Source organism: Budorcas taxicolor, chromosome 18, assembly GCF_023091745.1.
Source record: "Budorcas taxicolor isolate Tak-1 chromosome 18, Takin1.1, whole genome shotgun sequence".
NCBI lineage: Eukaryota > Metazoa > Chordata > Mammalia > Artiodactyla > Bovidae > Budorcas > Budorcas taxicolor.
Window position 1 is genome coordinate 26409988 of NC_068927.1, and position 239057 is coordinate 26649044.

At 46.7% G+C, this 239057-nt stretch overlaps 3 protein-coding genes across 5 annotated transcripts; all 3 read left to right on the forward strand.

Annotated features, from left to right (window-relative positions):
• The first annotated feature begins 24282 nt into the window (after positions 1-24282).
• Positions 24283-128338, forward strand: NUP93 (nucleoporin 93). The gene is made up of 22 exons (XM_052655674.1): positions 24283-24363; positions 41148-41340; positions 53373-53490; positions 90647-90709; positions 95857-95985; positions 107430-107504; positions 109650-109739; positions 111236-111375; positions 115107-115239; positions 116573-116730; positions 117774-117939; positions 118325-118418; positions 119138-119329; positions 119964-120090; positions 120206-120278; positions 120511-120555; positions 122194-122310; positions 123297-123415; positions 124126-124243; positions 124684-124767; positions 126360-126488; positions 128075-128338. Exons 2-22 carry the CDS (start codon positions 41162-41164, stop codon positions 128183-128185), a joined length of 2460 nt encoding a protein of 819 aa, XP_052511634.1. The 5' UTR covers positions 24283-24363; positions 41148-41161; the 3' UTR covers positions 128186-128338.
• Positions 128339-143871: 15533 nt separating this feature from the next.
• SLC12A3 (solute carrier family 12 member 3) lies at positions 143872-182563 on the forward strand. Its single transcript, XM_052655467.1, has 26 exons — positions 143872-144153; positions 144600-144743; positions 146147-146222; positions 146897-146992; positions 147294-147433; positions 147823-147933; positions 148963-149074; positions 150012-150142; positions 155159-155243; positions 156175-156329; positions 156574-156681; positions 157147-157270; positions 158835-158936; positions 159825-159980; positions 160642-160741; positions 162131-162242; positions 162795-162935; positions 163951-164057; positions 165894-165976; positions 167073-167150; positions 167894-167995; positions 169281-169392; positions 172010-172096; positions 175028-175163; positions 176568-176635; positions 182422-182563. The coding sequence occupies exons 1-26, from the start codon at positions 143872-143874 to the stop codon at positions 182561-182563; spliced, it is 3090 nt and encodes a 1029-aa protein (XP_052511427.1).
• Positions 182564-194955: 12392 nt separating this feature from the next.
• HERPUD1 (homocysteine inducible ER protein with ubiquitin like domain 1) lies at positions 194956-206239 on the forward strand. Of its 3 annotated transcripts, none has more exons than XM_052655547.1 (8): positions 194956-195193; positions 197968-198045; positions 198134-198208; positions 199124-199254; positions 202248-202370; positions 202913-203263; positions 204567-204672; positions 205475-206239. In XM_052655547.1, the coding sequence occupies exons 1-8, from the start codon at positions 195047-195049 to the stop codon at positions 205637-205639; spliced, it is 1176 nt and encodes a 391-aa protein (XP_052511507.1). In that variant the 5' UTR covers positions 194956-195046; the 3' UTR covers positions 205640-206239. The 3 variants fall into 3 exon arrangements, with proteins under 3 accessions (XP_052511507.1, XP_052511509.1, XP_052511508.1); XM_052655549.1 differs by having other exon boundaries at positions 202248-202343; XM_052655548.1 differs by having other exon boundaries at positions 198137-198208.
• The last annotated feature ends 32818 nt before the right edge of the window (positions 206240-239057 follow it).

Here is a 239057-nt window from a genome sequence, read left to right on the forward strand (position 1 = left end):
AAGTGTCACCTGAAAACGGTCTCTTTCAGCTTCCCTGGGGTGACTTCTGGCTTCTCCTGGGATGTAGAAATCTCTAAGAAATTACGGCCACACTTTCTGCAAGAAAAATCTGGATTATTCCCAGTTTCATGACTTTTTCTGATTCATTCAAAGAGGTTGCAGGGCAATCACCCTGAAGTCTGAAGGAAGACGGGCCCTGTGGAGGAGAGACGGGACATGAACCCTGGCGGACTGTCTGCTGACAGGTAGAAGAAGGGGTCACCGTGTGTGTGAGTAGAGTGACTTAAAGTGAAAATCAAGCGTTAAAGGCCAATCGTGAGTGAGTATGGGAGCATACAATCCTCAGAAACCAAGGACCCACAGAGGTGTTTGCTCATTGCAGGCCCTTCTCCCTGGACCTCTATCGGAGAGCTTTGAGAAATACTGGTGACAGGTAGTAAGATCAGAGAAAGCCTGTCCTAGGAGGGCAGGCTAGAAGCCCTGCTCAGACACTTCTCCTAAGAAATGAAATCTCTTAACCGCTGGGAAAAGGCAGCAAACCCATCTCCTATGGGCCCTGGGGAAGACCTACTGAAGTTGAGGGAAAGGAAAATTTTAGTTTGAAAGCTGGATACATTTTTTTTTAATCAGTAGCATAATTTAGCTATAGTTATCCAGAATTTTAAGTACTCCCCTTTCCAATGTCATAGAACTCGTCTTTTGAGTTTGCAAGTGAGGACTTTATAAGAAGGAATGAACTTTTACAGGGTGTCTGCTGCCACCTAGTGGTAATTCATTGCAAGCTACGGGAAATTCCAATTTAGTCTTAACTAATTGGAAACTCTTGATGAAAGTGAAAGAGGAGAGAGAAAAGTTGGTTTAAAGCTCAGCATTCAGAAAATGAATATCATGGCATCTGGTCCCATCATTTCATGGAAAATAGATGGGGAAACAATGGAAACGCTGTCAGACTTTATTTTGGGGGGCTCCAAAATCACTGCAGATGGTGATTGCAGCCATGAAATTAAAAGATGCTTACTCCTTGGAAGGAAAGTTATGACCAACCTAGATAGCATATTGAAAAGCAGAGACATTACTTTGCCAACAAAGGTCCGTCTAGTCAAGGCTATGGTTTTTCCTGTGGTCATGTGTGGATGTGAGAGTTGGACTGTGAAGAAGGCTGAGCCCTGAAGAATTGATGCTTTTGAACTGTGGTGTTGGAGAAGACTCTGGAGAGTCCCTTGGACTGCAAGGAGATCCAACCAGTCCATCTTAAAGGAGATCAGTCCTGGGTATTCATTGGAGGGACTGATGCTGAAGCTGAAACTCCAATACTTTGGCCACCTCATGTGAAGAGTCGACTCACTGGAAAAGACTCTGATGCTGAGAGGGATTGGGGGCAGGAGGAGAAGGGGATGACAGAGGATGAGATGGCTGGATGGCATCACCGACTCGATGGACGTGAGTCTGAGTGAACTCCAGGAGTTGGTGATGAACAGGGAGGCCTGACATGCTGCAATTCATGGGGTCGCAAAGAGTCGGACACGATTGAGCGACTGAACTGAGTAAACCAACCAGCGCGTCAAAAAGTTGAGACAATCAGACTTGCTTTGCTCAGATCCTAGAATGTGGTTCTAAGTTTACAGCTGACAAGCCCTTGAGTAAACAGTTTGGAGTTAGCATGAGCTGATATATGTAGTGACCTCCCCTCCCCACCCCCTTTTTTCCCCTAGGGTCTTAGTTTGAATTTTTAGGACCTTGACTTTGCCCCCAACTTCCCTGCTACTAAAAACCCTATTTGAAATGCATTTATAAATTTATAGTCAAGCATTGCTGAATTCATCCTGTGAAGATGTTTTTGAGTATTTTGTAGTACAATTGCAGATAATTCTATGTATTTCAGTTCAGTTAAATTCAGTTCAGTCACTCAGTCGTGTCCGACTCTTTGCAACCCCATGAATCACAGCACGCCAGGCCTCCCTGTCCATCACCAACTCCCAGAGTTCACTCAGACTCACGTCCATCGAGTCAGTGATGCCATCCAGTCATCTCATCCTCTGTCATCCCCTTCTCCTCCTGCCCCCCATCCCTCCCAGCATCAGAGTCTTTTCCAGTGAGTCGACTCTTCACATGAGGTGGCCAAAGTACTTGGAGTTTCAGCTTTAGCATCAGTCCTTCCGATGAACACCCAGGACTGATCTCCTTCAGAATGGACTGACTGGATCTCCTTGCAGTCCAAGGGACTCTCCAGAGTCTTCTCCAACACCACAGTTCAAAAGCATCAATTCTTCGGCGCTCAGCCTTCTTCACAGTCCAACTCTCACATCCATCCATGACTACTGGAAAAACCATAGCCTTGACTAGACGGACCTTTGTTGGCAAAGTAATGTCTCTGCTTTTCAATATGCTATCTAGGTTGGTCACAACTTTTCTTCCAACGAGTAAGCGTCTTTTAATTTCATGGCTGCAGTCACCATCTACAGTGATTTTGGAGCTCCCCAAAATAAAGTCTGACACTGTTTCTACTATTTCCCCATCTATTTCCCATGAAGTGATGGGACCAGATGCTATGATCTTCGTTTTCTGAATGTTGAGCTTTAAGCCAACTTTTTTACTCTCCTCTTTCACTTTCATCAAGAGGCTTTTTAGTTCCTCTTCACTTTCTGCCATAAGGGTTGTGTCATCTGCATATCTGAGGTGATTGATATTTCTCCCAGCAATCTTGATTCCAGCTTGTGCTTCTTCCAGCCCAGCGTTTCTCATGTTGTACTCTGCATAAAGGTTAAATAAGCAGGGTGACAATATACAACCTTGACGTACTCCTTTTCCTATTTGGAACCAGTCTGTTGTTCCATGTCCAGTTGTAACTGTTGCTTCCTGACCTGCATATAGGTTTCTCAAGAGGCAGGTCAGGTGGTCTGGTATTCCCATCTCTTTCAGAATTTTCCACAGTTTCTTGTGATCCACACAGTCAAAGGCTTTGGCATAGTCAATAAAGCAGAAATAGATGTTTTTCTGGAACTCTCTTGCTTTTTCCATGATCCAGTGGAAGTTGGCAATTTGATCTCTGGTTCCTCTGCCTTTTCTAAAACCAGCTTGAACATCTGGAAGTTCACAGTTCACATTATTGCTGAAGCCTGGCTTGGAGAATTTTGAGCATTACTTTACTAGCATGTGAGATGAGTGCAATTGTGCAGTAGTTTGAGCATTCTTTGGCATTGCCTTTCTTTGGGATTGGAATGAAAACTGACCTTTTCCAGTCCTGTGGCCACTGCTGAGTTTTCCAAATTTGCTGGCATATTGAGTACAGCACTTTCACAGCATCATCTTTCAGGATTTGAAATAGCTCAACTGGAATTCCATCACCTCCACTAGCTTTGTTCACAGTGATGCTTTCTAAGGCCCACTTGACTTCACATTCCAGGATGTCTGGCTCTAGGTGAGTGATCGCACCATCGTGATTATCTTGGTCAGGAAGATCTTTTTTGTACAGTTCTTCTGTGTATTCTTGCCACCTCTTCTTAATATCTTCTGCTTCTGTTAGGTCCATACCATTTCTGTCCTCGAACCCATCTTTGCATGAAATGTTCCCTTGGTGTCTCTAATTTTCTTGAAGAGATCTCTAGTCTTTCCCATTCTGTTGTTTTCCTCTATTTCTTTGCATTGATCACTGAGGAAGGCTTTCTTATCTCTTCTTGCTATTCTTTGGAACTCTTCATTCAGATGCTTATATCTTTCCTTTTCTCTTTTGCTTTTCGCTTCTCTTCTTTTCACAGCTATTTGTAAGGCTTCCTCAGACAGTCATTTTGCTTCTTTGCATTTCTTTTCCATAGGGATGGTCTTGATCCCTGTCTCCTGTACAATGTCACAAACCTCAGTCCATAGTTCATCAGGCACTCTATCTATCAGATCTAGTCCATTAAATCTATTTCTCAGTTTCACTGTATAATCATAAGGGATTTGATTTAGGTCATACCTGAATGGTCTAGTGGTTTTCTCTACTTTCTTCAATTTAAGTCTGAATTTGGCAATAAGGAGTTCATGATCTGAGCCACAGTCAGCTCCCAGTCTTGTTTTTGTTGACTGTATAGAGCTTCTCCATCTTTGGCTGCCAAGAATATAATCAATCTGATTTCGGTGTTGACCATCTGGTGATGTTCATGTGTAGAGTCTTCTCTTGTGTTGTTGGAAGAGGGTGTTTGGTGTGACCAGTGCATTTTCTTGGTAAAACTCTATTAGCCTTTGCCCTGACTCATTTTGTACTACAAGGCCAAATTTGCCTGTTACTCCAGGTGTTTCTTGACTTCCTACTTTTGCATTCCAGTCCCCTATAATGACGTATTTAGGATGCCCAAAACTGGGAACATCTTGTATTAAAGCACTGTTTTCCAAATTGTCTGACATTAGAAACAGCAATACAGCAGGCCCAAGGCAGAACCTTCCAGTGACTGTTAGTAGCAAGGAGGCCCAGGGACCTCAGTGTCAGAAAGTGTCGACACTGTCGCTGTGGTGACAGGATGCTGGCTGACCTTGAGGATGGTGAGTACTCCCAAGACTCAGTTTCCGGTCTTCTGCCACTTCCCTGTCCCTCTGGGCCCAGATAAAATGGTTGTTCAGAACTCAGTCTTGGCCAGAAGCCACAACAGAAGTTCCACAACTGTTATTAATATGAATAATATTTAATAACAATAACAATGGTGTTTCAAGAGGCTTCAAGAGAATTCAGCTGGGATTTTGGTCTGTTCTTAACACAGCAGCCAGACTCATCCTGGTAGAACATGCCATCCTCTGTTCCAAACCCTCCAATGGCTCAGCACTTCTCTGGGAGTAGAAACCAAAGTCCTTATGTTGGCTCATGAGGCCCTACATGACTCCCTCCCACTTGCTCCATTTGCCAAGTCCTGTACCTCGGGGCCATCAGAAATGTTCTGCCTTGGACCCTTGTCATCTCTGGTCATCTGTGCCTGTGATGCTGTCAGTGGACTCCCGCCGTCTTTTCTTTAAAATCTCAGCCCCCTCCCCCTCAGAAACCTACCCCTTCCCCTTTCCAGCTTTATTTTTTTCCTGAGCACCTGTCATTATCTATCCTCCCCTAACAGAAGGCACACTCCACGAGGGCAGGGACTTTATTATGGAAAAATCCTTGCTTTCTCCAGACGTTAATGGGCAGAGTGTGCACATAAGAAATAAGCCAGACAAGCAAACTTGTGAATTAAAGGTCTCTCTCTCTTTGAAACAGGGACGTTTATGAAGGAAACCATTCTTAAGACTTCCCAGGTGGAGCTAGTGGTAAAGAATCTGCCTGCCTATGCAGGCGACATAAGATATGCGGGTTCGATCCCTGGGTCAGGAAGATCCCTTGGAGTGAAAAGAAAGCTGGACTTGGCAATGCATCTTGAGGGTATGTGAGTGGATGGTCAGAAGACCCTTGCGATTTACAGGGGGTCCCAGGTGGGAGAGAAAGGTGGGCCTGAAGGATCCTCTCCGCTCCTTTTGTGATGGATCCTGAACACTGTGAGTTCCACCAACACTTATTGACGCCTGTGGGCCAGCGCTTGGAGTGGAGGAGCCAGCAGGGAGGTCAGAGGCCAGCAGGGGGCCTACCCAGGAGAAGTTCACTGCCCAGCCCCCAGAGCCAACCAGAACAGAACAACATATTCTGTGCCCCCTTGGGGCTCAGAGAGCACTGCGTAGGGAGTGAGCCGTTCCGTGGGAAGGGGCTGGGGACCAGGCCACCGCGGTGGGCCTAGGAGAGTGAACCAGAGATGATCCAGGAGGAGGAGTTGGGGCATCATTTGGGGGCAGTAATATTACATTTGTTTCTTTTTGCTCCCTCCCTTCCTTCCCCCGGACTTCCCTGGTGGCTCAGACAGTAAAGCATCTGCCTACAATGCGGGAGACCTGGGTTCGATCCCTGGGTCAGGAAGATCCCCTGGAGAAGGAAATGGCAACCCACTCCAGTACTCTTGCCTGGAGAATCCCATGGATGGAGGAGCCTGCTGGGCTACAGTCCATGGGGTCGCAAAGAGTCGGACACGACTGAGCGATTTCACTACTACTTCCCTCCCCACCTTGATGGCTAAAGTCACATATTTTCTTGGTAGAAAATTTATAAATTATAGGAAAGAACTAAAAAAAAACCTCACCACACAGAGACAGTGCTTGCTGCCGTTTTAGTGTAGACTATTGGGGACATTATTAAATTTTTAATTATGAATAATACATGAATATAGTCTTCTTGTCAAAAATTAAAAGATTATAGATAGGTCTCAAGTCCCCTTAGACAGCCAGCCCCACTCTTGGAGCTGGCTCCAGCCCTTGCCTCCCAGATGGCCACTCATCAGGGTAGTAAGTATCATTCCAGACCATTTTCTGTGTATGTGGAGATGCAGAGACCTGGGTTTTGTTTTGTTTTCCAATTCTTTATCTATATATTTTATATTATAAATTCAGTTCTGTGGGTGCATCTTTCTACTTCACATTTGAGTCCTTATTTTATGTGCTAACACATGTACCTCTAGAAAATACATTATTTTGTTGGGTTTTTTCATTTGTTTGAACTGTTATGTATCCTGTTGTGATTTACTGACTTAGGGCAAAAGGGTTGAGAGCTTAGGCTCTGGAACCTGATTCCATAGGTTTGAATCCTGTCTCTACCACTTCTTAGCTGTGTAACCTTGGGAAGATTACTTAGCCTCTCCGTTCTTTGATTGTCTCCTTTAGAAAAATGAGCTTTTAGTAGTTAGTATCTCATCTCCCTTCCTGAAAGAGTTGTCATGAGGACAAAATGAGACAATACACGTCAACTGTTAAAAACAGGGCCTGCCACGTGGGCAACTTCAAATGAATGTTAGGTCTGATAAATGTGTTGATATTTCTAGGACCATTTCACCCTCAAATGGTGAAATAGCATAATGGCTTGGAGCATGGGCTGTGCAGTCAGGCTGACCGCTCCCTGGGTTCCAATCTCAGAACCACCATTGGCCCAGTGAACTTTGGGCAAGTTTCTTAATTTTTCTGTTATCTATAAAATGGCTTAACAACAATACCTACTTTATAGGGTGAGAATTATGTTAGCATGCCTAAGTATTTAGAAGGGTACCTGCACTTAAGTGTTCTAGTAATATTCTTTTTGTCTGCTGCCAAATTTTCAAAGAATGATTATAGTACCACTGTAAAAGCCATTTTCCTATTAATAGATACTTCAGCTGTTTACCCATCTCCTTTCTCATATGTGTTTCTCTACCCAGAAGTGGAATTGCTGGGTCATTGGGCATGTACATTTCAATTTCTTTTTAAAATATTATTTTCTTAATGGTTAATTTCTTAATATTTTTAAAGTACACATATAGATATATTATTTTAAATAGTTGGATTAGTAGTTGCAGCCAGTTGTGTTTTTTTCACTTAACAACATAGTGAATAATTTCCAAGTACAACAGCGTTTTCTTTATCCATCTTTTTATATGTATTTTATTATGAAAAATTTCAAACATATAAAAGTAAAGAAGATGGTAAGATGAAATGTATCCATCCCTTAGCTTCAACAAATGTCAACGTTTTGCCATACTCTATACAGCACTGCTAATAATGGTGGAATCTGGAGAAGGCAATGGCACCCCACTCCAGTACTCTTGCCTGGAAAATCCCATGGATGAAGGAGCCTGGTGGGCTGCAGTCCATGGGGTCACTAGGAGTCGGACACGACGGAGCAACTTCACTTTCACTTTTCACTTTCATGCATTGGAGAAGGAAATGGCAACCCACTCCAATGTTCTTGCCTGGAGAATCCCAGGGATGGGGGAGCCTGGTGGGCTGCCATCTCTGGGGTCGCACAGAGTCAGACACGACTGAAGCAACTTAACAGCAGCAGCAGCAGCAGCATGCATTGTAAGGGTGAGCTGTAATTTATCAAGCTGGCGTCTCTTGTTGGAAAGCTAAGACTTTATTTTCTCGCTGTAATAATGGGACTTTGGCATCTTGAACTCAGCACTGGGAGTACAGGGGCTCCTTGCCATGCCGTCTTGGGCATTGCCCTGCTCTCTTCTCAGCCCACCACTGGCCCTCTTCTGCCCTCAGGTTTCTCTAATTCAGAGCTGGAGACAAGAATTTCGTGCAGGTGACTTTTTGAAGGTGAGAAGGAGGGAAAGAGGGTGAGAACAGGAAAGGAGGGGGCCGAGCACAGATAATTGTCAGGGACCATCTATCCTTGACCTCTCCCACTAGGGTGCTCTGGGGCAGAACTTATACCACTGAACTGTCCTGCTATGAGCAAGGGTTTTGTTTCCCTCAGGTCTGCCCAGGAGTGAGATGCAACCTGCCAAGCATCTCAGGGAGAGGCAGAGGCCCCAGTGCCAGGCGAAGAATGGTCACAGCCTGTAAGGGGGTCTGGAAGGGCAACACGCCCAAATTGCGCATCGTGAGACCCAGCCGTCACCTACTGGTGAGAGAGGTTTCATAACAAGCATGTGGGGGTGGTGGGGAGGGAGGCTTAAGAGGGACGGAATATGTGCATGCTTATGGCTGAAACACATTGTTGTATAGCAGAAACCAACACAACATTGTAAAGCAATTATCCTCCAACTAAAATAAAATTTAAAAATAAATAAATAAAATACACACAGGGTTTCAGAGTTTGGTATGAAAAAATAAGATCTCATTAAAAATTATTTTAACATTTGTTACATGTTGAAATAATAGGATATATTGCATTAAATAAGACATTATTATATTTTAAAAATACATTGTACAATACATGGATTATAGCCAATATTTTAAAATAACTGTAAATGGAGTGTGAACTTTAAAATTTATATTAAAACATTTTTAATAAAAATAAGAAGCATGTGTGACAGTAAAGCAAATCTAACCCCCAGCACCTCAGAATGTGATTGTATTTGGAGGCTGTCTTTAGAGAGAATGAAGTTCCCACGAGGTCATGAAGGTGGGCCTGCGTGCAGTGTGACTGCTGACCTCACAAGACAAGGTCAGGACACAGACACACACAGAAGGAAGACTGTGAGGACGCAGCTAGAATCCCACCATCACAAACCAAGGAGAGAGGCTGCAGGCAGGCGGGATCAACCCTGTTGACACGTTGATTTGGACCTTGTGGCCTCCAGGATCGTGAGGAAATGAATGTCTGTTGTTTACACCAAAAAAGAGCTTGTGAACTAAACTGGCAGATGTGGGGTAGGAGAGGCAGTAGGCAGGAAATAAATCTCTCCTCCTTTCATATCTGGCTGCAAAGCCCACAAGATGCCCAAGCTCAGGCTGAAGCTAGATAGGGAGTGAGATAAGAGACTGGGCAGCATGATGGCTCAAATGGAATTTAAGAAACCAAAAATGTGTATCAGCCAGTAAACGGAGTGGGAGGCAGTGGGTCGTGGGGGGATAAGGCGGGAGGCAGCTCTGGCAGACGTGAGGGCCTTTGGAAAAACTGGCATGGGGCAAAGGAGCCCCTGAGGAAGGGTGGTTAGATTCTGGGATAAAGCTCTTGACTGTCCGGAAGGAAGGGTGCACGCCGACACAAGGGCAGTGCGGGACTCCCCTGGCCACCTCAGAAAGTTCAGGCTCAGGACACAGAGGAGGGTGGGCTCTAATGGAGTTAAATATCCTCACCCTGAGAAGGCTGACACCAGCCTTCCGAAGGCCACTGGCCTGCCATCCATCCTGCCACAGGGCACCCAGGAAGCAGAGAAGAACAGACATTGCAATCGGCAGCCCCAGGGTTGCATCCCACCCGCCCACGTTTCACTTGACTGGAATGTGAACCAGAAGGATCAGAATCTTTAAAAATCAGTGTTGCTGCATGTCCCCAAGGGGACCATCTCAGTAACGGCTGCCCCCTGCAAAGTGATTGTGCCACAGCGCCCCCCTCCATTCCCCAGCATTTCACACCTGCCTTGTTACTCATGAGCAAGAGTTCCTGGCCCTGCAACGGGCTGTGGCTTCCCACTTACCAAGCCTTTGAGGAGTCCAACCTCAGTTTCATTTTTTTTTTCTTCAATCTCCTTTCAAGGCTGCATATTCTACCTCTGGCTACAGCAATTTGTCTGATTCCCAGGAAAGCAGGGATACAAGGGGTGGGGGTCAGTGGAAGGGGAAGTCAGCATGGAGGGTGAGGATGTAAGCCCTGGAACCAGGCTGTCAGGGTTCAAATCCTGGCTCCCCTGGCATCTCAGTTTTTTCACTTATAATATGGGGGAAACGAAATGAATAGATATCAATACATGTAAACCTCTTCACACTCAATGAACGATAGCTATTACTTTGATCCCTAGTGAAACAGAATTCCCCCCACCCTAAAACTGAGCTTCTCCACTGAGTTTACGATTAACCTCTGTATCCAAAACTTTATTTCCTTTCTCATTCCACACTTGTTCTTTCTCAGGATTGAGGAACAAAAAAAAAAAGAGGGAATTGTCACCAGTGAGGATCCTAATGGGCCTTTCTGGGACAGACCTCCCTTCCCTATGTCCTCTACCTGCCTCTTGGTTGTAGAAGAACTTTAGCCTCCTCGGCCTCCCCCAAGTTCCAAAGAATAAATTTAATCAGAGAAGTGAGAAAATGCAGGAACAAAGGGAAACAGTCAAGCAAGACAAAAGAGATAGTTTAGCCATTAACATCCGCGATCTTCAGTTCCTCCTCAAGGGCAGTAGACACTATTCTGAGCCAAATCCTTTCCAATGCTTTGCAGCGACTGAACCCCCCACCAGGTGGGAGAAGTTAACTGTGTGCTGCCCACAAGCACATAGATTCCAGACCAGCTGGAACCAGAAGGTTGGTGATGTTGACTTCCGATTACCTCACCACCAGCCAATCAGAAGAGTGTCCACACACCTGCAACCCTCTCCCTCTCCGAAAGGCATGGGGAGCTTGGGCCTTCCGAGCATTAGCTGCCCTGAACCCTTTGCTTGGTGCCCTGCAATAAACACTGCATGTTCCTTCACCACAACCTGGTGTCAGTAGATGGGCCTAATTGCACGCACGTAAGCAGACCCGAGTTTGGTTCCGTAACACTAGCCCTGGGTTGTTCTTCCACTGGCCATCATCTCTAGCTGCTCCAAGCAGGCCACAAGGACATTCTCCTGGCTGTCCTCACCACTGACCACAGGCCTTTGTGACGGGGCCCTGCCTGCTCCCCCAGGGCCCAGGCACTACGCACCAGGGTCACGAGCATTTTTATACCTCCCCACCCGAGGGCCCCCTGCAGGGGATTGTGTGCTGTGGACCCAGGCCCCTCTCCCCTCCTCCACCCTCCACCTTGGGGTCCTCCAGAACTCAGGGAGCCACTCGCATCTGAGCCACATGGCCTTCACGGCTCCCTCGCCTGTTCCAGAAACCACATCAGGCCTGTCCACCTGCATCAGGACACCCTGAGGAGGGGGGTGATTAAAATGCCAGTTCCTAAGCTGAAAAACGTCAGTTTCCTAGATCCCATGAATCCAAATCTCTGAGATGGGGGCTGGCAATTCACACACACTCACACATACACTCACACCACCAACTCACACACACAGTTTTTGAGATTAAATTACATTTACATTCAGTAAGATGTGCAAACGTTAAATTCATAGTCTGATGGGTTTTGACAAATGAACATTCCCATGTAACTCACACACCAGACATGACATAGAACGTGTCCATCACCCTAAGAATTCCCCAGCCCTCCTTCCAATCAATACATCTCACCCACCCACGTCTCACCCACCCACAACCACCATTTGATTTCTGCCCCATATTAGTTTCATCTATTCATGAACTTCATGTAAACAGAACCCTATAGTTAATACTTGTTCTGGCTTCTTTTACCCAGCCCAGTGTTTTTGAAATTCAACCATGTTATTGCATATATCAATAGTCTATTCCTTTATATCTGAGAGCATTCCATTGTATGCATGCCCCACAGTTAGCTTATCCCTTCTTTGCTGGACATTCAGGTTGTTTCCAGTTTGGGGCCATTATGAAGAGAGTGGCTATAAGCGTTCATAGGTAAGTCTTTTTGTGGACAGTATGCTTTCATTTCTCTTGGGTAGACACCTAGCAGTGGAATTTCTGGGCCTTTATTAGAAGCTGCCACACTTTTATAGAATGGTTGTAACCTTTAAGATTCCATCCAGCAGAATATGAGAGTTCCAGTTGCTTCACATTTCTGCCAACACTTGGTATTATCAGGCTTTTAAATTATAGTGATTTTACCCAGCAATCCCACTGCTGGGCATACACACCGAGGAAACCAGAATTGAAAGAGACACATGTACCCCAATGTTCATCGCAGCACTGTTTATAATAGCCAGGACATGGAAACAACCTAGATGTCCATCAGCAGATGAATGGATAAGAAAGCTGTGGTACATATACACAATGGAGTATTACTCAGCCGTTAAAAAGAATACATTTGAATCAGTTCTGATGAGATGGATGAAACTGGAGCCGATTATACAGAGTGAAGTAAGCCAGAAAGAAAAACACCAATACAGTATACTAACACATATATATGGGATTTAGAAAGATGGCAATGGTGACCCTGTATGCAGGACAGCAAAAAAGACACAGATGTGTATAGCAGACTTTTGGACTCAGGAGGAGAGGGAGAGAGTGGGATAATTTGGGAGAATGACATTGAAACATGTATACTATCATGTAAGAATCGAATCACCAGTCTATGTCCGATGCAGGATACAGCATGCTTGGGGCTGGTGCACGGGGATGACCCAGAGGGATGTTGTGGGGAGGGAGGTGGGAGGGGGGTTCATGTTTGGGATCGCATGTACACCTGTGGTGGATTCATGTCAATGTATGGCAAAACCAATACAGAATTGTAAAGTAAAATAAAGTAAAAATAAAAATAAATAAATAAATAAATAAATTGTAGTCATTTTAGTGGGTAAGAAGTGGTGGATCATTGTGACCAGAATTTACTTTTCCCTGGACTAAGAATATTAACTATTTTTTCATGTTTATTGGCATTTTCTATGCTCTTTTCATGAAGTGCCTATTAAGTCTTTTGACCATTTAGAAAAATTGGTTATCTTTTAAATTATTATTAATAATTATTAATTTTCAGATATTCTTTTATATATTCTTATAGTATAAGCTCCGACAGTATTTTCTTTTTTATAGTGCAAGTGCCTGACACACTTTGATCACTGAGGCATCTATTCCAAAGAAGCATCCACTTCAAAAACAACAATTTAGAGTAAGCACATTACCAGCCACACAGCAAGATAAAGAGCCAGGCTGCCTCCCCCACCAAGGTTCCTTTACTTTTAGAGATCTTGGTTGATGCCAACAACTGACTTTTGGAGCTACCCTTTTTTTTCCTCTTCCTATGTTTTAAAATTCCCACTTTTGTGCTTTAAATTCATCAATAAGGAGTGAGTTCAGGAAAACATACATCCCCACCCCACCCTCAACCCCAATAAAAGAGGAACCCCAGGCCCATGCAGTCTCTCTCTCCCCTTGACCTTGCTGTGTGGCCCCAGATGTGATGTGTCATTTCCAGATCTTAACAGTCTTAAACCTCAATTTTTTTTTTCAAAATTTCCTGATGGTTGTAGCCAAAGGGTGTCTTCAATCATAAGAACCACATGGACTGGTCCAACCAAAATATTGGTTATCGATAGGCTGAGACCAGCACACAGTTTTGGTCATATGTCCTTTGTCACAGATAAATATTAGGAAATTTTCCTCTTAGTCGAGGGCTTGCCTTTTCATTTTCTTAGTGGTATCTTTTGATGATCGGAAATCTTAATTTGTGTTGAAAACCAGTTTGTTATTTTGTCCTATTTTGATTAGTGCTAGTTTTCTGACTAAGAATCTGCCTACTGACTGTGTTTAGTAAGCTTCTCATGTGATTCTGCTTTGCACTAAAATTTGAGCTCTTAATGGTGCACTGTTGGGTATTTTCCCCTGTTGGCTCCCTTCCTCTTAACACATGTGTACACGTATGCCCGCATGCACACACACACATACCTGGACAAGGAATCCAGAACTTAAGAACCTAAGATATGATGGGTAGACAATGGGTTTGCCCTCACTATGCACCCCCTCCCTCTTTGTAATAAGAACCCAAAATTGTGTGGGAGGTGAACGTCCCGCTAAGATTACATTTCCCAGCTTATTTTGCAGCCAGCGGTGGCCATGTAACCAAGTTTTGTCCAATGACTGGTAAGTGGAAGTGGATATAAAACTGTAAGAATGTATCCTTGAAGGAATGAGGAGCTTCTTCAGAGTCCTGCCCTTCTTTATGCTAGCTGGAACCTGAATGCAATAGCTGGATCTTAAGCAACCACCTTGGCCAGTGAGGAGGGATGTTAAGGATGGTGGAGCAACAATGTAGAAGGAGCCTGGGTCCTTGATGACTTGGGAGCCACCACATTGTCTGGATGGCCTCTCTTCAGACTTCTCTTACGTGACAGAAAAATATCTTACCTTGTTCAGGTATTGGAGCTGTTACTGTGTTTGGGTTTATTTGTTTTCTGCAGTTGAATTGAATACTAACTTCTGCACCTGGCTGTTTTCCTTTGAGGGAGATGGAGAAAATGAACTCTCCATTCTTTGTTAGAAGATGCAGACCAGAAGGGGAAAAAAAGGCAAAAGAAAACAAAATGAAAAACCAACTCCAATTAATTTCTCAGGAATTCGGTCACATCTTTTTTGGAAAGAAGTTGAGGAATCTGGAAGAACATTCCTACAGACTCTAATATTTTCAAAGCACTTCCACACATATCTTTTCATAGAGTCTCGTTGCATCCTTCCAGGTGGGTTGTATGTGGACAAGCAGCATTGGCTTCCCCTGACACAGGAAAGGTCTGAGATTCAGAAGGCGAGTAACTTGCCCAATCCTCCCCTTCATGGCCCAAACAGACCACAGGCAGTGTTGGGATCCCCTGACTTTTTGCCCAGGGCACTGTGGAAATGCCTGAGAACCACAACGGTCCAGGGATGTCTGGGCATGAAGCATTTCAAAGGGCAAGGGTGAAATCCTTTTCCGCTGATGACAGTGGAGTGTGCCAGAGCTAAGGCTCAGGTCGAGCAAGGGGCTACCCGCTGTCGGGTGCCGTGGGATGAGCCTCCATGAGGGTCCGGCCTCATCTGAGTCCCTGCTGTGGAATGTTCAGCTCAATTCTTTGTCTCTAAACAGCAGCCCCTCATTCTTCTACAAAGAGAATGATATGGTGGCAAGACCATGGGCCACAGCATTAGACCAACTTTTGGTTTAAAAAAATCCTTTTCTAGTTACTTCACTACGTGATCTTGGACATTTTCCTCTGCTCAGCTTCCTTTCTGCTCTGAAACACATGAATACTTTGAAAGCGCTGTTGGAGGGATTAAATTAAACAGCATAAGTCAAGTATCTGCCCTGTGAGTTCCTTTCCCCTCAATTGCCCTTTATGATAATAGGGTTCCTGGTATTCATTTTCCCAGAGAAGCAAGAAACTGTTAATTCATTACACTAATCACATACCTTCTGGGTATAAAGTATGATGCTAAGATTATTCACCAGGTAGAGATAAAACAACCCTGATCCAGCTATCAGTGAGGCGTGCTCTGATTGTCAAACAACGATTCCTGGCTGGCTGAATGGAAGTCAAAGAGCAAAGAGCCCTCTCTGCCAAAATAGATCCTGACAGATCCTCCCTAAGTGTTGCTGGTGGGTGAAATGAAACAATGGGCTGAGTCCAGCACAGTCAACTCCGCAACACAGAAGTTACCCCACTTCTTCGCAGGCTTTCATGTTAATATTTCTCTCATTCACTTGACACATTTATTAAATATTTATTCTATACAAGACCTTGAGTTGAAATGAATATATTTTACTTGCAGGAATTAATTTCATTTAAAAAGAAACAAACAAACAGAAACACTGATTCTTGCCAGGATAGATTTTTCACAAAAACTTCAAAGAAATTGACGGATGATTTTAAAAATTGAGACCATACTGGATAAAAACTTTCCCTTCAAATCTTCCAGTTTAAACTGAACCATGAAACTGAAGGTCATACTTTTCATAATATAAAATTAAATGCATTACAAAAAAGTAAATGCTGTGAAGACACATGGATTAAAAACATAAACAAACATTTTCCATTAAAATTACGTTATCAACCAGATGGATAAAAAAAGTTTTATTCTTCCCTAAATGCCTCTCTTCTCTGACTTTCAGAGGACTGTGTTTTCTTTTTCTACTCTAAAAAAGGATAAGACATCTAAGACAGATTTCAGCCAGAGGCTGTAGCCTGGTGAGTTATGTGAAATGGTTTTCATAAGGGTAAACTCTGGCGTTGCTTCACTGAAGTCTGAGTATTCAGCAGTCTTCTATCTCAAGGCAAGACAAGGTCTGGCTGCATCATGTTTCAGGAAATGTTTCCAGTGCCTAGGAATATTACAGAACCCCTGACCACCTAGATGGGGATACACGTACGATCTCATTATATCACACATACCACTGTTAACCCTGCTGCTGCTGCTGCTAAGTCGCTTCAGTCATGTCTGACTCTGTGCGACCCCATAGATGGCAGCCCACCAGGCTCCCCCGTCCCTGGGATTCTCCAGGCAAGAACACTGGAGTGGGTTGCCATTTCCTTCTCCAATGCATGAAAGTGAAAAGTGAAAGTGAAGTTGCTCAGTAGTATCCAACTCCTAGCGACCCCATGGACTGCAGCATACCAGGCTCCTCTGTCTATGGGATTTTCCAGGCAGGAGTACTGGAGTGGGGTGCCATTGCCTTCTCCAACTGTTAACCCTAGTCTGAACCAAATCTGAGGCTGCTAATTCTATTTGAGAATCTCAGGCTGTGTTTGTTCAACTCAGGGGAGTTGACGCTTTGGGGACGCTGGAGCCTTTGTTCTGAGAGTCCCAGCCAGGGGGTCAGGCTGAGCCTTTTTCAACTAACATTCACTGATCGCCCCCTGGTGGACATAAAGCAGAACGTGCCGTGACCTGGCTCTCAAGGTGAAAATTATGGAGAGTTGCCATGTCCTGTGATGTCTAGCATGGGCTTAGGTGGAGTGGGATGTGGTGGGTGAGGGCAGAGGGTGCCTTGGTCCTGGTGGGTCAGAGAAACCTTTACTTAATTCTAGAATATTGTAACAACAAGCTCTACCAGAAATAAAAACAATTAATTAGGTGTTTACTGAGCACCTAATATATGTTAAGACTGCTCTAAGCCCTTAACATGCATTAACTAATTTAATCCTTAGAGACAGCCCTTCATGGTGGATTACCATTATCCCTATGAGAATAGTCACAATGTGAAAGAGGTAATCCCCCCAGAGTTAGCCTGCATGTCCTTGGGTGTAGTTTCCAAAGAAACTTTGTGGTGGAAAGCCCCAATGCCACCCAATGTCCATTACTGTCCACGACACTTGTTTATTTATATTAATTTTCTCCTGGGTTTCAGAGAAGGATTAAGTCCTCTGATTTCTAAGAGTGGTAATAGCTAGAAGTCTGTTTCTGTTTTCTACTTTCATTCTTGGGGACACTTTTCTTTTGTCATTTAAGATTTTTTTTTTCTCTCTGGAACCTCCAGCTGCAAATATGTTTAATAATCAACCACAACAGAGCCCCTGACAGATGAGCCTCAAAACAGATGGCTCCATTGAAAGGCAACAATTGAAAACGGAGGGTAATTTGAACCAATCAAGAAGATGGGGTTTCTAGGAGGCAAAGTTTCTACAGAAACTAACAAACTATAACCATATCCCCCAAGCTCCACCCGCAGATGAGCCTTTCTTGGGGGTGGATCCAACTTTTTTTTTTTAACATCTGGAATGTTGAAAAGGAAGAGAGAGAAGCCCTGGGGCCTTGTCAATCAAATTCACTTTGCTTTTGGCAAATTCAGCATCAGTGACAAATTGTGCAATCTGACATAAACAAAGTTGATAGATGTCGGCAAAGCTGTTTTGAAACAGCAGCAACGAAGAAATGTGTAGGATTTTTTTTCCTTTCATTCAACAGTTTGTTTAATAACAAATAAAACAACCAGATGTTTAAAAAAATCCTACCATCTCCACAATGTCATCTGAGAGTTAGCTGCTGATTAATGAGAATGTGAGGTTTGTTCCCATCCCAATTCAGAAACTTGGCAAGAAAGTTCATCTAAGAACTTCACTGCATAGCTCTTATTACAGTTCACGAAGTCTTCTAAGTTCACTTCTGAGGCTTTCACTGGACTAGAAAACACCGGCCTTGATATCGGAAGACTTCAGTGTAGGCTCCAGTCTGCCAGTACCTCCCTCTGTAACCTTGTGTATATCACTTAATCCTCCTGGAGTTTGGATTCCCACAGGATGCACGATGGTCACCAGCCCTGCCCTGCCTACCCCTGGGTTGTTGTAAGGTCCAAGTGCGATATTAGATGTGAATCATGTTTTCTTTAATTTCAAACTTATTAATCTTTTCATTGAGAGATAATTACATCTGGTGAAGTACACAAGTCATAAGCCTACAGCTCAACAAATTTTTACATATTCATGTAACTGTGCATGCATGCTAAGTCGCTTCAGTCATGTCCGACTCTTTGCAACCCTGTGGTAGGCTGTAACCCACCAGGCTTCTTTGTCCATGGATTTTACAGGCAAGAATACTGAAGTGGATTGCTACACCCTCCTCCAGGGGATCTTCCCAGCCCAGGGGTCGAACCAACGTTTCCTGCATTGCAGGGAGATTCTTTACCCACTGAGTCATCAAGGAAGCCCATTTTATAGGGTAAGAACTGGCTATCCTGTTAGATCAGCAACATCTTTACTGCCTCAAGATGGAGTTCACACCTAGGATGACACAGCAGAGAGCTGGAAGGTTCCTGGAGACTGTGTGTTGCTGAATCAACCAAACTGACATCTACTGCCAAACTTCCAATTAGGTTAATAACACATTTCCTTCTGGTTCAGGCCAAATTCAATTGGTTATTTGGAGCTCAAACATCCTGACTGATACACTAAATGATCTCAGAGTTCCTCTACTGAGCCTGGAACTACCCTCAGCATCTTTAACACAGGACTTCTGGTACACCCAACCAATTGTGCTGACACAGAAGTTAGTATTCTGGTCAAAGCCTATTTGCCATCTCTGATAATGCCAAGTCACCTTCTGTGCAGCTGAAATTAAATTCATCTAAAGAGCAAAGTAAGAAGCTTCCCTTTTAAGCTTTTAATGACTATTAAAGAATACTGCTGATCACTCAGCCACAGATCACAAAGCATTATGCAATTTGCTGCCACCCACTGAGAGCCCATCTCTAGCAGTAGCAGCTCAAGACAGGGGGCAATTGTGGAGCTGAATTCTGTCATTTAAGAAATAATTCTAGCTTCCTTTCCATGTACTACATGCTAAGGATTGTGGTGGATACCAAGGAAGTAAAACAAGGTTCTAAACTGCAAATACTTGAGGAAAGAGAAGTGATAGGAATTTTGGGTAGCAAAAATATCAAATATTCCACAGTGAAGGGGATATTTTCCCTTTTTTAACTTTTATTGTATAATGAATAATATATGTGTGGTAAAGTATATAAATCTTAAATGTGCAGCTCAGTGAATTTTTAAAAAGTGAATACATCCATGCACTCAGCATCCAGATTAAGAAACAGAACATTAACAAACCTCAGAAGATTGTCTCATTTCCCTTCCCAATCAACAACCTTTCCTCCCTTCAAAATAACTACTGATGTGCCTTCAAAGTACTACTACTGACCTGACAGTCTGTCACCATAGATTAGTTTTGTCTGATCTGAACTTTATATAAATGGAGTCATACATTTGGGTCTGGCTTTGGCTTACCATTACTATGTTTATGAAATTCATCCACGTTATTATATGTGGATGTAGTTCACATATTCATTTATTTACTGCAGCATTTTGCAGTATCACACCATAACTTATTTATCGCATTCTTCTTTCAATGGACATTTGGGTAGTTCCCACTTTGGGGCTAGTACAAAATATGGTGTTATAAATGTTGTTGTACATGGCTTTAGTGAAAATATGTACACGTTTATGCAAGAGGTGGATTAAAATATACAAACATATACATACATAAAACTTGAATCACGGGGTATGTGTGCATTTAACTTGAATATGTTTTGCTAGTTTTCCAAATGGATGTCCAAATCCTCTGTAGTGTATGATGGTCTCAGTTGCTCCACAACCTTAAAAATATTTTTTTTTAAAATTCTGGTAAAATATGCAACATAAAATTAACCATCTTAATTTTCAAGTGTAGAGTTCTGTAGTATTAAATACTTTCATAATGTGTTTATGATTATTATAATACTATCACTACCATCTATCGTCTTAACCCTTTTCAACTTGTAAAACTAAAATTCTGTACCCCTTAAATGATAACCCCATTCCCACCCCACTCCCTAGCTCCTGGCAACTGCCATTCTACTTTATGTCTCCATGACTTTACCTACTCTAAGTGAAATAATGTAGTCTTTGTCTTTTTGTTACTGGTTTATTTCATTTAGTATAATGTCCTCAAGGTTGATCCAGTTATATGTAGTATATGTCATGATTTCCCTCCTTTTAAAGGCTGAATACTGTTCTTTTCTCTGTATATACTACATTTGCCTATCCATTCATCCATCATGGACACTTGGATTGCTTCTGTACTTTGAATATTGTATGTAATGCTATGTATATTGGTCTCCGGAAGATGGTGATGGACAGGGAGGCCTGGCGTGCTGCGATTCATGGGGTCGCAAAGAATCAGACATGACTGAGCGACTGAACTGAACTGAACTGAACTGATATCGGTGTAGAAATGTCACTTTGAGACCCTGCTTTCAATTCTTTGGAGTATATACCCAGAAGTGGAACTGCTGGATCATATGGAAATTCTATTTTTAGTTTTTGAGGCTTCTCCATATAGAATGGGTTTTTCTACTCCAAAAAAGAGTCATAAGGGTTTTTTTAGGGATTGCATTGACTCTGCAGATCTCTGTGAGGAATATTGACATCTTAACAATACTGAGTCTTCCAGTCCATGGACATGGAACGTGTTTTCTCTGATTTACGTCTTCTTTAACTTGTTTCAGCTATTTTGTAGTTTTCATTGGGCAAGTTTTTCCCTCCTTAATTTCTAAATTATTTTTATGCTATTACGAACTGAATTGTTTTGGGATTTTTCTTTTCAGATTTTTCATTGTTAGAGTATAGAAATGTGACTGGTTTTCTGTGTGTTGACTTTGTATCCTGTTACTTTGCTGAATTAATCTGTTCACTCTGACAGGGTTTGTGTTTGTGTGTGTGTGTGTGTGTGTGTGTGTGTGTGAGATCTTTAGGATCGTCTACATATAAATCTTATCTGGGAACAGAGATAATTTAACTTCTTCCTTTTTTATTTGGATGCCTCTTATTTCTCTTTCTGGTCTAACTGCTCTGGCTAGAACTTCCAGTGCTATGTTGAATAGAGGTGACAAAAGCAGGCATCCCTGCCTTGTTTCTGATCTTAAAGGAAAAGATTTCAGCTCTTCCCCATTGAGTATGATGTTTGCTGTGGGGGTTTTCATATATGGCTTTTATTCTGTTGAAGTACTTTCCTTCTGTTCCTAGTTTGCAAAGTGTTTTTATAATGACAGGGTGTTGAATTTTGTCAAATGTATTTATGCATCAGTTGAGATTATCATGATTTCTCTCCTTCATTCTGTTCAAGTGGTGTATTACATGGATTGATTTTCATATGTTGAACCAGTCTTGCGTTCCAGAAATAAATGCTTCTTGGTCATGATGTTATACTCATTTTAATATGCTGCTGGGGGCTTCCCTGATGGCTCAAGTGGTAAAGAATCTGCCTGCAATGCAGGAGACAAAGGAGATGTGGGTTTGATCCCTGGGTCAGGGATAGCCCCTGGAGGAGGACATTGCAATCCACTCCAGCATTCTTGCCTGGAAAATCCCGTGGACAGAGAAGCCTGGTGGGCTACAGGCCACAGGGTCACAGAGTCAGATACGTCTGAGCACGCACATACAGGGAGCTGAGACTCCACATGCCTCAGGGACAGAGAAGCAGAACATAAAGCAAAAGCAGTATTGTGACAAATTCAATAGTCTTTAAAAAAATGGTCCACATCCAAAAAAACCTCTTTAAAAATATGCTGCTGAAATTGGTTTGCTAGTATTTTGCTAAGAATTTTTACTTGTGGTATCTTTGGCTGGCTTTGGAATCAGGGTAATACTGGCCTCACAGAACACTCATAAAAAGTGTTCTCTCCCCTTCAGTTTTTTGGAAGAATTTGAGAAGGATTGGTAGTAGTTTTTAAAATATTTGGTGGAATTTACCAGTGAAGCCATTGGATCCAAAGCTTTTATTTGTTGAGAGATTTTTGACTGATTCAATCTCATTAATTACAGATCTACTCCAATAATCTACTTTTTCTTGATTTAGTCTTGGTAAGTTTTATGTTTCTGTGAATTGGTCCACACCATCCATCATTTGTTGGGGTACAATTATTCGCAGTACTCTTATCCTTATTTCTGTAGAATCAGCAGTAATGTCCGCACTTTCATATCTGATTTTAATAGCTGTTAGAAAGTATGTTAGTGTTTTGCTCAAGTCTTTACAGGTGCAGGTTGAAAGCCAGAAGAGAACAGGTCTCAGAGGAGCCTGGGTAGAGGCTCCCTTTCTCAGAATGAGAGGTAATGTATGGAGAGGATGGGCAGACACTGTTTCTTTCCTCTCCACCTTTGCTTATTCTATTCCCTTGGCGAGGAAAAAGCTCCTTTCTCTCTTTGCCAGTCTGAGCCCTGTTCATCTTCACAGCTCAGTTAAGGCATCACCCTACCCCCCCCACCCCCCCAGAGGAAGGCTCCTTTCAACCCACCAGACTGGGTTAAACTCCCTTAGCATCCTTACGTATCACATTGAAATACACTCTTTCTGTACCCGCTTCCTCATCAGATCATAAGGACTAGGTCTTACACATTTTTGGCATATTGTGAGCACTAATTGTTTTTCATGACTGGGCACTGCAACGATCCTAGTTCCACTCTCTTGTCTTTCTTTTTTTCATTTTATTTATTTACTTTTTTTTTTTTTGGCTGCACTGGGTCTTCATTGCCATGTGCAGGCTTTCTCTAGTTGCAGCAGGAGGGAGCTACTCTCTAGCTGCGGTGCTTGGGCTCGGTCGTTGTGGTGCTTAGTTGCCCTGGGGCATGTGGAATCTTCCTGAAGCAGGGATCAAACTCGTGTCCCCTGCTTTGGCAGGTGGATTTATAACCACCGAGGACCAGGGAAGTCCTCTGCTTGTGTCTTAAACACAGAAGTAGCCTCCCAGCTCCTCTCTGCTGCCTACTGCCCATTCTCCCCCAAAAGGACTAGAGGGATTGTCTACAAAAGTAAACCAGCTCATGTCATAACTCAGCATGAGACCCTTCAGTGGCTTCCACTTGCATGAGGAATACCTTACACTTTCTCGCTGCAGCCTGAAGGATCTGTAAAGTCTGGTCCCAGGCAACTGTGAGTCTTACCCACCTGTGCTCTATCATCTTCTACCAGTCATACCCCACTTCTTTCTATTCTTCAAACACCAGCTGTTTCCCCGTGGAACCTTCAGATTTGTTCCCTCTACTCGGAATGTTCTGCATCCAAGGCTATGCAAGACTGACCCTTTCTCATCATTTAAGTTTCAGCTCAGCGATCACCTTCTCCGAGAGGCCGTCTCCGACCACACAGGCATTCTCTTTCCCGTTAATCTGCTTGTTTCGCCATTGCCTTCCTTACAAACTGGCAGTCATTTATTATATTTCCCCCACCAAGAGCTTCCCTAGTGGCTCAACTGGTAAAGAATGTGCCTGCAATGCGGGAGACCTGGGTTCGATCCCTGGGTTGGGAAAGATCCCCTGGAGAAGAGAAAGACTACCCACTCCAGTATTCTGGCCTGGAGAATTCCATGGACTCTACAGCCCATAGGGTCGCAAAGAGTCGGACACGATTGAGCGACTTTCACTTTCATTTCCCCCACCACCTAGAGAACTCCATCAGAGCAGGGACCTGGCCTGTCGTGGTCACCACTGTGCCCCCAGTGCCTAGAATAGTGCCTGGCACTTGGATAGTGCTCAATAAAGGGTAAGAAATCCGCGCAGGCCATTGTGCGACCGCTTTCTTGCGCCCGAGTTCACTCTAACCACGTGGGAAGGGTGAGGGCCGTGGCCGAGGGAGTGTGGGGAGTGACCGCTCAGTCGAAGGCCCCGCCCCTAGCCCCGCCCGTGTCCGTGTCCTCCTCCACGGGTCTCCATAAAGTTCATTTGGCGGCGCGCCGCGCGGGGGCTTCTGGGAGGGCCGGCCTCGGCCAATCAGGAAGCGCGGACGAGCGGCGCGAGAAGCGGCGGCCGCGTTCTCCAGCCGGGACCTGCGAGCGAGACACGGCTGCTGATGCGCCAGGTAAGGGTGGTTCTGGCCCCGTCCTTCTGACACGCGGCGTATCCTTGAACCCAGGTCCTCGAGGCTGGGCGGAGCCCGGTCCACATGTTCAGAACCGTGCTGCCCACGCTTCCCGTTCGCCTCACGTCAGCCGGCACGCCTCACCCCGGCTACACAGCGCCCTGTCGAACCGCCCCTCATTATAGCGTCAGGGTGCGCCCGCGGTGCCTTCTATCTGCCCTCCTTCCGAACATGGAGCCGCGGCCTCCTGGCGGCCCTCATGTCCCACCCCAGCGCTCTGCAGGCGCGCCACGCCCCCACGTCCAACCCTGCCCCGCGAGTCCACCCTTGTCTGTATCGATGCCCCTCCCCCGCACCCCACTCTGCCTGATTACCTTCCTGACCGCGCCCTGCCAGCTCGCTCGCCCCTCAGGGATGGATAGACCCTGTCGGGAGGCGGTGCCCTCCCGGGAGAAGGACAACCCTGTGAGCCGTGGCCTATCTCCTCCGTCTGCATCCAGCAGAATGCTCCTTCCGGTGCAGGCAGATGCTAGTGATTAGAACCTGGACGTGGCCCTCACTTTCTCTGGGCCCACAGCACCCCATCTTTTACAAAGGCAATACCTACATTTACTGGGTTTCATTTTTAAGAGATTATGAGGCGGACCGCAGGGGTCTTTGTTCAAAGTTTGGACGACCCATTGACAGAGTTGGTCCTGGTTTGCCCCTCTGCCGGCTGTGCGAAGGAGGTTGTGTTTTGACCAAAAGGTCTTTCAGCAAGGGTCACCTTTCTGTTCTGTTTGAGGGGTGAGAGGGTGTCCTTAGGCATCATATCTGTTCTTCTTTTCAGTTATTCTTCTTTGTGAATTTGTGTTTGGGACATTTTTATTTTTCATTCCTGGTGATGTCACTCAAGGCTATCATTATAAATACGTGTTTATTAGGCTAACAGATCCCACCTGAATATCTCCAGCCTGGGCCTCTCCCTTCACCGGTATGCAGCTGCCTACTTAGATGGTTGGTAGGGAACTCAGACTGAACATGTCAGGAGAGCGCTAGCAAGCTCCCTTCTACCTCTCTTCCCAGACCGCTCTTGCTATTTTTGTCTCTTCTCAGTAACATAGAAGACTCTGATCAACAACCTTTGAGTTATCCTTGACTGCTTTTTCATGTCCAGTGCCTTTGGCCCAGTCACCATCACCTCTGTCCTGGATTATTGAAGTAGCCTCCCATCTGTTCTCCTGGCTTCTGCCCTAACCCCTGTTTTCAGCACAGCAGATAAAAGGATCCCTTAAGGCAGATCATAAAGCCCTCCAATGGGTCCCCGTCTCATTTTAAGATAAGCTCTTGGGAATCTTCTGGTGGTCCAGTGGTTGGGACTCAAGTCTCAGGCCCAGGTTCCATCCCTGGTCTGGGAACTAGGATCCCACAGGCTGTGCTGCATGACCAAAAAACAAACAAATGATGAAGTTCTTACAGGGAGCTATAATCTGACCCACTGTTACTTTTGCACTTTAGTTTCTGCTCCCTGCTCTTTCCACATGGCAGACATTCTTCAGCCTCAGAACCTTTGGGCTTGTGATTCAGTATTCACATGGTTTGCTCCCTCATTTCTCTCAGATTTTTATTCATGAGTCACCTAGTGAGACTTCTCCCACTTCCTGTCTTCCTTTATCAATTTTGTTGTTGTTGTTATGTTTTTCTTGTTTATCTTAAGTATTGTTTATTTTTCCCCTTGGGAACATGAAGGGGGAATTTTTATCTGTTCTGTTCCTTACTGTATCTCCAGCACCTAGACCTGCCACACAGTATGTACTCAACACATGGGAAATAAGGCCATGTTCCTGACACCAATAAAGATTTGGGGATCCAGTGGTGCCTGAGATAGGCCTGCACTCACTGAGTTGCTGTTTCTGTGGGGCACAGCACCAGCGGTGAGCCTACAGGGATAGCATGTGGTGGCAGGGCCCTTTTAAAAAGAGGACAAGGATATCTGAACAGAGACCTGATTGAAATCTGAGAGGGTAATATCTAGGGCAAGCGCCTTCCTGGAGGGAAACAGCCAGTGCAAATACCCTGAGGTGGGAATATTGGAGATTCAAGATAGTGAACTTGAGTGTCTGCACCTGCTTCCTGACAGGCTGAAGGAGAAAATAGAGAGAAAGAAAGACATACCACTGAGAGGGAGGGGTCAGAGCTAAGATCGGAGGACCTGAGGTACAGGTCCTCAGGGAACTGGCCACTTTCATTCGGCAAACATTGTTTTGGTACTTTTTTTGTGCCAAACTCAGCAACTGAAGATTAAGAGCTGAGCAGGCTGTGAACCTTACCCTACCAAAATTCTCCATGTGGAGAAGGAGACAGACTCAGGGAGAGATCATCACCATTTTCCCAGCTGTCCAGGGAAGAATAGTAATTGAAGGTTCAGAATCGTGTGGGAGCAGTTTGAGGTAGTTAGGACTCTCCCAGTTCACTTTGCAAGCAACCTAAGAGTGTGACAGGGTAGGTGTGTGTTCTAGCAGAGTGTGCACCTGCGTGTCCTGGGATATGAAGGGAGGGGACAGCATGAGGCACCCCAAGGAGTAGCGAACTGCTGGGGTATCTATGGGGGGCGGGCAGTAACAGATGAGGATGGTAAGGGTGGCTGCGCCCATTCTTTGGAGGACACCTCAGTTGGCTGCATCAGAGCATGTAGGGGATGGAAGGTGGCCTTGAGTGGGTCAAGTGCAAAGGAGGGCAGCATTTCAGAAAGAATTAACCTCTCTGGCTGAGGGGAGGGTGGGTTAGAGGAACGAGAAGGCTTAGATTGTTGAGGTGATCAGGAGAAAAGAATGAGGTTAGAGAGACTGGAAGTGGAGGAGGAGGAGGTGGTGATGGTGGGAGTTGCAGTGGCAGCTAGGAAGCGGGAGAAGTGAAGCATTTGGGATAATGTGTAGCTTGAGGCACCCACTGGTCAGCCAGGTATAGGTGTCAGGTGGACAGTTGGAAATACTGGCCCAGGGAGAGAGCTCGGCTAGACATAGAGATATGGAAGTCACCTTTGTGTTGACAGATGAGGCTCCTTGCCTGGGCCCAGATAGACCGCCACGGTCCTTGGATTGACCTTCTGGGGAGAGGCAACATTGAATTTCCTGATACTGCCTGTTCAAGAGTGTGTGTTTCTCTTGGATGCCCACGTGTTTGTGAATGGATTCAGAGAGGTCTGTAGCCATCTGGAAGACTGATGGCCACTGGTGAGAATTGTAGTTGAAGGCTTTTTTTTTTTTTTTTTCAATAGGTAAAGCTCCAGAATACTTTAAATTTTAAGCTGTTTGAGAGAGAAGGAGTCTAGATATTAATAGACAATAACAAGGCAAATGAGGAGAATGAAGTTAGCAGGGTGTTGGACTAACAGGTCCTAATGCCTGTCCTCCCACAGAAACAAATAAACAACTAGATGTTGATGAAAAATAGCTCTGTGAAAACTCCAGAGTGAAATAAGGAGGCTACAGAAACCCCGTGGAGCACAGAAACAGACTATTGGCCACATGCAAACGTGCACGACAAATAGATAAATGGAGTCGAGAGGAATTGAGGGGAGATTCCTGGGGGACTGGTGTGGAGGAACACCGTTTGGCAGGTAGGACTTGAATTGGTGGTAACGGTAGCTGATGTTTGAGTGGTTATTGTGTGGCAGGTGAGGAAGGTACAACTGTGTTTCCACTTCATAGGCCAGGCGCAGAAGGAGTGGTTAACTACCTGAAGTCACCCACTTAGGGGGCACAGTGCCTAGCTGGGTCCCGGGGTGGTGGAAGGCGAGTAGATGTTCCTGGCTGTGAAAAATGGGGCACGACCACAGAGCAGGGAGTGGGTGAAGACGGTCAGAGACAGAGCGGATCACATTGCTCGCACACAGGGTTTCTGCAAAGAGAGTGCCTCAGCTGGATTCCATGAGTGGGATGTATTGAGGGCTTTTGTGCAGGAGCAACAGAGGGAAAGTGATGGCGGAAAGATGGACATGGTTGCAGTGAGCAAGTGATAGGCATTGGGAGGGGCTGGAACTGGCATCCAGCAAGAACGTGGGTTTAAAGTGCGGGAAGTCTGGCCAAGAGCGATGGTGATGAAGATGGAAGCAACAGTTAGACTAGCCTTCTTGTGGTAATGATCTCACAGTATTTATGTCTATCACATCATCACATTGTGTGCCTTAAAATGATACTGTATGATGGGTCAGTTACATATCAGTAAAGCTGGAAAAAGAAAAAAGCAACAGAAGACGCTGTAAAAATATAGTGTCCCTTGCTGTCTAATCTGTTTAGGTAATGAGGGATTTGGAGGGATGTCATGTCATCTAAATCTGTAGTACTGGTTTCCTGAGATTTTGTTAGGGAGTAGCAATAGTTTGGATAATGAGGAATACCTCCCTGCTGCCTCTCAAAAGTGTATCTGCATCTGTTTTGGTTTCTGAGTCTGGACAGTGGAGAATACCTACAAATAAACAATCCATGCACAGATGCAAGGAGAAGGATGAGTTAGAACCTGAGAGAGCAGCCAGGGTACAAGTGGAGGGGTTTGGGAAGGCGGTGGTGCCGGTGGCGGTGAATAACTGCATTTGGAGACGTGCGGGGTGTGACAGTTATGGGATTGAGTGGGCGTGCGCAGGCAGTGCTTCGAGACTCCTGGGTTGGAGTGCGAGCGCAAGGAGCAGGGTGGGGGTGTGGAGTTGGCATTCACTGCCATCCAGGGTGCAGGGGCAGCGATGAGACAAACACTGCGATGGAGTTGAGAGCGGTGTTCAGATGGACACGCTGTTAAGAATTAGAAAGGGTCACAGTCACGTATGGACAGGAATTTGGATTGACAGAGGGTGTAAAATGAAAAGTAGGAATCTCCCAAATCTTAGCTTTACTCTCTTTCTCAAGGTAATGCTAAGTTTCTTGCTATGTCTTCTAAATACTATCCTGTGAACAAGCTTTTATATATATATATATATATAATATATACACTTAATATATATTTAGTATAGCTTATGAACTTTTACATAGTTATTCAGTCTTGTCACCATCACCCATTTTGAAATATAGAATATTTCCAAAAGCCCGATGTCTTCGCCTGGGCTGCGTATTACCACGGCCTGAGCGTGTTTTCCCACAGCTCTGGAGGCTGGAAGTCTGAGACTGGGGTGCCACATGGTGGGTTCTGGTGAGGGTCCTCTCTCTTCCTGGCTCTAGGCGGCCACCATCTCAAGTGTGCTCACGTGTCCTTTGCTGGGTGAATGTGTGTGTGGAGTGGGGGTGGAGATGGAGGAGGCAGCTTTCTGGTGGCTCTTCTTAGTAGTGTACCAGTCCCATCTTGAGGATGCCCTCTTCATGACCTCATCTAAACTAATTACCTCCCAGAGACCACTTCTCAAGATATTTTCACGTTAGGACTTGAGCATAACGACTTTTATGGGCTTCCCTGATAGCTCAGTTGGTACAGAATCTGCCTGCAATGCAGGAGAGCTGAATTCAGTCCCTGGGTTGGGAAGATCCCCTGGAGAAGGGAAGGGCTACCCGCTCCCGTATTATGGCCTGGAGAATTCCGTGGTGCATGGTTGTCGCAGAGTTGGGCAGGACTGAGTGCCTTTCATGGTGACCTCTGGAGGGACGTGCTTCAGTCTGCAGTGACAGGAAAGTTCTGTTGTCCTTCCTCCCAATCATTCCCTGTTCCCTTAACCGCCCGCCCCCCGCCCCAATAACCAGGGTTCTGATTTCTAGCACCATAGATTAGTTTTTTCTGTTCTTAAAATCCATGGAAATGGACTCATGAATATGTCCTTTTTGGTATGTAGCTGCTGCAGGTCCTTTTATCCCTGTTGTTCCATGTAGCTGCGGTTTGATCTTTTCCAGTGCCGTGGGATATGCTGGGGCATAAATATACCACCATGAAAAACCCAAATGGTATAATTCTGAATTATACAGTGCTTTAAGATTATTTGAGGCGGAGTGGGAAGGGGACTCAGACTTTCGGTAGACTCCGGTAACAGCTGTAGTGCTTTTCTTGTATATTTTTTAAGACGCATGCATATATTTCCAGAGGTTCCGGGTGCCTTTGATGCTAGTGTCGTGGCCCTCAGGACAAGAAGCCTTCCTTAGTTTCTGCACGGTTTCTCAGCCTTGACACTGTTGATATTTTAGGCTGAATGATTCTTCATTGTGGAAGCTGTGCTGTGCACTGTAGGACGTTTAGCAGCACCCCTGGCCTTGGCCATCTAGATGTCAGTAGCACGTGGTCTCTCTCTCAGTCGTGACAACCAGAAATGCCTCTCCGTAGTGCCAGAGCTCGTGAGGGGGCAAAGCCGCCCCCAGCTGAGAATCCTTAGTTTAGAGAGGAGAGCCAAAGCCTTTTAGGGGTAGGCTTGTTGATCTGCCCTGGTTTATGTTCCCAAGATTCTACATACAGATACTTTGCATCACCACTGAGTTGGGGCTGCTCCTTCCGAGGACACGTTCATTGGGTTTCAGTCAGTTCGGTTGCTCAGGCATGTCTTACTCTTTGCAGCCCCATGGACTGCAGCACACCAGGCTTCCAGGCTTCCCTGTCCATCACCAACTCCTGGAGCTTGCTCAAACTCATGTCCATCAAGTCAGGGACACCATCCAACCATTTCATCCTCTGTTAAGTTTAGAGGCAATTAAAATATCTCACATCTATAGATTCTTCATGGTGGGCAGGACCTTAGAAATCACCTGAGCTAACCCCTTCGTCTCATTGGTGATGAAGCCGGGATCTGGAGATGAGGAAGGGCAGATCCCAGGGTCAGAGGGCTGATGTGGGGCAAAGCCAGGTTGGGGTCTACATTCTACCCCAGGCCTTCCACTGTGAGAGTTTGTCAGGAAGTGGGCTGTGTGGATATTTGGTTTCTGCTTCTCTTTGCTCCTTGAAATAATACAAGTGTTATTTTATGTATCAGGAAAGCTGACACTACACACTCCTGATGGAGTCATCCAGCCCCATACTTGTACTGAATCACCAGGTCTTCAATTTCTCTTCTTCCTAGGGTAGTTTATTTTAGTTCTTTACTTTCTCCAGTGTCTACCTTCTGAATAATGATTAGGTCTAACTCTTTCACTTAGTTTCACAAGACTATAAAAAATTATCTGAAAACACTTTTATAAAATAATTTTTTTTCTAGTCTTCTAGAGGTGTCTGAAACAATAGTATCTGTTAGGGTGTAATTTTATTTTGGTTATTGTTGTAATTGACAGCTGACAGATACAGCATAAAGTGGAATGCTGTTGTCATTTAACCATAGTTTATATATTCGGAAGAAGAGTGGAGAACATAGCCAGTCTTCAACTTTTGACACTTCCTGTGAGGCTTTCCTCATTAATCTTGGTGTTGAACATTGAACACTGTTCTTATGTTTTAATCCTACTACAGTCTAATTAATAAGAAGGTTTGAGGGCAATATTTCTGCTTCAAATTCAATGCTAAATTTCATTTGAGTCACACTTTCATTGTGGAAATTTGGATTTATAATTAAAACCATATTTGATAGTGGGAAATTTAAAAATTGTACATGTAAAAATTGCAGCTGTCTCCCAGAAGTTCTTACTGAATGATATGAAGCTGTGGTTAAATAAGTCATAATTTAGTATCATATATTTACTAGATTTCTTTGAAGCAGAGATGTTTGCAATTGACAAAATATTGCCAAATTGGCAACTTTGGAAAGAAGCTAAAATACCATTTTATGATGACGTAAATCACAAGAGTTAATAAAAATACTTGCTGTCTGTCATCAGTGCCTTGAAATAGATAGGCATTGTTCTCTCCTCTTTAGAGACGAGAAAATTGTGGGGGAGATTGGGATTCTATCCCAGGGTAGGTCAACCCACCTTCAGCTAGTAAGTGAACCTTCTAGATTTGAACCAGGTGTGTGGGCTCAGAGTTCAATCTTCTCCTGTTTACCAATTCCTTTTAAAATATTTTTTTATTACTGTCAAAACTTCTAAAAATAATAGAAAGAAGTAATAACATTGTTATTGTATATTTTAAAGAAAAAAGGTATAAACTGCAACATCAGTTATTTCCCCTCGTGTATATGAAATCCTCCTCTGGCAACATCCAGAAAATGTATAGCAGTGCTTAATGTGTGTTTATTAGATTGCAGGATCTTTGTAGTTGAAAGAGATAATATTTGAGTATATGGTAAAATTAGAATTCCACAGTGAGTGGTAATAAAGTATTGTTTGAGTACTTTGACATTCTGCAGGGAAAGTAGCTGGTATCATCTCCCCATGCACCTCAGTGAATTGAGAGTTCTTTAACGCTGAAGAAAAAATGGATGGCCTTGTCTTTATCCTTTCATCTCTTTCTCAGCCCTTGGTGTTTCTTGGAGAGCCAGGCTGTTTGGATTTTGGGTGATAAGGAAAAGGAAAAATTCACTTGGGTTGTTCAGTATGTTGCAGTATACCTGAACAGGGCAGTGAGTTCCCACTAGCATTCTGTGCAGTAGGTCAGAACACATTCTGTGTGTCTTTACTGGACACATTTCATCATTTACCAAACAGATTCTTCTCCCAGATGTACTCTCCAAACAAACAGCTTAAAGAGGGGAGGGAAGTGACAGCAGGCCGATTGTGTCGCTCAGTCTCTGTATGAGGGTTGTCACTGCTAAGGCCTAGTGAGGGTGAGTCTGGCAGGACACTGAAGCAGGCTGGTAAGCACTTAGCAGGTCTAGCTCAGATACCCTCGGCAAACTGGGGGTTGGCAGACTACAGCTATGGGCCAGAGAAACTGAGAAGAGTTTTTATTTTTTATGGCTTTAAGTCATTTGGGGGAAAAAAATCTAAAGACTGTTTCATGACATGTGAAAATTTTATAAAATTCATATTCAGGTGGCCGTGATTAAAGTTTTATTAGAGCGCCTCTGTACTGACTTACCTGTTAACTGCTCTAAGGTGGAGTTGAGTAGTTGCAAGGGTTGTTGTTTAGTCACAAGTCATGTCCGACTCTTAGCCATCCTATGCACTACAGCACACCAGACTTCCCAGTCTCCCCGGAGTTTGCTCAAACTCATGTCCATTGAGTTGGTGATGCCATCCAACCTTCTCATCCTCTGTCACCCCCTTCTCCTCCTACCCTTAATCTTTCCTAGATTGTTATCTGTACTTATGACCAACTGGCTACAGATCAGAAGCTCTTGTATCCGCCCCCCCCCCCCACCTCTAGGTTTAATTAGTTCACTAGAGCAGTTCACAGAAATCAGAGAAACATTTATTTAACGCTCACCAGTTTGTCACGAAGGATGAATGGCCAAGTGCAGAGGTACATAAGATGGGGTCCAGATGAGTCTTTAGCCCAGGAGCTTCTGTCTCTGTGGAACCTGGGTACCATTCCTGTTCCCCTGGAACCATTGTCCCAGCATGTAGGTGACTCACCAACCCAGAAACTCAGCAAATCTCATTGTTCAGGAGTTTCTATAGAGCTTAAGCCCCCGCTTCCCCTTGCCAGAGGTTGGTGGGTAGGGCCAAAAGTTCCAACCTTCTAATCACTTGGTCTTCCTGGTGACTGGCCCCATGCTGAGGCCACCTAGCATAGCACCTCCAAGTTACCTCATTTGCATAAATTCAGGTGTGCTTAAAAGGGTTCATTTTGAGTTCCAGAAGACTCAGAACTTCAGGGCATTCCAGGGGTTATAGAAGCTTTGTGCCAGGAACTTGGGGACAAAGACCAAATGTATTCATTATACTACACTACTCTTTTCTGACTTGATTAAATATTTAACATGGTTATATTATGTGGAAATGACCATATTTTTCATAATTAAGAAACATGTTAATAGCAAGTAGACCAAAATTATTTGATACATTTTTGCTTTACTCTTTTTTTTAAAGTTCATTTCATCCTATATGCAATTTGGAGATTTTTTTTTCTCTTTGTTGAAAATGTTTATGTGCATAGAAGGGGCATTTTTTTGCACAGTGATGGACAGGTGAGTGCTAACTAATTTAAGGGAATGGACATCTGCCCAGTCCTTGGCTTTAGCTCTAAATAGGAGCTGTCTCTCTAAAGCTACTGGCTTTAATTTTTCCCTCTAGTTAATTTTCTCAGCATCCTCTAGGTGTGGTGAAGAGGTCTGAACTGGGGAACTTTCACCTAAGAAGCATTCACCAGTGGGTCATTGCCTTTTGTTTTGGAGGGGAACTTTTTACTCAGGTGTGATGCACAATCAGAAATGTGCGTAAACGATGAGTCTTGCTCAAATTGAACACACTATTAAGCAGCACCAAGTGTAAGAAAATTTACCAATCCCCAGAGCCTCCTTTCTCCCTACCCCTGCCCCCCAAAGGGCAACCAGCCTTGCCTTCTGACAGCAGTGATAAGTTTGCCCTTCATTTTAAGCTTCACCGGGTGTTTGAGGAGGTCATTGGAGGACTCCTTCCCAGAGGCACAGAGCCCTCGTACCCTGCTGTGCTCTCTGAAGCGCCTTTCAGTGTTTCCAGGGCCCCCTTGCAGTCAGGCACGGAGTCCTACTGACGGAGAGGGGCCCCGGTGCCGTGAGCTCTCCTTGCTGGTCTTTTCCCGTCCAGCCCCGGATTTGCTGCCCTGGCTGTGCCGCAGCCCACTTGGTGGGTTCTCAGTGGCTTCTTCCCGTGAAGTGGCCCCCTCCTCCGTAGCTTCCCGCGGTGCAGCTGACGTCCAGCCTCTGCGTGTGTCCTGACCAGATTTCCCCAGCACAGAGACTTCACCCTGACAACTCCCTCTTCCCCATCCCATTTTAGTTCTCTCTGTTGGACTAAGCCTGTGAGGTTATTTTCCTGATCAGTTTTCAATATCTTGGATCAAGTGATACTGATATGTAGTTGGTTTAACCCCTTATATTTTGTGGCTAATTTGATATTATTTTTGCAGAAAGGTTAAAAATTGTCTTTAAACTTGTTAAATTAACCATGCATTTGAAAATTTTAATGAAACAGGATGATAACTGCATCAAAGTATAGACTTGGAAACTTTAATAGCATTTTTTGATAAATCAGTTTCCATTGGTTGAGTTATAATGCAGGACAAATCCAGTTTTTCCCAAATATAGTATTATATATATTACTGTCTTCTTTCAGACAGACATGGAACAAGCTTATTTTCTACAATTCTATGTATTATTTGTTCTTTTAGTTTGGAATTTGTCCACCTGAAAACTGGGCTATTTCTTCTAAAATACCACTGGGTTTTTGTCTGGGTATTTAGAGGGAAAGCACTTGTCTGGACCAAGTGTGATCTGAATTCATGCCATTTATACTGTCACTGCCTTATGCTGTGCAGCCTTGGAAATGTTAAGTATCAGTTGGTAGTCGGAAGGGAATGTTTTTGCTCTGGTCTCTGCTTGCCAGTGGATTTGGCAAGAATGTGTAGGAAGCCTTCAAGAAAAACAGTCTCCATAAATGGAAGAACAAAACTCCTACGATTCATTCAACAGATGAGCACCTACTGTGTGCCAGGCACTGTTCTAGGGACTGGGTGAACCTCAGTGAACAAAATAGGCAAAAATCGCCATCCTTGTGCAGTTTACATTCTGGCTGGGGTGACAGACCATAGGGAGATGGGGGAGTGCTGAGGGTGGGAACAGGCAGTACTCCTAAATATTCTGTCCTATGAAATGAAGTGAAGTGAAAGTCGCTCAGTTGTGTCTGACTCTTTGTGACTCCATGGACTGTAGCCTGCCACGCTCCTCTGTCCATGGAATTCTCCAGGCAAGAATACTGCAGTTCCCTTCTCCAGGGGATCTTCGCAACCAAGGGATCAAACCAAGGTCTCCCACACTGCAGGCGATTCTTTACCATCTGAGCCACCAGGGAAGCCCAGGTTGGCATCAAAGGCATGGTGACAGTTGAGAGAGCTAGGGTACAGAAAAAGGACAGGACGGTGTTTGATTCATAGGGGAGCAGCACAGAGGCCCAGAATGACTGGGGGGCAGGAAAGGAGGAGGGACGGGGCTGGAGACAAGTCTCGGAGGAGAGAAGGGGTGGGTTGCTTCATTGAACTTCACTCTGTGTTAACACAAGAGGTTTTAAACAGAGGATGGATGTGATCAGACCTTTAAAGGACCACTAGTTGTCAGGTTGAGACTGTAGGAGTCAAGGGCTTAAGCTGGGGAGCCAGAAAGAGGTGATAGTGACTTGGATGGGGAAGATGGTGGGAAGAGGTAGATCCTGGGTGCACTTTGACGGTAGATTGAAAGGCTTTGTTGGCCTGTCTCATGTGGGATGTGAATTGAGGAGAGCTTCAAGGATTTTTAGAGAAGACTCTTGAGAGTCCCTTGGACTGCAAGGAGATCCAGCCAGTCCATTCTAAAAGAGATCAGTCCTGGGTGTTCTTTGGAAAGACTGATGCTAAAGCTGAAACTCCAAGTACTTTGGCCACCTCATGCGAAGAGCTGACTCATTGGAAAAGACTCTGATGCTGGGAGGGATTGGGGGCAGGAGGAGAAGGGGACGACAGAGGATGAGATGGCTGGATGGCATCACTGACTCAATGGATGTGAGTCTGAGTGAACTCCGGGAGTTCGTGATGGCCACGGAGGCCAGGCGTGCTGCGATTCATGGGGTCACAAAGAGTCAGACACGACTGAACAACTGAACTGAACTTAAGGATTTTGACCCAAGTGACTGGTAGGGTCTCCACGCTGAGAAGGCGGCGGAGCAAGTTTTATAGACAAGAGGTTAAAGCTCAGTTTGGGGCATGTTAAGTTTAGGATGGCAGAAAGTGAAGAACTACTAAAGAACATCTTCATGAAAGTGAAAGAGGAGAATTTAAAAGCTGGCTTAAAGCTCAACATTCATAAAACTAAGATCATGGCATCTGGTCCCATCACTTCATGGGAAATAGATGGGGAAACAGTGGCAGATTTTATTTTCTTGGGCTCCAAAATCACTGCAGATGGTGACTGCAGCCATGAAATTAAAATATGCTTGCTCCTTGGAAGAAAAGCTATGACCAACCTAGATAGCATATTAAAAAGCAGAGACATTATTTTGCCGACAAATGTCTGTCTAGTCAAAGCTATGGTTTTTCCATTAGTCATGTATGGATGTGAGAGTTGGACCATAAAGAAAGCTGAGCACCGAAGAATTGATGCTTTTGAACTATGGAGTTGGAGAAGACTCTTGAGAGTCCCTTGGACTGCAAGGAGATCAGACCAGTCAATCCTAAAAGAAATCAGCCTGAGTATTCATTGGAAGGACTGATGCTAAAGCTGAAACTCCAGTACTTTGGCCACCTGATGCGAAGTACTGACTGGAAAAGACCCTGATGCTGGGAAAGATTGAAGGCAGGAGGAGAAGGGGATGACAGAGGATGAGATGGTTGGATGGCATCATGGACCTGATGGACATGAGTTTGAATAAGCTCCAGGAGTTGGTAATAGACAGGAAGGCTGGGCGTGCTGCAGTGCATGGGGTCACAAAGAGTTGGACATGAATGAGTGACTGAACTGAATTGACTGAAGTTTAGGATGTTGTTTAGAAATTCAGCCTTTATTTTACTATGGTCAGAATAATTCTTCATTAACTTTGACAAATCATATTGGACCATATGGAAGTAAAGCATGACTTTTATTTTACATTTATTACTTACCCTCAAATGCATCACTTTAAGTCTTTGTATGGATAAGTCATTTGAGAAGTTGAACATTTCCTTTGTCTGAATTTCTCTGACATGGAAATGTTATGTGAAATATTGGATGTATTTTCTTCTCTCTGCTTTTTTTTAAACTTTAAGTTTTGTTTCATTCAGTGTTTTATTCAAGGAGTTCCAAAATTTTCCTTATGAAGGAAAAAAAGTGTTTTCTTCTCCTTGGCTCTGTTTGACAAATTATTTTTATCTTAGAGTAAAAAAAATGTGGGGGAAGAGGCAGCATGTTTCTTTTCTTTCCTCTTTGTGGTGAGAGACCATGTTTCTGACACTTCATAGAATGTCATTGGCCTTGTAGGTTTCTGAAGGAAAAACATTTCTCCATTAGGCAGGAGCCATTGTGTAATAATATTCTGTTTCTTTATTCTTCTGTCCCAGAAAGTACCTCTTACTCTGTAATCTGCATTTTCCCACAGGTAGAGATGGCCAGTTACAGCCTGATTCCATTCAGTCAGTTTAGTTCAGTTACTCAGTTGTGTCCGACTCTTTGCGACCCCATGAATCACAGCACGCCAGGCCTCCCTGTCCATCACCAACTCCCGGAGTTCACTCAGACTCACATCCATTGAGTCAGTGATGCCATCCAGCCATCTCATCCTCTGTCGTCCCCTTCTCCTCCTGCCCCCAATCCCTCCCAGCATCAGAGTCTTTTCCAGTGAGTCAACTCTTCTCATGAGGTGGCCAAAGTACTGGAGTTTCAGCTTTAGCATCAGTCCTTCCAAAGAAATCCCAGGGCTGATCTCCTTCAGAATGGACTGGTTGGATCTCCTTGCAGTCCAAGGGACTCTCAAGAGTCTTCTCCAACTCCATAGTTCAAAAGCATCAATTCTTCGGTGCTCAGCTTTCTTCACAGTCCAACTCTCAGATCCATACATGACCACTGGAAAAACCATAGCCTTGACTAGACGGACCTTTGTTGGCAAAGTAGTGTCTCTATTTTTCAACATGCTATCTAGGTTAGTCATAATTTTTCTTCCAAGGAGTAAGCATCTTTTAATTTCATGGCTGCAGTCACCATCTGCAGTGATTTTGGAGCCCCCCAAAAATAAAGTCTGATACTGTTTCGACTGTTTCCCCATCTATTTCCCATGAAGTGATGGGACCAGATGCCATGATCTTCATTTTCTGAATGCTGAGCTTTAAGCCAACTTTTTCATTCTCCACTTTCACTTTCGTCAAGAGGCTTTTTAGTTCCTCTTCACTTTCTGCCATAAGGGTGGTGTCATCTGCATATCTGAGGTTATTGATATTTCTCCCGGCAATCTTGATTCCAGCTTGTGTTTCTTCCAGTCCAGTGTTTCTCATGATGTACTCTGCATAGAAGTTCAATAAGCAGGGTGACAGTATACAGCCTTGACGTACTCCTTTTCCTATTTGGAACCAGTCTGTTGTTCCATGTCCAGTTCTAACTGTTGCTTTCTGACCTGCATATAGGTTTCTCAAGAGGCAGGTCAGGCGGTCTGGTATTCCCATCTCTTGAAGAATTTTCCAGTTTCTTGTGATCCACACAGTCAAAGGCTTTGGCATAGTCAATAAAGCAGAAATAGATGTTTTTCTGGAACTCTCTTGCTTTTTCCATGATCTAGCGGATGTTGGCAAATTGATCGCTGGTTCCTCTGCCTTTTCTAAAACCAGCTTGAACATCTGGAAGTTCACGGTTCACGTATTGCTGAAGCCTGTAAAAAAAAAAAAAAAAGAATATCTAGAAACTTTAGATAAAGTGTTATAGTGTACATGAGTTTTCATCTAAATATTAAAGTCAGCTTGGCACTTCATAAAGAATATAGAAATGTTTCCATGTTTATTACAGCTGAGCTGTTTTTGTTTTAACCTTGTGCCCTTGCCTTTAAAGTTAATGTCCTTTAATGTTCATTTTTAAAACTCCTTATTCTCTTGCTGTGGATTTATGGTGGAGACCATGCCCTTTTAACATTAACCTGAGCTTCATAGCTGAGACGTAATTGTATATTACATTAACCTTGTAACTACACTTCTAGACCAAGGGATTTCAAAAGTACAATAGAAGCCATGCCTTTGGAACAAAGAGGAAAATTATCAACAAAAGCTACTTTTGAAAGACTTGTTCTTTTTTAATAAATAATAATTTTGTTAACCTTTTAGCAGTGAAATTTTTTTAAATGATGTTGATACTATTTATCTTCTGTTGATTTCAGTGGTGGTAGTAGTTAAAAACTCCTTGGTCATGAACCTTATACTAGGATGGTACAGTATATAGAAGATTCATAAATGTGTAATGTGCATTAAATATCAACGCTGTTCAAAGCGCTTTTCTCAGTCAGCTGTTGGAGAAACAGGGGATCTTACTAATAATATTCATCATCTAGAAGCCAGCTACTATTGTATAATTATTAGTTGCAGTGGTATTTCTGAAAGTAGTAGATGTATTAGCAAGTCTAATATTCTGAGTGTCATATATAACACAGATGGATCTCTGCTCTCAGAGGTGAAGCTAAAGAAGAATGAGTGGAGACTTGGACATGAATTTTAAAACACTGTCTTTTATGTTAGCAAAGGAGCAGGTGTGTAGAGACTAACAGGGATCAGTCAGAAGCCTGTCTTCTTCTGGCCTCAGTTCTGCCTCGTTGCTGCAGAGACTGTTCTGGGCACAGGACTGAGCCCTGTGGACTGACGTTGCTTCTCTATCTTCTCAGGGTCCTCACAGAGTTGTTGGGAATCATATAAGATAAGGGCCTAATTGCCCAGGCCTCTGCAGGCGGGGCGTTTTCCTGTCTCAGACGGGCAGAAGGAGGGAGGCACAGCTGAGGGTTCTTTGGGCCTCTCAGAGGTTGCCCATGGCTTCTGTCCCCTGTCAGCTCTGAGTCTGTGGAGGGAGACAGGAATTCTAGTCTGTGCCTTAATATCTTTGCTTTTGTTCTGGTGGCAGAAATCAATCTTGGGGCTGTCAGTATGGACAGAAATGATCTATTTCTTCTCAGTCTGACTCATTTTCTCTGTCAGACCTGTTGTTCTTGGGCTACGTTCAGGAACAAACGCTGCTTGTTGAGGACCTGTCTCCTTGTCTGTTTTCAGAAAGTCCCAGTGTTTCATTGAGCTTGTGACAGGTTCAGGCAGTTGTGAAGCCCATCCGTCCCTTGACTTGGGTCTCTTTTTCCTTCTCCCCCACCTAGGATCTGCGTCCCCAATGGATACTGAGGGGTTTGGTGAGCTCCTTCAGCAAGCTGAACAGCTTGCTGCAGAGACCGAGGGCATCTCAGAGCTTCCCCATGTGGAACGGAACCTGCAGGAGATCCAGCAGGCGGGCGAGCGTCTGCGTTCCCGTACCCTCACACGCACGTCCCAGGAGACAGCAGATGTCAAGGCGTGAGTACTGCTGGGGAGGGAGCACTGGCACTGGGGACTCGGGGGCAGGATCTGTTCCTTCTTTCCTGCCTTGAATTTGGCCGCAGTCTGTAAAATTCAGATACAAGCCAGATCCTCAGGAATTCGAGAGAGGTTTTATAAACAGATCAGCAGCGCTGCTTTGTCCCCCACCTTCCTGGCTTTTCCAGCCTGTCTGCCTGACCAAGCTGTGAATCCCTGTCACAGGCAGAGGTGATCAGGGTGAGAAAGGGTGTAGAGCTTTGCCATGCAGAAGCGTCCCAGTCATTTTCTTGCTTGGGTTCACTGACTTTTGGGTCATAAATGGTTCACATAGTATATTGGTAAATGTGGGTCACACAGATAAGTGTTCCCTCTAAAGCCAGAGAGCATGAAGTGATGGGCACCATTTTTAAGAGCACTTGGAAGAAATTGATGAGCAGTTAGTGATGAGAAGCCATCCACATGAGTAGTGATTCTGTCTGCTTATTGTCAGTGACCCCATAGGCTGCTTCTAAAAGACCTTGGAAATGCAGTGCCTGCCGGTTGATTGTAGAAGAGGAAAGTGGGTGAGCCCCGAGAATGTGCAGTGGGAGAAAAGTGCAGATTGACCGTCTGACCAGTGGCTGCTGCTGCCACACAGCATGCATTGGGCTGTTGATTCTACAGACATATGTTTGGGGTCCCCACTGTGCCAGGCCTGGACCATCTCTCGGCTACAACCATGTATTAGACATGGTCCTTGCCCTCAAGGAACTTATTCTTTAGTGAGGCAGAAAAAAAATCTTGCCACTTTCCGTAACAAATGTGTTTATTGATTACTTACTGTACATCAGTAAGATTTTGCTTAGTCCTCACAATAAAATGGCAACCCACTCCAGCGTTCTTGCCTGGAGAATTCCATGGACAGAGAAGCCTGGCCGGCTACATCCCGTGGGGTCACAAAGAGTCGGACACGACTGAGTGACTAATACTTTCACTTTCACAATAAATAGTAAGACTGTGACCCCTGTATTACAGTTGAGCAGCTAAGGCTCAGAGAGGGCAATAACGCTTTCAGATCACACAGCTGGCGAGTAGTGAGTCAGGATTCAGACCCAGTGAGGTTGACTCCAGAGTGTGTGCTCCTTTAGCCCTGATGGAAGGGTCATGGGGGGATGGAGAGGTGTTGTTACTGGTGGCCTCGCTGGGTCTGGAAAGTGGCTGAGATTCCCTGGAAAATACATCATGGGAACCGTCAGTCATCTGCTCAGTCTTTGTTCCTTACACTTGAGAAAGACCTAAGTGCCGGTATAAAGGTGGGGACATTGTTTTGGATACATAGTGAATGTCACCAGGATGAGTTTAACGGCCACATTTGCTTTTTTCAACTCATCTTGAGATCTGAATGTTTTGGCTGCCATGCTGAATCGGTAAGGATGTTGTAGAAATCCTTATGTAGGCCTCCCCAGAATTTTATTTTTTTAAAATACTAAGTTTTCTTGGTTCTGTTGGTATTGGTAAAGGCACATCAGGGGAACCCTGGCGAGGATTTTTTATTATCCATCCTTGCTCCCCTACATTATTGCCCAACACCCCAATGTCTTCAGACATTTCCACTAACTTGCCCTCCCTGCAGGCTCCTGCTGCTGCAGCTCCTGGCTGCCTGCAGTTACCCCGGGGCTCGGGCAGGCAGGCTTTGCTTATGTGAAAGGATGCTGCTGGAGTGAAAGGACTGTGATGCCAGCTGAGTTGCTATAGTTATAATTTAATTGCATCAGCTTTACAGCCTATTAAGAGCGAAAAAGGAAAATGTTTTCTTGGTAACAATTAACAGTCATGCTCTCTTTCTTGTAAATTTCCATTCTTCCTGATCTCTTTCTACCTTAAATTCATCATTTTAGGGGGGAGGAAGTTGGAACGTTGAAAGAATGGGTATAGGGTGGGGCAGGTGCTTAAAAAGAAACCAAAGGGCTGATGACTGTATTTTTCCATCTCTGTGATAGGCAGAGACATAAAGAGTGATGTGAATATTTTAGTACAGGATGAAGGCAGAGGAAAGAAGTGAATAGGGAAAATTTTCTTACATGAAATAAATTTTGAAAGAAATTTCTGTCTTCAAGATTTTAGTTAAGATTGGATTGTAGATTTAAGATTCAATTGTTCTGTGTTGAAATGCATTTGTTTAAATAGACTGTGTTGGATTTTTCATTTTAGGGAACAGATTTGATTGCTTTTTTGCATGTGTGTGTGATATTTTTAAATTGTTAAATTTCTTCACACATAAAATAGAATATGCATAACGTATATGAAGGTATAAATCAGGGGTTGGCAGACTAAGACCCAGGAGCCAAATGCAACCCGCTGCCTGTTAAAGTTTTATTGGAACACAGCCACACGTACTTGTTTATGTATTGTCTATGCTGCCTTTGTGCTACAGTAGCCGAGTTGAGTAGTAATGACAGACTGTATGGCCGGCAACGCCTGAAGTACTTGCTGTCTGCCTTTTACGGAGTTAAGTTTGCCGACTCATGGTGTAAATAGTAGTAAAGTGAATGAATACCGCTGTGCACATTGCACAGTTAAGACATAGAATGTTATCAGTGGCCGTGAACCCCAATCTCGTCGTCAGTTACATCCCCCTCTTTTCCCATGGGCGATGCCTCATTGAATTTTTCCATTCAGCTCAGAAACCAAACAACCTCGGATACAAAGAAAAAGTCAGCAATCACTCTCTGCCTAACTTTACCCTCCAAGGTGATCAGTGCCATTAACTTGCTTGTTCTTTCACAGTTTTCCCCATGATCAGGCAAAACATGTATACCGTTTTATTTGCCCAGAGTTAAACAGCAGATTATAACATTTTCTGTGCTCATACTACTAACCTACCTCTTAAAGCACTTATCGTTTGTCAGACACTGTGCCAGGTACTTTACATGCATTATGTACTTTCCTGTGAAATAAAATAACCCTTTGAAATAAGTGTGACTGTCTCCTTTTTGTATTGAGGAGTCAGATAGCAGGTGATCACACCAGAACTCCAACCCAGCTTGGGCAGTGAGAATCCCTCATGTTTGTGAGGCATTTTCAGTTCCCGAAGGCTTATCATGGGCATTCTCCCAACTGGTCTTCACAGGTGTGAGAGGTGAGAGAGGCAGAGCTTTCCTCCACATTTTAGCAGGAGAAAAAGGAAGCTTGGACAAGTGAGCTGTCCAGGATTTTCAGTCAGTATCTGACAGGTGGGACTAACCCAGGCCTCTGGACTTTCTTCTGAGAACAGCTTTTGTCTTCCTGTTCTCCTGGGACTGGACTGTTTGACTTCAGCTTATCTGACTTTCTGCTCAGGAGAGGCTTTCTGGCTTGTAAAAGTTGGGGCAGGGAACCTTTGGATTTTTCCGCCCTGAGAAGGTGAAACAGCCTTTGTTCGTATTAGTAGCATCATCCCTACCCCAGATTGCCTGCCTCCATGGTCCCTCCCTCCACCTCCCCTCCCCGCCACCCCAGTCAGGGCTTCTGCGAATGCACGACACAGTCTGTGAACTGCACACTTCCTCTGGGCACCAGCCACCTCAATAACTTTCCTCATAATTTTCATAGCTAATTTTTACATTTCAAGGTTCCCAACCCTGGTATGCCTTAAAATCACTGGCCTCTGAATACATTCTCACGTATCACTGGTGGGGATAGAGCGCTGGTGGGATAGAGAATTCGACAGTAGTTAGTGAATTTACTCTTGACCCAGCTGTCACACTTCTGATGGTCTCTCCCAAAGATACACTGGCAAAAGTACAAAAAGATGTGTGCACAAAGATATTCTTTGCAGCATTGGTTGTAATAGCAAAAGTTAGAAACAATTCCAGTATCCATCAGTAGGGACTGGTTGAATAAATGTGGTGCATGTGCATAGCAGATGTTTTTCAGTAGCACAAAGGAATGTGAATATACACCACCATGGATGGAGTGTCTCCAGGCCATGTTGCTAAGTAAAATAAACATGAAAGGTGGAGGAACGTGTATACTGCTGCTGCTGCTGCTGCTGCTAAGTCACTTCAGTCGTGTCCGACTCTGTGTGACCCCATAGATGGCAGCCCGCCAGTCTCCGCCATCCCTGGGATTCTCCAGGCAAGAACACTGGAGTGGGTTGCCATTTCCTTCTCCAGTGCATGAAAGTGAAAAGTGAATGGGAAGTCACTTGGTCATGTCCGACTCTTCGGGACCCCCTGGACTGCAGCCTACCAGGCTCCTCCGTCCACGGGATTTCCCAGGCAAGAGTACTGGAGTGGGTTGCCATTGCCTTCTCCATTATTTAAGAAAGCAGGTGAAAGAAAGTCCATGTGCGTGGATTGGAAAACTTCATCTCATTAAGATGTTAACACTCCCCAAATTGATCTATGGATTAAATGCAATTCCTATCAAAATCCCAGGTGGCTTTTTTGCAGCAATTTATAAATTGATCCTAAAATTTGTATAGAAATTCAAGGAACCTGAAATGGCCACAACAATCTTTTTTTTTAATTGAAGTATAATTGACCTAGAACACTTTGTTAATTCCAGGTATAACATAGTGATTCGATATTTCTTTACAGAATGATCACAATACGTCTAGTTACCATCTCACCATACAAAGTTATTACGGTATTATTGACTGTATTTCCCATTCTGTGTATTTCATTCCAGTGATGCATTTATTTTATAATTGGAAGTTTGTACCTCCTCATCTCCCTCCCTGCATTTCACTCATTCCCCCTACCTCCCTCCCCTCTGGCAACCACCTGTTCTTTGAATCTATGAGTCTATTTCTGTTTTGTTATGTTTGTTCACTTGATTTGGTTTTGAGATTCTGCATATAAGTGAAATCATACGGTATTTGTCTTTAAACTTTTAAAACTCTTAGAAGAAAACATAGGCATAAATCTTCCTGACCTTAGGTTAGACAGAGCCTTTTTGGATATGAAACCAAAAGCGCAAGTGACAGAATCAAAAATAAACTGAACTTCATCAAAATTAAAAAGCTTGTGTGATTTAAAGGACACTATCAGGGAAGGAAATAACCCACAGAATGGGGAGAAAATGTTTGTATATTATATATTGGATAAGGGACTTACATCCAGAATATATTAAAATCTCTTACAACTCAATGATAAAAAGACAACTCTGTTTTGAAGTAGTATTGATTTACAATATTAGTTCAGTTGTACAGCATTGTGACTCAGTATTTTTACAGGTTATCATCCATTGAAAGTTGTTAAAAGATAATGGCTATAATTCCCTGTGCTCTACAATATATCCTTGTTCCTTGTCTGTTTTATGTGTAGTAGTTTGTGTCTCTTAATCCCATATCTAATGTGCTCCTCCCTCTTTCCCTCTCCTCTCTGGTAACCATTAGTTTGTTTTCTGTATCTGTCTGTTTCTGTTTTGTAGGCACATTTGCTTGTATTATTTTTTAGCTATCATATATAAGTGGTGTCATACAGTATTTGTTTCTGCCTAATTTCACTAAGTATGATGCTTTCTCGGTCCATCCACGTTGCTGCTAATGCAAATTTTCATTCTTTTTTATGAGTGAATAATAGTCTATTGTGTACATATATACATATACACACACACACACCCCCCCCCCCCCACCCCACATCTTTATCACCTGTGGATGGGCACTTGAGTTGTTTCCATATCTTGGCTACTGTGCTGCTATGAACATTGGATACCTGTATCTTTTTGAATTAATGTTTTCATTTTTGCCAAGTATATATCCCCAGTGAAGTTGCTAGATCATATGGTAGTTCTGTTTTTAGCATTTTTTCTTTTGAGAAACCTCCTTATTGTTTTACATAGTGGCTGCACCAAAAGACAGCCCAGTTTTAAGATGAGCAGATCTGAATAGGCATTTCTCCAAAGGAGATCTGTTCATGTCCAGTAAACAAAGGAAAAGATGTTCAATTCACTAATCATGAGGGAGTTGCAGAGCAAAACCACAGAAAGATACCACTTCACCCCCACTAGGATGGCTGTAGTCAAAAAGATAGGTAATAACAAATGGAAAGAATGTGGAAAGTATTGAAACCCTCATATACTGTCAGTAGGAATGTAAAGTGGTGCAGAGTTTACAAAACCGTCTAGCAGTTCCTCAAAAGGTTAACTATAGAGTTTCCATATAAACGAGCAGTTCCACTCCCAGGCATATACCCAGCAGGAATGAAAACAGTTGTCCACACAGAAACCTGTACATGAGTGTTCATAGCCGCATTACTTGTAGTCGCCAGAAAGGGGAAACAATCCAAATGTCTAACGACTGATAAATTGATAAATGAAAGTGGTATATCATATAATGGAATACTGTTTGGCAATAAAAAAGAATAAACTGCTAATACATACTCCAACATGGATGAACCTTGAAAAAACACGCCAAGTGAAAGAAGTCAGTCACAAAAGACTATATACTCTATAGTACCATTTACATGCAATGTCCAGAGTAGGCAAATATATGGAAACAAGAGAGTAATTAAGAGGTTGTCAAGGGAGTGATAGATGAGGGGGCCTAGGGAGTGACTGCTCTGGGTAAGGAGTTTCTTTTCTGGGTAATGAAAAGATTCTAAAATTAATTGTAGTGTTGGTTGTGCAAATCTGTGAATATATTAAAACCCACTCTTTTTTTTGAGATTTCCTCCCACTCACCCCATCACACTTCTTTTTAACCCTTTTATTATGGAAATGTTAAAACATTCGCGAGAGTAGAGGAGACAGTATAAACCAGGTACCCATCACCCATCATATCAACATTCTGCCATTTTTTACAATTTACTTTTAGTTTTTACTTTATATTATAATTGATTAACAATGTTACTAGTTTCAGGTGTGCAGCAGAAGTGATTCAGTCATACATACACATGTATCTGTGAATTACACGTTTTCAGTGGGTGATTAAATAGTGTGTGGATTATGTCTCAGTAACACTGTTTTCAAAAAGTAGAAAACACAAATGTATATAACTATTTGACTCTTGAGAGTCCCTTGGACTGCAAGGAGATCCAACCAGTCCATTCTAAAGGAGATCAGCCCTGGGTGTTCTTTGGAAGGAATGATGCTAAAGCTGAAACTCCAGTACTTTGGCCACCTCATGCGAAGAGTTGACTCATTGGGAAAGACTCTGATGCTGGGAGGGATTGGGGGCAGGAGGAGAAGGGGACGACAGAGGATGAGATGGCTGGATGGCATCACTGACTCGATGGACATGAGTTTGAGTGAACTCCGGGAGTTGGTGATGGACAGGGAGGCCTGGCGTGCTGTGATTCATGGGGTCACAAAGAGTCGGACACAACTGAACAACTGAACTGAACTGAAGGTTTGCTATAATAAGGTATGATAAGACATGCAGACAGGGATATGACTGTCATGAGGGAAGAAGTTTCTACTCACATTTCTCCAGAAACAGGAGGCAGAGCGTGCTATGCAGGGCCACTGAGGAAGCACTGAGGTCAGTTGGGGCAAATGAAGTAAGGGGAACACGTGGACAAAAGCCTTTACTGTGGTTTCTGTAAGAAGGCATGGTGAGCAGGCTTAGGATTGGCTAGTTTGAATCACCTTGGTGGGCTCTAGGGTAAAAGCGCTGTCTCTGGTTGTTTGGTACCTAGCCCTGAGATGATTAGGGAAGAAGATAGTGTCCCAGTGAAGGAGGTGGTTGAGGTATGGGCTCTGGATTGATTAGTATGCATATGTTATATGTGCTTGCAGGCCTCTAGGAATTAGCGAACCTGGGAGAGGCAGTCCCTCCAGTATCAGCATGGCCCCAGATGTCAAAGCAGCAAATACAGAAAGTAAAAAGATGTGATTAACACAAACGGTTACCTATAGGAAAAGGGAAAAAATAAGATGGAGAAGACAGGGACTTTCTTTTTGGACTTTGAAATTGTTTAAATATTTTGCATAATTGTAAAACAATTAAATTTCAAAAAATAAATTCTCATTCAGTTGATGACACAACCATTCAGAGAGGAACATTTCCAAGTAATATCTTAATCAGTCTTCAATAATGGTATTGTTGGTGGAGGGATTAATACTGTTGTTTTGAGACTGTTGTGTATATAGTGTAGGATAAAGCAAGTAGATAGTTACGGTGGTAATGTTGAGAACTAGGACTTTTGGTATAAGAGAAGGGAGAGATGCAGATAGAGAATCTGTGAGGTTAACCCAAAACTGTAGGTTTTTAATTTTGAATTTAAAGTGTCAATATGAACTCATGATATAATTTATCTCAAGGAAGCTGAAACAAAATTAAAAACTCTGTTTCTAGCTCTGCCTGTTGAAGGCTTAGAAACAGTGTGGCAGTGAGCAGTCTTAGTGCCCAGAGAGTGCACTCTAAAACTCCGTTTCTTAATAAAAAGTAACTGGGGCTCTTTGGAGAGTTGACCAATTCCAGGTCTGTGTAAGATGAACTTATACCAGATGGCAAGGAAGTTATGAAGTTCCCCTTGAGTCATGTCAAAAGATCTCAGAAACCAACTTGAAAAGGCTTCTATTAGCCAAAGATGAGATGATTTTGAACATGATAAAGATAGTAACTGCATGGAGTGAAATACATCAAATATGTTTAAATTCATGAGTTCATAATGATACTAAAGCAAGACTCATCAGTCACCTTTGGAGGATGCTAGAGAATCAACTCATTATTCAGAGTAACCACATAGTTGATGAAGAGCGTCTCTGAGGGGAAATATTCCAGCTAATAAAGATAGAATACCACCATTTTGCAACCTCTAAGGAATTAATGAATCTCAGCAGTGATCATCAGCGTCTGGTAACATTCCAAAAAGAGGTAATCAGACGTTACATACCTCTTGATAAAAGTCTGAAGTAATCGAACCAAAAAAAAATAAAATAATGCCACATGAATCTGATCTGACTGTCAGCACTTACTTTCAATTTACAGGAAATTGGATAGGAGAGGCCAAAGGACCCTGCTAAATTACATCATGGGGATGCAGTCAGTAAAACCTGTTATATGGGAAACTACATCCTTGCTACTTTGAGTGTGGCCCATAGATCAACAACATAAGCATCATCTGTGAGCTTTTTAGACATGGAGACGCTTATGCTCTCTCTCAGACCTGCTGAAACAGAATCTGCATATTAACAAGTTTCCCAGGTGATTCACATGCACGTTTCAAGTTTGAGTAGCATTGTTCTACAGGACAAATGAACTAGAGTCTCCAAACAAAGCAATTGTAAGAAAAAAAAATGAGACAGAGGGGCAGCCTATGTAGATGAAAAGACACTTGGAGGCATATCAGTTATTTGCAAGTAGAGAACTAATTTGTGTTCTATTCAAACAAACACAAATCTTAAAAGTATTAAATAATTGGAGGAATATCTTGGATTTCTTTTGAAATAATCTGTGTGGTAGAGAGAAGAAAGTGGGTAGGGATGTAGATGAAATAAACTTGGCTACAACATGCTAATTTTTGAAGCAGTAATAGGTACCAGTGTTTTGGTCATCTGATGCAAACAGCCGACTCATTCGAAAAGTCCCTCATGCTGGAAAGGATTGAGAGCAGATGTAGAAGAGGGCGTCAAAGGATGAGATGGTTGGATGGTACTACCAATGGAATGGACATGAACTTGGGCAAACTCTGGGAGATGGTGAGGGACAGGAAGGCCTGGCATGCTACAGTCCATGGGATGGCAAAGAGTTGGATATGGCTTGGCGACTGAACAACAGCAATATGTACAAGGTTTATTATTTCATAATAAAATAGTAAGATTTTTCCTATAATAGTTTAAAAGGGGGAGTTCACTAAAATGGCTGCAATCAAAAAGGTAATAACAGGTATTGGCAAAGATATGGAAAAAATTGGAACCCTCGTACATTGCTTATGGGAATATGAAATAGTGTAACTGCTTTGGAAAGTAGTCTGACCGTTCTTTAGAAGGTTAAACAAGGAATTAATATATAATCTAGCAGTTCTGCTCCTAGGTATATACTCACAAGAAATGAAAACATATATTAATGTAAAAACTTGTATAAGGATTTCCATGATGGTCCAGCGACTAAGACTCTGTGCTCCCAGTGCAAGGAGCCTGGGTTCAATCCCTGGTCAGGGAACTAGATCCCACATGCTACAACCAAGATAACCGAGACCCAGTGCAGCCAAGTAAATAAATATAAAAAAAAAAAAAATACCTGTACATGAATGTTCATGGCAGCATTCTTATAATAGCCAAAAAGTAGAAACAACCCAGCTGTCTTTCAACTGATTAATGGATATGTTCATAAATAGAAGATATAGCATATTCATATAATGGAGCACTGTACAATAATAAAAGGAAATAAAGTGCCGATACATGCTGCAACATGGATGAACCTTGAAAATATGCTAAGTGAAAGAAGCCAGTCACAAGCAACCACATATTTTATAATTCCATTTATAGAAAATGTCCAGAATAGGAAAAGTTAGAGAGATGGAAAATAAATTAGTGGTTGCCAGAGGTTGGGGAGAGATTTGTTGAGACATGAGCATCTTACATTCCCATGACTGCTGATGGGTTGTCGGAAAATTAGGAGGGGGGAGGGTGATGAAAATGTTCTAAAATAGATTGTGGTGATGGTTGTACAACCCTGTGGATACACTGAAACCCATGAAATTATACACTTTAAGTGGGTGAATTGTGTGATATGTGAATAATATCTCAGTAAAGGTGTTACTAAAAAAGGAAGGAGAGCATTATATTGATACCCAATCTCCAGTCTTCATCCAGCATTATCAAAATCATTGGGAGGGAAGTTGTCTAGGTGATTCTAACGTACAACCAAGACTGGGAACCATTGTATTAGGAAGTTAGCTGTCAAGGATTGTTAGAAGAGAGAGGCAAGATTATCTGCTTGAAATGATAGCCTGGAGGGGAGGCCAGGGATGGCATCATAGCTGACCATTCTGATGGAAGAGACAGGAATCCACAGTATGGAGTCCTCTGGGTGCACATCACCTGTTAGTGGCCCTTAGTACCATTAGTGTACTTAGCACAGTGGAAATAAGCATGAGAAGTCCTTTCATTTCTCCAGTAAGTGTGTTCAGAGTTGGTCTTCTTCAGTGTAACACCCATAGGTGTTAGGGTTACTTGTGCTGCCAGGTGGTCTTGCTTCTTCTGAGTTACTCAGAATGAGCAGAGACTCTGTCAGTGGAATGTTGAGGTATTAAACCGTAATCCAAAAGCAGCAGTCTAAACACCTTAATCTTCCTAGATTTCTTTCTGCCAGAAAGTGTTCTGGATATTAGTGAGACTCTATAGTTATTTTTTGGTCTCCATTGTCACATTTCTCAAGTAAGTAGGCATAGAGCCAGCTGTATTATTCTCATTTCTCTTGAAAAGCATTTATTAGTCACGTGTTGGACTGGGCAACAGAGGGGGAATTTGAAGCTGCACTTTACATGATGTTTGGCTTTTGAAGAGAATCTTTGGAGAACTGGCCTTGAATTCTGGTTTTACTGCCCTTTGCAGGTTGTTGATTGCCCTGGACTTTTAGTTTCCTTAATGAATGAAGTTTGAACTAGGTTACTCCTGAAGCTTCTAAAACTTTGAGGTTCACTACATCTGTCTGCACAGAGGCTGTAAATATAGTGTGCTGGTTAAGAGTTTGTGCTCTGGAGCTTGGTGACCTGGCTCCGCTGTTTCCTGGCTGTGTGATTTTGAATAAGTTGGTTAACCTCTTTGCACTTTGGTTCCCCCATCTGGAAAACAGTGATTGAGAATAATACCCACCTCACAGTTTTCTTCACTGTCAAATATTTGGAGCAGTTTAGCCTATGATTTTGTTGATATGCTATCATTTTATCCTGTATAGGTCCCTCACACTAATTTAGGCATGATCAGAACTCTTACTAAAAAATGCAATGTTGTGTCTGTTATACCAGGTGGTAGATGTTTTTGGAAAGGTATAAAGCAACCATACAAAAGTATTCATGCAGCTTATAAGATGTTTTATACTAAAAATACTCATTAATATTTTAGAAAGTACATTAAATGTCCTAATTCTTTTTTTCTCCCTGTCCTGTATCCTCATATAGGTCAGTTCTCCTTGGGTCTCGGGGACTTGACATATCCCACATCTCACAGCGATTGGAGAGTCTGAGTGCAGCCACCACTTTCGAGCCTCTTGAGCCCGTGAAGGATACAGATATTCAGGTAAGGGGTGCCAGGCACAGGACTGGTGCAGTGAAACCCTGAGCGTGCAACCCAGGCTGAGGGCCCTGACCCTTTGTTCACCAGCTGGTTTAGTAATTCCATATTTCTTTGTTAATTTTCTTCTTCAAATATTAAGAGAATGAGAGGCTCAGCTTTGGAGGAACATTGGATTATTTTCAGAGTGCTCTGCAAGACTGAATTTAGGGAAGCAGTTCCGACCTGCACTTTTTAAATTATTGTAATTATGAGCACAGGTTTGTCTTCCTTCTTTGGGCTTAATCCAAGGCACAGAGACATTAGTTGTAAGTTTCGCTTACTTTCTTTGCTAGATCTCAAATAATTTTACTATTCCTCTTCTACATTTCTTTTCTGCATCTTGCTTGTATGCATTGGCAAAGAGCTGGGGAAAACTTAAGTACTATTTACTGAAACCCACTTAGTGATTTCTAGGAAGTGTCTGGCTCCATTAGTGGCCCCAGGAAATGGCCTGATAGAGCACTCCAGCCTCATTTAGCCTAGCATGCCACTGGCACAATTGATTGCTATGTTAATCTAATCAGAAACTAGTGGCTGTGTGAGTGTGTGTCCAAAATTGTTAAGGAAAAATCTTGTGATCCATTTAGTTTTGAGGAATTGGAACACTGATTTGTGTTAGAGTGAAGGGATGGTGGGATACTATTTTTGTCATTGATTTACCTTTGAGATAAAAGGATGCAGGTCCTACAGAGGCAAATCCTAGTACGAATGGATCTTTTATTATTTGGGCTCAATTTGAAACACTTCACCCCACCATCCTTCTCAAGAACTGTTTTAATCCATCTAATGGCCACAGTGCTATTGCATTTATTCCACTTCAGAAACCTAAAACCCTAGACTTTGAGTTGAGAGTTAAATAACTACAGATGTTCATTATTTTCTGTGTTTTTGATATGTTCCCAGACTATGAAAATTCAGTTTTTCCCAGTTTTATAAGCTAAATTATATTTGCCTCTCACCTTACAGACGCTTTCTTATTTCCGTGTAATCTTAAAATGGCATGTATAATTGCCTCTTTTTTTTTTTTTTAAGTTTTAACTGTTCCTCTTTCCACCTATTTTGCTTAATGCCCTGTAAACAAATATTGGGGGTGGCCAAAAAGATCTTTCGAGTTTTCCCATAACATCTTGTGGAAATGCCCATATGAGCTTTTTGGCCAACCCAGTACTTACAACAGGATCAAGGTGGGTGAATGGGAGATAGTTGAAATAATTTGAATAATCACCATGTATTTAGGGGAGAATCCCAATAGTGTGGAAAGAGATGGCACTTACTGAAAGGTTGTTATTTGAGTTGTTTTTAATGTTTAAGATGCCAGATAAGTTGTTTATTTTAAAAACTGCTTTTTTGACTTTCTTTGGCATATTTGTAATGCATATTTGGAATACCCAACAATGTTTAGTGAGGCACTTCATGAATTCCCTTTGATGTGTTACATTTTTCACTTTGAGGGATTGACAGGTTTACAGATATGTTAGGTAATAATGATTTATTCTAACCTTCCACGTTATGTGTGAACACTGTCCTTCAACAGCCCCATTAGGTGGCTTCCTAGCAGTGCATGCTTGGTCACATCAGAGAAAGTTTCTTGATTTGGAATGAGCATGGCTAAGAGTTTTGGTCCTGCCCCCTCTGTGAAACCTTTGAACTTTGAGAGGAAGGATGCTTCCATTTCAGAATTTAACCTCTCAGTTGAGCTGTTCTGGAGTATTTTAAAAAATGTGAGTTGGCTGCTCTAAGATAAGTTTTGATTATTTGGGAGTTGATCATCTAGACCTGCAGTAAAGATTTAAGACGAACTAGTTTCAAAATAAAATCCTCTGTTGACTTCATCTTCTTGCCAACAGAGCCTTAAAGAAGAAAATTTAACTTTCAAAGGACTGAGTCTTTGGCCTAATTTGAGATAGCGCTAGTGGTTGATAGAGATTTGAAGTCTTAAGTTATATCGTGTGGCTCAGTTGACCTATACCTTAACTTCCTGTACACGATATAGTATCATGTCCTTGCCTGACTTCCTGTGTAGTAATCAGATATAGGAGCCAAGCCAGCTTTCCCCCTTCACAGGACTGATCCTCCTTTTAATTCTTCTCTTCATGTATTGATTATCCAGGAAGAGTTAATTTGGACATTTTCAGTTTGAAAAACCAGATATGCTTTTTTTTTTTTTAGATATGCTTTTTGATGGACACTTTCTTCTCACTTATTTTTCTTACCAGCTTTATTGAAATAATGATTCACATAGTATAAATCTGATCAGTTTTTGTATCTGATCAGTTTTTGTATATGAATGTCATGTTTTCCAACTATGTAGTTCTGAGATAAGAACACACCCTAATCTCATATACTGAGTGTCAGTCAGAGTGAATTTATTATGTCAGCATATAAATTCATAAAAGGAAATGCTGAAGGAGCCTTTGGTAGATTCTGCCCAAGACTTTGTATTGTCCAATGTTTGCGTTACTTATAAGCTTGAAAAGGCATTTTTCCATGAATAGATTGTCCTTTTCTGTTTGGCAAACATTGATTGTATTTCCTTCTCTTTCTAATGGAGCTTGAAATTAATACAAGTCTTTTGTTGTTTATCATAATCAGTGATCTTGGCATGCATTGAGAATGCATTTTTAAATTGCTGTGGCCAGCAAAGGTAATATATTTAAATAAACCCACTTAAATATATGTTTGGATGATACTAGTGGAATTTTTTAAAATGTTTATTGATTTAATTTTTGGAAATGTTCATAAAGAAGGCCTGCACGTTTGCTGTAATAGAGATGGAGAGCAATAATGGTTAACAGGATATGGTACTAAAGCAACTACTGCTCTATTCTGAGTGACTTTGTGGTGCTTGCAAGTACGGTTCCTCTCGCAGAGATCTTCTTGCTCACTTCTGTCTTTGGGAAAAAAAATATTGAGGGTAGACTGCACATTTTTACTGTGATCTGAACAGACCTAATGTACCATGGATGATATGTATTATATAGTAATAAAGTACACAGTTACACAGTTCAGTTGTGTTCTGGGCTTTTTCACTAGATTACATGTGTTTTTCAAGAAAGCTGTGCAGAAATAACTTGGGCTGGCCATAAAAATGGGAGCTGCAGTTTCTTGGCATTAGGCTGCAATATTTCCAAATGGCATTAGACCAAAATATAATATTATTATTACTAAACTTACTTAGATTCCTATGGCTGCCATAACAAATTACCACAGACTTAGTGGCCTAAAACATTAGAAATTCATTCTCTCGCCGTTCTGGAGCTCAAAACTTTGAAATGAGGGTGTTGGCAGAGCCCTCCAAAGGCACTAGAGGAGACTCCTTCCTCTTCTGGCTTCTGGTTGCTCCTGACTTCTCTCGATCTGTGGCAGCATAGGTGTAGTCTGCCTCCATCTTCGTAGGTTTTTTTTTCTTTTTTCCTCATGTGTGTCAGTCCACTTCTCCCTTCTGAGAACACCAGCCATTGGATTTAGGGCCCACAGTAAATCCAAGATGATCTTAGCTAGAGATCCTTATCGTAATTACATTTGCAGAGACCCCATTTCCAAATAGGATCACATTCACTGGTACCAGGAGTTGGGACTTAGACATAGCTACTCTAACCCACTGTACTAACAGTGCCAGAAAATGTAAAACTATAAATTAACTGAAATGAAACATTGTATGTTTCACAACTGGACTGGAGTGTCAGGATAAGGCATCTGTTGTTAGTTGTTCCAGGGACTGCAAACCTCAGTCAAGTATCTGATCTCATCTTCAGCTCTCTTTCAGGCCTTTGAAAGGTGAGGCTGACTGCTAGAAACAGCTTGATTTTTTAAAATAGTTTTAAGTACTTTGGTTTTCAGGGTAAGGACAGGTAGCATTAAATTTAGGAGGGGAGGGAGTACTGAGGGTGAGAAAGAGGTTTCTCCTTCGGCTAACCAGGTTACCAAACCGCTCTGCTTTCCTTTTATACTTGAGGCCTTTGCTCACCACCTTGTTTTAGTGTGGAGTAGCACCTCTGAAAATGTCTGAGCCCCCTTTCAGTCTGACACTCTTAAGGCCTTCCTTAGATGCCACCTCTTTCATAGTCTCAGATCTCTCTTCCCATCGCCTCCAAATGTAGCATGTTGGCTTTCCTGCTTAGGAAAAAACAAAACTTTCTGAATGGTCTCCCACAAAGTAAACAGCAACCTAGATTATGTTATAGGAATTGACTTAGCAGCCACTTTAAATCTTGATAAATGAAAATACAGCCCCTTCTATACACAAAAACCCTATACAGAACTAAAGATCTTCATAGTCTGCTAAATTTCCAAATGGAAATCTGTCCTGTATAAGTAAAGAGAAAAAAAAAGTCTTAAAAAGAGAGGAAAATAGCTATAAGAAAATGAGTCAGGGAACTGATGTATCACATATAAAACTAATAGTGCAATAATAATTGATTTGTTAAAAACTTGTTCTGCTTACCACACTGTATCTATAGTAAAATATTCATTATGTCCTTCCTTTTTCTGTCCTTGGAAATGTAGAGTTATGCTCAAACCACTCTTAGCTTATCTTGTAAATAACCAGAAGAAACTAAATGGCTTTGGTTAAGTATAAAACAAATCACCGGTGTTATAATCCCTTATCACCTAAATTGTTATTTTTGAGGTTTATATTTTAATTTTATACCTTCAGAATTAAGGTACTGCTGATTAAATGCAGCTATATATAACAGCTAAGAGGAAAAGTGGTTGAGTGCTATTAATAATTGTGTGTTTGTAGTACTGGCAAGTTGTTGGTAGGGAATTGGTTCCAGAAATCCTATGGCAGTTTGTTGAAAAGAGGGTCAGACTTGCCTAGAATGATTAGTATGCTAATAGCAGTTCTTCAGGATTAGTACTGGCAAAATATTAATACTGAGGGGAGAATGCAGTAAGCTTTCCCTGGCTTGAATTAGTTGAGGGAAGGGGCATTCTGAATGGGTGAACAGTGTCTTCAGTCAGTCAGTTCAGCTGCTCAGTCATGTCCGACTCTTTGCGACCCCATAGACTTCAGCACACCAGGCTTCCCTGTCCATCACCAGCTCCTAAAGCCTGCTCAAACTCATGTCCATTGAGTCCGTGATGCCATCTAACCATCTCATCCTCTGTTGTCCCCTTCTCCTCCTACCTTCAATCTTGCTCAGCGTCACAGTCTTTTCCAGTGAGTCAGTTCTTCACATCAGGTGGCCAAAGTTTTCGAGTTTCAGCTTCAGCATCAGTCCTTCCAATGAATATTCAGAACTGATTTCCTTTATGATTGACTGGTTTGATCTCCTTGCTGTCCGAGGGACTCTCAAGAGTCTTCTCCAACTCCATAGTTCAAAAGTGTAAATTCTTCAACACTCAGCTTTCTTTATAGTCCGACTCTCACATCCATACATGACTACTGGAAAAACCATAGCTTTAACTAGATGGACGTTTGTCGGCAAAGTAATGTCTCTGCTTTTTAATATGCTGTCTAGATTGGTCATAGCTTTTCTTCCAAGGAGCAGGCATCTTTTAATTTCATGGCTGCAGTCACCATCTACAATGATTTTGGAGCCCCCCAAAATAAAGTCTTTCACTGTTTCCATTGTTTCTCCATCTATTTGCCATGAAGTGAGGGGGCTGGATGCCATGATCTTAGTTTTCTGAATGTTGAGTTTTAAGCCAACTTTTTCACCCTCCTCTTTGACTTTCATCAAGAGGCTCTTCAGTTCTTCGCTTTCTGCCATAAGGGTGGTGTCATCTGCGTATCTAAGGTTATTGATATTTCTCCTGGCATCTTGATTCCAACTTGTGCTTCATCCAGCCCAGCATTTCACATGATGTACTCTGCATATAAGTTAAATAAGCAGGGTGACAATATACAACCTTGATGTACTCCTTTTCCCATTTGGAACCAGTCTGCTGTTCCATGTTCGGTTCTAAATGTTGCTTCTTGACCTGCATACAGATTTCTCTGGAGACAGGTAAAGTGGTCTGGTATTCCCATCTCTTAAGAATTTTCCACAGTTGGTTGTGATTTACACAGTCAAAGACTTTGGCATAGTCAGTAAAGCAGAAGTAGATGTTCTTCTGGAACTCTCTTCCTTTTCGATGATCCAGCAGATGTTGGCAGTTTGATCTCTCATTCCTCTGACTTCCGAATCCACCTTGAACATCTGGAATTTCATGGTTCATGTACTATTGAAGCCTGGCTTGGAGAATTTTGAGCATTATTTTGCTAGCATGTAAGATGGGTGCAGTTGTACAGTAGTTTGAGCATTCTTTGGCATTGCCTTTCTTAGGGATTGGAATGAAAACTGACCTTTTCCAGTCCTAGGGCCACTGCTGAGTTTTCCAAATTTGCTGGCATATTGAGTGCAGCACTTTCACAGCATCATCTTTTAGGATTTGAAATAGCTCAGCGGGAGTTCCATCACCTCCAGTAGCTTTGGAAGTGATGCTTTCTAAGGCCCACTTGACTTCACATTCCAGGATGTCTGGCTCTAGGTGAGTGATCACACCATTGTGGTTATCTGGGTTGTGAAGATCTTTTTTGTACAGTTCTTCTGTGTATTCTTGCCGCCTCTTCTTAATATCTTCTTCTGTTAGGTCCATACCATTTCTGTCCTTTATTGTGCCCATCTTTGCATGAAATGTTCTCTTGGTATCACTGATTTTCTTGAAGAGATCTCTAGTCTTTCCCATTCTGTTGTTTTCCTTTCTTTCTTTACATTGATCACTGAGAAAGGCTTTCTTATCTCTCCTTGCTAGTCTTTGAAACTCTGCATTCAAATGGGTATACCTTTCCTTTTCTCCTTTGCCCTTTGCTTCTCTTCTTTCCTCAGCTACATTTAAGGCCTCCTCAGACAACCATTTTGACTTTTTGCATTTCTTTTTCTTGGGGATGGTCTTGATCACTGCCTCCTGTACAGTGTCACAATATCATGAACCTCCATCCATAGTTCCTCAGGCACTCTTGTCAGATCTAATCTCTTGAATCTGTTTCTCACTTCAGCTGTATCATCGTAAGGGATTTGATTTAGGTCATACCTGAATGGTCTAGTGGTTTTCCCTACTTTCTTCAATTTAAGTTTGAATTTTGCAATAAGGAGTTCATGATCTGAGCCACAGTCAGCTCCCAGTCTTGTTTTTGTTAACTGTATAGAGCTTCTCCGTCTTTGGCTGCCAAGAATACAATCAGTCTGATTTCGGTGTTGACCATCTGGTGATGTCCATGTGTACAGTCGTCTTTTGTGTTATTGGAAGAGGGTGTTTGCTGTGACCAGTGCTTTCTCTTGGCAAAACTCTGTTAGCCTTTGCCCTGCTTCATTGTTTACTCCAAGGCCAAATTTGCCTGTTACTCCAGGTATCTCTTGACTTCCTTTAAATCCGGAATTATTTTTAAAGAAATGTAAATCATTGTCATTTGCATTGTTTCTAGAAATTGAAACTGCTAAGTGTGTGTACCAAGGAGAGGTCTTACCAAAACTGGTTTAGTACATTAAGGAAGAGATGAGGTTCATTCATAAGAGTTGTATCTGTTTGCATACTGAAATTTGTATAACAATTCTGAGAAATGGTTTAAAGTAGGCAAAACATACCTACCTGCCTTATTGTTTCTGCTCTTAAATATACTTGAGCAGTCTTTTCTGCACATAATGGTGATCTTGCCCAATATTGGATGATTTAGAATTTTGAATGGATGGACTCTGAGGGAATAAGACTTTGCTCTTAAATGTTTTCACATAATGTTAATATAAAAATGTAAGAGACCATTGCATGGAATCTGACCGTGTGAAGATATTTATTTAGTTAAGCATTTGTGTTTATTAACCTCCTTTGTTATATTCCTCTTGCTCCTAAGAGAGTCAGTGGGACGTTCATGCTAACCTTTCTTTTGAATTTTTAGAGGACTTTAATGGAAATTTGAATCTTGCCCTTTCCACCTTATAACAGCTCTCTGTCCTGGACTTGAAACAACCTATAGGTAATACTCTTGGGTTCACTAGCAAATGAATCCAGTTCCCACTGGATCCAAAGCCTGTTAGTAGAGAGAAAAACTCTTTCCTAGAACAAATACCGGGTATATTTTAGGCAGAAATTCAGTTGTAGGGGCCGAGGTGCACGTGGATCAGGTGCATCGCTCCCTGTGCTCTTGTTCAAGGCAGTAGCCCTGCTAGGCTTCGTCTCTCATGGAAACACTGCGGCGCCCACATCACCCCCACTTAATGAGCATATTTGCTGTTCCTTGTCATTAAACCCTGACCCGGAATAAATCTCAGAGCTGGTAAAAGCCAGTAAACATGTAAAAAGGAAAAAATAGTGTCTTTGCAGAGGCAGGTTAATGTGCCATCCTGTTTTGTGTTTATAATTAGGTGGGCTAATGCAGATTGCTGTGGGAAGTACTGAAATGACTTAATTTTCCTGCCTGTTTGTGATAAGGGGAAAGGTAGACGTTGTGGTCTGGTGGCACAGTATGCAATTATATTAAAGTGTCCTGTAAATGGAATTAAAAATGGTAGTAAAAATGGATGTTAGAGGCATCATCTGTGGAAAACGTGAAAAACTGCTTTTATGTTAGCCAGGGATAGAAGATTTCAGCCTTTTTACTTATCCATTCACACTTACTCCTGAATGCAGGGCTTTCAGAACAAACAAGTAAATGGATGCTGAATGCATTCTGAGCAGGGAGGAAATGACAGGCTTTTTTGTCTTCTCAGAGGTTTCTTATATCCTGTAGTGAGCAGAGGAATATCAATTACCAACTTAAAGAAGAAAGAAGTTGGAATGGTTCTGTAAGAGTATTTTGGAAGAAGCCCATGGCTAAAATATTTATCTAACAATTTAATAGAGCACTTCAAGTGTTGGCCAGGCTCTGGTGCCTTTGAACTGGAATTGAGTCATCTCCTCCCTCTTTACCAGCCTCCCTTAACCTGCCAATACCTATTGATGCCAGAACTCTGGAGATAGGAAACATATATTGTCATCTTCAGTCTGGTATCTTTAAATTGCTTGGTTTCAGGAACTAGAAATGGGCTGAACTGTTTGATTTAAATAGGGGTTAAAACCTAGTCAGATATTGAACACACTTACTGTAGACCAGCCTGTCGTTCTCAGATGGCAGATCTTGACCCTGGGCGCCACACGGATCTGCTTGCCACAGCGCCCTGTGATCTCTTATTTCCGTTTCGGAATGTTCAATCCGAGGCTTTCCAGGCCGGCAACGTGATCTGGCCCCTTCCATTGGTTGTGGTTGCAAAATGTGGCTCCCTAGTCATTGAACTTCCGAGCTCAGGTTCTCCCTGTCTCCACTAAAATTCCGCATCCTGTGAAGGGACTGAGAGAGGGCTTCAGACAGGAGAGTCCTGTGGTTTTGCTTCTGTCTGTTTTTTAGCAGGGACTGGGAAAAGAAGCCCGGAGGTAGGATGGGCATCATCCTCTGCTGACGAGACCTGCACTTAGAATTTCCTTTGCTGCAGAGCTCTCAGAACCAGTGTGTATTGCCTTTTTCTTTTTTTTTTTTTTTTTGGAGCGCTTTCCGGGCTCTCAAATGGTTGGCTTCCATCTTGCACTTCAGATGTGGAGAGGTTGGGTGAGTCCCCACTCTCCTGGTCTGCGACACTAACGACCGGCAGCAGTGCACGTGCGGCTTTAATCATCTTGGAGGACAGAAAGGCGAGTCCCTGCTTCTCACCACAGAGTGGCTGTGAGGCTGAGATGCCATCAGCAGAATCCTGCCTGTGCTTTGCAGAAAGCCGCAGCACTTGAAGCACTGCGGCAGAATCGGCAGAGCAGGGCTGGGCGTGACACAGCTTGCAAGAAACTGTACAAAAAAACCTCTTGTCTTATAACACACATTCACAACTAGCCCCAACCATTCATTTAGTTTATAACACAAAGGGGAGGATTAGGTCAGCAGAATGTAAGTGGGAGTATGGATCCACTGGCTGATTTTTATTATTGCTACCTGATTTGATTTATTTCTTTGAATGGCAAAAGTGCAAGGATATGGGGCACAGTTTTCTCCATTCCTCCTTCTTCTCATGAAAAAAAAAATTGTCTATTTAAAAAAGCTGTTGCTCTCTTAGGGACAGGTGGAAACAACCATGGAAGGTTATAATATGCTTGATTTGCTCAAGGTACCGAAATACACTTGTATGATGTTTTCTGGGAGCGCTTTCTCATTTCTTATTAGATTCTCTGTTATCCACAGTACGTATCAGTCTTTCTCAGCAGAAGCAGTCTCTAAATGACCAGGGCTGTGTGGGTCCTTAAAGGTTTAAGGCCTTCACTAGTAGCACTTGGTTCTGTGATGAGGTCCTACATGTGTTTGTTTTGAAGGAATAGAGTGATAGGTGTTGTACTCAAAAGGTGCTAATAGAATCCATGCTTCTCAACTTTCTTTTTTCTTCTTTCCCAGTTTATCCCAGACTAAGATAAAATAAGTGAAATGAATTACTAGAAAAAGTGAAGTTAAACACAGACAGAATATGAGCCTTAGGTTTTGGTTTTATGTTTGTTTTGTGTTTTCTGGCCACTCCATGCGGCTTCTGGGATCTTAGTTCCCGACCGAGGATTGAACCCAGGCCCTCGGCAGTGAAAGGCGCAGAGTCCTAACCACTGGACTGCTAGACCAGGGAATTCCTGGAAGCCTTGGGTTTTTTTTTTTTTTTAATTAAAGTCAGTAGACATAAAACTACTCTTGTCATGTTGCTATAAAAATTTCTAAATGCTACTTCTCAGTTTTTGTAGTTACCTGCTACACACTGCGGACTGTGGACGGGTGTTTCTTCAGCTGTACTTGGGTAGTTCTGGTTTCAGTAGGTGTGTTTTCTTCTTTTCGCCTTTCCTCCCTCCCTTCCTTTCATTTTAAGCGTTCCTTGCTGTACAGTGAAACATGGCACCGAATACAAGTTTGAACTTCTGTCTTGTTCTATTCCAGCTAAAATCAAGGAGGCAGAGCTGAAGATTAACTAAAAATGTATTGTGTCCAGATACTATACTAAGCAGTTCCTGGGTTTCCTCATTCAGTCCTTTCAGTTACCCTCTGAGGTGGTTACATTAACCCCATTTCACCAAGAAGGAGCCTGAGGCCTAAGAGGCTGTGTGTGCCAGACTTGAACTCCCTTCTGTCAGTTTGAGTTCAGTCCTTGCCCTTATTCCATGAGATTTTAAATTCATTTGTAGACTCTTTAAGCACAGGAGTGAATTTTCAGGGTATATTGAAGACTATCGTGGCAGAAATAGGAAATAGAGTGTATAACTGAGTGCTCATTTAGAGCAAAATGAAGAGTGTAAAGCTCATAGAGAATGGATATAGTGGGCATCTCTCTTATTTAGATAAGCTTAGTAGTAAAATAAGGTTGATTGAGGGAGAAGCTGGAATGTGCTTTCTGAACTGTAATACAAACCCCTGCTGGTTTTGAGGGGAGATGAGTTTTGCAGGAAGGCCAAACCTGCTTCCTCCATTTATCTCCAGGTGCTGGCTTTTTTGCCGTAGTTTTCTGCTTGCTGAGCTGTCAGTTTAATTTACTGTCTAAGGCCCAGCCTATTATTTCTCAGGTTTGCTGCCCTACAGGTACACTGTAAAGGATTTCTGTGAAATCCTGGAGCAGCTTTTAGTTTTGAAATGCCAAGGCTTTGTGCTTGTGAAAATAGGTTGTGTTCAGCTTCTTGCTTGATCATCTTTGTTTTGTTTTGCTTCTGAAGCTGAGCTGGAGTTAGAAGGATGATGCTAGAAGCAATTTAAAGGGCACATCAGATTTTTACTGTAGTCCTGAACTATTGATTGTTGACTTCTTTGTAGGTTTAATGCAGACCCATTTCCTTACTTAGCGTCTGACTGGCCATTAAGTTCTGGCAGTGTGCCGGAATGTTGAGATCTTACATCTCGTAATATGATTTGGCTGTCTAAGGGTATTATGTGTGTTTGGTCTTTAAAGACACAGGCAAAGCCCTCTGCTTGGTGTGTGTGCTCCAGAATACAGGAAAGAATTTCTGCATAGCAAAATCAGGCTTTTCTAGGAGCCAGCACAAAAGTGAGGAGTTGACAGTCACCTGAAGTCATGCAAATTGATACCCCCTGGACTAACTAGTTCTTAGAAATAAATGCAGACTAACATAACAGAATCTTGACGAGAAGACCAGCAGGGAACTGGGCGGGCATGGTGGTGTGCCAGAGTGGGTCCCAGCTAAGCAGCTGCTTCCTTGTGAGTGGTCCTCAGCACATGCCCAGTGCCACTCTCCCTGCGTGAAGTTGAAAACAGAGTCTAGCTGAGAGGCGGTTACAATGTCTTGCTTATGGAGGAAGCTGGGCTCACAGTGGTTGGAAGAGAAGTAATCAATGTCTGTGAAAGACTTTTACCCTCCTTTCCATAACCTGAATACCTCTTGACTGGAATTGAGGGTAAATGAGGGCTGAGGGAATTAGATGACAAGAAACCATTAAATTTGGGATTTTTAGGGTGTGAATGAGAACTCAGTGGCATTAGAAGCAGAAATGCACTTTTCCATCTAATTGCAAAAGCAAGATGTGCTTAGTTCAGAGTACTTGGGCAATGGCTCCATAGTGCACTTTCTTGACTGCCAGCATTTGGGGAGTGTTGAATTGTTTGGACCACATACTTGAAGCTGTGAAACATCTCTGAAAATGACAAAGAAAATTGACTTATTTTAACAGAGCAGTGAGGAACTGTTTCATGAAACATGTTAGAGGTAGACTATAAGAATGGCCCTCATAAGGCCATTGGTCAATTCCTATAAAGTAAAATACAGTCTTTTCCTTTATTCTGTGACAGAAAAGGTTTTCTAATGTGTGAATAGAGATCTGATACAGATTTCATGAATGATCATTATGTCATTTCACTGTCCCCCTCAAACCACTGGGGAAAATTGTTATTGAGAAGTCTTATGACTTTGTCCTGATTTGGAAGATCAAGGGGAAAGTAGCAGACTAGTAAATTTATGTGAGCTTTGCGGGACACAGTGCGATGACCCTTCCATGCGTATACTGCTTTGCAGTGGGCTTCGTCCATCGCTGTCTTAGTCCTTTCTGCAGTGTTTGAGGTGAGGTGAATGGATGGTGGCATCATCTTTATTTAGAAAGGGAAGAAATCAAGATCAGGATTGATTAGTTTCTATCAAAGGTGGAACTTGAATCCAGATGCTTCATATCATGCCTTGCTGAGGAAAGCCTCAGGGATGGATGATTGGGTAAATTCCACAATATCATTATTTTATTTATTTTTCTGCAAAGATGTTAAGCTCGTTCTTTTGTCACTGGTCAAATTTCTTGATGTTTTGGTTCTGCCTTTCCCCCTGGACATTTTCTTACTTGTTTTCTTTGAAGTGACATTTCCATGTATTCCTTTCCACATGAAAGATTTGCTGGTTAACTAAATCAGTTGTAGAGACAAAAATGCTGCTTAGAAGAGCAATACTATAGACTGGTGACAAACCTCACTGTTTCCATCTGAGATATACTTTGGAATAAAAAGTGATACTGAACAGAAGTGTAACTGCTGCTGACATAGTTTATAGACACCCTTTGTGTGAAGAGGCCCAGGGTTTCTTGAGATTTGTTGCACTAGAGCCTGTCAGCCTGGTTTGTGCTGTCTGAGTAGGTCACTGGTGCCAAGCAAATGCTAAGTGGCAAACCGGAGCAAAAGTCATATTTGAAACTTTAGCTGGACTAGACTATCAGGGTTCAGAGCAAGTCAGGGGAGAAATTTTTAGTTTTTGCCAGTTTTTTGCTTTCTGGCTCACCCTCCCTGTTTCTTTCCTTCCTTTGGACTATTGTCTCTTCTTCCGTTCTTTTTGTCTGTCCTTTTTGTCTTTCTCCTTTCTTCTTTTCATTCTTGGTTTTTTCCTTCTCTCTTTTGCATCTCTCTTTCTCTGTCTACACCCCACCCCCGGCCTTTTAGACTGGCTGGCATCTGGAGCAGCCATTGCTAATGGGAGCGTACCTCCTTTTTTCCAGTCAGGTAGCAGCTGTGAAATCATGGCTGTTAGAATGGTTCCTGCAGCCTGGCAGCGTGCACCCACCCACGCTGTGTACTCTGTAGAGTGAGTCTGGGTGTGGGGTTGAGCTGGTGTGGAGAAGCTGGTTCTGTGGGAGCCAGGCCTTGCTCTTCTTCATGTGCTATCATTACTTGGGTTTTCTGCATTTGTAAACCCCAAAGAGGTGGAATTTAGTTTATCCATCTGGCTAACCTGTTCTTATTTTGCTGTCTTAATGGATGTTCTAAAGTGCATTTCCTTATTTTTGGCCCTTGGCTAAAGCCTCTGCTAATATTCTACTTTTTTTTTCTTTTGGTGCCTAACTCAGCTTGATATTGAAGGTGTATATGAGTTTTCTTTTACAGTACATAGCTGTTTTGGGTAAGGCTATTACAGCTTCCTTGTGTTTTGAGAATTGATCATGCATTAAAGCCAGATCCTAAGTAGAGGGAAGGATGGGGAAGAAAATGACCAAGGAAAAGGGCATATTTGATTTTGTTTCACATGTTTTAGGAATGGAGTTATAAATTAATCTAGTTCTCAGCTTCATATGTGTTCCTCACCATGTGTTAACTTATTCATCCTACTATCTCATATTTTGGGGAGAGGGAATGTTGTGGAAATGGGGGTTATTTTGGAGCAGCAGACATTGAAAAGCTTTTTAGGCCTCCAGGTTTTTCATTAGGGGTTAGGAAGGGAAAGGAGCTACATATCTCATCTTTGTATTTGTATTAATCTTCTCCCTCAGGTTCTAATTTCCTTCTCTATTCTTCTCATGCCCTTAATGCATTTGGCAACAGGAAAGAAGCTCTTGGTCAGTGATTCTAAAGGGTGGTGTCCAGACCAACAGCATCAGCATCACCTAGGAACTTGTTAGAAATGTTCACTCTTAGACCCACCGTAGACCTAAGGAATCCGGATCTCTGGAGGTGGGCCCCAGAACCTGTTCTAACAAGCCCTGCAGCTTGAGATCCACTGGGTTAAGCTATTACAGAAGCCTAGAATAAGTGACCCCTTCTTTTCTAGCCATCTCTGCCAACTGTTACACTTAGTCCACCTGTGGACCAACCCTGAACTTGCAGCCTGCAAAGCAGTATATTTATCATCTAAGTGTTTGAGACCATAAAGAGTCAGAAACCAGCGTTGGTTTTTTTTGTCGTTTGTTTTTGTTTGCTTTTTTCTGATTATTTATCTGTGACTGTGGTGGTCTGTTTTGCTGTATGGCGGGCTTTCTCTAGCTCAGTGAGCAGGGAATACTCTTCGCTGCAGAGCACAGGCTCTAGGTGCGTGGGCTTCAGCAGCTACGGCGCATGGGCTCTCTAGTTGTGGCTGCTGGGCTCTAGCGCACAGGCTCAGGAGTTGTGTCCCGCCTAGTTGCTTCTCAGCATGTGGGTGGGATCTTCCTGGACCAGAGGTCACATCCATGTTCCTTGCATTGCAAGGTGGATTCTTAACCACTGGCCCTCCACCCTTGGAAGCCCCACCACCCTTGTTTTTATTCTTGTTCTATGAAGGGCACAGTGGTCAATAAAATATGTTTAAAAACTTACATATATCAAAAGTCTGTTACTTGTAATCAGTCATTGATTATTTTTTCACCATGAAGGAATTGACTCTGATTTCGAAGCTGTAGCTTAATATACACTGCCTAAAAAACAGTGAGAGCGCAGTGGGGGATGAAGGAGAGACGGGGATGGAGGAACAGGAAGTGGAGGGATTAATAATCCCGTCTTGGTTAATCATCACTTTTCCTCTGTGATCGCTGTGAGTGGATGTGCTATTGCTTCTGCTAACATTAATAATTCATCGATGGACTATACCAAAGGGAGGCCTTAAATCTGGTCTCTCAGCAGATTAAATACACTGTTTGCCATCAGTAGGAGCCAGGAGAGATGAAAGATGGACTTCTTATTTTTACTCATTAACCTGATTTTCTCTGCCTTTCTCCTCAGCTTCTCTCATTCTCATTTTATTTACCTTTTCATTTGTTTCTCTCTGTGAGCCCCTCCTGCATTGAGTGAGTGCTGAAGATCTTCGGTCGACTGTTAATGACATTAGATTTTACTTTTCCTTAGCTGCTAGTAACAACAGATGCCATGAAAGAAAGCAGAGAGTCAGAATAAGTATTTCCTTGGAAATGTCTAAATCAGTCTGCATATTTCAAAAATGTATTAAAATCTGCAGCCTGTGTGTCTTAGAAATCATTTGAAACATCTTCTCTTTGCTTTGAAGAATAATCCTCTTGTATTAGCTGGTGAAGATAAACAGTGTTCATCATATAGATTTGGTGGCATTTTCCCATTTTACAGATGAGGAAACTGAGGCATGATGTGAATAAGTTGTGTAGGGTTACCTAGAACACAGATCTTTTGACTCCAACTTCAGAATGCTTTCCACTAGATTTAATTACCCCCTTGCCTCTGGAAGTCCTCTGTAGGTAGCTTTACAGGGCATTACCCATAAGGCTTGACTAGATTAAGTTAGAATAATATACAGGTAGCTTCACAGGAACACTTCATTTTGTTGTTATTTTGCATGTAATTTTTAACTGTGGTCATTTTCTTATAAAATTTTTCTTAGAAAGATTTCAGGACTAATATTTTATATGTCAGTAGATTTTGAAACTCAGACCAGATAATGAAATACTTAAATGTTTCCTTGTTGGAATCCTTGAGGACTGAGTAATTTTAGTAATCCTTTTCTTTCTATTGAGGAGTGTTTTTTTTTTTTTTTTAATCAATTTCTGGCCTCATCAGTGTTTTCTGGTTCATAACAGAAACGGTAAATATATACAGCAAAAAAAAAAAAAAACTGCATGAAAATTGAGGTTTTAATGTCTTTTCTCTAAAATAATAGTAATAATATGATGGGCCCTGCTTTAGTAAGCAAATCCAAAATCTGAATATCTGCATTTATTAAAGAACTCTTGGGGTGATATTTAGCTTTAGTATTCCTTCAGATAACAGCTTCCCTACTGAATTTAAAATAGAAGTTGTTTAAAAGAATTCTATTTACAATCAACCTGGTAAGAAATACATCTGTTGTGTAAAGTACATTGGTGACAAGACTAGCAAGCCAGAAGCTGTTCTTTTGTATCCACCATCATCCTCAATGGAAGAACTTCAGATTCCCTGAAGTCGGATTTCATCAAGCACACCCCTCACCAGGTTGTGTTGATACAGTGTCATAGTGGTGTGTAGAGAACCCTGAGAGCAAGGAACTCGGGCCTGAACCCAGGGCTTGGACCTGTGAGGCTCTAGGTTTCCCTGTTTTCTTAATCTATGCCACAAGGGAAATGAACTGCCCCTGAAATTTCATGACCGTAATGAAGATGAGTTTTTATTGACTTTATTATTTCATTTGTTGTTGTTGAGGTAGAACTTCTTCATATAATCTCCAAGTTCTTGCCAGAATCTCTTGTTCCCTTTATCTGAATACTAAGGCTTGATTAGGTGCTGGGAATGTATTTGTTTGTGTGTGCGTTTATGAGAGAGACAGAGACCCAGACCCAAACTGACAAGAGAACTCCCATTCTGAATTTCTGGAACTTGGGATTGCAGTGAATTTTCCCAAAGGAAAATTGAGGAGAGATGCTGCCTCCTCCCACTTCAGCCCCTTCCCATTAATAACCACACTTACTGAGACACTGCTTCCTTAAAACGTGCTTAAAGTGGAAGCCTAGCTTCTGAAATTACCTTCACCTACCTGCCTTGAGTTTCTGGCCCACTCCTAACCCTGTCCCCTTGGTAAGCTTATGGAGGCAGAACCCTGCTGCGGGGCAGTAGAAAGGAGAGCTTTCTTTTTCCTGTTGTTTCTTGAGCCCTAAGCAGACAAGTTTGCATATGAACAACAGATAATAAACCTTAATTTATTTTCCTGCTAAATAAGATGAACAGAGATCCTCTGATTCTTTAATGACTGCCTAAATCTAGTAGTCTTCACTTAATACTCAAGGTGAAATGTCATTGATAAAATTAGCAGATTGCTTTTTCATTCTCAGCTGATTTGTCAGGACAGATCAGCTGTGAATGCCACACCACTGACTTTGGGCCAGGACCATCTCATTTTCCCGGAACCTCCTTGGCTCTTGATGCAACTGAGAAGGAAGCCGACTTTGGGGATTGAACACTGTTGATAATATTGCTTAGTCACAAAGACGAGTTTGGTGCCTCTGCACATTGGCCAAGAACCATCTCAGCATCTGTCTTAGTACCTAAGGCTGCAATTATCTCAGGGAGCTGAAGAAATTTAAAAGAACGAACAATAAGTGAAAGTAATATTTAGCTCCCCTTAAAGTAGGTACCTCCATCTCCCTGGGTGGGGCCTAGTGAACACTAATAAAAATCAATGAAGTGGTTTTGTTGAGTGCCCATTAAGGACTGCAGTATGGTAGGCACTGATGACAATTAGAATAAACCTAAATTCTGGATGCTTCCCTCTGGAAGCTCATTGTTCTCTACCTAGAGAGCCAAGACTAACATTCCTATTATAGGGTCAAACTGTCCAAGACCATGTAAAATGACTGGCAAAACTAAATAGGAATCACATGAGATTCTAAATGCCATAGGGAGTTCAGAGGAGAGAAAGGGGGTAATGACGCATGCATTCTAGGATGATTGGGGAAGATCCCCTGAAACAGTCACCATCTCAGTAGGCCTTGCAAGATTAAATGGGCTTAGCTTGTGGAAGTGAAAGAGGATATGAGAGTAATGACCTGAACAAGGTCAGGGAGGTAAGAATAGAAATTATATGCTAAAAAATAAACTCTGTCAGTGTAGGAGGAACAGATGTGAAAGGAGTGACTACCAAGAAGTAGAGTGTCGGCAGTACATGCCGTTGAAAGTTTTGGAGCAGGTAAGTGTCAACAAGAAAGGAGGGAGGGTGTGGAAACACGGAAGTTGGCTGGGCCAGGGGAAGGATACCTGCTGCAGTGTTGTTCAGAGGCGATTCCAGCAATCCAGGCTCAGTGATGGTGGCCAGAACCAGGTCGGTGGCCGAAAAATAGAGAGGAAAAGGTGTGTGAGAAACATTTGTAATAGAACATCTACGTCAGTTGGTGATAGGCTTAAGAAGGATGTTCAGAAATCACTTGAGGTTTGTGGCACAAGAAGGATGGGCACTGTTGGTCAAGGCTGAGAAATTAGGAAGGTTAACTAGATTGGGAATTGAGATTTGATTTCCGTTTTCGATGTTCTGGCAAGATATCTTCGTGGAAATGCCCCTGAAACATTTGAAGATAGGGTAAGAAACACTGCTCAGAAACTTACTCCAGCCAGAATTTTCCAGAGTCACTGGTCTAGAGGTAAGAGTTGTGGCAGCACAAGCTACTGTACAGAGGGGAAGCATATAGCATGGGGCCGGGGACCGAGGTCTCAGCTGGGAGAGAGGAGCTAGGAGGAGGTTGGTGGGGGTGGCCAGGAAGGGAACTGGGAGCCTGTGTGCCTCCGAAGGCTAGAATAGGGGACAGTGCTTGCCTGACCTCACATGGTCTCTCATTTTTAACTCTTAAAAGCACTTGCCCTCCAGTGATATTACTTGATCTTCCCAGCAGCCTAGTAGAAGGGAGAACAGAGCTCATCAGGATTCTGTAATAGTTTGATTTCTGGGTGAAGCCCTACATGTTGTTAATGTACTTTAAAGCATTACAGTTGTATGCTTGAACATGATAACTTCACTGAGTGATTATCATAATTCTAATTGAACCACAGAATTTCAGTGGCTTCCTTTTTTCTGTTCTGTAATTTTCTTTAGTAATGGTAACAGGTTTCAAAAAAAAAAAAGGCATATAATGCCACCCCTTAAAAAAATGTCTCCTCATCCTTGTTGTGTTTCAAACACAAGCCTAAGGAAATTAGAGCTACTTTTTCCCTCCTTTTTATTTTTTATTTTTTCCTACTCAGATATTTAAAACCAGTTAACTGCATGAGGGAGAAAATCAGAGACTTTGGAATATGGCTGTCTGAGGCTGGAGGAAGTGTTGCTACTATTTTTGGAAATTTTCTTCTTTCTTGATCCTGTACCTGTACTTTGCTAAAAAGTTACTTAATGGACTAACTGGGGAAATCTATAGAGAGATGGAAATAAAAACAATGAACGTGAAACTTTTCTATTAAAGATTTTCATTACAGTGAATTCTAAGGAACTATATAAAGGCATACTTCATTGGAGATTTGTATGGAATAGGGTTTAAAAATTTGAGCCCTCACCAGAAATTTGGAGATCTTTCAAATACACAAGGACCTTAATGCACTTTGGTCATGGTGGTAGTAAGATCCATCTGTCTTTACACTTTGGGTTGTCTGCATTTTTCACACAGAGTGTATGAGTATCTGATGTACAAGTTAGGTGCCATTGTATTTCAGAATGGTGCAGTATACAGAGGATTTTGAAAAGATCATATTGATCCTAGAAAGAATCCGATATTGTCTCTGCATTTGTGAAATAAGAAAGCCCATTTATGTCTGTTATATGAATAAATACTGAGTCCACTAGTTGTCTACCATTTTCTCTTTTCGTTTTTAAGGCTTAAGGCTGTATAAAGCCAAAACACAGAATTAAGTGTAGGAGTGGGTCACTGCAGCTAGTGATACAGCAGGTGGAAAAGCACTCCTTTGTCAGGTGTCTTCTTCCAGTGTTTGGCGACCTCCCCGTACTTACTTGGGCTGGGGTCTGAGGCAGATCACTTAGCATTTCTCAGTGGTCTCGACTCTGAGGCCCTTTGCATTCAAGATCCCGTGCAACTCCTCTGGTCTCCTTGGGATACTCACAGATTGAGGCTGAGCTGGTTTACAGTTTATTCTAGCATAAAGTGTGTCCTCTTAACTTATTTCTTTGGCCACAGTGGCATGGAAAAGCGTGGCTCTAATGACATGGGGTTTTTTAAGTAATGAAGGGGGTTTTCTCAGTCTCCGGTAGTGAACTTTAGATGTCTCCCTCAGGAATAGGTTTTAACCATCAGTGACATGGTTTGACTGTAACCACACTGGGGTCTCTGAGTTCTTTTTTTCTCTTGCCCCTTCCATCCCCAGGCAGAAAATCCCCTTGCTGCATATGCACTATGTGCCAATGCTGTATTTATTTAATCAGAAACAAAAGAGTTTGCTTCTTGCACTGGTTCAGAGAGAGGTCCCCCAGGATTGTCTTTTGTTCAGTAATTGGAGCATAAGCTGAGCCTGGTTAATTTCAAAGCTACCCCCAACACACATTCCCTCTCTCCCTCCCTCCTTGCTTGTGTGGTTTCTGAGCCGCTAGTGGTACCTTGTATTGGGTCTGAAACAAAAAAGCTTGAATTGTTGAATGTTAGCTACGAGTACTGTGACATCTGCTATGGCACCAAATAGCACTGTTGGTACAGTTAATTTTAAGTTAGGAGAAGAAACAGAACTAGAAAGCTCTTCAGTTTTACAGCTCTTGTTAACACATGCACCTCCAAATTATGCATTTGGTGCTATCACAATGAATAAAACAAAGGAAATCATGGGTTGATTTTTATGTTAGTAACATAAGTTCTTTCATTGTTATTCACTGTGCAGACACCAGTGTGTTCTTATGTTCATTCTTTTTCCGTTTAGTTTTCTTTTTTTTCAAGGTAGAAACGTCTGAAACATCTTTGAGCATTTAATTGGCAAAAGTTCTGATGTAAGAAATACAAGTTGATTATATTAGTTGTTGTTCTTTTAAAGCGGCGAAGTCTGTAACTTGGTTCTGCTTTTTTTTAATACCGAAATGATTGTTACAGATGAATAAGAACCTTAAGTAGCCAAATTCTAGATGCTAAGTAGCCAAGTTAATATTTGTATAAAAATGTTGTAAAATTGGCAGATCATGTGTCTGTCCTTCACGTTCTGCAGTATAGGTATTAGTTTTGCAGCCAACACAGTTGCAGTCATAGGGTTTGTGGTTTTTGTTTTTGAAGGTGGAAGGATCGTTCTCTTTTGCAGAAAAGAAGGGTTTTTCTTTCGCAGTCTGCACTGTAATGACAGTCCACTACCTTCCTGGCCTGACTTTAATCATCTCGTGCCTGGTTCTCAATGCAGTTTCATCTCTGCTTTTGCACAAGCTTTCCTGTAATTGCACAGTTGTTTGCTGCATTAAATTTCTTTTAGTGACAATAAAAAACACGTTAGTATTTTGAGGTAGTCTTTAATTCTCAGATAATACATTAAAACCTAAGGAGGAAAAAATCCCTTTCTGAGAAACATTTAAGAAAAACATTACGGTAGTATGGAAATATTCATTATTTACACATCATATATTTTCCCCTAAATGTTGTACAGAGAAGTGACAGTTGAGCTGAACATATGTTAATAAAAGGTCTGCATTTTCCTGTGTCACTGACAGTTTCTTTGGCTGTATATTCCTGAAATGCAAATAACCTCGGTTCTGTTCAAAGCTATAATTAATCTGAATAGTTATTTAAACAGTATTGAAATCTTTTAACTACTGAGAGGCCAAACATATAAGATGATGAATTTACCGTTCTGTCTGAAGGACAGTGCAGTTGATAGGGGCACAGTGTGCTGAGATGCTTGTGGAGGTAGAATCTACACGTTTTGTAGGCTAAAATGGCAGAATCTGCCTGCTACTGTATAAAATCTTTTAACTACCATTTATTTTAGCATCATGGCATGTGCAAATTCCTGCTGCTCAGTTAAGGGACCAGCTTCACAACTGGTGTTACAATCTGTGGCCACAGCACTGCATCACAATGCAGCAAATGCATTTTCCACATTAACCAAACATGACAGCTGAAGCGAGTATTAACCATGCAAGATGTCGGAAGTCATCAGACATTCACATCAGAGTAATTGCAGTGGCTTGGGTCAAAAAAAAAAAAGTATCATAGCATTCCTAGCCTACATGTTGTCTCTCCCCCTCTTAAATCTTAACTTGGTACAGTCCGTTAACAATAAAATACCCTTCTGTAACCTATAAACTGTTACTCCCATCAGTTTGTGCTTTCAAACTGATGGCTGACTTCTCTGAATTTGTGTGGGGCAACACGGGTGATGATGCTCTGCCCTGGGGGCTGCGAGCACCCTTTTTAAGGGGACCCTGCAATCTCATTGTCTAATTAGACTCTTCAGTGCTTCAGTCATTTCAGCATTTGCAGGGTGCTATCTTTTCCTTTTTCTTCGTACTCTCTCTTCTTTCTCTCTTCCCTGTGTCTCGCTCTCCTCTCCTCCCCCCTCTCATTTCTGGCTGTTCGTAGTGAGGAAAACTTGAGCACTGGTTCCGACAGAGCTCATCTCACATAGAAGGTATGGAAGAGCTGCAGTGACCGACAGCGTCGACCGGTCTCCTTAAATTGGAGAAACTCCTTAAATTGGAGAGCTGCAGGTAGGATTGCCTGTGTTTCATAGAGAAATTAAGATTAATGCACCTTAAAAAAAGATTAATGTACCCTAGTAAATACATTGATAGCATGTTGTTGCAATACCTCTGAAAGATAAGATCTCAGTTTGTTTAAAATTTGGAGATGAATTCAGAAGCATTTAACTCATTTGATAGAAAAAGTACTTGATTCTCCTGGGAATTATTCAGATTTGTGCCTTGTCATTCTAACATTTTTCTTAAAAAAAAAAAAATCTGTTGGGTGGGGCAGATAAGCATTCACTTAAAGATTTAAATAGTCGATTATTTAGGATTTTTGCAGACTTCATCTTTAAGTAGTAAGTAGTATGGACTTTCTTTAGGATTTTTTTGAAAAGATGTGTGTGAAGTGTAGAATTCTTACATGAGGTAAAATATTAAAATAGAATTTTTCTATGCTAAAATCAGATCCTTTGGGTTTGTAGATGAGAGAGTGTGTGTGTGTCTGTGTGTCTGTGTGGTATGGTTTACCAAGGAATTCAGTCATTTATATTTTGTTATAGGGAAAAAGTACTATTCAGGGTATCTGGAATTATCTCACAAGTAGTGCTTTAGCATAAGACTTTAAATGAAAATTAAATACAGCATTAAAGATGTGGATTCTTAAGTGTTATCAACTGTAGGTGATTTGAATTGAGATAGTGACTTTTCCTATCCCAGATTTGTCCTCAGAAGAGTGTGATATGAACACTTTAAGAATATTTCCAATTTTTGGTGCAGAGATCATGATTTGTATAAGTGAAATGAAAAACTTTCCAACTCCTCTAAGCCTTATCTAGAGGGTGGTAATGATAAAGCTTTGTTGCTTGTACCACTGTTAATACCTTGACTAATATCAGAGATAAAATGCTTTTGATTCAGCATTAAAAAGCAGCTTGATTGTCTTGTCCTCCCTTAAAAACAACCCCCCCCCCCCCAAAAAAAGCCAATGATACATAGCTTTTTATCCCAAGGAACGTATTTGTATCATGGGACCCATAGGGTTTGGACTTCTTTCCAAAGCATGGACTTGGAAATTGCTCACCTAGTTAAGAGATTTAGCTCCCTTCAGAGGTGTGGGACTTTCTGTACTCTTAACAATAGGAAGACTTGAGGCGCTGTCAAGTGAGGAATAGAAGAGAGCAGCCCAGGGAAGAGAGGAACTGTGAGAATTTCACTTGTCTCGGTATTGGAGGTCTGGATTTACCCAGGACTAAGATTGCTTTAAAACTCTGACCCAGTGCAGCATTGCAATGAATTGATTTCTGGGATGAGACAATGAGCTGTGGTTTGCATTTTGTAAAGATGGAGGAAACCTCTAACACTGACCCAGTATAGGAAATGACTCAATTATCCGTGCCTTGGTACAGTTGCAAATTATTTTCCTTTGTCTGAAGTGAGAGGATGCCAGTGCCTTCATCAGAGCTCCTTAATTTAATGTATGGAAAATGTCTCAGCCACCATTTTTAACAATTAGCTGTATCATGGTTGAGGTGAGCTGGATTCTGAAGGCAGCTGCAGGGCCATTTCATTTACATTAGGTTCTGTGGCACGAGAGCTTTGTTACTGTAAAAGTCAAAAAATGAAATTCCACGCTACATAGAAGAGTTCTGTAGGAGGGTGGAGAGCATTCCCAGAAAGAAAATGGAATCCTTTTGTCTACAGTAAGTATTTCTCCTACTCATTTAGCGGTGAGAAGTTGAAAATTTGTCTTTGGTTGAATGGACAAAATAGACTTTAAAATGAACACTGCAAATGTTAAAGGTAAAAACAGAGATTGTTAGATGTATTTTTTATGTATGTGTTGGAAACCAAGTGTGATATATATTGATATATATGTGTACTTAAAATATAGGTTTTGTGAGTGGTTTTAATACATGCTTTTAATTAAGTATTCATTGGTAATTTAAGTTAATGAGAGTTCCGGCTTCTTTTCACTGTCTTTTACAATTTGTTTTCCATTTATGAAGAAAATTGCTGGAATTTAGGGGTTTTATTGTTGGTTGTTTTTTTTTCCTTTCTTTTTTAAGGAAATGCTTCCAATGTTAATGATCTATAATGGCTGATTAAAATATAAAGGGAAAATGTTTTAACAAAAGAAGATTTTGTCCTTAAAAGATCAGTAGATGGAGGGCTTTCACTCCCATTAATGGGGACAGTTTTTAGTGCCTTCTGTTTAATTAATAGTTGACTTCAAAGCTACTTGTGGAAAACTCTTGTTTGTGATTGTAAGCTTAGAAATCTTGATTCTTAAAATTAATTGGATTTGACTCGGCTATTCCTTTGTTCCTTTATGCTGTTACTAAGAGGAAACAAGTGGATTTTAACTTTGATTTGTGTGTTTATTTTTTTCAAAGGCACTTAACCCTGAAGAATTTATAGTAAGTGTATTTTACAGTAAACTGTACCATGAAGAATTTGTTCAGAATACTTTAGTAGCTGTTTCAGGAGTTAAACCTTCACAGAACTAGGTACCTTTTAACTTGATACCAAATTTATACAGCCAGCTGTTCTTCCAGGTCTTGTCGCAGTAGCTGTTGTTCATCTTCTTCACTGAACGCTGTTTTCTCTAATTAGGAGATGTTTTTGAAACTAGGGGAGAGGAGGATTTTCACATCAGTCTTTTCATTGAAATTGGAAGGCTCAGTTTTCCTAAGCCCTCTTTAGAATCCCACAAAGATTCCGTAAATCTTGCATTAATCTTATGCTTGTCGCGTAGGAGCCTAGATCTCAATATAATTTTACTAACCCTAAAAGAGACATTTAATATATTAATTGTTTACTGTATATAGTAGAATGCAAAGGGATTCTTTTCCACTGGTTTTTACAAGGCTTGCACTTTGAAATAAAAGACTTGGAGGACAGCAAATTAGAACTCCTCTTAACTGCATCTTTGCTGCATAAATGTTTGGTTGGATGACATAAAGGGTATCACAAAGCCTTCCCTTGACATTTTTAAAGTAAAACCTGGTTAAAGATGCTGGTCTCACTTTCTTTCTCTGGCTTTATGTAAGCTGTGCACCAAGTGCTCTGAGGACACAGCAGACACCCAGCTGCTTTCCATTTTCTCTACCTTCACCATGGTCTACTCCACGGTCTACTCAAGAGTGGCTACTGGGGAGAGGCTCGCGTTTCTGGTACTTGCAGGGGATTCCTAAACCTCTTTAGTGTGGAAATTTTAGCCTGGCTGGTAGTGGAGAGTCAGAGGCTGTTCTTTCTGCCGCAAAAAATATGTTCCTATCAAACCTTTGAATGCTCTGGCAGTGCCATAACGTAGATAAGCTAGCTTGTCGGCCAGCCCGCTAAGAGACGTTCATGGCACTAAGATGGCAGTGAGGAAGGAGGAAAATGGCGTCCCCAGGAGCCCTGTGAGGAGAGGTGGGCCGCACGGGTCACCTTCGTTCAGTCAAGTCTGGAGATACCTCTAGCAGCACTGCCTTTGCCAGTTTACAGTTACTTTTTACTCTGTTAAATGGTAGAAATTTTGAGATTTTCCTGAAGTAAAGACTTAACTAGCACTTGTATCTAGATAGCTTCCGATTGCTGCTTTTAAGAAATTGGTAGCAAATATGGATAAAACAAAAATTTAAATAAGTATTTTGGTAAGACTCCTGAATTTCCTTGCTTTGTGCTTTCTTCTTTTTTTTAATTGTGAAAACGTACTTCTTTCAGTATAGGATGGTTTTTCAGAAAACAAGACAGTATGCTTCTCCTTTATGGCAAGATGAAACTGGCTTTCCTATGGAAAAAAACGTTATTTGTCTTTGATTCTGATTTTCTTTCTAGCTCTCTGTGGGCTTTAATTAGTTTAAGTATGAAATGTATGTCCACGGCCTTCAAAAACGAAGTTTGCTGTATTTCTTTTGTGATTTAAGGTATGGATTATTTTGGAAGTGAGCTACAGTCATGACGATGCTAATTTCTTACCTGTTCCCACCTTTCATAGAGTTAGAATTTCTGAAACTGGCTTTAGAGTTTATGTACTGTAATCAGCTCATCCTTACAGTTAAGTAAAGCAAGGTTGACTGCCATTAAACAACTTGCTCAAGGTCATACGTCTGGAAAGCAGTCCATTTTGCCTGAATTCGGGCCATCAGACTCATAATCTGTGCTGTGCACCTGCCTGCATTTGACTGCTTTTCTTGTGGGCTTACTGGTTGGTGATGGATCTAATGGATTGAGCTTGCAGCAAAGTCTGTCTGTGCTTTAGCAACCTTCTCCCAGAGATGTTCCTTCTCAGTCTCATCGGAAATAGCTTTATGGAGCTCTGCTTGGAGTCCTCCTGATCCTTTGATGTAGACGATACGCATTTATAAACAAACAGTTAAAACAAGGTAAATCCTACAAGTTGAGCTTTTAGGTACACGCTGTTGATTTGGCATGCAGGGTGAAGTACTCGTCTCCTGGCATGGGCATGGACATTCTGATGCATCCTCCCGGCAGATCACTCCTGATTCTCCAGGTATGAGGGGTCCCACGGGGCAGGGTTGCCCCTCTTCTCCTAGTATGCATAGGCTGGGTGAAGGTTTTACCTCCCTGTCTATTTCAGGCAATTTGTATTTGAAGAATGGTCTTGCCCTCTCCCCTCCTGTTGCTCACATTTGCTGTTTTAGCTAAGCAGTGTTTGGTGTTTTCTGTACCCGCAGTGACAGTGGTGAGAGCATCCTGCAGTATTGCCTCAGCTCTGACAGGGGAAAGTCAAAATGCTTCCAAACTTAATTAAGGTTTTAGAGTGTGAAACCCCAAGTACTGGTAGCAAGTGGGGTACCATGACAGATTCCATCTAAGGCAACGGGAAGTTATAAAAGAGTCTGTTAGTGGTCTCCCAACAAATAAATTTTTGAAAAATAATTTCTGAATGAGAAGAAACTGCAGCAGAACCAAACCTCCCTTCTCTGTGATAGCCATGATGATGAGTGCTCCAAGCCATCAGCATAAGCAGTGCTGCAGAGCAGGAGGAGCTGGGGTTTTTCGACTGCAGTGTGAATGACTGACACCGTGTACCAGTGGGGAATTAATATGACGCGTGGTTCCCAAACATTGTCTTCGCTAAGGGCGCTCCTTGCGCTTGCTAAGTAGAACTCAGACTTAATCTTGAGCGCAGTGGAAACCAGCCTGGCAAACACTAGTCAGCTCCCACCTGACTGCCTCAGAGACACACCCTCTGCTGCCTGTCCTTCTCATAGCCCCCGAGCCTTGCTTTTGTCTTTGCCAAGGGGAAAAGACACTAAATCTGACAAAGCAGGCAACCTGTATTTTTTTTATAGATATAATACAGGGTTCTTTTAATAAGTTCTTTTAAGTTTGGGTTGGGAGCAGGAGGACAGTGGGAGGGGACTTTGGCCGTGATAAAGGCCATGATTGATACATTCCCAGTTCATACTGCAGTGCGGTTTTAGTACCCAAAGTTCTTTGAACGTGGACTAATCCATCTCCAAGATGGAAATCCGCTCCCCAAAGACACATTAAAACATTTTTATTATCCTTTAATATATCCTCCTTATCTATCTTTCCATCACCTAAGAGTGGCTATGGGATTAATATTTTTTAAATCTAGCCTTACCTTTGGGTGAGGAGAGGGTTCTTCAGCTGATTTTTGAAGCTGGGCATACTTTGGCACACAGTTTATTCTACTCACAAAGCTAGATTGAAAAGTTTTCTCTTTAGAATCCTCCCTGTTCTTGGGAGCTGCCTGTTCTTGTTAGAGCTACTTCAAAGGGTAGCTCTAACAGGTATGCTGCTTTGGGGCCAGGGGCCAGGTTTGAGGGGAAGGCAGAGGGGAGAACCTGCTCAGAGCCTCTGTCCTTACTGTCTCCCATGGGGCCACCTCCGAGTCTGAGAGCACTTGGCTGGCTGGCCTCCCTGCTTCCTCCCTGCCTTGGTTTCAGTGCTCTTACTTTTTGGTCCCCCCCCTTCCCAGGAGTGGAGAGAGAGAGAGGGCGGCCAGCAGAGGCCCAGCGACTGCTGCAGGGCGCATCCTGCGGCATCGCTGAGGTGTGGGCTCTGGCTTGTTTCTGGAAGCAGTGAGATGTGGGTATCGGCGCCAAGCAACTCACATCCTCTCCGCAGGCCTCCTATGACCAGCAGGGGAGAGCTGCTTACACAACCCTGAGAGGTTATTGCGGGGCTCTGCTGCACTTGGGAGGAGGGGGGATTTCTGCTGAAAAACATTTCCCCCCTAGCTGACTAAATGGCCATCATGTTTTATTTTACTCATTCATATTATGCCCTTACTGCTTGCCCCGCACCCCATAGAGTCTCCCAGTACCTGACTTGGACGCTTTCCTTTCCTGGATGGCCAGAGGTAGATAACGGGGATGGCTTGGGCCCCCTAAAAGGGACAGAACTGGTTTTGAAGCAGGAGCACAAGAGACTTACCATGGCTCTCACTGGAGTGCAGACCTTAACCTTGGCCTTATCCTCCAAGTACAGCAACCAAATGTGCCAATAGCAGCCCCAGCTTGGAGCCTTGGTGCAGAACCAGAAGCGGCGTCTGTAGTAGTTGCCGCCTACATGTGTGGGCAAGGAAAGTATGCAGTGCATCCGTGCGCCCCTCACCAGTGCCCCCCAGGAATGACGTGTCCCCTTGTCAGAGGTGACTTCCCTTCTGGATCAGAGTGAGTCCTACCTCTCACACGCTTTCTTTACCCAGTGCTGAAAATCTCGGAAGTTGGGTGTTAGTTTTATAATAGTTATTTCCTCCTCCTCCTCTGCCCTTCCTTTCTCCCCCTTCCTCCCCCTCCTCCCCTTTCCCTTCTCCTTTCCTTCCACCCCCACCTCTCCTTCCTCCCCTTCCTCCTCCATTTTTCCCCTTGCCCATCTTTCCTCCTCCCTCTCCTGAAACAGGAAGGCTGATTCTTGAAGCGGTAGGCCTGAGGTCCTCATTCCTTTTCCTCCCTCAGCTCCCCTTCCTGTTCCCTCTCTCTCTTCCTTTCCGCCTCCTCCCTCTTCTTTCTGTTCTCTTGTGCGGTGGAGAGGGTAATAGGGAAGGAGCCACAAAAAGCTGTTAGACAGACTTATATGAGTGGTTCTCTCAGAGGCCTGTGACTCTTCCAGAGGGCACAGGTGAGATGGATTTGTGTCACGGTGATACTGACATGCCTGAAAGAGACCAGGCCAGCCAGTACACTTGCGTCAGAGTGCTGCCATAAGGCCCCAGGTGGGCCCAGGAGGAAGCATGCTCAGAGCTGTGTATTCTTGGGTTTACAGTCTCTCTGCACATGTTGAGTTCTCTTCAGCCTGTGAGAACTTGTAGACCATCTTGTAAACCGGTTTGAATTATATGGGAGCAAGTGATTTGCTTCGCCTTCATGGACCCAAATCCATCACGTAGTTGTTTGACCCTTTGTTTAACCCAGCAGCAGAAACCATGTACGAAATGGGACCCTGCAGCCTAAAGAGTGACAGATGGCCTGGTGCTCACACAGCCCCAAGGTCTGCCACCTGTGGCTGCAGAGCTGCCTGTGGGCCAGTGGGTCTGCTGATCTGGCAAATGGGGGGACAAACACCAGAGCCACTCTTGCAGCATCTGCTGCTACCTGCTGAATGAGGGTGACTAGGCTTTTGCATAAATGTACAGTGAGAAATCATACAAGAGCATTAAAAATGTATCACAGTTGACAGTGTCAGATCCTAGCACTGCTTTCTGCAGGGCTATTTCTTGGAAAAACAAATATATATATACATATATATATTTGTTTTTAATGTGATCTGAAAATATATGTTTAATACAGTCTGTGAACAATTTAAAATATTAAATTTTTTGTAGAAAACAAGCGGTGAAACCTACTGTAAATATCTGAGTTGCTGAATAAAGCTTGGATTTGCTCTTTAGTCTGTATTTCTTACAAAAGGAGTTTGGTCTCTCGTGGGCTTTTAGATCTTCTTGTTTTAATGCATTAAATATTGATATACTAAAATAACCAACCATGCTATAAAACCAAATGAAAGTTCCCCAAATTTTGAAAAATGCCCCCCATTTCAAATTTCTCTGTTCGTCTTTTGGAGTTTATCAGTAGTGAATATCTCTTTGCACCTGAAAAATTCCTTGAGGCGTTCTCTGTAGGCACCACAAAGGGAGCTAATGAAAAGCGTGTCCACACCATCTGATAAGCCCAGCAGCAGAGTGCTGGCAGGGTTTCTGTTGCTTGTCTGAAAACAGTATCTTGCTTTGTCCTTCCTCACTTTCTCCTTAAGTAGCAGTTTTGCCTTTGTAAAAATTTTACAAGAGAAGACTTCAGAAAAGATCATTCATTCAGAAATTGGCAAGAAGGTTTGGGAGAGGTTAAGGGAATGATATTCTATTCAGAATGAGCTGAAGCAAAATAATGGGTACAGCTCGTATTCCTGTCTTGACAGAAAGTGGACACGTTTCCATTTCACTATCCAAAGTTCTAAGGAATACTTGTAGTGCTTATTGAAATTCTTGTTTCATCTTGGAATAGACCCTCTTGATGATTCTGTTTCTTAAGTTTATTTTTTGCCCTGCTTATTTTTCTTTCCTTCTTCATTGCCTTCCTAGCTCTTGCTTGTGTCTTGGCAGTGTTTTTTTCCAACCACAGTGACCATTAAGTATGGCCACTGCTTAACTGTGTTAATATTATTTGGATTTGGAATGTTGGTTATTGACTTCCTTTAAATTTGTATGTATTCCATGAGAGAAGAGAGATTTTTTATAGCACTCACCGTGTGTTTCTGTCTCATGTCAGATAGCTTCTGACAGAAAGTCAGGCCTGCTGTGGCTGCCTCACTTGCAATTTTGACGGGGTAGACTGCCAGGTGGTCTGTTGAAGGGAAAGAGACCTAGAGTGGTCTTGCATGTTTTGAGCACCATGTAAACTGTGGCTTTTGTTTTGTGGGGCCAACTTAGACTCATTATTTTCTTTTTTGTTTTTATTTTTTAATGATCAGGAAACCTATGTGTTCTTTACTTCAAACCGTTTACGTAACTCTTCGACAAACCACTTACTTGTTGGTGGGAAGCAAAGGACTGTGAAAGAATCGACGCAAGCTCTTTTTTTGCCGTCACACTTCCCTAGCTAAAGGGGATACTAACATTTTTCTCACAGAGACCCTTATTTCTTACAGTTTTACTTTTGGAAAGCAAATAAATGAAGAGTTTGGCCATTTGACAAAAACAAACATCCTTTGCCCACTTGCTTTTTCTATAATCATTTATTTTCTGAAACCCAGAGTCTGCATGGTGGTTAAAATAAAGCAGTTTTTCATGCTTGTCTTTTTCAACCTGAGCCATTTAAAAGCCAGTTTGGCCTAGCAGGTCCCTGAAATGTGACTACACTTTTAATAGGAGACTTGGCTTACCTTGTAGCTGCATTCTAGATTGTTCCCAGCCGATATATGTTGCAAGGCAGCCCACTTCCTCTGTTAAAGATGGAACACGTGGCTGGAGATATTACTTGTGCACATGTACAGTGTTTATTGTTCCACAGCAATAAAAGGAGTATTTTGAGACACTATACAGTGGACAGTCTAGAACAGTGATTTCTCCATCTTTTATTTGTCTGTGATCCATAGTAAGAAATACATGTAACACTACGACCCACTTCTACATACAAATAAGAATATATAATTGAGTTTCACAAGACAGTATCTATCCATACCGTATATCTCTGTTGCATTTTATTTCATTTTTAAAATGCTAGTTAATTTCATGACCCAATTATGAGTTTTGACGCACGTTTTGAAAAACACTATTCTGAAGAAATGCCCCAAATTTGACATTTATTGTTTCATTCCTCACCTGTGTGAGGTCGGGAAGGGGAGGGGTAAATATGCAAGCATGAAATAGCTGTTTATCTCATCCTAACTTGCATGGTAGAGTGGAAGAAGGTAGAAAAGGGGTCAGAAAATTTGGATTCCAAGTCTGAACTTGACTCCCTACGAACCAGGTTATCTTAATATGGAACCATAATGTTTTAGGGTTGATGGAAGCTCTGGAAACCATCTCAGAAGCCCTTTCAACTTTTAAACCTATATTAAGAACATATTGATACTTTATAGGATTATCCAGTTAAGTACTGTTGAGAGTCAGTTGAGCATTGGGTTAAAAGTGAAGACTAGGATCAAATATGTGCAACACACACTTACGACAGAGTAATAACCATATCCATGTAAGTGTTCGCTCTTACTAGTACTGGTATAAGAATTGGTATTCTCTGAGCCTCTAACTTCATCATCTATAAAGGGAAATTGATAATTGATGAAGGAAACAAATCTAAGGATATTTTGCTCCCCTGCTGGACTCCATGCTTTTAGAGATAAAAGGAAATTTTATTTTTATTTTCTAAATTTTAGAAGTTTACTATTCCCTCAGTATTTCAGAAGCAGTTAGTCTTTTGAGAGTTTGAGCTGTGTTTGAATTCTTCCCCTGCCTCTTCTTGGTTGGGAACCCTTATCAGTGTTAGTTGAATGCTGAAATCTGTTACCTGTAAAATGTGATTGGGAGGGGAGGGAGGAGAATGGATGTCTATTCTTTCATATTGTTAAAAGATTAGCAATAATGTCTTTGAATTGCTTGGAGCAGTGTCTGGCCCTTAATTGCTTCCTGAATAGAAGCTATTATATGTTACAGAAAGCTTGAAACCAAAACCCATTCAAGGAGCCAGTTAGAAAAGTGTCTGTTTCCAGGACTTTGGCAGAGAGGAGCATATATAGATGGGAAGTCGGGTAGTTAGTTATCTTTCTTAGCAGGCCTGCAGATGTTTATGGAATGTTCTTTATTGAGGGGGTCAGCAGTAGAAGGGTTGGAGACTATGAGCAATTAAAAAGCACTTGTTGACAAAAAAAGGGGAAATTAATGATGAGGATCTCTGAAGGTTCCAGTTACACAGCTGGCATCTCCAGGTAGGAATTGAGCTGTTGGGCCTTCTCTTTGACCAGGAATCTCCAGTGTGGCAGGGAGCCCTGCCCGTGGAGAGAAGGCGTCTCCTAAAACACTGTTCACGCCCCAGCTCACCTCTGTAGAAAAGTCATTTTCTGATAAGCTTTAGAAATGTATCTCTGAAAGGTGCCTCATGGGAGCAGAAAACACGCATATGGAAAAGGGAGGTGGAAGAAGAGGCCGTGGAAACTCGGACTGAGTCAGGTGTTTTCTTGCCCAAAGTATTAGATCTTTAGTTATTTTTCCTTAAGACATGTTCTTTACAAGAATCTAACTGCCACTAGATGGCGCACAGACCCCAGCACTATTCTGACTGGGTAATAACGTTTAAGATTCTTTTCAAAAGATAGGTCACTGACACATTGTTTTAAAAAATAAAATATATTAAAATATTTTAACATTTCATGTTAGGAGTGAATAAAGAATGAAAAATTAAAATTCAAAATCCATATATTTTGTAGACTTGGCTCAACAACCTCTATTGTTGAGGTTCATCATGGCTCATGGCCTTTGTTCATATGTAGGTGATATCTGTAATTTGATTCTTATGCACAAATGCTTCATTTAGTTTATTTAGTGAGATTTTTGGAAGGTAGGGTTATAAGAAGAGAGTAATCTGCACCCCCTCCAACAATGCCTTTTTTCCTTCTTTTTTGTTTCTTAACCACTACTTGAAATTTCATTTCTTAGAAAGGTTGAAATTGTTTCTTACAGAATATTATGTTGCTTTTATTTATTTTATTTTTTTCATTATGTTTCTTTTAAACAAATGTCTGATTAATGCTTTGCATTTGTGTTTGAATTGTGTATATGTGGGTTATAGACAGACATGGATGCAGCTGAAAGAAAGAGATGGCTGGTCACTGGGAAGAGCAGAGAAGCCGAGAGAGGAGGTGGGGTAGTTGGCATAGCCCCTCCCACCCCAACCAAAAAGAGAAAAATGAAACCAGTCCTGTCAGGCAGTAGTTATCACCACCACCCTGACCATTAGCAGCATGAAACTGCACAACAAAGCACAAACTATGCCTGCCCTTTGTTCAGGAACAGCAGTCGAAGATAATAGTTCTGTAGCTTTGTTTATAAACTGTGACACTAAAGCCTTTGGCTGTTGCCACTGAAGACCGGCTCAGGAAAAGGGAACCATGATGAAGATTCGTTTACTTGATATAATCATTCGCTGTGAAGGGTATGAACAAGGTCCATTAAAATCCTTCCCATCATTTCATGTCTGGCTCCCTTGCAATGGTTAGAAACAGGCATGTGATGACAAGCTGCCCTCTCCTGAATGGATCCCATGGGGGGCTAGGTTTACGTGCTCTGGCTTATTGAGGCCGTTATATTAGTAGGCAGGTGGCCAATGCGTCCTCTCCACCCCACCACCTCCCCCAAATGTCAGTGTAGGTGTTTGGAGCAGCCTGAGTGCTGCCTCGGGACTGCCTGCCCTGGAGAAGCCAACAAGAGAACTGCTCCCAGAGCTGCTGGCCGTTGTCCATCCCAGTGCTCAGCCCAGGTTGGGATGTGACGACAGATGTGGAGAATCGGACAAAGATCAGTCATATTTTATTTAAATATATGTCTCCAGTCTTATTAGCCCCCACCCCTGTTTTGGTTTTTTTGTCTTGTTTTAAGAATCATAGCCTTATATCTGGGACTGTTTGAACAAAATATACTGAAACATTACAGTTGTTGAAATATAAATAAGTGATCAATAAATCAATTAATCATGACAGTAAGTTTTCAAGAAAACTATCAGATAATGTTTTAAAATTTAGCATGAAACTTTTAGCTTAATTCTGTTTTGTATTATAGTTCCCCAAAGAGTTCCCAAACTAAGAAAAGTAAAAGCATGATTGATTCTGGAAAAAAAGAAACATGATTTTGAACACATATAAATACACACACAGTGTTTTTGATGCGCAGGTACCTTGAATTCCACAGTACAGGCGGATCTAATGTATAGGATGATACCAGTTCTTTCATCACAACTAAAGCTTTGATCTCCAACGGTTAGTTAAGGGATTGTCTTCCTTGTTCCTCCTTGGCCCCCACATCCCAGCCGTGAGCTTCCCTCCTCTGTGAAGGGCCAGGCACTAGCCTAGAGATAGGCATGGAAGCCCACTCTGCAGCTGTCCCTTCTCCTCCCCAGCATCTCAGGTTGAGCATTGAAGACGGTAGCAACAAAGAAGTCACCCTGGGCGTCTCGCTGTAATGTCACCAGCAGATCTAGATCTAAGCAGTCCTAATGCTGGAGCTACATGTTTTGAGCCTTAGGCCAAGCACTTGATTACATTATCTCCTTTAATTTTCATTTTACATCTGAGTAAACTACAGCTTAGAGAATCTGGGTGACTTGTCTAAAATCAAGTCACCCATGCAAGTAGTAAATCGGGGGAGCACAATGTAAAACTAGGTCTGTTGTGTTACTGTGAAGTTGTATTTTACAAACATTTCACCCTGTGCATGTAAAATCAGCCTTGTGGGTCAGTTCCCCTTCCCCCTACCTGTGTTAAATAAATGGTATATGTCATCTGGCCTGAAATAGGGGGCACACGTAGCATAACCCCAGAAGAAGTGTGTAAATAAATGGTTTTGCAGGTTTCCCAACCAGTGACAAACAAGTGAAAAACACCCAAACAGAAGGATGGCTGATGGCTTCCTCAATATTAGGAAGAAATTGTAGACCAGAACAGTTACAGGCACTGTGACCGGCTGCATATCCAAAACTGTAGTATAATATTTTCAAGTTGAGGGCATTTGTTGAGGGTGAAGGTAAGCAGGGCAACAGATGTCCCTATGGTTGTTTTTTTTCTTCTTCTTCTTCCTGCAGTGTGCTTTTGATTCTTTAAAGGTTAATTTTGTTAATTTTGACCTAAGTTATATCATTTCTCTGCTCCTTCCCAGGGCTTCCTAAAGAATGAAAAGGACAATGCCCTGCTGTCTGCCATCGAAGAGTCCCGGAAGAGGGTAAGAAATGCATAGATGCATGCTGTTGTGAGAGCAGCATGTATGCTGGGGTGTACAGGTTCTAGAAGCTGGATTCTCTGTCCCAGGCCCAGCTCTCCTGGTAGTTCACCAGGGGGAGTTTTACAGTAACCATTTTTGAGGAAAATGCTATGCTTGTAACTGTGGTGTATACAGTGACTGCATCGGAAACACTGGGCTGGGCAGTTAACCATTAAGTTAATCTTGAAATGGGAGCACAAGACAATGCTTGGGTCTCACTGTTATAGTATAAATGGCATTTTGGTTTCTACTGAACCAGCAATTCAGAAGAGCAGTTATGATCCTTGATAATTTTCCCTAATTTATTTTCCTTTTGTCATAAAATTTGACTTTCTACAACACGTTTTAAATTAGCAATTTCTCCAAGCTCTTTTGAACAAACAAAAACCTCTTGATGTTCTAGAGGATAGTACGTAAGTCAGCCAGAACAGCCATGACATGGGCAGCAATACTTTGCAGCAAGCATTCCCACAAGATCCTCAAAGATCATTTACTTTACTAACATGTGGGTTATCTTCAGTTGTTTGACGAGGATGAAAAGATCAAAACCTTTCCAAGACCTTCCATTATGGAGTAAGAGATTTTCAGGCCCCTGGGTCTTTTGGGGAAGAAGGAAGAAGAAGCTTAGTGATTATGTGGAGTTGGTTCTAAAGATGCAGCTTTTCCCAGGAAGGAGGCTGGGGGTTTCACATTAGTCTGAAAGCAGTCGCTATATCTGCAAGGACGAGTAGGGGTGAAGGGACCTCTGTTCTGCTGTTTACTTATGTAGCCCATAGATCATGTGAAATTTGTGTATTATTTATATGGTTCAAAAAATAAGAGAGTAAAAAAAAAAAATTGCTGCTTGGTATGCTTTCTTAAATACTCCATACAGGTGGAAGTGTCTCATTAGGGCTGATGTGAGTGAGACAGGGCAGCACGGGGGCTTTCCAGCTCTAATTGATAAGAATATGTTTCAGAGACATTATTTGAATGACTGGTATGTTTAATTATCAGAGTAAAATTCCCTAAAATTTAATTAATTATATTGTTGGCAATAGTACTTATTCCTAGAAATAGAGATTCACTTGATCCAGAACTGAAAAAAAAATTTTTTAAGGTTTTTTTTCCTTTTTGTTCACACTTGGAATGAGTTACTCACCAACACTGATTTCTTCTGCTGTACAGGACCAATGAAATTAAATTAGGATTGTCGAATGCCACCGAGCCTTATTAATCCTTTTACCCTGCGGAATGTGTTTCTGAAATTGGCAGTCTTTGAACGTTGTGCCATACTGAGACTAAATGTGCAGCCAGCCAAAACATTTAAGTGACATACCACAGTGCAAAATGTGTGCATATGTGTTTGTGAGGGAGGTGTTCCGGTGTTGGGAGCCGGCCCTGAGGGGGGACCTTTCACCTGTCTGGACACCTGGAGGCTGCCACTGAGCAAGAATCATTTTCAAACAAAAGGTGAGCAGCTTCCTGGCATTTTGGTGGTAATTTCACGTTTGAATAACTTGCCAATGTCCTGCTGAAATGCCAAGAAAACAAGCTACAAAACCACAAATGTGTCCTATCTTTTCCCATTTGGTGCATCCCAGCAAAAACAGAACAACATTATCAGAACATATGTAGAGTTTCTAAAAGCCAGCAACAGCTCAATAATAAGCGGGTGTGAAGTCAAAGCATATTGCCCTCTTCCCTTTATGAAAATGGGGTTCGAGTGCTCCCCACCTGTTCTTAATTCAGTTGCCCAGTTCTTTCCGTGCCTGCCTTTCTTAACCGTGTTTGAAGAGATCTATTTCCCCACATAACTTGAAAAATTCAAATCTAGTTTATAACAGTTTCTCCCTGCTTTGTCATTTTCTGTGGTTTGTCTTTCCTTTTAATTTGTAGACCTCTGCATACCCTTCCAGGTTATCCCTCTTCTCTTCCCTTGGGTTTCTTTCCTTCTTGTCTCTCACCTCGCTTCAGACCCTCCCTGTCCTCCTTCCTCTTAGTTCTTAGCTCTGTTGATTCTCTCTGATTAGCTCTCCTAGTTGACATTCTTCTTTGCACCTAATCCAGTGGTTCAGATGTGAGTCTACAGGGAATAGGCTAGAAGAGGGCAGATGGGCTGCTGATCATCCCTGATTAGCCCACAAATTGGATGTTCCATTATCTCTAATGTAATTAAGATAAGCTGGGGGTGGCATGGTCAAGAGAAGAGAATTTTAATGTTGGGCCATTTATTTTTATTTGAAGCTCCTTATCACACTAATGATGAATGAAATGACAGTGCTGTTTGTTCAGGTTGTGGGGCTGTTTCTAAATGAGTAGCCTGGCGTACCTCTCAGAGATACTCTGAGGACTAGAGCCCAGAAAGCTGCCAATTTTCAGAGTACTTCCTGTGTTCCTGAAGCAGTTCTTGGCACACAGGTGGGCAGCTTGATTAACAGGGGATGGTTGATTCCCACTGTTATGGCTCTGACCCTTACATGATGCCAGAAGTCTGCCCGTGCCATCCTCATCAACAGTGTCTCTGAGACGGATTGTGTTCTCTTCAGTTGCCTTTACTGCTTTGCCATTCTTCACCAGCCGGAGGACTTACCCTTAAAAAAAAATTCATGTGATGCCCTGGTGTCTTGGGTCAGTGCCACCGCTTAGTCAGTGCTTCACTTGCTTCACTTCCTGTTGCGAGTTTGGAAAGCTGTATGGTATGCCAGCTCTCCATCTCTATTCCAGCCCACCCTGGTCCACCTGCCACATAGCTCTCTGTTTCCCTTACTCCAGCAGGTGCAAGGTTGAGGAGGTGGTTGACCACTAAACAGGAAGAGGTTTAGAAGAAATGTGGTTCAACACGTGCAGCATTTCTGGGTAGCTTCTAGGTACCCTAGCTCCTTCCCTCCCCTTTCCCCCATCTTTCTGTCCAACATCCTTCTCTCTGTTCAAAAAGCATAGCTTTCAAAAAAGAAAAAAAAAGCATAGCTTTCATGTTTAAGGTCCATAATGTAGCAAGAGAAAATGATTTTTCTCTAGGTATTTTTTTTTCAATCCAGGCTAACTGGAATGGTCTTTTCTGCCTGACTCTCAGAAGAAAACCAAGTGAAAGTCTATTTTTAAAGTTTTTGATTATCATTTCTTCTTCTGTCTTCAGAGTTCCTGTTAGGAATACACTGATAGATGGACCAAATCAAATTTGCAGGATGTGCCAACCCTCTTCCTAATCATTTTTGTGGCTGTCTGCTGTCTTTTCATGTTTTAATAAATACTGATCCATACGCAAACATCACATTTGTAAAAAGAGTATACGATTTTCCTTAGAGTTTCCCAGAGCTCATATATATGGATATTATCAGTATATAAATTATCTTTGTTGCCAGAAATAAAGCAGGCATTACTAATACTCATGCCTTTGGTGCTGCCTAACTGGATGCCAATTTGATTGTAAATGAAATGGCTTTTTGAAAAGCAGGCTCAAGCTTATGGGAAACCTGGTTGCCAATTAAAGAATCATAGGCTAAGAATGGTTATGATTCAGTATGTCTCTATAAGTTGCTTTAATCTCCCCCTCAGAGGGTTTTGTTTTAGTTTTCAAGAGGCTTTTTTGTCTCTTTTTGAGGGGGTGGGTGGGGGGTGTTGTTGCTGTTTGTTTTTCCCTTCCTTTCTCCCTCCCTCCTTTTCTGTTTTCCTTCTTTTTTTTTCCTGAGTACATTTGCTTTGGCAACGTGCAGTATCACTAGGAAATAGGAGTGAGGTTTGCCAGAGATTTCAGGAGTGACTTGGAGTAGACTGATGCAGACGCTTTAACCTCGGAGCCACCAGGGAAGCCCGAGTAGACTGATAGGAAACTTAATTGTAGACGGCTCTAGATTTTGTGTGTGTGTGTTTAACTGATTTGCTTCCTCCTGTGAAAATATTACTGTTTCTTTAAAAAAAAAATAAGACACTGGGAAAATCTTTTGTTTCTGTCTCATCTTAGAGGCTCATTAAATCTTAAGATACCATTGACTTACAATCCATCATTATTTTATGTACTGCACAGAAAAAGTACTTTAAAAAACAATACTTCAGTTTAAACTTTTGACATGCTATCAATCGTAATATGTAGCCTGATTTCAGAGGGTTAAGGTTTTAAGAAGATACTTATCTTAATAAGCACATAAGAAAAAAATTAAGCATTACTATTCATTAGAGGAAATGCAGATCAAAACCAGGAGTTAGCACCTCACACCCATTAGCATGGCTACAGTCAAAAACCCCAGAGAGTGATATTGGAGAGGATGTAGAGAAATTGGAACTATTGTGCACTGTTGGTAGGAATGAAAAAGTATAGCCTCATTGAAAACATTGTACAGTCGCTCAAAAAATTAAACATAGGATGACCATGTGATCCAGCAGTTTCATTTCTGGACATGTATTCCAAAGAATTGAAAGCAGGAACTAGAAGAGAGATTTGTACACCCAGTTTCACAAAAGCATGATTCATATTAACCAAAAGTTGAAAGCAACTCATGTGTCCATGGATAGAGGCATGGATGAACAAAATGTGTATGTGTACAGTGGAGTATTATTCAGCCTTAACACGGAAGGAGACTGCATGTGCTACAGCATAGACGAACCTGAGGACGTGATGCTAAGTGAAATAGCCAGACACAAAAGACAAATACTGTATGATTGCACTTCTGTGAGTGCCTAGATGTGTCAGAATCCTAGAGACAGAAGTAGAATGGCGGTTGCCTGTGTCTGGGGAACGGTGGGAATGGAGGTATTGTTTAATGGGTGCAGAATTTCATTTTTGCACAATGAGGAGCATTCTGGAGATACATGGTGGTGATGTTTGCACAGCCATGTGAATGAACTTAATGCCATTGAACTGCACAGTTAAGTGGTTAAAATGGTAAGCTTTATGGTTAAGTACATTTTACCACAGTTAACAAACTGCTTTTCATGTGTTAGACTTGATGAAATAGGGCATGTTTGCAAACAGCTCTCAGTTCTTTAAGGATAATTTGAAATAGCTTGCCTTTTCTCTGATTATGGAAAGATGGCAGATCTAGAGGGTTTTGAATTTCTGTTGCACGTTAAGGGAAACTGTGTTCTTTGTTTTCTCACTCGGGTCCTCTCTCTCTTCTTCTCTCCCCCAGACCTTTGGTATGGCTGAGGAGTACCATCGAGAGTCAATGCTGGTCGAGTGGGAACAAGTGAAGCAGCGAATTCTCCACACCCTGCTGGCATCAGGAGAAGATGCCCTTGACTTTACTCAAGAAAGCGAGGTGAGTTGAGTCCAGAAAATAAACCATTATTAAAAATGTGAGGTCAGAAAATGCTTATCTGCTTGACTGCTGGCTGGCCTGGAACAGCTGGTCCCTGTCTTCCTCTGGAAGCCCTTTCTTCATCGCCTGTAGACGCCCACATTTGCCTGGATTCCTCCAGCATGGCTGGCTGCTTCTGCTCAACCTCTTGTGCTGAATTGTCCTCAAACTCCTGTCCCAGGGCTCTGTCCTTGACCTGTTCCTGATTCTTCATTAATCACTGCCCTGTTGATCTCTTCTGGGCTCATGTATTAAATACCTTCTATGTACTTGAAGACTTCAGATTCCCATCACCGCCCTGAATCCTCCCAGGCTCATTTGTTCTAGTGGCCATCTTGGCTACTCAGGTGTCTCAGAGCCATCAAGCTTAACATGTTTAAAATTGAGTCATGGTAGCAACTGCCTCCGACTCCCTCCCCGCTTTTCTCACAGAGTTTATCGTCTTTATAAAAGGCAGTTCCAGTTTTTCACTTGCTGAGATCGTACACCTCAGATTCATTTTTATCCTACCCTCCTCTTACCTAGACTCTCAGACATGCTGACAAATTAGTCCTCCTCTCAGAATATACCCAGAATTCAACCACTTTTTAAAAAACTTTATTTATTTTAATTGGAGGCTGATTACTTTACAATATTGTGGAGGTTTTTGCCATACATTAACATGAATCAGCCACAGGTATACATATGTCCCCCCTCCCATCCCGAATCCCCCTCCCCAACCACTTCTTACCACCTCTGCTGTTAGCATTTGGGGCCAAGTCAACCAGTATCTCTTGTTCGGATTATTGGACTGATCTGCTAACTGGTTTTTCCATTATCTATTGCTGTGTAATCAATCACTCCAAACCATAGTAGCTGAAAACAAGTGTTTAGCTTAGCTGAGTGTTTCTGGTTTGGGATGTCCTGGCCCTGGTGGTCAGGATACTGGCTAAGGCTGCACTCCTCGCAGGGCTCAGCTTGAAGAGGATCCAGGCCCAGGCTCGCTCATGTGCTTCCTGACAAGCCCCAGGCCCTCTCTGGCTCTTGGCTAGGGGCGTGAGCTCCTCGCCGTGTGGGGCTCTTTTATGCTGCTCACAGCATGGTAGTGTGCCTCTCCTGGGGCAAGAGTGAAGGATCCAAGGGAGAGTTCAAGGGCCCCTGAGACAGAAACTACAGTCTTTCTGTGACTTAATCTTGAAAGTTATACTCTGTCACCTCTCTGATCAAAGTAAATTACTAAATTCAGCCTACACTCAAGGAGAGAGGATTAAACGAGAGCTTGGATCCCAGGACATGGGGATTATTGGGAGCCATCTTAGAGGCTGTCAGCCACACTGGTCTCCCTGCTTCTGCCCTTGTGCAGTCTTCTCAATAGCCAGAGCGATGCTGTTAAACACAGACTAGATCACGTCAGACCTCTTCTCAGGGTCCTCCAGTAACACTCGTCTCATTTGGAGTGAAAGCCAGAGTCTTCGCCCTGACTTCCCAATCCTTCCCTGACCTGGTCTTGCTGCCTCTCCCAGCTCACGTTATTCTGCTCTCCCCATTGCTCTTGCTGCTTCTGCCTTAGATCATCTGGGCTTCCTGTTGCTTGTGTCTAAAAGGCTCTTCCCCCAAATAATTGCGTGCCTGTCCTCCTCACTTCCTTCAAATATTACCCAGTGCCATCTCGGTGAGGCCTTCCAGGACCTTTACATCTGAAATCCAAACCAAGCTCTCCCCATTCAACCCTCCCTATATCCCCTTTTCTTGCTATATTTTTCTTTTTAGCACTTCCTCACTTTAAACCACTTAAAATCACTGTGTGTGTATGATGTCTTTATATTGCTTATTGTCTGTTTCTCCCAGAAGAATTTAAGCTCCAGGAAGGTAAGGATTTTTATTTACTGTACTTACTCATAACACCAGTGCCTAGATGAGTGCCTGGAACATATTCGATGCTCCAAAAATATTTGGTGAATAAATCATTTGGCCTTAGCTAACTTTGTGCTAACCAGAGTATTAGGGATATGTGATTTTAGAGTGGGTATGTTACATAGGGTTTATCTCTTACTTATCCTGGCGATCTTTCCTGAGAGGGATTTTGAGGCTGCATCTTGGGATCAGCAGGAAAGTATGTCTTGCTTGATTAGTGATATCTGCCCTTGGCCAGTGGGAACTGTGACCATGCATTCACCACACTAGTGATGGGGAGAGAATGACTTTGGGGTTCTAACCCTAGCTTCACCACTGACTAGTTCTGATATGGCATCCAAGTTATTATTTAAATATTCAAGTTATTTAACCCTGCAGACATTTAGTGTCTTCATTAGTAAAATGGGATTATTGAGAAGATTAATGATAATGTAAAGCCCCTCTCCCATAATGACTATCCTTTACTATTGTTTAAAAGTTAAGTAATTTCAGGGCACTTCCGTGGTGGTTCAGTAGCTAAGATTTCGCCTTTCAATGAAAGGGGTGCTGGTTCAATCCCTGGTTCCAGAGCTAAGATTCATGTGTGTCAAGGCCAAAAAAGCCATTAAATAAAAAAAGCAGTACTGTAACAAATTCACTAAAAGACTTTAAAAATGGTCCACATTAAAAAAAAAAATCTCAAAAAGTAGTTTCAGACAATTTGGATGTGCAAGTTAAAATTTATGTCAAAAAATTATTAAAATTTATAAAAATTATAGCATTAGACATTTCAAGTAATATTACCAGTGCTTCCTCCAAAGTTGTTTTGACTAGCTGATGTTCTTTTCTCATAAGAGATTGGACACCTAAGGCTCAGTGAGACTTGTGCTATGCTAGGTGAGACCGGGGACTGTTGACATTTGGACCATCGTTCTATTGAAGTCTGGGTCAAAGGTGGGTAGCTTGGCAGTGTCATGCCTGCATGATAACGTTACACATCCTGTGTCTACAGACTTGCTCCTGGTTTAAAACCAAGTTTTTCTATTAAATTAGCCCCCAAATAAATAGATGCTAAAGTCATTTATCTTAGGAAATTACTCATTAAGGACCTTATTCCACATTTCTTAGACTCAAAGACTTCAGAGAAGAGCAGAGTCTTGGGCGGGGGGAAAAGAGCTAATGTAGAAAATCCTTGGGCAGCCTGATGTTTCTCAATTTCTTATAAGTCTAGGCAGAGAAGTAGAACAGCTCATGGTTTTTATAAACTTCATTTTTTAAAACTGTGTTAATAGGTTGTGGTCTGTATTGGGATTTGGAAGTAATTATAAGCTGCTAATGAGATATTCTTTCTTGATTGCTCTTGTCTTAAAAATAGATTAGTCTATTTAGTAGACACTTCTTCCTTGACCTCGAGTCCTCGCTCTTGAAAGGGAGGACTCCCTCTTATTGATACTTCTGCTGTTCTCTATGGTGACACCTAGCAGAGTAGATAGCTTTGCTGAAAAAGCTGGCAAATAATGCAGAAGGTTCTCTCTTCAGGTTATCCAGGGAATTGCCATTTCTGGAACCCTCATAGGTTTTATTGTTTGTTGCTGTTTTGAGCTTTTCCCCTGAAGTATGACATACATACAGAAAAAAATACACATTCTAAGTATATAGCTCAGTGAGTTACCAAAAGTGAACCACACCCAGGTGAAGAGACCACACTGCCATCCCCCTAGCATCCCCGCCCCCTCACCACAACCACCAAGAGAAACACTGTCCTGACTTCTAATGCCATGGATTAATTCTGCCTGTTTTTAAACTCTGTGTAAGTGGAGTCATGCTGTATGCACCCTTGTGTCTGGCTGCTTTTGCTTAACATTCTGTGTATCTTTACATGTAGCTGAAGGCTGTTCAATTCTCATGGCCAGATAGTATGACTGCAGTACTTACGCATTCTGATGTGGATGCACATTTGAATAGTAACAGTTCTTAGCTTTTATAACGAGTGCTAGTGAGAGCATTCTTGTACCTGTCTTCCGGTGAATGTACATTTGCACATCCATTGGGCACACGTGAGAGGGCAGTTGCTTGCACACGGGGTACACGTGTGTTCTGCCTTAGCAGATGCTGCCCAGCAGTTTTCCAAAATGGTGTCTCACGGTCCCCTCCCACCAGCACTGTGAGAATTCTTTGTATTTTTTGTCTTTTTCAGTTCAACCATTCTGGTGGATGTGTGGAAGAACCATGTGTTTTTCCCATATAATTTTCTTCCAGAAGATGGAAAGGTGGTATTAGCTCCACTTGGGCAGGCACTTTCTTTACCCTCTCTGTAGGAAACCATAGAGACAGGCTTTGGAATTCAGCAGGTCTGAGTTCCCGGGCCTCTCCTGGGAACCACATTGTTCTCATCCTCATTGTAAAAGGCCTCTTTTAAAGAATGGTTGAAAGGAACATAGAACGTGTGTTAAGGTGCCTGGCCCAGAGCCGGCATAGAGTGCATGCTTAGCACATCCCAGCATGTTTATGGTGGTGGTTGGTATTTGGTAAGCTACCCAGGTGGGACTAGTGGTAAAGAACCCACCTGCCAATGCAGGAGACTAAGAGACGTGGGTTCAGTCCCTGGGTTGGGAAGATCCCCCTGGAGAAGGGCATGGCAACCCACTCCAGTATTCTTGCCTGGAGAATCCCATGGACAGAGGAGCCTGGTGGACCACAGACCATGGAGTTGCAAAGAGTCGGACATGACTGAAGCGACTTAGCACACATCCATGCACACATTGTTAAGTTTATTTTTATTATTCTAAGATGGATCTGTCCCTTTTTAACTGTCCCTTGATTTATGAAGTGTTTCTGGGAATGAAAAATATTTCATCATGTCAGTTCAGTCGCTCAGTTGTGTCCGACTCTTTGCAACCCCATGAATTGAAGCACGCCAGTCTCCCTGTCCATTACCAACTCCCGGAGTTCACTCAGACTCATGTCCATCGAGTCAGTGATGCCATCCAGCCATCTCATCCTCTGTCGTCCCCTTCTCCTGCCCCCAATAAGTAGAGGAAATAATTAAAGTATGACTTGCCATCTAAACCATTCTTTTCTGGGTACTTTATTTTGAAGAATAAGATTGTTGGAATCTAGAGAGTCATTAGCTAGGAAAGAGGCTTCTAGTCATTTGGAGCTGACCTTACATTGAAGGAAAATGTCCAAATTTGGCTAATTTAATATGAAGAGAGACTTGAGGCTTTTTTTATTTTTTTAAACAAAAATGAACTAGGAGATGGTGATTCCTGAAACATTTTTCCCTCAAGCCTTCTGATAACAGAAGAGCAGCAACACATTGTAATATCTGTTCCTGGCAAGTTTTAATAAGGAAAATGATGCTTCAATAGCAAAATTCAATTTGGGAAATTAATTTCCTTAGGATATCATTGAAAAAAAGATACAATTTTTAAAGGAAGTAGGAATTGAAAGATTGTTAATAATGTTCCAAGTTTTGGTCTCAATCAAAATGATAGGCTTTAAAGCAAAGAAAGAGAGCCCCAGCTAAGAGCCCCCATGCCCCAGACCTTCCGTCTGGCCTGTGGGGAAGAACACCCCCAGTCTGTGCTGCTTGCATGACAGCAGGGAGCAGCGTTGAGAATCCTTGATATGTCTCAGCCAACATTAAAACAGTATTTAAAAGTAAGTTTTTATCCAGCCTCAGTGTGTCATGGCTCTGTTGGTGTTAAACATAGTCAGTGGTCAGTGCTTCATTGTATTATGTGGGAAATGACTCGGCTTCTCAAGCAGGAGCCTTGATAAAGAAGCTGTTGTAGCTTAATCATTACAGATAGTGAACGGTATATGTTGAATGTAGTCTCTAATTTTGATAACTGACTTAATACCATATTTCATCAGCTCCCAGCTACACATCTTTTCTATATTTTAGCATCTCTGAAATCAAGATATGTCTTTAATCAATGGTATAGTTTAACTGTCAGCATTTTTCTTTCTTGGTGGTACATAAACATGATGTCTTAGATGGTTAGATTTGGTGGAATACAGCAAAAATATTGACTGACAAAGTTTGAATTAAAAAACCCCAGACTAGATGATTCCAAGCTGTATTTTATGGCTCCATGGTAGTTTCCAAAAGGGCTGGTTTTGTTTCACATACTGGAATTTGAATAGAATTTCAAGTATGGAAAGTGCTGCACTGCTCTTTCAAAAAGAAGTTTAAAGAACCAACTCATTTTAATATCAAGCCATATCACACGTGATATGATATGATTAGAACGCTTCTTGCACAGCGTTCTAATGGTTGAACGTGCTTTAAAAATTCAGCCGCTGTCCTCCACCCCAAACCCAAACATAACCTCTGACATCCTGTCCTTTCAGTTCCCTCTTACGTCTTTATGTGCACATTTATACATGTATGTCCATCCAGTCAATTTATTTGGCCTTCCCTAGTAGCTCAGATGGTAAAGCATCCGCCTGCAATGCAAGAGACCTTGGTTCAGTCCCTGGGTGGGGAAGATCCCCTGGAGAAGGAAATGGCAACCCACTCCAGTATTCTTGCCCAGAGAATCCCGTAGACAGAGGAGCCTGGTGGGTCACAGTCCATGGGGTCGCAAAGAGTCAGACACGACTGAGTGACAAAACACACAGTTTTTTATCTTTTCCACAGATGGCAGGATTTTATATAATAGATGCTACAGCTTAGCATTACGTTTTGTTTTTTTAACTTATTTTGGAGCTTTTTCTTGGTTAGTATGTGTAGGTACCTGTCATTTTAGTGGCTGTAATAAATTTCATTGTATAAATGACCCAAGTATTCCTCCCATTTTATCCATGAAGAGCTATGCCCTAGAGAGGTTCGATGTCATTACCCAAAGTCACACAGTTGGGTTACATTTAGAACCTGGGTCTTCTGGTCCCCAGTTGGTGTTTTTTTCCTAGTCGTGCTGAGCTTCTATGTACAGAGTGTATAGCCAACTACTGTATGTTAATTACTTTGATTCTGTTTTGTTTATGTGAAGCCAAAACCTTCCACTTGGAAATTAAAAACTGTCTTCCTTCAATAGTGTCATCACATTTTCTTTTTCCTCTGTACTTATTTTGCTAAAAGTGAATGCTGGTTACATTCCTTTTTTCCTATCTAGAATGTTCCCTCCTTGGAAAAAGAGATTTATTTATCCCTGGATAGTGAAGTGAAGTCGCTCAGTCATGTCCAACTCTTTGCAACACCGTGGACTGTAGCCTGCCAGGCTCTGAGGAGCCTCTCAGTCCATGGAATTTTCCAGGCAAGAGTACTGGAGTGGGTTGCCATTTCCTTCTCCAGGGGATCTTCCCAACCCAGGGATCAAACCCGGGTCTCCCGCACTGCAGGCAGACACTTTACCGTCTGAGCCACCAGGGAAGCCCCATCCTTGGATATGTTATGTTAGCTGCTTGATAAATGCTTACAGTTACCCCCTGTCACTCCAACCATATCCTCCCAGTTCTGGAATGCTCTCTTAGAAAATGGCTCTTTTATCATATGACATCCCTTATATGTGGAATCTAAAAAGAAATGATACAAATGAACTCATTTACAAATCCCACTCAGAGTCTTAGAAAACAACTTATGGTTGCCAGAGGAGGGATAGTGGGGGGAAGAGATAGTTAGGGAGTTTGGGATCAACATGTACACACTGCTTTATTTAGAATGGATGACCAACAAGGGCCTACTTTGCAGCACAGGGAACTCTGCCCCATGTTATGCGGCAACCTGGGTGGGAGTGGGGTTTTGGGGGAGAATGAATACGTGTATATGTATAGCTGAGTCCCTTCACTGTTCACCTGAAACTACCACAGCATTGTTAATCAGCTATACCCCAATACAAAATAAAGTTTAAAGTCTGATTTTAGAAAAGAAAATGACTCTTTTGGGAACACCATGTATGCTGAGAAAACCCTTCTCATGTCTGTGCTCCCAGAGACGGTCTCTCCGCAGTGTCTCCAGATTCCTAGGTGAACCCTTTGCTGTCGTCCTGGCCCCCCTCCCATCTTCCCCGCCTTCCTGGTCTCTGACTCCGTGCTCCTGGTATCCCCACTGTGATCCAGTCAGGCAAACCTGAAAAGTTTGAAATGTTTCACCACACAGCACACCGGCGTCCACTTTCCCAGCCCTCCAGCAGCCCCTGGCTTTAAGATTTCTGTAAATGTTTTGCTGGTTCTTCTCAGGCACGTGCGTGCCCACATCCTGTTGGTGGATAATTGACTTTGTGTGTGGTGAAATAGAGGCTCCGTCAAGGGCAAATGAAGGAAAGCTATGTTTGAAAACAAGCGTATTAAACAAAATTCATTTAAATGGAAATTTGCAAGCTAAAAACCAACTACTTTTTAAGTGGATGATTTTTAGAAATAGGTTTCTAGTAGTACCGGAAAATATTTCTCAAGGCTGTTTATGTATATTTAGCTGAAACAATTGTGTTCTTGCAGAAGTATTTCGTGCCGTTTCTCCCTTTCATCCCTGTTTATTCCCCCCAGTTAGGTTATTGGAATTAACCACCTTAGTGCTCTGTTCTTTCAAAGACTTGGGGATCACCAGCTTTCAGAGAGTTAATTCTGTTCCAGAAAGATAACTGTGTTATAGAACAGTCTTTGTCACAGTGTTACTGGGAACACTCAGAAGTAGAAAATGAGCTAGTGGGAATTCTGTTCATACAAGGAACGCATGCCCCTTGTAGAAAAATGAGATGAGAATCTCCAGCCAACAGAAAGTAAAATATTGTAGGTTATGTTTCTGTAGTGTCCATATCTATCCATTGTTCAGCGTTGGGTTTATCCCCCTGTTCCTTGTGGTTTATTTTTTTTTTACTGTGATAGCAGTTAGCGTTTACTGGTCAGATACTGGACAGTGAGTTCTTTCTACTTGTTCCTACTTACTCCTTGTGAAGTGGGTAATATTCTCTTCCCATTAAATCTTTTCATCTATAAGGTAAATATCATTGCTGCCCCTGTATCATTGCTATAGCTAAAGAAGCCCAGGCCCCAAAGAATCAGTGTACCCCGTCAAGATCACCTAGCTAGTGAGCAGTGGAGCCAGGCTTTCTAAACCACTGCTGACTTGTTCTCCGGTGGCCATCCTTGGACAGCTGCCCCGGGCTGCCCTGGCAGGCAGCGTGGCCCCAGACTGTGGATGCAAACCGTGGCTCTGCTACTTCTTACTGGAGTGTCCTAGGGCAAGTTGCTTTCTGTGCCCTTTGGTATCTTTTTCTGTAAAACTGACATAATAAAATTGTGTCTCTCATGGGGTTGTAGAGTTAATACACGAGGATTAAGACTCTGCTTGGTGTATAGGAGTTGCTCAGAAGGTGTGGCTGTTGTCACTGTAACCTGATGGTTTTCAGTCATTGCAGATGGGAAGGCCTTCTGCTGTGAATAACTGAAAACTTGAGTTTCTGTAGCTTGAAGAGGAGTTTATTTTTCTCACCTAAGAAGTCTGCAGGTGTGGAAAGAGTGGGCCTTAGTTCACTTGCTCTGTGGTGCCATCAGAGACACGTCTTTGTCTCTGTACACCAACATTTTTTAGCAGAGCCCCTTCAGGCTCACAAGATGATTGCCGCTGCTCTAGGCATGCTGTTTGCATTCAGGTTAGAATGCTGAAACGCCATGCCAGGCTCTTTATCCCCCTCTGTCAGGAAAAGCAGAAGCTACACTTTGCCTGAATGTACTGCCAGGCTGGTGCTTCCATCTCACTGGCTAGAGCCAGGGTGATGCATGGCCACTCCCAGGGGCAGTGGAGGCTGGAAAGGGTAGTGTGTAGGGTTGAGCTCAGGAGGACCTATTGTCAGATTTTCAGAAAATTTGCTATCCCGTTGATATCACTTGGAATAGCTTCAATTCTGCCATCGTGGGAGTATCTACACTAAAGAAACCAGCAAATGCTACAAATCAAGTCCCCTTCCCCAAGCCAGTTGTTAAACATTTACCAACACACTATTAGATATGTTATATCTAAAATGCCATATCCCAGAGGGGGAAGTGGCAGCGACTAGAGGTAAGAGGTGGGGATGTGAAATATTCATTGAGTCAGCCAAGTGGCAGCATTTACTCATCTGATAGGGAGAGTTCGAGGCCAACATATGGACAAGTTTCTTAGTCTTTTTTTAGAAAGAGCAAAGTTAACCTTTAGCTAAGTTTCGTCCCTACTGTAAATAAATATGGATCAAAATTAGGTGTGTTCTACTAGGTGTTAGTTATATTCTTAAATTTCCAATATACTGGTTTTTGCTGTACTGTAGTGAGACCAAATTCAGTATTTTGAACAGTAAGCTATTTATAGCTCCTTTAATACCAGTGACTGCAGAAAATCAGAGGTGGGAGGACTGCTCGAGATTGTCTAGGACAGCCCATTCGTTGGTTTCTCAGATGAGAAACTGAGGCTCCAAAGGAATGTGCTTTTCCCTGGACCCCAAAACCAGGGAGTGGAGTGGTCCTCCTGGAACCCAGGTGTCTGTTCTAGAAGCTGAAGCTTTACATCCCGCCTTTCTGCCTCCTGGCCCTCCTTCCTCCCTGTCCTACCCCAGCGCATGGTCACACTGGTAACCTTCTGCCAGCCTTGGAGGTGCTGGAAGATTTTGGTACTATCTTCCATCTGCTTCCACAAAACCTACTTAAAACTGCTTTGTTTTAGACTTTAGAGAATAGAGCATTGATTTTTTTTTTTTTCTTTTATGAGAGAAGCTTGAAGAATTTGATCTCTGCTGCAGTACAGTTACAAACTAATTTGGAAGTTTAAGAATGTACCTAATTGGAGCATATCTATTTTTGATCCATTTTTGTTTACAGTAGGGAATAAACTTAGCTAAAGGTTAACTTTAATCTTTCTCTAAAAAGACTAATAAACCTTCCCATGTGTTGGTGTCTGACTCTCCCCATCAGATGGTAAGCTCTTCATGGGCAGCCTCTGTGGGCTGTCTTCCTGTCATCCCTGTAGGGATGGGTGCGTTCATGCTGTGCGTGTGGCAGGCAGACACTTAACAGATGTTTACTGAATGAATGAATGAATAGATAAATAAATGACTCAACTTAGGCTGACTTTGTATCTTCAGCGGCAGAAAGTTCATCAGTAGCTATTGCCTTAGTGTGGACTCTAGGAAACATCTGAACCTCAGTATTGTGACCCTATAATCTCCCATTTCCTCAGCTGTTTAGTATTGATGGAAACAGAAGACCCACATGCACCACAGTCTTACTGGTGTAAAGACATGGATGAGGAAGATGAGGCGAAGTGGGAGCTTGGGATTGAAACCAAATGTCACAAAGATAGGAACAGTTATTGAGATATCCCTGCAGTTTCGTCAGCCTCCTGTTATGGAGTTCATTGGGTCCCATGCCTGCTCCCTTATGTGTTCATGATAAGAGAGTCGTCTTCTATTGAAACCCCAAAAATCATTCAGGAAGTCTGACTAGGAAACAGACTCCTCACAGCTCCGTTAAAGACAAACAAATGTTTATGATTTTTTTTTTCCTTTACATGATTGAATGCTGTTCTGAACCAATTCTGAATGTATATTTCTCTACAGCCAAGTTACATCAGTGATGCAGGACCCCCTGGTCGAAGCTCCCTAGACAGTACCGAAATGGCCTACGCCCGGCAGGTAAGCATGTTCTCAAGGAAGATCAAATCCAGGAAAATCTTCCATGAGCCCTCTGGAGAGTAAAAGAGAACACAGACTTCATGTGAAAGTCAGACCCTAAAAGCAAGTTGGGTTTTCATTCAGAGGACTTGTTAATATTTTACCATCTAGGTCCCTGGAGAAGTCTATCAAACTGGGTAATAGAATGACTCAGGTTTGATTTAGGGAAATTGAAATCTGCCTCACACACTGACCAAGGCATCTCATTTTGCATTTGGCAGCAGTCCATGTACAGTAAAGCTCTGAGTAATTGCACTGCTGAGCAAATGGAGTTCTATATTAACTGATCACCTGGTTGGCAAATGGTATTATCAGAAACCCTGCTCCCTCCCTTGTTGTAAAAAGAAATTTTCTAAATATTTTTCTGCCTGGGTTAGCATAGTGTACCCACCATTACTGGATATTACTGCCCTGGGGAAGCTCATAGTATTTGGGGTGTTGTGGTTCTGGTTGTGTATCATGACCATGCGATAGTGTAAATATAGATTGAGACACTCTGTGTTTAAAGCACAGGGTGTAAAAACTACACGAAACTGCCCTCAAGACAGTACATACCTGGAATTGACCTTTTGAGTAAAACTGAACCAGCCTTGTGTACTTTATTCTAATTTGCTGATTTCCTGCATAAAGTATCAAGAAGGAAAAACAGTCTTGTTTCCTGAATTGCAGGTGGTGGGCTTCCACCCCCTTTAAATTGTCCTGCACCAGAAGTCACCAAGGAACATCTGTTCCGTTGTGACCGACTTCCACAGTGCTATGAGGGGAGAATGTGTTGGTGCCGCTGTGGCCCTCCAACCACCCCACCTGAGACTTGGTGGAAGAAAGGAAGTTGGTAATGCTGAGGGCCACAGTGGCAGCAACATATTCTTCCCTCAAAGCACTGTGCAAGTTGTGTCAGCTTTGCACACACAAGTCCACCTTCTTCCAACTCCCTCATGTTTTGCTAAAATTTATTTTCCAATTTTTAGATCTCCCACACTCCATCTACAGTTTTAAAAATTTCACTTTGATCATATGACTGACTATCATTGTCACAGACATCTCCAGAATTCAGGCCTAATGAAATTACAAGCTTCTGAGGGGAGAAACCATGGGTCTTCTGTGTCTGTGAAGACTAAAGCTTTATAAGACTAAGGTTTTCTAGCACTCAGGACTCCATAATGTCATGTCTGTTTACGTGGCAGTCCCCTCCAGTGGAGAGAGAACCTTTATATCCCATGCTGAACACAGTACCCAAGGGAAGGCCCCTCAGAAATGCTCGTTGAGTGAATAAACACCACCTTGTCTTTATAATGCTCCTGGAGGCTATGTGCTGCTCTACCCCATTGAGAGCAGAGGGCAGGGTTCGACAGGGTCCTGTTTTGTCTGAAATCACTACCTAGTTGAGTCCTCAGCAGTGCAAGGCTTTCAGAGTGCAAAGAGTAGAACTTACTAGTTTTCCCCATCAGTGTGTTGGTTCTTTAGAGACAAAGTCCACAGTAATATTGGCTTTTCCATTCCTTAAACATCACAGAGTTCTTTTTTCTTGAGAAAATTTTACTAAGGAGCTGGGATTCTTGATGAGAGAAATGGGTACTGCAAATGGGCAGAAGTGTTCTTCTAACACGTGTAGGGGGCTGCAGCCTGGCGGTCCTTACTCAGTACACGGCCCTGGGCTGGGATCCTTCTATCCTTTTATCAGAAAGGTGACCAGACTCTGCTCAGATTCCTAGGAAGCAGCAGCTAGAGACCTTCCACTGTCCCGTCTTCCACTTTGGTCCTTGTTCTCTCGGCCCGAGGGTCTGCTGGGCAGAGCAGCACAGAACTGCATGCGGTGCTCCTCCCCCAGGGCCGCCCTGCTCCTGCTCCCCAGGTTAGGAGGGCTGGGGGAGCAGTTAGCTCTGGTGTGTGTTCATGCCACTGTGCGAGACTCGGACGCCGGACTGAGCAGCTAGCCAGAGGCCTTGCCCTCCAGGCAGTGTGGATAGTTCAGCCACTGTGAGGAAGGAAAGGTTGACTGAAGCTTCTGACCATTGGGCAGAAGTTGGTTTCAGAACTCCTTCAAGAGGTTCTGAAAAGGAGAGATGAAAATGGAATTTGTGCCGTTTACTCTGCTCTTCCTTTCAGATTTATATCTATAACGAGAAGATCGTAAACGGACACCTGCAGCCTAACCTCCTGGACCTCTGTGCTTCCGTCACAGAGCTGGATGATAAGGTAGCACCCAGAGCCGGCCGGGGAGACATGTGGGGTCGGGTGTCTGATGGGATTAGCGGCTTGCTGATTTGGCAGAAGTGTGCTACAGAGAAATTCTATGCTTTGGAAGATTAATTTAAGTGTTCTTCAGAGTTTTATTTTAAGTAATTTTTAGGTGTTTTTTTTTTTATGGCGATGCTATATATATATATATATATCTTTAATGCATCTTCAAAAGGCCCAGCCAAGCTGTGTTTGCTTTGAAGTCCTGTCAGGCTCCAGCTCCACCCTGTCAGTTTCCCTGCTAAGACAGACAGGGCTCTTTCATGAGATGTGAATTGTAAAGGTGCTGTGGTTTTCGTACCATGAGCCCCTTGAACTCGACTCAGGTGGGGTCTTTACAAGAATTTTTCATATGCCGCTGATTTTGTTTCTCTCTGACTCCCCCCTCTTCATTCCTGCCCCTCAATTCTTATCCTTGGCCCAGTTTCTCCCACTTCGGGGAAAAAATAAAAATCAAAAAAGGGGATGGATAGATTGGTAGGTGGCCAGGAAGAACGGGAAAAGGAAGGAAGTCTGTAACGCAAGCAAGCACTTGAACACATTTTTCCTTCACAGGGCAGCCAACTTTTTTTTTTCCAATAAAAAAGTGTAAGATTATAAAACCAATCTAAAGAAGAAAGTAAGAATTTATCTACTCTCTCACCACCTAGAAAGAGTCACATTTAGATGGATTTTCTACAGATTTTTAACTTTTCCAAGAAACAATGAAAACGGGATTTTCTCTTTTCTTTTGGAAAAAGTGTATACCTGCTTTTTCTCCAACTGCTACTGCCTTCCAGAGATCTTAACTTTATAACATTGCAAAGGGTTCAGGGAACACATTTCTAAGGCAGAGTTTACAACCAGGAGGGTTCTGGGATGTGAGAGTCCGTCTGTGTGGTGGTTACACACAGGCAAGCACACCCATGCCTCTTCTAGGAGGCTGCACTGGAGGTGCCTTTTGAGGGGAGTGAGTAGGCAGGAAAAGGAGAGGCCATGCTGCTGAGAAACAGGGTAAGCGCAGGGACCCCTGGAGAGCCTCCGGGAGGACAAAGCCTGTATTATTTAGGTTAGACTCTTATTTTAAGTCTTAAAAAACTCAAATGACCTTGTAAGGACTGACATGCAGCTATTTGAGTTTAAAATCCTAGAGCTCTGGACGATTATAAATGTGTTCACTCTCTCTTAAGGGGTAACCCACTGAGATTCAATAAATGTGGTCTCAATTATGTAGGTGGTTATGTCAGACCTGGAATAGTAATTGATCTGAAAACCCACTCAGGACGTGGGCTGCTTAAGGGAAGATGAGAGCCTGGCTACTGGCCAGGCCAAGGCACATCTTCTTTGCTGGGCTTGAGCCTGAGGGCTGCAGATAGGACGTTAACCTCAGCCCCTTCCACGTCAGAGCACCGTGAAGAACCAGGCCGCTTGCGCAGCCCCACAGCGTTGTCACATGCAGTGTTGTTTCTGTGCAGAACATCTCCGACATGTGGGCCATGGTGAAACAAATGACAGATGTGTTGTTGGTGCCAGCGACTGACGCCCTGAAGAGCCGCAACAGCGTGGAAGTGCGCATGGAGTTTGTCAGGCAGGCCTTGGGGTACCTGGAGCAGAGGTGAGGCAGCGGCAGCACAGAGGCCGCCTTTAAAATCCCCTGAAGGTAGCCGTTCCCCTGTTTGAAGTGGTTCTCTAGATAAGTGCTCTGGAGCTGGTGTGATTTAAACAAGGTTGAGCAAGTCCGAGAGATGTTATGTTTTTAGGAGCACTTCTCTATGGGAACTGTCTCTGCACAGGTGTAAAACCATGTGAGTGGGAGCCCTGAGCCCTCTTAGGCTTTTCTCTCTGTCTTTCTCCACCCTGCATCCCTCAGTACAGAGACAGGGTTATTAGGGCACAATGCCTTGGGTCAGGATCCTGGGCCCTCGCGGGGTTCAGCCATTACTCCTCAGGCTCTTGGTTTTCTCTCAACATTTTAATTTTCCCACCCAGCATTTTACCACCTCCAAACCCTAGGAAGGCCCCTTGAGCTTTTGTTTTCCTTCTGGCTCTGCTTGGTTAATCCTGTGAGTTCAGATCCTTCCCAGCTGCTAATGCGTCTGATTTGTGCCTAGGTTTTTGCCACCTCCTCACTAATTGGAGTTGGTCATGGGGGTTTGCGGCTGTACCCTTGTGCCTTGACTGTTGGCCCCCTAGTTGGTAGGGGCTGTGCCATTCATCCACGCCCTGTGGACACTCCTAGCTCTGAATTGACCAGCAGGTGTTGTCATGAGTGTGCAGCGGACCCTCTTTATCTCAGAGACAGGGTGCTAGGCCTCTCTCTGTTGGCTGGAGAAGAGAAAGGCAAGCTGCATACGCTTGCTCAATTGCAGCTCTTTGCCTCTGCACCCATGCAGCTGCCAGTGGCCTTGTTGTGTGGTCACCTTCTGTCAACAAAATAATACTCTGTTAGGAAGTCAAGGTAATTCAAGACTTGATACTGCAGAGAGAGAACAGATTTTTATATCAAGTGCCAAATTATTTAATAGCTACACAAGATGAACACCATCAGATATATTAAACTCACTAGCTTCCGTTCTTTTGTTAAGAAAAAATCTGAAACTGCAAATGGTGTTTCATTTTTTCTGGCACAGGCACAAAGAGTTCATAAAGTATTACATCAGGCTTTCACTCAATTTTTATAATGTAAGTTTTGTTAAGTCTTCAGCCATGAAAAACCTAATATATATAGTGGTATTTATTTGCTACAAGTTAGCAAAATATGAATCAAAAAATTTCTCACAGTGTATAAACAATATTAGGTGTTTTTTTTTAAGGATTAAGTATATGAATGCTTTTTCTTCAGTAAGCCTAATTCTCACTGTTGGTGTTTGACTTCACCAGAGGTACCGGGTTGCAGTTTGGGATTTTATATATGTAAGCCATCCCAATTCTTCTATTATTCTTTTCATTTAGTTTTTTTAGGATGATCTTGTTCCATTAATTCCTTTAGCAGCACTTGGAGCTATTCGGGAGTTTCCTGTGCACAACTATTATATGCTTATTTTCTTTTTCTAACAGCATCTCTCTCTTGGCATCTTTTTTAAGGATTTGTTGTCCCTTTTGATAAAGGGAATATTTCAGATAACTGTACTCACTTAAAAAAATATTTTTGCTGGTACTAATCCACTGAGAGGATAACATACAGTATTTTTTTTTTTAAGATTTTTTTGATGTGGACCATTTTAAACATCTTTGTTGAATTTGTTATAGCATTGCTTCTGTTTTATGTTTTGGTTTTTTTGGCCTCGAAGCATGTGGGGTCTTAGCTGCCCAGCCAGGGATTGGTCCTGCACCTCTTTCATTGGAAGGCAGAGTCTTCACCACTGGACCACAAGGGAAGTCCCAACATACAGTGTTTCAAGTGATGTAATATACCAGATGGCAAAGCAGGCCTGGCCCCAAATTATTTTTTGAGTATTTCAAATTTGAAGCAAGGTAACATTTCTTAGCTCTCAAGGAATTTAGGCCCTTTCCAGCATGTGGGTTGTCTTCATTCAAGTTGGAAGAGACCATAATGGGCATTGTTTGCCATAGGGCTCTTCTCTAATCTCTTTTCCAACCTCTGCTTTTAAATACTCCCAGTGATAGAGAACTCATATTTGTTAAATCAAATTGTGTTTATTTTTCATCATAAAAATACTACATGATATAGAAATTTTGAAAGATGCCAAAAAGAGGACCTGAAAAAAAGGAGCAGCCCCCCTCTCACATGCAGGGGCTCCTGGTACCTTGTTGTATTTCCTTACCGCCACCTCCACACCCACCCCCACCACCTTTCTGGGACATATGAATATTTTGTTTGATATTTATCTTTTACATAGCTTATGATCCCAATGTGTACAATATGTGGTTTTATATAGTTTGCTTGTAAAATTTTTTGTCAGTATCATTTTTTAAAACGACATCAATTTCTGATGAATCTGTTTTCTGTAATTGACATTTAGATGTTTTTCTCTGAGAGGTGTGTGTGTGTGTGTCTCTCTCTCAGTCTGCTATTATACTTAATCTGATGTTGAACATTTTAGTGCATATGAAGCACCTGAAAGTTTTTCATTGTATTAACCCCATTTTTGAGTATCTGTAACCCGAACCATTTAATCCTAATACAAAAACAATTTACAACATTATAAAGGGTTTTAAGCGTACTAACAAATAAAGAGGGAATGATAGAAAATCGTTTGCAGACACCAGTGTGACATTGGGCTTAGCAAAGACCATCAGTGGAAACTATGGGGTGAAAGATTACTGGTGAACAAAATATTCACATGACCTCCAAGTGGTACCCCACAGAGTACTTTCTGATTTCAGAGGGGAAAGAAGGTGCTTCAGCAGTGAAATCTGGTGGACCACGCCTTTAACTAAGTGATCAAATTAAATGTTACCAAGAATGGGGCAAAATGGTATTACCTGCCTCACTGTGGCAATACCAGCATCAGCAAAAAAGCTGAACCTGGACCAAGTCATGAGAAACTATTCAGCTTGTGGGATATTATACCAGGTAGCTAGCCTAGATTCTTCTCGAAAGGTCAGTGTCATGAAGAAAAAGTAGTAGAATTATACTAGATTAAGGGAAATGGAAGTGGCATGACAACTAAATTTCATGCATTCCCTGGATTGGCTCCTGGATTGAAAAAAAACAACTATAACTGACATTAAGAAATGTAAATATGTATTATATTCTAGACAGTAACAGTACACTAATGTTAAATTTCTTGATATCATGATAGTATTGAAGTTAGGTAGGAGAATGTCCTAATTAGTAGGTACATGGTAGAATATTTACAGATAAGATGGCGCCTGATTTCTGTATTTTTATAACATTTTCAAATGGTTCAGATAAAATGTATGTGTGAGAGAGAGAAGAGCATGCATGTAAATATTAACTGACGAATGTAAGTAAAGGGCATCTGAGCACTCGTCGAACTATTCTTTAATTTTTTGTAGGTTTAAAATTTTTCAAAATAAAAAGTTTGAGAAGATCCACTTAGAGCATTAGGCTGTGAGCGGAACACTTATTTTTCTGCACAGCAGCCCTTTCTGCATTTGAAATCCACAATTATGTGGCTCCAGGAATTCTTTTGAGTATCCACAGTGATAAGAAGTCTTCACAGAGATCCACCACCCACCAAATCAATAATGTAGCTTGCTTCATTAAGCATGCACTTCTGTTTCGTCTTCTGTGTTCAGTTGAAGTCCAGGCCCTGCCGTGTGGAGTTCACAGTCTAATGTTGTGGGTCTGGACACAGATACGTGTAATATGTGTTTTCAAACTCCCCTCCCTTTTTTGTGCCTTCAAATTTTTTCCAGTTACAAGAATTACACCCTTGTGACTGTCTTTGGAAACTTGCATCAGGCCCAGCTGGGCGGAGTGCCGGGGACTTACCAGTTGGTTCGAAGTTTCCTGAACATTAAACTTCCAACTCCTTTGCCTGGACTTCAGGTACTAGCACGTTTATGTGATCAGTTACTCCTCCGGGTCAGTCTCTCAGATAGGCATTTTCAGCTGAAATGAGGTTATGTGTGGAAACTGCTGTATAAAGAAGAGACCAGAGGGGCCGGGAAGAGAACCTAGGAGACCTGGAAAGGCTGGTGGCTCAGGAGTCCAGGGGATGGCGGTGGAGGAGGAGGGTGCAGGGGGTTGATGTCATTGGTTTCTGGACGTGTTTTGAAAGTGGACCCAATAGGACGGTGGAAGAATTCGGCTGTGGGTGTGAGCCACAGAGTCAGGGATGACTTCTGAGATTGTTGGCTCAAATAGCTAGCACAACAGAGTTAGATATGGTTCCTAGAAAGTGCCTTTCTTCTCAGCTCACAGTTCAGATACCTGCTGTGTGCAGAGTGCTGAACCAGATCTGTGTACCGAGGGTGGTGGAATACACAGGAGGCTGGCTTCCTGCAGGAAGTGAGGCCCATACTAGTGCTTGAAGAGTAGGGGCTCGCCAGCCAGCGGTCTCGGATAGGGTTTTCGATGGGGAGGGAGCAGCGAGAACAAACACATCAAGGCAGGATAGAGCGCTCGGCCTATTGGGTGTGTGTCAGGGCGGGGCCAGCTTGGGGAGCACCGGGCTAAGCACTTAGAGTGCAAACAGCTTATAGGGGTTTAAGTGGGGAAGTGACACGATCAGGTCTGAGTTTTAGAAGGAGTCCTGCTGAGGGGAGGGTGGAGGGGCCAAGAAGGGAAGTCTGAGGTCCACATTTCTGGAGGAGTCGGGGAGGAGCAGAGTGGGGAATAACTACAGGGCTGCTGCACAGTCTGGGGACACAGCCACTTTCAGGAGAGATGCTCTTGCTCAGAGGGTAGGATCAGGCCCGCTTTCCTATATCCCCAGTGCCAAGCACAGTGAAACTCTTAATATGATGATAGTCTCCTATTGGTAAGTGAATGTCTTTAGCCCTTACTTGTTGGGGTGGCAAGAGTGCATGTCAGTAAATCATCACAGAAGAACATGTCACCCTTTCACTGTGAATCCTGGGGTTCCATGGAGAACCCACCATCTGGCTTTGACTCATGTGGCACACATGGTGCTGTAGAGGAAAGGCTCTAGGCTAGACTGGCGTTTACTAGCTTGCCATGGAATAAGTATTTAACAGCCCCATGTCTCAGTTTCCTGGTTTGTAAAACAGAGAGGAGGAAGCCATTCAGGGTCCCTACCTAGTGGAGTTATGAGATTGACTGACTTAATACAAGAAGAGGCTTAGCTGAGGACCAGCACATTGAAAGCCATCAGTTAGCTTTTATTTGTCTGTCTACTTGAGCACCTTTCCTTTTTTAGGATGGAGAGGTGGAAGGCCATCCTGTGTGGGCGTTAATTTATTACTGCATGCGCTGCGGAGACCTGCTTGCTGCTTCACAGGTGGTCAACCGAGCCCAGCACCAACTGGGAGAGTTCAAAACTTGGTTCCAGGAGTACATGAACAGCAAGGACAGAAGGTACGGTGAACAAGGTGCCGAGTCCAGAAGAAGCCACGTGGGATCAACAGGGTGGTCCGCCCTGGCCTTGCTCTCTTTTCCTTGCTCATGGCTCCAAATAAGTTTCTGCTTGGGAGAAAAATGAACTTTGGAAAGCATGAAGAATTCAAGAGCCCCACTCTGACACGAATGTCTAGACTTACAGCGTCCTAGGCACATCAGAGATGCTTTATAAAATGAAACTATTGTATTACACGCCACTTGTTCACTCTTAGTGCTTTTCTGGTTGATCCAGATGAAAATATGTTGTCATGTACTTCATAGCTCGAAGGCCAGAATTAGACATTGGCAAACCTGAGATATAACCATCGAATTACTTCATTAAGCTGTTTTTTGTTTTGTTTTTTCCTCTTACATTAAGGAACTGCAAAGCGTTAGTTTTTCTTTGGTTTTTGTTAATGTAGTTGGACTTAAATTCACATTCAAACCTAGTTTAAATATATGTGCCTGTATATAGAAGAAATAGTGGTAGTTACCCCAGTTATACGTGTGGAAAACCAGGATTACTTTTTTGGCAGTGTCCATGTCCAGAGAGTGTGATAAACCATAAGTCCTGTCTTGCTTATATCAGAGTGTAAAGTAGGGACCATGTCCTAGGTTCACCAGGAGACCCTGAGACAAGGATTTGAGTGCAGGAAGTTTATTTGGGAGGTGCCGTCACAGGGTTAAGGGAGTGGAGAGGCCAGAGGGGGCTGAGGCAGTTAAAGGACTGACTCAGTCTTGTTCATCACTGTTTGGAGGCTACTGGGGGTGGGGGGCTGGGGGGTCAATTCCCCAGACCTTCTGCCCTGAAGGCCACCGCTGGAGGAAGCCAGCAGGCAGAGATGCAGGTCCTGGGAGCTGCAAGTCAGGTTAAAGTGATGGTCCCGGGGATTTGGGTGGGACAGTGCCTGTTCTCTCTATGGAGGAAGGCTTCACAACTTTGTTATTGTGTGGTTGGACCCTGGGTGCTTTCAGGTGCCCTTGAGGATCTTCAGCCTTTGTCTGTTCCCTTGTGTCTTCAGATTGTCCCCAGCTACGGAGAACAAGCTCCGACTGCATTACCGCAGGGCCCTCAGGAACAACACGGACCCCTACAAACGGGCTGTGTACTGTATCATTGGCAGATGTGACGTCACGGACAACCAGAGCGAGGTGGCCGACAAAACGGAGGACTACCTGTGGCTGAAGGCAGGCGTGCTCCCCTTGCCCAGCAGGGCATTTGCCCCTTCCCCCTGCTTACACTCTGCACACAGATTTTACTGTTAATGTATGATGCCAGTAAGGTGACTGCAGTAGTGGTTTTTCTGTCTCCTGGCCCAATTTTTATTGTGCACGATTCCCAGCCAGTAACACAGCCATTAGCATAGCCTTGAGCCTTGAGCTCAAACAGCTCTTAAGTTCACTCCTGGCTCAGAAGGTGAAAGTGAAAGTGAAGTCGCTCAGTCGTATCCGACTCTTTGCGACCCTGTGGACTGTAGCCCACCAGGCTCCTCCATCCATGGGATTTCCCAGGCAAGAATACTGGAGTGGGTTGCCATTGGTACCAATGCATGTTTTTCTCTTGGGGGTTTAGTTGAACCAGGTGTGTTTTGATGACGATGGCACCAGCTCCCCACAGGACAGGCTCACTCTCTCTCAGTTCCAGAAACAGCTGTTGGAAGACTATGGTAAGATCCCCTAAGCATAAACACCTTCTGTCTCTCTCATCCACCTAAGATCACTGGTTAGCTTCTTTCTGGGAAAATCCTTCATCTCTGAACTCTGTCTCTCCTTCAAAACCCCATGAACCTTCAAAACACAGCACAACAAAACAATTATTTCAGATTCGAGTAGAGGCCACACCCATGGCCTTAAGTAGTGGATGTGGCTTACATAGTCACGGACAGTTCTTTGAGCAGCTCTGGTGGACACTGGCTCAGAGAGAGATATAGAGGACTTGGCTGCAGCTCCCTCAGAGATCTCGAAGTGACTGCATCTGAACACAGAGAGAAAGAAGTTCCCACTGGTGGTCAGCAATGTTAAATGCCGTGAATCTGAGGGAACTGCAGCTTGGAAGTCATTCCTCTCCTTATTGAGTGACTCATCAGGACACAGGAGATAAACAGACCCTTTGCATTCTGTTTTAAGGTCCTACTCTCTGTTTCTTTCCCACCTAATGCAAGTAGTCCAGGTTTTACAACAGGGCCCCCCGACTCTCCAGTTGTGTTGGGCGGTCAGGAGGCTGTGGAAACAGGGCAAAGCTGGAGTGGCGTCCACTGTGTCCAGACCCCAGGTCCATTCCGGCTCAGGCTGGTGCTTTCATCCCGCTCTTTAAGCACTCGGGGCTGCTGGTCGGCTGCTCCTTCCACTCACTTCTTCTGAGTCAGCTATCCCTCCTCTCCCTCAGGCGAGTCCCACTTCACGGTGAACCAGCAGCCCTTCCTCTACTTCCAAGTGCTGTTCCTGACGGCACAGTTTGAAGCCGCCATTGCCTTTCTGTTCCGTATGGAGCGGCTGCGCTGCCATGCTGTCCACGTGGCGCTGGTGCTCTTTGAGCTGAAGCTGCTTTTAAAATCCTCAGGACAGAGTGCTCAGCTCCGTGAGTATTTGCTGGCCCTCACACCTCCACAGCATGACACATCCCCCATCAGGTGACAGTGGGCGCAGAACTGCGGTCGACAGGGATCCAGCAAACAGAGCCAGTCGTTTTTAGAGGGTTGTAGACAGTTGGGCCTCTGGGATGGTCAGTGTGAGGGGGTCTTGCCCCTCCCTCCTCCATTCAGATTCCCTGGGGAGTTCAGTATATAAACCTAGTGAGACTGGTTCCCATTGGAGCTCTAATTGGAGACACTGGAAGGCCCAACGAGCCATCAGTTATGCCTGCTCATGGCATGGAATGGTAGTCAGGAGGGAGAGAAGACATGTGCCCGAGTGGCTGCAGTTTGTGAGTAGTGCAGCAGACCCCCCACCCCTCCTGGAACACATTTCATAATAGTAGATTGTTGCCACCTTTTCATTCAGAGACCAGCATACTGTGATTCACTACAGAATGCCATTGTCTCCGCTCTGTGCTTGGGCCAAACTCAAGGGCGGTGGTGAAGGGACTGGGCTGAGCTCGCACTGCCAGACCTTGGCTGGGCTGCAGGAGTAGGTGCCACTGGGTCTTTGGGCTTGGTTCCCATAGTTCCTGGTTGTGTGGTTGTGACCGGTTCTGACCCCCCCACCCCGTGCAGTCAGCCATGAGCCCGGCGACCCTCCCTGCATGCGGAGGCTGAACTTTGTGCGGCTGCTCATGCTCTACACCCGGAAGTTTGAGTCCACGGACCCGAGAGAGGCCCTCCAGTACTTTTACTTCCTCAGGTGAGACTGGCTTTTGACCATTTACTTCAGCTGATTTTGGTTTCTGCCGTTATGAGAATGATGATTAGAGACCTTAAAGTTGTACCTTCGGAAACCAGTTTTTGTCTCCTCCTAGGGATGAGAAGGATAGTCAAGGAGAGAACATGTTCCTGCGCTGTGTGAGCGAGCTGGTGATAGAAAGTCGAGAGGTAAATCTCCTAACTTTTCCAGTATACAGGTTCTCATGCTGATCACCTCAGTGTGGGTTGCGGGGAGACGGGGAGCTTTAGAGTATTCTTTGGTTTCTGAAACTGTTGATTCAGTCTCAGTATCCTCGAGACTTCTCCCAACTCCCCTAGTCCTCTCTCATCTCCTAAGAATTGTGGATTATGTGTATATCCTCATCCAGTAAACTGGGTAAACATTTTTTTGTCTCTGCAGTTCGATATGATTCTTGGGAAACTGGAGAATGATGGAAGCAGAAAGGTAGGTTAAAGACACCCCTGGAGATGTGTTAGTTTGCAGGTGGGGATTTACAATTGTCCCAAAAAATACAGTACCGTTTTAGGATGCAAGGTACTAAAGAGGCAGATCTGAATGAAGTTGCTTAGTGTTAAAAAACAAAGAATGAAAATTGCAGGTCCCAAGTGATGACCTTGATGTTCTCCTTGAAATATGTAAATTTGTGGTGAGATAGCTTTTTAAATTATGTTCAAAATACTCATCTGCTTACACCTGCCATTTTTTCATCTGAGAAGGCTACATTCCTGCCATTCTTGGCTCAGAAAATATGGAAGAAAGAAATTGATTACTACGCCTACTCTCCCCAGACGGGAAATTAGAGATGCACTTGACCTTTCTCCAAAGGTAGTTTTCAAGGGCTCAGAACCCTGCACTGACCCCAGAGATGCAGCTGCTCCCATGAGCCTCAGCGATTCCCTGAGACCCATCATGGCTACTGGGCAGGGCCCCTGGCGGGGAGGCCCCTCCTGACCCCACTGGGGGCCATATCAACGGGCAGGGGCCCTGGCAAGGAGGCCTCTCCTGACCCCACTTGGGGCCATGTGGATGGGCAGGGGCCCTGGCATGGAGGCGCCTCCTGACCCGCCTTGGGGCTCCTTGTGCCTCTCTCAGGGACTCACTTTCCCTGCTTACAAAAATGGGTGGTTTAGACCCAGAAATCTTGAAATGAGCTCATACTGCTTACACCATCCAGCTCAGGAAGACCAGTGGCGGTGCTGGTGATGATGTGATGATGGCCATGCTAATGGAGCAGTGACAACTGCCAGGCCCTGTGCTTAGTGTTCGATGAATATGTTCTCACCTAGTGGTCACAAGAGCCCCACCGAGTCGGAACTATTATCTGTTTTTCAAGGGAGGAAGTGGAGACAAGAGAGGTTAATTTTTGTCTTCAAGGTCACACAGCTAGTAAGAAAATGAGCTGGAATTGGAACCCAGTCCTTCTTGACCCCAGAGCCCATGCTCTTCACTGACCTCTTGTGCTGCCAGGGTGGCAGAGAAGGTCGGTCGCCTGACTCGGTCCAGGGCTGATGAAGAGTCGGGCAGCCAGTCAGACGTCACGGAGTCTGTGTTACCTAAGGCCTGTCTCATACTCTCTTGACCATTGGGTTGCTGTTGAGTGATGACGCAGATATTTTTGTTGTTGTTTTTAGTATCCTGGCACCACTTGCCGTGTATTTTTTTCAGGAGTAGGTTTCTTTTGCTGTCTGTCTTATAAAGCAGATCCAAAATCTTTCAGATATTTTCTCTGAGCCTCCTGATTTTTTTGCCCCCACTAGGGTCATCTGCAAAATTAAAATCATTGATGATTTCACATACTTGTAGGTCATTTTGCAAAATGAGAAAGCGTGGAGTCTTACCGCTGACTCCTCTGGGCTGCCTGTGAGTCTGCCTCTTCATGGGCACTCATCTTGGTCCTTTTCATATGTTTAATAGGCCCTTATATCTTCAGGAAAGCCAGAGTCTGGCTGATGAAAATATATGCATTGCCCAGAGCAAGCATTTTCAGTTAGTTTTCCGATCCCCAATTGCTTCTCTGTGTTTAAAATGACAGCTTTGTCCCTCCGTTTCTCTCTTCCTCCCTTCCATAATTTGTCTTGTCAGCCTGGAGTCATAGATAAGTTTACCAGTGACACAAAGCCTATTATCAACAAAGTTGCTTCCGTGGCAGAAAATAAAGGACTGTTTGAAGAAGCAGCAAAGCTTTACGACCTTGCCAAGGTAAATGTGTCCTTTTCTTGCCTCTGCACCTAATAGATCTGTCAGCCTTGCTGCATTAAATGCACAACCATTTCAGCGGTGCTGTTATTGTACCCCTCTGTCTGCTGAGGCATTGTCTCCTAATGCTTAGGCAGTTAATGATCCGGTCAGGGTGAAATTCCCATTTTACAGAATTATTTCTGCCCATAAGGTGTTTCTGGCCAGCCGAGAGCACGATATATTGAAAGGCTGTCCTGCGGGCATTGAGCTGTAGTCTCACTTAGCAGCACAATAAACCTCCATCATGCTTCGACAGTAAAGCTGCTGGTGAAAGTGCCTGGTGCTCATCCTCCAAGCAGCCACAGACCCACTGGGGATGGATGGATGTTTGGGAACAAAACCACAGCCAAGGTGTGCTGAGAGCCCTGGAGTTAGGAGTTCTGCATTAGAACATTTGGGAAATACTAGTAACTGTAGCCTGGAGAAGATTGCATTCTCTCCTTTTATCACCTCATAGAAGTTCGCAAAACAGGATTGTAATTCATTTTTTTTAATTTAAAAATATTGAGACTGAAAGTAAAGGGAAAGTGTTAGTTGCTCAGTCATGTCCGACTCTGTGACCCCATGGACTGTAGCCCACTAGGCTCCTCTGTCCATGAAATTCTCTAGGCCAGAATACTGGAGTGGCTTGCCATTTCCTTCTCCAGGGGATCTTCCCCACCCAGAGATTAAACCCAGGTCTCTTGCATTGCAGGCAGATTCTTTACCGCTGAGCCATCAGGGAAGTCCTCTATTGAGACTGAGGTCTAGTAAAAAAATAGAAAAAGGTGTAGATACTTAGCATACATAACAGCTTGATGGATTTTCCACAGGTATATGTCTGTGTCATCATCACCCAGGTCAAGATCCAGAACAAAAAGTTCCCTCTTTGTCTTGATGATTTAGTTTTTGTCTTCGTATTGATTATTTTTAATGAATTCCTTCTTTAATTTTAAAAAACTAAACAGAATGCTGACAAGGTGCTGGAGCTGATGAACAAACTGCTTAGCCCCATTGTGCCCCAGATCAGCGCACCACAGTCCAACAAGGAGCGGCTGAAGAACATGGCCCTCTCCATCGCAGAACGGTAAGGCCGAAGAAGCTCTCGGGGCCCCGGGCTCCCAGCCCCCACCCAGGTGTGTCTTCAGCTTCACTGTAACGTCACACAGTCCCTAAGAGGGGCTCCACCATCCCACTGGCACTGGCAGTTTCGAGAGTTTTTAATAACCATCATAACCTGCTGTCACTTGGTAAACATTTTTGCCGAAAAGAAGGGGATCTAAGAATATCTCAGCATTCTAATCCTGCAGTTTAATTCTAGGCATTATACTCACTCTGCACCATTAGCAGCCATCTCAAAGGGATTTGGTAACAGCTAGTGATGGATGGATGGGTGGATGGGGGATTCTCCGAGGTGTGGTGGCCAGTGTTTCGGAATCTCCCCTCTCCCCATGAGTGGAGATGCACTCCAACCAGTGTGACTCCCTGGCTGGGCAGCAGTCGTTACTTTTTGTGCCCTCTCCAAATCTGCCTGAGAACTGGGTCAGGGTGCTTGCTGAGATGGCGGCCAAAGCTGGAGAACTGGGCTTCATACAGAACGTTTATAGGTCGATCTCTGTCAAATCCACCATCAAATGCTCGGCCGTTATAAAAGAGACACTATTTTCCACTCCTTAGTTCACCTCATCTAGAGAGCCTAAGAGGTTCTGACATTTTTTAGATGTTGTCCTCAAATTACAGATTGCACAGAAATTCCTAATATACCCTTGCCTCCCTTCCCTCTTTTTTGTCCTTCAGGTATAGGGCTCAGGGAATCAGTGCAAATAAATTTGTGGACTCGACATTCTATCTTCTGTTGGACTTGATCACCTTTTTTGACGAGTATCACAGTGGGCATATTGACAGAGCCTTTGATGTAAGTTTCAGGAGGGGTGTTTGAAGTATTGCTTAATGTATATGCCCTTGAAAAATCAAAACATTTTGTGGGATTCATATAAAACAAAGGAAATGTCACCAGTATGCCTGTTAAGTGAAAAAGGACAAGTAAGATCCTGGCAATTTAAAAGGGATTTCTATGTTGTTCTTTTTTCCCCTTTTTTCTTTTCCTTTCTTCTTTAATCTAAAAACAGAGGGATTTCTCAAAATAATTTGAAGTCTCTGAATTGTAAAAACTGCCTCAGAAGATGAGGATAGGAATTGAGTCAGTCAGCAAGTTGGAATCAAAGCCTTTGAACAAGGGGAATAGAATTTCCTACTAAGAAGCCACCTATGAACATGTTAGATGCTGACATGTGTTTGAAGAGATGGAATGACTGTGATGATTGTATCATATGTGATGGCTTTTGTGTTAAACAGATAATTGATCGCTTGAAGCTGGTGCCCCTGAATCAGGAAAGTGTCGAAGAGAGAGTGGCTGCCTTCAGAAATTTCAGTGATGAGGTGAGTCCTTCTCTGCCTGAATTACAAAATTCTTTTTTCCGCACTTCTGCTGAAAGCTTTTGTTTTAATGTAGCCAATAACTCTTAAGAGTCCTAGTACAGTCACCATCCAGACTGAATTTTCTAAAATGAGTCCAGTTTCAGGAATCCTGGACTGGTTTTCCTGTGAGTACACATATACCCATCAGATTATTGTCTGAATTCCTGACTCAGAAAATACTCTCACTCTAGTGATCAGACATATTCTTGGGAGAAACAGGTTTCTTACTGATTCTATGAAATCTGGCTTAATTGTTTATTATCTACTTGTTCTGGAGGGTGTGTCAGTGCTTAACTGTGATCTTTTATTAAGTAGCTCCTTCGGGTACATGAAACATACATTGTGATTCACTTCCTTCTTTCCCTTCTCTGAAGAAGCAGAGAAGTTTTGTCTCAAGAAGCAGCTGCAGTGACCATGGTCTCAGTTATCAGCCCAAGAACCCAAGAGCTCCTCTCTGTGCAGGGTTTCTAGCATGTTGCCACTGCCTAGCCCAAGGCTACTCAGCTGGGCTGCACACTGGAATTGCTCGGAGACCTTTAAAAAAAATCCTCATGCCAAGGCCCAGAAATTCTGGTTTCTCTGATCTGAGCCTGCAGCCCAGAACTCCCCTGGTTATTCCTGTGTGGCTAGAGGAAGACTCTTCTCTAGAACCAGCTGCCTGGTCCCAGGATGTTCCTGACAGTGTTTCGATTTAAAACCATTACTCAATGAGCACATTCCTTTTATGGAAGCACGTGTCTGTTTTAAAGGAAGAAGGAAGGCCACCTTCCGCATGTGGGGTGGCTGCCTCCTATGGTATAGACAGTTAAGAAATCTTGCCTCTTGCCAACCTTCCCTTCACACCTACTACAAGTCTGCCCCTAGCTATTCCTCCTCTTGTTGTTTCTTGCCGACCCCTGGCTGCATCATCTGTTGCTTTATAGACTGAAGTGGGGTACCAGGGCCCGTCCTCGTAGACACTCCCAAGGACTCTGCTCAGGCCGTGCAGGTCTGAGACAGTGTGGTGGGTCTGAGATGGTGGGCAGTGATGGGGACTGAAGAGCCAGCGTGTGCGTGCCTACCTCCTGATGCTCAGATGCGGACTTCTGCTAATCCCTCTGCTGCCCAGACATAGTTAGCATGCTCTCTGCTCACGTCCCTGCATAAAGAAGGGAGCAGAGGAGACTTCTTTGGTGGTCCAGTGGCTGAGACTCCGTGCTCCCAATGCAGGGGATCCAGAGTTCGATCCCTGGCTGGGGAACTAGATCCCACATGCTGCAACTAAAAGACCTCAAGTGCTGCAACCAAGATCCAGTGCAGCCAAATAAATATTTTTAAAAAGAGCAGAAGAAGGACCGATCTGACCTTCTGAATAGTGTTGCCTGGGCTTTGCTTTCACACTTGACATTCCAGTGCCATCGGCTCCTTTTTGGTGGCTGTGTAGTACACCAGCTGGCAACTGTGGGGATATGGCGTGACCCGGCCTTCCTGGAGCACCGGTCCCCCTTCCCCACCCTGTCTTTGGCTCCAGGGCTGGGTTCTTTCTTCTTACTTCCTTGTGTCTCTCTCTGCAGATCAGGCACAACCTCTCAGAAGTGCTTCTCGCCACCATGAACATCTTGTTCACACAGTTTAAGAGGCTCAAGGGGACAAGTCCATCCTCAGCATCCAGGCCTCAGCGAGTCATCGAGGACCGTGACTCTGTAAGATCCCAGCGTTGGCCACAGCCATCGCTGAGAACTGCCTTTCTGGTTTGCCTTCGATTGCTCCTCATGAGACCATTGCTCATGACCCAAAGTGCTTGTTTCTTTACTACCTGGCATCTGGGTAAAGCTTATGTTGAGCGCTTCCAGAAGAAATTGAACATTACTGGGGTTGCTCCTCTTCTCAAGCTAAAAAATAATGATGTGCCAAGTCAGTGAATATCAGGTCTTAAAAAAAATCAATCAAAATACTAGTTTATATTGATTCCATAAGAATTCCTGCCCACTTTAAAATATACAGTCATTTTATGAGTCTCAGTTCAGCACTTCCATGAAAACCATACTTTTGGTCAACAGTTGCTGTGTCTGAAAGCCATGTCTGTCTGACACCGGGGCCAGTGCCCCTTCCACTGCCTGTGGGGCCTCCAGCATTACCTGGGCCACACGGAGTCCAGGCAGATAGAACCCTTGGGCCCAAACAGCGTATGCTGTACAGTTGATTTGACAAAAAGGGACACTTGTTTGACCCATTAGAACATTAAAACTGGTGGCATTTTAGAATTGCCTTTCCCTTAACATTTAATGAGGCTCTCAGTATGGTGTGTAAGAGCCATACCTGCTTTTGGCAATCAAGAAACTAGGGCCTTGAAAATCTATCTCCTGCCTCCAAAGATGTCTGTGGGCTCTCTCAGTTATGACCCCCACAGGTCCTGTCATTGTCAGAACCTCCACCTTAGACTTGCCAGTTTACTTCACATATCAGGGAAAAGGCACCTGCCTTTCAACTTTCTTCTTGAATGGTCCTTAAGAGGCCTAGTAAGCGACCCTTGAATTTTCCTTTTAAGTCTTGTTACTAGTCCAGAACCCCCACCCCCGCCACCCTTTCTGTCCTAGCTGTGGTTGCCTTTCTTCTGTAAGCATCCAGTGCAGCTCAGTGTGGGCAACCTGAAGCTGTTCTCTCAGATTTCGTTTTTTCTTTACTCAGTAATTTATCACTTGGAAATCAGAGTGAAGGTTATTATTTCTAATATTGGAAACACCTGAGTTAAAATCTTTTTCCCTCCTGGAGCAATCCAGGAATCTCATAAATATTGTTGCCTGAGAAAAGAGGGCTACTCACTTCCATTAGAAAGAAATGAAAGGAGTGAAAGGGAGGAAAGGGGACAACGCAGGAGAGGAAAGACCTGGAATGGACTGCACTTGGGCAATGCAGGTGCTTCATGGGGGTCCTAGAAACTCAGGTCCTCACCAGTCAGGGGAGGGAGAGGTTCGGAAAAGTGGAGCAGGCAGTCTGAAGCACAGAGCCAGGTCAGCAGCTGCTCAAATGGGGCGGCTTGCCTGGCAGACCCATCCATCTTCTGCTAAGTAAAAGGGCTTTGGAACTGGAGGCCTGGCGGCCCTCCTTTGCTAACTCTGCACCACACTGGAGGAATGTGACAGTGGAGGGCAAGACGGTCATCCACCCACTGGGAATCTGTCATTACACCACCGAGGGGAGAAAATGGAAGGATGCAGTGCTGGTTCCCAGGACAGGGCCCTGACCCAAAACTTAACTGGGTTCCTTCTCTTCTTCCCCTTTCTCTCAGCAACTCCGCAGCCAAGCCCGAGCCCTGATCACCTTTGCTGGGATGATACCCTACAGGACATCTGGGGATACCAACGCGAGGCTGGTGCAGATGGAGGTCCTCATGAATTAAGTGTGATGTTCTGAGGGGCTCATGGGGCTGCTTGCTGTCAGTACCTCAGGGCCCTCCAGGGTAGGGGGTGGTTTCTGGTTTTGTTTCTGTTGTGTTTGTTTTGTTTCATTTTTCTGTATTATGTATTTTTGTCAACACCAATAAATTTCTTTGATTTGTATTTTTTTTTCACATTCTTTTAATTTCACTGTTTTTTTTTCCCCCTCTTTGGAATTTTGTTGAAATTTTTATTTGTGTGAGAGGAATTGTCTTCACTAGTGCTTGGGCCAGAAAATGACAGACTTGTATAGGCATCCAGGAGTTGATTAAAGTTGACCTGATATGATTAAAAATTGACCCAAAATGAGCAAGGAAATGAAGCCTTTGGGAGTTGCTTTTATTTAGATATAACATTCCCTATAGCAGGGTCACGGTTAGCTTTTCACATTTCTATTTGAATGTGAGAGCCAGCCTCAGCCTTGGGTGAGTTAAGATTTGTGTGTAAAATACCAGGCACTCCACATCCTCCCCCCTCTTACCTCCCCAAGGTGTGCCTTGAGGTCCAAGTTGTTTTTGTTGTTGTTTTTCAGTCGCTCAATCATGTCTGGCTTTTTGTGACCCCATGGACTGCAGCACACCAGGCCTCCCTCACCACATCCCAGAGTTTGCCCAAGTTCATGTCCATTGCATTGGTGATGCCATCCAGCCTTCTCATCCTCTGACCCTCTTCTCCTTCTGCCCTCAATCTTTCCCAGCATCAGGGACTTTTCCAATGAGGTGGCTGTTCATATCAGATGACCAAAATACTGGAGCTTCAGCTTCAGCATCCGTCCTTCCAATGAGCATTCAAGGTTGATTTCCTTTCAAGTTGACTGGTTTGATCTCTTCGCTGTCCAAGGGACTCTGAGGAGTCTTCTCTAGCACCACAGTTCGAAGGCATCAGTTCTTTGGCATTCTGCCTTCCTTACGGTCCAGGTCTCACAACCGTATGTGACCGCTGGGAAGACCATAACCTTGACTATACGGCCCTTTATTGGCAAAGTAATGTCTCTGCTTTTCAGCGCACTGTCTAGGTTTGTCATCGCTTTTCTGCCAAGAAGCAATTGTCTTCTGATTTCGTGACTGCAGTCACCATCTGCAGTGACTTTAGAGCCCAAGAAGAGGAAATCTGTCACTGCTTCTACCTTTTCCCCTTCTATTTGCCATGAAGTAATGGGGTCAGATGCCATGATCTTAGTTTTTTTTAATATTTAGTTTTAAGCATTTTCACTCTCCTCCTTCACCATCATCAAGAGGCTCTTTAGTTCCTCTTCATTTTCTTCCAGTAGAGTGGTATCCGCATATCTAAGGTTGTTGATGTTTTTCCTAGACCATCCTCCAAACTATCTGCCCTGATGCCGGGATTAATGTTTGCTGTTTTGCTGAAATCCCCCTGGAGATGAAAACATAGTCCTGGAGACCCATAGTGTGATCGGTGAACGTTGTCGGGGTCTCAGCTGGAGCTCAAGGCAGGGCAGACCTGGCCATTTCTCCCTCTGGCCGCTCCACAGGGAGGCGCCTGCTTGGCCTTGTGCGTGCCCCTCTTCAAGAGGACTTCTCAGCACCTCTTCTCTCTTCTCCACCAGTTGGTTCCTCTCCTTGGACAGCCTCCTCTCCCTGTCTCCATTCATAAAGCCAGTTGGCCAGGTCAGCTCATGGGTCTCATTCCACTGGGCATCAATACCATCGGTATGTGGTCCCTGAGCAAGGTTGTCCCCCATCGGTGGCCCTCTTTATTCTGAGGCCTTTGGCTAAGCTGGAGAGGACGGGAGGACGAATGTTCCTGAATGTGCCAGCCAGGGCTACAGGATCAGGTATGGTCGGCTCTGCTGGTTTTATGGACTGCTCTTGCAGCAGCTCTCCCAGGGGGAGAATGTTAAAGTCCCCAGAGTCTCCCAAGGTACCTTTTGCTTCTAGAGAGAAAACTTTGCTCACAGGGCACAGTTACCCTCATAATTCTCTAAATACAAATTGTTGCCTTTGCTTGTAGTAAAGAGTTCGTCTATAGATAATGGGGCCATCTGCTGCTCCTCAGTCGGATCCCATTATATCTATCAAGGATGTAGCCTGAGGGGCTGTCTCCCTCCTCAACTCACATCTATTCACCTTCAGTTGAGCTTTACTAAGAAAGTCTCAGAAGACAGGTGCTGCAGGAGACTTGATTTAGCAAGTTGTACCCTCTTTATAGGCATTGATTTATATTTTAAACAAAGCAAACAGTTTGCTTTAACAGTGCCTTAAAAGAGTTCTCTGAGGACTTTTCATAAATGTGACTTAAGAGTTCTGATTTTTTTTTTTTTTTAATGCTAGATCTTGTAGATAGAAATGTAACATTACCATAAAGGACAGAAGGTTCAAGGGATTTAAATATGTATTTACTCCCTAGTTCTTCTCTTGTTTGTCATTTACATCATGGGAATTAATTGTGGATTTGCCTGCCTTTGTATCATGCAGTTCTGCTGGCTCCAAACAGCAGAGCTGCATGGGAGCCCTGCATAGGGGGTAAGGTCCTCCGCCTTTGGACAGAGGGAGGGGAAAACTGCCCTGATGGGGAAGCTGTGTGGAACTGAGAGGAATTCAGTCCCTGGTTGGCATTTGAGGGCCTGCCTAGTGAGAGACACTTATAGGAGAAATAAGATAACTCTGTTTATTCCAGGAGGGCCAGGCTCCTGGAGCAAACCCCAGTGCTTGTCCTATTGACTGGTAAAATAAAGCTGGGTGCAGAGATGCAGGAGACACGAGGCTGAGTTTGCAAGGCCACAGCATCAACAGGTTACCGTGTACCCATGGTTACAGCTTGTGTTCAGAATTCATGGTCCTTTAACAGGTTATTAGGTTAAAAGTCATCCTCAGCTCACTCGGTCACGGAACTAAATCCTCTCCCTTGATACTGGTCTGTGATTTCACCATTTATCTAGAGAAACACAGAAAGTGGCCCTGGGAGTCTGTCGTCTTCCCCGGATGAGATTCCCATCTTTCTAACAAAATCAAGGGCACTTGGAGCTTGATGGGGTTAGTGCCTGCCTCCAAATGGCTTATAATAAACTCGCTGAGACACTCAAAGGGAAGTACTCACTTGGTCTAGGGCCTTTTCAGAGGCCTCAAGATTTAATTACAAAGATTCTGTTCCTTTGATTTTTTTTTTTTTTAACAGCCCTGGCCACCTGACTTCTAAGGGAAAGCTGGAGTGGGAGTAGTGTGCTCTCAGAGTGAATCATTTGGGTTTATCACTCCTGTTGTTATTTTGATGAATGACTTTAAAGTCTAGGGTTTAGGTTACTTTAAGCACAATACTATAGACTTTCCCACAGAATCCCACAGTTGCTGATATAGAGGGGAAAAACTGTGGACTCTGTCCTCTTTGGACTCTCACCCTGCCCGCTCTGTTTGATGTTCAGTGAAGCCATTACATGCAGATGTGCCAGTGCCCTGCTGCTTTACATGGACCACCACGGTCCACGTCTCTCCACTGGGCGTCAGAATCTGTGTCCAGCTCACTCGGCAGTCCACATCACACCACTCAGGAGGTGACTGAGCATGCCAAAGACTGCATAAAGCCCAGACTGGGGCGTTGTCCCAGGCCTGCCAAAGTGCTGGCAAGCTCCAGCCTGACTGGGCTCACACTCAGCCTCAGTCAGTCTTGGAGACTGAGACTTCTGTCCAGAAAACTGGGAAAAAATGTTATAAAATTCCTAACGGAAATGCACGCTTTATGGTATCATTCAAGATGCTTGTTTAGTATCAGTAAAAAAAAAAAAAAAACACTTTTGTGCCTGCCTTTCAGAATATCAGGATGAAGTCAGCAACTCGTTAAACAGAAATCATGTAGCTCCCTGGAGAAATGAGGCAGTGAGGCTGTGTTGAGGTCCCGGATGTCCCCCATTCTTCGCTCTTCTAGGTGGAGTTGGGACATCACCTGCCTCCAGCCCGTCTTCTGACTGCTCCATAGTATCCTGGTGTCCCTCACAGGACAGGGACAGGAGGGAACTAAATCTGTCTTCTTACCGCTTGTTTCTAACTAAAAAGGTTGGTGGGGAAAAAAAACCACTACCTAAAATGTTTTGAACATTAATTTCAAATGATCTGTAATTCTCCTTGCCTTGTGACTGGCTATAATTGAGGATCTGGCCGAACAGGTCCCGTGTATTGATGAGTCCGCCTTAGTTCCTTTCAGCTGTTACAGTCCTGCATGTGCCGAGCTGTGCTCAGGAACTGGGAATGGCCACGGTAATCAAGTCCCCATCTATTCAGAAGTCTCAATGGGACCTTTCCTTCTTGTCCAGAACCACCTAGTAGAAATACTATACGTTCTAAATTGCTAGCCCAGGAAAGGAGGAAAAGTTTTTTGTCCTAACCTTGATTTTTGAAATAGTTTCCATGTGCCCTCTCTGGGGAATCTAGTTTAGCACCCATCTAGTTTAGCAAAGGTTTGAACAAGCAGGTCCTTTGGTTCCGTCTCCTGTATCAGCCCCCTGCCCACATCCTCTGTCCCAGCTCCACATGCCTGGATTCAGACTCAGGGGCCTCTAATAGGCATTCAGCCAGAAGGAAGGTAGAGGGGAGTGTCTCCTGGGGTCAGAGAGGTCAGGGCTGATCCTTCAAAGAAGGAAACTTGCGGAGCTGCACAGTCTGCAGGGAAACGTTGAGAAGAAGGGGATGGAGGTTTTGATTCACCGTTAACAGTGAAAGTGAAGTCACTCAGTCGTGTCTGACTCTTTGCAAAAGGTCAGATCTTTAAAAAAACTAAAGGTTGAGGGATGGGCAGAAACCCAGCATGCATTGGCGCACTATCTATTCTCCCTGTTGCCTTTGCCTTTGGGGTCCTTGAGATTCTGGGGAGGGTGAAAGAGTTGCCTCAAACAGTGGCTTCTGTTTGAGCAGGAAGTGGGGGAGCACGCGATCCCAGAGGGGACTTCTAAGAGAGAAACAGACACATCGTAGCCTCTTGGGTGGCCCCAGCAGAGCCAGCCTAGGCAGGCCCCTTCATCTGCACCAGATTTAGCCAATAAAAATACAGGCTACCTGGTTACATTTGAATTTCAGATAAACAACCAATAGTTCTCTAAGTTTGTCCCAGTTTTATCTGGCTACCCTATTCAGGCTTGCCCCTGCTGGCATCTGCTGTGCAGAGGCTTCCAGGCTTGGCACAGGCTGCCAGGAGCTCTCCAGCTAAATTGATTGCCCTGATTTGTTGCACTGTTTGTGCCTCTGTGGGCAGCAGAAATGACAGCTACACAGTCACTTGAGAAAGGGCGTGCATGCATACTCGGTCGCTTCAGTCGTGTCCAACTCTGTGACCCCATGGACCCCACCAGGCTCTTCTGTCCGTGGGATGCTCCAGACAAGAATACTGGAGTGGGTTGTCATTTCCTCCAGGGGATCTTCCCTACCCAGGGGTTGAACCCACATTTCTAACATCTGCATTGGCAAGCGGATTCTTTTATCACTGCACCACCTGAGAAAGGGCGGAAACAAGAATTCAGTTCTGAAGAGCCAGGCAAGCTGACTGAGCCCATGTGTGTGGGCCCCCCTTGACCTCAGCTGCTAGCCTCTACTAGGTATTTTTCCACCCGGAATTTCAAGTGTGTATTTTATAAAGGGCGCAAAGAGGCGAAGTACAACCTTTGCTCAGTTGGTCAGTAACTGATGAGAAATGCACGGGGGGAGAATGTTTTGCTTTGTTTAGTTGGCTGATCATTTTCCTTTCGTCTTTGCTTTGCTGACACTGTCACTCTGTGTGGTGTTTGTGGGGGGAAGGGACGGGGTGGGAGAGAGCTGGTGAATGTGTTCTCATGCTCCTTCCAGTAACTTCTGCATTTACTGTGTTTAGAATGGTTCCTACATCACCACCCCTGTCTGTAGCCGGTAAATTTCCAGAATGTTCTCCCCAAGTGCCCCCTTTGTTCAGTCTTTCAGTGGAGCAGGAACCGCTCTCAGGCTCCCTTCCTGGGGATGTCCTTAGCTGAGGCGCAGCCTGGGGCTCCTCAGAAGGCAGCCGAAATGCCTCTTCCCCGTCTCTGGGGTAACCTCACCAGGCCCCTCCTCCACTCCCTGCAAGGAGGACTGAGGCCTGCCGGGCCCCTGGGTCTGCAAAGCCCCCAGGGTTTCTGTAAGTACAAGACTTCCAGCTCTGAAGTCTCGCTGCTCCCCCACCAGCTTTGGAGTTAAGTTCCCTGGCTAGGGATCTGAGGAGGGTCAGGCTGGAAGCGTGGTGGGACTTAGATCATCCAGAGCATATGTGTGGTAGCCCCACGTGTGGCATGCATTCTAGGGCTGGGAGCTGTGGAAAGTCTGTGACCATTGGTGTTGGGTGCTCAGAGGAGAGAATTTCAAATGGGGGTTGAGAGCCAGTTATTGGCCTTGGGGGAGGGGAGAGACTTGGACCTGGTCATGGGACGGGTGACTCCCACTTTCTCGAGCAATATCTGCCTGTGTTTCTGACCGGGAGGGGTTTTCAGGGTCTGGAGCCTGGGCTTCTGTCTGGGGATGTGCAAATGGCTAAGGAGGTCGGGGGTCTTCATCTCTCTCCACCTGGGGTACCTAGCCCTAACTAGAAGCCCTGGAGAGACGGGCTCCAGCTGCCTTGTGGCCTGAATGTTCTCTCCTTGAAGGGGCCACATGGAAGAGCTGCAGCCCACTCCCTTTGCCTGGGGCCCCTCAGCTTGTTCTGGTCCCCGAGGCCTAGGGGAGGCCACTTCCTGATGAGTCACCCAGAAATCTGGGCCTCATACAAGTGCCCCCGACCCTGTGTAGGGCCCAGTGGTCTCTTCTGGGCTCTGCAGCACCTCCTGGAGCCAGGGGCTGTTAAGGAGCAGGGCCAGATGAAGAGTTGGCCGCTACTGTGAAGTATAGCCCTGTTCATACAAGTCTCGGAACTGGAGGCTTTTCCGTGGAGTCCTCAGTTAAAATACTTATAAAAGCCACCCAGGTGGCAAGGAAAGAGGACCAGGTTAGGGCCACTGGTCATCCCCGGGGTGGGGCCCCAGGTCTCCATAGAAGCCCCAGGGAGCACAGGGAAGCAGGACTGACAGTGGGCCGAGAGGCCTGGAGCTGGGGCTGCACACGGCAGCGCTGCTCTTGCTGGGAAGACCTTTTCCTTGGGGCAAGTCTCCTCAGCTGCTGCAGATGCCTCGCTCTCCTACAGGGCCAGCCTGATGTTCAGGCTTGAAGGCTCTCCAAGCACAGAGCCCTAGATGAAACAAGCCCACCAGACCTCAAGACCCAGCATTTTCAAGAGACATAAATCTTGGAGGTGGCCAGAAAGTCGGGCTAAAATCCTCCGTTCACAATCTGGTAATCATGTGACTGAGGGCAGATTATTGACTGCTGCAAACTAGATTGCTCAGGTATGAAGCAGGGGTCCAATTGCTATTCCATCAGGCTAATGAGAAGGTGAAGTTAATTTCTAGAAATCACTGACCTAGGGCCTGACACACTCTGGGCCTCAAGGTTAATTTTGGCCACTCTGCTACCAACCTTTAGTTGGGGCTCTGAAGCTAGGGGCTCCTCTACCATTTGGCTTCTGCCCTTCACAACAGGTTTTTCACATGGGTGCAGGGTGGAATCAGTTATCCCCACCCCGGTGATAGCTTTTTTTTTTTTCTTTTTAACAAGAAGACAGGGTTAAAATTAGTAAGCCAAAATTTTGCTACTAGGGGACAGACCTTGGCATGTCAAGTTCAACTTGTGATTCTTATTGATTCAGTGACTGCTAAATGGATAATGCAATTCAGCGAATGTTTGAGCATCTGTGCTGTTTCAGGCATTATTCTAGGTGCTGGAGACACAGAGCTGAGATGAATCGACATCCCTGCCCTCAAGGAGCTTACCTTTTACTGAGGTGAGACCTACAGGAAAGGGCCTCTTCTGCCCCCACTCCCTACCCCCACCCTATGCTAACTCAAGAGCTTAAAGCCCTGCAGCACCTACCAAGGACCTGGGGCCAAGAGCTATGTGGTGATTTTTGAGATTGATTTGCAGCCACTCTTCTGTAAGCTCATGGTGTGGTTAGGGAAAGAGAGGTAGTTATGTGTACCCACAGACACCATAATAGAACAGGAAGCCTTTTGGAAATGCCACAAGAAAGGGCCAAGCAAAGATCAGAGGCAGGGTTTCCTGTGGCTGGGGGATGCAGGAGCCATCTGCACGACCAGGATCCAAACCCACAGACTTGTGGGGGCTGGGGGGTGGGACGGCATGGTTGGGGGCGGCCATCCTGCCAGCCCAGAATGGTAACAGTGAGCTCCACTCCAGCTCCCCCTGGGGCCCCAGCATCTCCTGCTACTGTTAATCTCTCTCGTGACCTTGAAGCTGGGGAGACAGCAGGACTCAGGGGAGCTGAGGGGTTCTGAAGCCAGGTGGAGACCTGCCAGAGGTCGCAGGCCTCATGTTCAGCCCTTCCTGTTGGAGCAGAAACCTGATTGTGGGGCATCCACCTTGTCCAAGAGGTGAGTACGTGGGGTTTGCACCTGGGGTGTGTAGTCCATCAGGCAGAGCGATGAGGGGCGGTCTGATGGGGGACACACACTTACCTGTACAAATCAGTAACTGTACAGGTGTCTGTTGGACTTAGGCAAGGAACCCAAAGGGCTGATAGCCTACTTATGTATTCATGAATCTACCCAGGAAAAGAAAACATTTTAAAATCCGTTTACAACATGAAAGATTATTTTTAAGAAACCCTAAGTCAGCATTATCTTTATCAAGAAAAGCCAGATTTTGTGCTGTGCACAGCCTTAGTCAACACATCTTTCTGCGGCTTTCGGCCCCAACACTGCCATTCGCAACCCTGGCTATGTATTAGAATCACCTGGGGAGCTTTCAAAAACACTGATTTCCAAGCCCCTGCCCCCTGAGTTTCTGACATAATTGGTCTCTGGAGGGGCCCAGGTACTGATTGGGTTGTTAAAGCTCCCCAGGTGATTTTCATGTCCTGAGTCAAGAACAGGGTCAAGACCTTTGTTCTGACTGGAAGCAGGGGGTGAAGGAGGCCTCTGGGCCCCTCTAAATGTGGACTCCCCCACTCCTCAAGGAAGGCTGTCAATAAATCAGAGTGTCAGAGATGCACTAAACAGGGAGATGAAAATTCTAACTAGTTAGGAAAAACACATACCATACCTACGGCCCCTTGGGTCATCTAGCCCACTGTGTACCCACCAGTGTCAAAGCCAGTTGTCCAGGATGGTTCTTGGTGGTGGTTCATCAATTTAAAATGGCACCAGTTGAAGTGCATTATTGTTGGGGTGGGTGGCAGGGGGGTGAAAGAATCAGAGGGGCTGGCATTGTTCCATTTCCCAGTAAATCACAAGTGAAAGACCGTCTGATAGCTCTGGTTGAATCCCTGGGCCCTCATCCAGGCTTCTCTTTCCCAGTGTCCCCCTGCCCCCAGCCTCCCATGTCCACCTCTGGCGGGCACTAGTCTTACCAGGCTCACTAGGAGCCTCTCCAGCGTGCTTAGTGCTGCTGCTAGCTAAGCTTCCAGGGAGTGAGAACCCGAGGTCTGCTCCACATGCAGCCCTCCTGCTGGGGGGCTCCACACCCAGGGCACCTGCACCAGGCCTGAGGGGCCCCGTCTGGAGAACAGACTCCCCTTGCATCCAGCCTCGATGCAAGTGTCATCTTGCCTCTGAAACCTGGGTGACCGCCCACAGAAGAGCCTTTGGGATATATATTAAGGAGGTCAGTAGCTTATTTCAAGTCTCTGGTAAAGGCGCAATGAGATGACAGGAGTCTCCCTGGGCATCCAGGATCCTCTGTCTGCTCTGTTGAAGCTTGAGTTCTGATGAATGCAAACCACCAAAGCCAACTCTCGGGGTTTCCACCTTCTGATCCTGAGCACCTCTTCCCCTCAACTCCTCCTAATGCCCTGTTTTGTCTGTTAATAAATTTTAGCACCTGCCCTTACTAAAAAGCATCCCCTTAAATAGTCAAGGGTGAGTTGGTTTCCCCCCACCTTTCTTTTCTGGTAGCTGAAGAGCTGGAGGAGGGGTGGGGGGCAGAATACATATATATATTTGCAGAACTTTGTTGATGCCTTCTGAAATGCTTCTTTCACAAGTTCCCTCTCTTGATCAGCAAAACACTCATTGACTGAGAAGAGTTACCCATTTGACAGATGGTGAAACTAAGGCACACAGGCCTGAGGTCGTGAGGTAGGTGGTGCAGAGCCAGGTGATCCAGGCCTCCCTTGACTCCTATCCTTCTCCCTCTCCCCATGTGTCCATGGCTGGGCCCAGCTTGGGGGAGAGGGTGGGGGGCAAGCTGAGCTAGTACAGCCGTTCCATGATTCCAGGGCCCCTGGTCCCAGCTCCAGGATCAGGTCCTCTGAGAGACTCCTAAGCTTCAAAAGACGCCACTGAAGAGGATTCCAGTGAGAAATGTACCCGTGGAATTCAAGGTTGAGCACAATGACCACGTGTCTCCTCTGTTGCTTTTAAGAAAGGTACAAAGGTTTATAGGAAAGTTAGAAAAACTAAAGTTGTGTTTAAAAGTGAAAGGCTAGGGGTAGGAAAAACAATGGGATTGGTCTCTTGGAGGACACACTGGCAGAGTCATTGGGTTGAAGACCTAGTGGTCGTATGCCTGTGACTACAGAACCAAGTTTCTATTAGAATCACTGCTTTGGTTTGTGTTGATGCAGCAGGAATGTGCTCAAGCCATTCTCGTTTGGGCAGCTTTTCCAAGCTTGGGTTGGGGGGGATGATGTGTTGAGGAAGATTTATTTTCTTTATGAGGAAAGAGAGGGGAGAAAATGAAATCTCACTCTTTATCAGATAGTGACTACTGATTATAGTTCTACTTTTTGCCTGGGCTGCCAGGAAGCTCTGGGCTAACATGGCACTCTCCCTCCTTAAATGATTGCTTTTTTCTAACTGTGATATTTCATACATCCTGCTCCATCATCATCCCAGCCAGAGGAAGGCATCCCTTCTATGAAGCCTTGTAGTGTTTTATCCAGGGGTTTATGCCTTTATGCCTCGGTTTGTGGCTGTTACCTCCTCTGATGAACTACATGATACTTGAGAGCAGTATCTCTGTGTACCCTCCAAAATACCTGGACTGAGTCTAATACATCATTAATACCTGCCATTACTTGTGGAGTGAATGTTGGCTAGATTTTTTTTTTTAAGTAAGACTAACCATGAAGAAAAAGGAACCAGAATTTGTTCCTTTAATACCAAAACTATCTTAATCATCAAACATGTTTCCCTTTTGCTTTAGCTGCCAGTAGCTTCAAGATAATTCAGTGTTCAACTGCTATTACACTGGCTGGATAGAAAGACCAGAATTACAGTAGACACACTTAAGTTATTTGCAGGGCCCAAGAGAAACCCCAGGTTTCGTGGTTCTGGTTGCTGGAGAGGTTGCAGTCAGCCTGTGGCTTCCAGACCTTTCTGGTGCCTGACCCCTCTGCTGTTGCTCTGCCTTCTGTTTGTCCCCGTTTCCTCACCCTAAGTCTGTGCACCCCTTGGGGGGCAGGAACCCAGCCTCCTTCGTTGGCAGCCCTAGGCCTCTGCATGGCACTGGCCCAGGGCAGCCATGGGTCAGGGAGGGCGTCTGCATGGGCCCGTCATCGCTGCCTTGAAGCCTCGGAGCACCAGCCAGAGGAGGAAGCGCGCCGAGTTCTGGTATCGTTGCTGCAGCTGGTGTTGTGAATCAGGCCGACGAGCAGCGCATCCTCTTACCCGGCTATTTCACGACACCAGGGTTGCATCATACCCATCCTCTCCAGGCGAGCCTCGTGGGACCCGGGCGGATGTGGACGTGGCGTGGGGCGGGAGCGGACAGGTTGTGTGTGAAAGATCGTTCTCTTTAGCCCACTGGGTCTCAGTCTGACTGCCCCTCAGGACCACCTGGAGAGCTTTCCGAGAATACTCATGCCAACCCCTCACCCCCTTTGGGCCCCAGGCCCATAGAATCCCTAGTGGGGGCCACAGAGTCAGCATCTGTCAGAGGCTCCAGTGAGACGGTGAAGTGTGTGTGCAGTCGGGCTCGGAGCTGGGCAGTTGTCTGTTCTTGCCTGACTGTTGCCATAACCCCTCCTGGCTCTCCCTCACCCTGTTTTTCTTCTGGCACTGCTCACACACCATTCGTCATGCCCCCCACCAGCTTTGCAGAAGCAGACAAACTCTGATTTCCCCAGGACGAAGGCCAGCCTCCTACCCTGGCATTCGAGTCCTCCTTACCGGGTTTCCCTGCTCAGAAATGACACCACCTTTCCCCACAGAGTCCTCCCTGTTCCTACATGAATCTGTGTGCTGGTTCTGTTGGCTTTGCCTGAGCATGTATCTCGACTCCCAGTACTTCTCACAACCTTGTCACCCACAGCTACTGCCCAGCCACCACTTTCACGTACCCACAGTGGCCCCGCTGGGCTAACTCTGCTTCCCTACGTCCAGTCTCCACACAATGGCCAAAGTGACCTTTGAGAAATATAAATCTGCCCATCACATAATAGAACATGAAGCTTCTAACCCCAGATTCTAAGGCCTGGTGTCCCTGCTTCCATGTCTCAAACCCGTCTCGTTCGTCCCTTGGCCATCTTGAAGCCCCAGCCACACTCCTACCCCAGGGCCTTTGCACATGATCTCTCCTCTGCCTGGAACCCCTGTGCTCACACTGGCTCACTTACGGGTGGCTCCCCGTTATTGTTGGAGCTCAGCTCAAATTTCTCATTCTCAGAGAAGCCTAAGTGCCCCTCCTTTAGAAAAACAACAGCAACAAAAAAATGTTTTCTTCATAACACTTATCACTGAATGTACTGTAATGACTGCTTGTTTACTGCTTGTCTCTCTCCCACTAGAATGTGAGCTCCAGGAGGGCAGGGCCTTTGTCTTGTTCCCTGTGGTACCTCCTTTGCCTAGCACATGGCATGGTATGCAGTAGGCACTCAATAAATGTGTGTGACTGGAGAAATAATCGGACCCCTTTCAGCCTCATCTACCACCCCTTCTCCCCTCCGCCTCCCCCCAGTTCCGTGAGCTCTAGTCCCACGGCCTGGTCCCTTCCACCGATCATGCCTTCCTGGGTCCCATGTCCCAGAACCCCCTCCATCCCTGCCTACATCTTCCCTCCCAGCTCCCCTCTCTCCCGGGGCAGCCTCCCTGTTCTACCATCCAGTTGCTGCCATCTCCTTCCTGGTTCATCTGCCAGGTTAGGCTGTGAACACCAGTTCTAATAAAGACTTAGGCGCCTCTGAGGCCGTGAATACCCAGGCCCTCCTGCCCTCACCATTTCAGCCCAGGGAGTTTCCAGCAGTGAGTCTTTTGTTGCCCCTATTCTCCCTCCTCCGGGAAGCAGGAGAGGACAGGGGCCCTAAGTCACCAGCCAGGGGCCCTTGGGTGAGTAAGAGCCGTACTAGCATGGGTGTCGCTTCCGTGTGGCTACTGATGCCAAAGGTTCAGCAAGACCAGGTGACCTGCTCAGAGCCCCGGATCAACTGACAGCCCCCGCGGCCACATCCCAGGGCTTCGCTCAGGGTTCCTGCGACTCCCTCTCCCGGGTCTTAGACCCCTGAAAGGCAGGAGTCGTGTGTGACCACGCTGTGCCGCCATCAAGAAGAGTGCCCCTGTGAACATTTCTCAAAGTGATAGACGCCCACTCGAGGGCAGGAGGCCCCTTTCTTGGTGGGTAGGGAGTCTGTGCCTTGGGACAGAGTTTTGACAGTCCCTTCAATTCTCTGACTGGTAAGCCTTTCCTGCTTAAATCCCACCGCACCCTAGAGAGATGTAGGGATGGGGGAGGACTATGGGGAAGGCTTCTTGAAACAGCAAATGCTTCCAGTGCTAGGAGGAACCTCGCAGCTGACCCAGGCCTGGGAATGGCGAAGGGGAGAGGAAGTGGCTTTTTCAAGGTCACCCAGCAAAGCCGTGGCCCCTCACTCGGCATGGGCCCCAGGTGCTGCTGGAATCCAGCCACTTCCTCTCCTGAGATCTTAATCAGGAATTTTCCACAGCTGCTCGGGGACACAGTGTGAGGGGGTGTTGGGCAGCTGTGATTTTCACCAGTCAAGTGGCAGTTTAATCAGCCTCTCTAGATGGAGAGGCTGATAAGATCTGTAAGCTCTGCCCTGAGGCCCCATGGGAGGGAAGGAGGAACTGGCAGGTGCGGTGGGGGCTGCAAGGAAGGTAGAAAACTGACCCAGAGTCCTGGCCCTGGAGTCCTCACCATGGAGCCTTCACCCCGCTGGCAGCTGGCGTAGGGAGGAGAGAGGCAGCAGGACAGAAACAGAGAGGCACGGGCTGCTGTGGAGACAAAGCCTCAGCTGAGCCCAGGCACCTCTGGAGCTGGGGTGGGCCTTTACAGCCGGGGGCAGGGCACCAGGCCTCTGCATCCCACACCCATCATTGGACGAGAGCTCCACTGGGGAGCTCGGCCATAGGCAAGGCCATTCCCATAGGGGCAGACGCCGAGACTCCTCCCAGCAGCTGGGGGATGTCCTTTTCAGGCAGAGCATCAGTCATCCACCATACTAACTCATCTCTTCAAACCCTGAGCTACTTCTGTGTCATCCCCTATGACTCAAAGTTCAGCTCCCCACCCCGCCTAGGCTTTGGTGTCTCTGGTGACCAGACTGACGCCCTCATGGCCACTGTGCATTCAAAGGCTGACCTCAGGGATGCTGGCAAAACTGGAGGCTGATCTGGCTCAATACTAGGATGGCGCCTGGCCCGCTGCCTGCCGTGGGAGCTGGTTGCTCTTGGGCTGGCCCAGGGTAGGGGGTGAGGGCTGGCTCCTTGGGCTCCACACCCCAGTGGCCCTGTAAGTGGTGTGCAGGGGTCAGTGTCCACTAGTCTTGCAGCCACAAGCCCCAGGGGCTCATTGGTCCCCAGGTGACTGCAGATCACACCTGGTACCTGCTGATCACACCTGGTACCTGCTGAACTCTGCTTGGAGCTGCTGGCACCTAAGGGTGTAAACATTCTGAGATACCTCTGGGACGACGAGTAAGACTAGACTCGGGTCTGAGTAAGAGAGACTAACCTTTTATATATGTGTGTGTGTATTGCTTTAAATGGGGCTTCCCAGGTGGCACAGCAGTGAAGACTCTGCCTGCCAATGCAGATTCAAGAGATGGAGGTTTGATCCCTGGGTTGGGAAGATCCCCTCAAGTAGGAAATGGCAACCCATTCTAGTATTCTTGCCTGGAAAATCCCATAAAGAGAGGAGCCTAGAGGGCTATAGCCCAAGGGGTCGCAAAGAGTCAGACACGACTGAGTGAGCACACACACATGTTTTAAATGTCATACCACTCAGCTATTCAAAATGCTAACTAAATAAAACTGACACAATAAGTTTGAGAGGGTCATCAGGCTGTCTCTGGGGTCCCTAACGGGGTCCCTCATAGTGTCCCTGTGGGTCCACTCCTTCCTGGGATTCAGCTGCAGATGTCTGCTGCCCCCAGACTCAGAAGAGCCTCCCTAGGACCCAGGGGCTGGGCCAGCCCCAGCTCCCAGTCCAAGGCCAGTTGCTATCTCTGCGATCAGATGGTGGGCAGGACAGCAATGGACACGTGCTCTGCCTCCCACCCTGTCCAGGGACCTTGCTAACCAGCTGTGGGCGGTTTGGGCCAACCTCCCCGTCTCCTCCCTGCTGTGGGCCCAGCCTATAAAGCCACCCTGCATGTCCCCGCCGACCCTGGCCCCCTCCCCTGATGCCCAGAGCCCACAATGGCAGAGCTGCCAGTGTCCGAGACGCCCAGGGACCCTGCTCTTTGCAGTGGGCGCTTCACAATCAGCACGTTGCTGGGGAGCGAAGAACCCCCCCCACCAGCCGCCTATGACAGCAGCCACCCCAGCCACCTGACCCACGGCAATACCTTCTACAATCGCACCTTTGGCTACAACACTATCGATGTGGTGCCCGCCTATGAGCACTATGCCAACAGCGCCCTGCCCGGCGAGCCCCGAAAGGCCCGGCCCACGCTGGCCGACCTGCACTCCTTCCTTAAGGTAAACACCGTCCCAGAGGAGCAGACCTTCCTGCTGTGTGACTGCGGCCAGTTACCTAACCTCTCTAAGCCTCAGCTCTGTCATCTGTGTTGCGGGGACACAGAGGGGTCTCCATGGAAGACAACGGTCTTCCTCATGGGCTGAGAGGCCCGTGTGAAATGTGGGCATGGGAGCTGTAAGCCTCTGGGCACCTGTTGTAATGTTTATTGCCCAGTCTTTGGCAACCCAGTCAAGCAATCTTGACTTCCCAGAGAAGTAATGAGTTCCCAGTAGTTTAGAGAGGTTTCCCACTTAAAGGAGATGAGGAAAGAAGGGTAGGGAAGGTCTGCAGCAGAGAGGGGGCTTACTAGGTTTGCTGCCTTGGAGGCTGAATGGTGGAGGAGCTAGGGGAGCTGGATTGTCCTGACCCCGGCCTGCCTGACCCATGGTCTCTGGGCTCCCAGCAGGAAGGCAGCCACCTGCATGCCCTCGCCTTTGACAGCCGGCCCAGCCATGAGATGACTGATGGGCTGGTGGAGGATGAGGCAGGTACCAATGGCGAGAAGAACCCCGAGGAGCCCGTGCGCTTTGGCTGGGTCAAAGGGGTGATGGTGAGTGGATGGGTCTTCCAGGAGTGGGGGCTGGGGAGACAGAGCTCCATTCAAGCTCAGCTCTGACTCTCATTAGGCAGTGGTCAAAGCAGACCCACGACCCAGTTTCCCCATCTGCAAAGCGATATCAGATTTTCTCTCCCTTTTTGCTTCCTGACCTCCATTTACCCCCCCAGACTGAGGCCTGGCCCTGGGGTGGATCTCTGTTTGACTGCTCCGCTCATCATGTGACCTGTCCATGCCTCACTTTCTTCATCTATGAAATGATCAGCATTAAACAAATTAATAGACACAAAGTGCATGAATCAATGCCTGCCTTGCAGTTATTGGGAGAAACTGCGTTTCCCCCTAAGAGCCACGAGAGGGCAGCACCTAACACACAGCTCCACAACTGTGCTCTCATTCTCCACGATGAGAAGGAGCTGGTTTGCCGTGTTAGGTCCCACCGAGATGGCAAACAATCTAATGAACTTGGCTTTGAAAGACTTTATGGGACTTTACAGAGGGGGTCACATGAGGTCTAGGAGAAAGCTTTAGCCTCACTCTGGGAGGCAGGAGGCCTGGGTTCTGACCTTAACTCTTTCAACTCCCTGCGGGCTATGCCTCTTTCTCCATCTGAATGGTCACCCCTCCCTCTAGATCCAGCGTCTGGCCTCCCTCCCTCCCTTGGTGCCCAGAGCCTTGTGTGGGCCCCATTCAGTGCCTCAGCACATATGCAGGTCTTCGCCATCTGGCCTAAAATTTTGGATCACTCTGTTGTACACCTGAAACTAATATAATATTGTAAATCAACTATACCTCAATTTTTTTTAACTAAATTTAAAATTTTTAAAGACTAAAAAAAAAAAGAAATCTCCAGGACTTGTAATTGCCACCTGTCCCACTCCAAAGACCACCGCATCCCTCCCATGCGGGAATTCCAGCCTCAGCTGTGGTCTCCAGCTTGGCTTTAAATTTGGAAGCTGACGTCACAGCAACCTGAGCCCTGACTTCTGCTTGTATGTGGGGCATCAGCTCAGCTGGCATTTGCCAAGTTCTCCGTAAATGCCAGGCTGTGGGCCAACAGCTGGCTACTGGGCCATGACTGGGGCCGGCAGACACAGGACCCTGGGCTTGGAGCAGGGTGAGGGGTGATAGACTTGCTGCCCATCCTCAGGCCTCGATGGAAGGAGGGCAGGAGAGTGGTGGGAGGGACAGGTGGGTCTCTGGGTACCCCTCCCCTCCCTGCCCCATAGAACCAGAGAGGCACTGAAGAGGGCACCCGCTCACATGGGTGAAGCAAAGAAAGAGCCCAGGTGTCCCCTAGGTGCTTGATGCCAGGCCATGACTGGGGACAGGGATGTATGTGTTTGATCTTGGGGTACCCGGCCCCCAGGTGGCCTCTGACCCCCCTCTCCTCCCAGATCCGCTGCATGCTCAATATCTGGGGTGTGATTCTCTACCTGCGGCTCCCCTGGATTACCGCCCAAGCGGGCATTGGTGAGTGCTGCCTCTGGGGTGCGGGGGAAGGGGCCTGGTCCTCCCAGTCTTGAACTCGGGTTATGGAGCCCACAGGCCCCTGCAGTGGCCGAGGTCAGGGCAGTGTGGTTGAGGACAGTGCGGTCGAGGAGCACTGCATGTGGGTTGGCAGGCCTGGGGGCTCTCCCTGGCTCAGTTTGCCCTCAGGAAGTCAACCTCTTGGAGCCAAATTTATCCCACAGAGCTTCTGGGTTAGGATCTCTCACTGAGGACAGAGCAGCTGCTGGTTCCATAGCATGCTGTGTGACCTTGGACAAGCATTTAACCTCTCTGAGCCTTAGTTTCCTCATTACCAAAATGTGGCAATAACTGTTCCTCTGATGTGCATAAAACTTCAGAGGGTTTGGCACCAGAGATGCTCAGCAAGAGGTAACTATTACTGTATTTCTTATTATTAAAGAAAAAAATGCCTCCCTATCCATATGTAAAGATCCTTTACATGTTGCCTTATCAGCTCCCTGGCTGTTCAGAATATACCATGAGGTAGACAGAGACCCATTTCTCAGATGAGAACACTGAGACTCAGAGAAGGAAAGTAACTCAAGTCCCATGGTGAATCAGTTGGCTGACTCAGGTTTCTCATTCTGGAAATGTTCTGATTGAGTTTTGGGGCAATGATTCCCCCACCCCCACAGTCCTGACCTGGATCATCATCCTGCTCTCCGTCACCGTGACCTCCATCACGGGCCTCTCCATCTCCGCCATCTCTACCAACGGCAAGGTCAAGTCAGGTGGGCCCCACCCCAGCCTCCAGACCTTCCTCTGGTAGGACCCGGAGTCTTCACCCTGGGGGCAGATCTCTGAACCACTCCCTACCCTCCACCCAGGCCCAAATAGAGGATGCTGCTTCTGGTTGCAGATGTAGGCTTTGGGCAGTCTCTCCACACCCACGGGGTGGCCTTGGGTCTCTCCTCCCCCATGGACCACTGGGTCCCATGCTCACCTCCTCTGAGCCTCAGCTCTGCCCATCCCAAGTCCATCCCAGCCAGACGATTCCTCTCGTGCCATGGCTCCTGGCTCTATCCCCTGCAGGTGGCACCTACTTCCTCATCTCCCGGAGTCTTGGCCCAGAGCTAGGCGGCTCCATTGGCCTCATTTTTGCTTTCGCCAATGCCGTGGGCGTGGCCATGCACACCGTGGGCTTCGCAGAGACTGTGCGGGACCTGCTGCAGGTGAGGCAGGGGTGGGAGCCTGGGCAGAGGGAGCCCAGGTGGCCTGCCGCATCCTCCCACCCCATCTGTGCCAGGCCTTCCTGCCCCTCTCTCTGTCCAGCTTTCCCATCAGGGACCAAAGCCACAGTCTGACCACTGCAGGTGACTATGATGATCTCAGCAAATAAAGACTATTCCCAGAAACCACCTTCTAGGGTGCGTGTTGCCTTTAGGGCCAAATTGTCCAGGCCTGTGCAGTAGTTGCTACGGAGGACCTGTTGGCAGGGAAGGGGGTTGAGTGTGTGTGTTCCTGTGAGCAGACACCCATAAATGAGGGAAATCAAGGTGGAGGAGCCTGGAGGGGTGGGGTGTGCAGGGACAGCACGCAGCCTGGCCTGTCCCCTCCCCAGGAGTATGGCTCACCCATCGTGGACCCCACCAATGACATCCGCATCATCGGCGTGGCCACCGTCACGGTTCTGCTGGCCATCTCTCTTGCTGGCATGGAGTGGGAGTCCAAGGTGAGGGCAGGAGGTTGGAGAGGGGCCTGGGCAAGGTCAAGTGTAGAAGCCGGAGTCCTGGGACCTGCTCCTGGTTCCGCCTCTGGTGTATATCAGCTGGGTCCTGAGCTCTGCCGCTGTGACAGAGACCCCAAGGAAGGGAGCCTCAAGCCAGAGTTGTTTGCTTCTCTCTCGTGTGTGTGGCCCCAGGGTGCGGGCAGGGGGGATACCCAGGCTCCTTCCATCCTGTGGCCTCTCCACCCCTGGGGTGCGGCCTTCATCTGCCTGGCCCGTGACGGCCCCCACTTCCCTGGCCACAGCCCAGCCAGCAGCCGCTTCCTCCTCCAGGGGATCTTCCCAACCCAGGGATGGAATCTTGTGTCTCCTGCATTGGCAGGCAGATTTTTCCCACTGCGCCACCAGGGAAGTCCCAGGAAGGGGAAAGGGGGTGAAAAGGAGAAAATCCCTGTCCCCCTTTACTTTTCCGGCCCAGCCTGGAAGTTATACACATTCCTTCTGCTCATATCCCATTGGCCGGAATGCGGTTCATAGCCACACCTTACTGCAAGGGGGCCTAGGGAAATGTGAGCATCGTCTGAACCTGTGCCCAGCCCCAGATCAGAGGTTCAGCATGAAACGAGGGGACAGAAGTCGGGCCTCAGCGGCAGGCTTGGCGATCGTGGCCCTGTATCCCCTCCTCACCTTCACCCTCTGACCCCCTACTCCACGTCTCCTCTCAGTTACCTGAATGCAGCAAGCTACTGCTCCTGTCACGCTGCTGCTCCCTTCTCCTCCTCTGGGAACCTGAAGACATCTTCCCAGGCCACCCTCCTAAAGGAGCCCCAACCCAGCCCCCGTGACACCCCCATTCACCCGCTAGATTCATCTTCCTTATTTGTCTGCAAGACAGGAGCTTGGCTGCAGCATAATAGGTGTTGAATGAATGAATGAATGAATGAGAGAGTGAGGGACCTGGGCAAGCTCTTCACCGCTGGGGCTCCCTGAACAGGCAGGGCCAGACTGTCTGACCTCCAGGCTCCTCTCCCCCAGGCCCAGGTGCTCTTCTTCCTCGTCATCATGGTCTCGTTTGCCAACTATCTGGTGGGGACGCTGATCCCCCCATCTGAGGAGAAGGCCTCCAAAGGCTTCTTCAGCTACCGAGGTACGTGTGGGTTGGGGCCCCGCCTATGGCTCCGGAGACAGAGACAGTCTGCCCACCAACCTGGCCCATTCTGAGGGCTCCGTTACCTAGCCAAATTTGTGTCCACTTGCCTGTGTGCAGTAAACCCCATCTACTGATGCCAGGTTGTGGTGATGGAAAGTGCAATGTTCATTGCAGGGCACCAAGCAAAGAGTTCAGGGCAGCTAATGCTTAAAAGTTGGAGAAGGAAATGGCAACCCACTCCAGTGTTCTTGCCTGGAGAATCCCAGGGACGGGGGAGCCTGGTGGGCTGCCATCTATGAGGTAGCACAGAGTCGGACACCACTGAAGCAACTTAGCAGCAGCAGCAATGCTTAAAAGACCCAAACTCCCTGAAGGCTTTCAGGGAAAGGTTTATAAAGACAGGGAGAGGGAGAGGGCTGTGGGTGCGTAACCAGCTCGAGGACCTTCTCCTGACTGGCTGGTGGTGAGGTGGGTCGGGAGTCAGCATCATCAACCTTCTGGCTCCAGCTGGTCTGGGGTCTGTGTACTTCTGGGCAGCACGCAGTTAACTTCTCCCACCTGCTGGGGGTGTCAGTGGCTGCAGAACATTTGAAAGGATTTGGCTCAGAATATTATCTACAGCCCTTGCGGCAAAAGAGGAGATACTTTGTTTAATGGCTAAATTATTATTATGTCTTGCTTGACTGTTTTCCATTCTCTCTGCATCTTCTCACTTCTCTGATTAAATTTCTTCTTTGACTAAGGTTTTTTCTGTACCAGACAAAAGGCAGGCAGAGGACGTGGGCAGGGGTCTATTCCGGGAAGGCCTCGTAGGATCCTGCTCGGTTACACGGGGAGGCGCGAGCTGCCATGGGAGCCCCCTGCCTGCCTGGCTGGGCCCAGCAAGGGGTGCCAGACCTTCCAGGAGGCCCTGACTCAGGCCTCATTTTTCCAGCGGACATTTTTGTCCAAAACTTGGTGCCTGAATGGAGAGGCATGGACGGCAGCTTCTTCGGGATGTTTTCCATCTTCTTCCCGTCGGCCACAGGTATCCTGGCAGGAGCCAACATCTCTGGGGACCTCAAGGTGAGCAGGACGTTCATCCCTCCCACTTCCTGCTCCTTCCTCCCAGGATGTCCTACTGGGCTGGGCACTGAGCCCCCAGAGCCAGAGCTTGTAAACTTCAGCTCAACTCAATCCAGAGCAGCCCAAATCCATCCTGTTCAGCCCATTCAGTTCCAAGGGCGTTTACTGGCACCACCGCGCTCAAGGCCTTGAATGCCACCCCCAAAATCAGCTGGTCTCCTCCATTGACCCTGACACTCCCAGCCTAAGGGGAAGACTGAGCTAGCTTGACTTCCAACACTTAGACGGGTTCAGGCAAAGCCTCCCCGGGCCCTCCACCCTCCTGATCGGGCAGGCTCCTTGTCTTGGCCTGGGAGGTCCCAGCCCCACAGGAACTTTTGCTGTTTCCATGACCCCTGCCCAGCCCTCAGGATCTACCATTTTGCCCCCATTCCCCTGTCCCTCCTTCCCACCGCTGCCTCTGCTGTGCTCTCCACCTGGGGCTCCCCCTCTTCGTTTCTTCACCTTACAAAGATCGGTCCCTCCTGCAGATTAACACCTCCATCCTGACATCTCTCCCTGCCCTGTTGTCAGCATCACAGTTCCCCTAGGGTAGGGGTGTCAGGCCACTTGCGTCTCTGTGCCCCTGCATCTGGAGAGCTGGGGCTCACTCTGTGTCTGCATTCCCAGCTTCGAGTCTGACTAGCACTAGGTGCCTGGTGCCAGTTTGTCAAGTGGATATTGGTGGGATATGGCAAACGGGAAGTGTAAGAGCAGAAGCTGAGTGTGTAATAAAGTAGGGCCGACGTTCAGGCTGAGGTGGCAGGAGCTCCAGCAACACTTCTGGGTGGAGGCGAAGATGGTGCCGGAGGAGGACTCTCCAGCAGGGGTTACCCAAGGAGCTGGTACTCACATGGAGGAGGACAGAGAGGAGCCTGGCTCTGTGCCAGGAACCCTCACCCTCCACCGCCAGCTCTGCTTGAAAGCGCTCCCTGATCACGTTCTTGAGTGAATTAGGAATCGTGTGTTGGCATTCTCGAACACAGCCTGGCTCTGGAATTCAGAGGGAGGCTGGGTTTGCTGTTTCCCTCCCTTCTCTGGGCAGCGGCCAGGAGGGGCTTGGTCTGCCTGTCCTGAGGTCCTGGCAGAGCTCAGGCATGTGCTCAGTGGCCTGGTGCCCCCTCCCCACCCTGTCGTAGAAAATCGTAGCCTGGGGATTTATCTAGATGCTTCATCAAGCTTCTTAGATTGCTGACCAGCCCAGTGTGCAGTCATCAGGGCCCAGCAGCTGTTTCAGAGCTAGGGGTGGTAGGGGTACCTTCTTCTGTCTTAAATGCCTTTGAGCCCTAAAGGGGCCCTTTCCTCCTGGCTCTGGTCCCTTGCCCATTCCTTGGGACAGCACGTCCTCAGCAAAGAGTGGTCCTGTTCATGTGGACTTTATGCAAGTCTCTTAAAACCTCTCTGGGCCTCAGCTTCCCCAGCTGTAAAATGGGACTCACGCAGCCATGTCTTCACAGGGCAGGAAGGGTTCAGCGTGCTAATTTACATAAACTGCTAGCATGGCGCGCAGCCCAGAGGAAGTGCCAAGGGCCACTTGTCAAGGTCAGTGTCATTTTGTGGCCAACACAATGCCTCCTTATTTTTTTTAAATTAATTTATTTATTTGGCTGTTCCAGGCCTTAGTTGAGGCATGTGGGATCTAGATCCCTGACCAGGGATCAATTCCAGGCCCCCTGCATTAGGAGCTCAGAGTCTTAGCCACTGGCCCACCAGGGACGTCTGGGTGCCTCCTTCTTTACAAATAATATCCTGGTGCCACCATAGTCTTCTAGCATCACGTCCCCACGTTGCAGAGGAGCAGACCCAGTTCTGAGGGGGTCAGGGGCTTGCCCAGGGCCCTGCACACAGGGGCAGAGGAGCTGGAATACCAAGTTTCTAGGATACCGAAGGCTCACCTTCATTACAACGTCATCATTCAACCAGTATTTTTGAGCACCTGCTTCGATGGCAGTGTCTTGTTGACAGTAAGTAAGCAGCAGTAAACAAAACACACAGATTCCTACCCTCACGGAGCGCACATGCCTCGTCGGAGACACAGTCGGCAAATACATAAGTAAAACGTGTAGTTTGCCTGATGGTGGCTGAGTGACGGGGAGAGAAATCAAGCAGAGAAGCAGGGACGGAATCCCTGGGGCGGCGGTGGGGCTAAGGTGGCCAGAGCCCCTGAGAAGGTGACATGTAAGCCGAGCCCTAAAGGGGTGATGACAAAGTTGGCATTGTCTGCATTCACCCCGTACGTCCCCCAACCCTTTAGTACTTACAGAGCAGTCTCATGACCACAATATCAGGGAGGTCTCCTTTTCACAACCACCCTGTGCTAAGGCCAAGGAAAGCATTATTATGAAGTCAATTTTCTGATGGGGAGATGGGGACTGAGACGAGGGACTTCCTAGTGACTGCCGTGGGATCTGTGCCAGGCTGTGTGACCACACAGCTCACACCTAACCGCTCACATTGGTGAGCTTGCTTGTGCACTTGCTATGTGCCAACCTACTCTCTCATTTCATAGGTGAGGAGGGAGGGCTGCTGAGGTCCAGAGAGGGTAAGGGACTGGTCTCAAGGCACACAGCCAGAAAGAGCTAGGCAGGATGTGGACTCAGATATCCCTGATCTGTGAGCTGGGCTCTGAGATTTCAGACCGATGTAAGGGCGGGATGGAGACCTCGTGTATTCACTTCCCATGGGTGCTATAATGCGTTACCACCCACTTAGTGACTACTGACGACAGCAGAAATTTATTCTCACAGTTCTAGGAGCCAGAAGTGCAAACAAAGGTGTCTGTAGAGTCCGTGCCCCTCTGAAGGCTCTAGGGAAGAGTCCTTCCCTGCCTCTTCCAACTTCTTTTGTTCTTGCTCAGCCGTTCAGTCATGCCCGACTCTTTGCGACCCCATGGACGGCAGCACACCAGGCTTCCCTGTTCTCCACCATCTCCTGGACTTTGCTCGAACTCATGTCCATTGAGTCGGGGATGCCATCCCAACATCTCGTCCTCTGTTGGCCCCTTCTCCTCCTGCCTTTAACCTTTCCCAGCTTCTAGAGGCTTCCAACAATCCCGGGGCTCCTCAGCACGTAGCTGCCTCCCTCCAGCCTCAGCCTCTGTCCTCACATGGCCTTCTTTCCCCTGCTTGTCTCTGTGGTCTCGCCTCCTCTCACAAGGACCAGGTCATTGGATGGAGGACCCACCTCAGCCCATATGACCTCATCTTAACTAGCTGCATTTGCAAAGATGCTATTTCCACAGAAGGCCCTATTCTAAGGTTCTAGATAAATGTGAATTTTTGGAGGCGCTCTTCATCCCATCGTAGGTGAGACGGACGTTGACCTGGTCTGTTGGCCTTGGGCCCGGGGACCCTGTGTGCTTGGTCTAGTGAGCCCTCCTGGTTCTCAGGGCAGGGCTGGCTGGACCACGGCTGCAGAGCAGAGACCTCAGAGCCAGGACGCTCCAGAGACCCCAGCCTCCCTCAGCTCGGCACCTCTGCTCCCACTTTTCTCTGGCCTGCCACCCCCTTCCTCCTCACCCAGCACCTTCAGAGTCACCTTAGTCGTCCCCTCCACCATGAGGCCTTCGGGGGTTCCGGGCGCATCTCCCCAACCTTGCTCCCCAGTGCACTGTGGTCCTCCCTGTGGTGGGCACACCATCTGCCCTGTGTGGGCAGGATCTCACCTGTACCTCCTCCCTTGGGCCAAGCCTCAGGGCCTCATCATCATAGAGCGTCCATGGGTCCCACCTCAGGCCCCCGGTGTCTGAGGCAGACAGCTGGACCATGGCCAGCTTTGTCTCACTTGTCCATGAACTTGAACAGTGTCACGGTCCCTCCAAGTTATCCAAGTTGTGTCACCTCTGATGCTTTCTGCATCTGCCAGCTGAGTGGTGAGCAGAATGGCCCAGGGAAGGCGGGCAGGTTTACCAATTGACTTCCCATGGCTGACGTGGCCTTGCCCTCCAGGCTGGGGTCCATACCTAGACTAGAAACTTGTTGTAAAACCCCCAGCCTCTATCCTTCCACCCAGGACCAGTGCCCCCAAGGGGTGGGCCTGAGGCTATGGACCTTGACATGTCAGGGCCGAGCTGCTTAAGGCTCTGCAAATTGGGCCCTCCTCCTGGCTCCCTGGCTTCAGTTTCCCCACCAGCCACCTCTCAGGAAGCTATGCTTGGAGAAGTGCCTGGAAGAGTGAATGTGATGTGGGTGTGAAGGTCTGCTGTTACTGCCAGGAAAGCACCAGCAGAGATCTTTGTCTGAGAGGAAGGAGGAAGTTGGGGACTGGTCTATATATTCCTGGCTATGTAATCAAACAAATCACTTGATGCGTAATGGGGATTACACGCAGCGAACCCAACTGATGAGCTGGGCCCTGGTCTAGGAGCTTAACAAGGATGGATTTGTTTCGCCAGCATCCCTGTGAGGCTGGAGGGGCTGAGGTGTGGGAGGACAGGCAGGCTACCCGGTGATCACCTGAATCTGACTGCAGGCAGGATGACTCAAGGGGCTCCCCAGGTGTCTAAGTCATAAGAAATCTGCCTGCCAATGAGGAGATGAGGGAGCCATGAGCTCAATCCCTGGCTCAGAAAGATCCCCTGGAGAAGGAAATGGCAACCCACTCCAATACTCTTGCCTGGAGAATTCCATGGGGTCGCACAGAGTCAAACAGAGCTGAGCACTCATGCACGCACAAAGGCTGATTCAGGAGCCCTCCCCCTCGCTGCCCCCAGGGCAAGCACTGGCCAGGTGTCCTCAGGGACCAGAGGAATTGCTAGGAGTTCCTCTCCCTGCCTCCGGCTCCCAGCGCCCTGGGTGTGGTCTCAGCCGCCACCTTCATTCTGTCCCGTCCTCCTCTGTGGATGCTCAATCTCTAGGTGCCCCTTGGGAAGTGGCTCTGAGGGGCCAAGGTCAGGGGTGGCGGCCCCACCCTCAGCCTGACAAGGCCAGGGCCTGGGAGGGGCTGCCTGACCCCCCTCTCCCTCCCTCTCTCCTCCAGGACCCTGCAGTAGCCATCCCCAAGGGAACACTCATGGCCATTTTCTGGACCACAGTCTCCTACCTGGCCATCTCGGCCACCATCGGTAAGCCGCCAGCCCAGAGTGCTGGAGGGGCCGCAGGGTGCAGTCGGTTCTCTAACAGGGAGGGCTGGGTCGGGAGGACATGGCAACACCAGGAAGTGGAGCCGTGGATTTTATTTTGTGTTGGGCACCGTGGTGGCAACCAGAACATCTCTATGGTGGGAGGTAGTTTGTGGTGGAGATGTGGGGTCAGACGAGGCTCCTCTGATCCCTTCAAACCACAGGTTACAGATTCAAGCGTGTAAAATCCTGTAGGAAAAATCAAGCTCCAACTCTAAGAATAATAAAAAGAGTGATGCTGAGGACGGGGAAGATGATTCTAGCAACTGACTTATTATCACGTGCTTAGTCCTTTACATGCCTTATTACATTTAATCCAGGCACTGGTCATTTCTGCCTTTTGATGGAAGAGAAAGCAAGGGCTCAGAGAGGTCAAGTGACCTGCCCAAGGTCACACAGCCTGAGTGGTAGAAGTGGGGCTTGGACCCAGGCCTGGGCTGTTGACACTTGCCTCTCACTGAGACCCTCACACACGTTCTTGCTCTCAGTAACCACTGTGCGAGGTGAGCTGCTCACAGATGGCCAAGGGACACGGCCCAGTCATAGCCACCCGGGGCCTAAGGGTCAGGCCTCCATCATAAGGAGGACACTGTGACCTTGGGTCACTTAGGCTCCTTGTGCCTCTATAGAATAGCAACAACAAAAATAATAGAAATACCTGCTTCCCAGAAGTGTTTAACATGCTTAACACAGGGCCTGGCGTGTGAAAAGTGCTCCTGCATAGAGCTAAAATGATCATCATTATTACAAAGTACAGGAAGAGCTGGCCCAGCAGCAGCATCTCGCCCTCTGCAGAAGCGACCAGCATTTTCCGGGTGGCAGGGGAGGAGGGAGGAGGGGAGGGAGATCTCCCCATGCCCTCCTTTCTCCCCAGGCTCCTGTGTGGTTCGAGATGCCTCTGGGGGGCTGAATGACACGGTGACCCCTGGCTCAGGCGCCTGCGAGGGGCTGGCCTGTGGCTATGGCTGGAACTTCACCGAGTGCGCCCAGCAGCACAGCTGCCGCTACGGCCTCATCAACTACTACCAGGCACGCGTGGCCCCGCCAGATGCCGGGAGGGCCGGGTGGAGGCTGGAACGGGCTGGAAAAGACAAGGCTTGGGGGATGGCTCTAGGCTAGGGAAAGAGCTTCAGATAGGGGCCCCAGTGAGGGTTGCAGGCTCAGGTGGAAGCTTCCAGACAGAGCCCCTGCTTGCCATGGGGACTGGGGTGACCCAGGTGGGGGCTCTGGGCCCACTCCTCACCTCAGGGGTCTGAACCACATGTCCCTGCAGACTATGAGCATGGTGTCGGGCTTTGCACCCCTGATCACAGCCGGCATCTTTGGGGCCACCCTCTCCTCTGCCCTGGCCTGTCTCGTCTCTGCTGCCAAAGTCTTCCAGGTGAGGCCACAGGAGGGGGCGGGAGGGTCTGGGAGGCCAGGTGACCTCCAGAGGCTGGAGGAGTCATGTGACCTGGTGTCTGGATGGGAGGGAAAGGAGCTGGGAAAGCAAAGGCTTGCAGGAAGCAGCCTGTTGGCTGTGCTGAGCTTTGACGAGCACCCACCTTTCCCATCCCGCACCCTCCCTCACAGTCTGGCACCCCGTCTGCAGCCCACCCTCCCAGTCTCCCTCCGATGTGATCAGCCCCCTTTCAGTCTTCATGGTGAAGTGGGGAGGGCAGGAGATCCCCCGCTTTCACAGAGACAGAAGCCAGGTGGAATATCCCCCACTTTCACAGAGACAGAAGCCAGGAAGTGCCCTGCTGAGGTCACCGAGAGAGCAAGCAGGGGCTGGGGCCCAGGCGGCTGCAGGGGAGGGGACGGCAGGTCCTGGCCAGGGGGTGAGCGCATCGCCCTGTGCCCACAGTGCCTGTGCCTGGACCAGCTGTACCCGCTGATCGGCTTCTTCGGCAAAGGCTACGGCAAGAACAATGAACCGGTGCGCGGCTACCTGCTGGCCTATGCCATCGCCGTGGCCTTCATCATCATCGGTGAATAGCCGAGGGCACGCAGGGCCGCCACCTCTCCAGCCGGCCACCTGGCAGGGCCCGACCTGCTTTGCCTGGTTCTGCCCTCCTGTGTGCTAGCATCTGGGCCTTCCCCGCCCCCAGGTCTGAACCAGCCCCCAGGAAACACCAGGAGCACAGGGCAAGCGACTGATTGCTCCTCAGGAGCTGATACAAGCAGCTGGGTCACTATCTCTGTAGGTGCAGAAGCTACATCAACCTCATTTCTCAGACCTTGAGCTACTGGGTCCCTTGGGGTCCGAGACAGGGGATGCCCTTGGAGAAAGATCCCAGTTAATCAGTTAGCTAGACTGACCTCTATCCTGGCTTTGCCATGTGTCAGGTGAGTGACCTTGGAGAAGTTACTTCACCTCCCAGAGCCTCGGTTTCTTTGTCTGCAAAATGGGAGCAACAATGCGTAAAGGGTGTGTCGCTGATGGGCAGGAAGAGACCACGTATGTACACACACATGCATTCATAGATGCACACACTCATGTGTGCCCACTCCCCAGTACTTTCTGAAGTTTAGCCAACAAGGCAGAACCTGCTAGGAGAGAGTGCTAGGAGAGAGGTGACCCGACCGAGCAAGAGCAGTGGCCATGAAGACCCCTGACCCTCCTCCTGATGCAGGAATGGGGCCAGGGTCAGTGACTGGTGAACCTCCCCTGGCTGGGGGGCGCTTTCCTGCCACAGCTGAATCCCTGCGACTTGGGCTGGCACCACCAACCCAGGAGACATAGCCTAGTGGTCTAGCCCCACTTCCACTCGAGGGAAACTTTCCAGACTGGGTCCTACACCAGAGGAAGAGGCAGGAGGGCCACACCCAGGGCTGGAAGCGCCTGGCCAGGCCGGGAGTCCCGGGTGTTGCCGCTTGTTTCCTGATCACCCTCAGTCCACCCCCTCCTCCAATTTGATGTCCTTTCATCTGGGTTGTTCTGACTGGACCTCAGACAGAGGACAGTGATCTCAGATGTTCTTGGGCAGGTTCTGGTGCTGATTCAATGGACCTGTGTAAAGAAGACTCAGCACACAGAGGCGCTCATCTTGTTCGGGGATCTTGCGGAAGCAGGCCCCAAGACAAGGATTCATGTGCAGAAGTTTGCTGGGGTGCCAGCGCAGGGGGCTCGCGAGACAGGGAAGGGCAGGAGTCAGTTCTTGAGCAGGCTTCCACTGTGGATGGAAATGTGATGTGGTCTCAAGGTTTCAGATAACAGATGGCATGGGTCTTGGGTCACACTGTAAGATGTATTTCTTATTACAATTTGTGGTCACAAAAGAAGTGACGGTCACTGTCCTGGGTCATCCTGTAGCTTGCCAGGATCCACCCTCGCATTCCTCTCCATCCTCCATAGAGCTGACACTTTACAGCTTATGAAACAATGGGCTTTGAGATTCACAAAATGATGGGCCCTTTTCACAGATGAGAAAGCTGAGACACTGAGCCTCGGCAGCCCGTCTGGCATTCCCTTACCCTGAGAGGGAGGGTTCTGGGGACTCTGTGATGGAGGTGCCCAACAGACTGTCTCCTCTCCCCCTTGGGTCCCTGAAGCTGAGCTCAACACCATCGCCCCCATCATCTCCAACTTCTTCCTGTGCTCCTACGCCCTCATCAACTTCAGCTGCTTCCATGCCTCCATCACCAACTCGCCTGGTAAGCAAGGCCCTCATCTCTCCATGGGAAGTGACACTTGGGGCTGGGGTATGAAGAGGGGGCATGGAAGACATGGATGCAGGTGGGAAGACCAAGGTCACCCGTCAAACTGAAGTCAATTAATGGTAACTTTCCAATAATAATAATAACAACAGCTATCCTTTATCAGTCATTTACAATGTACACTCTGCATGGATTCATACACTGTTTACAGTGTGCAGAGACTTTTCTCGTGCCTTCCTCCCTCAGATTTAAGGGAGTCAGGAACCTGGTTCCCAAGAGAAAGAAAATCACCCGTCACAGAGTGGCTGCAGGTTGCACTTGCCCAACTTCAGGGGGCGCCACTCATGACGTCATAGATTTATATAGATTTATATGAATACTCTCTGGCAGATGGCAGCAAAGAGTCTTCCAGGAAGACTTTTTCTAATTGGCCTGAAACTGCTGATAAGCTGGCCCCCGAGCCACTTTTCCCTAGACCGTGGCCCACGGTGCCTTGGAGCTGTGCCGTGGGGTGGCCCTGGCACAGCTGCAGATGTGGGCCATGCAGAGTCAACTCCTTCCCCTGCATTCACCCCCTCGGCTCTGTGTGAGCCCCGGAAGCCAGCACTGCTGCTGACGCTGGATGTCCTGTGGCCGTATTTGGCCAGAGCCGGATGTCTGTCCTTTTGTACAGCCTGTTCACATAGGAGGATGCCAACCAAGGCAGGCATGTGGCCCTATCAGTGTTTCCAAGCCCAATCCCAGGAAGCAAGATGGGTGGGCAAAGGCTGGGACCCCCGCTCTGGGCACTATGGGCATTGCCACCCTGACCCTGCCCAGCTGTGTTGGCTCAGAGGGAGACTCCAGAGTGTTGAGGGTACCCCCGTGCCCTGTGCCCCCCACCAGGGTGGAGACCCTCGTTCCGATACTACAGCAAGTGGGCAGCGCTGTTTGGGGCAATCATCTCTGTGGTCATCATGTTCCTTCTCACCTGGTGGGCGGCCCTCATCGCCATCGGCGTGGTCCTCTTCCTCCTGCTCTACGTGATCTACAAGAAGCCAGGTGTGTGTCTCAGGCGGCCCCTGGCGGTCAGGAGTCCCCTTCTCGCCCTGAGGCTGCCGAGCCAGCCTGCCCGTCAGCTCAGCCAGAGGGTCTGTCTCAGAGTCTGTGCTCCCAAGGGCTCCCTCTGGTCCTCCAGCCTCATCCCTCCCCACGGGGTGAGGAGCCCCCGGGGAGTGTGCCCACTCAGAGCCCACACCACCCCCTGCCAGACACCCAGGGCTTGGAATTGCCTGCTCAGGTCCAATCTCCGGAGAGTGGCCAGCCTGCTGGTGTGCGTACTAGACCAGGGGCTGCCTGATAGAAAGGCAGGCAGGCAGAGCCTGGATGCAGGGGCAGGGGTGTCTACACACAGGCAGGCAAGGATCCCAGGAGACAGCACTCTTGTGGGTGAGATAAAGAACTCCAGGAAAGCCTAGAACTCTCAAGTTAAACTTGGCCTTCCAGGCCATTGTGAAGGTCTGTTTGTCAAAGGAGACTAGTTTGTAGAGTTCAATAGCTTGATGTAATGTATAATGTTTGAGTTTGTAGCCATATTGTAAGTGCAAAGGTTAGGAACAGAACTACATGCTGTCAACTGCTCCCATGAGTGTCTGCTTCCTAAAGGTCAACGTTCCCTCCCTCGTACTTAATGTCTGGTTTCTCCCGTGACTTCTAACCTCAGAGGTGAACTGGGGCTCCTCGGTACAGGCGGGCTCCTACAACCTGGCCCTGAGCTACTCTGTGGGTCTCAACGAGGTGGAGGACCACATCAAGAACTACCGGTGAGCACAGCCTCGAGGTGCCTGGGGTGCAGGGCTGGCCCTGACCCTGCTCTGGAGATCCCCAGCCAAGACCTGACACCTGACCAGCAGACCCAGGATGGGCACGGCCCCTTCTCGGAGAGGGAGCAGGGTTGGGGAGCATTGCCCAGCAGTCAGGAGACCAGAGTAGACACTGCCCAGTGGGGCCCAAGCAAGTCTAGTGGCCTCTCTGTACCTAAGTTTCCACAGTGGAATATGCTCTGGGCGATACAAACACAGACAACACAGACATCCCTCTGTGTCCACCGGGGCCTGGATCCAGCCCCACCTCACCATCCCCTGCCCAGATACCAACATCCTCAGGTGCTGAAGTCCCTTATGTAGAAAGCCTAGTACCTTTGGCCCTTGCTGTCCATGGTCCCACATCCAGATTCAATCTCCATGCTTGATTTTTTAAAAAATATCTATTTGGCCACACTGGGCCTTATTTGCAGCACGTGGGATCTTTGATCTTTGTTACAATGTGCAGAATCTTTAGTTGCAGCATGTGGTATCTCTCTTGTTCCTCAACCAGGGGTGGACCTGGCCCCCCCCACATTAGGAGTGCAGAGTCTTAGCCACTGGGCCTCCAGGGAAGTCCCCGCCACCCTTGGTTGAACCTGAAGATGTAGAACCTACAGATTCTAAGGGCCACCTGTGTTCGTAAGGGTGCTCTGATGTTATAATTTGTGAGGCTGACTGTTCTGAGCCTGTCCCAAGTACTCTTCGAAGCTGATTCCCCTCCTAAGTGAGGAAAATTGTGCCTCCAGGATCCCTTTCCCAACAGATCACAATGTTAATAATCGGACGTATCTGGGTTTCAGTCCCGTGCTAGGTGACCTACACAGTGTCGGCACAACCCTCTGAGGTGTATAAAACCGCTAACCCCATTCACAGATGAGAACACTGAGGCAAGGAGAGGTTAAGTAACTGGCCCCAACTCACACAGCTGGTGAGTGGCCAGTTTTGTCTGGTTCCAACTGAGTCTGGTAGTGACCCTTGACTGTGAGCCTTGGCTGCCTCTTCTACCCAGTAACACAGTGATCTAATGAGTGAGGGGCCTCCCCACTCGCAGTCTTGATTCTGCTCACACCATGCTGTGCTGGCTGGAGCGGGGGCCCTAGGTGGAGCAGCAGGAGGGAGGTTCGCCCCAGGGTAGCCTGTGGTGGTCTGAGCAGGAAGGACAAGGAACACCCAGTGTGGTGGCTGGCCACAGAGAGAGCTGGAAAGGAGTCACGGACAGGAGGACCACAGGGTGGTTCCTCTGTCTAGGAGGGGAGTCCTGGAGCTGGGGCAACGCCTGGAGCAACTCTATTTGGCATCCACACCCCCAACTCTGTCCTAATAGCTCTTTTCCTTTCCCCTCCTCAGCCCCCAGTGCCTGGTGCTCACGGGGCCCCCCAACTTCCGCCCGGCCCTGGTGGACTTTGTGGGCACCTTCACCCGGAACCTCAGCCTGATGATTTGTGGCCACGTGCTCATGGTGAGTGTCCTCTGCAGAGAGGGTGGGGCTGTATTCCTGGAGGAGCCTCGGGCATCGGGTCCACCCCCGAGGGTGGGAGTGGGGTGGGGTGAGGTAGGGGCCGGAGGAGGGGCTGTGGGGCCTGGACAGGCTCTCTCCCCTTTGCTGTTCCTCTCACTGGCTTCTCCCCACTGCCCCACCCCTCACCTGCTCTCTCCATCTTCCTCCTGGCCTTCCCCCTGCCTAGTGAAAAAGTGAAAGTTGCTCAGTCATGTCCAACTCTTTGTGACCCCATGAACTATATTCTTCAGGCCAGAATACTGGAGTGGGTAGCCTTCCCCTTCTCCAGGGATCTTCCCAACCCAGGAATCGAACCCAGGTCTCCCGCATTGCGGGCGGATTCTTTACCAGCTGAGCCACCAGGGAAGCCCTCCTCCTCCTCTTTTTTTCCCCTAATTCCGTAAAGGAAACCACCAGTGAGCCCAGGGAACAACCTCCAGGGCAAGAGAGGAGCTGTGTCTCAGGTCAGAGGGTAAAGGCACCCCTGAGGTCATGTGTCCCTGCCACCCACAGGGCCCCCGCAAACAGAGGATGCCTGAGCTCCGGCTCATCGCCAGTGGGCACACCAAGTGGCTGAACAAGAGGAAGATCAAGGCCTTCTACTCCGACGTCCTCGCCGAGGACCTCCGCAGCGGTGTCCAGGTTCTCATGCAGGTGGGCGGGCCTGGGGCTTCCCCACAGGCCTTACTACTTGCTGTGGCAACCTGAAGTGGGATGCCCTGGTGGGCTAGTTGAAGCCCCTTTTGCTGCGATAGGAGTCCACCTTTCTCCCCCTCTCTGGATGTGCTGATTCAGGGCACTTTCTCCAAGTGCCCAGGACTCCGGGGACACTGCCTTGGAGACCGGTGGGAGCTGATGACACATTTTGTGGTTTGGGGACTTTTTAACAATATAATCTACAGACAGCAAAGTGAAATAGTGTAGTTTAATATATGTTTACAAATGCGGACACCACTCAGTGCTATGAAACCACCACTCGGGTCAAGTTCTAGAACATTCCATTCCAGGCAATTCATTTTATTGCTCAGTTTTCTTATTTGTAAAGTGGGGATGCATGGATAAAATAACAGTTGTTAATTCTGAGTCAACATAGGGGACTCCTTTTCAATAGTTTCCAATATTTCTCAAAATTAAAAAAGAGCATACAAGGTCTCCTATTGGGATTATAAAACTACTTGGAGCAGAGGTAGAAGTTATGATTGTGTGATATTTTAAATGTATTAAATGCCACTGAATTATACACTTTTAAATGGTTGATTTTATGTTATGTAAACTTTACCTCAAAAATTAAAAAAAAATTTTTTACATTAAAAAAAAGAGAAATATAAAAGATGTATGGATTAGGTGACCCAGGAATACTCCAAGCTTGACATCCAAACTCAAGTCCCCTGTTATAGGAAATAATTCCATAAAGAAACGGTAGCTGGGATAATCCAGAGCTGATGGGACAGCCCAGCCGTTAGCCCTGCTTGCAGAGGCCTCAGGGAGTAACTCTGGCTATAGCTTCACCTTTCTCATGAGTGGATCTAGGCAGCCAGGACCTTGAACTGGGGGATATTTCTCCTGAGCCCCCACCCCATGGCGGAGAGGGAAACTGGGATGAGACCAAGCTCCACCCTAGTCACAGAACAGAGGCCTGACCTGCCACCTCATCCCCACCCCCTGGCAGGCTGCAGGTCTCGGGAGGATGAAGCCCAACATTCTGGTGGTCGGGTTCAAGAAGAACTGGCAGTCGGCTCACCCAGCCACGGTGGAAGACTACATTGGCATCCTGCAGTGAGTGAGGTCACCAGGCGGGGCAGGGCCTGAGGTCTCTTGATCTGGGCCTTTGGCATTTCCTGGGCCTTGGGAAGTAGAGGAGAAGCAGTGGACACTCTAAGAAGCTGAGTCTACTGGTTCAAAGCTGAGGAAGAAAAAGGCAGATGGAGGGTCCCCCTCTGCCCTGCGGGTCATAGACACCCAGACTGTCAGAGAACAGGCAAGTAACAGAGCGAAGTGGGCCAGGTGTGGGGCCTCAGGGAACGGTGGGGACTGTGGCAAACGGAGGAGAACAGGTGTTCCCTGGCTCCAGCTAATCGTGCCCAGGCAGAAATGAGGACCCAGTGTGGCCAGATCTTCTAGTTTTTCAGAGAAGTCAAAAATGTGAGTTTTTAGGTGAAAATCGTGTGCTTACCTGGGGGCTGCAAAGACCTGCAAATGCCCAGCTCTCAAGCTGTGAGGTGGTACTACTGAAACCAGGCCTCCAAGGAGGCGACAAACTGGGGAATGGGACCCAGGGATAAACTCCCTGGGGATTTCAGGGTTAACGCCAAACCCTTTCTCTTTCGTTTCTTGCTGTGCAAACTCCAGAAAACGCCTGCCTGAGCTGCCTTTGTGCCTTGGTCGGGTATCGAGAGGCAGTGTGCTGGAGCCTTTAACAAACAAGAGGCTGAGTGTGGGGACCTGGGCCTGGCTTCCAGGTCTGCTGGGAACCAGCTGTATGACCGAGCAGTGCATCTCACTGCCTCTAGCAAAATCACAGCAGGAGGCAGTACATACCCGCTCTGTAGGAACCCCTACATATTGGCTTCAAGATGCCAAAACTCCAAACTGCTGAAGCCTAAAGGGCCCTGTCCCAGAGATTTGTGATTAGAGTTCAGAGGGCAGTGCTTAGCCGAGTAGATTAGCCCTGGTTGTGGGCTCTTGGGCACCGTGTCAACCAGGCAGTTAATATACTTGAGGCGTGGGAGTCTTCCAGACATACTATACAGACAGCCCATTGCTGTCTTCATGAGTGAGGCCATTCCTTTGTGCATGTCCATCTTCAGCTATTTCATTCTGATCTGAACTGGCCACTTCCTTAGCGTGTAATGATAGACAAGTTACTCCCTAAAACTTAGATTTTGCATCTGTCTAAAGGGAGTAGCAATTCCCATCCCCACCTCTGTTGGTAGAGTTGTGAAGATTAGCCACGTGTGATACTTTCAAGCTGTGGTGCTGGAGAAGACTCTTGAGAGTCCTTTGGACTGCAAGGAGATCAAACCAGTTAATCCTAAAGGAAATCAACCCCGAATATTCATTGGAAAGACTGATGCTGAAGCTGAAACTCTAATAGTTTGGCCATCTGATGTGAAGAACTGACTCATTGGAAAAGACCCTGATGCTGGGCAAGGTTGATTGAAGGCAGGAAGAGAAATGGGTGACAGAGGATGTGATGGCTAGATGGCATCACCGACTCAATAGACACAAGTTTGAGTACACTCCAGGAGATAGTGAAGGACAGGGAGGCCTGGCATGCTACAGTCTAGTCCATGGGGTGAAGAGTCGGACACTACTTAGCAACAGAACAACAGCAACAATCAGGAGGACAGGGCTGGTTCTGAGACTGGCCTGACTCAGTTTCCCCCAAGAGGGTCTGCAGAATCCATAGTGCCTCAGACAGTAGAGCTAGAGGCTTCCTAGCTGTCTCTCCGGTCCTGCCTGCACATTATACAGATGGGAGACTGAGGCCCAGACAGGAGAAGGGTATGGTGGGAGGCAGGGTCAGCTCTAGACAGGCCTCCTGGGGGCTGGGGGCTGGGGGCTGGGGGCTGGGGGTCGAGAGCAGGTTGACTCCATGATCTCTCTCTCCAGCGACGCTTTTGATTTCAACTACGGTGTTTGTGTCATGAGGATGCGTGAGGGCCTCAACATCTCAGAGGTGATGCAGGCACACAGTGAGTACCCCCTCTTCTCGACACCCCTGTCACAGACAGAACAGGATCCCAGGAAGTGCTAGAACCCATTTTTTTTTCCCAAGTGGTTCAGGGAGGACAGGGGGAAATTAGTAAGGAATAGAAGGTCACAGACTCCTAGAAAGTCAGTTTTCGATGGAAATCATCAGATTTCTAAATGGAGAAACTGAGGTCCTGAAAGGGGATGTGACTAGTCCTGAAAGGGGATGATCCTTGCTTGACTGGATCACAGCTCCACGAATCACCATGAGAGCGTTCGTAACCAGATGGGATAAAGAGGAACTAAGACAAGAGAGAAAAAGATGGGGGAGAAGAGCCACGTAAAGACTCCAGAGCATGAAAACGCACACAGAGAGGCCATGAAAGCTGGGGCATAGAGTAGGGATGTGAGCTACATTTAAGTTCACATGTAAACATCTGAACTAGTTACTTTTAGAAGCGTGATAGAAATAACACATATGAAGACAAATAGGGGTGGGGGTTGCGAGGCTGAGAGGAGCAGAGGCCGCAGGCCAGCCTGGGTCTTGCTCACCCAGGGCACCGATGGGCTGAGGGCGTGCCTGGCAGCTGGTAGTTCAGTGAATATTTATACAACCGGAATTTGCAGAGCAGCAGCCACACTCCTGACCAAGGTGGCTCTAGGCGCTGGGCGTGCAGCCGCGAACATAACCAAGTCTGCCCTGGAGGAGCTGACATTCTGGGGGAAACGCAGCGGACTCATTGCAGGATTGATAGCTCATGAGGTGTCCTGAGGAGGCCCACATGGGGTGGGGGGGGGCATGCAGGCAGGAGTGCCTCTCTGAGGAGGGGGCTTATTTCTAGAAGGGGAGGGCTGGGAAAAGAGGGCTCTTGGCTCTGGGGCCATCCACCCACTGCTGAGGCCTGGTGGGAAGGAGCATGGCTTGTTTGAGCAGACAGGAAGCTGGTAGTGGGGGGGGCGGGGGGGGGGGCGGTGTTGGTGCATGGAGCGTGCAGGGAGGCAGAGACCAGATCAGTGGAAGCTGCGGAGTCAGGACCTTCCCCCAGGGTAAGAGGGCCCCCAGAGAAGCCTGGGAACAAAGCTCCCCCTCTTTTTCAGTTAACCCTGTGTTTGATCCAGCAGAGGACGGCAAGGAAGCCAGGGTCGGCGGAGCCCAGCTGTCTGTCTCCGGCACAGGTCAGTCCCCCCACCCCAACTCAGAGGCACAGGGAGCTCTCACCCTGGGGGGCACTGAGTGGTGGGCACGGGGGAACTCAGCCAAGGGCAGGAGGTTTTCGTTTGTGGAAGTGACTTGAGACCCCTAGGACTGGGTCACAGGGAGTTGGTAGGGCAGTGGGACTGGGGGCGAGATAAAGATTGCCAGCCCTGCTGGAGAATCCCCACAGGGTCCAGGGATCGTGGGATCCCATCCAGTAGGCTCTGGGGCCCAAGTCCTGCCCCTCCAAGGGGCCCCGGCCATGCTCCGATAGGGAGGGGCAAAAACACTCTGGGAAGCAGGGAAACACTCAGTGCAGGGGCTGGGAGCGTCCTGTGGGCATCTGTGAGGGACACAGGGGAGTTTTTAAGAGAATGATCTCACCCCCTGGAGCCAACCAGAATCCAGGGAGAGAGAAGCTGGGAGCAGAGGAGGGGCACATCCCAGCACTGCTCGTCCAGGGTCCCTGCCCTGGGAGCCTCCCACAGGAGGGCATCCCCCACAGGAGGGCGTGCCCTGCAGGAGGGCGTCCCCCACAGGAGGGCGTCCCCCGCAGGAGGGCATCCCCCACAGGTGGGCGTCTCCCATAGGAGGGCATCCCCTGCGCACACGTACAGCAAGGGCTTCCAGCCACCGTGTGCGCAAGCCTATGCTGTGTTCCCAGACAGCCTTAGGCCTTTCCCTGTGCTCCGCACCCACCTGACCTGCCCCTCTGCTCCTGCAGTGGACCCCGAGGCCTTGGTGCAGGAGGAGCAAGCTAGCACAGTCTTCCAGTCGGAGCAGGGCAAGAAGACCATCGACATCTACTGGCTGTTCGACGATGGAGGTCAGCGCCCCAGGATGCCGGCTCTCCCCTGGCTGTCTCCCTTCCATGACCTCCTCTCTTGGCCTCCCTCACTGGCCGCTGACAACAAGGCCACTGGTGGGACCTCGGGGCCCAGCTAAAAGGAATGGGGCCCCTGGGCCCGCCACTGGGCTCACGGGAGCCTGGCTGGGTCCCTCTCGTGGCCGTTTTCAGCTGTAAAATGAGGGACTTAAAGGAGCAGGTGAGGTCAGCGTGAGGAGGGACCTTCAGACTGGACAGGCTATCGGGGTCACGGGCACATGACGTAAGTGGGAGAGATGAGCCGGAGCGCAGCAAAGCTGTAGGCATATTCACCACTTACCAAAGAAAAACACTCTCTCTCGTTTTTCTTGTGACTCTCAGCTTTATTGTTCCCAACCTTGATAGAGGCCTAGATACAGAGAAGATATCCTGAGCATTTACTATATGCTTGATGCCAAGGGTTTGCATAGGTTAACCTAATACAGTCCCCAGGTAAAAATGATTATTAACTCCATTTACAAACAAGGAAACTGAGGCACAGAGTGGGGAAGTCGTGTGTGGATCATACAGTGATAAATGACAGCGATCCAGATTTGCATGTGAAATCCCCCCCTAAATGCCAGCTCATGTATTTAAAAGCCTTGTGCACAGGAATTCCCTGGTGGGCACTTCCACCTCAGGGGGCGCAGGTTGGATCCCTGATTCTGGGAAATAAGATTCTGAAAGGCCAGAATAGATTTTTTAAAATTTATTTTTATTTTTGGCTCTGCTGGGTCTTTGTTGCTGCGTGGGTTTTTCTCTAGTTGTGCTGAGCAGGGGCTACTCTCTAGTTGTGGTGTGCAGGCTTCTCATTGTGGTGGCTTCTCTTGTTGCGGAGCACCGGCTCTAGGGTGTGCAGGCTCAGTAGTGAAGCTCCCGGGCTCTAGAGCACAGTCTCGATAGTTGTGGCACACGGGCTTTGTTGCTCCAAGGCCTGTGGGATCTTCCTGGATCAGGGATCGAACCCATGTCTCCTGCATTGGCAGGCAGATCCTTTACCACTGAGCCGCCAGGGAAGCCCCTCAGATTTTTAAAAAATAAATAAAAGCATCATGCCGTTCAAATAAACCCCAGCCCACAGAGCCCATGTCTCGCCCTGGTTTCACCTGGCAAACTCATTATAGAGATGAGTACACTGAGGTCAAGAGAAGGGATGGGGTTTGCTAGAGGCAGAGTGGAGCAGGACCCAGAGAAGGCTGTATCCTGAGAGCATCTTTCTCTTAACTCACGGCACCCTCCTTGCCAGGCCTCACCCTCCTCATCCCGTATCTCCTCGGCCGCAAGAAGAGATGGAGCAAATGCAGGATCCGTGTGTTCGTGGGGGGCCAGATCAACAGGATGGACCAGGAGAGAAAGGCGTAAGTGGGGAGTGCTGACCTGCCTGCCCCCACCTGCCCCTACTCCCCATTCCACCCCTCGGGGGTCTCGGTCACAGCAGTGGTGAGAGAGTTCAGGACAGAAGCAGGTTTCTCTCCATTTCAGAAGTGGTTTTGGTGTCCTGTCCCCTTTAATAAGATACGCATGTCCTAGTCCTGGCCATAGCAGGGAGGGCTGGTAAATTTTAAATCCACAAATCTCCAGATTTGCAGTGAAATGAAGGATGGAGAAGGCCTTGCCCCTCAGAAATGAGGGCAGAGCTTAGAATCCTTCAGGGCAACGTCCCCCACTCCCGACCCCACCCCCTGCACCTCCTGACTCCCGAGCTTCAGGTGCCGCCCCTGGTGAGGCCAGAGGTGACTTCAGTGGCCAGGATGAAGGGCAGCAAATCCCCCGGAATCCCTTGGTGAGAAGGGACTCCATTCTTCAACTCCATGGGTGATTCTCTGTCTAAACAAGAGGAAGGCAGCCTGGTTCAAGTGCTTGGCAGGTGGTGGCATCCGCCAGAACTGAGTGATGTTGGTTTACCGGTTTTATTGGCCGCATCTTTCTGGCAAGAGTTGCTGATTTGCTGATTAAATTGTGAAGCCATTTCCTTTCAAGATGTATCTAAGTGAGAATGTGAGTTGACTTAAGCTGAGACGGAAGTAAACAGTCAGGCACGTACATGGGTGTGGAGGTGGCAGGAATCGGGCAGGTGGCACACGTGGGCTAGATTCAGGCCCCTGTGGCTTTAGAGCAAGGTCAAGTGAGGTCGAAGGCCGTAGGACCAAGGACTGCTGGAGGGTGTGGGCAGGCTGGGGAGGATGGGGTGGGTGGCTTGCCCCAAATTGTGCAGTTAGTTAGCCAGAAAGAAAACCCTGCACAGCCTTGAGTGCCTGCTGTGACACCCCAGGGGCAGGACTCCGTGGCCTGTGCCACCCTAGTCCTATGCCAAGACCTCATACATCCCCATGACCCCTGCTGCATGAGTTAAGGGTGACCAGCAACCCCATCTCATTGCCCTCACCCCTGTTGAGAGCTTCTCCACTGGAGGGCCCTTCTCAATGAGGAGAACGTTGCCTGGGAAACGCAACATCTGCTTCTCTGTGCTCCTTTCCAGAAGATAAACACACCGCAAAGGCTGATTTGCTCTCTTGGCTTCCTGTTCCATCTCCCACTCAAAGCTGGTTTTAGGGAGCATTGGTTCAGATCGAGACCGCAGCACTGTGGGGTCACAGGATATCTTGCAAGCAAAGATTGTGAAATCTCCTCTCCTCCCGGCTGCCTCTGGACCAGCCCAAGTCCTCTGCCTTCCTTGTGACCCCAGGGCACCCCTGTGCTGCCCCCAGCTCTGCTTTCCTAAGTTCACTCCCAAGTTCCGGGACCACCAATGGCAGTTCGTCTCCTTTTTGTCCCCTGGCAAGCTCCACACCTGGCAAGCAGCCCCTGGCTGCTCCCACCCCATCCCATGCACCCCCATGTCTTTGCTTATTAGACTCTCCTCCTGGGGTGCTTGCTCCCCACCGGCTAGTCCTGGGGCATCACCAACACCATGTCCTGCCCAGGGATTCTGATGCAATGGGCGGGCTAGGGCCGAGGCACGAGTACTGTTTAGAAGCCTCCTTGTGTGGTTCCGGTGTAAACACCCTTATCCACCCTCTTCAGTCTATAACAGTCTTACCCACCATTCACCATCCAGCCAGACCGCCAGCTCCTCTGTGAAGCCTTCCCTGACCGCTTCAAACCACAGTTGCTGCTTCCTCCTTGTGGATGCCAAGTCAGGGCTACCTGGCTTGCCACTCCTGGTTCTATACTCAGCTCATATGTGTTACCTGCTCCCTCAGCCACCCTGAGGAATTTCCTACCGTTCACCTCCCATTCCTTACACCCTCATTTCTCAAAGTGTGGCCAGTGAACCAGCAGTCTCACATCACCTGGGAGCTTCTTAGAAAAGCAGAATCCCAGGCTTCCCAGTGGTTCAGTGGTTAGAAATCCACTTGCCAATGCAGGGGCCACGGGTTCGATCCCTGGTCCGGAAAGATCCCATGTGCAGCAACAAAGACCCAGCTCAGCCAAAAGTAAATACATAAATCTTAAAGATTAAAAAAAAGGAAATGCAGAATCCCAGGTCCCAACCCAGGCCAGCTGGATCAGAACCTGCGTCGTAACAAGCTCCCCAGCAGGTGCGCAGACGTTAGAATGTGAGGCGCTCTAGCCCAGAGATGGCCACCGGAGACTTAGGACAATTCCTTTTTCCTGTCACTCGTCGTCATCTGACCTGCTTTATCAATTTCCACTCATTGTCTGCCTCCCTTGCAGGTTAGAATGTGAAATCCCCGAGGGCAGAGTTAGTTTTGTTCGCTGCTCTATCTTCCCTAGTGGCTCACATGGTAAAGCATCCACCTGCAATGCAGGAGACCCAGGTTCGATCCTGGGGTTGGGAAGATGCCCTAGAGAAGGGAATGGCTACCCACTCCAGTATGCTTGCTGGGGGAATCCCATGGAGCCTGGTGGGCTACAATCCATGGGGACACAGAGTCAAACACAACTGAGCAACTAACATACATATCCTGAAGGAATGAATGTGTTAAAAAAAAAAAAATCTCTGTCTCCCAGGATCATTTCTCTGCTGAGCAAGTTCCGGTTGGGATTCCATGAAGTTCACATCCTTCCCGACATCAACCAGAAGCCACAGGCCGAGCAGTGAGTTTTCTGTGTTGGGGGTTCCAGGGAGAAGGGTTGGCCTCTTCTCTTTGGTGAACCAAGGGCAACCTGGTTCTCCTGACCCCGCCTACACTGGGCTCATGGAAAGAAAGAATTTGCAGCCGTTAATTTTTGTTTGAGTTTTTTCCCCTTGCCCGGTGGTCCTTTGCATATCAGGGCTGTGGTCTTTGCCAAAAACACACCTGGGCTGAAGGTCAATGAAAGTTCCCATTCATGCTTTTCACAGACCCAGTGTTTTTGAAGCTCTTCATGGCCGTTCTGCCCCTAGAGCAGAGCTGGTGTTTCATCTGCCAGGGACCTCCCACCCACCCCGCACACCCTGGCACTGAGAAAGTCTCCAGCTTCACACCTCTCGAGCTCAGGCTGCTGGCTACTCATGAAAGGCTGATTTATCTTCTCTGATTTTCTAAATTTTCTCCAACTCCGGTATCATTTTCATAAAGACTGGTTCTCAAACAACAGCATCACCTGGAGGGTTTGTGATCACACAACTTGGGGGGCCCAGACCCAAGATTCTGAGTCACTAGGTCTGGGGTGAGGCCTGAAAATGTGCGCTTCTAACAAGCTCTCCGGTGCTGATGCAGGCACCTCACTTTGAGAACCACAGTTTCAGACGATCCATGTAACATGCTTAACAGGGCGCCCTGCCCAGAGTCAATGATCAGTCAAGGCTGGATTTGTGGCTTCTGCCTGCTTGTAGCCTCTGAGGTCTTTCTGTATCTCCACCTTTCCCTATAGTCCTAACTCTGCTACAGACTGCTTCCTTCCTTCTCCGGACATTGCTTAAATTAAGTGTCTGAAAAAGGGACTGCGATCAGCCCAGCTCATTGCTTCCTGCCAAGCCGAGGTAAAGGTCACCGGAAGGTCTATTCCTTGGCCACCTTTAGTCCAGTTGGCCATGGCCAGGAGTGGCAGGATCATATGCCCCGAAATACACCACTGGAAGGATGCTCCTTCTGCAGAGGCCACGGCAGAGGCACGTCCCCTCCATGGGGCTGAGGGGCACTGGAGCAAACAGAACGGAAGTTCCCCAGGCCCTGAGGCAGAAGCATGGCAGCTGCAGCCCCTGATGTTATATTAGCTCACTGGCACTTGGAGAGTGGCGGATGTTGACCCCCTCCCCTGCTCACCCATGCAATGGCAAGTGGGCAGACTTGAAGCAAACACCTGTGTGAATCTGTAGCAGGGCTCAATTGTGGGGCCAGAAGGAATGAGTTACTTTCCTAGATTCAGTTGCATATTCTTAAAAGAAGACATTTACGGTAGGACTGCCTTACGTAAATCTGTCCAAGTGAGGTTTTCCAGGACTCTGTCTTCTCAGTAAAGTAAGGTCTGTCCTGACCTCTTTAGCCCTTGTTTACCTGGAGAAGGAAGGACATCAAGAAGAAAGGAAAGGGGACTTCCCTAGTGGGCCTGTGGCTAAGACTCCGAGCTCTCAGTGCAGGGGGTCTGGGATCAATCCCCGGTCAGGGCACTAGATCCCACATGCTACAAATAAGAGCCCCCAGGCCATAACTAAAAATCCCTCATGCTGCCACTAAGACCCAGTGTCACCAAATAAATCAGTAAATATTTTTTTGAAGGAAGGAACTAGTTAATGGTGATGGATATACTGACTCCCCCATTCTCTCAGGGCTGTGCTTGAGCTGCAGGGACAGAGATGAGTAAATTGCAGCCCTGCCCTGCGTGGTTTACCTTGGTTGAGGTACAGGGAGGATGTCAAGAGACATCAGAATGGTGCAGAGATGGACGCGAATGCAAAGGAGAACAGGGCCATCTCTGCTAGTGGAGGAGCAGAACCTTGAGAAAGGCTGTGAGCAGAGATGGGAGGAGGAGACCTTCCCCCATGGAGAGGACAGTAGGAGCCACATGCAGAAGCCCCCAGCCCATCTTGTCTTTAAACCCCATCTTTGCTCTTGCATCTTCCTCCACCTCCTGGACCATTTCTCTCCTCCCTTGCACAGCCAACCTACTCCAGAGTGATGCTACCCTCTTTGTGGCCGCTTCCTCCCACCCCTCCCTCATTCTCCAGCTCACTCCAGTCTGGCTGCCCTCCTGCAGCTCCGCTGAAGTCCCTCTCGCCAGCCTGGGCCGTGACCTCTGCACCACCGGATCTTCAGGGCCCGCTGCTGTCCTGCTCGTTCTCTGCCTCACAGCTGCATTAGACACAGCAGTCCTTCTTGAAACAGCCCCTTTGGATCCAAGATGCTGCCCACTGCTGGATCCCTCCCACTTCAGGGATCCTTCTTTCAGTTTCCTTTGCTGGTGCTGCCTCCTTTCCCTGACTTACCTGACGGCCTCCCATTCACCCCTGCACTCGCCTTGCTCCATCCACACAGGCTTCTCTGTTGCTCCTCAAGCAGCCCAAGTACACTTCTGCCTCGGGACCTTTGCAGCTTCCATTCTGTTTGCTCCAACACCCCCTGCCTTGTGCGTAGCTAGCTTCGGAAGGACGGGCATCCTTGGGTCCAGAGAGGACTTTCTGCCCAATTATTTCCCATCCCAGGACTCAGCATATGCTTTCATAAGCCTTCTGATCTATATTGACCTGCTTATTTGTCGCCCAGCAGACCATGAGCTCTGTGCAGACTGGGGATGTTGTCTGGTTTGTTCACTGTTGTGTAGCACAGAGCAGTGCTCAGTAAACACCCTGGGGCGGGAGTGGTCAGGGGGTGGAGGTGGACCCCAGTTAGGCTTCATGGACCGCTTGTGGAAGTCCTGTTCAAAGTCAGACGCAGCTGTCAGGGCTGAATTCAACACAGAGGCTGCTTTGATGTAAACGGCAGCATCAGAAAGGGTTTCAGCCTGAGATGTGTGTCCCCACGGCCGCCACCTGCATCTCCCTCTGAGGATCCCGTTCCCCTGGACGTGGGCACCTCGCCCGGTCTCACTGGCTCTCTCTGCCCCCAGTATCAAGCGCTTTGAGGACATGATTGCACCCTTCCGCCTGAACGATGGCTTCAAGGACGAGGCCACCGTCACTGAGATGAGGCGGGACTGCCCCTGGAAGATCTCGGATGAGGAGATTAACAAGAATAGAATCAAGGTGCAGGAGAAAGAAGGGCCTTGCTGGGGTGGGGCTGGGGGTCTGGGTACTCCCCTGGGTCAGGGCCTGTGCCCCCATCTGTCCTGGGCTTCCTGAACCCCTTTACCTGACCCCAACTCTAGTCTCCCCACACCAAGCCTCTGAGGTGTCCTCAAGCCACACACCGCAGGCTGACGAGTGACCCAGGGGTTGATCTCAGAGCCATCCTTGGTGTGGGAGCCTGGTCCCTTGGTCCATTTTGAGTCTCCCTGGCCATGGCAATGGACTGCCTGGGGTCCTTCTCCCTCTCCTCCCCGTTCCTCCACGCCTGCAGGAAGGAATTCATAAGGCAGGTGGGGAAAGTCAAGGTAGAGTTTGTCCTTTGTGGGCCCACAAAGCTGCCTGAGCTTCTCCCCTTCACTATGGACCCCACGCCCTTCCCAGGCAGCGTCTTCAGGACTCTGCTCAGGACTAAAGGAGAGTGGGGGCTGCCATGCCCATTTTAAGGTGGGGAGAGCAGTTCTGCTCCCTGGGAGTTCCATGGTGGTAGTTCTGAGGACTCAGGGGACATTTGGTGATTTCTGGGGACAGTTTTGGCTGTCACCTGCCAGCAGGAACGGCCGCTGTCACGTAGTGAGCAGTGGCCCAGGATGCTGCTAAACATCCTGCAGCCCACAGTGGACAGTTTCCACAATGCAGTGATTCCACCCAGATGCTGCCCCTGTGAGATCTGGGTGAACTCACTTGCCCTCAGTTTTCCTTTCTCTCCAATGGGGTATCCATCCACAATCAGACCCTGAGTGTCCACCACTTCGGAACAATTCAGAGACAAGCCTCGGAGAGGGGGAGGGAGTCCGCCCCACAGCTCAGCCGCATCTGAGCTTTGGGGAGTTCCCTGACCTGGCCCCTGAGCCTTCTAGAGTCACCCAGTCCTGAGAAAAGGCTGAGTAATGTGTCGTGTCTGCAGAAGGCTCCTGCCTACTCTGTCACAGTGGAGATCGAGCCATCGCCATTGCTGGGTGCACCTTAGCAAGTGCTTCCCCTGGAGCTTTGGCATATATCATCTCACTCAGGCTTCCCAGACTCCCCGAGGAAGGCGCTGTTGTACCCATTTCACAGCTGAGGACCGTGAAGCTCAGGGAGGCAAGGTGCCTGCTCAATGTCGGACACTCTTAGGGCTGAGATGTGAACCCAGCCCTCCCCACCCCACGGGAGGTGCTCTTTCCCACCGCAATCCCACAATAATAAGGCCAGGAAGAAAGCTTGGCACTCAGTCACCTTCTCGGAGGTGGGAGAATCTATCATAATTTAGGGGGGACAATTCACACACCCAGTTTGAGATATTCAAGGATGTGGACTTGGGCTTGGTGGGGATCACTCAGAGGACGTGGGGAATGACCACATACATGGCTTTTCCTTGCCCAGTCCCTGCGGCAGGTGAGGCTGAATGAGATTCTGCTGGATTACTCCCGAGATGCTGCTCTGGTTGTCATGTAAGTAGTGACCTGTGTGCTGGAGAAGCCTGATGCTCAGGCCAGAGTGTCAGCTTTAGAGGGCTGGTCACTGGCTGAGGACCCAAGCCTTCCTCTGTGAGGATGAAGGGCTCCAGGCCCATAGACAAACTATCTGGGTGGCTTCTTACTCCGTGACTGGGCCTGCATCCACCCCATGCCCCACGCCCCGCGCCTGCGCACCAGCTGGCCGAGGTCTTGGGTCCCTGTGTCCCAGGCCTCACCGACTCCCCCGACCCCTGCTTTCCCCTGTCCATTGCTTTTTCTTGCCAAACTCAGCTTGGCAAAGGGGACCCAGTTTGTTCTGGAAGAAAATTGATTCCTAGTTATTTGGCCAGCCCTCTTTGGTCACCAGCTACCCCCAGCTGATGTTGGTGCCAGGTCTGGGCAGTGGAATCAGAACCCTGCCCTGGCCGGGGCTGTTCCAGCCTCTGGGCCCGTCAGACACTCCAGCTTCTCTTGCTGCTGGCCCTGTCTGGTTAGGAGCCGCCTCTGCTGGCTGTTGACCCAGGCTGAGTAAGTGGAAGAAGAGGGGAAGGTGACAGTGGTGCGGAGAGTCTCTTGGAGGCCAAGAGGCACAACACAGTCAGCCAGGCCCCCCAGCCCCCTCTCCCAGGGACAGGCCGGCTCAGAGGGAATGCGGCCTTCAGAGGAGCCCCTGACATTTCCTGGGGCGAGCCTCCCGCAGACTCCACAGGACAGCGGGAAAGCCAGCCGAACCTGTTTGTTCACACCCTGAGACCAGGATGGAGCACACAGTTTGTGGGGCTGTGCGCAGTGAGAATGTGGGGCCCTTTGTTCACAGGCGATTAAGAATGTCAGGATGCTGACAGCAGAGCGTGAAGCCCAGCCTGGGACCCGTCTCAGTGGGGGCTTCATGGCCGCACAGGTGGCTGCCCACGAAGGTGGCTCTGCCTGAAGCCAGTCTTTCTGGGGCTCATGGGGAGATAATCTTTTCTACAAAGAAAGTGCTCCATGTTTCCTTTGGTGTGGGAACCGTGGTGTAAGGGAAGCAGGTTGATCTCCGAGCCGCTGGCCAACATCTTGCAGAGAATGTTTCTAGGGCCAGGTTAGCCTGGTTGTGGGCCAGGTCAGCGGGTAAGATGGTGACAGGGGCTTCATGCTGGGATGGCTCCCCGACTTTCCCTGGGTGTGGTACTTGGGATGTGCCATCTGGGGCGCGGGTGTGCACCTCTTCCTGAGTGCCACCTCTGTTCAGAGAAGCAGATTTGCATTTTGTCTCTGCCATTAGCCCACTGTGTGGCCTTGGGCAAGTAACTCTCCTTCTCTGAGCCTCAGCTTCCCTGTTATACATTTTTTTGAATGTTTATTTTTGGGGCTGTGTCAAGTCTCACTTGCAGCACCCAGGTTCTTCATCGTGGTGTGCGGGCTTCTCTCTGGTTGTGGTGCGTGGGCTCTAGAGCGCGTGGGCTCTGTAGTTTCTCTTCTAGTTAAGACCCCCAGACTTGTAGTTGTGGCCCTTGGGCTTAGTTGCCCAGAGACATGTGGGATCTTAGTTCCCTGACCAGGGATAAAACTCATGTCCTCTGCACTTCAGAGTGGATTCTTAACCCCTGGACCATCAAGGAAGTCCCTCGATTATAGAGAAGAGTTAAATTAATTATTTCCAAGATTCTCTTTCACTCTAACATGCTATGACCCTAAGTTTGCCACTAAAATGAGTCAGTCTCTCAAGCTAGAACAGGAGGAATTTCATCTGGGGAGGGACCACCTGCTGTCACCTCTCCCCTCCCATTCCCCCACCTTCTGGATCTCACAGGGGAAACCCATCCCCACCCACCAGCCTTTCTGGGATTAGCTGATACAAATAAACAGGAGTCAGTCACCTTAGAGGAGAGGCCTGTGCACAGGGTCCACCCCATGGCGTCTGCCACAGTTGTTGCCTGAAAGGGCCCTGGATGTCAAGCCATCACCACAGGGAGCAGCTGCTCTGCTGCCTCCAACCCGGAGACATGCCTTTGAAAGCTCACCCTGAGGGTCCCCTGCCTCAGAACCATTGAGGGCACGGGGAGGTGTGGAAAACAGCAAATTCCTCAATTCTTTCTAGATCAGGGTCTGGGGTTGAGCCCAGGAGCCCACATTTCCCAGAAATCCCAAGAATGAGAAAATCCTCCCAAGCCTCCCGGAAATGACAGAAATCACATTTTCTAGCACATCAGAGAGCACACATGGGCTGTTTTCTAGAGCAGCTTTGAGGCAGAACTGGCTTGTTTGCTGCTACTTATCAACGGTTTATCTGATTTACAGTCCTTCTTTGAGCTCCACTTAAGCTGTACACTAGTAAACCAGCCTTGTAACTAGCCCAACAACCTTTACCACACTGAGCACATATTTCTGGCGTAACTTTTGGGTCTAGGCCCCTCTTCTTTCTTGTAAAGACTCCCTCCTCAAAGCTAAACGCGTGTGTGCTAAATGCATGTTGCTTCAGTTGTGTCCGACTCTTTGCAACCCTATGAACTGTAGCCCACTGGCTCCTCTGTCCATGGAATTTTCTAGGCAGGAATACTGGAGTGGGTTGCCATTTCCTCCTCCAGGGGATCTTCCCGACCCAGGGATCAGACCCAGGTTTCCTGTGTCTCCTGTTTTGGGAGGCAAGTTCTTTACCACTAGTGGCACCTGGAAGTCACCAAAGACAAACAGTAATAGTCAGAATAATAGTAATCAAATTGTAGTTTATTGATTGAGCCTCTGTGACACTCAAGGCATTGGGCTTTATTAATAAAAAAAAACTTTTTTCATTTATTTTTTGGCTGTACTGAGTAGCATGTGAAATCTTGGTTTACCACCAGGGAGTCAATCTGTGCCCCTTGCATTGGGAGCATGGAGTCTTAACCACTGGACCACAAGGGAAGTCCTAGTTTTTTAAAAAATTTATTTTATTATAGTTGATTTATAATGCTATGTGAATTTCTGCTGTATAGCAAAGTGATTCAGTTATGCATATATATATGCATTCTTTTTCATATTCTTTTCCATTATGGTTTATTTGAGGATATTGTGTATAGTTCCCTGTGCTACACAGTAAGGCCTTGTTGTTTGTCCACCCTATACATAATGGTCTGCATCTGCTAATCCCAAACTCCTAAATCCACTGGGCCTTATTAATTTTCAGAATTCTATGAAGTGACTGTTTTACCCCCATCCCCACCGCAGCACACACCCTAAGGAGACGAGGAAGCTGAGTCTCAGAGAAATTCAGAATCTGCCAGGTGGTGACTGGGCTTTGAAGCCCGAGACGCTGGTTCTGAAGCTTGGTTATCTTTCTGCATCTAGGTTAGATCCAAGGCTACCTTTCCTTGTGGCTAAGCGATGCAGTTCTGAGCAAAAAGCTCCTTTGTTCTAGAGCAGCTTGATTTCAAAAGATTAGTCGCTTACACCACACACATCCTTGGGCAGAAACAGAGTGTGTTGTTCGCTGGCACTGGGAGAGAGTGCCAAGGGAGTCTGTCCTTTGCACAGGCAGACAGATGGACAGGCTCTGCTCTGAGAGGGAACTTCTTGTTGGGGCTGGAAAAGCCACAGCAGGAATGATGGGGTTCCCCTGCCCTGGATAGTGCAGTGACTAAGCCCCCAAGCCTTTGACATTTCTAATTGCAGTCCCTGGAAAGGATGTGTAATACCAGTAATTCAGTTCAGTCGCTCAGTCGTGTCTGACTCTTTGTGACCCCATAGACTGCAGCACGCCAGGCCTCCCTGTCCATCACCAACTCCTGGAGTCTACTCAAACTCATGTCCGTCGAGTCGGTGATGCCATTCAGCTATCTCATTCCCTGTCGTCCCCTTCTCCTCCCACCTTCAATCTTTCCCAGCATCAGGGTCTTTTCCAATGAGTAGTTACCAGTGGGCATTTCCAGCCTTTAGTGTAACTGTCAAATCAGGAAAGTTTGGTTTCAATAGTCCCACTTCCCTTTTCCTGGGAAAGGCACCAGGAAAACACACACTCATTCTATTAACCAAGGTGACACTGGCTTAATGGAATGTCCTTGTTCCCATGGGGTTCTGCAATCCTGGGGACCTTGCTTTATAAGGGAGGATCCTGTTTGTCCCACACGAAGCTTTGAGAAGGGAATTTTTAAAAAAGGGACAGCTGTTTGGGGCCGTCGATCCTCAGCAGAGGAGGGGTTGCAGTGAGCTGGGATCACGGGGATGGAAAGATCCCAAGACCCAGGGTCATGTCCCAGCTCTGCCACTCACCAGCTGGGTCATCTCGAGCTGGTCAATAGTTATAAGTGGTGACAATACTGCTGACGCTACGAAGGGCTCACTCCACGCCAGTGTTTTTGTGCAGTATCCTTCACGAGCTGGGGCTTCTTTGGAACTCACAAGCCTGTGACGGAATCATGTGTGTTCACTTTGGGGAAACAAAAACTGAGGCTTAGGGTCAATGAGCCTTTTGTCACAGCCACATGGCTGAGGAAGGGGCAAGCCACGACTCTAGCAGCTTCTCTGACCCAGAGCCAGCCTCTGAAGCCCAGCATTGCACAGCTTCCTCCTGTCTGGCCAGTTCCCTCAGCTTTTTCCCCGGGGTAGTTTTGAGGTTCAGATGAAACAGTACCTGTGGGTGTACTTTGGGAAAACAAACAAGGATTAGGCCCATGTAACATGCTGGTGCCCCAGCTTTGTGCAACACCAGCGGGGTCGGTGTGATGCCGCCTTCCCGCAAGAGCCGCAAGCAGGGCAGTGGCAGTCATCACCAGGCGTCTTCGGAATCTCAAGGTGGTGGAAACGTCGCTTCCTGAAATAGCCATGAAAATGTGGCTGAAGAGCCTTCCCAGGGTATGTGGTTATTTGCTCAGCATAGCAATTCGGACAGGACAGTTCAGGGAGACGGCAGAGTCCTGCTCCCAAGGCCTTACATGTGTGGCAGGAGCCAGGACTAGGCCACTCAGCTGAAACGCATGAGCATATCACTTGCTCTGGCTTCAGGCAGGGGTGTGGCTGGAGAGGCGAGGCTGGCGTGATCCAAGTGGCTGCAGGAGTGGGATGCGTGAGCCTCACCGTGAGTCTGACTGTGTTCTCCATACAGGCGAATCAGACAAACCCCACCTGCCCACGCCTGAACAAACGTTCTAGTGGGGGGAGACAGACGACAAACAAATAAACGAGAAGAGGATTTGAGAGTGTGAAGTGTTACAAAGATAATGAAACAGGGTGACATAATAAAGAGGGGGAGATGGAATTGAAGAGGGTAATCCGAGAAGGAGGTGCACTTGGGCCAAGACCCGAGGGAGGCAAGGTGAAGAGCTAGGGGCTGGCTGTGCCATCTGGGTGGAAAGAATGTCATGGACCCATGGTGGATTCATGTCAATGTATGGCAAAACCAATACAGTATTGTAAAGTAAAATAAAGTAAAAATAAAAAAAAACTAAAAAAAGAATGTCATGGGCCAAGGCCCCGGGGCAGGAACAAGCTGGCCTTTTATTTCAGGAGTGGAAAGGAAGCCTCTGTGACTGTAGGGGTGTGAGGGAGCCTGAGGGCAGGGGGAGGGGAGGTTGTGGAGGCTGGTGGGGCCAGGATCACGGGGGCCTCACAAGCCATGGCTTTGCTTAGAAATGCTTTGTGGGTGAACTTACATTTCAAGTCACGCTTTCAAGAAGAGCCACAGGTCATTCTTAGGGTGGCTAGGAAGAAGGAGTGCTGAAAGGGCCAACAAAGAGAGATGCTGTTCAGGAAGCGGACCAAGAGCTGGGCCACATGGGGAAGGCCCTTGCTTAATTTCCCATCTGCTGCTTCTTCCTGCCCCACAGCACCCTGCCCATAGGGAGGAAGGGGAAGTGCCCGAGCTCGCTGTACATGGCCTGGCTGGAGACGCTGTCCCAGGACCTCAGACCTCCAGTCATCCTGATCCGAGGAAACCAGGAGAACGTGCTCACCTTTTACTGCCAGTAACTTCGGGCTTGGGTGCACCTGCCCAAAGCCTGAGCGCAGGGGATGCCCACCTGTCCACGGGCACAGAAAGCATACCCTGTCACGTGTAGTATCTGATGATCGGCTGGACCCCACTTGCATTGGACGTGTGCTCTGGGTTTTGTTTTTATGGGCTAAAGAAGTAGCAGATAGAGTTGTCCGTTTTATCTGGCGGGCCCATATCCCTTTCAAGTTTTCTTTTACTCTTGATTATAACAAATTAAGATTTCAGTCTTTGATTTGTGTACAAATTTGAGTCAGACTTCTGGATGTGTGTCTTGGCAGTTTCTACAGACCTTTCCTGGGAGCACCCCCTAAACATGCCCCACCCCCTTCCAACGTCAGGTGAGTAGGCACCCCACATGCACCTGCAGCCTTTACGGGAGGAATACAGGGCCCCTTGAGCCTCCATAATAATGCAAATTTATTTAACTGCCTCTCACTTCCTTCACTTTCAATAATGTGTCTAAACTGTTTTGGTTGGTTCTTTGGTAAACTGAGACTTTCAAACTTTTTAGATGGCAACCCACAGTAAGAAATCTATTTGACATTAAAACTTGGAACAAATACAGTGAAACGAAAGTGTCACAAAACAATCCTTATTCTTTGCTGAGAAAGACAGAGCTCCTGGCCGAGCACTTGAAGGAGGGAGAGGGGGCTGCCTTTGAGCCACTCAGTGGACCGGGACCAACTCCCACTCCAGGTTAGGCAAAGCCTTTCTAGAGCCACATGGAAAACCACTTCCTGGCAAATGGTTGCTCCCTCTTCTGACCTCAAGGAAACTCTGATCCAAGAACAGACAATGCTTTGACTTTGGGAATTTAAATAAAACACTTCACCATGTTGGAATCTAAATTTTGAACAATGATAATAGCTTTGTTTTAAAAAAACGTCTTGAGTTAACAGTGAGGTCAAAAACAATGAAATGAATAAAAAATACATTTACTCAGTCAACAGAATGTATTTGTTTTGGAACAGGCTGTTTCTCAACTCTGCTGAGTGTTTTGGAAAAGCTAACTGTATTGTTTTTTCGACCCTGGACTAAACTTTTCTGAGCTCCCACTGGTCCCGTAGGTCATGGTGCCAGATTTCCACGTGGACGTTTACAGGGGTCACTCACTTTTCCCTTTGCTTCTCTTACATGTGCTTGAAGATGCACAGAGAACCTGTCCTCTTTATCTTTTAAAAAGTCTCCCAGGAATTTCACTCCTGCCTCAAACCAAGGGGCGGAGAGATTGAGTAGAAAGAGCCAGAGCGTGGCCACCAAGGAACCTGGATCTGAGCTTCTGTCTCCCCCAAGAACTGGCTGTGACCTCACATATGGCCCCTTACCCTCTCTGAGCCACAGTCTGAAATGAGAGACTGGGACTGAAGCAGGTGTCACCAGCCAGCTGGCCTGGCCCGACTGGCTTGGCCCGTGTGTTGTTTTTTAATGATGTGTGTGCTTCTTTTGGCTGTGCGGGGTCTTCGCTGCTGCACGGGCTTCCTCTGCTTGTGGTGAGCGGGGGCTACTCTTCGCCGCAGTGCTCAGCTTCTCTTGGTGGAGGCTCCTCTTGCTGTGGCTCGAGGGCTCTAGAGCAAGGGCTCCATGGTTGTGGCGCATGGGCTTAGTTGCTCCAAGGCATGGTGAGTCTTCCCGGATCAGGGATGGAACCTGTGTCTCCGGCACTGGCAGGCGGATTCTTAGCCACCGTATCATCAGGGAAGTCCCCACGTGTGGTTGATTAGTGTTATGGAAGTGAGGGGGACCAGGTGGGGTGGAGAACACATTCTTCAGTACCCCCACCCCCACTGTGGCCCACCACTTCTGGCTCTACTGTGTGTTCAGGGGCTGTGAAGACACCCCCCCCCCCGCCACGCCCTAACCACCCCACCGCGTCATCGCTGGGCATGTGAAGCACTGAGAGATGAAGAGACTTTGGTCCGCTGTGTGTGTGTCTGCATCTGGATGATAAGATGCTCCACGTCAGTGAGTAGTCCAGCCTGGCACCGTGCCCGGGAAACCGCAGAGAGGTGGTCCTCAGAGCTGGAGCCCAACACTGCCAGCAGCTACCCTGCCACCGCAGAAGGGACTCCTCACTTATCTCCCCCAGGATCCACTGCTCAGATAGCTCCTGACTTCCCCCCTGGCATTTCAGCCTCCAGATCATGTCCTCTTTCAGTTCCTGCCCAGACTTGTGGCTCTGATGTAAGACAGACTCTCTGAGCTCCCCTCTCAGGCAGAGAGCTGTGGGTCTCACAAGAACATGGAAAGCCCCGTCTGGACTGAATTCCCTTTTACACACCTGCCTGACCTCTCATGTGGCTTGGAGGGCAAGGTAGGTTTCACATGGATGAGACTAGCTGGAATGTTCCTGAACCACCAGCTGGTTGAGAGGTCCCCAAGTACATGCAAAGCAGCCAGGTTTTGCTTGTAGCCATGTATAGCTCAGGAGAGCAGAAAAAAAAAAATTACCACCCACTTCAGAAGTGTTCACAGAAACGGGGCCCAGGAAAGTCCGGCCACTGGCTTTGTTGGTAACTGCCCACTTGAAATGAGGGTCAAACTTATGACCGAAAGCTCAAGCATGACAGGAGTGCCCCTGCCTGAAAGGGAGCCGTAACAAACACAGGTTCTAAAAATACCACATGGTCTAGTGTTAAGAAAAACCACCTGGCTGGGAGGCAAAACAGCAGTGTCATATGGTTAAAAGACACTAAGAAAATACAAATGTTTTCTGCTCCAGCTTATAGGAGAGTTACAAAAGAAAATGCTCTAAGGATGCAAAAGAGGGACAACAGAGAGTAAAGACTAAGGAGAGTGGAGGGAACTTCCCAGGGACTATTAAGACTCCATGCTCCCAAGGCAGGTGCTCCCCGTTCAACCCCTGGTTAGGCAACTAGATCTCCCGTGCTGCAACTAAGAAAAACAGATCTCACACGCTGCAACTAAAGATCCTACGTGCCACAGCAAAGATCGACGGTCCCACGTGCTGCGACTAAGACCCAGTACAGCCAAATAAATAATAAAAAGTAATAATTCCCTCCACCCTCCACTTTAGTCTTTGCGTCCTCTTTTCCCTCTTTAGAGCATTTTCTTTTGTGACTCTCCTATGTAACTCTCTTTTGTAATTCTCCAAACTAGGTATGTTTGGAGAACAAGAAATAAACCATTCTTCCTGGTTTAAGAGAGTTGTGAACTGGGAGAAAATAATATTGAAAGGGTCTTCAAGTGCAAGGCCCCCATGGGGAGCTGAGGAGCTCAGAACTGATTCAAAGGCACTAGGGAGCCACTGAGGGTGAAGGGGCAGCCTGAGCCTGAGGAAGTTTGGCCAGACAGGAGATGGAGGAGGCTGGAGGAGAAAAGGCAGGGTGCCCAGAGAGGAGGATATGCAGAACTGCCAAGGCAAGCCAGCAAGCCTCAACACTCTTGAGAGTGACAAAGGGCAGGGGAAAGAGGAGGAAGAAATGGCATCTTCCCGAACTGGGAATGGCCTGGATGTATGTGTAGATGGAACAGGGCCCCAGAAGTTGAGCCTGGGCAGCTGTAAGAACAAACTATGTCACATGGAGGCTGAGGAATCAGGCTTCCTGCTGGAGGAAATGAGCAAGTAGGTGGGTTTGGTTTCGGATACTTAAAGTATGGAGACACCCCAAGGGTCAGAAATGTGGTCCTGGAGCTCAGGAAGAGCTCATGGTGTCCACTGTTTCAGCCTGACACTCTGAAAGCGGAGATCACAAGTAGATTCGGGAGTCACACTCGTGAACAGGAACTCAAAGACATAGCTTGAGTGAGATCACCAAGAAGGAGTGCAGGGAATGGAGAGGGCTAGAGGGTGGACCTCGGAAGGGCTCCATTTAGGGGCAGGAAGAAGAGGCAACTGACAAAGCAGCCTAGGAAAGATCATTAGTGGGGGAGTATTAGTCATGAAAAAGGAACAGAATAATGCCATTTGCAGCAACCTAGCGACTGTCACACTGAGCGAAGTAAGTCAGACACAGAAAGACAAATGTTATATGCATATGATATCACTTATAAATGGAATCTTTTTTTAAAAAAGGTACAAATGAACTTCCAAAACAGAAGTAGAGTCACAAACGTAGAAGACAAATTCATCGTTACTGGAGGATAAAGAGGGGCAGGGTAAATTGGGAGAATGGGATTAACATATACACACCCATATATACATATATATATATATATTAGATAACAAATAAGAGCCTACTGTATAGCACAGGGAACTCTACCCAATACTCTGTCATGGCCTATTTGGGGGAAAATATCTTTTAAAAAAAGAGTGGATACATGGATACATATACAATATGACTGATCCACTTTGCTGCACACCTGAAGCTAACATAACATTGTAAATCAACTAAACTCCAATAAAAGTTTTTCAGAAAAGACCATTGGTGGGGCAGGAGGAAAACCCAGGTAACCAAGGGCCTCGGAAGGTGCCAGGGTCCAAGAAGCACAGAATTGCTGGCTCTCTTGTTACCCAGTTGGCAGATGTAAAGTCACTGCTGAATTGTGGTTCTGGGCATCACTGGGAGCCTTAGAATAATTCAGTAAGGTGGTGGGTCAGGGACCCCAGACAGAGGAACAGTCGGTGGAGGGGGAAGGAAAACAGCAGATATCCATATAGACCTGTGCTTGAGTGACCCAGCAATGGGGAGGGAAACAACAATATGGGGAGGAAAAATAAGCTGGACCTTGGAGGAGAAGCAGAGATTGTTGTTGTCTTAGGGGGTGTGTCAGTCAGGATAATGCTAGATTCTGCTGCAGTCATAAATTACCCTCAAAATGTTAGCAGCTTATATGGTAAAGATCCATTTCTCTCTTGCAAATATTCCTATGCTGGGTAAACCCTCTTGTCCACCTCAGGTCCCAGTGATTATTCCCATCTTGGGAGGCAACCACTTCAGCCAGTAGCTTCCAACTCACTGAGGAAGGGGAAAAGAGAGCAGGAGGGCCGTGCACTGGCTTTCAAATGCTTCTGCTCAGAAGTGACCTGTTGCTTCCACTCAAAGTCCACGAGCCAAATAATTCACATGGCACCACCTTGCTGCAAGAGTGCTGGAAAACTGGGAGGACCATAGGAGTATTCATTGGGCAATAAATGTCTCTGTCATGGGTGGGAATGAGAAAGAGAAATATAGGTCAGAGGGGAAGGATTTAACATGCAAGCAAGAGGGCAATTGATGAAAAGGTAGTAATGGAGAATCAACAAAATGTGGGGGGAATTTTGCCAAGCAGCACAGAAGGCATTTGAGCAAACTCTGGGAAATGGTGAAGGAGAGAAGCCTGGTGTGCTGCAGTCCATGGGTCGCAAAGAGTTGGACACGACATGCAAAGAGTTGAACAACAAGGAGAGCATAGCTAATGTCTGCCATCTCAAGGGTGCAAAATTCCCAGGACACCTGCCCTTGTGCCAGTCTCTGCCAAGGCTCCTAAGCACCAGGTCATAAAGCAAATGTGCAGAATGAATAATCAGGGACATGTTCTCCACTGATGGGATGGGCCAAGCAAGAAGGATGGAAGGCCAAGGTGCGAAAAATCCAAGGAAAATGACCAAAGTACGTGAGCTCTGAAGTGGATGGAGAGACTGGAAGTGAGCCACAAGATTTGAGAACACTTGAGGGGCTGGTAGCAGGAGGACAAAAAGGATGCTCAGGGGGAGTGGGAGAGACAGATGGGGAAGACTACAGGGGAGTTTGTGGTCGGTATGTGTGCATTTCAACGTGCATTCTGCGGGCGGTGTTGGAGCAAAATCTAGGGTGTCTGTCGTTTGACTGTGAGCTCTGTGAAGGTGGCAATTGACATGAACCTTTTAGTCACTGGGTGGCAGGAAGACCTTGAGGACCAGAGCAGCTGGAGGGTATTCACGGCATGTTTACTGGCTGGCACGGGGGTATTTGAATATCTTAACCACTGAGATGGCTGAGTGAGTGCTCTTCAGCCCTGATGGTGACCACATCTGACTCATCTTTGCTTCCCAGCACCCAACACAGAGCTTAGCACAGAGAGGGCACTCAATAAATGCTTGGCAAGTGAATGAATGGATGGATGGATCATGTACAATGGGCAGTGGGAACACAGTAGAGCAGAGATAAGTGGAAATGAATGAAAGGGAGTGTGATCGGGAAGCTAGAACCATTACGCTGGGCAAAGGATGGGACTTCCCTGTCGGTCCAGTGGTTACGACTCCACCCTCCCAATGCAGGAGACCTGGGTTTGATCCCTGGTCAGGGAACTAAGATCTCACATGCCATGCAGCCAAAAAAAAAAAAGAGAGAGAGAGAGAGAGAGATGAGCAAAGGATGTAAAGGAACTTTGTAACCTTGGAAGAGACTTCTAGACGTCAAAAGACTGTAATTGCAGTCAGGTAAGCCTTCTCATGAGAAGAGAGAAGCTGCTAAGATGCACACCAGCTTTGAAGAAGCTCTGGGGAGGGGGAGACAGGAGAAGGGCTGCCTTCAATGGGAAATGTTCAAAAGTCTTGTCTTAGAGAAAGGTAGGGTTGGTTAATGTGAGGAGGTTTTGGGAACTGGGGCAAGGTGCATGGGGAGAGAGCCAGAGCTTGTTTATAAAGAACCAGACCCACGGGTAAAATCTTGCTGACCTGATTGATTGACTTAGGCCTGGGGCAGGAAAAGCTGACCAGACCAGGAGAGAGATAAGCAGTTAGAGGAATGAACAGAGATGTTTGTTATGGGCTGGGAAAGGAGAAGCCCAGAGTTCAGTGGGAGGGCCGAGCAAGAAAATTCATGGAGGAGAGTAGTAAGTCCCACCATTATAACAAGAACACTGCTATCTCTGTGATCTTATACATCTTTGCTTAAGTGCTAGATCTAGTCTGAAACCAGCTTGGGGAAGCTGGAGGTTTTGCTAGAGAAAAAAGAAAGAAACTAACACACAGTCGAATTTCTACTTGGAGTATAGGAAAGATTTTTTTATTTATGAAAAGGCACTATAAAACTTAAGATGAATAAACCCTGTTTTTTTCCTTTTCTTTTTAAAGCAAAATGCTGAACTACAATCAGAATATTTAGAAGAGGGCTGGACTGGTGGCTGTGATGAGGAACCGTGGGCTTCTGACATTGCCTGGACCCCAGAGTTCAGCCATGATCCTGCCCGGGATGCAGGCCTGGAGGGCAGGGCCTACCTGAGTGCTGTTTGCCCAGAAGCCAAACCAAAGCAGCCAGGAGAGTCGTGAACCTGGAGCTACTGTGAATATTCATGGACAAGTTTTTGTTTAAATTCCTGATTTCAACTACTTTGGATATGTCCCTAGGAATGGAATTGCTGGGTCATATGAAAATTCTCTGTTTAGCTTATCAAGTAAATTAACCCCAGGTACATTTTTAAACCTTGTGAAATCTCAGATTAGCTTCCCTGACACCTCAGTTGGTAAAGAATTCACCCACAATGCAGGAGACCCCAGTTCATTCCTGGGTCGGGAAGATCCACTGGAGACGGGATAGGCTGCCCACTCCAGCATTCTTGGGCTTCCCTTGTGGCTCAGCTGGTAAAGAATCTGCCTGCCACGCGGGAGACCTGGGTTTTTTTCTGGTCTAGAGAATTCCATGGACTGTAGAGTCCATGGGATCCCAAAGAGTCGGACTTGACTGGGCAACTTTCACTTTCATGCAGTTAGCCAGGCTTCCCAGGTGGCACTAGTGGTAAAGAACCCGCCTGCCAATGCAGGAGAGATGAGACTTGGGTTCCATCCCTAGGTTGGGAAGATTGCCCTGGAGGAGGGCATAGCAAGTCACTCCAGTATTTGTCTGGAGAACCTCATGGACAGAGGAGCCTGGCAGGCTAGAGTCAGTCCATAGCGTCACAAAGAGACGGACACAACTGAAGCAACTTAGCAGGCATACACGCAACCAAGTTATTTAAACTCCCCGTGCCTCAGTTTCCCTAGCTGTGAGATAGCAATAACAAAAGCATCCTACTTCATAATGTCGCTGTGAGGATCAAATGCAAAGTTCTGGAAGCCGTGTGTCCGGCACCTGGTAAGCACTCCCTTGTGTTAGCCGTTAGCTCTATTCATGAACCCATCTTTGTTCCCAAGCCTCTTTCCCTCCTGCCTTATTTCTGCCATGTCTTTTTTCCCCCATCTTTTTTCACATTTCCTTTTTAACTCTATCCTAGCGCTGATCTATGTTTTCTCTTGAATGAAACACTCAGGCCTCCAGACCCCAAGTCTCTTCTCAAACCCAGCCTTCCTCGTGATGCAGATCCATACGTGATTTGGTCATGTGCCTTCTGCTCCTCAAAACCCTTACTGCCCACAGAATAAAACCAGCTCTCAAGGATGAGCATACAGTCTTCCCTGAGCTGGTCCCAAGAATTCCTTCCAGTCTTACCTCTTGCTGACATCATCATCATTATTATTTTAAAATAAACTCTAGGGAAATTCCCTGGTGGCTGCCACTGATTTTCACAAGGACTGTATAATTTTATGCTCCTACCAGTCACATATGAGAGTTCTGATTGCTCCGTATTTTTTCAATACTTGGTATTGTAAGAGTCTTCACTTAAAAAAAAAAAAGTTTTTCGGATGATTCAGTTTCACAATCAGGCTTAGGAACCTGTAGACTGGACTTGTTGCAGTTCCCTGAATATTATTAGCTAATATTAACTGAGCACTTGCTAAGTGTCTGGCTCTTTTCCAAGATCTTTATCAATGTTATATCATTTAAATATCACAACAACTCTGTGAAAGAGACACTATGATTCTATTTTACAGATGGGGACAGTTAGGTACAGGGAGGCTGAATAACTTGCCTAAGGTCACATAGCTCATAAGCGACGTAAGTTGGGTTTGAAATAGGCACTTTGGCTCTTCATCCATCAGTTGAACCACTGACTTTTACTTGCCCATACAAATTGTGTATAAATCCCCTACTGGGCTTAATCAGTAATTGCTGACATTATATTTTTAAAATCTTTATTTATGATTTCGCTGTGTCAGGTCTTAACTGCGCCATGCAGAATCTTTCCCTGAGCATGAATTCTCTAGCTGTGCCATGCAGACTCAACAGCTGTGGCACAGGGCCCTAGCAGGCTCCTAAGGCTTAGCTGCTCCACAGTGTGTGGGATCTTAGTTCTCCTAGCTGTGATCTAACCCACGTCCCATACATTGCAAGGCAGATTCTTAACTACTGGACCGCGAGGGACATCCCTGTCATCATTATTTTTACTCAAATCCCACTCATCCTTCAAAATTCAGGTCAAATTCCTCCTCTTCTATCCAGGTTTCTGTCTCCCCCTCTCCTTCTTCCTCTGTGTAATCCCTCAGTGTAACATAAGTCCTTCAGCAATGTATGAGACTTTTGGGTTGACTTTTATTCTGTTTTTGCACTGTCTTATCATGCTCATTTTATTTGTAAGGTCACTGAGATTAGGGCCACTTCATGTTTATCTTTCTATTCCCAGCATGTTGACCTGAATTTAATGTTTTTATAAATACGGTTGCCCCTCTGTATCCACGGGTTCCACATCCACCAATTCAACCAACCACGGATGGAAAATATTCTGAAGAAAAAAGTTCCAAAAAGCAAAACTTAATTTGCTGCCACTCTGGCAACTATTTACATAGCATTTAAACTGTATTTACAGTTATTTACATAGCATTTACATTGTATTTGGTGTCATAAGTAATCTAGATATGATTCAAAGTATATTGAGAGAATGGGACTTCCCTGGTGGTACAGTGGTTAAGACTCCAAATTTTGTAGGCTTGATCCCTGGTCAGGAACTATGTGCCTCCTGGCCAAAAGGTTTTTAAAAATATATATATGGGAGGATGTTGCATTGGTTATATGCAAATACTACACCATTTTATAGAAGAGACTTGAGCAGCGAAGGATTTTTCTATGGGGTGGAGGATGTCCTAGACCCAATCCTCCATGCATATGAGGAGCAATTCTGTGCTACAGGCAGAATCACAGAAGTCCTTTACAAGTTGTTGTCTCGGAGAGATAACTCAGCAGGGAATCAAGAAATCCGCTTGCCTTTTCCCTAGGGAAAAACACATCCCTTTATTTTCTTACTACTGAGTGAAAATGGATGTGCTGTTTTAAGGGGACCTGCTTCTTGTCACTGTAGGCTACAGGAAACCATGTTACGTGGCATCATTAATTACCCAATGAAGCTGTTATCTTCTGCCTGGCTGCCTCCTCCAAGGCCTCTGCTTGTCTTATCTGCCCTGGCCTCCCTGGTCAGCTTCTCGCTAGTTGCAAGACTACCTGATCATAATCAGTCATTTTTTCCATCCTGATGTATGAAAAACAGGGCCAGCTACATAATTTGTGAGACCGGGTGAAAAATGATAATGCAGGACTCCTTGTTCAAAATTTATTCAGTATTTTCAGAAGGACATTAAACCAAGAGTAGGGCCCCACAGATGTCACACCAGTGAAGCCTGTCTGGACGAAAAGGGACTGAGCCCTTCTCAGCTGACAAAAACCAATCACAGAAAGTTCAGCATGGGGCCAACAATCTCCAAAGCCTTCCACTTCCCTTCTTCGTACAAAGACTGCTAAAATGGAAACCACCCCTGTTCTGTGTTACATTAAGGCTGATTGTTATGCATTGAACAACATCCTCCAATTTTAGCGCAGTTGGTAAAGAATCCGCATGCAATGCAGGAGACCCCGGTTCAATTCCTGGGTCAGGAAGATCTGCTGGAAAAGGGATAGGCTAATGGCAACCCACTCCAGTACTCTTGCCTAGAAAATCCCATGGACAGAGGAGCCTGGTGCAGGCTACTGTCCATGGGGTCGCAGAGTCGGACACCACTGAGCGACTTCACTTTCACTTTCACCCACTCCAGTACTCTTGGGCTTCTTTTGTGGCTCAGCTGGTAAAGAATCTGCCTGCAGTGTGGGGAAACCTGGGTTCGATCCCTGGACTAGGAAGATGCCCTGGAGAAGAGAAAGGCTACCCACTTCAGTATTCTGACCTGGAGAATAGTCCATGGGGTCGCAAAGAGTCAGACACAACTGAGTAACTTTCACTTTCATCACCACCCCCTCAACCCCATGTATGTGACTGTATTTGGAAATGGGGTCTTTGCAGATGATCAATTAAGATGAGGTCATTAGGGTAAAACCCTAATCCCATATGGCTGGTGTCCTTATAAAAAAGAGGGGGAAACTGGGACACAGAGACGTGCATGAAGAAAATGATGTGAGGGCATGAACACTGGGAGCGAGGGGAGGAACGACACGCTGACCATGAAGGCAGCATCACCCCGGCAAATGCCAGAGACTGCCGGCAGGGAAGAGAGTCTTCCGCACTGCCTTCAGAAGGGCGAACACTGCCCAACACTTTGATCTCAGACTTCGAGGCTCTAGAGCCGTGAGACGCTAATACATTTCTGTCCTTTAAGCCACCCCGTTTGTGGCACTACATCCGCCAACCAGACCAGGTTCCTCCTGTTCCTCTCTTGCCCTTACCAAACTTCTGACACCTGACAAAACAGATACCCCAACAAGATTGGAACAAGGATGGGCTAAGCACAATGGCAGTTTTATTTTTTCAATACCTTTTTTCGTACAGAGGGAGGGAGTGTCTACAGCAGCAAGGTCTTTGAGGTCACTTTTTAGGATAACAGAATCCTGCCTTCCCTTCTCAGCCGGTTTCAAAGAAGCATGTTAGTATCCTATAGACTGAGGACTTTTTCAAACAGCCCCCAGCTTAACCGAGACTGTGCCCTGCCTGCCACTCATTAGTATGCTGTCCCACACTTGGGGGTGTAACTTTCAAGACTGAGGTCACAGATGAACAGGCCACATTGGTTCAGATTCCTGCATCCTTAACCCAGGAAGGATCCGCCCTTCTTCCTGGCCCTCCTAGGGCGCCGCAAACTGGGTCCGCTCAGCGGTTCTTTGAGCCGCGGCAAGGGTTGGGGTGGCGCGGCGTGCCCTGGGGGCCTGACGTCTGGGGGGCCACCCCTGGGAAGGGAAAGAGTAAGTGGGACTGGGGGCAAAGGGGCGGGGGTGCTGCTTTGTGAGGAAACAATTTGCAGAGGCTGCCAAACCGGGAGGCTACAGGGACGGCCCTCCCTAAACGGCCTTGAGCAACCCGACCAAGGAGCACACCAGTGTCCTCAGGGCTGAGGCGCCCCACAAGGGGCGCACGCACCCCAGCATGATCACCGAACTCGGGCTCCCCAGCCGCAGCCGCGACTCTGGGTGACGCCACCGCGGCGGGTTGCATCAGCCCGAGCCCACGGACCTTGGCCCGCCCTTCCGCCCACGGAGCTGGGCGCCGATTGGGCCACGTTAGGGCAGGGGCCTCCGCCTCAGCCAATGGGCGACAGCCACAAAGGGTTCTGTCCGCAGAGTCCGGGCGCGGGGTGCCTATAAAAGGTGCCAGAGGCGGGGGCGCGCGCCCCGGAGACTGGAACCGTCGTTGCGGGGGTTGCTGGCGGCTGGGACTCTTCCTCCCTACTGTCTGGGGGCGCCGCCGACATGGAGCCTGAGCCCGAGCCCGAGCCCGTCACGCTCCTGGTGAAGAGCCCCAACCAGCGCCACCGAGACTTGGAGCTGAGCGCCCAGCGCAGCTGGAGCGTGGGCCGCCTCAAGGCCCATCTGAGCCGCGTCTACCCCGAGCGCCCGGTGAGAGGGGGGCCCCGACTCCTGCTGCCAGCATCCCTCAACCCCGGCTGTCATCCTCGCAGCGCTCTTCGCGCCCCTTCCCACTAGAGAGGCCATGTCCACCTCCCCTCTCCCCGTACCCTTTCCCTTGGCCGGCCGGCCTCCAATGGCTGCTCCCCCCAAGTCCAGTTTCCCAGGCCTCTGGTCTCCCCCTTTTAGTGCCCTGCCGCCGTAGGCGCCCCTTGATTTGGCCCCGCGACTCTCTTCCTCCTTCTAGGCCGCCATCGCCCCGCCTTCCTGACGGGGCCGCCTTCCCCTGTCACGTCGCCTTCTAGGCCCCCAAACTCTGCCATATGCCTCTCCAGACTCCTTCTCATCCCGTAGATCTGGCTTCCAGCCTTAGCCAAGCCGCTGAAACAGCAGTTTGACCTTGGGTGAATCATTTCATTCTCCAAACCTCAGTTTTCCCCAAACGTCAGAGCGACGTATTCCTGTTTAGGATCGTATCCGATGAAGTTAGAAAGAAATAAGGAAATAAGAAAACGTGAAGGGTGCAAAATGAGTTTTCTGGTGTGGCCTCTCATTGCGGAGAGGAGAGTGCAGGGGCTAAGCCCAGGCCAGTGGCTATAGAGAAGCATGGTGAGCGCCCGGCCGTGTGTATCTAAGGCCCCACACCCAGGAGCAAGGACGTGGCTGTTCCTCTCCCCGTCCACCTTCCGCCACGGGGGCCCCTCCCTGTGAGCTGGACTCCACAGCCTCTGCCTAGTCCCAGGGAGTAGCCTCGTGCACTTTCTGGTAAAGAGTGACTTAGAACGCAAATAGGTGGAGGGAACCTCCCCGAGTCTGGGTTTTAAAGACTTTGGTCCCACAATTACAAAGATTTCCTTGCTTTGTTTTGGTTGACACCTCTGTCAACATCACCCTTAGCGACAGCCCTCCCTCCCCACCACGTGATGGAAGCCATGAACTGGACCTTCCTGTATTTACTTTCTACTCTAATATTATGTAAGTGTCAGCAGTGTTCTTTGCTGCCCACGGCTGTAATTCCCCTCCATCAAACAGGAGAGGGCATCAAGTCAGGACGAGATTGTGAAATGGTTCCTCCTTATCTGAAGCGTTAGAACGTGCCATGGCTAATGGGTCAGGTTATTTTTGTTCTGTGTTGTCAAGAAAGTGGAAGTGTGAGTGTCCGTCCTGAGCCGTTCTTTTGAAATTTACTTAGTTAAGAAGCTCCCATTCTGTTAGCATTTATCTTGGCACTTTTGCAAGGTCACCATAGTTGCTTCCAAGAAACCAGGTGTTAAGCTGCTATGAGAATGGCTATTAGGTACACAAATTGGCGAGGCAGGTGTGGGCTCTTGTTGCATCATTTGGTGAAAGGCGGTGTTTTGGAAGAGAGCTTTCCTTTAGGGCTTCCCTGGGTGAGGAGCATCATTCTTATTAAATCTGAGGACCTAAAGTTGTAAGTAAAAGGTGTCTGGGGTATGTAAATTTGTGTTTAAAAACTATGTCTGAAGCACACTCGTCGTTTGCTTTGTAATGTGAGAACCCTTTCTTTTGATAGTGGTTTGCTTAATAGGTTTTTCTTCAAATCAGCATTGTTGGTAAAGACACCAGTGTCAGTTCAGGCCTTTAACAGGCCTCAAATCACAGGCACCTGTGGTTTTCAAACCTTTCCTAGTGTGGAACTCTTTAATAATGCAGGATCCCACCTATGCAATAACATTTACAAATCCAAGTGTATAGCGTTTACTTAAAAAGTTCAGTTGGTGAGAATGATGGTGAACCCAACATTCAGTATATCTCTGTAGTTTGTTATACTTGCCCAGTGTCAAAAAAAAAGTCCTGATTTACACAGATAAATAGATACTGTTATTGTTTTGTTTTAAACAGGTTGCTTTGTATCTCTGGCTGCTTCACAGGAATGCAAATTTTGTATAGTTGGTTATTCTGGCAAGAGTAGGTTAAGAAGTTAGTGGTGCACTCCGGTGTACTGACTTTGGTGTATACCATTTGAAGCCTTTAAGTCCAGCTTTTAAGGGAATTAAAAATAGATTTTAAAAGTGAGATCTGTATAAAAGTGTGTGGTACCACTGTGGTTTTAAAATCAGTGGAATGGAAAAGAGGGTTAGGAATCTTGACTTTAGCAGCAGGTGCCCTTGGACCAGTGAATTTTAGACGTTCCCCCTCCCCCTTAGAATTGCTTGCTAAGGTGCTTCAGTCATGTCCGACTCTTTGCTACCCTATGGACTGTAGCCTGCCAAGCTCTTCTTGTCCATGGAATTCTCCAGGCAAGAATACTGGAGTAGGCCTTCCTGACCCAGAGACCTAACCCGTGTTAAAATAGGCATACTGAATATCTCACAGGGCTGTGTGGAGTGTTGCCACACAGCATCCCCTCTCTAGCTGCATTTGTATGTTGGGAAAAGTCTCTTGGAGGGCTGAAGTTTATAACTGCTTCGTGTTATCTTGGGATGGTGTTCTGTGGTTTTAGTGAAGGCTAGCTTTGACTTCTCTGAGACCAAAGGAGGTTTTGAAGTTGGTTACTGTAGGAGATTCAGATTGGTGTTGTCATAGGCTTTGTGGACTGGATGTAGTTTGCCCTCCTGAATTTGTTTGCATGTTAGAAATTGGTTTATTGAGAATGTTCTAAATAAATGTATATGGGGCCTTTGGAAAAGTGTTCTCCTATGATGCTGGGGGAAAAAAAATTTAATATTTGTAAAAAACGGTGTCTTCTGTTTGGGAACTTGCAGGGCTAAGTGCTGACCTGTGCTACTCTTTCTTTCCATTAGCGTCCAGAGGACCAGAGATTAATTTATTCCGGGAAGCTGTTGTTGGATCACCAGTGTCTCAGGGACTTGCTTCCAAAGGTATCACTTAATACTGTTAAGTTTTTGAATGTTTTTAAGCACTAACCGGGTGGAATTCAAGCCTAAAGTACTTCCTTATTACTTTCAGCAGGAAAAACGGCATGTTATGCATCTGGTGTGCAATGTGAAGAGTACTTCAAAAACGCCGGAAGCCGGTGCAAAGGTACGTCTGCTTTTTCATGACTGCATGGCAGTTTGTGTCATTCAGACTGTCAAGGTAGAAATAAAGGAAGTTGGGTTAAACTCCTAAGCGAGCCTCTTTATCATGTAATAATTTTGTCTCAGGAGTAAACTGCTATCAGTACAAATGAGAGTTTACTATAATAGAAGTAGACTGTTCTATTAGTCTTGTCGTGGAGAAGTGGAGTTCTGCAGTATTCTCTTTTCTGGGACACAGTTTGACCTATAGTGGCTTGGCGTCCAGATCGCCAGACTAGCAAGGCAGTCATGAATTTAGCACAGAATAAATTTCTTCTAAGGAATCATTCATTTTTATAGAGTAAAAAAGTGACTATTTCCTTTGGAAATTTTCATTTGTTGGGATAGGAAAAGACCACAATCTTTATAAAGACTCGTGTTAATTGGTTAAAGTCCCTTGTTTTTCATTTCACAGTATTAGTTCAAATATACTCTATTAATATTCTAATGTGATACACACTAAATTTGCATTACAGCAGTACATCCTGAAACATCTGAATATACTAAAATACTTCAGGTCTGTGTTGTATTTATAAGCCTTATCAATCGAATTTAATTTCTTGATTTAGTAAATTTAACACCGTAAGGTGAATCGAGCAGTAATAGGAAGCTATTGCTTTCTCAGCAATGATAACTTCATTGGAAGATTTTAGTGAAACTACAGCATAGCTACTCTAGGGAAAAACTATAGATTTAGTATCTCTGTATTGATACTGTGTTGAGAAAATTTCAGAATATCTTTATGTAACATGGCGTCTGTTTGATTTTGTCAAGTTCAGAGGTCAGGGTTGAGGCATCCATTCACAGCGAAAGAAGCCTTGAATCTCGATTTCAGACAGTTGCATCAGGCCTTTTGTTCTTGTGTTCATGTTGCACTTAGGTTGCTGAATCCACAGAGCAGCCCACTGGCCTTAATCAGGAACAGTCCCCTGGGGATTCCTCAAGTGATGGTTTAAGGCAGAGGGAGGTTCTTCGGAACCCTTCTCCCTCTGGATGGGAGAACATCTCAAGGTGAGTGTTGTCATAAAGAACATGAACATGCATCAGTTGCATTAACTTACGAATAAGCTGTGTTTGTACTATAAGTCATGGAACTTTAAAAGGGACGCAGTTTTGCTTTATAAGGGCTCACTTTAAAGACCTCTTATGTATTTAACTTAATACATGGCCTTTTGGGAACATCTGCAAAGTAGAGAGGCGCATCATGCAAATCTGGGCATTCCTTCTCCATGGGTGTGCCAGGCACAGCGCTGACCTCACGGGGGGAGTCGGTGCTGCTGCCGGGAACGGCTGTGGTCAGCACTGTGCAGCCACTTTGCTGAGTGGTTCTGTGCTTTGTCGTAACAGGGGGTGACAAAAGGTGAAGGTATCATTTGAGAAATGCTCTGCCAGGAACTGTGTTGGCGAAGCTAGGAGAGGGGGTGCAATTAGAGCTTTTCTTTAGAGCCAAAGCCAGAAGTGTCTAAATGGTATGGGCTGTTTGTATTTTATAGCCGGCAATGGCACCCCACTCCAGTACTCTTACCTGGAAAATCCCATGGACGGAGGAGCCTGGTAGGCTACAGTCCATGGGGTCGCTAAGAGTTGGACACGACTGAGCAACTTCACTTTCACTTCTCACTTTCATACATTGGAGAAGGAAATGGCAACCCACTCCAGTGTTCTTGCCTGGAGAACCCCAGGGACGGGGGAGCCTGGTGGGCTGCCGTCTATGGGGCGCACAGAGTTGGACACGACTGACGCTACTTAGCAGCAGCAGAACACCTTTTTAGGAAAGTTGCTATGGGAAAAAACAGTTTATTAATTATGAGTTGAAATTCTTTTCCTCTCTTGAGTCTCCTGCCTTCTGTTTCTTAGTTTTCTTTCAATACCTGATTGTTGCTGGTCAGACATTTGAGGAATGAAGAGTTGGTTCTTTTCTTAATGGAAATTTCAGATATACATGGAAGTAGAGGGAACTGTTTAATCGATCTTCATGTAATGATTAAAATTTTTTGCCATACTTGCCTTCTCTATTCCTCCTTTCTTTTTATCCTGAGGTATTTAAAAATAATTCTCAGACATTGTCAGTTCACCCCCATATACTTCAGGATATAACTCTGAAAACCTTGTAGTTAGTTACCTTGTATATCTGGAGTGTTGTCATCAGAGCTAACAAAAATACTTTATTTTGTCATTTCTACACACACACTGTATCTTTTTGCAATTTTTATTGACATGGGGCTTCCCAGGTGTCTCAGTGGTAAAGAATCCACCTGCCAGTGCAGGAGATCCAGGTTCGATCCCTGAGTTGGGAAGATCCCCTGGAGGAGAAAATGACAACCCACTCCAGTATTTTTGCCTGGAAAATCCCATGGACAGAGGAGCCCCAAGGGCTACAGTCCATAGCACAGCAAAGAGTTGGATGCGACTGAGCAACTGCGCATGAACTCATAGTTGTCTTGCGGAGTTGTACCAATCTGTGTTGTATGGCAAAGTGATGCAGTTATACACATATATACATTCTTTTTAAATTTTTATTTTCCACAATGATTTATCACAGGATATTGAGTATAGTTCCCTGCATCATACATTAGGACCTTGTATCTTTAAATAATCAAAAACAGTATCGTACCATGACATCCTTGTATTAGAATACAATTTTTGAAGTACTCTGGGTGTGGAATTTGGTTAAAATACTGTTGTCAGTGTACAAGTCGGATAATTGAATCCATTATTGGATAGATGCTCTTAAAACTGCATCTCTTTTTGACTGTATGATTTGAAAATTGAGGCTCATATCTCTGTGAATTTCACTGTCATAAAACTTGTTGATTTCATCCAACAAATATTTATTGGACAGACAGTGCATGCACCTTTGTTTGGGGTATGAGTCGACCAGCACAGATGACCACACAACTACTCCTGGTTTCCTGCAGTTCTGGTAGTTTGTAGTTTGTGACCTGATGCCAAAGGAGTTCACTGTGTAGGGCTCACAGGCGGAAGATGACTCCCACACACACCCTGCCCCAGGCTGTGCTGAATGACAAGCATGAGTTTGGTGTCACATAAACAGGGCTTCAGTCCAGCCCTAACTGCTTAGGAGTTCGGCAGCCTTGTCCAGATCCTTTGTCCTCCCTGAGCTGTCCTCAGGCTCCCCTCTGTAAATGGCGTGGCTGCAGAGCTCCACAGACTCCCTGGGGATCCAGTGAGATAGCAGCCTGCTGGCCTCACAGGGCACAAGTGGTCAGTAAGCATGGCTGGGTGATGCTGCACGTAACTCTGCCCCCTTTATATTTCAGATCTAGGGTTGGGAGAAAAATGGTGTTAGAAGGGGAGTATTTCCTGCAGAAAAGGCTTTGGAGAGATGTGACTTTTTTGAGCTGCTCCTGTAGGATGAATAGTGGGGTTTAGACCTTCAGTGGGAGAAGAAAATGGCAACCCACTCCAGTATTCTTGCCTGGAGAATCTTGTGGACAGAGAAGCCTGGTGGGCTGCTGTCCATGGGGTTGCACAGAGTCGGACACGACTGAAGCAACTTTACATGCGTGCATGCATTGGAGAAGGAAATGGCAACCCACTCCAGTGTTCTTGCTTGGAGAATCCCAGGGACAGAGGAGCCTGGTGGGCTGCCGTCTGTGGGGTCGCAGAGTCGGACACGACTGAAGCGGCTTAGCAGCAGCAGCAGCAGACCTTCAGTGAGATTCCATAAGCCTAAAATAAGGGTGGGGATCCGCTCAGACTGAAAAGGTCGGCCTGGTTGTGCGTCAGGGCAATGACATGAGGCCCTGGTGCTGGGTGAGGGCCCTTGTTCTCCCCTGGGACCCAGACCGTGGCAGGAGGGCTTCGTCAGCACCTTCTGTGATTGCATTGCACTGTGCCTCGCCTGGAAACTACGTGTAACGGTCACAAAGCCCAGTCTTCTGTCTCCTTCTGTTTTGAATTCCTGATTGTGACTTAAACTTGGTTTTCATTGATTCATACTAAGCCAACTCACACCGAGCATTTTTTAACATCTTTCATAGGCCTGAAGCGGCCCAGCCGGCATTCCAAGGCCTGGGGCCTGGTTTCTCGGGGTACACGACCTACGGGTGGCTGCAGCTCTCCTGGTTCCAGCAGATGTACGCGCGGCAGTACTACATGCAGTAGTGAGTGTTTCCCTGCCGTGCTGGGTGTGGCCAGGGCTCCCAGGAGCGGAAGAGCTCACGCCCATGTTTCCTGTAAAGCCAGAAGTGGAGGGCTGAGTGTGTTTTCATTATTATCTGCAGAGCCCTGGTGTGTCTGGTTCTGTGGGTGGACAGTGTAAATGGTAACTACCAACTTGTGTATTGACACAGGTGTGCTTGTGTGTGATCCATGGTTTGATGACTGTGGAGAATACGTTCCTTCCTTTTCAATTTGTGGTGTCTTTAATGGTTTAAGAAATTTTTCATTTACTATTGCACTGTACTTTCATGATAGCCTTGGTGTTTAATTCCAGACAAAATTTACCAAGTGGCTTCCCTTAGGAGCAGAAAAGCTTTTAAAGATATGATTGCTAGTAAAGAAGTTCTTCGCTAAGTTAAAGGAAATCGGCATTTGTACATCCCTGCTTAGAATTCTTAGTAGTAAAAGATGTAAAGGAGATGATGAGAGCCAGCCTTCAGGATGCCTCGCTCTCAACAGTATCTGCCTCTTGTTTTTGTCTTAGCTTAGCCGCCACTGCTGCATCAGGGGCTTTTGTTCCCGCACCAGGTGCGCAAGAGATACCTGTGGTCACTGCACCTACTCCAGCCCCGATCCACAACCAATTTCCAGCTGAAAACCAGCCTGCCAATCAGAACGCTGCTCCACAAGTGGTGGTTAACCCTGGGGCCAATCAGAATCTGCGGATGAATGCTCAAGGAGGCCCCATTGTGGAAGAAGATGACGAGATAAACCGAGATTGGTTGGACTGGACCTACTCAGCCGCCACGTTTTCCGTGTTTCTCAGTATCCTCTACTTCTACTCCTCCCTGAGCCGATTCCTCATGGTCATGGGGGCCACCGTGGTTATGTACCTGTAAGCAGATGATTTCACTTTTATTCCCTCTTTACTGCAAATTACACTATGTGGTGACTCAAACCAAGTACAGGCTTGCCTCTTCTGAGCAGTTTCAGTCAATATTTCAGGAGGTATATTTAATAAGTCATTCTGGCATTTTCAGTGTAAAGAATCGACGGCTTGGTTGTACATTGCCGACGATGCAATTACATCTCTGTTGATACAAGAACAACATTCTCTTCTTTTCCTCTAGTTAAGCTACCTGCCAGGCTTCTTTCCATACTGGGGCATGGAAAGAAAAATTGTGTTTGTGTTGAATAAGAACATATTTGTCTTTTCCCAGGCTACAGCTGCCTCCTAGGATGAAGGCCACTGGCTGTGGCATAGTCTTAAAGGGGCAGGGGACTGTTGCGGGCCTGGCATTTGGCTGTATCCATGGTGCTAGTAGTTCTCAGCCGGAATGGTCTTACATTCCCTCTAAGCCTAACCCTTACCCTCAAGCGTTTGGCAGTGTCTGGGGACATCGTTAACTCTCAGCAAGGATGATGGGGCGAGGTGGTTCTACTAGCATCTAGTTGATAGCTGCTAAACCTCCTACAGTACGCAGTTCAGCCCCTCAGTAAACACCCAGCCTGGGACATCAGCAGTGCCGAAGTGGGGAGACCCTGGCCTGGAGTGATACATCCTTATTTGTGGTGAAAACTGACTGAAAACAATTTTCCTCTATAGGAAAAATGGATTTTTTTAGTTTTAGAAAATCTTAAAAAAGAAATATTTAGAAAAATGCATTCAGTACTCACACCCAGTATTAATCATGGTTAATATTTTGTCATGTTTGCTTCAATACTTGGATTTAAGTGGATTTTCCAGATAAAACTTTTAGGTAATTTTTTGAATTCTGTAGTATGCAGAATCATATATTTAGGTGACGAAGTCTAGGTCTTATTAGCGTGTTACGACATAGAGTCACAGCCGTGTGTGCATCTCCTCTTTTCCTCTCTGTGCAAGTTTTCAAGTGTAAGGCTTAGCTCAGGTGAGCAAGAATGCATCGAGCGCATACTGTGTACCAAGTGCTCTTTATGTTGCCGGGTGCACGGCGATGAATCAGGCATGGTTTCCATAGTGACCATCGAGACCCTCACATTCCACCTGGCCTGCTAGAATGCGTCTGCAAATGGGTCTGGCTTCAAGCTTCTAATCGCATCCTGTTTTGATGAGAGGAGGGGAGCGAGGGGGACCTCATCTCATCAAGAGGGCCCTTAAATTCTTGAGTACATCTCACTCTGTTCACTAAGATGGACTTAATGTGCTTCCTTCGAAGGCATCACGTCGGGTGGTTTCCGTTTCGGCAGAGGCCAGTTCAGAACTTCCCGAATGATGGTGGTCCTCAGGAGGCTGTGAATCAAGACCCCAACAATAACTTCCAGGTATGGAGCCCAGAGAGCCCGGTGTGAAGAGCCAGGCCCAGGAGTCCTTCAGCTCTAAATACCTTGTGGTTTTTCCCATTTTATTAGACTAAATATTTCAAGATTTTTTCCAATTTATTCTTAGAGCAGTAGCTATTTTTAAAACACTGTCACAAAATCTGTCAGGTCTTTTTGTTATGTGGCAGTTTGCATTTTGGGACATGTAAATGGATTTTGAAATTCACTATTTTGAGTGTTCATGCTCAGTAACAATGTATTATACCATGGAAACTGCTAATGGAGAGTTATTCTAATTAAGAGTTAGGAACATGTGCCTGTCTCTCTCACAGAATAGGTTTCTTGGAAAATAACATACAGAAATAGGATTTCTATAAGGCAATATAATGCGCAATCCTAAAGGAGATTCTTTTTCATATGAAGTATCACTGTAGTATCTGTTTTTAGAATCCTGTGTTTCCAGTTTCAGTTGCTTTTTTTTAAACTTGGAGCACTGCCAAAGTTAGAAAAATATCCACGTTTAATGAGTGTCAAGCTTAATTACTAACTTAATAATAGTTGAAGATCTAGTTACTTCATTTGATACTGTGGCCAGGGATACTGAAAACCAGGAGCCCGTTCAGCACAGTTGTGCTCTGGAGGCTGGAGGAGGAGCTCCGTCCAGCGTGGGACGTCATCCCCGGCGTCCTGCCTGCGTCACTTGGTTTATGGGCAGGGACCCAGGGAGTCACTCTGCCCTTGCCTAATGTTACTGGGTGCTTGTCACAGTCCTAATTGTTTTCTCCTTGTGGTTTATTCCCTACAGGGGGCCCCTGATCCTGAAAGTGAAGATCCCAGCCACCTCCCTCCAGACAGGGATGTACGAGGTGACGAGCAGACCAGCCCTTCATTTATGAGCACAGCCTGGCTTGTCTTCAAGACTTTCTTTGCCTCTCTCCTTCCAGAAGGCCCTCCAGCCATAGCAAACTGACGGTGTTTCCTCTCTGGCTGCTGGAGGCTTTGACAGGCGTGGACTGGATCATCTGATGCTGGCTCGATTTCCTTACCTGGACGTGGCGGTGGCACAGAAATAGTATAAGAATCTACAAAGAGGATGATATGCTTTTGTGATTAAGCAAAAGCAGTAAGTAAGACATGAAGCCATGATACAATTGATGAACAAAAAATGCCTACAGGCTTCTCATGTCTTTGTTCTGAAGAGCTTTAATATATACTGTTGTAGTTTAATAGGCATTGTAAGTAGAAGGCATTAGTTTCGCATGTTTATGCCTGAGGAACTTTTCCAGATGTGTGTGTCTGCATGAGTGTTTGTACATAGATGTCATAGACGCAGAAATGGTTCTGCTGGTACGATTTGATTCCTGTTGGAATGTTTAAATTACACTAAGTGTACTACTTTATATAATCAATGAAATTGCTAGACATGTTTTAGCAGGACTTTTCTAGGAAAGACTTATGTATAATTGCTTTTTAAAATGCAGTGCTTTACTTTAAACCAAGAGGAGCTGTGCAGAGGTGAAAACCTTTGCTGGGTTTTCTGTTCAATAAAGTTTTACTATGAAGGACCCTGGCGGAGACTCCTGTCATCTTGGTTGTTTACTCCGCGTCTGTCGTCACTGGGTGGTCAGCAGTTGAGTTGCCGATTTTTGAGTAACCTGAATGTTTTGCAACCTGAATTCTTTTTATAAAAGGTCCATTTGTACTGATTAAAAAGATAAGGTAAAGCCACGGATGTTTTAACGCACTGAGATTATGCCTGTGTTTGCCCTGCACTCCCCATTTCCTGATTTAAATAATATTGGCTTATGTTGTAACCCATCAGCTCTAAATTCCCCCGATTTAAAGTTAGTGGCTTTGCTCTCTCTCCCATGCGCTGGGGCGGTCTTCTCCTTCTGTCTTCAGATCAACGTGCCCTCACTCCTCGAAGATGGATTTTCCTGCTATCTTCTAAATAAAATAGAGCTGTAACACTGAGCTGTAACACTGATTTGTTGGAGAGCTATAACACAGTCTATCCAAGATCTGAGAGCTGTGACTCGCTGAGGGGGCTTTAATGTCAGTCACTCCAAATGTTTGTTGTGATGAGACAAAGAATTGAGGAACATATACTCGTGTGACATCTGTGGTGCCGTAACTCAGATATAACCTGGCTAAAACAACCTCCACGTGGAAGAGGCCAAGCACAGCCGGAGCCCAACTCAGCGAAGCTCCCGTGGTAGAGGCAGAACACGAAGAAAATCCAGCGCAGGGGAAGGCCCATCGTGCTGGAAACTGGGACAGCGGAAAGCCCACGCAGCCCAGTCTCAGATCCCAGAAGACCTCTAGTTAAGGAAAAGAATGGCTTCCTAGCTGGCTCAGTGGTAAAGAATCTGCCTGTCAATGCAGGAGACCCTGGAGATGCGGGTTTGATCCCTGGGTCAGGCAGATCTGCTGGAGAAGGGAATGGCAACTCACTTCAGTATTCTTGCCTGGAATATCCCATGGACAGAAGAGCCTGGAGGGTTACAGTTGGGAGAGCGGGGGTGGGGGACAGCATGGTGGGGAGGGTTGCAAAGAGTTGGATGTGCCTTAGTACTCTTGCCTGGAAAATCCCATGGACGGAGGAGCCTGGTAGGCTGCAGTCCATGGGGTCTCGAAGAGTCAGACACAACTGAGCGACTTCACTTTCACTTTTCACTTTCACGCATTGGAGAAGGAAATGGCAACCCACTCCAGTGTTCTTGCCTGGAGAATCCCAGGGACGGGGGAGCCTGGTGGGCTGCCGTCTATGGGGTCGCACAGAGTCGGACACGACTGAAGCGACTGAGCAGCAGCAGCAGCAGTAGTGACTAGCACACAGCACACACAAGCAGAAAATGAGAGGCAATGAAAAAAAGGGGAATTGAGTGCAGTTTTCCACTGAGAAATCACACACAAGCCAGTCTTGGGATGATGGTTGCCTGAAGATCAAATAACAAAGTCTGGAAGATGAAATTTCAGATTATTTGGCAAAAAAAAAAAAAGTTAGTGGCTAAGTGCTTTTCACCTGTTCACATGTCATGCTGACCTTTACTCTTTACCCTTTATTATTTTTGAGACTAATCTGGAAAGTGCTGTGTGTTTTTCACAGGAATGATGCTGTAAGTAGAATGCTAAAGGCCTGGAACTGTGGTTTTCAGCAAAGTAAATCAGCTTGTGTCACAGTCATGATCATTTATTTTTGGCTGCACTGGATCTCTGTTGCTTTTTTTTTGCACAGGCTTTCTCTAGTTGCGGCAAGGAGGCTGCTCCTCATTGTGGCGCGAGGGCTTCTTACTGAGGTGGCTTCTCTCGTGAGGCACAGGCTGTAGGCTCGCGGGCTTAAGCAGTCGCAGCTCATGGGCCCTAGAGCTTTCGCATTTCAGTAAGTGCAGCTCGCAGGCTTGGTAGCTGTGGCTCACGGGCTTAGTTGCTCCACGGCCTGTGGAACCTTCCTAGATCAGGGATCAAACCTGTGTCCGCTGCATTGACAGGCAGATTCTTATCCACTGCGCCACTAGGGAAGTCCTGGTCACGTTCATGGAAACATCCTTGTTTACAGTGATGACTGGAAACATCACTGACATGCAATAAACATTCCCCGAACAATTCACAGCCAGATGCTGGGTAGAGGCAAAGCCGTTTCATGTATGTGTTTGTGTGCGCACATGGTCAGTCACTAAGTCGTGTCTGACTCTGCAACCCATAAACTGTAGCCCATTAGGCTCTTCTGTCCATGGGATCTTCCCAACCCAGGGTTTGAACCGGTGTCTCCTGCATTGGCAAGTGGATTCTTAACCACTATCACCACCTCGAAAGGACTCCAATTTTATCTATGACTGTGCTTTAAAAAGCCAACCAAGATAATCATGTAAGGAGTAAAATAAAATAGCATAGAGTTTGAAATAACACCTGGAACCAGAGGACTGACCAGTCAGGAGCCACTAACGACTGACGAATTACAAAGGCGATATTTGCTTGAAGGAAGAAGCAACTCGAGACTGGAGGTTCTACAGTTTTACAGTTTTAAGGAGCTGCAGAGAGGGGTCACTGCCGAAACGAGAGTGCAGAGGTGAGACTCCCCTCCCGCCGTGGAGCTGGATTCCTGGCGTACTTGGCCATCGATCAAAGTGGTCATTAAGAGTTGATATGAGGTCATTTTAAAAATCCTGAGTGGAGAAGCCTATCGTCTTATGGAGCAGGAGCAGCATCGCTTAGAAAAGACTCCCGGAACCCAGGCAGCTGGCCGTGCTGGGCTCCTGCTTTTGAAGTGGTGAGGCCACTCACTCTCCCTGTGGTGTCCGGTTGCATCAGTTAAACTCCGGATTCCACAGGCCCAGAATAGTTCCAGGAAGGTGCTCCTAAGGACAGCTGACAAGGGTTCAGATTGTCCCTAGCCACATTAAGAGAGGAACCTTCAGACAAGAGTCAAGGTTTAAAGACTTCTGATGGGTGTGAGATATGGCAGAACTGTTTCTACGACAGTTACTAAATGTGCAATCACAAGAATGTACTTGCATACCACTGTTAATACTTTGGAAATTGTTGGTTTGAGTCTCTTGTTAAGTAGCAATTAAAAAGCTGAAAGCATAAACCAAAAAATTTCCCAAATATTAGCTCAGGCCGTCATCGCTTTTTAAGTGTGTGTTTTCCAAGGTGTGTTTTCTTGAACCCTGGTTCTATAGAAGGAACACTCCAGAAAATGAGCTTGTGCTCTGTCGCTCAGTTGTGTCCAAGTCTTTGGAACCCCATGGACTGGAACCCACCGGGCTTCTCTGTCCCTGGGATTTTCCAGATAGGAAGGCTGGAGTGAATTGCCATTTCCTTCTCTGGGGTATATTTACCACCCAGGGATTGAACTGGCGTCTCCTGCGTTGGCAGGCAGATTGTTGACCACTGAGCCACCTGGAAGGCTCCGGGAAGATGATCTCACAGCCAGGTAGATCTGGCAGTTGGTGGGTTTCTGCACTGCAGAGCTCCGAGGGCATTTAACATACTGATGTGCGTTCGAAGGAGGGTGTGTGGTCTGTGGCCTCTCCCTTCTGTGGACCTGCCCAGGACTGAAAAATGTGCCACAGCTGAGGAAATGCAGTTAAGTTACTGTTAATGAACAACCTGTTTGACATTCTATGCAGCAAACAGGTGCTTGGTGAGAAGTGACGTTTTACATCCATAATGAGAAATGGAGGTAAATACTCTTTAGATGGCTAGGGAGGGGATCAGAAGCCAAGCGGATCTATGTTCTGGCTAATAGAGAAAGGGTCCAAGTCATCTTTGTCAAAAGACGCTCTTTCACCTATTTCTAAGGGAGTTAACCCTTTGGGTGAAGAAACTGTAATGGCCTCCCCTGAGGGAGTTCCTTTGAGAGAAGTGACTGAGTCTTCTCAGGACCTGCACCTCCCGCGCCTCCCTTTGCTTCTACATGTATAATCAGACTCAAGTCCCAGCAGGCCTCAAGAAGTGAACAGCTCTGTGCGGCACACCTAAAGAACTGTATGATTTTTCTGACTTATACGGCCAATTCCAGGGTGGGGTGAGAATGGATACTATTAATGGGTGTGGGCTAGTGGTGGAAGCAATAGCAAGTTGGATCAGGCTGGATTTATTTTTGTTAATTTTTTTAAAATTTATTTTTGGCTATGTTGGTTCTTCGTTGCTTGCGCGGGCTTTCTCTGGTTGCGGTGAGTGGGGACTACTCTCCAGCTGCAGCGTCGAGGCTTCCCGCTGTGGCGGCCTCTCACACCGTAGAGCCCAGGCTCTAGGCTTGCAGGCTCAGTAGTTGCCCTGTGGCGTATGGGGTCTTCCCACACTGGGGATCAAACCTATGTACCCTGCACTGGCAGGCAGACTCTTTGCCACTGAGCTACCAGGGAAGCCCAGCCTGGATTTACGAACAGCCCACTGAGCAGAGATTCTTTTTTTTTTTTTAATTGGAGCCTAATTACTTTACAATATTGTAGTGGTTTTTGCCATACATTGACATGAATCAGCCATGGGTGTACATGTATTCCCCATCCTGAACCCCCCTCCCACCTCCCTCCCCATTAAGCAGAGATTCTGTTTGTTTCAGCATGAAAAATGAGAAATGGTTCTGAGAGTTAAGTTGGCTGAAACACAGGCTGAGAGTTGGCCCACACGAAGGAAGCTGAAATGACAGAACTACCTTGTATACTGTAGGCGTATTCATCATAGGGAGACTGGAATGTTTAGTGTGAATTTAGGCCTGCTCACCCGCCCTGGGAGGGCCCACAGGACACACTTCTCGCCTGTAGCCCACCGGGCTCCTCTCGCCATGGGATTTCCCAGGCCAGAAGACTGGAGTGGGTTGCCATTTCCTTCTTCAGGGTAGTAATACAGTACTTTTATTTATTTATTTTATATTTTGTCAGCATGATGTGTTTTATTTATTTTTGAATGTCTTGGCCACCCCCTGTGGCATGTGGGATCTTAGTTCCCCAACCAGGAAGCACTGGGAGCACAGATGCCCAACCAACCACTGGACCAGGGAACTCCCTACAGTATTTTTAAATTAAGGTATGTACTGTTTTATTAGACATAACATTATTCCACACTTAATAGACTATGGCATAATGTAAACATAACTTTTATGGGCTTTGGGAAACCAAAAAGTTCGTATGACTCACTTTATTACAGTATTTGGTTTATTGCAGGGGCCTGGGACTGAACCCACAGTATCTCTGAGGTGCGCCTGTACTTAGCAACAGGCAGAATCCCCACACTGGCTCCATCACTTGTGGAGTGAGGCTTATTATGGAAAACCAAGTGGAAATCCTGAGAACTGCCTCTACCCAGGAAAATGTACACGGAGACCAATACCGCATCCCCAGAGGGACTGCAGAGATCAGCGCCACCATCAGGGCCTTAGAGATGCAGAAGTGCTGAGCCCGCATTTCTGTTCAACCCTCATTCTCTGCAGAAGACAGGTGGGTCACGGAGGATGACTTTCTTTGTTCAGTCACTCTGTCGTGTCCGACTGTTGGCAGCCCCAGGGACTGCAGCACACCAGGCTTCCCTGTCCTCCGTCTCTCAGAGCTTGCTCAAACTCATGTCCATTACATCTATGGTGTAATGTCCATTACATCCTTCTCCTCCTCTGTCGTCCCCTTCTGTTGCTGCCTTCAATCTTTCCCACCATCAGGGTCTTTTCCAGTGAGTCAGCTCTTTGCATCAGGTGGCCAAAGTATTGGAACTTCAGCTTCAGCATCAGTCCTTCCAATGAATATTCAGGGTTGATTTCCATTAGGATTGACTGGTTTGATCTCTTTGCAGTGCAAGGGAGTCTCAAGAGTCTTCTCCAACGCCACAGTTCAAAGGCATCAATTCTTTGGCACTCAATCTTCTTTATGGTTCAACTCTCACATCTGTACATTACTGGAAAAATCATAGTTTTGACTATACAGACCTTTGTCAGCAAAGTGATATACTTTTAATATACTGCTTTTTAATATGCTGTCTAGGTTTGTCATAGCTTTTTTCCAAGGAGCAAGCGTCTTTAATTTCATGGCTGCAGTCACCATCTGCAGTGATTTTGGAGCCCAAGAAAGTAAATTCTCTCACTGTTTCCATTGTTTCCCCGTCCATTTGCCATGAAGTGATGGGACCAGATGCCATGATCTTTGTTTTTTGAAATGTGTGGACATGGGTGATCATAAACTGATTTTCATTGGTGACTGGAGGTGGTGACTCCAATTGCAGCTGCTCTTCCATGTGGTCTCATTACTTGAGCAAATTACACATCCCCTGGTTCCTGGTTTACAGCTACTGATCCAACAAGTGCTTTTTTCTTAATACCTGTTAGTTAAAACCACGAGCAGCAGTTTGCTTTCAGTTGGCCAGACCAAAAATATTCATTTACCGTCCTGCTTCGGGTGTATCAACTCTGCCGCGCAATGTAATTACAATTTGGTCTGCAGGGACCTTGATCACCTTTTCCTTCCACAAAATATCCCACCGGCTGAACACTGATGATAAATGGGAATTCCACCTAGCGAGCAAGAAGCAGTGACAGTTAAGAAATTTGCATTGTCAGATGGTGGGAAATAAATTCCAAAAAGAGTCAGGGGCCTTCCATCTCAGTGAAATTTCTAGTGATCCAATGGTTGGGTGCGTGTCAAGATAGGTTTTTTCAGACAAGTTATTGGCATCTGGCCCCTCCTACAGCCAAAGAAACCAGGCGCAACATGTAATTGTCCTCTGGATTTGGAGCAATGTTGTCCTCATTTGGGCGTGTCACTCCTGGCTTATTTACTTTCAGGCCCAAGTGACTTGAAAAGCTGCCTGTTTTGAGTGGGGTCCAGAGCAAGAGAAAGACTGGCACCTGCTATTCGCTGCAGATAAATCCCTTGCCTTCTGAGTAACTGCTGAGCCATTGGATTTACACCTGCAATGACCCTATTTCCAAAGAAGTTCACATCCCGAAGTTCTGGATGGGCACAAACTTGGGATGCAATTCAACCCACAACAGGGAGAAGCGCTTCCAGGAGACATGATGATGATTCCATCAAACTCCTAGCTCAGCTCCCCGGCCACTTCGGGCTCTCATGCCTCCAGAATCAACAGGCAGAGAAGGGCATTATCCTATTGGCTTGGCTGGTTGGATCCGACTATCAAGAGGAGACTGGGCTGCTACTACACAAATGAAGATAAGGAAGAACATGGGAATGCAGGAGATCCCTAAAGCTACCCTGCCTGTCGATGGAAAATCCAATGAAGGCAGGACTACTAATGGCCCTGACTCTTCAGAAATGAAGGTTCGGTCACCCCAGCAACCATGACCAGCTGAGGTGGCTGCTGAGGGTGTGAAATGGGTAGTGAAAGACAGTAGTTGTAAATAGCAACTACATCTGCGTGACCAGTTGCAGAAATGAGGCCTGTAATTATGAGTATTTCTTCCTCATTTTGTTGTGCTGTGTTGGTAGCTTCATACACAAACTTGTATATTATGGATAGATATATTATACATATAAAGTAAATATTTTTATCTTATCTCCTTGTCATGTAACATAAGATGAATTAAAAATAGTTAGCTTTACATCACAGAATGTTTTCTTCCTTTAGCCACGTGGCGTGTGGGGTCCTAGTTCCCTGGCCAAGGATCAGCAGGGTTCCCTGCAGCGGAATCGCAGAGTCCTAACCACCAGACCACCAGGGAAGCCCCCTGCATCATAGGATTTAAGTTACCGGATCGCATAGAGAAGAGTGACCATCAACCAAGGACTTGGCATCTTCTCCTGGGGAAAGGATCAGTGTGTTTGGATTATGGGCGGGATAGTCACATCACATTCCATGGAAGCAAGGCTTTGTCACTGACTTGATCTGGAGGTAAGTGTGGTTTAAGATTGTGAGGGTACCTAGCTGATAAAGGGTGGACTGGGCTAGGCCCAGTTATTCAAACACTAATCTAGGTGTTGCTGGGGGGTTATCTTGCAGATATCATTAACACCTACAGTCAGCAGACTTTAAGTAAAGGCGATTATGCTCTACATCTGAGTTGGCCTCATCCAACTAGGTGAAAGATCGGAAGAGCCGGACTGAGGTTTCCATTAAGCCTGAGGACCGCAGTGTCAGCTGCTTCTCAAAAGTTTCCAGCCTGCTGGTCTGCCCTAAAATGTCAGGCTCACCCAACCAGCCTCTACAATCACATTAGCCCATTCCTTGAAAGACAGATACAAGCAAATAATTAATCTCCTATGAATTGTTTCTCGCTAGAACCCTGACTGATAAAGGGTCCCAGCTCTGGAGGTTAGGGGTCCCACTCCTCAGGCTTATGCACCATATTGGCCAACGGGGGTTTGCTGCCAACAGACCATCACTTGTTTAGAATCAGGCACCTCCCTAGGCTCTGCCTGAGACCAAACCCATATGGGGGCCGCTCCTTACAAGCTTTGCTCTGTGCCTCGCCAGGAAGGTTTCCTATTCCCAAAGCGGCAGGGCAGGCTTGTGGGAAAAGGTAGAAGCAAGTTCTCCACTGGAAGCAAGTCCTTAGGGTGGAAGCAGGGGGAGATAAATTGTAGCTATCTCTGACTTGGCACCTCCGAGAGTGACTTTGCCCATGGTGGTACCCAGGGATCCAGCAGCACCTGACTTTGTGCTGCCTCTTGTATTCACGCAGGTCTGAGTGTGCAAAAGCTTGTGTTTCCTGCTGCATAGCTGGCCAGCAAGCACGCAGGCAGGCACATGCCAAGGGGTCAACACTCAGTGGTGCACTCAGGGCCTTCCTGGTGGCAGGTGTGCCTGCCCTTATGGAGCTCACACCCTGGCAGGACCACGAAGACGAAACAAGGGAACCAGTGGACCCAAAACAGCAAGGACTGGGGCGGGGGAAGCATAGCAAGAGAAAGTAAAGGGGTGAGGGATATTTTAGAGTGGTGTGCATGGAGAAGTTCAAGTGGTTAGATGGTGGTCAGGGAAGGCCTCTGAGAGGTGATACCTGAATGATGAGCTGGAGCAAACCAAGCCAAGATTTGGGGAAGAGTTGCCCAAGTGGCAAGAAAGGCAAGCGCAAAGGCCCTGAGGCAGGAGCAAGGTCCGCAAAGCCACTGTCTTAGAAGGTGGCAGGTGGCTGGCGGTGAGTGAAGGGGGGTGGTGGGAGAAGGGATCCAGAAGCGGGGGGACGGATCACGTAGGGCCTCCTAGGCCTTCGTAAGGAATGTGTGTTCTAGCCAAAGTGAGATGGGGTCCATTGGAGGAGTCACAAGGGAAGGAACAGTGTGGTCTGATGGCTTACAGTTCAAGGAGTTGGAATTTCATGGAGAAAGAGGGAGGAGAAATGATAGACATACAAGGGGTATAGGAGGGAAGGCTGCTCCACTGAGAGCCGCAAATCCAAGGTCAGAGCAAGGAGGTAAGGGCATGGAGCAGAGCGCCCGTGATGATGGAAGCAGGTGGAAGGATATGGGGACTGGGAGGACTAGGGGATAGGGTGCCTGAGGGGAGCCGCGGAGGGTGTCTCTGTGTGGGCTGATGCAAGACTCCACCACTAGGTGGCGCTGGAGGCAACCAGGGAGGTGTTTGCAAGGCTGAGGCCGCAGAGGTCGTCGCAGGGAAGGGCAGAGGCTGCAAGGGCAAGAGAGCTGGTTTGAGCCCTAGGGCCCCTACAACCGGAGCCCCTGCTTTTCTTCATCCATAACATAGACCCCCAGGGACATATAAAACTGTTCTGCCCACCACATGGGGGCCATGAAGCTTGAAATCATGCCTCCCTTGGATGGGTGTGCAGAACTAATCTAGAGGGCCTGTCCCACTGATAATCTTAGGAACAGTGTTATTTTTCAATATATTAGATAAGTGCATTTTTCCACTTAAATAGGGATATGAAGTTCCCTTTTGAAATACATTTAACTTAAAAAATTCCATTTAAAAGGTTAAGTAAATAATAGTCTAAAGCCTCTGCAGAGAAGACAGAAATCATAGCAGCTGAATGATGGAGGCCAGGAAACACTAAAAGCTTTGTGACATATAGCCCATGGGGGAAAAAAAATGTTTTTAAGAAAAAAACATTTTTTTTTAATGTTTAAAAAAATATTAAGAAAAGACTTGAATCCCAGCACATGCGTTTGTCTGTATTGGGTGGCTCCCGTGGGTGCAGGTGCGTCTCGGAGGAGGATGTAGCTGGGGGTGGTATCAGCCTGCGTGTCGGTGACTGGGGCATTCTCAGCCACGTGCACATGCACACATGGTTATTTTCGTGTGCCAGCAGGTTGATTTGTCTGGGTGGGTGTATGGGTACAGGTGTACAGGTGTGTGCACGTCGAGTTACAGTTGTGGCACTGGGCTGGGCCGGAAGCCTGGGGCTGGCTGTCACCAGCCACCAGCGGGCAGCAGGTAGCCAGGCAGGGCCTTCGTCAGGCCAGGTCCCCTCTGTCTGGCGCGTGAGGTCCTCTGAAGTCCCTCTCTGCCTCGTCTCCACGTCCCCTGATAGCCCCAGGCTTCTGCTGAGAGCCCCAGTGGCCCTGGCGGAGGCTTTCTGAAAGTCCTAGGACTCAGAAAGGAGAGTTGTTGTAGGTGGTGTGGGACTCGTGGGGTCCCGGAGTGGCTGGCATCTGATTTCTGGGGGCACAGCTGGCTCTTCTGCAGTCTGGGCTCTGGGTCTCTTCCAGGGGTGCTCTATAGCTGTCTCCCCTACTTTCAGCCCCAAGCTTGTTCAGATACTGCTAAACCCTTGGGCTTGTCCCTGGCTTTGTGGGGAGTAGGTCATTCTGAGGCTCCCACGTGGGCATCACAGGGGCGACTGGACCCTACAGCCCTTCAGCTCTGCCCCGCCTCCAGGGCCACCACCCTCACGAACAGGAGGAGCAGCCTGGGTCAGCCCAGTGGTGGCAGTGACTAACCCAAATCTCCTGTCCTCCTCACAGTCCTTCGGTCCACAGGTATGTAGTGAGGTCCTACTATGCGCTGGGCACAGCTGCAGAAACTCACCTCCTAGCGATGGGCAGCTTCCTCCCTGCCAGCCCTGAGGACTGAGGCCTCGCTGGGCCAGAGTGTATTAATGCCCAGCAGCTTTCCTCCCAGCCTGGCGAGGAGGAGGAGCCATGATGCGAAAACAGCCGACTGTGGGCCAGGCAAGCAGTACCACCTCTAATTCTCCCACCAACTCTAGGAGGTAGGTACAGTGTGCCCATTTTATGGCTGAAGAAACTGAGGCTCTGAGAGAGTGAGTGATTTACCCAAGTTGCACAGCTGGTGAGTAGCCCACCCTGGGAGCCACACTCAAGTAGTTCACTGGAGTTCAGAAATTCCATTTCCATAGAGATCCCGGTAGACACAGACTTTGTGATGGAATATGAAGGAGCAAGTCATTCTCCCGGGACTCAAGAGTGACAGTCTCCCCCGTCCTTGCCCTCGGCCCCACCGCAGGGGACCAAGTTAACAGTCTCGAGTTGTGTCCTTCCAAATAGTCCGATATGGACCTACATATATCAATACATAATCCAGGTCCGGGGCTGTCATCATGTCCGGTTTATAGACACTTTTCTCCCTCAATGACACTGCGGGAGACAGTAACACCGCCCGCCCCCCCCCTCCGCACCAAAAAAATATTCCCGTCCTAAGCCCGGGCTGACTTCCTGCACTGACACAATCAGCATGACGTATGATCCATTTATACAGAAGGTCCGGAGCACATCTGTGGTTCCGGGGGCTGAGGGTGGGGGGTGACTGCTTATTGGCTGCTGCTGCTGCTGTCGCTTCAGTCGTGTCCGACTCTGTGCGACTCCATAGATGGCAGCCCATCAGACCCGCCCACCCCCGCCCCGTCCCTGGGATTCTCCAGGCAAGAGTGCTGGAGTGGGTTGCCATTTCCTTCTCCAATGCATGAAAGTGAAAGTGAAAGTGAAGTCGCTCAGTCGTGTCCGACTCTTAGCGACCCCGTGGACTGCAGCCCACCAGGCTCCTCCGCCCATGGGGTGTGTCGCTAAAAATGGTCTGGAGTGTGATGTTTGCACACACAACATTGTGATGGTTCTAAACATCCTTGAACTGTACGTTTCAAAATGGTACATTTTAAGGTATGTGTATTTTACCAGGGTGAAAATAAGGAGTATTAAATGAGATCATGCAAAAAAGCATATAACTCAAAAATATAGCTGGTATTATGATGATTATTAAGAGTTTAAGATGCAGGATTCTAAGTTTGAAGGGCTAGATTTTTCAAATTGAAATACGGTTGACTTAAAATGCTGTGTGGGTTCAGGTGTACAGCAAAATGATTCGGTTAACTTTACATATATATGTATTACATATATATTACATATATGTATATTGACATATATTATTTTTAAGATTCTTTTCCTTTATATGTTATTACAAAATATTGAGTATAGTTCCCTGTGCTATATAGTAGGTCCTTGTTGTTTATTATTATTTTATTTTATTTATTTATCTTTGGTTGTGCTGGGTCAGGAAGCAACAGTTAGAACTGGACATGGAACAACAGACTGGTTCCAAATAGGAAAAGGAGTACGTCAAGGCTGTATATTGTCACCCTGCTTATTTAACTTCTATGCAGAGTATATCATGAGAAATGCTGGGCTGGAAGAAGGACAAGCTGGAATCAAGGTTGCCAGGAGAAATATCAATAATCTCAGATATGCAGATGACACCACCCTTATGGCAGAAACTGAAGGGGAACTAAAAAGCCTCTTGATGAAAGTGAAAGAGGAGAGTGAAAAAGTTGGCTTAAAGCTCAACATTCAGAAAACTAAGATCATGGCATCTGGTCCCATCACTTCATGGGAAATAGATGGGGAAACAGTGGAAACAGTATCAGACTTTATTTTTGGGGGGTCCAAAATCACTGCAGATGGTGATTGCAGCCATGAAATTAAAAGACACTTACTACTTGGCAGGAGAGTTATGACCAACCTAGATAGCATATTCAAAAGCAGAGACATTACTTTGTTAACAAAGGTCCATCTAGCCAAGGCTATGGTTTTTCCAGTGGTCATGTATGGATGTGAGAGTTGGACTGTGAAGAAAGCTGAACACCAAAGAATTGATGGTTTTGAACTGTGGTGTTGGAGAAGACTCTTGGACTGCAAGGAGATCCAACCAGTCCATTCTAAAGGAGATCAGTCCTGGGTGTTCATTGGAAGGACTGATGCTGAAGCTGAAACTCTAGTTCTTTGGCCACCTCATGCGAAGAGTTGACTCTTTGGAAAAGACTCTGATGCTGGGAGGGATTGGGGGCAGGAGGAGAAGGGGACGACTGAGGATGAGATGGTTGGATGGCATCACCGACTCGATGGACGTGAGTCTGAGTGAACTCTGGGAGTTGGTGATGAACAGGGAGGCCTGGTGTGCTGTGATTCATGGGGTCGCAAAGAGTCGGAACTGAACTGAACTGTGCTGGGTCTTCATTGCTATGCATAGGCTTTCTCTAGTTGCGGTGAGTGGGGGCTACTCTTCATTGGTGTGCCTGGATTTCTCATTATGGTGCCTTCTCTTGTTCAAGAGCACAGACTCAGTAGTTGTGGCACAGACTTAGTTGCTTCATGGCAAAGTGGAATCTTCCTGAACCAGGGATCAAACCCATGTCCCTTACATTGGCAGGCAAATTCTTAAACAGTGGGCCATCAGGAAAGTCCTGTGTATTTTATATGTCTTAGTCATTCAGTCCTGTCCAACTCTTTACGACCCCATGGACTGGAGCCCACCAGCTCCTCTGTCCATGTGGATTCTCCAGGCAAAAATACTGGAGTGGGTAGCCTATCCCTTCTCCGGGGGATCTTCCCAACCCAGGAATCGAACCAGGGTATCCTGCATTGCTGGTAGATTCTTTATCAGCTGAGCAAACAGGGAAGCCCATTCTACATATATAGTACTGTGAATTGCCAGTCAGTTCATTCACTCAGTCGTGTTCAACTCTTTGCGACCCCATGGACTGCAGCACGCCAGGATTCCCTGTCCGTCACCAACTCCCAGAGCTTGCTGAAACTCATGTCCATAGAGTCAGTGATGCCATCCAGCCATCTCACCCTCTGTTGTCTCCTTCTCCTCCCACTTTCAATCTTTCCCAGCATCAGGGTCTTTTCCAAGGAGTCAGTTCTTCACATCAGGTGACCAAAGTAGTGTGTGAATCCCAAATTCCTAATTTAATCCATCTCCTTCAAAGACAGATTTTTTTTTTTTTTTTTGCTTTGGTTTTGGTGTTGGTTGGTTGGTTCCATTTGTTTTATTTTACTTTCTCATCCATTATCTCTGGGCCTCTCACACTCCACTGCCAGGCCCCTCAGCAGCCGGCTGCCCTAGAGATGGGCACGCCTCTCTCTCCACTGCAGGCACAGCCTCAGCTGTCACCACCCAGGCTGGGCGGTCACTGCCCTCCACCCACCCCAGGAATGGGAAATGAGCGGCAGCCAGGAGAACAATAGCACACCAGGAAGTCTTCCCCTCCTGGGAAATGGAGCCGATTAATGCAGCTCCCAGGGCCCAGCCGTGTTTGGGGTCCTGGGGTGTCCTGGGCAAAATCTCTGCCCTCTGACCCTGCTCTGGTGAGGCCGGTGGGCACATGACTGCTCATCAACCTCTCGCGGTGACTGTGGGTATGTACCCCCCAAGGGCCTGATGCCCAAGGGAGAGACATAGGCTTCCCCTGGCTGGGCCTTGGGAATCAGTGAGGCCCGAGAGGGGACTGGACATGCCCTCCCTTTAGGGACAGTGTCCTGTCATACCCTTGCAGCCCTGGCTCCCTGCCTGAGGACTCTGAGAAGGAGGAATCGGTCATTTGGTCTCACATGCGAAGGGGAATTCTTGGTCCCAGCTGTGATTAAAACACTGTATTTTATAGTTTTTTTTTTGAAAACTCATTCATGTGACTCAGAATTCAAAAGGCATGGAATTCCCCTACCCCTTTCTCCCAGCCACCCAGTTCCTCCCAGAGGCAGCCCATGTTTTTAGCATCTGTACACCCACCCAGTGGTATTTGTTCCTATCAAGCAAAAGCCAATATATAGAGGTCCTTCTAGAGTCCACTGCCTTTATCTCCTTGGCTGCAAAGGGCAACAAGCATCCCTGCCCCATTCAACAGATGAGGGAACTGAGGTTCAGAGAGAGCCAGTGACCAACGCATGGTGACACAGTGAGTGAGTCAGGGGCCAGCTCGACCCCCTCTCTGACTCCCGATGTGTGCTCCTACCCCACCCCTACTCAGGGCTTGGGAACTTGTAAAAGCCCTGTGAAAAGAGTACAGGCCTTACTGTCTAAGTCCTGCCTCCGATGCCCACCTGTTTGAACATCTAGAATATGTTATTGTACCTCTCTGAGCTCAGATCCCTTGCCTATAAAATGGAGATATTTGATGGCTCCTTGCAGGCTTATCATAAGAACTGAATAACATAAAGCGTGTAAAGACCTCAGCAGTCAGGAAGCTCCCCCAGAGAAGGGAATGGCAACCCACTCCAGCATCCTTGCCTGGAGAGTTTCATGGACAGAGGAGCCTGGTGGGTTACAGTCCAGGGGGTCACAAAGAGTCAGACACAACTGAGCAACAAATACTATAGGCTCATCATAAAAACTGAATGATATAAAGCATGTAAAGACCTCAGCACAGCACCTGTCTTTTCTACTCTCTTCAACAAGCATTTGTGGCAGGCCTACTATGTGCCGAGCACCTACTATGTGAAGATCCAGTGCAGCCACAATCCTGGCTCAGGGAACTCACAGCCTAGCAGATCAGATAAGAGCTCAGGATATGTGGATGTTATTATCCAGCAAATAGTCACCTCTCCTCCTGGTTCTGTGAAGTGGGGGTGAGACTGCTGTACCCAAGTCTCCCCCGGAGTCTGTATCTCCCAGTGGAACGTGGAACTGTGAGAGGAGGGGCCAGCATCTTGTCCCCCACCCTCTGTGTCCCTGCCAGGGGTCACAATGGTGACCAGATGCTCACCACAGATTTGTGGAATGAATGTGCAGGGGAAAAAAGACTTGGGAGAGGAAAGCCCATCCCCCCAACACAAACACTGAGATTGCTCTAGGATGGGGGGATTAACAAGTGATGTGATCTCCTTTTCTATGACTTTTGACTGTTCAGACAGCCATTTTATGTTTTTTATGTGTATTTGTTTATTTGGCTGCCCTGGATCTTAGTTGCGGCATGCAGGGTCTTCGATCTTTGATCGTCTTTGCAGCGTGCAGGAACCTTAGTTGTGCCGTGTGAACTCTTAGTTGAGGTGTGTGGGATCTACTTCTCCGACCAGGGGTCGAATACAGGCCCCCTGCATTGGGAGCACTGAATCTTAGCCCCTGGACCACCAGAGAAGCCCCTGCATTTATAAAATTAATGTGATTAATATTGAAAAGTTGAATGGCACAAGAGCTCATCCAGCTGAACGCTGTTATGTGTCCAGTGACTGGTGTGGGTGAGAATTCAGGAGGGGAGGGGCACCGGGAAGGCGTCCTGTAGAGGGTGGCCATGGAGACTGAGACGTTGGCACTAGGGGCCTCGATCGTTGTCAGCCTGGCTCTTGTTACCATCAAGGATGTGCGGTTAAGCTCAGCGGGGCAGAACGCCCTTCTCTCAGTGTGTCCTGGGCCTCCTGTCCCTGCTGGACCTAGACACCCCAGACTTTCCAGGCTGCAACTGTGAGGTGCCAGGTGAGTGCCAGTGCCTCCCTCCATGTGTTCACGGGCCCATAGAGCTCCTCGCGGTGGAGGCTGGGGGCACTGGGATGATGGGTGTGCTGCCAGGCCTGGGTGTGGCAGGTATTCACTCAAAACATTCAGATTTGTTCCCTTCCTATCTCTTAATCTTCTGGAAGCCAAGGACATGGGAACCCAACTGGCAGGAATGGTCCAGACACCCCCCAAAACTCTGATTCCAGGCTACTCTAATGGCAAAAAGAACTTGAAGGGTGCCAGCAAGGGGATGGGGGTGCACTCCAGGACAGTGCCTGCCCCAGAGACAGGCTGTCAGTGATGGCGGAGGTTTGGGAATCTCCAAGGAGGCAGGTCAGTGGGGGTGAAGCAAGAGCCTGGGGGGGCGGGGGTGGGGGGAGGCCCTCCCACTGGCTGCTGTGTGGCCTTGAGCCACTCACCTCCCATCTCTGGGCCTCAGATTCTTGCAAAATTCAGTCAGGGAGGCTAAATACTGTGGTCTCTAAGGCAGAATACCAAAGTGTGAGACACGTACTTCTGGGGGGATGCAAGATAATGCCATCCGATACACAGATACAGCATTAAATACCCTATATTCCAAATCACAGGCTTTCCTGGTGGCTCAGATGGTTAAGAATCCCCCTGGCAATGCAGGAGACCGGATTTTGATCCCTGGATCAGGAAGATCCCCTGGAGAAGGAAATGGCAGCCCACTCCAGTAATTTTGCCTGGGAAATCCCATAGACAAAGGAGCCTGGTGGGCTACAGCCCATGAGGTCGCAGAGAGTCAGACACGACTTAGCGATTCAACAACACATTCCAGCTATAGCAAGGAAAAAGGTCTCAGTGCTAGAGTATCTTGAAAACCCACGAAGCTGTCTCACTTTTTCAACTGTTTTAATTTACATCCAGTAGCATGCTTCACAGTTAGGGTCATTGTCAAGCAAGAGTATCTGGCAAGAATTAAATATCTTTATTGTCATTGTATGTTAACCTCTTTGCAAATGAGAGATAAACTTTATGTTTACATACATTTATTTAAGTAAAAAAGAATGGATTTGTTTAAAAAAGTATTAAGCAATTATCCTTGGACTGCAAGGAGATCAAACCAGTCAATCCTAAAGGAAATCAACCCTGAATATTCATTGGAAGGACTGGTGCTGAAGCTGAAACTCCTATACTTTGGTCACCTGACGCAAAAACCAGCTCACTGGAAAAGACCCTGATGCCGGGAAAGACTGAGGGCAGGAGGAGAAGGGGACAACAGAGGACGAGATGGTTGGATGGCATCCCTGACTCAATGGGCATGAGTTTGAGTAAATTGAGGGAAATGGTGAAGGACAGGGAAGCCTGGTGTGCTGCGGTCCACGGGGTCGCAAAGAGTCGGACACGACTTAGCGAGTGAACAGCCACAGCAGTTATCCAGGTACAAAGGAGATGGCAAACATCATAGTGCAGATGGGGATGAGCAGGAGGTGGGGACTCTGGCTGGAGGTCTGCCTCTGAACCTGAGAGGAGGCCAGCGGGGGCTGCTGCACTCAGTCAAGAGGCTCGGCCTCAGAAGCGCATCGCGTCCCAGGGAGTTGTACGGACACCAACTCCAGGTGGGTCTGCCTGCCCCTGCCGCCCTCCTGCCCCCAGCTCTTCTGTGCGGTGCCTGCACCGGCCCCGTGGGCATCATGTGCCGGGTTAGCAAGCCTGCTTTCTTGGAATGTAAGTACCCCTACCGTTGTGCTTGCGTCTGCCTGTCTACCCATCTGGGTGTCCATCCAGGGCTCCTCTGGGGGCCACCCACTGAGAAGGAGACTCCCAGCTCCGAGGCAGGGGCTGCCAAACTGTAGCCTAGAGAGAGGACGGCCCTCTTTCTCCTGACCTCACTTTCAAGTCAAGCTCTTTGGTGAGAAGGTGCCCTAGTGGCTGTAAACAGCCAGATGTGAGAGTTTGTGTTTGCCTGGAACTCAGGGTTTTTCGGGGCTTCCAGTGAAGTTTGGAGCAGGGCCAAGTGGAGGGGCAGGTTAGAGGGTGAAGGTTAGGAGGTCAGTGAGTATTTGGTAGGATCAAGGGTTGGCATGAGCCCAAGCTGGAGAGGCCCTGTCACTGACTGCTGTGTGACCTTGGTCAGCTCCTCTACCTTCTCTGGGCCTCAGTGTCTTGCTCAAAACAATAAAGGCATAAGGAGGCTAAATGCAATGATCTCTAAAGTTTGCGTCCCAAGACTATAGATTCAGTTTGAAGTTCAGGCAGGGAGTGTCCCAGCAGAGGGACAGGTGGCTGGACTTAGTGCGTGGTTGATTCAGAGGCTGCATTTTGACTAGGATCATAGGGTTCCAGTGTGTTGGGATCCTGAAGCTAGGGTATGACCAGGATCTCGGGCCAGGGTCAGAGGTCAGGGCTCTCTCTACGTGCCCTGAGCATAGCCATCTAACTTAGGCCAGAGTGAGGCCCAGTCCAAACCCTCATCCCAGAGAGGCTGAGCCATGGCCAAGGACCCCGTGTAACACCTCTCCACTACCCTCCCTTCTCATGAATGAGGAGAGCACCAAGGGGATTCAGACAGCTTCCAGCAAGCCAGCTACCCAGATATCAAGGGCAACGGGCCATGACGATCCTTGGCCAAGTCAGGTAAGGTCTGAATCAGACCTGGGGTGTGCACAGTTGGGGATTGGTGGGGTGAAACCTAAGACTAGCCCCCAGCCCCCGGAGAGGAAGGACAGTCAGGAGAACTCCGGCTTCCCCACCCGACTTGGGGGCAGAAGCTTGGTATTGCAACCCCCTACCCCCACCTAGCTTCTTCAACCTATTCACCACCCCCTCCCCCCAAGTAGCCCTAGTGGGGATTTATTGTAGTGTATTGATCTCTCCAACAGGCCCAATAAGATTCAGACCTTAGAAAGGCCCTTTCTCTTGCCTACAGACAGGGTCTTTCGGGTATAGCAGGAGGCAGGGTTGTGAGATCTCTTGGCAAAACGAGTCTCCTAGATTTACCTGGGCTGAGGGTGCGCTATGGGCCAGGCACCTTTACAAACGATGCCTCCTTTTATCTTCAGCACATCCCACTGCTGGCTCTGCTTACTGAACAAGGAAACAGGAGCTCAGAGAGGCTAAGCAGCTTGAAGGTCACACAGCAAGGCTGGTTTAGATTCTAACCCAGGTCTGAGCACTAGACTTGGCCCCTGGAACAAAATACATCCACCTTCTGGGCCCCTTAGGCTACACGGGAGCTTGGGTCCACTTCTGTGTGTATGAGGCCTCGCGGGGTGGGGAAGATACTGTTCTGAGGCCTCGAAAGTGAAAGTGAACTCGCTCAGTTGTGTCCCACTCTTTGCGACCCCATGGACTGTAGCCTACCAGGCTCCTCAGTCCATGGGATTTTCCAGGCAAGAATACTGGAGTGGGTTGCCATTTCCTTCTCCAAGGCCTTAGGTTTGTCCTAAAACTAACCCCGCCCCTCCCATGCCAAAAACAGGCTCAACAAAGGTGAATTCGGAAAACCGTCACCTGGATAACCAGGTGCTAAAATCTGTGTGATCATTTCACTACCACTAGGGGGCGCTGGCGATGCTGAATGCCGCTGTGTCTTGTGAGGAAAGCACCTGCCACCAGCAGTTGGAGAGGGGTGTCCCAGACCTAGTGGTGATTGCGGGGGGGGGGGGGGGGATCCAGAGGGGCTGCCCTAGCCCCTCATTCTCTGTGCGACCTCGGGCTTCAGTTTCCCTTCTGCAAAGGGAGGATAAAGGCATCCTAGACCTACAGCACAAAGGGTGAGAGCTGGCAAAGTTGCCCACAGAACTTAAGAGATATTACCCTGAATAAATCACCAGCAATTCAGTAAGGCCAGACTTCCACAGAATAAATTTCGTTAATATGCAACTTAGCCAAAGTAAACATTGGTGGAGCAGAGATTGCATGTAATTAACTGTGATTGATATTAGGTGAAGCTGCACTCAGCTCCGGGAGGACAGGACAGGGCTGTGCCCACTGCGTCCCTGGGCAGTGCAGGATGGCAAAGAGTGGGGAGGTGACAAAGACACCCGCTGGCCTCGTCCCAGGCCCCGTGACACCCTTCCCTTCTTCTCTTTGTTCTCCCAGCATCCAGAGCAGCCACCTGCCCATCGCCAGCAGCCAGGTAGAGCTGGTAGAAGACAAGCCCATGGGTGTCTCCATTCAAAACACGTCTGTGATCTTCAAGGGGTCTCTGAGGTGCCGGGGGGCAAGCTTTCCCAGGGTGACCACAGCTCCCTGGCCCTCTCTGGGCTGAGGGCAGAATAAAGGCCCCTGGCTCTTTGTATGCTGAGTTAATCAGTCTATAGATTTTGAAATTGACTCCTCAGTTGACCAACACACAACTGACTATGAGTCCTACTCCTTCTGGGAAGGCAGGGAGGCTGGACTCCAGGGCTGCTGTGTGGCTCTGAGCTTTAGCGATTGGTTATGGTCAGGCTATGGCAAGTGGCTTCCCCTCAGGGCTGCATCCCGACAGGCTGTGTGACCTTGGGCACTTCACCTAACCTCACTGAATCTCAGTTTTCTCATCTGTAAGATGAGGGTGATAACAGCCACCAGCCCATATGGTGGTTGTGAGATTTGAGTGAAAAAACTGTATGTAAAATTCTTAAGATTATACTTGGCCCAGCTGGTCCTGATTACTACTGCTGTGACCATCCTGGTACCCCCCAGCATGAGCATGCTCAAGTATTTTTCAAGCAGCAGTAAAGATCGAGTGAAAGCTAAGAAGGAATAAAGCGGTTTGGAGATCTAGGACTCCTCCTTTCCTAGGGTCTCTTCCCTTCCTTCCCATGCAGCCTTGGGTTAAGGGGGATGGATCTCCCACAAGGCCTTCAAGATTGAAGGCAGGAGGAGAAGGGGACGACAGAGGATGAGATGGCTGGATGGCATCACCGACTCGATGGACATGAGTTTGAGTAGGCTCCGGGAGTTGGTGATGGACAGGGAGGCCTGGCGTGCTGCAGTCCAAGGGGTCGCAAAGAGTCAGGCACGACTGAGCGACTGAACTGAACTGAACCCTGTGCAGTGAAGAAAAAACTACTCCAGACTCAGTTTCTCATCTGCCCAACAGCGACATCACGAGGCCATTGAGAGGAACTCAGAACCTGGGCCAGGTGGTGCAGTGGTAAAGAACCCACCTGCCAATGCAGGAGGTGCAAGAGACGTGGTTAAGATCCCTGGGTCGGCGAGATCTCCTGGAATAGGAAATGATGACTTGCTCCAGTATTCTCACCTGGAAAATTCCAAGGACAAGCTACAGTCCATGGGGTCGCGGAGAGTCTGACACAACTGAGCAACTGAGCACCAAGACAGGAGGAGAAGGTGATCTAGAGGCAGGATGCGCTCTCCTGCCCCAACCCTAATACAAATACAAGTCAATGTTTGCAGGGCTCGCTACTAACCAGCTACTTGACTTAGATTAACTGTGGAATCCTCGCAATCACCCAGCAAAGAAGATACTGCCAACACCCCCATTTTATGGCTGAAGAAACTAAAATTCAGGGAGTCAAGGGAGACTTCCCCCACCCTGAGCTGAAAAGCAGAAGAGCATAATTTGAGGCTGAACCATCTAAATATCCCAAGTCCCTGTTTGTACTACATCATGACTGCTCCCGCACGGAGTCTCTACGGTTGGCTGGCAGAGCGGGGGGTGGCCAGGCTGAGGGATGTGCCTGGCTCATTGGACCCTGGCACATAGTAGGTGCCCAGTGAACAGAAGCAATGAAAAATATTCATATCACATCTTCTTCATCCATTCAACAGTCGATTGGCAGTTAAGCTGCTTCCATATCTTGGCTTTTGCAAATAACACTGCAGAGAACATGGGGGTGCATATTTTTTTGAATTAGTGTTTTTGTTTTCTTTGGAAAAAATACCCAGAGGTGGAATTGCTGGGTCATATGGTAGTTCTACTTTTAACTTCAGAGGAATCTCCATACTGTTTTCCATAGTGGAGAAGGGGACAACAGAGGATATGATGGTTGGATGGCATCACTGACTCGATGGACATGAGTTTGAACAAGCTCTGGAGTCAGTGATGGACAGGGAAGCCTGGCGTGCTGCAGTCCATGGGGTCGCAAAGAGTCGGACACGACTGGCTGCTGAACTGAACTGAGCTATGTCAATTTACATTCTCATCACACTGCGCAAGGGTTCTCTTTTCTCCACATCCTCTTGAGTTCATTTCCAAATTTTCATTTTTCAAATCTATCCATCCTTGCCTTCCCTGTGGAGTCCTATGATTTCATGTGGTGCTATTTCTTTAATCATTGAAAACTCAGTTCCTGTGTAGTGTCTTCCAGGTTGCTCTATTATATCAGAGCCTTGGGGTGCTAATTCTCTTATTAACTGTGTTTGCTAGCTCTCTCTTGGGGTAAATGGTTTCCTTTGTTTGTGATATTTATTTTCTTAGACGCTCACCTTTAGTGGAATTTGGTTTTTCTGTGGACAGACTCTGCTCCCTGAATCACCTACATTTCCTTGAAGAATAATTTTGCAATTTGACCTGCCAGGGACCCCCAAGGTTACATCATTCATTCATTCCTGTCTTTGTAGGTCTATTTCTCAGCTCAGGAAGTCCTGGACCATGCTAGCAATATAGATGCATACACGCTTCAGAAAGGCATGTGCACGGGCTCAGGTTCTCAATTTGTCCCCTGTCAGACCCACCCCAAAACTTCCTGTAGCTTGCTTTGGTGGGTGAAGTCATTTGGTTTCCATTTAACCAAGAGGAGGTATTTTCACTCCTCATCTTGTCTCATTTCCCTCCCTCAGACAGTGTTAAAACCCCAACCCAGTCTGGTCTCAACCCACAACCTGATGCTCATCTCTTTGGATCATCTTAATTACAGCATTAACTCTCATTTCCCTCTTCATCTTTAGTATCTGGGATTGTCCCTTTCTTTTGTTTGAGCTCAGCTGTGTATTAAATAAAACCTTTTGTTGCAAGGTACCCATTGGTTTGGGACTTCCCTGGTGGTCCCGTGGTTAAGACTTCACCTTCCAGTGCGGGGGCACAGGTTCCATCCCCGGTTGGTTTTATTTAATATGCAGCTGAGCTCAAACAAAAGAAAGGGATGATCACAGATACTAAAGATAAACAGGTCAGGGAACTAAGATCCCACATTCCTCGTGGCAAAAAAAAAAAAAACCACCATACAAAACTGAAGCAACATTGTAACACATTCAGTTGTTGTTTAGTCACTAAGTCACTCTTTGTGACCCCTGTGCACTGTAGCCCACCAGGCTCCTCTGTCCCTGGGATTCTCCAGGCAAGAATACTGGTGTGTTGCCTTGCCCTCCTCCAGGGGATCTTCCCGACCCAGGGATCAAACCAGTGTCTCCTGCATTGGCAAGCTAGTTCTTTACCGCTGTGCCTCCGTGGAAGCCTGACAAATTCAACAGAGACTTTATGTGCTGTGCTTAGTCACTCAATCATGTCCGACTCTGCGACCCCACGGACTGTAGCCCGCCAGGCTCCTCCGTCCATGGGACTCTCCAGGCAAGAGTACTGGTGTGTTGCCTTGCCCTCCTCCAGAGGATGCTCCCAACTCAGGGATCAAACCAGTGTCTCCTGCACTGCAGGTGGATTCTTTACGGTCTGAGCCACTTTAAAAAGGTACCTATTGGTTCAATTTTTTGATGGGGAGAGATCTCCCTGAGCCCAGACCAACAGTCTGCAGATCACAGGTCCTGCCCACCTGCCCAGGTCACCTCGGGCCACACATCCCAGTCCCTGGGCACCTACCCATCCCGTGTACTGGCCCTGTTCCCAGCACAGGGCTTTTGCACATGCTGTTCTCCTGGGGTCTAGAAGTCCTCCCCCTCTTCCGTGCTCCATCTGATTTTCCTTATCCTCGGGGAAGGCCTCCCCACACCCTAACTAGGTGAGGTTTTCTCTCTAAGACCCCCGAACCACAGCCTGGTGCATCTGTCGTTTAAGACACTCCTCAGGGGCCATTTTACATTTAGGTCTGGGATTATCTGAGGAACCTTGAGCCTCCTGAACGTGGAGACCAAGTGTTTTGAGCTCTGCTCTGTCCCCCGCCTCTTCTCCCAGGAATGAAGCATGGTCACCGTGTCACGCACATTGTTACACAAAAGCAACGGCAGTGTCTTTTGCAGAGTAACCCTGTGCAATTCCTTCTCTTTATGTGGATTTCCTCACTTAATCTTTGCCACAACCCTTGGAGGTAGCTACTATTATCACCCCATTTTACAGATGAAGAAGGTGAGGCCCAGGAGGCCTTTTTCTAGACAAGAGAGGTGGACAAGGCAAGGGATTGCTTCCCTATCACACAGGCAAGAAAACCAAGGGCCAAAGAGAGTAAGAGGGTGCCCACATCACTGGCAAATTAGCCATGGGGTGACCTGGGCCCCAGGCATTGCTCCGGCGGCTTCCTCTTTTCTCAGCCTGGGAACGCTGGGTCAGCTTAGGCCCTTCCATCTCCAGAGGCAGATGACCACAGTGGTTCTGATGGGCCCCCATCCGGGCCATGGGACCCCCTCTGTGTCTCCCGCTGTTTTCCCACAGCGTCCTGTCAACCAGGCCCAGGCAACTGTCTTCAGCCTCAAGATGCTCAAGCTCTCCTATGGGAACAAGAGCATCATGGTTCCACCATGACTGTGTAAGTCCCCTCCTGACACCCAGGCAGGCAACTTTTTGTGGCTTTCACTTCAGAAGAGTTGAGGTGGGTAGAGATAGAGGGAGGCAGGGAGGCTGCCTCTGTGTGGCAATTCCACCCACACAGATGGGCCTCTGAAACCTCCAAGTTCTTCTCACTGCCCCCTGCTGTGACTGGTTGTGTTTCTAAACTATGACTGTCCTCTTGATCATCTAAATCGTACAAGTCACGGATGGGGTACCCCTGGTGGGGAGAGGGAGGGGAGTTGACGGTTTTAGTAATATTAGATTTCTTAAGCTGAGTGGTAGGGCAGGGGTGTTTGTAACACAGATCCCCAAACCACCGCCCGTCTCTATTAGCGCCACATGACTCTCCAAATCCAGAATTCTGTGGATTTTAGAAGGTAGTACAGGGCGCGTGCACACTAGGTACATTACAGGACTCGCCCACGGGATCACGGTGGCACCCTACGGTCAAGCCCACTGATACTCTCAGCACATGAATGATCACATGCAGCAAGAGAAGTACTGTATTTATATCATAAACAGCCTTCCATCCAAGTGGTCAGGTTTGCTGACAGAATGTAAAAAATCTTGCAGCCTTCAGAGCTTGTTTAACTTTGTCTTGTAAATGTGACTGACAGTCCTAGTGGTGGCGTGTGAGATCTTTGATCTTCATTGCAGCATGGAGGAGTTTTAGCTGCAGCATGTATTATCTAGTGCCCTGACCAGGGACGGAACCCAGGCCCTCTCCATCGGGAGTGCAGAGTCTTAGCCACTGGACCGCCAGGGAAGTCCCTTCAATATCTCTTCAGGCATGAAAATGACAGCCAACTGTAATGTAGGCACATGGTGGAAAATAGAGAAAAGTATAAAGAAAAAAACTCACCGCGCTCATTCACAGCCATCACCCATTTGCCATAACTAAGAGATCAATGTGGGTTCTTTGCTTTTAACCACATTCCAGACTTCGAATTTCACAAGTTTTTTTGCTGATATACTTTTTCTGTCCTAGGACCCAATCCAGGTTAGCATATTGCCTTTAGGGTTTTTTTTTTAATCTTTAAAAATTTTATATTATTAAATTTTTTTTTAATCTGAAAAGTTCAAAGTCCTCTAACAACCAGCTGTAAAACCCGTCCCCCAGAATGCCCATCTTTCCTCCTCGCCTGACTTTTCTCAGAGCCCTCTCTTATTTCTGGCTCCTCAGGACTTCCCTTCTTGCATTTGAATCTGATTATGGACATCATGCTTTTTATGAATCTGTTAACCAAGACTTGGGTGTGCTGGAGTGCTTCCAGAAATCAGTTTGAAGCAGCTCTTCAGGGGCAGAGAGAATGCCAAGCAGATGTGTCCTGGCCAGGGGAGAGCAGTGCCAGGACTGGGGCGGGGGGCTGCAGGGGGAGGAACCCCAGGGTGGCTGAGGGAGGGGTGGTTTTCTGGGAGGTGGGCAAAGGAGTTGCAAATCAGGCCAGGAGTTAGGTCGAGATCATGTCAAGGAGACTTAAAGGCCAGAAGAAAGGAGTAGAAGCACCTAGACAGCTTTGGCGTGGGGTGTGGAAGGACATTCCTTGGCTGCCACTGGTGCAGAATGGCTGGACTGGGGAGGCGGCAGGCTGGACTGGGGAGGCGGCAGCCTGAATCTTTGTTAAAATGATAAGAGAGAGGAGTGGCCCTCGAGGGTCCTTCACTGCACACAGGGAGTTCCAGAGGCTGAGAACCAGGACGCTTGCTCACGGTCACATGTCACACTCATGTCAGAGTCCATGTCTGTGGCCCCAGCATTTTTGTGTATGGATGGATGGGTTTCCAACAATAGCTATTTCGTTCTTACTCTGGGCCAGGCCCACATAGTTCCTGACTTCATGAATCATATAGCTGAGAGGGCATGGGCAGTGATAGATAATAACTAGCCAAACAAAAGACTGTAACCACTCATTGTGCCTGGAGCTATGAATTAGACAGGTGGTCAGAGAAGGGGCTTATACAACTCATAACCCCAAATTAAGAGGCCATTTGAAAGTTATCCAGGGCTGTGGGTCTCAGACTTTGGCCTACATCAGAATCACCTGCAGGCGTGGTTAAAACAGATTCCTGGGCTCATTCTCAGTTTCTAACTTGGTGGGCCTAGGGTCTGCCTCTCTAACAAGTTCTCTCCCAGGTGGTGCTAATGCTGCTGGTTGAGGGGCCACGCTTGGTCTCCGGAGTATAAACATGCAGTTAAATCCATTGCCAGCAGATGACATATCACTTGGCGTTGCTGATGGTTTCATTTCAGAGGTGGAGGAAGTGAGCCATGTGGGGAAGTCCTGGTACCCGTTCAAACCTGAAAGAAGCTGTTGAGAATGTGGATAAGTGAGAATCCAGGAGAGGAAAAGCCACGTGACCCCCTAGCTGCAGGTCCTGGGGAACTCCCTTCCGTTTTCAGACGACTGATGCTAGGCTGACCCCAAGAGTCCCTGGGGCCCACTGCTCCGGAAACCTCTCCCATCGCTCACCATGGAGAGTCAAGGGGCCTGGGCTTGCGGGTTGCTGTCTGCTGTGAGGAGGGCCCCCTCTCACAGTGAACCTGCTTTCTTCCCCTCTACCCCCACTGCCCTGGAGATATATCTATTGGGCTGCTGTCTGCAGGCCTCTGAGCCTTGTGGTTGCCCAGCCTTGAGGCCAAAGAAGAGCCAGGAAACAGCAACAGAGACATCAACGGTTTATTAGACAGGAGATCTTAAGCAGGAGGTTCTGGAGCGACTGGCTGTGGTAGAGAGACTGTGGCAGAGCGGGAGAAGGAGGCTACTATTTATAGAATAACCAACATCATGTGGCTCATCAGTCACCAGGGAAACCAGCAGCGAGCGTGTGTCCCTCACCACCCTTCAAGTTAAGGACCACCACCATCTGAACCACGTCGAGGGCAGGTGTTTCCCTTTAATAAACTAGCAGGTGGAGCCACTCTGACCTCAGGATTGGAACAGTCAATCCCTCACCGGGGCCCCAGGGCAAAGGTATTCCTGTGAGTGGGGTGTAGGTGAAGCAGAGAGTAGTCGAGCGGGGGGTGTACAAAGAGCAAGTGAACTTGTAGAGTCGCCTGATGAGACGCCATCCCTACCATCCGCGCCTCCTACTCCAGGAAGGAGATTTTCTCAAACCTCTTGGATTCTGCAGTGGGGTGAGTGGTTGACTCAGCAAAAATCACCCTGGTCCCTCTGATGTCAAGCACAGAATATTGGTGGGGAAATACTGTTCCTTCCTTCCAGGACTTATGACCTGACTTCTGGCAAGGGAGAAGACTCCAGAGTCGTGATTGGGAGGAAGAGGCACCATGAACGATGGAAGCAAGGGTGAGGGGAGGTGGGGGTTGGGAGGGCATAAACTGGAAGGGCCTGCCCGAGCAAAGGCCTAGCAGCAGGCATGGCAAATCCCAAGAGAGTGCTCAAAAAGTCTCTGCAGAGTGCCCTAAATATAGACAGAAGCACTTGGAATAATTCCTAGAGTTTCTTTTCTGGGGGATGGGAGCACAGGGCCAAATTTGCATCTCTCTCCTTTTTTTAAAGTATACTTTTAAAAATCATTGTGATTTTTAAAATAATCTATATGTATTGATTTTTGGTTGTGCCGGGCCTTCGTTGCCATGCTGGCTTTCCTCTGGCTGCAGCGAGCGGGGCCTACTCTCTGGTGGCGGTGCGTGGGCTTCTCACTGCCGTGGTTCTTCCTGTCGCAGCTCCCACGACAGGAGCACAGGCGCAGTCGTGGCGGCACGCGGGCTTCGCTGCCCGAGGCACATGGGATCGTCCCAGATCTTGGACGGAACCCGTGTCTCCTGCACTGGCAGGCGGATTCCACACCACCGAGAAACCAGGAAAGGTTTCTCTTTTTGGCTTCAGGATTAAACTGACTTTTTCCCACACTGACCAAGGTAGGTGGTCTTGGCAGACCTGGAGAAATAAGCCCCAAACTATCTCATGTCTTAAAAAAACACAGAGGGCCCTGATGTCTGTCTGCAACAGGACCAGGTGATGCTTCCCTAATCTCGCGGGCCTTCTGCCTGTGTTTCTGTTGGGAAGACAATGAGATTGGAGAAATGGGATCCTGGTGATGTCAATTAAGGGGATGGGGAGGGCAGAAGAGCACCCTGGGCCTTGGATCCCCTCTGTGGATGGGACGATAGTCCCAGCACACATACACCCCCACCCCAGGGCCTAGGAGGGACCACCTGGGAGATATACCACTTGGGGGTGGGGGACAGGAAGAGAGGATGGGTTAGGATGTAGTTTTTCATGGACATGTGAATGAATGCCCTGCAGACCATGGGGCCGTCTGCCCCGTGGGTCACTCTGTGCCTGGAGAGGTTCACCGTGGGCCTGTGACCTGCGGAGCAGTGTTGAGTCTGCCCAGAACTTCTTGTGGATGGACATCACCACTATGGGTGCCCTTTGAGGTCGTGTCTCCAACGTGTGGTCTGGAGGAGGGTTTGGGGACACATGCCTGAGAGTGAGGCTCTTGCTCACCTTCTAGGCTCTTCCCAGGCAGAGCTGCAAGCGCCCCTGACTCTTAGTCATCGGAGCTTAGTGGTCCTGGGTCCCCACTCTCAAGGTGCCATTCCCCATGGGGGGCAATGCACACCCACAACCCGGCCAGAGCGCAGACCCTGGCTCCTGGTTCAGTGGAGAATATTGTCTCTGTCACCCCACGGATGGCTCAACCCACCTTTTTTTTTCGGTCACGCGGGGTCTTCGCTGCTGTGTGCTGGCTCTCTCTAGCTGCAGTGAGCCGGAGCTACTCTCCAGCTGCGGTGCTCAGCCTTCTCACTGTGGTGGCCTCTCTCGTGGAGGGGGCTCTAGAGTGCTGGCTCAGCAGCTGTGGCGCTCAGGCTTTAGTCGCCCGCGGCATGTGAGACTTTCCTGGACCAGGGATCGAACCTGTGTCCCCTGCATCGGCAGGCGGATTCTTATCCACTGGACCACCGAGGAAGTCCACACAGTGGCACTTCAAGTGGCAACAAGAGCCCTGGGCTGGGAGGCTGAAGCTTGGTTCTTGCCCAGCCCTGGGCTTCATTTTCCCTTCCTGTAAAACGAGAGTGTTAGACCTAATGATCCCCAAGTTCCCTCTTGATGCTGACCTTGTAAGATATTTGTCCACATGACGTGACTCTAATGGCGGAATCTCAGGCACAGTTACTGGGGTGGGCAGGAGGTATTTTGGAGAAGACCCTGCCTAGCACTTTCTGCTGCCTTCCCCACAGGACAGGTTGAGCTGGCCCTGTAGTCTTTTAGAATATCGGCATATTGGAGAAGGAAATGGCAACCCACTCCAGTACTCTTGCCTGGGAAACCCCATGGGCAGAGGAGCCTGGTGGGCTGCAGTCAGTCCATGGGGTCGCGAAGAGTCGGACCCGACTGAGCGACTTCACTTTCACTTTTCACTTTCATGCATTGGAGAAGGAAATGGCAACCCACTCCAGTGTGCTTGCCTGGAGGATCCCAGGGATGGCGGAGCCTGGTGGGCTGCCGTCTATGGGGTCGCACAGAGTCGGACATGACTGAAGCGACTTAGCAGCAGCAGCAGCAGCCTGTGCCATAGGGCTCTGGTAGAGAGGAAGGGAGCAGGAGCTAGAATTACCCTGGCTGGGTTTCCCAGCCTCCTCGTTGGTCAGCAGAGAGCATCTCTCAGACAATCTCTCTTCTCTCCCCCTTTAACCCCTTCCCCAGCTACCAGCAGAAGTCCCATTTTCTGACCTGCTTCCTGCATGAGTGGTCACTCATTTTCTGTCCCATGTGGTTCCAGTGTTGGGCAGGAAATATGGGACTGTGGGGGCTTCAGATTCAGATGACGGCAGGGAGGGTAAGGGGATGTCACCAAGGTCCATTTTCTCATAGAAGAGGGGGAGGATGGAGCCTCTAAAAAGCAAATCAGACTTTAACATGGAAGAGAAACGCTGATGAGCACCAGCCAGACCACTTTACGATGCTCAAAGCATATGTCATCTTCCCACCTCAGTCTAGAATACAAGAGGTTTCTTTCTGCCATCTCAGTCTTGGGAGGTACCAGGCTCCCGAGAAGCTGTGTGAAGAAAATCCCTCACTGCCACGTTGGCCAAATGGAATGGGGAAATGGCACAGGAAGACACTGGTATGTGCAAAGTCCCTGGGGTAGAAGGAAAAATGAATCAAGAACCTGAAAGGAGGTTGATGTAGCAAAGAGCAGAGGGAGAGAGGTGAGGCCTGGGTCCACACTGTGAAGGTGCAGAGAGGGCCTGGCCTTTACTTTGATGAGCAGGAGAGATGGCCAGGGGGCAAGGGCCAGAATGGAACTTGGCAGAGGGACACTACTTAGGGTTTGGGAAGATTTGAGGGGACAGCACCATCTTCTGAGCCAGGTTCTTTCCTCCTCTCTCCCCTCCAAATGCTCTCTTGGGCCTGTTTCTCTTCTCTTGGGATCCAAAGCAAGGTCTGACCCAGTAAGCTGACCAGGGGCGCTCATGCAGGCTGGCAGGCAGGGCTCCTGGCAGAGGGGTCAATGTGGTTTCACCAGTTCCCAAGTCCTGAGTCCAACATGGAAATTACAGTCCTTGGGATGTAAGCCTTTGTGGGTAGTGACACCAGTTGGGAGACTCACTCTACCCGAGACGGCACCTCCAAGGGGGTTGGGAAGCCCAGGCCCCCACATTGATGCCCCAAGGACAGTATGAGGATAACCAGACAGCTCCTTCTCCAAAACAGAAGTTTTCACCATCACAAGTGCCAGAGAGCTTGCTTGGAGCCCTCCCCTTGTGGACCACAGCCCAGCCAGGACCCCACAAGGCCCTGGGGCTCATTTCCACTCCACAAAAATGCAGCCCCTCAGCTTCCTTCACCATCCCGGGAGAGCATCTCTGCACAAGAGATGCAGTTAGCATCTCATCACTGTGGTTAGCCGGACATGCGGAGTCCCAGAGCTTGCCAGAACAGTGCCAACCTGCTGGACACCTCTCCCAACTCCTGCCCTTCCCTCCATGCCCAGAGACTCAGACCTAGGCTTACATCAAAAGACTGGGAAGTCCCCCAGCACAGCTGGCGGCATCTGCTGCTTCCTCCAGGGAGGAAACAAGGGCTGCCCAAGGCCAGGTCCTGTGGACGCACATCCTGCCACCTGGGCTGCTGACCCAGGAGAGGTTAGGGCCCTTGTGTGGGACCAGCCTTGGGCAATGGGGAATGCAGGGGGAAGGCTTGGTCTTCAAATCTACGTCCAAATACCAGTATCTTGAAATAGTAGTTTGGAGTCCCTCTGCCTTGTTTTCCTCGTCTGTTAAATGGGATGACGATTTCCACACAGGGGTCTGGTAAGGACTGAGTTCGTTTGGAGGGACTAACATGGTGGCCAAGAGCAGGGGTTCTGGAGCGCCCCTGCTTGGGTCCAAACCCCAGCTTCTTTGCTGCTCGCTGTGTAATCTCGACATGTTACCTCTCCGTTTCCTCACCTGTAAAAATGGAGATAAAAAGGCTCCCATGGGGATTAAAGGGGCAAGCACAAGTACCTAGAGTAGGTACCAGTGCTCACAAATGTCGAGTATTGGTTTTACTCCATGGAAACGGTACTTCCCACACAAGGTAAATGGTGCTTGCCCAGTAAGTGTAGGCTCAACCCTCTGGTCCCCTTGACTGTTGCGTCTTGTGTTTCC

Coding starts and splice junctions, on each gene's coding strand:
- NUP93 (XM_052655674.1), top strand. CDS start 41,162: ATGGATACTGAGGGGTTTGGTGAGCTCCTTCAGCAAGCTGAACAGCTT. Junction 115,240..116,572: donor CTCCTTTGCCTGGACTTCAG/GTACTAGCACGT, acceptor TTCCTTTTTTAG/GATGGAGAGGTGGAAGGCCA. Junction 120,279..120,510: donor TGGTGATAGAAAGTCGAGAG/GTAAATCTCCTA, acceptor TTGTCTCTGCAG/TTCGATATGATTCTTGGGAA.
- SLC12A3 (XM_052655467.1), top strand. CDS start 143,872: ATGGCAGAGCTGCCAGTGTCCGAGACGCCCAGGGACCCTGCTCTTTGC. Junction 144,744..146,146: donor GCTGGGTCAAAGGGGTGATG/GTGAGTGGATGG, acceptor CTCTCCTCCCAG/ATCCGCTGCATGCTCAATAT. Junction 162,936..163,950: donor GTGTCCAGGTTCTCATGCAG/GTGGGCGGGCCT, acceptor ACCCCCTGGCAG/GCTGCAGGTCTCGGGAGGAT.
- HERPUD1 (XM_052655547.1), top strand. CDS start 195,047: ATGGAGCCTGAGCCCGAGCCCGAGCCCGTCACGCTCCTGGTGAAGAGC. Junction 202,371..202,912: donor CGGCAGTACTACATGCAGTA/GTGAGTGTTTCC, acceptor TTTTTGTCTTAG/CTTAGCCGCCACTGCTGCAT. Junction 203,264..204,566: donor GCCACCGTGGTTATGTACCT/GTAAGCAGATGA, acceptor CTTCCTTCGAAG/GCATCACGTCGGGTGGTTTC.